The following is a 246,233-nucleotide window of genomic DNA, read 5'->3' as shown; positions in this document are numbered from 1 at the left end:
GTCGTATTCAGGATGGCAGCATTGCTTTTACAGAAATCGGGGTGTGGGGAGTCTCCAACTCCCCTGTAAATGATTTTGTAAATAGCTAAGTCTTCACTGAATGAATGGTGTACTCAGGAGGAACACAATATTAACATTCCTCAAATTACGAATCCCCAGCCCAGGAAGCTCCCCAGGTGCGAGTGGCTGGGTCAACGCTGTCTTCTTTCCCTGCGTCTCCCTCTTCCGTCCATCGTCATTCACCCAGGCCGGAGGGTGGCAGTGCTCCCTGTGGCTAACAGGGACATTTTCTACCTCTGCCTTCCGACCACCTCTTTTTTTCTCCCCTAAGATCATGAACTTTCCAGGCACACCTTTTTTTGTAGTTTATTAGTAATATATCAATTAATTCTACCTTAGCCAGATCTCTCATCTTTTCTACCCTCCTTTTTCCTCTCTCCTCCAAACCCTTTTCTAATTACCTCCAGGATACTCCCTGTTTGTATCTCTTCCTCAGTCTTCTTACTGTATTTTAAAGCAAAAGAAAACCCATGAGCCTCTTCTGAACGTATATGTTAATAATTCCCAAATTGGCATCTTTGAGAATCAGCTGAGCTTCAGTTTTCAATATCCATTTACCACCTGGATGTTCCACAAGCCCCTCAAATTCAATAGATCCCAAACTAAGCTTTTGCCGTGACCACCTTGTTACCAGACCAGGTTCATGTTTGGCTGACGCTCAGCAAGCCGAAACGCTGAGACGCCAAGGTTTGCAGCAAAGAGAGGGTTTATTTAAAAGGCAGCCAGGTGAGAAGACGGGAACACAAGTCTCAGATCCGCAAGGGGCTCAGGGGAATTATGGGGTAATGAACTAAGAAGCAGGGCCTTCTGAGGCGTGGGGAGCGTGGGGAAAGGTGACCGGGAAAAGGCGGGGGCGGGGGGTGATTGTCGTTCTGCGCAGGCGTAACGAAGCTACAGGCTTCTGCACGTTCAAGAGTGGAGGCGCATAGCAGGAGCTGAGGGTGGAGTTTTCGACCCTCTGGCGTCAGAAGGTCCCTGCGTGGCCACTCATGTGTGCCCATTTGGAGGGTCAGTGGTCTTATCCAGTGTTAGCCAGCTGAGCTCCAACTAGGCACAGCTGACTCCCAGTTCCTGGAAAATAACTCGGGCAGATAGGTACCTGATTGTTTAGGCTACATGCCGCTGGGAGGACATGCAAGTCTTAAAACCACCTTGATTAGTGAAGGCAGCTGAAGTGGATTTAAGCAAACCCATGGTTTCAATCTCTCCCAGGTCTATTCCTCCTCTTGAATTCTCTGATTTACTGGTGCTACCTTCCACCTAGCCAGCCCTTCTAGAACTATTCGGGATCAGTGTCTCCCTCTCCAACCTGACTCCTCCATACCAGCTAGCCCTGCCCTGTGGTCCCTCAATCACCTCAGTACAATAGCCTGACAATTGGTCTTCCTATTGCAGGTTTTTTTTTTTATTCCTATTGCAGTCTTGACCTCACTGAAATTCATTCTCCATTCCAGTGTTGCTAGAGGGCCTTAGAAACTCCCCTAAATAGAGCCTCAGTCTCCCATTTAATACAGCCGTATACTGAGGAGCACAGAAGGGAGTATGGATTGTAACTTATTCTTGAGCAAAGAGCTCCAAGGCTCCTATGTCCTGTATTTGCAATAAGAAAAGGGAATTATACTCAAAGTCACTTTTCCTTGAGAGTTCTGCTTGCTTACTTCCTTTTTAAAAATGTGTTTATGTGTCAGTTTTGTATCAGTTTTCTATTTCTGCAAGGACAAATTACTGTGAACTTCGAGGCTTAAAACAACACCCATTTATTCCATGGCTCAGAGGTCTGGGCCCAATGGGGCTCAGCTGGGTCCTCTGCTGAAGACCTCGCAAGGCTGAAATCGGGTTGTCTGCTGGGCTGGACTCTTCTCGGGAGGTGCTAGAGAATGTTTAGCTTCCAGGCTCCTTCAGGTTGTTCGTAGAATTCAGTTCCTTGATGTTGGAGTTCCCCATTTCCTTGCTAGCAGTCAGCTGAGGGCCAGTCTTTGCTTGTATAGCTGCCCATGTCCCTCCTCATGCTATCTACGTGGCTCCCCCCAGCACTGGTAGATCCAGTGCATCTCATGCTTTAGATCTCTCTGCATTTCCCTTCTGCTACAGTCTTTCTTCCCCCTGCTGGAGAAAGTTCACTGCTTTTACGGGCTCATGCAATTAGATGGGGCCCACCCAGATAGTCCTGGATAATCTCCTGATCTTAAAATCTGTAGCCTTACAGCTGCAGAGTCCCTTTTGCCGTTTAATATAGCATATTCAAAGTCTGCAGGCATTAGGGTGTCGACGACTTTGGGGGACCATTCTGCCTACCACAGTCTATGAAGAGAACAGAGAAACTTGTCCAAGGTAAGATAATTGTATTTTGTCTAGAGCTCGCTATGGGCCCTCAATTTTCACCTTAATGTGATGGAGGAGTGAGAGATGCTTTCCACTCCAGAATACTTAACTCCACTATGCTGGCGAAGGCTTGGCTACAGCTTCCTCTGTGGTCTACCTTCTCTGCCACTTAAACTTCTCCTAAACTAGTTTGGGGCTGTGTCTGTTGATAGCTGCAGACTCCCACCTTTGGGCAGATGACCCAGTCTCTGTTTGGTCTACAATATTTAGAATGGCAGCTAATTGGTTAAAAAGGAAACGTGAAACCTCAGCCAGCCCCAGTCTCTTGGTGTCTTTCTGCTTTGGTTTTTTGGGGGGTTTTTTGTGTGTGTTTTTAATTGAAGTATAGTTGATTTACAGTGTTGTGTTAATTTCTGCTGTACAGCAGAGTGATTCAGTTATATATACATTCTTTTTCATATTCTTTTCCATTATGGTTTATCCCAGGATACTGAATATAGTTCCCTGTGCTCTACAGTAGGACCTTGTTGCTTACCCATTCTATATATACTAGTTTGCGTCTGCTAATCCCAAACTCCCAATCCTTCCCTCCCACACCCTCCCTCCCCCTTGGCAATCCCAAGTCTGTTCTCTCTGTCTGCCAGAATGCCAGAGTCACCTATCTGAAATACAAAAAACACATTTTCTTTCCTGGTTAAAGTTCTCTTCTGCTGCCTGGTCCCCACTCATGGAATGGAGGCTCCATCTTGGGGGGCAACACATTGAGCTCAGGGCCCTGGTAATGAGGCACTGGTTCCACACCCGGAGAGCAAGCCGAGGGGACCTCAGGCCACTGCCCCCAGCCCTCCACCAAGTGCTCAGTTCTTAGGAAGGGTGTCACCCCGAGAGAAGCTTCTATTGTCCCCAGAACATTCACGCCCAAGTCTTTCTGTGGACGTATTTTTTCATTTCTCTTGGATGGATACCTACAAGTGAAATTGCTCAGTCATGTGGTAACTGTACATTTAACTTTTTTTTAAACTCTATTTTATTCTGTGTATATTTCTAGATCTAATTCTGAGACATATACTAGTTAGATAATAATGCTTTTGAATGTACAGTTTCAAACTTTTAAGAAAATGCCAGGGTTTTTTTTTTTCCAAATTGGTTGTACCATTTTACATTCCTACCAGCAAGCACTGTATCAGAATTTCAATCCTTCCACATCCTCAACAACCTTGAATTATTAATCTTTTAAAAGTTAGTGTGTAGTGGTATCTTATTGTGATTTTAATTTGCGTTTGTCTGATGTCTGTTGATGTTGAACTTGTTATCATGTGCTTATTGGCCACTGGTATATTGTCTTTTGTAGGGTTTTAATCTTTTGCCCATTTTTAATTGGATTGTTTTTCTTATTGTTATTAAATTGGAAGCATTCTTTATACATCTAGATACAAGTCCTTTTTCAGATATGTTTCACGAATATTTTCTTCCATTTTGTGACAGCAAATCATATGGAGTGCTTAGGGCAAGAATAAGCTTGGGTATAAATCAATTTAAATTAAGAGTAAACTAAATAACAGTACAGAAGGCAACTGTGAAGTTGATAAATGAATGACTAACATTCTAGGAAGAGAACTCTGGTGATAGCTTGGGGAGAACATTCTGGAAAGGACAGGTCTGAGAGGCAGGCAGCTAATGACAAATAGGGCCATGATGAGACATCTTTAATTCCAGTACAATGGCAAACACATTAAATAATGCAAATCATCACTGTAGCCGTGGAGGCAAATACAAACCACACAGGCTTTGTGTAAGCTTGGCTCTTTGTGAGGAACAACCATTTCCATGTTGCAGTACATTTTGTCCATATGTCTCTTAGCAACTGGACCCTTGGAGGTAAATCTGAAAATGATGCTGGCAAACTCTCTTCCTCGAATTTGAAGAGCTTATGTTCTGACTCAGGATTTTCTAATTAGCCATCTCAACCCGTGGTGATCAGAATGGTGAGGGAAGTGTTTTTATTGTAGTGTTTGCTGAGGCGGCCTGTGTGGACTTCATTACAATTCTATTTCCTCTCATTTCTAACATGCTGAGAAACGCAGTTATTTGTGTTCGGTACAAATAACTCTGGCTCCTAAACATGTCTAAGGGAGAAGCTGCTGAAATTCTGAGTAAAATAAATTCAGGTGTTTTGTTATGCTGAGGATTTCTCACTTTCTGAGCAAGTTAGTATTTTACTAATATAAGAATTGTCACAAGGCAAGTCTCAGGATAGCCACATTCTTGCACAGTTTAGAGAAAAAAGATCACAGAAATCATTATACATCTAGATTTTCCTCATTGCCTTTCACATATTGTCTGGTGTATTTTAATATATATACTTTCCTATTTTAAAATCTTGAATTAATTTTTCTAAACCTTCAGTGAGATGGGAATTCTGTGCAGTAAACCATTAGAAGAAGGGGCATTCTCCCTCACCCAGTTAGGAAGTGGCAAAGGCAACCAAGTACAGGGTTCCCGGTACTTACTGGGGTTTCAGGAAAAGCACAATACTGGTCAGATTAGAAAGTAACACGTGAAGATACCACCTGCTCACTCAGTAATGAAGCCGTGGAGGTTGGCCCCTTTGTGCTGGACCGGCTGTGGAAAAACTGCTGTTTCCCTGGCACCCCACCATCCCGGCTTGGGCACAGAGGAAGGCCTTACCTGTGTGTGCCGCACAGGTGTTCTGTGAGATGGAGGACCATGTTCTTGTGGGAGCTGTTTTCACCCCTAAACATTCTCCATTTTGTCCTCTTGGTCATGACATCTTAAACAATAATAGCTAATATTTATATAGTTGGCAAACCAATTCCAACAGTGCTACAGGGATTGCTGGTAAAACGTTTAACAACCAGCTCTTAGAAAAATAAATAAATAAAGCCCTGATTTGTAGAATTTGTCCATTTTTGTGGTTTAAGTCCTTTTGCTGCTGTTACTGACCAGGATTCTTAGCCTCCTTAATCAGTAGAAATTGATAAGAGGCCAGACAAGAAATTCAGGCAAAGCTTTACTGGGCTTCCTGCTGCAGCAGGGGAGAGCGAGAACAAGCCACAGTTTCGCTGGCTTGAGCCCCGAGGCAGGGGCTGAGCTGGTTCCTTATATGGGGTGAGGGTAGGGCTGTGTCCAGGGGTCTGGCCGGAGGGGTGGCTTAGATGCTTTACCCACTTCTTTGGTGGTGTTGTGTGCAGGGGGCGTGCGCAGTGTCCTGCTTTTGTTCCTGGCTCTTCAGAAGTGGCAGTTGATTTTTTTTTTTTGGTCTTTTTGTATCTTGTTGTCCATAACGTGCCCCAACTGCACATGCACACAGTTGCTTTTAGTCCCTTATAGTTTCTTTGTATTTTGTTGCTTGGGGAGATGTTTGCCCAGGTGCAAGCACTGCAGCAAAGGGTCCCAGGTCCCAGCCTGTCTCACTATGGCCAATTTCAACGTGAGGTGACTGAATGTGGAGTTGGGAAGGGATGGGCACTGTTGGCTCTGCCCCATGGGTAACCATCTCAGGTTATGGACCAGGCAGGGTGCAAGAACTTCTGACATGCTTTCACTTAGCACCCTCAGACAAACTCAACGAGGAAGGTATTAAATACTCTGTTTTTTCGGTGAGGCTTAAAGAAGCTAAGTGATGGGTCAGAAAGTGGTAGAACCGGGACTGGAATGAAGTTGCTTTGATTAACTCGCCCAAAGTCACACGCTGGTGGGAGCTGTCGCGTGGCCTCAGAGCCAGGGGTGCCAATAGGGAGTGCTCGCTTCTCCCCAGAGAGCCCTCTGAATTTTGTTTTCTATTCCATGACATTAGAAAGCTCCACATTATGGTCAGGTCTAGAGATTGCCAGAAGCACCCTTATTTCATCTACCCTGGTTTAAAAGTTACTCCGAGGTAAGACAGAAAAACAAGGGCTGACCTGGGTGGGGCAGAAGAGTGAGTGTGGAAAAGGCTCTGTCCCCGATTAGCTAGGTGGCTTTGGGAAATCGACTTCCTCTGTTGGTGCCCTGTTTTTCTCATACATACAGTGGGGATGATAGGTGCCTGAAGCAGATGACATACTTAATACATATTAGCCACTAATACTATCTCCAAATGTTCTGGGTTTTTATATATTTGATGGAACGAAGGAGCTGACCTTTTTGGAGGAAAGATCACAAGTTCTTTGTAAGTCCAAAAACATAGGGAGTAATTAACAGGCAATTTACCAACCATTTCTATTTCTCACACCAGCTTTGTGTTATGAATTCTTATAAACACATTTCAGAGTTTTGACCAATATGAGGATTGATATATATAGGTGAGTAATAAAGTAATTTGATGCCAGTGCGTCCTTATCTTTTTAATAAAAATCAAATATTTCAGACATATAAAAAGGTGGAGAGAAACTGTCAGGAAGAGGCAAGTATTGCCTACCTAACCTGAGAAGCAAAGCACTTAGATACTGATGAAGACTCCTAGGGACCCTTCCATGATGCCATTTTCCTCGAGATCACTCCCAGGGTTACCATTATCCTGCGTTTTGTGTTTATCTTTCCCTTGCATGTTTCTTATACTTTATCTTCTGTATGTGGCCCTAAACAATATCCCCATGCAAAATACAGAATTATCTTTTATGTTTTTAAACTTTGTATGAATGATATTATATATGGTCTTCTGCTCCTTGCTTTGTTTTAATGGCATGGTTTGAGGGATAAATCCGTGTTAATACATGTAGCACTAGTTCCTTTGTGATATAGTATTCCATTATTATATGAATATATAACATTAAAAAATTAATTCTCCTATTGATGGACATTGAAATTATTTCCACTTTTTAAACCATCTCCAAATGGTTAATATTCTTGTACATGTCTCCTTGTGCATATATGTGAGAATTTTCTTGGGAATTTATACCTAGGAGTAGAATTTTTAGGTCACAGATGTGTGCACCTTCCATTTTACTCGAGAAAAAAACCTCTATTTGCAAAATTGGTTGTGTCAGTTTCCTCGGTCACTACCAGTGTATTAGATTTCTCATACATTCATCTCCTTAAAATGCTTTTTATTGTTTGACTTTAGAAATATTCCAGATCTAATGGATATGGAGTGGTCTCAGTGCATCCCCTCATGTGTTGGGCATTTACATGTTTTCTCTCAGATCTTTCCTTTCTCCTATCCTGGAGGGAGCCCATATCTAAAAGGACAGTTGCCAGGGTCCCTTGCCTTCTGGCTTCCATTTTCATTCAGCTAATGTGAAGCACTGGTGGAAGGTTAAATGGGAGAAGCCAAGGTCTTTTTCCCCATCCACTCTGCCTCCAATGGGGTGTCCATGGCCCCAGCTCAACTTGGCCAGCCCCTGCCATGGCTCTGACTCAGCTGGATGGCCCCTTCTCCACTCAGGGCCTGCTGGGAAGCCCCAGGTCCTGGATTCTGAAAACACCATGTCTTCTCTTTCCTTTCCAGCCTAGGGGTTCCTGCAGTTATGTCTCTTGGTTGCCTTGCCTTTTGGGTTTCCAAAGTCTCTGAATTAAATTTCCTCTGAATTGAAAGACTGGGTGTGAATGTTGCTTTCCAGTCTGAACCCAGCTGATACATCTAACCCAAGTGGGATTGAGCTTTTCTTTTTCTTTCTTCTTCCCTCCATTCCTCTTTCCCTCTCTTCCTTTTTCTTCTGCCATTTAGATCGTGTCTGCTGTAAATTAACTGCACGTGTCTTTGTGTATTTTTCTATAGGGTTTTTTTTTTCTTATTGATTTATAAGAATTCCTATAAAATTCTGAATGTATATGAGTTGCAAATGTTGTATCCTGGTCTGTGGCTTGTTTTTTCACTTTTTAAGTGATGAATTTTAATGCTCAGGAATGTCTATTTTAAATGTAATCAGATGTATCAAGCTTTCCCTTTGTGGCTTGTGATTTTCACATCATTTAAGAATCCTTTCCTACCCGGGAGTTAAAAAGACATACTACTGTTTTTTGTTTTGCAATTTTCTAACTTTTGCTTTTCACATTTCACATTCACATCTTTGTTTTTCATGTGTCAGGTATTTAGTTCACCTGAAATTAATGTTCATATATAGTGTGGTGTACAGGTCTGATTATTTCTTTCATATGGGTAACCAGTTGTCCTAGAATCAGCAGCGTGCTGCAGCTACCTCGTACCAGCTCATGAAAGTTCATTGTTAATTCTCAGGCATCGCGTTAGCTGGTTGTTAAACACATTGCTAGCTCATATGGGCCACGGCAGGAATTTTTATACCACAGTTATGGGCAAACGCTACAAATCAACTCCCTCTCCAACCCCTGGGGAACCATACTAGCATGCCCACTGCACAGAACTCTCTATCAAGAACCTTGTTGCACAGTGCAGTTTTTCAAATTGAAGGTTACAACTCTGTAGCGCTTATGGAATCAACTGTATGGGTTGCAACAATTTTGTGTGTGTGTGTTTTAAATAAAACAGGGCTGAATAGAAAAATACCAGATTGCATTGCACATAGTAATTGTAACTATTTTCCTTGAATCTTCTGTTTTCGTTTTATATATATATTTACCTACATACACATGACTGTATGGTTTGAGTTGCAGTGTTAAATGCATTTCTCACTGTGGGTAATTGGTAAAACAAAATGTGAAAAACACTGGACTGTTCTGTCCTTTCCTTTCTGATTTCCAAAGCCACTTCTGTCATGTGTTAGGTTTTTGTCTATGAATATGTCAATGCCTGAGTTTCCCATCTGTTCATAGGTTTCTTTGGCCCTTCCCTGTACCATGTTGCTTCATTCTTCAAGCTTTAGGAAGATCTTCATAGCTGCCAGGATGAGGGTCCTCACCCACCTTGAAGTTCTTCAGAATTGTCATGTCTGTTCTTGGTTCTTTGCTCTTCTACATAAATTTTAAGACAAAGTTGTCAAAGTCCATGAACAATACTGTTGGGATTATAACTGAAGCTTTATAGCTTATTTGGGGGACATTAACAACCTTATCATATTCACTCTTATCCTTGAAGGGGATATATCTCCACTTACATAGAACTTCTTTAATGTCTTCCAATAAATGTTTATACTTTCCTTCATAAAGATATGCACATTTTCATTAGATTTACTTCTAGTACCTTACATTTTGTTGCTCTTATATACGATACGCTTTAAAATTGTATGCATATGTATATTTTTGTGTGTAGGAATGCAACCTATTTATATATATTTGTCTTATTCTGACCTCAACTTGTAATTCTAATAATTGGTCTGTTTTTCTCTTGGCTTTTCTCAAGTTTGAGTTAGATAATGAATACTGTCTGTGAATGATTGTTTTATTTCTTCCTTTAAAATAATTTTTAAATTATTTAAAACTAATGTTTCACCATTAAATAGGATATTTGCTATAGTTTTACAAATTTTACCAGGTTAAGGAAGTGCCTTTTTATTCCTAGTTTGCACAGCACTTTCGTTTTGTTGTTTTTTTAAATTTATTGAATTATAGTTGATTTACAGTGTGGTGTTAATTTCTGCTGTACAGCAAAGTGATTCAGTTATATATATATATGTGTGTGTATATATATATATACATATGTACATTCTTTTTCATATTCTTTTCCATTGTGGTTTATCACAGGATATTGAATATAGTTCCCTGTGCTGTACGGTAGGACCTTGTTTTTTTTCCATTTTCTATATAATAGTTTGCATCTGCTAACCCCAACCTCCCAATCCATTTCTCCCCCACCTACCCTCCTCCTTGGCAACCACAAGTCTGTTCTCTATGTCTGTGAGTCTGCTTCTGTTTCATAGATAAGTTCATTTGTGTCATATTTTAGATTCCACATATCAGTGATAGCATATGGTATTTGTCTTCCTTTTTTTGACTTACTTCACTTAGTATGATAATCTCTAGTTGCATCCATGTTGCTGCAAATGGCATTTCATTATTTTTTATGGCTGAGTAGTATTCCATTGTGTGTGTGCATATATATATATATATATATATATATATATATATACACATACACATACATACATATATATACACACCACATCTTCTTTATCCATTCATCTGTTGATGGACACAGGTTGTTTCCATGTCTTGGCTATTGTAAATTGTGCTGCAATGAACACTGGGGTGTGTATATCTTTTCGAATTACAGTTTTCTCCAAATATATGTGCATGGCATTTGTTTTTAATTTTTTTTTAATTGAAGTATAGTTGCTGTACAATATTATATAAGTTACAGGTGTACAGTATAGTGATTCACAACTTTTAAAGGTTATACTCCATTCATAGTTATTATATAATATTGGCTATATTCCCTGTGTTGTACAATATATCCTTGTAACTTATTTTATACCTAATAGTTTGTACCTTTTAATCCTCTACCTCTCTTTTGCCCCTCCCCGCTTCCCTCTCCCCACTGGTAACCAATAGTTTGTTCTCTATATCTGTAAATCTGTGTTTTTAATTTTTAATGGTGTTAATTTTATCAGATGTTTTTCTTATTCTATTTTCTATATTAAGTACAATCTTTTGTTGTGTTAAAATTTTTATTAAGTTGAGGAAATTTCCTTCTAATTTTGCAAACAAATATGCTATGTTTTTTAAATCATAAATTTAAAAAAAGTTTTTCTCCATCTACTGAGATGATTTTGTTTTTCTCTTTTATTTAGCTAATGTGATAATAGATAAAATATAGATTTAAAAAACAATAGGTTTTTCTAAACTTAACTCATATTCTTGGGATAAAACCAGTTACCCAGTTGGGTCATAATTTTTGTTTTGTTTTCTAATCACTGAATCTTCTTTGCTAATATTTTATTAAGGAGGTTTTTATCAGTGTTTGTGAGTGAGATTAGTGTTGTTATTTTCATTCTTTAAATCATGCTAGCCTGGTTTTGATATCGGAGTAATACTGGTCATGTAATGTGTGTTTTGGGGTGGACAATTCTTCCTCTTTTCCTATTTTATGGTAAAATTCCTACATGGCGGGGATCTGTTCCTTCAATTATTGGTAGATCTCATTTGTAAAACTGTTTCATCACTTTCCCCCTGATCCCATGGGCAGATTTTTATATTCTTGATTGTCTTTAATATTTTAAAGTCTATTTGGAGTTGTCTTAGTCCGTTTGAGTTGCTGTAACAAAATGCCACAGACTGGGTAGCTTATAAACAACAGAAATTTATTTCCCACAGTCTTGGGGACTGAAAAGCCCAAGATCAAGGTGCCAGCATGGTGCTATTCTGGTGAAAGGCCTCTTCCTGGTTCATAGCTGGCACTTTCTTTCTGTGTCCTCACATGGTGCAAGGGGCTAGAGATCTTTCTTTTATAGAGCACTAATGTTATTCATGAGGGCTCCACTCCTATGGATTAAGCATCCCCCAAAGTCCCCACCTACTAATACCATCACCTTTAGGGGTTAGGATTTCAATATATGAGTTTGAGGGGACATAAACATTTAGACTACAGCAAGGATTCTGTGCTTTTTTTCCCCTTTGAGTCAGTTTTGCTAACATATTCATCTAGAAAATGGTTTGTTTTATCTAACTTTTCCAATTCACTGGGAAAAAATTGTTCATAGTATTTTCTTGTTTTGGGTATTGCGTATTCATTTGTAGTTAAAGGCAGTTTCTTCATTCCTGTTATTAGCTAGTTATCTCTCTCTCTCATCAATCTTTTCAAAGCTTTAGCTATTTTATTAGTGTTTTTAAATAATGAATTTCTGGTTTTGTCCATCCTCCCAAATGTATTTTTGTTGTCAGTCTCATTGCTTTGCTCTTCCTTTCTTCATCTCTTAACTGTGGCTGCTTTACCATGACTCTTTTTCTTCCTGGGACTAGGCAGTGGAGCTTAATTGGAGGAAGAAGAAAATGTACTATTCTTGAAATGAAATTAAGCCAAGAAAAATTGAGGCTGGCATTTCTTCTGAGAAGTGCTAGACTCAAGTTGTTCTTTACAGGAGAGGTTTTGAAACCCTTCTTTTGAGCTATTTGGAAAGCCCTAGAAGGTATGTTCTAGGGGAACATTTTCAGAGAATGTTAGTGCTGTTTTCATTGCATAACAAATTTCTACGCAATCTTAGAGGCAAACTGAAAAGAATCACTATTTTCTTTCTTGTTGTGATTCATTGCAGAGCTCATAAGTGATACGTTACAGCATGGTAGGCAAGGGAGGAGAATATAAGAAAGCGATGACTATCTATATAATTTATTCGATGACTAGCTATATAATTTATTTCTAAGTCACAGTTCCCAGGCTGAGCTCTGGCATTTTGCATTGCTGATGCATGCCTACCCACATGGAACCAAGGCCCACACAAACAGCAGGAGTTTCCCTATACTCCCAGCATCTGCAAGCACCCAAGTTATACGCAATTGTTAGGAAGTTTGTTCGCCTAGATCATTATTGTCACCCACCTATCCTGTCCCTTTGTTAACTCAGAATTTCTGATGTCCTCTGAGCCCACTTTGGGTGGACACTTCCATCTCTCAATGTAACAGAATTTTTCTTTTTAAATCCAGATGCTCCTAATTTAGTGGGTACAAATAAGTAAACAAACAACTGTGGTGCGTTACAATAAATGCCGCATTAGAAATGTGCAAAGGGTACCACGAGAGCTAGAGACAGAATCCTTCCCTAGTCTTAAGGAATCATAACAGCTTTCCTGGAGGAAGGCTGGTGGAATCCCTTTCAGAATGGGCATGGAGGGGTAAGAGCAGTTAAGGCCAGAGGGATGAAGGGATTGGTGGACCGTATAAAGGCAGTGAGGCCAGGCCACAAAGGAGCCAGTGTCGCATCTGCTGAAACGCTCCAGGAATAAGAAAGGAGGGAGGAGTGGAGGAGGGAGTGGTGGAGCATCCCATTCTTATTTGATCAACGGTGGTGCTGTCCAGCACAGAAGATGGGTACCGACTCTCCGGTTTCACCTAAAGGAGGATGGTGCCACTCACTCAACTAGAGCCCCTCCAAGGCTGAGCTATGGGCTCCCGTCTCACCTGGCTGGTCCGCCACCTGCATGTGCCCTCAGATGACTAGACCATGCCACTTGCTGACATTTTCTCCTACCTTGTCATTTCTAGAAGAGAGTATCAGCTAAGCCAGCCCAGGGTGGTCAGGAATTGGGGCCCAGCTTGATCCAGTCAGTAAAAGCCAGGCCTTAGGACATGAAAGCTGGATGAAGACCATGCTGGTTGACCAGCAGGCTGACCCCACCATGTGGGAAGGGGCAGCAAATAGGGGACCTAAACATTCTTAGAGAATGTTCTATTTCAAAAATAACTTCAAAGTTATTGCCATAAGAAACATAAGAAAATTGTGTTCGAATTTCTTACACTTACATCAGTTGACATAAAGATCTTAATCTTTATATCCGGCTCTTGGGTCTACGTGAAAGAATGTCAGATAAGACTGTAGGGGCCATCAAGTTGTTGAGGGCGGAATGTGCATAACTGACACCATCTTGGGCCCTTACTGTTTCTCCTGTCCTTCTGCTGACCCTACCCAGGACTGTACTGTGCAGTAAATCACTTCTCTGTCATCAAGGGCTTTGTAGTTAATAGGTATTATTTAATAGTCATTAGGACCAGGTAACCTGTATGCTGAGTTAGTCCCCAAACAATGATGAAAAGCTTTGGTGACATATTCCCGGCGCCCATGAAACTAGTTACCCATTCATGAATCTTGACTTAAGAATGTACTTCCTGTTTCTAAGCACCTACCCCCGCCCCCACCCGCATACCCTAGGTTAACTATAAAATTGTCCCAATGGCCCCTTGGCGGTACAGAATGCAGCTGCAAATGCCAAATTCTTCCAGATCATTTTCTTCCCCCCCCACCTCCCATCCCAATCCCACCCTCTGAGTAAGCTACCCTATAATAAACTGATTCATTGATTATAGGGAGCTGCCCCTCTCGCTTTTCTGTCTCAAGATGTCTTCTCAATTCAGTGAGCATTTTTCCTTTCCTCTGTCCTCCCACATGACCCCACATGAAAGGCTGGTAAATTGGGGTAAGTCCCTGATCCCAAGTGTTTCCGGGGCAGAGGGGCTGCGATGAGCCCCAATCAAGGGAATAACCGAGATCTGTAGCAAGTTTTGCAGAGCATTTTCATGAGCTGCATCTCACCTATTCCTCACCAAACCCTGCGCCCTACGCATTGCACTGTATCAATAATGCTCACTTTGTAGATGGGGAAGAGCTGCTGGGGGAAGTTACATAACTAACCAAGCTGGTGAGTGGAACATTCAGGACTCACACCCAGATCTTTGGGCTCAGCCCACGCTCCTCTCCCTGACCACAGCTGCAGCCTTGGGTAACTCTTGGTTAGTTATGAGAGGATGGACGTGGGCAGGAGTCTAGTCCTTTAAGGTCTGGTGGACTGAGTGGGTCTCAGTCCTGGGGAAGCACAGTGGGAGTCTGAAGTGAGAGCAGGGTCAGCGATTAGAGGAATTGATCTCGTACGCCTTACATTCCTTCCTCCAAGACCATGGTCAGGGCAGCTGGAGTGTACAGGCGGGGCTGAAGTGGCCTCAGAGGGCAGTGTGCAGGAGGAGGGAGGGGGCAGGTAGTTACAGCAGGACTTTGCTTTTTTCACCTCAAAGTGAAGATTATTCTCATGCTGCTCGGTAACCTTGAGAACATTGTTCTACTTCCTTATTTCTCAGACTCTGAAATTATTTGGATCTCTGAATGCCTGTTCTGTGAGGATGTCGAGATGATCCTTGCCCTCAGGATGCTTACATTCCAAAGGGATATAGTGAATTTGAAAGGTCTCTGTAGAAGACAGAACATTAAAAATAAAAGTTTTAAAGAACCTATTCTGGGGGACCTCCCTTGTGGTCCAGTGGTTAAGGCTCCACGCTTCCACTGCAGGGGGCGTGGTTCCATCCCTGGTCGGGGAACTAAAATCCTGTATGCCACATGGCCAAGAAAAAAAAAGAAAAAAAAGAAAAAGGACCTATATTTTGAAAACGTAGAAGAGGGAGATTTTTTTCAATTGAGCAACAAGTAAGATTTTTGAACGGATTTGGTCTTTGAGCTGACCTTTCTCAGGCAGTAGGATTTTGATGGGCAGGGCTGGGGGCAGCCTAGGAAGCAAGTACCAGAGCCTGGAAGAGCCAGGGGTACAGGTTGGCTGCCTGCATGGGGGTGAGTGATGGCAGGTGATGTGTGTGGCCAGGTCATAGGTTTTATGTGTCAGAATAAGGAGTTTATATATAACTATAGTGGCAGTGGAGATCCTCTGAACATTTTCCCACAGGGAAATGGCACAGTGAGAGGATAATTAAGAATACTCTTCCAGAGAGGAACTAGTGATTTAGGGCATAAGGAAGGTAATCAATGCATTAAAAAAATCAAGTTTGCTAGAGTATGATGCCCAGCTGTTTGATCAAACATTAATGCAGATGTTGCTGTGAAGGTATTTCTAAGACGTGACTAATCAGTAGACTGTAAGCGGTGCAGATGACCCTCCATAGTGTGGGTGGGCCTCATCCAATCAGTTCAAGGCCTTAAGAGTAAAGACTGAGGTTTCCTGAAGAAGGAATTCTGCCTCAAGACATAAAAACCCTGCTGAGTGTCCAGCCTGCCAACTGCCCTGTCCTGCAGGTTTTGGACTCAAGACATGGCATCAACTCTCACCTGACTTTCTAGCCACTGATTTTGGACTTAGAAGTCCCCAACAGTCACGTGAGCCAGTTCCTTAAAATAAATGTTGACAAAGACAGTGTCATGTGCACAGTATTTTCACCTCAATCTGGCGGAATAAGAACGGGCCTTGGGCCTTAGAGATAAAGAGCCCATACAGCCTGTGCAGGTTATCACCTAGTGTGGAAATGTTTTTCCCAGATGAGTGTCCCTTTGTTCTGTTTAAGCAGGTATGTCAGCGGCCCTCAGGCACACCCCCAGCTTTCGGTATTTCAGACCTGGTCAGGGTCCTTCTATTGCCGCTGGGGAGGGGCGCTCAGGAGCTTGGGGGTTCATAGGCCAATTGCCTTGCATTGGCCATGGTAGAGGTGGACCCACCAGCTGTGAGGACCACGGCATACTATTGGAGCTAATCCTGCTCTGCCCCTTCTCTATGTGAGTAAAGACTTGTTCTATCTAGTGCTTGACTGCGTAGTGTCTTCCTTGGTCACTCCAGTACCAAGATGCAATGGCATAAGTGTGTGGAGTCCTTTCCTGAGGTTGGTAATCAATACAGCATACTCTGCTTGACGATAAATCTCTGTCAGTCAATCAGTTAATCCTCTCTCTATATATATTCCTATATATAGATCGATGTATCTATCTACCTACCCATCTGTTATATATATCTTCTGTTGGTTCTGTTTCTCTGGAGAACCGTAATACCTACCCCACCTTTTTCCAGAAGTGTTTCCAGATGGCTAGGCAGCCACATTCAGTGCAACCTGGCTTTACATTTTGTAGGTTTAAGCAATTTTTTAGGGCAAGGAATGTGCCTGCAGTAGATTTTGGAGCATCTCCTTTATTTCCTCTCAATCCCTTGCTCACTTTTCCAGACCATTGCCCTGCTGGCTGATGATCTTTACAGCACATACATTAAAGGAATAAAAATAATGGGTTCAGCAGAGACTGAACTCTGGAATCTGGCAATAGGATTCAGTCAGCAACTGATAGTAATAAACATTAACAGCCGACTCATTAATGCATTAAGACTGCTCATTCTGCCTTAAGGCTTCAATATCATATGTTTATGAGGATGAGGTGGCATCTCTGAAGAAAGCAGGAAGATTGTAGAGTAAATGTAATTAAACCATGATAAGAAGACATCTTGGAGCCATGACAATACTCTTATGGGAAGTCTTGGTGATGTTGATAAGGGAGAGATGGAGAGTCAGGGCTGGGACACACTTTCTCCAGGGCTGATAAATCAGGGCTCTATGAGGACATAATCTCAGGCCTCCCAAATGGCACTGGTCCTCACCACACACACACTCTGAGATTTCTCTGTGACCTGGAAGACGTACTTCCTCCTCTTGGAGCCCAGTATTCTTGTCTGTAACGTGACAGGGTTGGGCCAGATGATCTCTAAAATTTCTTTCTTGTTCTGGCCTTCTATGACTCCATAATATGTTTTCTCCCATCGGCACTGTGATTTGGAAAAGAATGAGATGATATTCTGGTGGAATTTGACAGCTATAGTTCTCTCAGTAAATCGAGTTAAAGTATTCATGTTTTGGTATTCAAATACAACTTTGCGAGCTCTGATTAACATAGATAAGTTCTCTTTCCCAGATTAATTCTGGGCAGATTCATCAGATTCATCAATCAAACCGTCTGACTAGTCCCACTCCTCCTTTCTACAGCACGTCACACAGCAGCCTCCAAGGTTGGGAACGGGTACCCTCCCTGCAACAAACAAGAAAAATAGCTTTTAAAAACTATTTTTAAAACACAGCAAAAATTTAGGCAATACATGAAAATATAAAGGAAAAAGCAAAAATGGCTAAAATCCCACCACTCAGAGATGATCGCTATTAGCATGTCGGTGGCCATTCTTGCATGTATTTTTTATATTTAGATATACACACATATGTATTTTTGTTTAAGTGAGATCATACTATATACACAATTTTGCAATGCTTTTAAGTTTATTGAAAACATATTTGAAAATTTTGAGTTCAATAATTTTATTGTAAAATTTAAAATTATAATATATTTTTCTTATATTTAAAGAAGGGATCTTGGCATAAAAAGGAAAGATTAGAGGATTTGCTTTCTCAACCCACAGTTGTACCATCCATGTCTAAAGATGCTGAAGAATGTGGAAACTGACACAACAATTCTGTGACTCTCAAAAGAGACTGCAAAACTCTAAATGAAACAAATGACAAAAGTTCTGTTTCCTTCACTTTGTGGGTGTTGATAATTTGCCAACTGGGTCTTATGCAACAGAAAATTTTCAGATAATATAGAGTATCAATTAAATTGTCATTCTGTATTGCCAATTTAGATTTGCCAATTTTGAGACCAATAACTCAGAGTTTAAAGAATAAATAATTGAGTATTTTAAACATAGACTTGATGAGCTCTTTAAATGCCAAAAGTGATTTGTTCCAACTTTTTGAACTAGAAATGAAAACTCCATGAAGCATCTTCTAGGATAAGTTACGTGACTGAAGGAGCACAAACAACTCAGAGACAAATCCTGTAATGATTTTGTAATCAGACGTTGCTCACTGCCTGCTGGACAGAGAGTAAGTAAAGGAAATCCCAGCAGTACCACTTTCCAAGGTTACAGCAACTCAGTGAATTCAAAATTTAGCTACAAATGTGAAGATGGAGTTCACATCTCTTCTGCAGAATTGCACTTTCACCTGACAAATGGATTGCTCTATAGACATGGCTGGACTGACTTTTTTGCTGACGTTCATCTCATATCAGCACTAACTAAGCACAAAGAAGAGGTTCCTATACATGAATGTTCCTCAATAAGCTCCAGCCGCACTGGAAAATTCAAAGCATTGAATCACTTTTTCTGAATCTTATGGTTTATCCTTGGGACAAATGTGTTGACATTTTATTGAAGACGCAAAAGCAGTGGTGGGTAAAAAAGCTGATGCCTTAATACAAATTAAGGCAATTTCACTGTACCATTTGTGTTTGTATTCTTCCAACATCACTCACGCCCTGAAAAAACAAATGCCAGTTTCACTTAACAATGACCTTGATGCAACAGAAAAATATTATGTGAGACAAAACAGTGAGGACACATAAGGCATTTCTGCTGTAGACTGAAGACAGTTGTTTCAAGGAAAAGCTCTTTGAATTGCAAGCTGAGCTGGCTGCTTTATATGTAGAAGACCATTTTACTTGATAGAACAAATGACATACAAACCATGATTATTCAGACTGGTGGATTTGGCGGGCATTTTTTTTGAAAATTAACAAAGTAGACTGTCACTGCCAGGACTGACATTTTTGGCTAATTTTGTATTTTTTGCTAATGATAAAGTTTTGACTTTCAAGAGATTAGAAATTTGGAAAACCTATGTCTACTGTGAGTTTGACAGCTTCCCAATACTTAAAGATATTTTTGGGCCTTTCCTGGTGGTCCAGTGGGTAAGACTCCGCCCTTCCAATGCAGGGGGCCCGGATCCAATCCCTGGGCAGGGAATTAGATCCCGCATGCCGCAACTAAGAAGTCCACATGCTGCAACTAAGACCCGGCACAGCCAAATTTTAAAAAATTAAAAAAGATAATTTTTGATGAGATCGATGGAGATATTGATAAATGTGATTTTTTTGGATATTGTACAATTAGTTGATATCAACATTTGGAAGATCTGCACAGTGTTATGAGCGGATATTTACCAATATGTGATCTAGTAAAAAAATATATGCATAAGTAAGAGATCGACTTGAAGTTCAAGATAGACCAGTGGATTTTAATGTTACAAAGTACAAAAGGTTCATTGATATTTCAGGTTCCACAATGCAGTTTACCTGTAAGAAAGTACTACTGTTGAGTTTGGGTATTGTACCAAAGAAGGTTATCCACAGTTATTTAAAGGCTATTTAAATGCTCCTCTCATGTGGAGAAAAGGGAATCCTTGTGCATTGCTGGTAGGAATGGAAATTGGTACAGCCATTGTGGAAAACAGTATGGAGGGTCCTCAAAAAATTAAAAATAGAACTACCATATGATCCACGAACACCATTTCAGAGTATATATCCAAAGGAAACAAAAAACAGGATCTTGAAGAGGTATCTGCATTCTCATGTTTATTGTAGTATTATTCACAAAAGCCAAGATATAAAAACAACCTAAGTGTCAGCAGATAAAGATGTGTCATATACACACACACACGCACACACACACACGTATATACACACACACACAGTGGAATATTATTCAGCCATGAGAAAGAAGGAAATCCTGCTGTTTGTAACAATGGGAATGGAATTTGAGGGCATTATACTAAGTTAATTAACTAGATGGGAAGAATCCTTTCACAATCTATTCATGTATCTGATCACCAGGATGTACACTTTAAATATTTAAAAATTCTACTTGTCAATTATACCTCAATAATAAAGCTTTTAAAAATGCTCCTCTCCTTTCCAACTAAATATCTCTGTGAAGTTTGATTTTTTTCTACCAAAACTGTGTATTGCAACAGATTGAATGCAAAAGAAAATATGAGAATCTCTTAAGCTAGGCAGTAGAGACGTGCAAAAATGTAAAACAATGCCACTCTTGTCCCTAAACATTACTGTTTTAGAAAATATATTTTTCATAAATATGTTAACATGAAATGGGTTTATTGTTATCTTTAAATCAATTAATATATATTTTCATTCTTAGCTTTAATTTCTAAAATGATAAATATTGATAAATATAATCCACGAAAACAAAAGCTCTTTAGGGTCTTCAATGATTTTTAAGAGCATAAAGGAATTCTGAGGACAAAATATTTGAGAACCACTGGTCTAAAGTAAACCCTAGTTCACCCAATTTATTTAATTAATGCCTTAATTGAAATTGCCTATTATATTTACATTGTTTATTAAAAAGCTATACTCTGCTAATGAAATAAAATTTAGCTTAGGCCTTATAAAATTGTTCATAAAAGAACAGCTGCTCAAATAATAACATTGATTTAGCATTTAAATGTATGGTTCAATAGTACTTATAGTTTTTTTTTTCTTTTTGGTGAATTTGAAGTCAAAACTTGTATTTTCACCTCCTATTACCCTTTCTTTAATTTTAGTATTAGCTTAGCCAAGGGGGGAAGATGGATTCATTTGACCAAAATGGTTCAATGAATAGGCTCCACATTAGATGTGTACTACTGTTGACTCACGGGCAAACGTATTCCTCTCTATCTCAATTTAAATCAGCCTTCATTTTAAAATAGGTCTAAATGTAAATTATTCCCTGGGCTTCTCAAGCAGGGATTATTTTAATTTAGGGATATTATTAACTCTTAAATTAGTTAGAGTTCAGTCTGTGGTTTATTGCTATGTTTTCTCCTTGGCATTTAGCAAAGTTCCTGGCAGAATGACACATTCAGTAAATGTTTCTTGAATGACTGACTGATTGGCCAAATAAATGATGAATAAATGAGTGAATGAATGTGAAAATAGATGAATGAATAGATTCCTTAATCAAGCCATCAGGTTTAGCTATAAGACAAATTAGAAGCAAGGCTGAGGCTTTGAATGCGGGTGCCACATGTGGCATTTCTGGTTCAGAGCTTCCTTCCTCACCCACATGTGGGCTGGTCTGAGAGCCTGAGTCCTGGCTCTATCGTCCCACAGACTTCCTTTATACCCTCCTTTGGCCTGGACTCCTGAGTGCCACCTGCTCCCATCTGACTCTTCCGTGACTGCTGCCATGGCCCGTTGTTCACGTCGGGCTTTTCTTGGAAGCAGCACAGGTAGGGATAAAGGGAGTGGACTCAGACACCCACTGTCAGGCTCTACCACCTCCTGGCTTTGGGGTGACTTTGGGGTCAAGCTTCCTAACCTGCCAGTGACTTTGTTCCTTCCTCTGTATAGTGAGGATCAAAACAGTATCACTCTCACAGAGCAATAATGAATATTTCATGAGTGAATCTGTGTAAAGTGATTAGGATGATGCCTGGCCACACGAAGCTCTTTATAAATGTTTATTAAATACATTTTAAAATAAGTGCAGTAGGGCTTGGTCAACCTTTAGAAGCGAGTCAGACTCAGGATGGGAGTGGGGGTCTCCAGTTCCAGAGCCCCTTCCCCTAGCACCCACCTGCCCCAGTGAGCAGTTCTCTGGACCCATGTCCTGGCTCGTGACAGACTGCGTCACCCTCCCCTATTGGGTCATGTCTGGCTGCATCCTGAGACGGACCATCCTACCCACAGAACAAAATTTCCACTTCTAGGACAAGTGAAAGGATTATCCTTCAAACACAACTGTTTCACGGGGTATCCTTCTGCTGTGTATAAATATCAAATTCCATCAGAAGGAGGTGGAGAAGAGCATCCTTTCAGAGGAGAAATTACTCAGAGGGGGGGAAAAGAACAGAGGAAGGGAAGAAAAATAAGTTCTGACTGGGAATAAACATCTCTGGATTATGTTACAAATCCTGTGTAGTTGGAAAAAGCCATCCTGACTGAAAGGATCAATAAATCTTCCTTTCACAGGAACAGAAATATAGATCAATGGAACAGGATAGAAAGCCCAGAGATAAACCCACGCACATATGGTCACCTTATCTTTGATAAAGGAGGCAAGAATATGCAATGAAGAAAAGACAGCCTCTTCAAAAGTGGTGCTGGGGGAAATGGACAGCTACATGTAAAAGAATGAAATTAGACCACTCCCTAACACCATACACAAAAATAAACTCAAAATGGATTAAAGGCCTAAATGTAAGGCCAAATACTATCAAACTCTTAGAGGAAAACATAAGCAGAACACTCTATGACATACATCACAGCAAGATCCTTTTGACCCACCTCCCAGAGTAATGGAAATAAAAACAAAAATAAACAAATGGGACCTAATGAAACTTAAAAGCTTTTTGCACAGCAAAGGAAAACATAAACAAGACAAAAAGACAACCCTCAGAATGGGAGAAAATATTTGCAAACCAAGCAACTGACAAAGGATTAATCTCCAAAATATACAAGCAGCTCATGCAGCTCAATATCACAAAAACCAACAACCCAATCCAAAAATGGGCAGAAGACCTAAATAGACATTTCTCCAAAGAAGATATACAGATTGCCAACAAACACATGAAAGGATGCTTAACATCACTAATCATTAGAGAAATGCAACTCAAAACCACAATGAGGTATCCCTTCACACCAGTCAGAATGGCCAACATCAACAAATCTACAAACAATAAATGCTGGAGAGGGTGTGGAGAAAAGGGAACCCTCTTGCACTGTTGGTGGGAATGTAAATGGATACAGCCGCTATGGAGAACAGTATGGAGGTTCCTTAAAAAACTAAAAATAGAACCACCATATGACCCAGCAATCCCACTACTGGGCATATACCCTGAGAAAACCATAATTCAAAAATACTCATGTACCACAGTGTTCATTGCAGCACTATTTACAATAGCCAGGACATGGAAGCAACCTAAGTGTCCATCGACAGATGATTGGATAAAGAAGATGTGGCACATATATACAATGGAATATTACTCAGTCATAAAATGAAATGAAATTGACTTATTTTTAGTGAGGTGGATGGACCTAGAGTCTATTATACAGAGTGAAGTAAGTCAGAAAAACAAATACAGTATGCTAACACATATAGAATCTAAAAAAAAAAATGGTTCTGATGAAGCTAGGGGCAGGACAGGAATAAAGACGTAGACATAGAGAATGGACTTGAGGACACGGGGAGGGGGAAGGGTAAGCTGGGACGAAGTGAGAGAGTGGCATGGACATATATACACTACCAAATGTAAAATAGATTACTAGTGGGAAGCAGCCGCGTAGCACAGGGAGATCAGCTCAGTGCTTTGTGACCACCTAGAGGGGTGGGATAGGGAGGGTGGGAGGGAGACGCAAGAGGGAGGAGATATGGGGATATATGTGTACGTATAGCTGATTCACTTTGTTATACAGCAGAAACTAACACAACATTGTAAAGCAATTATACTGCAATAAAGGTGTAAAAAAAATAAATAAACCTTCCTTTCTAGTTTATGCTTATTCAGACACTGGGAAGGCGACTGGAGAAGACTTGTCTCCTGGAAGCACAGAATCTTTGTCTGCAGTTTGTTCAGGAGAAACAGGTCATTATTATACATTTGAATTAGTCACATCATGTTGGCCGAGCCTTCAAATCACTTCAGATTGGATCAGTTGCACACGGGATTGCTGGTGGTGCCTCTGTTGATACCACACACCAGTGAGTGATTACAGTCAGTTTTTTTCAGGTTGATGGACTGGTACTTACGTCATCTATTGGCAAACGCAGCAATACTAGGGTCTCCTCAAATGCTCGTTGAAGACCACCCATTTTCTCAAGGCTAATTTAGTGACGGGCCTTTTCCTATGTACAAACAATATGGTGGACAAAGCATGTGCATTTTACGATATTTCTTATAAAATGACTGGGCCCTGTCTCTAGGGCATAAGAGTTCCATGAGATCCTCTGGCCTTCAGGTGCTTATTTAAGACAACTTTTTCTTTTTTCCGTACACAGATGGGCTTCAGTGAACTCTTGTTGAACTGGTACTGTGTTCGATTAGGTTGGCGGTCTTATCCACTTACCCCAGCCCACGGCCATGCAAGGCTGTGGTGGAGACAGGGTGACATCGTGAAAAACGAAAACCAAAACATTGGTTTTGTAGTTAGGCATACTTAGTTTGATTTGAAGCCTTGCTACAGAAGGTTCTGTAGCCTTCGGCAAGTTGCTATAGAATCAGGGTAACAGCGGCTAACTCTTAGGACTGAGTGTGAGACAAGAATAAGGAAATATGAGGGGGCCTGTAGCCCAGTACCTGTTTCTAGCAGATGCCCTTCCTGTCTCCCCTGCCCACGGTCTGCCCTGGCACCAGCCCTCCACTCTTGACTCTGACATCACCTTGGGGCATTGACTCACAGCTGCCGGGAGGTCCTAGGCCTTCCTCTGGCTCTTCTCACATGGGGCTGAGTGGGCAGTGGGCATGCCACACCCAGGCTGCTGGCAGATTTGATTCCTCTAATTAACAGGCTTCTTAAAGGACTATGAGGACGAAAAGAAAAGCCATAGGCTTGGAGAAGCTATTTGCAAATCATACAATTGATGAAGAACTTATATCCAGAATGTTAAAAAAAAAAAAAAAACTCTTAAAACCCAAGAGTTAAAAAAAAACATGCTATTAAAAAAAGAGCAAATGATTTCAACAAACATATTACCAAAGAGGATATATGGATGACAAATAAGCACATGAAAAGATGCTCAACATTGTAAGTCATTAGAGAAATGTGAATTAAAATCACAATGAGATACCACTACAAATTTATTAGAATGGCTAAAATTAAGACCTACCATACCAGGTGTTGGTGAGGATGTGGAAGAACCAGAGCTCTCAAACACTGTTGGTGGGAGTGCAAAATGGTACCGCCACTTTGGAAAACTGTTTGGCAGTTTCTTAAATATAAAAGACTGCATCAATTAAATGACCCTACCATTCCTCCCCTAGGTATTTACCTAAGAGAAATAAAAGCATATATCACGCAAAGATTTGTAAACAAATGTTCATAGCAGCTTTACTCATAATGGCTCCAAACTAGAAACAACTCAAAAGGAAACTTATGCATAGTTCATTATGTTGATTGTGGTGATGGTTCACGGTGTATACAAATGCCAAAACTTATCAAATTGTACACTCTAAATATGTGCAGTGTATCTATGTCAATTATACTTCAATAAAACTGTTAAACTTTTCTTTAAAGGGAAAAACAAAGACAGAAAGAGGACGCTGAAGCAGTCAGGTCTGAGTGGTGCCTTAAGCATTCCCACTAACTAAACAGGCCACTGTTTCATCTGATTACAAAAATGCAATTACTTTTTTCCCCAATATTTCAAGTATTTTTTAAAAATTGTTTTCAAAACAAACAACTTTATGTTGAAATATAGTTGATTTACAATGTTGTGTTAGTTTCAGGTATACAGCAAAGTGATTCAGTTATATATATATATATTCTTTTTCAGATTCTTTTCCTTTATACGTTATTACAAGATGTTGAGTATAGTTACCTGTGCCATAAAGTCGGTCCTTGCTGTTTATCCCTTTTATATGTAGTAGTGTTGATTTGTTAATCCCAAACTCCTAATTTATCCCTCCCCTTCCCATTTCCCCTTTGGTAACCTTAAATTTGTTATCTATGTCTGTGAGTCTATTTCTGTTTTGTAAATAAGTTAATTTGTATCATTTTTTAAGATTCCACATATAAGTGATATCATATGATATTTGTCTTTCTCTGACTTACTTCACATAGTGTGATAATCTCTAGTCTAATAATCTCTAATCTAATGAAAAATGGCATTATTTCATTCTTTTTTATGTCTGAGTAATATTCCATTATAGATATATGTTGCTTCCATGTCTTGGCTATTGTAAATAGTGCTGCTATGAACGTTGGGGTGCATGTATCTTTTAAAATTAGAGCTTTTGCCTTTTCCAAATATATGCCCAGGAGTGGCATTACTGGATCATATGGTAGCTCTATTTTTAGTTTTTTAAGGAACCTCCATACTGTTCTCCATGTGGCTGCACCAATTTACATTTCCACCAACAGTGCAGGAGGGTTCCCTTTTCTCCACACCCTCTCCAGCATTTATTATTTGTAGACTTTTTGATTATGGCCATTCTGATTGGGGTGAGGTGATATCTCATTTTAGTCTTGATTTGCATTTCTCTAATAATTAGCGATGTTGAGCATCTTTTCATGTTCCTGTTGGCCATCTGTCTTCTTTGGAGAATGTCTGTTTAGGTCTTCTGCCCATTTTTTGATTGGGTTGTTTGTTTTTTTGATGTTGAGCTGTATGAGCTGTTAGTATATTTTGGAAACTAATCCCTTGTTGGTCACATCGTTTGCAAATAGTTTCTCCCATCCCATAGGTTGTTTTTTGTTTTGTTTATGGTTTCCTTTGTTGTGCAAAAGCTTTTAAGTTTAATTAGGTTCCATTTGTTTATTTTTTCCATTACTCTAGGAGATGAATCCAAAAAAAAATATTGCTGAGATTTATGTCAAAGAGTGTTATGCCTATGTTTTTCTCTAGGAATTTTATAGTATCTGGTCTTATATTTAGGTCTTTAATCCATTTTGAGTTTATTTTTATATATGGCATTAGAGAATGTTCTAATTTCATCTTTTACATGTAGTTGTCCAGTTTTCCCAGCACCACTTATTGAAGAGACTGTCTTTTCTCCACCATATATTCTTGCCTCCTTTGTTGTAGATTAATTGACCATAAGTGTGTGGGTTTGTTTCTGAGCTCTCTATCCTATTCCATTGTTCTATGTGTCTGTTTTTGTGCCAGTACCATATTGTCTTGATTACTGTAACTTTGTAGTATAGTCTGAAGTCAGGGAGCATGATTCTTCCAGCTCTTTTCTTCTTTCTCAAGATTGTTTTGGCTATTCGAGGTCTTTTGTGTTTCCATACAAATTTTAAAAAATTTTGTTCTAGTTCTGTGAAAAATGCCATTAGTGCTTTGAATAGGAATTGCACTGAATCTGTGGATTGCCTTGGGTAGTATGGTCATTTTAATAATACTGATTTTTTCCAATCCAACAACATGGTATATCAAAAATGCAATTACTTTTTAAGAACAGTTCCTGATTTGTTTTCCCTATCCGTTTGAACTACTCATGATCCATTGCTCTGGAGCTCAGAGACTGCCCAGAACCAAATAACCCTTTAGGATGGTGGCCACACTGAAAATCAGGCTTGGCTTGCCCATCATCAAGTTCTTTTTTCCACCTTTGAATTTGAATGAGAAATGACATATACTGTCCATTAATTTAGGATAAGACCAACTTCATCTCCTCCCCACTCCCACCTCACCCAGACCTTCCCATGTCCTTTTCTAACCCTGACACAATCCTTTCTTTGATGTACTGCAGCCCCAGGCAATATGTACCCACAGAAAGTAGCTTTCTGAAGATTGTTTTTTTACAAACTTTCTCCAGCAAATTTCAAAATTAGTTTACAAGCTCAGGAGTTTAGCCTGACCTGGAATTTTCATGTGAACATTAGATATAGTTAGAAAAAAAAAAGATCAAGAACACCTAAGACCGAAACATCTTTGCTGAAGCTGCTCAGAGGGAGATTCTGTGATGTTCATTCTAGCCTCTTGGCAGTAATAAATAATTCCGAGTTCTGCGCTATGACATAGAGGTGCATTCCACAAGGTCACTGGGGGAGAAGCTGATGGTATGAAACTTCAAGTGTTCTGATGAAGAAGTGAATTTTGTATAAAATGTGAGCATCAGACCAAGAATTTTAAAAATGAAAACCTAAAAAGGTTTTGGTCAGAAAAACATTTTACAAAATGAAGAGGAATGTATTTTATGACCTTGAATACTAAGTCCTGATTCCAAACATCGCAAAGCCACATAGAAGAGAATCTCTCCAGTGTAGTACAGGAGGGAAGACACTCCATTCTGGTGCTTGTCTGGTGTGTAAAGAGAGACAGGCTGGTCCCCTGGGAAAGAGCAGGGACCTTTAACTCCTAGGACCTGAGTTCAGTACTTACGAGCTCTATGATCTCAAATTACTTTGCTAAGTCTCATTTTCCCCCTGCATAAAATAGCAGTCACAATACCACTTACCTCCTAAGATCGTTTTGAGATGAGCTATCATTGGAAAACATTCAGCAGAGTGTTTAGTGGTAAGGATGCAATAACTGGCAGATTTACTATTATAGTTTAACTGGGATGTGCTTTGCAATCGCCTCCTATCAGAGTTCCCCAAACTTGCCCCACCAGAGGAATTACTTGGAATACTTATGAAATATACAGATTCCAGGGCCCTGCCCCAGACCTACTGAACCTGCATCTCCAGGGAAGGGGCCTGGGAGTCTGTTTAAAAAGATCCTCAGGGCTCCAGGCACATTTGGGAAATGTGTTATGTTAGTAAAACCCCATATTCTCTACATGGGTGGGTCTCACATTTGGGGATCTGGTTAAAATACACACTGCCAGCATCCCCACCCCCCAGAGCTTCTGATTTGGCCCTGAGGTGGAGTCTACAAAATTATGTTTTTAAATAATCCGCCCTGGTGATTTATGGGGAAAAGGGCTCTCAGCCCACGCTGGGGGAAACACTGCCCAGTGTTGTCATACCCACATTTAGACCAAAAAGAGAACTCTAAGGAGAGTCTGTTATCTGGGAGAGCGTCCTATAGCTTTACTTCTGCTACCAGTTGATGGAATATAGGAATTAGAGGGAATCACTTTGCCGACTATTGTTCTTTCTCACAGATTAAAGTCGGTCCCTTCTGTGCCAAGTACTTTGGCTTGGGGTTAAAAAGTAACAGTCTATTATGCATTTGATGTGTCTGTCCAGGGTTTGCACGGTTGTGCTTATACAGGCCTTTTTATCTGCTCTCATCACCTAATCTGATTTCATGCCTTGTAGGCACCCTGAAGGGCAGGATGTACTTGCTTGACTTGCATGTGATGCTGAGCACTGCTGAGGCATTGCTGATGAGCAGAGGGCCCGAGGGGAGCATGAACAAAGGAGCTGAAAGCTGGCCTGCTCGCAGAAGCACTCAGGTCAGAGTGAGGCTCTGTAGTGCTGCACTTACCAGCTGCTCCAGTGCCCCTCCTCAGGGTTCTGGATCCACCCAATGTGCTGAGAGAAGCAGCAGACAGATCCTTATAGTAGAGTCAGGATACATGGGCATTATCTGTATGGACTTGATTGCACAGCACTTGATGGGTCAAAGATAAACACATACTCATGTAAGCAGCTGAAAGAAAGGTGTGGAAAGATGTGCCAGGATGTCTGGGCTGGGGTGTGTGGAGGGCTGGAAGAGAAGCACAGCCCAGCAGAGAGCAGGGAGCTGCTCTGCTAATCCCATGGACCTCAACCACGCACAGAGAAATCATTTCATTGGGACAAGTGTGCAGTCGCCCACACAAAGTTAAGAGCCAAAACAAAACAGAATTTAGGGCATATGCATAACCAAAAGTGTGTCACTAACGTGGGGGAACATCTTGCTAAATAACTGACATTTCTAAGTGTGTATGAGCGTGTGGGATCAGCGGACCTGGGGCTTGGGTCATTTCATCCACCTCCTTTGGAAATGGATTCACTCTATTCTTAAAAGCCAACCCAGGAAGTCAGTCTTATTTTTCATAATGTTTCAATTCCAAACTCTACAGTTCTTGAAATTCATTTAAAGTAATCATTCAGGGAGTGTTTATTTCTGTAGCTATCTCTTTTATCTATGACAACACAAAAGCATGAAATTTGCCTCTGATAAGTGGCATCATTTAGAGAGTTAGGATGAAGAATAAAAATTGGGGAAGCAATAAAGTCTATTCCTCTCCCCATTCCTTGTTTGCTGCGAGAATTCTGGCAAGTGTGTTAAACTCCTAGCTCCTGAATTTCTTCCCCCTAGGTCCACAGCCAGTCACTAGCTGAGCCATGCTCACACAGCTCTCCTAAGGATGGAGATGAAAGTGTCTTTCCACAACTCCACAGGGATCATGCCCGCTGAATAATAAAGAGGATGAATAGCTTAAAATTATAGGTGATGTTGGAAATTGTCAGAACGCAGGTCTTCTTACTAAAGTTCTAGGAATCTCAGTGTACTGATTGAAGCAGGTCTCTGGTTTGTTTTTTAATGACCACACTGGTATCCACCAATAACAGAAAATCTCATCAGTATCCTTTCTTTCCCCATACACCTATTCCATATAGCCTAGAGGCAAAGGAGGGCTTAATTTGTTTTGTGTCATGAGCAGAGAGGTATTCAGAAAATTAAACCATGGATCAATCTGAAGCAGGCACAGTCAGAAGGGATCTCGTCATGAAGTTCTATGTATGAATTTCCCATATTCACAGAACTCAAGCCGGTTTGTAAACCTCATGTGTTTCTTTCCTCCCAATCTTCCATCTATCCCTACTGACCTAAATATTTTTTAGACATGTTTTTAGCTGCAAGTAATAAAGCCCAGCTATGGGTAGCTTAAATATCATGAGGATATTTATGGTTTACTGAGTGAGACAACTCAGGGTTGCTTGGCATCTCAACAACGCCATTAAGGACCCAGACTATTTATTCCTCTGCTTCACTGTCCTTAGAGTGTGGGCCTGTTTTCCTCTTGCCTGTTATCCAGCGCTCGTAAGAAGGCTGGCGTGACTCCAGCGTCACATCCTCACATCATTTTCTTTTTTTTTTAATTTTTGAAAATTATTTTTTATTTTTATTTTTTTTTACTGAAGTATAGTTGATTTACAATGTTGTGTTAGTTTCAGGTGTACAGCAAAGTGATTCAGTTATTCATACATATATATTCATATGTATACATATATATGAATACATACAATATATTTATATCCAATATATAAATACATATAATACATACATATATATTCATATATATGACTATGTATGTACAGCAAAGTGATATAGTTATACATACATATATATATGTTCATATATGTATATGTATATATATTCTTTTTCAGATTCTTTTCCCCTATAGGTTATAACAAGATATTGAGTAGAGTTCCCTGTGCTATACAGTAGGTCCTTGTTGATTATCTATTTTATATAGTGTGTGTATGTTAATCCCAAACTCCTTACGTCATTTTCAATACCAGAAAGCGGAAAGAGAAGGGGCAGGTGCAAAAAAAGGGTAGTTTGGCCCTGACTAGTGACACAAGGAAGGCAAAGGAGAAGGCTAGCCTCTCAGCAGGGTATAATTTAGGAAAAGTTACAAACAAAGAACAATAATAATATTGAGCACTTTGTGCCAGGCCTTGTGCTTTACACTTCTTATCTTGCTTAATTCTCATAGCAACGCTATGAGATGGATACTATTAAAAGCCCCATTCTATAGAAATAAAAAATTGACGTAGCAAAATTAAAAGGGATTTTTACACACAAAAAATGTTTTCGAATGACATTTTATCCTGCCATTCTATACAAAATGTTTTCATTTTTGTCCCAGTTATGGACATATATATATATGAATATATATGTATAACTGAATCACTTTGCTGTACATATGAATTCATATATATGTGTGTATGTGTGGCTCAGAGCCCCCTTCAAGGAAGAAATTGTTGGCTCAGCTGCTAGAAGTGTTGTCAGCAGACAGCCTTCAGATGGAGGCCCATGCAGCAGAGAAGTGCCTCTCCCGAGGCCGCCACGCCCTGGAGTGGCCCACATCCAGTGACTGAGTGCAGGGGGACCACGCAGGACAGGGATTCTGGCCCAGCGGGGACAGCTCCCAGGAACCAGTTCAGCTACACTTCTCCCTGCCCTCCCTGCTTCCGCCTCCTCCTTCCCACAAATCTTGATCCTAAGGGCTCCCTGATAAACATATCGAACCCAACTCTATCTCAGAGTCTGCTTCCCATAAAAATCAAACTGGGACCATTTTTAACACCTTTCCACCCCTTGTCTACATACACAGGTTTCCTCCATAGCCAAAATAGAGGGGACTCCCTGGTGGCTCAGTGGTTAAGAATCTGCCTGCCAATGCAGGGGACACGGGTTCGAACCCTGGTCCGGGAAGATCCCACACGCTGTGGCGCAACTAAGCCCATGCGCTACAACTACTGAGCCTGGGCTCTAGAGCCCGCGAGCCACAACTACTGAAGTCCGCACGCCTAAAGCCTGTGCTCTGCAACAAGAGAAGCCACCGCAATGAGAAGCCCGTGCACCACAACGAAGAGCAGCCCCTACTTGCCCTAACTAGAGAAAGCCCCAACGCAGCAACGAAGACCCAATGCGGCCAAAAACTAATTAATTTAAAAAAAGAAACAAAATAGAGCATTCCTACAAAACCTTTTGTAAATCAAAACGGCGTAAAGTGAAGAAGCAATTACCCTAGGACACATCTAGCTAGGGGATGCACAAAACAAATCGAGATTAAAGCGCAGATGCTCACAGACACAGTTAAAGCTAAGGCAACTTGATGGTGAGATGCTGAGTGTAGTTCCAGGGAAGGAGCTGGTGGTGCCACTCTCTCTGCTCGGGGTGCACGCTGCCTCTAAGCTCACTGCAAAACAAACGTTGAACACTACTGTTGCTTTTCACCTTCCTTTACAAAAACAAAAATCCTTTTAGGATTTCTTTCCATTAGCGAAAACAGGTGCTAATGTAAGCCTTTCATAAAAGTGAAGTGGTGTAAAGTGAACTTTCAAAGAGTGGAGGATACCTGTATTGTATTTTTATTTTACATTATTGCAGACATACCACAGTACTACTTTTGTTCTATTTAAAAAATACACTCTGTCATGAACAGTTCCTCACGTTATTATATAGCCTTCATGATTACTTATTTAAAATGTAAAGCAAAAGTAATATAACCATATTACAGAACATTTGAAAAAGAGAAAATTTATATGTAATTCCCCTACCAAACAGTTGATCTTTTGGTATATTTAATTTTTTTTCATATAAATAGTTTTTACAAAGTTATAGTCACAATGTATAAAGTGTCCTATTCACATTTTAAAATTTTTATTTGTTTGTTTGTTTTTATGCCCTCCCTTGGGCCAGAAACTGTTAAAGGCAGGTTATAAAATTACATAAATTTACTAAAATGTATGCTAGGCATCACCCAGGGCCTCCTTCAGATAGTCAAACATGACAAATGAGAATCCAGAGCCCTTCTATGGTTTTGAGAATTTCTTACTACTCATATATTCATAGTTTTTCCCTCAGCTCCCTGTCTGTCTCAGGAATACAAACTGGCTGCCTAAGTCCTGCCATGTCAACCTGGATGACAAGCACAGCACTTTCACCAATTGCCACACACACATACGAACCCCACAAAATAAACAAAACCAAAATCTAAGTAAGATCAGGCATTTTGTGACTTTGATCACTTCCCTAAAGTTTTCGGGAACCCTTGGGTACAAAGCCTCTGCCGTCTTGCTGGTTCCCACGTCCATCCTCTTCTGCTGAGTAACAGGCAAATTCTTCCCCTCACCTCACCCACAATAGTTCCACCCACTTTCAGGCCCTCTAACCTGAGCTTCTACCCAAAAGCAGTGGATTCTGACTCAGATCATTTCCTCAACAAGGGCAGGTTTTGCTCTACAAGCATTTCTCTGATTTTTCAAGGCTGAGAAAAGAAAAATCTTTTTGGACTTCTACATTATAATACAAGGGTTAGGAAATAGGTCAGAGAGAAAGAATGTGATGCCAGGAGAGAGGTTAGCACACGAAGTGTAAGTCACGAAGTTTCGCATTTGGAAAGTTGCTGGGGAGGGTGGAAGAAGGAATGAAGTCCAGCGACACCACAAAGAAGTATCTGAAAAACCTAGCAGCTGGTGTGGCCTGAAGATCGGAAGTAAAACATGACACCAGAATTATGAATCTGAGACCAGGGAAAAGTGGCCACACCTTGATAAGAAATGAGGAACTTGGGAAAGTAGATCAGTTTGGAGGGGGAAGGGATGCATTCACTTTCACAGGTAAGGATCTAGCAGGGTTTGTTTGGACTTGGAGGGTGGATGAATTGGGAACTGGGGGGTTACTGGGTCTGTCCTGGCTCCTGGCTGCCTGTGAACGTTTGTGAAAAACTACAAAATGACACTATAACTATCAAATCCGTCCAAAGAGAAGGGAGAGTTGTGATAAGGGGAAGGATGAATCAAAAAAAATTTTTTGGTAGGGATCAGGTTATGGGGTGGGGTGGAGAGATGGGTGGAGTGGAGCAAGGAAGAGACAGTATCTGTGCATTCTAGAGTGTTCACAGTTAGGGCTTTTCTTTTTTGTTACTTTGCCTGTCTGAGTGTTGGTGTTATTTTGTAAAAGGGGAAGGCATCGTGCTGGGGATGGAAAATGATTTTCTGCCACTTACTGCTTTCACCTGTTACCACGGCAACCGATTTCATCAGCCAGGAGGGAGGATTTTACTACAGAGCCATGCTATATTGGACTGTTGTGATTCGAAGGGAAATATTTACAGCTCTGTCGGTAGAGCTGTTCCAGTTGAGACTGTGACCGCGTGGCCCATTAAACTCAATTTCAATGATTTCTAAAGAGTTTTTCCATTACTGACTCCAGGTAACATCACAGTTTTTGATCAGTTCCCAGGAGCAAACTCCTGCAGGATGTATAACCCCTATGTTGGTTGGAGTTAGTTTATCTTTTTCTTTCAGCTCTGTCAGTGATGAAATTAGTTGCTCACTTTGGGGTTTTGAATCAAACCAAAAGACTAAAATAATTGTGTGAGACAGATGTGGCTGGATCCTGGGGACAGCTTTTGTCCTCACTCCGTGATTGTCTGGGAGCAGAACTCAGAGGGTCTCCTCATTCTCCAATAAAAAGCCCCTCCCTCAAGCATTGGTGAGAAACGGACATTTTAATGAAGGCTTGGTCGGGAAACTGGTTTATATTACAGAGCTCAGACCCTTTCACCTCCTCCCCATGGTGGAATCCTTCTTCCTTAGATAATAAGGGGTACTTATAAATAAAAAATCTTTCTTTTTCTCTGTTTGTGTTAAAAACTCTCTGAGTTACTTTAGATTTCTGCATACTTTTGGTTTGAAAAACCAGGTTTCTTGGCTTTTGAAGTAGAGTATCTCTGCAGTTTCCAACAATAACAAAATCTGGATATACTGTCCTGCACCAAAACTATAGAGAGTAAGAGTCTGAGACTTTCAGACTCCTAGTGTAAGATTCCTCCAACTTAATTAGCAAGGTGTGGTTCTAATTCTAATTGAGTGCTTGATTATAGCATTCAAATGATTGCTGCACTTTCAATAGTGGTATTTTCCATCTTGAAAATTTATCTTGTTAATTAAATTAATCTTAATTGATGAAACATATCCATGTGGAGAGGGATTTGAAGGCAATATTGAGGATTCTTACATATTTCCTGCCCTGTCCTGAAACCAGTATTACTCCACCCTCAAACATAGTTCATCAGGGAATTAAATACATAGAACAGCTGGTAAACACTCATCACTGAAACTTTTTAACCTTTCTCCCAAAGGTTAAAATGAGAGACCCTGTGTTTTAGGTTTGTTGAGACATTATTATGGACTTTGGACATTACGGACATCCATTGTAGACATTGTCCATGTTGTGCTTGAATTTGCTTCGGCAGAGTTGCCGTTTTATTTTACTTATATGGCAAAGAAAACACTAGATTCAAAACCTAAGATTCTCTAGATTAGGAAAGAAAAGTACCACTATTTTATTTTTTGAGAAGAACAATGACTAATTCAGAACTTAGAACATTTTACATATTTACCGTAATAGGAAATTTCCCCTTGAGTTCTTAATCAAAATCTCATTAACACCTACAGTGTCTTTAATTCCAGCTGTCTGAATAAAAGCATTTTAAGAGCGCTTATTTTTATTTCCCTTCTAAATGCAGACACGGTGTTAGAAGATACAAAGATACCACAGATCAAGACACAATCTCTCTTCCCAAGGAACTTACACTAAAGTGGGGGACAGATGAGTAAATAAATATTACATAGCAGTATAACAAGGGTAATGCAGAAGTAAGCAGAATATTCAAGGATGACTAACCTGGCCTAGAAAAGTTGGAAGGAATCAGGAAGTTTTCTCAGGGAAGTTGACACTGGTATTTAAGCACCAACATGAGTTTGCCTGATTAGGGTAAGGTAGGGGGATGGCACAGGTGCTCCAGACTGAGGAAACTACAATAAGGCAAAGAAAATCCTGATTAGCACATGGAACCATGATTTAGAAAAAAACCTAAAACTTAATTGAGAACCTATTATATGCCAGGTACTACATGCAACACATTTCTAATTCAAAGCTCTCTAAGGCATGTTGTTATTATTGTTCCTCTTTTATAAGGGAGGAAACAAAGGTTTAATGAGGATGAGTACTTGCCCATGGTCCAACCATAGTGATGGAATGGCAAGTCCAACCCAACTCAGCCTAACTTCAGGGGAGAGTGTTTCCACTTCTTTTGTGTAGAGTCAATATAAAATTGGACTGAAAGAAGGCATAGGTAGTTCTGCTTGATTCAATTTCCTGATAAATGATATGATCGTATATGATAATTATGAATAATTTACTCAATTACGATAAATAAAATGATTGCAAAGGGACTCGGGTGTTTGAATAAGACTTTGGATGTAAAATATGAACCTGAGATTGAATTTGCTGATTGGAACCTTTTTATAAATTAAAATGTATTTTTCTGACATGTAAGAAACCCATTTTAAAACCCAGGCTTCTTAAAGAGGACCTATTTCTGTTTATTTTGTGATGGGTGATGTGGAAACGGGTGCTGGTAAGGTCAAGGCAGAAGCATTTGTGGGCTTTTTTTTCTTTTTCTCCTTAAGGAAAAGAACTAAAATGCTAAAGTAAATTAGTGGTACATTAAGTTTGGAAGTTTTAAGTACACATGTTATCAGAAAATACACACCCAAATGATCATCCTTTTCAAGTAATGATGTACGACAGATGGCGCTTCACTTTCAGAGCACGATTTTGCACATTTATATTCCCCGTCATACAACTGCATTGATGTCAAACCCACTGTGCATCTTTTGAAATGGAATATATTCCAGTGTACTCAGGATCTGTTTAGTACATCCCACAGATTGCCTTGGATTCTATTCCTGAAGTTGTAAACCTAGGAGAGCAGACCAGTAATCATTCCATCAAAGTGTTTGGAATATGTAAGCACAGAGTGAGTGCCTAAATTTTCTTATTCCCAAATACATTTTTTTTATACCTCACTCTCCATACAGTAAGCATGATTTGAGGCCAGGTCCTGTGCTAAGGGCCACCATATTGGTTTCTAAGGATAAAAAGATGACATCTGATATCTGCCAACTTTAGTGGGGCACCAAACCTCTATTCCACTAATCATCATGTAGCCTCGTGAACAATGAAATAGAGATATGAGCATTTGACTTGGGAAGGCATAGGAGGGCCCAGCAAATTATGCCATGATTTGGGAGGGCTCCAAAACGGTTTCACAAAGGGGTTACTTCTTGGGTCTCAAGAGTGAGTAGAGGCACTTTAGGAAGATAAGTAGGATATTCCAGAAAGTGAGATCAGTATCAGCAAAGGCAGGGAGGCATGAAAAAGCATAGGAGATTTTAAAAACAGGAAGTTATAAACACGCCAGAGGTGAGGGTATATCATGTGAAAGGAGGAATGCAGAAGGTGTCTGGCAATAGCCCTAGTTTAAAAGGTAGCCTGGGGCTTCCCTGGTGGTGCAGTGGTTGAGAATCTGCCTGCCAATGCAGGGGACACGGGTTCGAGCCCTGGTCTGGGAAGATCCCACATGCCGCGGAGCAACTGGGCCCGTGAGCCACAACTACTGAGCCTGAGCGTCTGGAGCCTCTGCTCCGCAACAAGAGAGGCCGCGATAGTGAGAGGCCCGCGCACCGCGATGAAGAGTGGCCCCCACTCGCCGCAACTGGAGAAAGCCCTCACACAGAAACGAAGACCCAACACAGCCAAAAATAAAAATAATAAATAAATAATAAATTAAAAAATTAAAAAAAAAAAAAAAAGGTAGCCTGGTGCGGATTATGAAGGGCTTTGTATTCTGTTCTAAAGCAGTTGGACCAAAAGCCAGTTCAGGGTATTTAAGCAAGTGAACTGAGAGCTCTATAATTCAAGGACTGGTTGGCTTTAGTGAAAGCAAGTCCGTATATTCTTTTGATAACCTAGTTCTGTTTTCATAGTCTAATTTGGATATTCAAGCTAAACCATTTTAGCTTGGTGTTTTCAGGGAAGATGGCAAATGGCCAGCAGCCATCTTGTATGTCGGAGTTCTGTTCTATCACCTCTCAGCTTTCCCTTTTCTAGGCTGAATCACACTCACTCCTCATGGGGCTTATTCTCAAGTCTTTTGATATTGCCTTTATAGCATTCCACTGAACTTTTGCCAAGTTATTTTCCTTCTTCAATCTTCTTCATTTAAAAAAATCATTTATTTATTTTTGACTAGGCAACACACTTATGTAATTCAACCATAAATCCCAATAGTGTCTTTCCCACTCTGTCCTCCATCTGTGCATTTCTTATTGTCCTCTGCCAAAGATAATCACTACTGTTAGTTTCCTATATGCCACTCCAGAATTTTTAGCATATAAAAGCCAATGCAATAATATGTGATTTTTTCCTCTTTTTTTAAAAACAAAAGTTAGATTTCTCTTTGTAAAGTTCTGCATCTTGATTTTGTCACTTAATGTCGTGAAACTATTTCTAAAGTGGTACACAAAGTTTTTCTCCATTTTTTAATATACATAATCATCCGTTGAAGACTGTACCATAATTTATTTAACCAATCCCCTATTGATGGACAGCTAGGTTGTATGCAGGTGTTTGCTATTTCAATTTCACATGTGTAAGTATATCTAGAGGATAAGTTCTTTGAAGTGGAATTTCTAAATGAAGTGAAATATTTGTGTGCAATTGTAATTTTGGTAGATAATACCGAATCACACTCTCCCACCACATACATGGAGAGTTCCTGTTTCCTCATACACTCACCAATACAGTGTGTTACCGACTTTATGATGTTTCCAAACAATGGACACTGGTATCTAGGGATACTTTCAATTTGCTTTTCTCTTATTGTGAGTGAGTATAGACATCCTTTTCATATATTTAAGAGGCATCCTTTTCTGTGAACTGTTATTCATACCTATACCAACTTTTTGAGAAACTGTTTATATCCTTTCACCATTTTTCTATATCTTATTGACATCTTAAAAACTTTTCATATATTTTATATTCGTGCTGGATACTTCTTTTTTTTTTTGGCAACCAGCATTCATTCCCACCCCCTGGTATGCCCTCTCCTATATCAGGTGAATTGGAAGCCAGAAAGTACTTTTACTAGACTCCCTTTGCCCCTATGGATGCAATTTATACTGTATGAATAAAATGCACATTATAAGAATTTGGAAGGTGGAAAGAAAGCAGAAATCATGTTCTCTTCCAGCAGTGAAGGCAGTTGAGTGGGCTTCAGCTGCTTTGAGTCTTTGCAGAAACCTCCAGATTCCCCTGCCGGCCACCCTCCTCGGGACTACAGGGCTGCTGGGAAGTTGACTGCAGTTTCTGGTTATTTGGCAACAAAAATCAGCTGAAAAACCTTCAGTTCAGTAAAGGAGCATAGTATAGCACTAATATTCAGAAATGTATATATATTCACACACACGTATATATTTCTCTATATATCCATATATATAGTTAGTATAACAATTTAATGGAATGGGTCTATTAACAAGAGTGACAAGTAAGATAAAATATCAAGAAATAAGTGTATCAATAATTAGGCAAAGACCTATGTGAGGTAAATGATAGAATACTCCTGAAGGAAAAAAAGACTTGGACAAATGGAAAGGCATTCATTTTCTCAGATGACAAAACTCACTATCATAAAGAATTTATTGAGATTTTCTTCATAGCTTAGTCTGGTCAGTTTTGGTTGACTGTACCATGGCTGCTTGAAAAGGAGACGTATTCTCTATTTTCTGGGTATTGAAGTTTTATTAATTGATCTCCCTTATTAATTTCATTATTTAAATCTTCTAAATCCTCACTTTCACTCATGGACTGAGAGAGAAATTAAACTTCTACTAGAAACATGTTTTTGTCAACCTTTCTGGTATTTCCTACTTTCTGAATTATGAAAATTGATGCTATGCTTTTTCATGCTCAAGTAAATATTTATAGCTGTTATACAGTCACCATTAATTGCAAGTTTTAGGATTATAAAACGTCCTTTTGTTGTTTCATTTAATATTCTTTTTCTGATACTCCATCTATTCTGATTTTATGATTGGAACCTCTGCTTTCTTTTGGTTTATATCTATCTGGTATAACTTTTCCCATGCTTTTATTTTCAGTCTTTCTGAATCAGTTTGTTTTAAATAAGTATTTTACACACAGCTTGGAGTTGTGTTTTACTTTTTGAACTTGTCTACAATTCCTTTTCTTTTAATAGATGTGTTCAGTCCATTTATATTTAAAAGACGTATGTAGTCTTAATTCTGTTATTTTTTTATATGCGGTTTTCTTTTTTTTTTTTTAATAAATTATTTATTTATTTATTTTTGGCTGTGTTCGGTCTTCATTTCTGTGTGAGGGCTTTCTCTAGTTGCGGCGAGCGGGGACCACTCTTCATTGCGGTGCGTGGGCCTCTCACTATCGTGGCCTCTCTTGTTGCAGAGCACAGGCTCCAGACGTGCAGGCTCAGTAGTTGTGGCTCACGGGCCCAGTCGTGGCATGTGGGATCTTCCCAGACCAGGGCTTGAACCCGTGTCCCCTGCATTGGCAGGCAGACTCTCAACCACTGCGCCACCAGGGAAGCCCTATATATGCGGTTTTCATAGTATTTATTTGCTGCGCTGCATGGCTTGCGTATCTTAGTTCCCTGACCAGGGATTGAACCTGCTCCCTCCGCAATGAAAGCACAGAGTCCTAACCACTAGACGGCCAAACAATTCCCTTTATAGTTTTTAAAATGTATTTCAGTCTGTGATCTTTATTTTATACTGTGGATGATTCATCTGATGTTTAGGAAGTTTAGTGTTTTTGTTTTGTGGTTACTTGTGTAATTATACATATGTAATAACCTTAGCCCTTTATTTCTTTAGAGACGATATCTATTTTTCCTTACTATGTGCAATAATAAAACAAGCTTATTTTCATGTTCTCCCTTCAACTTGCTGCCCCACACCTCCTAATTTTGGTAAGAAATAATTTCTAAAATTTATCTTTGTATGATTTATATATGCTAGTATTTATATTACTTCATTTTACAGCCTTAAATGACATCCTTTGACTCAGATATATTACAGATCATTGGGCTTTTCTTCCCATCTTTTTTTTTTCCCATCTTCCCATTTCACTCTGTGATAGTTAAATTGCTTTTATATTGCCAGACATATACCATTTACAGTTTCTCTATTGCAGGGGGTGTATCATGTTTATCATTTTGTTTCTGTCCCTCTAATCCTCATATTGTTTAAGTCTTTTTTTCTTTGCTTATTTGGTAATTTTAACAATGTGTTGGATTTCCTTTGCCTGTTTCTTTCTCATTTTCTTTCTAATTCTTTTCAACTTCTAAAGAAGTAAGTTTCTTTTCTGTTTTGATTACTTTACAGCGTCTATTTGATTTGATCTGTGCTCCCTTCAATTTCGTCTTATTTCTATGATTTTTCTTTTCCAGTTCTTTGCTGGTTTCCACCAGCTCTTGTTTCATCTCCTCCCATTGCTTTGCCGTCTCTTCCCTGAGTTCTAACATTTCTGTTTTCTTTTTTTGGTGGGGTGGGGGGATCGCTTAAATTTTTGAATATTTATTTATTTATTGAAGTATAGTTGATTTATAATGTGTTAGTTTCTGGTGTACAGCCTAATAATAAAAATATAGATATATATTTATGTATAGGACAACCTTGTTGCTTATCTGTATTATATATTGCAGTCTGTATCTGCTAACCCCAAACTCCTAATTTTTCCCTCCCTGCCATTTCCCCTTTGGTAACTGTAAGTTTGTTTTCTATAACATTTCTGTTTATTGATCTTCTTATAGAAAGGGAATTTCTTCATTCAGTTTTTAAGTTTATGAATGTCTCCCTGTCCTTGTTATCTCTCTCCACTTAATCGATGAAATTCTATGTTTTACTTGAATCTTTTTCTGTCAGAACGGGGCTATGTTATCCAGGCAATCCCTGCAACGTCAGCAACCCATGAGAATAGAGGGGGCAAGAGTGCTTTCTTTTTCATGGAGAGATAGTGTTTGACAAATATTAATGAAATAGAAGATAACGCTTTATGAAATTTTTATTGGTGAGACCTAGAGCTTAAACTTGTATTTGAGAGGACTGTAGTAGAAGAAACAGTGTGAGAGATGCCCTGGTAGAGAGAGAATGATTCTGGTCTTTGTAGAGGACTTAAGTCAGCACATTCAGTGTAGTTATAGGACAGCTGGGAACTTGTGAGGTCTGAATTCTGAAGCAATACCAACCCAAGTTCTTATATATACACCCAGGAAGGGATATAGTACCAATATTTGTGAGTAAGATGTCTCAACAAGTTTTTAAATATTTTGGGGTTTTTTTAAAGATTTTTTTTTGATGTGGACCATTTTTTAAATCTTTATTGAATTTGTTACATTTTGTTACAATTTTGGCCACGCAACACGTGGGATCTGAGCTTCCCAACCAGGGATCGAACCTGCACCCCCTGCATTGGAAGGTGAAGTCTTAACCACTGGACCACGAGCGAAGTCCCTTAAATATTTTGTTGATGAAATATCTTAATATAAACCTTATAACCATGCTTGCCTTATATTTTAGATATTCACTCAAGTGCTTGGGGAACACTATCTGGACACTTACCATGAAACAAATTATCATTATGGAGGTGCTATGCTATAAATGTCTCATGATTTATGTGGCCTGTTCCACAGCTTTTTAAGCTGTGGAAATCCCCAGTTAATGATATGCATGCTGAAGTATTTAGGAGGTTATGAACTAATGTCTGTAATTTACTTTGAAATGCATACAAATAAGATAAATTGATAGGTAGATAGAAGGTTGGACCAATGGATAGATATATGAGAAAGCAAGTGTAGTGAAGTGTTAATGATAGAATCCAGGTGATGTTCACCATAAAATTCTTTCAACTTTGTTGTATGCTTGAAAATTTTCACTGTAAAATGTTGGGGAAAATTGTGGAAGTCAAAGCAATTACTATATAGTTGTTGATTTCATGGCATTTATAATGTTCCCAAATTAAGGGCTTTATACATTTAATTTCAACAGGTAAAAATGGAAGAGTCAGTCACAAATGCCTGATGATTTGTCTCTACTCTGCCTTTTTCTCAAAGCTGCCTGATTAGCTGGCTTTGTTCAAAGTTTGGGTTGGCTTAACTTGAATGTCCATGGCAACATACTTCTGGCCAGGATCCCTCCAAGGATGACAGGAACAACACCCGATGGAGCCGGTTTCACTGGAATTGCTGCTAAAGCAACTCTCGTGTTACTGTTCTGAAATCAGAAAAACTACTTTCCAAGCATTCTTGTTCTGGAATTCCACCGGAAGCACTCCAAGTTTGGTGGGTCATGTAGGAAACTTCCAAAGTGGATACCCAGCTTTGATTCCCTCCTTGAGCTACTAATATCTGAGTTGCATAAACTCCAGCACCCTAAATTTTGGTCTCTTATCATACATGATAAGTCCATTGCTAGAAGTCAACTTCAAACAGGAAATTTCTAGAGATTGCCCAAGTGTAGCAACTCAAATGCACTATTTTAATGAGGCCAAAGGGCCACTGACCTGATGAGCTTCTTTTAAAAGCCACCCATCTGTTTTGGCCTTCTATATAAAATGTAATTTTCTGATATTGAAATTTCATAGGTCAAGTCAAAGATTTACATTTTTAGGGGTGAATAGGTCAATAAAATAGTTTACACAAAATTATTGCTTTCCCCTTAGTCATTTTTGTTAAAATCAGGAAAAAATTTTTTCTGACTGTTGTGAATTGAATAGTGTCCCACAAAAACATATGTTGAAGTCCTAGCCTCTTATTTGGAAATAGAGTCTTTGCACATGTAATTAAGGTATAAATTAAGATGAAGTCATGCCACAGTAGATGGAGCCCTTATTCAATATGGCTAGCATCCTGGCAAGAATGACAGTGGAGGCAGATTTTAGAGTGATGCATCTACAACCCAAGGAATGCTAAGATTACTGACAACCACCATAGGCTAGGAGAGAAGTCTGGAACAGAATCTCCCTCAAAACCTTCCAGAAGGACCCAACCTTGCTGGCATCTTGATTTCAGACTTCTAGCTTGCAGAACTGTGAGAGAATGAATTTCTGTTGTTTCAAGCCACCAGGTTTATGGGATTTTGCTCAGGCAGCCCTAAGAAACTAACACACCAACCCAAACTATGGACTCCTTTAGACATAACTTCAAAGATCAATATGATGATAAATAATCTCTTCCTATTTTCTACAATCTCACTACTCATTTCTTCATTTCTTAGAGTCACACCAGGCCATCAATGATGCTTTCAACTTCAATTAGGAAATACCATAAAATAAAAATACAGGTGAAGATTCGCCGGTAGAAGCAGGAACTAATGTGTGGGTCACATTTAGGTGGTGATTCCAACAAGACATTCTGGGTCGGATATTGGTTTTGCTCAGAGAAGGATGCTTATAACTCCCTTGGGAGAATTTGTACTCTCCCTGCTAAAAGACTTTCTTTCTCCGAACGAAAGAAGTAATGGGGAAATAATTTTCTGAAAAGTCAAACACAATTTAAGTCAGATTCTGGCTTCTTTTAAAGAAGTTTTTTCCTCCTTTTGTCCTGAGTTTCCTCTCTAAATTCATATTCTCCCAGCCTTGAACTTAGAAAGGGAACACAAATACACACACAATTTTGATATCATTTTTCTCTTTAGAAACAAAAAAATGAGGTTTATAAAACTCATTTAGAACTGTGAGCAGAATATCCTTCATTTGTTGTGATTTTCATGATAAAGCCCTTAAAATTTGGCAAAGGATGAAAGTAAAAGAGTGAAACTTCTATTGCAAATTTCCTTTTCCTTTATTCCTTCAGAAAGACACAGAACTGAGAACCTGTGTTTCTGGGCATCAGGAAATGAGGCAGTGGATTTTGAACTTTCCCAGACTTTAGGGTTACTTGTTGTTCATCAGGTTAAACACAGTTACTAATTGGCTAGAAGAAAATGCTTTGAATTACCTGGGTACTGCAAGGTGTATGGCTTGGGACAAGCAAGGTCATCCTGGGAATGATAGGAGTCAGAAATTGCCTGATGAAGAGCTTTAAAATAATGTTTTCTCAAGATTTTATAATTGCTATAAAATATAATAACTTTCCTCTATTGCCAGCTGACATACCCTGGGAATCTTGACTTCTTGCTATATTTGTAGCTCTCTCAAAGGAGGGACTAGCACTTTGAATCACAGCATCAAAAATCATGATTGAATTTTTTCCTTTCCTTTGTGTTCTAGGGGACTCACTGTTCTAAAGAGATACGTGGAACCCTAGGGTAATGCACTAGCTCATTAGGAACGGACAGGCTGGTAAAAACAATCTTGAGCTCATAACTGTACTTTCTGCTGGGACATCAAAGTGTCTGTGTTATGGCTGAAGGGGAGTTTGATGGCATTATATTGGGAGAACTGTGGACACTTTTTATTTAGGGGTCTGTAAACCAAGTGGTCTTCTGAATCCCAAACTCTAAGCTAGTCAAAGGCTATGTAATCAATTCCATGGTTTTAGGTTTTGCCTCTCAAATCTTTATCTCTATATCCAGTGGGGTTGTAAGGGAAGTATTGATTGAGCATCTTTTCCTTACCCATATTTCTTTCTTATACACTATGAATTAAAGCCCTCATGTGTCCACTAGAATGGAGGGGATTTTTTTGTTTGTCTCTTTGTTTTTAAGTATCTTTTCTTCAGGTGTCTCTTTGCAAATGGAAATGACATAAAAACAATTTTTGAACCCATAATTGCTTTTTCTTTCAAGGTCCTGTGGTCTCTCAACACATCCCGTTTACCAACACATTGCCTATATGTAACTCTGAATCCCAGACCAGTTATACAACACCAATAATTTAATTAGATATTGTTATGGACAACTGATTTTTGCTGGGGGTGAGGGAAAGTTGGCCTCTTAAAATATAAATCTGCCAGCTCCATCAGCATGAAGCCTGGGGTTTTTTGGCAGTTGTTGTTTGTACATTTCATTGCCCTTTCGTACTGGGTTTGACCAGCCTTTCTTTACTTGCCTGAGGGGGGATCTCAGAACTTTATTCTTGGCACGTGACTCTGGTAGTGGCTTTGTGTTTACCACAGGGCACTGCTCAGATCTCTCTTCCTACCTCTCTTTCCAAACCCCTGGTATTGTCCCAGAGAGGAAAATCTAATGGCTCACACTGCCTTGGTGTTTTAACCAAATTCTGAAAGCCTGCCAGGGCCACTGAACACAGAGGCCTCGAAAGCATTTCCTTAATCAGACTTGCGCAGTCATCAGTCTGTAGCTGTGCCACAGGCTTCTTTCCACACTGGTAAGGCATTGAGATCCTCCAGAGGGAGATGTCCTTCAGTTAGATGTGCCCTATCACACTGGTTGGCTCATTTATCATTGGCTGACCCATTTCGGTAAATCTCTGTTAGATGAATGAAGTCTTTCAAAAGGTATTGGGGCTTTGCCTAGAGAGTATGAATGTGAAATGCTAACCATACACACGGCTTAAGGCTGCAGCCCTGACCATTTCCCTTGGAGCCAAGATGCTCTCCCGAGAGGAAATAATGGAGCTTAAAGTAAAGAGAAAGATGTTTGCTTGATGAGATGGTCCCCCTCCAAACACTTGCCACTTGCAAGTGGATGAAGCTGAGAACAGAGAACACAGCTCTGGTGAAGAAGAGGCTTATCTCTTCAGGATTCTGCTTATCTAGTTTGTTTCATTCCTGTTAGGAAGAGTCCACGTTCTCCAGGAACATAGATAGAAATTTATGAAGATTACAGGAAGAACTAATCATTCATTCTGTCTAAGAAGAAAATGTATGTTCGTTACACTTAAGTAACGCAATCTACAAAGACTGCAAGGTGGGTCCTAGTGCCGATCGCCACTTCCCATTCTTCAGGCTTGTCTTGGTTGCAGGACAGTCTGGACACGTGTGTGTCTGTGTGGCTCTTGTCCTCACCACCTGTCCTGAATTCATTTCTGCCTTTTGCTCAGAAAGTCTCTTTTTTTTTTTTTTTTAAATAAATTTATTTATTTATTTATTTATATTTATTTTTGGCTGTGTTGGGTCTTCGTTTCTGTGCTAGGGCTTTCTCCAGTTGCGGCGAGCAGGGGCCGCTCTTCATCGCGGTGCGCGGGCCTCTCACCGTCGCGGAGCACAGGCTCCAGACGCACAGGCTCAGTAGTTGCGGCTCACGGGCTTAGTCACTCCGCGGCATGCGGGATCCTCCCAGACCAGGGCTCGAACCCGCGTCCCCTGCATTGGCAGGCAGAGTCCCAACCACTGTGCCACCAGGGAAGCCCAAAGTCTCTGTCTTTAAAAAATTTTTTCTCAATTTGTTCCAATAACAGAGTTTATGTACTAAATCTTTGTCAGTTGACTTCTAGGGGAGAATTTGCTTCCCTCACCCCCCAAGTCTGCTCTGGCTGTGGCTGACTTTCTGTCTCTAGCCCCCTTGGTGGAAAGAATCCCTCCACACTGAGACTCCCCCAGTGCACCCCGCCATGACGCTGCCTGTGCAACTATTGTATCTCTCTCCCTACCCACCGACTCCACAGATTACAATTAAATTACTCAGTGCCCATTATCATGTAATCTTCCAAAAGTTCTCAGATGAGGAATTGTCAGACTGGGGAAGGAGCTCCTGAGAATATAACTGCCGGATCAGGGAATCTCAGCATTTGACAAAATCAAACCTAGAAAGGTGATTCAGAATGTTTGTAATTTATACTTCACCTGTAATTACTTTGGCATCCTTCCCCAAAGCCTGTGTGTTCTGTGAAGCAGGGACTGAGTTTATCTTGCTCACTAATATATCCCCAGAACCTAGTACAGAGCCAGGAATGTAAAGGTAGTTAATAATGTTCATTTTGATTGGTACTTTCATAGTATCTAGCACTGGTGCTCAATAAAAGTGGATGAATTTCTGTCTTTTGTCTGTCTGATATATTCTAAATTAACTTGCATTAACTTCACGGCTTTCCAGTCCCATTTTTAATTATATTTCCAGTAGCATCCTTATATTTTCACTCACCAAGAAGATGTTCTCAATTATTCTTCATGTCAAGTACCGGTGGGGCACCTGAAAGAAGTTTATGGAACGAATGACTATGTGATCTTGGGAGGGTTATTTGGTATCCAAGAGGTAACAATAATTTGGGATCCTGGGCATAAAACAGGGAACAGGGAAACAGGTGGGACCATCCACTCAGACCTGAGACAAGAGGGAACTTTCCAGGCCTTGGTAAGATGGTGGAATCAAAGCAACCATTGCCTACTTTGTCCACCATCATGTGAGTGATCTCTGCCCACTTTCTGCTGGAGGATCCCAAACCCGCATGCCGAGGTTTCCATGTGTGTATCTTTATATAGAGAAGAAATATCTTTATATAGAGAAGATAGAGAGTGAATTAAATGCTTTAAAATTTTATGATTGAAATACTTAATAAGTCAGCATAGCAGAGTGGATAAGAGTATAGATTCTGGGGCAGATTCTAGATTTGAATTGGGCAGGCTGCGTGACCTGGGGCAAGTTATTTAAACTTTCTGTGCCTCAGTTTCTTCATCTGTAAAATGGAAATGAAGATAATAATAATACCTGTCCTACTTCATTTGGTTGTAATGTGGAAAAAATGAGTTCCTCTTTATAAAGTACAGATAACAGTAAATGATGCACAAATGTTAAATATAAACAAGGAATTTTCTTTGGGAGAAAGAAGATAAGGATGTTCCCATGTATCTTAGCATCTGAAGTCTCTTCTTCTGTTGCAAATATTCTGTATTTCTTTAGAAACTGCAAAAATCCATGATATCTACCTAAGATTTAAGGAAGCATGAGTTATTTTTTTTTAACATCTTTATTGGAGTATAGTTGCTTTACAATGTTGTGTTAGTTTCTGCTGTATAACAAAGTGAATCACCTATATGTATACATATATCTCCATATCCCCTCCCTCTTGCATCTCCCTCCCACCCTCCCTATCCCACCCCTCTAGGTGGTCACAAAGCACCGAGCTGATCTCCCTGTGCTATGCATCTGCTTCCCACTAGCTATCTATTTTACATTTGATAGTGTATATATGTCAAAGCTACTCTCTCACTTCATCCCAGATTACCCTTCCCCCTCCCCATGTCCTCAAGTTCATTCTCTACCTCTGCGTCTTTATTCCTGTCCTGCCCCTAGGTTCATCAGAACCTTTTTTTTTTTTTTTTTTAGATTCCATATGTATGTGTTAGCGTATAGTATTTGTTTTTCTCTTTCTGACTTACTTCACTTTGTAGGACAGACCCTAGGTCCATCCACCTCATTACAAATAACTCAGTTTTGTTTCTTTTTATGGCTGAGTAATATTCCATTGTATATATGTGCCACATCTTTATCCATTCATCTGTCAGTGGACACTTAGGTTGCTTCCATGTCCTGGCTATTTTAAATAGAGCTGCAATGAACATCGTGGTACATGACTCTTTTTGAATTATGGTTTTCTCAGGGTGTATGCCCAGTAGTGGGATTGCTGGGTCATATGGTAGTTCTATTTTTAGTTTTTTAAGGGACCTCCATACTGTTCTCCATAGTGGCTGTATCAATTTACATTTCCACCAGCAGTGCAAAAGGGTTCTGTTTTCTCCACACCCTCTCCAGCATTTATTGTTTGTAGATTTGTTGATGTTGGCCATTCTGACCTGTGTGAAGGGATACCTCATTGAAGTTTTGAGTTGCATTTCTCTAATGATTAGTGATGTTGAGCATCCTTTCATGTGTCTGTTGGCAATCTGTATATCTTCTTTGAAGAAATGTCTATTTAGGTCTTCTGCCCATTTTGGGATTGGGGTTTTTTTTGATATTGAGCTGCATGAGCTGCTTGTATATTTTGGAGATTAATCCTTTGTCAGTTGCTTGGTTTGCAAATATTTTCTCCCATTCTGAAGGTTGTCTTTTCATCTTGTTTATGGTTTCCTTTGCTGTGCAAAAGCTTTTAAGTTTCATTAGGTCCCATTTGTTTATTTTTGTTTTTCTTTCCATTTCTCAAGGAGGTGGGTCAAAAAGGATCTTGCTGTGATTTATGTCATAGAGTGTTCTGCCTATGTTTTCCTCTAAGAATTTTATAGTGCCTGGCCTTACATTTAGGTCTTTAATCCATTTTGAGTTTATTTTTGTGTATGGTGTTAGAAAGTGTTCTAACTTCATTCTTTTACATGTAGCTGTCCAGTTTTCCCAGCACCATTTATTGAAGAGGCTGTCTTTTCTCCATTGTATATTCTTGCCTCCTTTATCAAAGATAAGGTGACCATATGTGTGTGGGTTTATCTCTGAGCTTTCTATCCTGTTCCATTGATCTATATTTCTGTTTCTGTGCCAGTACCATACTATCTTGCTTACTGTAGCTTTGTAGTATTTTTTGAAGTCTGGGAGCCTGATTCCTCCAGCTCTGTTTTTCTTTCTCAGATTGCTTTGGCTATTTGGGGTCTTTTATGTTTCCATACAAATTGTGAAATTTTTTGTTCTGGTTCTGTGAAAAATGCCATTGGTAGTTTGATAGGGATTGCATTGAATCTGTAGATTGCTTTGGGTAGTATAGTCATTTTCACAATGTTGATTCTTCCAATCCGAGAACATGGTATATCTCTCCATCTGTTTGTATTGTGTTTAATTTCTTTCATCAGTGTCTTATAGTTTTCTGCATTCAGGTCTTTTGCCTCCTTAGGTAGGTTTATTCCTAAGTATTTTATTCTTTTTGTTGCAGTGGTAAGTAGGAGTGTTTCCTTAATTTCTCTTTCAGATTTTTTGTCATTAGTGTATAGGAATGCACCAGATTTCTGTGCATTAATTTTGTATCTTGCTACTCTAGCATATTCATTGATTAGCTCTAGTAGTTTTCTGGTAGCATCTTTAGAATTCTCTTTGTATAGTATCATGTCATCTGCAAACGGTGACAGTTTTACTTCTTTTCTGATTTGGATTCCTTTTATTTCTTTTTCTTCTCTGATTGCTGTGGCTAAAACTTCCAAAACTATGTTGAATAATAGTGGTGAGAGTGGGCAACCTTGTTTTGTTCCTGATCTTAGAGGAAATGGTTTCAGTTTTTCACCATTGAGAACGATGTTGGCTGTGGATTCGTCTATATGGACTTTATTATGTCGAGGTAGGTTCCTTCTATGCCCACTTTCCAGAGAGTTTTTATCATAAATTGGTGTGGAAATTTGTCAAAAGCTTTTTCTGTATCTACTGAGATTATCATATGGTTTTTATCCTTCAATTTGTTAATATGGTGTATCACATTGATTAATTTGTGTACATTGAAGAATCCTTGCATTCCTGGGATAAACCCCGCTTGATCATGGTGTATGATCCTTTTAATGTGCTGTTGTATTCTGTTTGCTAGTATTTTGTTGAGGATTTTTCTATGTTCATCAGTGATATTGGCCTGTAGTTTTCTTTTTTTGTGGCATCTTTGTCTGGTTTTGGTATCAGGGTGATGGTGGCCTCATAGAAGGAGTTTGGGAGTGTTCCTCCCTCTGCTAAATTTTGGAAGAGTTTGAGAAAGATAGGTGTTAGCTCTTCTCTAAATGTTTGATAGAATTCACCTGTGAAACCATCTGGTCCTGGGCTTTTGTCTGTTGGAAGATATTTAATCACAGTTTCTATTTCAGTGCCTGTGATTGGTCTGTTTATATTTTCTATTTCTTCCTGATTCAGTCTCAGAAGGTTGTGCTTTTCTAATAATTTGTCCATTTCTTCCAGGTTGTCCATTTTATTGGCATATTGTTGCTTGTAGTAATATCTCATGATCCTTTGTGTTTCTGCAGTGTCAGTTGTTACTTCTCCTTTTTCATTTCTAAATCTGTTGATTTGAGTCTTCTCCCTTTCTTGATGAGTGTGGCTAATGGTTTATCAATTTTGTTTATCTTCTCAAAGAACCAACTTTTAATTTTATTGATTTTTGCTATTGTTTCCTGCATTTCTTTTTCATTTATTTCTGATCTGATCTTTATGATTTCTTTCCTTCTGCTAACTTTGGGGTTTTTTGGTTCTTCTTTCTCTGATTGCTTTAGGTGTAAGGTTAGGTTGTTTATTTGAGATTTTTCTTGTTTCTTGAGGTAGATTTGTATTGCTATAAACTTCCCTCTTAGAACTGCTTTTGCTGCATCCCAAGGTTTTGGGTCATCGTGTTTTCATTGTCATTTGTTTCTAGGTAGTTTTTGATTTCTTCTTTGATTTCTTCAGTGATCTCTTAGTTATTTAGTAGCATATTGTTTAGCCTCCATGTGTTTGTATTTTTTACTGTTTTTTTCCTGTAATTGATATCTAGTTTCATAGTGTTGTGGTCGGAAAAGATACTTGATACAATTTCAATTTTCTTAAATTTACCAAGGCTTGATTTGTGACCCAAGATATGATATATCCTGGAGAATGTTCCATGAGCACTTGAGAAAAATGTGTATTCTGTTGTTTTTGGGTGGAATGTCCTATAAATATCAATTAAGTCCATCTTGTTGAATGTGTCATTTAGAGCTTGTGTTTCCTTATTTCTTTTCATTTTGGATGGTCTGTCCATTAGTGAAAGTGGGGTGTTAAAGTCCCCTACTATTATTGTGTTACTGTCGATTTCCCCTTTTATGGCTCTTAGCATCTGCCTTATGTATTGTGGTGCTCCTTTTTTGGGTGCATAAATATGAACAATTGTTATATCTTCTTCTTGGATTGATTCCATGATCATTATGCAGTGTTCTTCTTTGTCTCTTATAATAGTCTATTTTAAAGTCTATTTTGTTTGATATTAGAATTCCTCCTCCAGCTTTCTTTTGATTTCCATTTGCATGGAATATCTTTTTCCAACCCTTCACTTTCAGTCTGTATGTGTCCCTAGGTCTGAAGTGGGTCTCTTGTAGACAGCATTGTACGGGTCTTATTTTTGTATCCATTCAGCCAGTCTATGTCTTTTGGTTGGAGCATTTAATCCATTTACATTTAAGGTAATTATTTATATGTATGTTCTTATTACCATTTTCTTAATTGTTTTGGGTTTGTTTTTGTAGGTCTTTTCCTTCTCTTGTGATTCCTGCCTAGAGAAGTTCCTTTAGCATTTGTTGTAAAGCTGGTTTGGTGGTGCTGAATAAGGAAGCATGAGTTATTGATTTAAACTGTCCATCTTGTATAGAGCTAAACGTCTCCCACCCAAAGAGACATCTGAAATGGAGCCCACAGTTGATTGCTCTTTGATGATTCAGTGTTCATTCTGCTTCCAAAATCTGGGGGGGACATCCATTAGAGTTTGGCAAAAACTGTGCTCTCTAATCAGCAGTACAAGCCCTGAGTTTTCATCAGAAGCTGAAGGGAAAAACTGGTTTTCAAACAATGTAATTGCTATCTAAAGCCAGAGCTTGCCCCATTTGTCAGATTTTTGAGTTAAATGATTTCACCTGGTCCTGGGAGGGAACTGACAGCTCAGTGTCTCATCCAGCCTCTATGGATAACTGTTTCTGGTGACTAAAGGAACTACAGGCACATTCATAGTCTGAATTTAATCAGGTGCCATGCTGCTTATGGATTCATTTAAGCAATATACAGCATAATCCTCTCTGGAAGATTAAAGGGCACTGATTTTCCCGCTATGATGAGGAAGAAAGTGCTTTGTGAACTTTGGATTTTTCTTATAAGGCAAATAACTTACCAAGGCTGAACCCAGAGGGCTAAAAATGAAAGAGGAAATGGGTAGAAAATTAAAATAATTGGGAAGTCCAGGGGCAAAGGTGGACTCAGGTGGTGGGGTCGGTAAGAGGCAGAGCTGGAGGAGGGATGAAGGGATGGGTGCCCAGGGACCCACTGATCTGCGTGCTACCTGGAAAATACCTCTGTTCCCACTTGGCATGGTTGTCTTGCTTGATTGACTGCTTTTATTCAAATATTCCATCCATCTGTCTAGATTTGACATGGTTTGGTATCACTGTTCTGCTCTGATGTTATGAGTTTAGCTAAATTCAGATTCCAAGAGCAGTTTATAATGAAAGCCCTTTATTTATTTATTTATTTATTTATTTTTAATAGCTCTTTATTGGAGTATAATTGCTTCACAATACTATGTTAGTTTCTATTGTACAACAAAGTGAATCAGCTATATGCATACATATATCCCCATATCCCCTCCCTCTTGAGCCTCCCTCCCACCCTCCCTATCCCACATCTCTAGCTAATCGCAAAGCACAGAGCTGATCTCCCTGTGAAAAGTCCTTTATTTGGAATGTGAGAGAAATCGGTCTGATGGGAATGACATCTCCACCTTGGTTTCTCAGTTCCATCCCTTTCTCCTTTTGATACCCATCTAGCCTATCTTGGTGGACCAAGTCCCAGGTCCTTACCTCTGGCAGATCTCAAAGGTGATTCAAAATGGGCACCTGCCCCTTTTGGGAAGGGTTTATGGACCCTCCCGAGAAGGCATGAAGCTCACTTAGCAGACTGATGCCTGCTACTTGACACTTGAACAAACCCCTCCCTCTTCCTTTGCCAGACTCCTGACTGATCACAAGATGAGACTGTCCAATCAGACTCAAAGGAATCAGAGATTTTATCCAGGGTGGGTCAAGCTTTCCTGATAATTTCAAGGAGACAACTAATCAAAAGGCACAGGGTAAGCAGGGACCAGCCTAAGACTGTCAACACAGGTCTTCAGGCCCTTTCTTGAAGTACTGGACCCACTCTAGCTCAGGGGAATACAGGAGGTCTCTAAGGGACGTGCCCAGGTCATATCACATACAGAAGAGGACCGTTTTAGTCTTGCAATCTCTCTTTTTTATATTTAGCTGGTTACAGGGCTTAAATGCCTGTGACAGGGAGCCCTGCCCCAGAAGTTCACAAAGCCCATGTTTGTATACCAGAAGCAATCCTAGGCAACCTAGTACCCATGGCTAAACCTTCCCTTAGGGAAGAACTCTCCCACCAGCAATTCAGTTACTTTGCTTGGCAGAAGACCTGTCATTAGCATCTTTACAAGGAGATTAGACCAAGCTACCTTCTTTGTTTCCTAGGGCCACCTCTGTCCCCTTAATGAGGAGAGTGGGTTGAATTTTGTCCTCCCAGAGATAAAGTGCCTTCTCCCTTGGAAAGCCTGAGGGAGCCCTGCACTGTGGAATCCATGCTGAGAGCAAATGTCACAGAGTCCATTTTTCTCAGCAAAGGAAAGCCATGTTCTGAGGTCTCCCAAAACAGCAGATAGTGAAAACCTTCCTTTCTGTTTGAAAACTACTGCCCGGGGAATTTTTCCCCCCTCATTATGTTTTGCTTATGTGCCAGAGTTTGAGTTCCCTAAGCCATTATCACATCTTGTGAAAAGGAAGCAGCCCAGCTCTAGAAAATGTTCTTGGGCACAGAGAAAAACCACAACATGGACATGAAGTGCAGCGAGCAGCTGCATCGTCTCCCTGGGAGAGGTTCTAGTTTCATGGAAAGCCTACTGGAAGCAAAACCCACTCAGATCTTGGGGTGAGGCTGGTTTTTTTATTTTTAAAATTTTTTTATTGAAGCATAGTTGATTTACCATGTTGTGTTAGCTTCGGGTGTACGGCAAAGTGATGCAGATATAGATATATGTACATGTATACATATATGATGGAAAAGATACAGGATATAGCAAGACATTCAATATAATTCTCTGTGCTATACAGTAGGTCCTTGTTGATTATCTATTTTATATATAGTTGTGTGTATATTTTAATTCCCAAATCCTAATTTTATCCCCCTGCCCCCCACTTTCCCCTTTGGTAGCCGTAAGCTTGTTTTCTATGTCTGTGAGTCTGCCTCTGTTTTGTAAATAAGTTCATTTGTATCTTTTTTTTTTTTTAGATTCCACATACAAGTGATATCATATGATATTTGTCTGATTTACTTCACTTAGTATGATAATCTCTGGGTCCATCCATATTGCTGCAAATGGCATTATTTCATTCTTTTTTATGGCTGAGTAATATTCTGTTATATGTATATATGTACCACATCTTCCTTATCCATTCGTCTGTTGATGGACATTCAGGTTGCTTCCATATCTTGGCTATTGAAAATAGTGCTGTTACGAACATTGGGGTGCAGGTTTCTTTTCTTTTCTTTCTTTCTTTTTTTTTAAAATAAATTTATTTATTTATTTATTTATATTTGGCTGTGTTGGGTCTTCGTTGCTGTGTGCGAGCTTTCTCTAGTTGCCGTGAGCAGGGGCTGCTCTTTGTTGTGGTGAGCGGGCTTCTCATTGCGGTGGCTTCTCTTGTTGCAGAGCACGGGCTCTAGGCACATGGGCTTCAGTAGTTGTGGCTTGTGGGCTCTAGAGTGCAGGCTCAGTAGTTGTGGCGCGCGGGCTTAGTTGCTCTGAGGCATGTGGGATCTTCCCGGACCAGGGCTCGAACCCATGTCCCCTGCATTGTCAGGCGGATTCTTAACCACTGCACCACCAGGGAAGTCCCAGGTATCTTTTTGAATTAGAGTTTTCTCCGGATATATGCCCAGGAGTGGAGTTGCTGGATGATATGGTAGTTCTATTTTTGGTTTTTTAAGGAACCTCCATACTGTTTCCTATAGTGGTTGTACCAACTTACATTCCCACCAACAGTATAGGAGGGTTCCCTTTTCTGGGGGTGAGGCTGCTTTGATGTAGGCCATCCTTGATTCCACTTTTCATGTGACTCTGGAATTGAAACAAAATTAGTTGTTACTTGTGAGGATTGGATGGCTGATGCCTTGTCACCAAGAGGAGCATGAACAGATTCGTTGACTTGCCCAGAGCACAAAATTACTTACTTTTGGACTCAGACTCAAAATCTCATCTTTTCTCCATAAGGCCGCAACTGTGGCCATGTGATTACTGCCAACATCATGCACAAATAGGTGTAACCGCTGCTGCCCCTGATGAATATTTACCTGTGACAGACACCATCCTAAGCTCTTCACATAAGTGACCCCCTTCTAGTTGCAACAATCCTGGAGACAATGTTTATCCCCATTTTGCAGATGAGGAAACTGAGGCACAGAAAAGTGAGTGGCAGAGCAGACATTCAACCCTGGGTCTCTCTAACTCGGCCCCTGCCTCCTCACTGCCTGCTGCAATTCTTCTCCTTCACTGCTCGGATCCCACCAAACAACTTCATTCCATTCATTAATTTTTAACATTTTTTTTCCTCAAATGAACAAGGGTGAGCAATTATTTTGCCAGGGCACAGACACTGTGAATTTCGAGCTCTCTTCAGGACTGAGCCTCTGCAGGGTTTCCCATCTGCTAGATAGATGTGAGTTTCACATTGTTTTCACCTGACATCCTTTCCCTTCCACTGAATATTCCCTCTTTGTCATATATTACATATAGTATATTACATGTAGTATATAAATATAGAGTCTATATTTTTATAAATATGATACATTTATGTTTATGTATGATACACATGCATATGTATATGTGTATGTGCATATATACATATGTGTGTGCATATATCTATATATACACACACACATACATACATATATACATATCTCCTCTCCTATTCTAGGTCTAATCTGGCTTTGCCCTCAGGTAATGAGGACTTGAAGAGGGAGCGTGCTACCATCTTTTCATTAACTTCTCCCTCTAAAAAGAGACCTGCTAGAAACCTGCCAGGGAAAGATGTGTTTACTTTTCTTAATTTCCGAGTGCAGAGAATGCCTGTGATGTTCCAAGATGACTGTACTTCTGGGTAAATAAAATCCAGTGGTAATAATGGATTATACAATCCAGTTAAACTATTGTAAAGCAAAAGGGCAGCATTTCATTAATCAGAACATACTGAAATCACTGAAAAAATAATCATGCAATTCTCAAAATAACCAATGCTTGAAGGTGGAGATGAGGTCAGACCCCTGTTTCATCCAGACATCACTCCTACACATGGACCAGCATTTCTGTTGTACCAAGCATTTTTGTTATCCATACTCAGATCCTTATCTTACACTTCTAGTTTCTTCGAAGTCATATGAAATGGCATAAGTTTCCATTTCTGAGGTACTGTAATTTCATGAAAAGAGCATACTTTAGAAACACAATGTAAGAACAGCATTTGATATTTATGAGTTACGGTTCTCCATGAACAAACGTGGATAAAGCACGTGCTATGTGCTGGGCATGGAGTTTAAGAACATGGATAAAATACAGTCAGCCTTTGAGAACTTCACAGCTTAGAAAAGAAAATATATTACGCTGTAATGAGCACTGCTTCTGAGGTTTAACCTCTTTGCTATGTTAAAAATGCAGTAATTTTCAGGGAATTCAGGATGTGTTGCCCACTAGGGAAGTCTGAGTTGGGACAGCAGAAATCCAGGCCCACAGGTCAGGACGTGGCTTGCACGGAGCCCTGGGGCAGGGGCTCGTGAGGCTGGATTTTCCTCCTTCCCCATGACTCAGGGTGTGCTCCTGGGTCACTCACTGGACACTCTAAGCCTTTGCTTTCTTTTGTGTAGCAGGGACAATCCCTGATCCGCTCACCTCACGCCATCATCGTGAGGTCAAATATGAAAAAAACACACAAAAACATTTTGAAGACTGTGTCAGGTATCTGTAACCTCCATGAAGGCATTTTTTTTTCTTCCTGTTTTGCTCACTCTTGCATCCCTAGCGTCTAAAACAATGCCCAAATCATGATAGATGCACGATACATATTATTGAATGAATGCACTCCATAATAAAAGAACTTGGCTTTTTGCTTTAAACTATTCCAAATTATGGTAATTGATTCTTTTCTATTTTATAAAAGGAGAAACTCATTTTATATAACTTCTAGAGTCACCGCATCTCAGGGCTGGAAGTGATCTTACACAGCACCCAGCCCAACCTTGCAGGATGACTTCCCTTCCCTTTGAATCCTTGCTTAGTGGCCTGTCCAGCCTGTTCCAGATCACAGCCTCTCTCAGGGCCACTGGGCAGAAGTTCCCCTCAGTCAGCTGAAACCTACCTCAACCTGGGGCCACAGAACAATTCTCCCCCCAACTCCTACCCCTTCACTTAGTAAAGTTATCATCTCTCCCTCAGATTTCTCACATCCAGCCTAAATTGAGTAATTTCTCATTTATAAACTTAGGGTACTTCATTACTATATTTCTTGTTAATGAGATAAGTAGAAATTTAGAATTTTTAAACAAAACAAAAACTCTTACTAGTACATGACTGCTGTTATCCACTGCAGGCTCTTGCAAAGGTGAACGCTGATGGCACCACCTCTTGGCAGACATCTGAAAAATGTCCGCAAATGTAAAATGAATATTCAACTACAAAAAGAATAATTGCTGTGAATTTTGTCGTATCTGCCATCATATAAGATAAACACGAATACCATGGCAGCAAACTTACAGAAGAAAAAAAGTGGAATCCACCAATCTATCATTAATGAGATATATTGTGGCACCTACTCAATGAAATCTTATAGCTATTAAACGGGATGGTCATAAAGATTATATAAAAAAATAGAAAATGCCTACAATATAATGGAATTAAGTGAAAAAACATATACAAGTTTGTGAGCACCATGTGATTATGATGTAAACATAATTGTAAACAGCCATGCTTTACAACAGTCTAAAAGTAAGGGCAAAATGCTATCATTGGTAGTTTTATGGTAGTGAAGTTATATATAATTTTCTTCTTTTTATCTTTCTGTAAAGTGCTGGGGCTACTTTTAAAATAATAAGAATTTGGGAACTTCCCTGGTGGCCCAGTGGTTAAGAATCCACCAGCCAACGCAGGGGACATGGGTTCGAGCCCTGTTCCGGGAAGATCCCATATGCTGCGGAGCAACTAAGCCCGTGAGCCACAGCTACTGAGCCTGCGCTCTAGAGCCCGTGAGCCACAACTACTGAAGCCTGTGCGCCTAGAGCCTGTGCTCTGCAACAAGAGAAGTCACCGCAATGAGAAGCCCGTGCACCACAACGAAGAGTAGCCCCGGCTTGCCGTAACTAGAGAAAGCCTGCGTGCAGCAACGAAGACCCAGTGCAGCCAAAAATAAATAAAATAAATAAATTTATTTTAAAAATAGTCTTTAAAAAAAAATAAGAATTTAAATGTTTTTACATTTATTTAAATATTTCTTTCTGAGACTTTATATGCAAACACGTATACCCAGATGCACACACACTCACACACACACACGCACATCTCTTCCTCATTATTCATCTTCTTCACTTTGAGTAAGTTTCTACAAAATAGAGGCATGCATTTTGGTGGAGCCAGAAATATGAAGCATAGTTTTAGGGATAGTCTGAGGAGAGGCTGAAGTATGCTGAATGCTTTCAGCTCATAGGGACATAGTTCTATCCTTGTTAAGCATTAGTTTCCACATCTATAAAATGGGGATAAGAACAACAACAGCAGCAGTTTCATAGGATTGTTGTGAGGATTGAATGTGATGTCTCCAAAACACTTGGCATGGCATGGAGTAAGTGCTCTGAGTATTACTGGCTTCTACTCTGAGATCACTGTAAAATTGCAATGGATTGAAATTGTGTGTGTGTGTGCAATGAAGAGTAGCCCCCGCTCGCCGCAACTAGAGAAAGCCAGCGGGCAGCAATGAAGACCCAACACAGCCAAAGATAAAAATTAAAAAAAAAAAAAAAAAAAGATGGTGAGTGCAAAATTCCCCTGAGGCAAAGTTACCAGGAAGAGAAAGGTGGAAGGAAGGTGGGCCCCATGGGAAGATGAAGCTATTCAGGGCTGCAGGACCCCATGCAGGTAGGTAGCATGCAGACAGAGAGAGGCGTGCCCGTGGAAGGGACACCCACATGGCTGTAGCCTCCAATAACAGAGCTGGTGTGAATATAGGTTTTTACTCTGGAATAATTCCTGCATGCCTTATATTGGCTGTGATACAGTTTAAGGAAAAAGAAGGTGCAAGTAGCCAGGACAAGCCAATCTCTCCTTCTTCTTTGCTGTCAGACTCGATCAGCCCAGAGCCAGCAGACTGAATTTTCTTCATTATTGTGTGATGGTAAACAAGCAGCCACCAGAAATTCACTCCAAAATTCACAATTTGATTTGGAGGAAAAGAAACATGTAAGCGTTAGAGCCTCTAGCTACAAGTTATCACCACAAGGCTATAGTTTCTCCCTGGGCCACTGTCTCTCTCTCCCTGGTGGTGTAAAATGTATTCTAGTTGACATTAAAGAGTGGCTGGCAGCTCCATCGTCTTCACTGAACGCCAAACATGAACTAAAATGCATTAGGTGTTTTGTCCGCCTGGTGCCCCATCTGTGGATGGACGTCTGCACCGTTCTGCTGGAGGAACAATAGGATTAACAGCAAGGGAGAGCGCCAAGCAAATGCTCACGTCTCGGAAGGGAAGGAATGGGGTGGATATCCCGAGGAGGGGGTCTGTGTGTGCACGTGTGTGCAGGTGGCGTTCCCAGGCATGCGTTTGCTCCACGCAAACAAAAGGGAACAGTTTGCGAGGGAGAGCAGTTTACATGTACTCAGGAACAACTGTGCTAATTTGAAAAGAGCCACAAGATAACCAAGACAAGGCAATGAAATTCAAGTTATGCAAAGGGTAAGGAAAAGGTGACAATTCTCAAATCACCTAAGAAAATTAGTGGAGAGCCCCTACCATGGATGACTTGGGAGAGATTGTCTACTGGAACGTGGCCGGCTGCAGCCTGTGCTCCTCGCGTCATAGATTTCTGAACACTCACCCTCCTATTTATTTTTGGAAACTTCATTGAGCAACTATATAGAGGCCAGTTGTACTTTCTGCTCCCCGGGATAACTTTGCATAGTGGAGTATGCGTGTGTGTGTGTGTGTGATTTTGCCTTGGATTTGGGTTGATTTTTTTTTTTTTTTTTTTTTTGACTACGGGTTACATTTTTTTCTCTTATATTTTGCAATGAAGGGAAGAGTTGGCGCACAAATAATGGCTAAGGACAAATTATAAATTTTACCCCATCTTTTTGATTAAAATGGAAACTGTAAAATGTTTTTATGATAGATTATCCAGTTCTTTGAAGAAAACAATTGAGTTACAGGGTTAATGCTGTCGTACTATACAGTTTAACATCTGAAAACAATGTCAATTTTTCGTTCCCATCCTTTTCTTCAGTTGATCCTCGCCCATTACTGGACTCACTAAATCATTGCCAAGTTTCCCTCACCCAGACACATTAGCTATTAGGGATGTGTCCTTCTCTGAGACAAGTCTGGATTTTTACTGCTTCCTGCTGGCCCATTGGCATGAGTCCTGGCCAACTGGAAAATTAATGGAGCTGTCCCAGGTCTTGGACCAACACTGAGCCCTGCCTGCAGGTCCTGGAAGCTGCCCACCAGCCATCGCCAGCGGGTCACGCCAAGCCCACGCTCCCTTCTTTACTCTCCCCTTCCTTTTCCCTATCCCCTCTCCACCTCTGCAGTGATTTTCTTAATGCCTCCACGTTTTTTTCCCCAGGTCATTCTGCTTCCAAATCTTTCCTTGTTGTCCAGACACTTGGGAACCCCCTTGCTGTCTTTCATTGTCATTTATCTTTTTCCATGAGAAATTTCTTAACCAGCTGTCATCCTGAACAGCTGGAAGGGAATCTCTCTTATGTTTCCTTATATATCCACCCTTTCCTTCCCTAAATTTCCCCATCCCCAGTAGGGTTCAGCATAAAGCATGGTACTCACCACTGAATGAACAAATGACTGAATTTCTCAAAGGTAATCCAGATAACTATTCTTTTGTCCCCAGCTGTTATCTTAATTGATTTTCTTACTCTGTTCTCTGGTGTATTTCATCAATGATTTCCTCTCTCAACTCTGCCTTCAATTTCTCTCTTCCTTCTGGACCCTTGCTGTCAATCTATAAACAGGTTTAAGTCTCTTTTGTTGGAAACAAACGAATAAAGGCAAAACACACGCAACTTCTCCCTTAACTCCGCATCCCATTCATTTATTCAACATATGTTACTGGGCCTACTGTGTGCCGGTGTTGCTGCTGGTACCAGATGAAGACAGAACAGGTACTGCTCTCATAGAGACAGTGAGGGGTGCAGGTGATAAATATACAAACACGGAAAGCTCTAGCTGCAGCTCTGTTATTCAAGGCGAGGCCACTTGGTGCCTTTGTTAGAAGACTTTCTATCCCCCCTTCCTGCAGGTTGATATGCCTTGGTGACAGAGTGTGGGCTGGATTTCAGTCTCCTGGTCCCCTGGGCCTTCATAGGCCTGCACAAAGGTCCTCAGCAGTCCCACCCGCCCCCCTCCCCAGCCTCCTGAGAGAAGTAGCCTGCAACTGCAGCCCTTATTCCTGACACAGCAGCAACCTGGCCTCAATTCTCATCACGTGACCTCCATGTAAAGGCCAATGGGCTTTGGTTCTTAATCACATGACCTTGGGCCTTAGACACTAGTGCCCATTTCTCTGTCGGGTTCCATCTTCCTCCTCTTTTCCACCCCCAATTTCCCTAGTTGCTCTTTCCCTCCCTCCCTCCCTCCCTCCCTCCTCCCTTCCTTCCTTCACCAGCCCTCTCGTGTTTTCACTTCACATTCCCGGGGAGCAATCTCACCTCACCTCTCCACTGATGAATCCCAAGTTGTCTTCAGGTTGCTGTTCCCGTATTTCCAAGGCCTAGCACCATGGGCATGTGGCCAGCATGGAGGCCTAGGACTCCACGCTTAGGGGGGCCTCATTTGAGATTTAATGCTCTGTGGTCACCATATTGAAATTCTTAAAAATTTTATCTTTGACTTTTGAATTTGTGTTTTATAAACCTATGAGTTTGCTAGGGCTGCCATAACAAAACACCACGGACTGGATGGCTTAAAGAACAGACATTTTTTTTCTCACACTTCTGGGGACTGGAATTCCAAGATCAAGATGTCTGCTGGGTTGGTTTCCTCTGAGGAAAAGAAAGGGCAGGATCTGTTCCAGGTCTCTCTTCTTGGCTTGCAGAGGCCCATCCTCTTGCTGCCTCTTCACATGGTTATCCCTCTGAACATGCCCCTGGTCTCTCTCTGTGTCCTAATCTCTTCTTCTTATAAAGATGCCAGTCAGCTACCCCCTCCTTTTGCCTTTCGAGTGGACCTGGGTGCAGATGCTGGGAGGGTTGCGGTCCAGCCATCCTTGCCCAGGAGTGGCAGCACCACTGCATGTTTGGAGGTGATGTGGCAGGGCTCAGCCTTGCACCCATGCCCACATATCCAGAGCGTCCTGGCTGATGCTGCAATCCCTTGGGGGTCACCTGTGGTCCGTGGATTGGGCAGCAGGCCATGGCAAGGGAAATTGACTTCCCTACCTCCCAGTCACGGGTCAGTCAGCCCCTTTGAGAATTTGACTAAAGCTAACAAACCTCTCCTGTGAAAAGTTTCCATACAAAGACATCCATGATTTCATACATGTTCAGGGGGTAATGGACTCCAGTGAAGCTAATGTGTGGACCACCTGTGGTTTGGCTCTGCTTACCTTTCCAGCCTCATCTCAACACCTGTCTCACCATGCTGCAGGTCTCCTGAGTTGCTGTAGCCCTTCTCTGAATGCATTTTCTCCCATGCTTCCATATTTTTGCATCTGCTCTTTACTCTGCCTACCATATGCTTTTCTTCGTTATCATTATAACAGACTACTGTATATCCTTCAAAACTGAAGTTACATTCTATCTCCATGAATCCTTATTGTCATTACCTAAGGTAAAACAAGGTGCTCCTGTCGGGCCTCTATGCATCTCTTTTATAAGATTTATAACACTAAAGTCTGATTATTTCCCAATTTCTCTGTCCCTTCTACTAGATTGCAAGCACTTTTGAGGGCAAGACTGTGTTTCAATCATTTGCCATTTTCACGGTGCCTGATGCAGAGCTGAGCACAATAAATAGACGTATTTGTTGATCACTCAGGTGAATGCATGTGTGAATGGATAATTGAATGAGGAGATACGTGAGGTTGTGGAGGAGGGTGTGAACTTTAGAGTCACACAGGCCTGGGTTTAAATCTTGACTCTGTCCATGACTGGTCTTGTGGTCTTCGGGACATTACTCTTAAACCTCAGTTTTCCAATTTCAGAAGGCAGCAAATAGAATTTACCTCAAAGTAAACTGCTGCCCATTTATACTGACAAACAACAACTATGACTACATATAACTGAGTCCTATCACTAAATTTCTGTGAGCTTGAAAGGTATTTTGGAATGAAGAGGCCAAATTAAGGGACAGTGGACAGAGGAAGATAGATACCGTATGATGTCACTTATATGTGGACTCTAAAAAATACAACAAACTAGTGAATATAACAAAAAAGAAACAACTCACAGATAAAGAGAACAAACTAGTGGTTGCCAGTGAGGAAAGGGAAGGGAGCAGTGACAGTACAACGGTAGGTGATTAAGAGGTACAAACTCATATATAAAATAAGCTACAAGGATATACTGTACAACACAGGGAATATAGCCAATATTTTATAATAACTATAAACGGAGTATAACCTTTAAATATTGTGACTATTGTACACCTGTAACTTCTATAATTTTGTGCATCAACTATTCGCCAGTTTTAAAAAGGGATAATGAAGCTGGGTTCTTATGGATTAATTTATGAACAAAAAAACCCTCATTAAATATTATTTAAATAATAAAACCCTGGATGCAAGGCACTCTGCTAGGACCTGTAGAGAAATTAAATATAAAGTGGCCTATATGGGCTTCCCTGGTGGCGCAGTGGTTGAGAATCTGCCTGCCAATGCAGGGGACACGGGTTCGAGCCCTGGTCTGGGAGGATCCCACATGCCGCGGAGCAACTGGGCCCGTGAGCCACAATTACTGAGCCTGCGCATCTGGAGCCTGTGGTCCGCAACAAGAGAGGCCGCGATAGTGAGAGGCCCACACACCGCGATCAAGAGTGGCCCCCACTTGCCACAACTAGAGAAAGCCCTCGCACAGAAACGAAGACCCAACACAGCCATAAATAAATAAAATTTTAAAAAAATACGTTAAAGTGGCCTATGGAGGAATAGGAGGAGTCTATTTTAGAGTGCAACTCTAAAATGACAGGTGCCATAAGAGAGGTATAAAATTTTAGAACAAGAGTTCATTGGTAGCTGGGGCAGCAAGGAAGGCTTCCTGGAAGAAGTAGTCCAGGAAGAAGTCCATTTGAGATGGACCTTGAAGAAAAGATAGGAAGATGCTGCTGGCACTGGGGGAGGGAAGAAGGAGACGGATTGCAGCCATGGGGAGGCAGAGATACCTGGGAGAGAAACAGGAGCTCTGCCATCCCGTTGATGACGCTGCTCCCATTGGATGCTCTAATTTCAGCCTCTGAAACTGACGGTGTGCAGTGTTTTCCACACAGTACGATGCGCCCTTGTTCTCTGCCTCATGAGCCATTGGCACTCTTCCCAAAAGTAGCCACCTGACTCTGACAGCTGAGGCAGAGACGGTCCTGCTTGCACCACTGCTTCTCAGCAGCAGTGGTTCTGTGGCTCTGCTCTCTGACCGGCTTCACCACACCCTGCTGCCCTGTAGTACAAGCTCTACTGTGTGGGTGACGGATCGCAACCTGGTGACCAGGAATGTGCAACTGGAACCAATGTGGAGAATTAAGGAAGGACTAGTGAATCTCATCACAGATGGTCACATTATGTCACTTAGAATTCAACTACCTTTGGACGAGGCTGAGGAATATAGTTGTAAAGATGGCTGGCAAAATATTTCATTTGACATGGAGTAATGAAATTAGCTTTAAAAAAGATGAATCAGCTGGCATTTCTAGGAATCCTTTTCTGGCACTGGGAGAGCGAGTTAATCACACAGCCACCAACCTGCCTGCGTGTTGCTCTTGCTGCATTTCTTCCACTGCAGTGCAGTGGTGGTTAAACTTCGGTTCTGGGGCGCCAGGCTTCCTGAGCTTGAAGGCAAGCCCCTCCTTGCACTAATATGTGACATTGGGTAATTCATGTAACATCTCTAAGCTACAGTCTCCTCGTTCTTAACATGGAAATGGTTATAATTGCTGCCTTATAGGTGCCTGTGCGTGGGAAAAGAAATGATTCATTCAGTAAAACCCATCTCAGTGGCTGGTCCACAGCAAGTGCTTTCGCCCCAGATACCAGCAGAATTTGATCCCTCATGTTTAGATCTTTACTCAAAAGCCATCTCCACGGTGAGGCCGTCTCCGATCACCTGGTTTAAAACTACACCCCCCCCCCGCCGCCGTCAACATTTTCTGTGCCCTTCCTGAGTTATTTCTTCTCTACAGCATGTGTCGCTATCCATATGGGACATGTACTTATTTGTTCTGTTGACTGCCTGTCTCTACACTAGAATATAGGCTCCAGGAGGCTATTTTCTCAGCGCCCAGATCAGTGTCCGGCATGGAAGACGGACTCGATAAATATTTACTGGAAGGGAGGAGTGAGCCACGTCGCTAATTTGAAACTACGCCCGGCCCAGTCCCATCCTTTGGGGGCTCCGTTTGGGGGATATTTGACTGGGTGGGCGCCAGTACCAGGAGGCAGGAGGAGATAAATTTGAGGTAGTAATTAAAGTAGCACATGATGGAGGGTCCCAGCATAACTGAACTTGAACCCTACTGCTGAGGATTTTTCCTAACCCTCATCCATCCTGCATCCTGCACTCCTTCTCGCTCAGCTCTTGGGCTCCCGTCACTCAAAGTTGGCCAAGGGGACGCACTGCCCAGCCGGGAGGGCGAACAATTCTCTCCGATCCCTTTCCCTTCCTCGCGGCAGGCTCTCATCCAGACGGTGCGCGAGCGCCCCCGGGCGCAGAGGGTTCCGCCGAGCTCGCTCCTCCCGGCCCGGCGCCCTCGGGCTCGTGGGGTGGGGCCGGGGGCGGCCCCGCGCCCCGCGCAGCCTCCGCCGCAGGTCGGGAGCGCGCGTTCCCGCCGCACCGCAGCGCCGGGAGCCACCCGCCGGCCAGGCGGCTGGAGGCGGCGGCGGCGCTCACGCACCTTGCAGGAGCCGGTAACCGCCGGCGGGACGGGGCGCCGCGGGCGTGCGCCTCCGGCTCCCACGGTCGGGCTCGCTCGGGTTTGGGGGTGGTTTTTAGTTTGGCGGAGTTGGAGGATGGGAGCGGGGAGGGGAGATCTGGGGCTCGAGGGTGCCCAGGGCAAGAGTGCGGGGCCGTGGAGAGCACCCAAGTTCAAAGCCTTCTTCGCAGCGGGATGATGTGCGTGTCCTGCGCTAGGGCGTCGGAAAAGGCTGAAAGCGCGGCGCTTGGGGCTAGGGTGGGCTTCCTCCTCTCGCTCCCGCTCACTGACCCGTCACACCTTCTCCCGCCCGGGGGGAGAACGGCAAGCGCCGATGTGCCCGGCAAGCGAGAGAGCCCCCCGACCCGGGCGCGGGGGATCTGCTGGTCCAGGCGGAACGCGCCGCCCGCAGCCCTCGGGTGCGAACCCCCTGCCTTGGGCCGGGCTCTGGGAATGATGCCGGTTTGACGGTTGGTTAATTCATTTCGTTTGCGCTGGGGCGCCTGCCTGCAGGTCATTTTACTGATTAGAGGGAAATACCGGTTTCGTTTTTCTCCCTGTTTCCGTCCTTTCTGCGTAATCAATTGAGGAAGACAAAGAGTCGCCTCATTAGAAACTTGTTCGGAGGCTTTGTGGTTTCCGCCGCGGTTTAGATGACACGGGCAATCCCAGATAATGCTGTGGATTTCATCTGACGAAAACGAAACCTTCCGTGGTGTTCAGAAAGCAAAGCGAGCTTGGGGGGAAATGTCCCTGCTACTCCAGGGAGGAGAAGGGAACTCCCACGTGTAAATTAATTCTCATGAAAACCCTAAAGGTAAGTGGTCGTATTTCCAGTTTCCCTGTGAAGAAAATTAGGTTGAGATATTGAGTAAGTTTTCCCAGTTGAATCCCCCAGTTAATGCTGAGGAGGAAGGGTCTGGAAACTAGGACTGTGAACCAGTGGCCCTTAGGTACATCACTTGGGGACGCATCACTGAGAACGCAGGCAGGAAAGGCCCCCAGCTGTAAGGATTGGGTCCCGAACGCAGGAGAGGCTGCCAGGAGCTGGGGTGCCCAACAATAAAGAGTTGTGTTCGAATCGGGAATATCATCCAGTGTTTATGGAAGATGAGGCGATATTAACAGGTGACAGGGGAAGGCTGAGTTGCTACCAATAGATTTCCTTCTTTTCAATGTGAGAAGGGCAGCCCAAATCCCTTTAAGAGGATCTGGAAACCCTGAAACCAGGCTGGATTGTTCAAGGCCCAAATAGCAGGCATCCTAGAGCAGTGAAAGCTTTCACAGTCCCTCAGAGCAGGCTTGAGAAATGAGAGCAGAGCCAGCAGACTTCAAAAGAAGGAAACACTGAATCCTGGCAGCCCTCCAGAACAAATTCTTACAGAAGCTAGCTCAAGACCACCTAGGAAAGGATTTACAAATTCAATTTATGCCAAACGGACTTCTTTCTCTTTTCTAGCAACCTACTGGGGCTGTAGATTGGGGCATGCCATATCCACTGTGGGTTGTGACCTTTAGTGGAATGCTATCAGTGTAGTGAGTTGCACCAGCATTTTTTAAAACATGAAATTCAATAGAAGGGAAGAGAAAGCATCAGAGTGCATTGTTTGTGCAAGGGCAGGTATTGTTTTATGAATTGTGTGTGTGTGTGTGTGTGTGTGTGTGTGTGTGTGTGCGCGCGCGCGCGCGCGCAAGGTGTGTGTCCATTGTTTATCGTACTGCCTCAGCATGGGTGTGCATACCTAACCCCGGCTGCCCCATTGTTTCTTCCAGGCTAACTTCATCTGCTCACAGTGGGGGGCTGTCTTTTACCTTGCAAATAATATCATCAACACCTTCTGGAAAGTGTAAACTTCCTCCTCCCCATTTCTCTAGGCCCCCAGATGTTGAGATATTTTGCCAATCGGAATTCTCAGTCCCCTCCCCACTCCCCATCATGGATGATCTAAAGTGTGTCCTGCCTTTGCAGAGACGTTTTACGAAATATCATACTATCCCTAAGGATAAGGCGTAGGAAGAGTGGACACACCACAAGGCATCGTCCCTGAGTCTGCACCTCCTGGTGTCACTCATCAGGCGAGAGACATAGAGGGGACATTTATCAGAGCTGTGGCAATTACAGATCTGGGAGGATACTCTCTGAGACCCATTTTATCTCTGGACAAGAGATAATAATACTAGAATGTTTTGGCTCACAGTAGGGTTGAAGGTCCTGTTCTGCATTTGGGTTCAAAGAATCAATGAAAAAAGTAAAGGATGGGGTGGCCCCGTTAAGCAGCATTTCATGTGAGAGAAGAAACCTGAGGGTCTTAATGGCCCACCAGGCCCGAATGAACCATCGTGTGAAGTAGCTGCTCAATAGCAAACGTGGGTTGTGAGAGCAGTGATAAGGACAGGGGTTTTTTAGAAATAGATATTCTCATGGAGCTTATTACGTGTCAGGCAGAGTTATAAGTGTTTTGTAATTTTTTCTCAATCCTGTAGCACCCCCATGAAGTAGGGAATATAATTATCACCATTCCCATTTAACAGATGATGAAACTAAGGCACAGAGGGATTAAGTATTTGGTCCAAGATTACATAGAGGATCTATGAGATGCTAAAATGATGGATGTTTTTTGAAAGTCTCAGTTTAATTATTGCTAGTGTCTGTGTTACCCAGATCTATGTAATTTTCCCCTGCCTAGAGAACATTGGTACATTTCATAACCCTTCAAGTGAAAATAATTTATAAGCCTCAAGTAATTATTCTCCCTAAAGGTGCGCTTGTTTTCCTCATGCATGTACTTGGGAACAGCAAAAACAACAATTAAAGGCAAAGGTGGGGCAGCTGAGGGAGCTGCTTCCTTAAGGATTGGCTCTGAATTTGCCTGGTTGAATAAGAAAAAAAAAATAACTAGGAGATGAGTGAGGGTATTGCTTATAAACATTACCTGTCTTTCTCCTAACATTTGTGTAGATTTTCCCAGAAAATATAATTTTATCTTCTGTTAAAAAAAAAAAAAGGAAAAAATCAGAAATTTATGATGAAGATCTGAAAATCTGGAAACTACTAGAAACTATATCATGTAAACCTACATATATTCCTACCAGAGCTTCTTTAAAATTTCCACTAAATTACCTCAACAGGCGAGGAGAGTTATCCCGTTTTTCTGGGAGTCCAAAGCGGAGGCCAAGGCTGCCAGAAGCAAGTAGATGTTTATCTTGAGCTTCCATTTGATATTTGCAGTTTACTTTGTAATGTGTCTGCACTTTTTTAATATAAAAATGTCTTCCAAGTTTTCTCTTAAAATTGATGCTCCAAGAGGTTGAACCAGGTGTGACCCAAGATTTGGGGGCTATTTGACACCCTCAGTCCTAGGAAAACAGAGGGGAGACCTAGGAGGGATTAGATCGTTAGAAAATGATCATTAGAAGGTGTAGCTTTCCTGCTACTCTGTCTGCAGCTCTTAAACCACTGCTTTAAATTTCCTTTTCTGTAGAACAGAGATTGAAATACCTGGTCCCCTTCCTTTCTTGCTTGTTTGTCAAAGGAATGATTCAGCTCAGGACTGTAAGGAACAGTGTGTGCTGCTTGGAGATAGAGTCCATCAGCAATAAATACAAAGTAGGCTTGTTTGCCAGATCATCCTCAAAGTGATTTAAGAGATGGCCATTCTCGCCCTCCTTAGTCTTACTCATGCCAGGAGTTTCAAAAATTCCACTAATTAAAATGGAAAGGGCAGTTGTTTCCCTAGTACCATTAAAACGTTAATTCATCTGGCTGTCATGCTTTATACTAGCATCTATATAAATCAGTATGAGGGTTCAATAAGAGGCACCAAGGGAGTCTGATTTATACCGTCTCGTTATTAAAATGACAGATTTAAGTAATTCATGTGATGGAATTTGAGAAAAGGGAAAGAGTCCTCGGGGGCTGAGATAGTTGGACAGATTTCCATGGGGGAAACGGTGACTGAGCCCTACCCTCAAAGGTAGGCAGGAGTCTGGAGAGTGGGAGATGGCAGTGCAGGCTGGCAGGTGGGACAGAGTGGGCAAAGACTCAGAGGGCCATCTCTGAGGGTCCCCCCACCCCAGGCTCCTCTGCCATAATGAGCCCTTCCTTTCTTAATGACTGTGTTGCACCTGCTATCTGTTTGTGTCATTGGGCTTTTTTGATGCTTCTCAACCTGTGTGTGTTTGTGTGTGTTTAAGAGGGTGAAATTCAGCAGGGGAAAGCATGGTTCTAAATTCAAGCCTGAATTCTCTGAATTCTTTGAGGGTACAGGCCTTGACTTTTCAACCGCCACTAAATCACTCAAAGTCAAGCTCACAGTGTTGAGAATATCCGTGTTGGGCTGAATTGACTCATACTAATTTTAATGTGTTCATGTTCTTTCTCCTTGAAGGACATGGTGATGAGGCCATGATAAATGTAGTGGCTAAAGATGGCATATAGTGGGATAGATTAATGGCATTTGGTTTTCTTTCCAAAAATGTATTTGTTATTTGGTGAGAGTAGGAGTGATTGGTATAAAGTAAGTTATTTTTAATGGCTTTTCTAGGAGAGTTTGTCTAATTAACTCATCAAAGAGAACATTGGTTTTAAAAAATTACTTTCAGCAGCTGTATTAGTATGCTAGGACCACTGTAACAAAATACCTGAATCTGAGTGGCTTCAACAACAGAAATTCATTGTCTCACAGCTCTGGAGACTGGAAGTCCAAGATCAAGGTGTCAGCAGGGTTGGTTTCCTCTGAGGACCGTAAGGGAAGGATCTGTTCTGGTCCTCTCTGTTTAGCTTATAGATGACCGTCTTTCTGCTGCCTCTTCACAAGGTTGTCCCTGTGCATGAGTGCTCCTGGTGTCTCTCTGTGTGTCCTAATCGCCTCTTCTTATAAGGACACCAGTCAGATGGCATTAGGGCTCATCCCAACAGCCTCATTTTAACTTAAGTACCTCTTTAAAGACTCTGTTTCCAAATATAGTCACATCCAAAGGTATTGGGAGCTAGGATTTCAACCTATAAATTTTGGGGAACACAACTCAGCCCATAGTAGGACCTTATCCATATTGTACTACACACACACACACACACACACAAACACACACACACACATATACATACATACACACACAGTTTTCACAAACAGACACACATCATTGAGTTTGTGATGCAAGTGGAAAGCAACATAGTCTTTCATTAAGCTCTAGAGTCATAGGTCTGGAAGGGAATTTCACTACAGCTCTTTTAGCCCTTTCTCTTTGCTGTCAGAGAGAGTGAATATTTAAGCCATTCCAGGTAGCTATCACATGAGTGCAGTGGTCAGAAGCAATGTAGTGCAGACCTGCATGGAACTGTCTGCTTGCTGTGAAAATACTGATGCCAGACAGCCGACTTTCCTTTCTTGCAGAGGACTGACTATTTTTACTGTGAGATTATATCTCTCCTACTTGGAGGGTGCTTAAAATAACTTTTTGTCTATGAAGTAATAATTGTTAATGATAGTTGTTTTTTACACGTTTCCTTACTTGGCAAAATATAAATGTCAGCATTCCAATTTTCCGGATCCATGAAATCCAGCTGGTCTCCAGGAAGCATTTCCCAGAGACTGGAGCCGGTTTTATGAGATTGAGGCACTTCCTTTTTGTCCTGGGGAAGCAACAGACTTTAAATGTAATCCATGAGAAGGCCCCGGAAGCTTCAGAAGAATAACTGGTGGTGAACTTATGCTGAAATGCAGTGGGCTAATGACACGGACCATAGGAGGTGAAACTTAGAGAAAGGAGAGACAGGGAAGCAGTCTATTTCCAGGACTAGTCCGAGTGGGAGGACCACAGCTGGCACAGCATAAATATTCTGCCAGCTTCTCCCTGGCATAGGGAAGCGTGATTCCTCACAGCCAGGACAGAGTATTCCTTTTACTTGGCAAGAAGGTGCCACAAGGGCTCTTGAACAGAGCAAAGCTGGATCCTTGAAGGTTGGCCGTGGAGGAAGGACCCACACGGGGAGGGTTCCTGGATGCCCCAGCACCATCTTTTGTCCTCTGGGTGGGCTTTTACTTTGGGGAGCTCTCAGTTACCCTCCCCCAGCCCTAGTGCATTGGTCAGGAAATGTTGATTTTTATTATTATTCTTTTCCTATTTAAAAAATTTTAGAACATTTTTTTGAGTGAAATATACATAACATAAAATGTACCATATTTGAGCGTACAACTCAGTGGCATTAGGTACGTTCACAGTGTTGTGCAACCATCACCACCATCCGTCTCTAGAAGTTTTTCATCTTCCCAAACTGAAACTGTATCCATTAAACAAAAACTCTCCATTCCCCCCTTCTCCCAGCCTTTGGCAACCACCATTCCACTTTCTGTCTCCATGAATCTGAGTGCTCTAGATACCTCATATAAGTAGAATCATGCAATATTTGTTCTTGTGTGTCTGGTTTACTTCACTTAGCATAGTATTTTGAAGGTTCATCCATGTTGTAGCCTATGTCTGAATTTCCTTCTTTTCTAAGGCTGAATAATATTCCGTTGCACGTACATACTACATTATGTTTATCCGTTCATCCAGCAGTGTACATTTGGATTGCTTCCTCCTTTTGGCTGTTGTGAATAATGCTGCAATGGTGAGGTACAAATATCTCTTGGAACCCCTGCTTTCTGTTCTTTGGAGTATATACCCTGAGGTGGAAATGCTGGGTCATAAGGTAGTCCATATTTACATTTTTGAGGAACCACTATGCTATCTTTCATAGCAGCCGCACCATTTTATCTTCCTAACAACAACACACAAGCGTTCTAATTTCTCTGCGTCCTTGCTAACACTTAACTGTTTTCTGGTTTGGGTTTTTTTTGTTTGTTTGATAATAGTCATTTGAATGGGTGTGAAGTGTTATTTCATGATGAAGTACCAATTTTTTTTTAATAAATTTATTATTTATTTATTTATTTATTTATTTACTTATTTTTGGCTGCGTTGGGTCTTCGTTGCTGCGGGTGGGCTTTCTCTAGTTGTGGCGAGCGGGGGCTACTCTCGTTGCGTTGCACGGGCTTCTCATTGCAGTGGCTTCTCTTGTTGTGGAGCACGGGCTCTAGGCGTTGTGGGCTCAGTAGCTGTGGCTCGCGGGCTCTGTAGTTGTGGCTCGCAGGCTCTAGAGCACAGGCTCAGTAGTTGTGGCGCACGGGCTTAGTTGCTCCGCGGCATGTGGGATCTTCCCGGACCAGGGCTCGAACCCGTGTCCCCTGCACTGGCAGGCGGATTCTTAACCACTGCGCCACCAGGGAAGCCCCGAAGCACCGCTTTTTGATAGCTGGTTCTTTGACTTGACTCTAGTACTTTAAAAAAATTAATTAAAAGTGATTCAGTTATACATATACATATATTCATTCTTTTTCATTGTAGTGCTGCAGTGAACACTGTGGTACATGTCTCTTTTCGAATTATGGTTTTCTCCGGATACATGCCCAGGAGTGGGATTGCAGGATCATATGGTGGCTCTATTTTCAGTTTTCTAAGGAACCTCCATACTGTTCTCCATAGTGGCTGTACCAATTTAGATTCCCACCAACAGTGTAGGAGGGTTCCCTTTTCTCCACACCCTCTCCAACATTGTAGTTTTGATTTGCATTTCTCTGATATTTGGTGATGTTGAGCATCTTTTCACATGCTTTTTGGCCATCTGTATGTCTTCTTTGGAGAAACGTCTATTTAGATCTTCTGCCGTACTTTTACAGAAGGCTCAGGAATAAAGCAAAAAATAAATAGTAAATAGGAACACAAAAAACCTAATTATAAGAGAGTGGTCAATTTGGGATTCTACTGATGTCCTCAACATGCCTAGACTATTTTGAAGTCCAGACCAAGAAAAGCAACGTCCAGAAAGAGGCAGGAGTTCACTAACCAGATGACATTTCCATGGTGGGGACACCAACCCCACCACCGGTGAGAGTGTCCTTACTTTGTGGCTGCAACAGGGCATCCATGTTGGGATACAGGACAAGCAGCAGAGCATCCTGTGTTGTGTGCAATGGGGTATATTATGTAACATGAGTCCTTTGCCCTAATTCCACATTCACCAGCTAATGTGGTGAATCTAATCTTCAATTTTGTTTCCCAGACTGTGTAAAACACGTGCTCTGATCTGCTTGGCCATTTTGTTCGTTATTGTCATTCCACAAATGGATGCTCTGGTGATAAATCATTCTCCTTCGCTTGGTCAGCGTGACCGCCTCAGCCCTGGAGGACTGTGGAAACCCAGCTCCCTAAATCTGCAGAGCTGAGGGCAGTGTGCCTGCCACCTCCACACGCATCTCAGAGCCGTGCCTTGTCACTTCTCGGGAAATCCTTCCCAGATGGAGCCTTTACAGCCTCTTTCTTGGGTGTTTTTTCCCTGTGTGGGCCTGATGTTCTTCTCTCTGTCCAGCTGAAGTCTCTGTTAGAATGGGAGAACTCTGCTGTCGGGTTTAGGGTTGAGAAAGGGTGAAAGAAGATAATTTTGTGGCTTTTCCACATCATAAGAAACTGACTCGGTAAGTACTTATTGCATGTCTGATATGAGCCAGGTTTTGGGTGGGTTACTGGAAATACAGCGGTGAGCAAGCAGGGGAGGCCCCTCCCCTGATGGAAAAGAGACCAGAAGGAAGAGAGTGCCGCCGGAGGATTGGTTCGTGCGCTCCTAGCATAGCCTGTACTGTGGTGTATTGCAGAGGTCTGTTACCATCTCCAGAGACCCTCTCCAAAGGGCTCAAGGACAGCCATTGTGTCCCCCCGCCTCCAGTAGGTCATGCAATAACCGTTTGCTGGGCTGACCCAGGGAGTATCACAGAGCCGGGAAGCACCAACTTTAAAAAGTACTTTTCAGTCTATTTACGGCTATGTAGGTGCCCAGAATATAACTAGAGGAGGTGGGTGTAGGACCCACCCCTTATCCTCTTATCCTCTTTGAGGCAACAGCTGGTGGAGGAAGGATGCTCGCTCGTTAATTCAGCATCTCTGCATTTCAGGTATTGGCTGAATATCTAGCTGTACGAAATATTAAGTTTCGTCTCTAGTTTTAGAAGTTGTTCTTCTATTGGCATTGATTCTGATATTCAGACAGGAAATCTTAAGGCTTGCAAACACTTTTTGTTCCATGTTTTGTTCCTAGAAATAAGCTGCTGCTGTGCAGGGGAGAAGTGGGGAGAGGCGGGGGGACGACGCATCCAGAATTTCTCTGCCAGCTGCAGCCACCATGTTTTTGAAGGCTGCTGAGTAACTGAGTGCTTTCTAGGAAATACCCAGGAAGGCATAAACCTTGATAATGTAGAGAAATTTGGGAGGTATGTCCTTTTGAGAAGGGAGGAGGAACCGTGTGTGTGTATGTGTGTGTGTGTGTGTGTGTGTGTGTGTGTGTGTGTGTGTGTGTGTGTAACATCTCTAGCCTGAAGTGAGTGGCCAGAATCTCAGACTTCAAAAGTAAGATGCAGGCTCAACTCAAAAGATAATAGTTAGGAGGAGGACTAAAGTCTAAAGTCCTGGAAGCATTGCCTCTTTAACTGAAGAAAGTAAAAATCCACACCCTCAAAAGAAGTTGCTGACTTAAAATGGATTCACAGAAAAGGAATCTGCAAACTTGAGAATTAAAGTGACAAGTGCAGGTAGAATGTGGTTTGCACGGAATCTATAAAAAAGAGCAGTGTTCTGGAAAGAAGACCATGTCAGCGTTTGTTAAGCACTGCCCTGGGAGGGGACCTTGGAGGTTCGGATTTTAGGGGTCAAACGGATTCCTTGCTGGGATGTAGTGCCTTTTAGAAATGCTTTAGGAATATCCAGCTGGCTCTGGTCTAACCATGAGCCCGACTCATAACCTTGCAGACTCTCATTTTCTCTGTTTGGTCCTCCCCACATAGATGCAGGTAAGCTGAGTGCACCGTCAGTTCTGATTGGGTGCCTGGTCAGACCTTTGTGCAATGAGAGAATTAAACCTCTAAAGCTGTGCTTCTGAAGTTCTGACCTTGGGCTCCTCAGTGACCAGAATGTAGCCTGGCCAGACTTTACCTTTGGTTTTTTGGATGTCTTGGCTGGGAGAGAGAAAGGGTGATGGGTCAAGAGTGTGACTTCTCTGTTGTGATGGGGATAGTTGTTCCTAGGAATAGAAGGAAGAAAGAGATAAGAATAAGTAATTAATGAGACCTTCATGGCCCAGGTCAGAATGGAGGTTGGCATTCTGGGTGGCATGCCCACTTCTGGAATTTGGGAATTGAACAGAAAGAATATAGAATGACTGCAATTGGGAATTTTGATCTCATATCCAAATGGGTCATTAGATCTGCCTCAATGCAAGCTGATCACCTTGGGTCTTTGGGTCTGTGGCACTGGCCAACAGCTGCTTGGAGTATCTTCCTGGCTGTGTTGTCAGTTTTGTGTGCGTGTGTGCACGTGTGCTCATTTTTTAGGGTTTATAGGCATCTTTCGGTTCTCTCTTTAATGTGCTAGTCCCGTGCCTGAGTTGATGGCCACTTGGAAAACTCACGTGCTGATGTCTACCCCTTAACATGGAAATAAAGGTCCAGTTCCAAGGAAACAGCTCCCCTGGCCCATGTACCCAACGTGACCCACCAAGGCTATTGATGAAGAGTTTTTAGTCACTCCATGGGAGGTTCCATGTCCATATACATCTTCCCAAATTCAGGGAGGTGGAGAGAATTGCTTGACCTGTCTTTAAGAAGGCAAGAGGGTGCCCAGGAGTGGTGTGGGAATCTGGGTTGGAGGAGGAAAGACTGGATAATTGAAAGAAGAGATGAAAGTGTTGGGAATGTGGGTGGGAGAAGAGGGATGTTTAGACTGCCATGAGAGGTGTCTGGGACCTGCTAATAGCCCTCTCTGTTTGCGTTTGAGGTCTTCCCTCCCTCTCCCACCCCCATAAGCTGGCCTAAACTACCCTGTGCACACCTGGAAAAGGTAAACTTCCTTTTCAGGTGGGGCTGTGAGGTGCAGTCATAATGTTTCATTATTGTTGTTGGCAAGACGCTCAAAAGATCAATTAGTCTCTCCGTGCAGCTCCTGGGGGCTTGTTTGGGATATGTTTCCTCTGGAAGAAGTTAGTTTTAATGATGCTAATATTATGAAGAAACCTGACATTAGGAGAATCTCAGGAGGGGGTGTGCAGGAGCAGGGTGGGTGCAGAAGGCAGCCACACACCGAGCCCTGCGTTTCCTGTTTGCTGTGTTCTGAAGAGAGCAGCTGATTCCAGCACCCCGTGAGTAAGCCTCAGTGCGCACCCCCCTGCCTCTCCCTCAGTGCGTGTTAAGGCCCAGACATTCCTCACTGTGATGAGAATATCACCCTCTGGAGGCTGATACCCAGACATGCTGGCAGTTTCCAAATGGTGAAACAGTGCTAGCTTCTGTGTCTGCAAAGCTCAGAAAGGCAACCCTGAACTACGACAGTGGACATTATATACAAAATCCTGCCTTCTGTTTGTTGTTTGTCCTTGTGCATGTGATGGCTGGCCCAAGCTGGTTGATCTGAGACTTGCATGAAAACATTACCTCATGAACTTTTTCAAGGGTGCGAGGTGAAAGCAGAAGCCAGAGGTTCCATGCTCCAAATCTATCTTTGGAATTCAAGAACTGAGAGGAACTAGCCAGTGAAAACACAAGCCGCTCCTTTAATCTGAAGTCCTCCACAACGGTGGCTGCTTGGGTGGGAGGGGGGTGGCCGGCATCCTATTCTGCTTCCCCAGAGAACCTCTTGTCTCCAGGCATCTGTCAGGTGTCCTCTCTTAAAGGGCAGGCTTTCCACTCTCAGGACCTTTTCACCTGTGGTCTCCCTCCATCCTTAAATAGTTCACTTAGAAGAACAGGAATGGTGTAAGGGAGAGAAAAAGAAGGAATGAAAAGACACTCTCTCTGTGGTAGGTAAGTGGTTGATGCTTCTTGGTATCTGACCCTTTTACAGATATTTTGCTTGCTAGTTCCTGGCTGGCCCTGTGCAGGTGGTGCTAATGCTTCTTCCTGAGCCGATAGGAAGACCCTCTGGTCCCATGGGCCTGGGCGGCCACGGATGGGGAACCACTGTGCACGGATGTGGAGAAGAGCATAGCCATGGGGAGTGATGCTCAGAGCATGGAAAACACTCTCTCATCTTTATTTTCTCCATTGTTTCATGTGCTTTTTTCTATTTTCTATTTTTGACACCAGATGAAGCCCAGTGCCTCCCTCTGCTTATTACATTGGCTGTAATGCTGATTTCCAATAAAAATGATATGCTCAAACCAGACTTCATCTTATTTTCCTTAAAAAAAGAGAAATTATTACCATATTTTTGACTTGATGAAACATCATGAATCCCATGATGTACGTTTCTCATTATGATTTTTAAACCGTTGAAACGAATGCCTTTTGACTTATTTTTTTTTTTTGACTTATTTTTTATTATAGTAATTTTATTCATTTGTCTAGACCACACAGATCAGTTAACCACATGGTGAAGTTAGGAACTGGCTGACAGGGGAGTTTGTGTTGTCTAAAGAATAAACCTAGGGACTTCCCTGGTGGTGCAGTGGTTGAGAGTCTGCCTGCCAATGCAGGAGACGCGGGTTCGAGCCCTGGTCTGGGAAGATCCCACGTGCCGTGGAGCAACTAGGCCCGTGAGCCACAACTACTGAGCCTGCGCGTCTGGAGCCTGTGCTCCGCAACGAGAGAGGCCGCGATAATGAGAGGCCCGCGCACCGTGATGAAGAGTAGCCCCCACTTGCTGCAACTGGAGAAAGCCCTAGCACAGCAACGAGGACCCAACACAGCCATAAATAAAAATAAATAAACCCCCAAAAAAAGTTTAAAAAAAAAAGAATAAACCTAGGCTTTTCTATGCCAGACTAGCATTTCTTAGCTTATAATAATAGTGCTGGCTACTCTTGATTGATCTCAACCTGGGTCCTGGCTATGCACATTTCATGCAACATCACATTTAATCTTTACAGCAACTCCATCATGTAGGTACTGTTATCACCTTCATTCTCCTGATGGGAAAACAGAAGCTCAGATCATTTTTTTCCCATGGCTCTCAAGGCGGGGAGGGGTTAGCAAACTTTTTCTATAAAATATCAGAAAGTAAATATTTTAGGTTTTTGCGGCTCTACTATCTCTGTCACAACTACTCAGCTGTTATAGTGCTAGAGAAGACAAAAGATACAAAAACAAACGAGGGTAGCTGTGTTCCAATAAAGCCTTATTTATGGACTCTGATATTTGAATTTCACATAATTCTCTCAGGTCATGAAATAATATAATTCTTTTGATTTTTTTCCCCAACCGTTAAATATATTAAAATGTTTTTCACTTGCAGGCTATACAAAAACAGGTAGTGGGCTGGATTTGCTGATTCCGGTGTAGATGACAAGAGTATGCAGAGAAGGCGGGTGGGTTAGGATGAAATGGTGGGAGGGATACTCCTGCCAGAGGGCACAGTATGTGTGCCCGTTGCAGGGAGCATGAAGTACTTGAGGAACTGCAAGAAATCCAAGTGCGGCTTGGTATAGGGTAGGAGGCAAGATGAGAGGAGACAGCAGGGCTCAAGCCATGACCTTGTAAGGCATTTTAAGGATTTTGGACTTTGTCCTTGGAGCAATGGGAAGCCATTTAAAAGTACTAAGCAAAAGAGTGACAAGGGCAATTTGTCTTTTTAAAAGATCTTTGGCTGATGTGTAGAGAATGGATTGCAACGGATCTGTAAGAGTAGAAGCAGAAAAAACAGGAGGCTCAAGAAGTGGGCCAGGTGAGTGATGATGGTGTCAATTAGTGACTGTAGCCAGAACCACTTCCTTCCAACAACAGGAAGTCAGGATGGTCGGTTTTGCAGATGAGGAAAATGTGGCTGGGAGAGCTGCAGTGTCTTCCCTGGCAACATAGCAAATGGAGGGAGAACAACGATGAAGACCCTCGTCTATTTCATCGTCGAGGGAAATCAACTCTTGTTCAAATACTAGAAATGCCAAAGAAGATATGGTGGTAATGATTTTATGTTATTTTTGTGCCGGTATTAGGAAGGTAACTGAATCCTTACTCAAAGGTCAGCTTTTTCTTAAAATTTGTGTAGCTTTCTTTCCCAAAGGACAATTGGTATATTCTCTTCTACCTTTGGAGGAGTGATTCGCCTGGCTGGGCACTCAGAGTCACCCTCTAATTCTGATACTGGCACGCGTCTCTGGGTCAGAGCACACCATCTTTTGAACAATAGAATGTGAGGGTTTGGAGTCTGTTTCTGTGGGGTCCAGGACTGGCCTGGGGAAGAACGGAAGAGGGAAAGGTGAGACTCATGCCCTGGGCCAGAGGGGTGGTGGTGATTTTGCCTCAGTTTCTCTGGGGGTTGTGCCCTAATGGCAGTGGTAGGTGGTACTGACCCATGGCGGGTGGGAGAAGGGGAGCTTCAGAAAGCTCTTGTGGAGTGGGATCCAGTGGTTATACTGCTCAGTGGATCTTGGTTTTGGCTGGTACTTTATTCAGATTTTCCCTTACATTACTGTTGTCACTTAGTGTTCTTTCCCCATTATTAGGGGAGGTCTCTGGAGTCCTGGTCTAACATCTCCTCCTAGCCCACAATGTATGGTGCCTCACATACAGCAGATGCTCAGTACTGAATATTGGCTCTGTGGACTTGTCACCTTTGGTATCCATGCTGCACAGTACAACCTCGTCTCACAAAGAAGTCAGCACTTTTAAATCTCAAATTATAACAAACAAGGCATTGGGACATCCTGAAAATAGGACAGATTTCAGGAGTTAGCAGTGACCAAGATTGGGGATTCCACTGAAGATCTTCTCCAATGATGTGACTTCTGTTGACCCCTTCTTTTTTCTTCACCCTTATTTCATTAGACATAGGTCGCATGTCTTTATTTTTGCATGGTAGGTGCCCAGTAGAGGTCTACTGAGCTTCTTCTCTTCTGATACTGATTTTATCTATTTTCTATAGGCTCTGTATAGGTGGTGATAGGTGATGAGGCTGAAGTCGTGATCTCAGGGATTTTGATACACTCTCCCCCACCTTACTTCCTTCTTTCATCAGTTATTGGAAGTTGGTTATGTGCCAGGCACTGGTTTAAGTTCTGGGGGAACAACCATGAAAGAAGACATGGCCTCTGGTTGCAAATAATACATACCAGTCTCGTGGAGAGATAAAAGGAAGTAATGGCCACTGGGAATGCAGGCAGCCAGAGAGGGCTGTCCCTGACCTGGTGGATAGGACCTTCCTGAGGCCGTTGCCTGCTGACCTCCTGAGCATGGTCAAGGACAATGTGGATGCGTTAACAGACTCTACACTTGCCTTTCTCCATTTCTGCAGGTGGAGATGTCTGCCCAGAGGTTAGTTTCTAACAGGACGTCCCAGCAATCTGCATCTAATTCTGATTACACCTGGGAATATGAGTATTATGAGATTGGACCAGTTTCCTTTGAAGGACTGAAGGCTCACAAATGTAAGTCTTGTGCAATTCCCCATTGTAAGCATGATGTGTGTTTGCTTTAACCTGTGAAATCCCCAGTGTTTACTTTTCCTGAACATCCTTTTTATAGAAATCTGTCCTCTACCCCCAAATCCCTGGAAAACACCCCCTCCAAATATAGGCTCATTGCTCAGGGATGTATAATATGATTGACGAAGAACTTGAAAGATTCCCTTAGTGGGGGAACATGAATCAATGTCACTTTCAAATTGAGATTTTAGAAAAATTAATGATGCCAGCTCTCTGAAACCATGTGAACATTTGGACCATCAAAAATGTGTACACAAATAGAATTTGGAACTCTAATTTGAAGAACCTTCTCTTGTAACAGTCCGCAATGTCCTTTCAGCCCCGCTGGGTTTCTGGGGCTGTGGAAAGCAGTCTGTCTGTGTGTGTTCATAGTGATGGACCAGAATAGCCTGCAGTCATTCCCAGCTCTGTGTTATAGGCATGCATTGTGCTTTGTGTTATTGGAGTGATTAATGATCCAGCACAGAGCAAGGAAATATAACTCTATGAAAGGTTACCATCCACCTCCAGTCATAAGTGTCTGCTGACTGGCCAGCATGAAGCAGCTCAGTTTCCTTAAGCAGAGTTGACATAACAAGCAGAAAGTGCTGCCCACTACTGGGTCCTGTCGTGGTTACCCCATAAATATTCCAGAGATGTTTGCTTGTTTCAGAATGAATGTCCGCAGCACCATAAAAATCGTAGGTTCTTATCTGGCTCAGATTAATGGAACATGCTAGGAAATACAAGAGAGACTAGAATTGAAGATGCAAATGTGGCAAAGGAAATGCTTTCACTTCTTTTGTGTTTCCTGGCCGCTGCCACTCTAAGCTGTCTTGGCATTCATGATTCCTCACTCCTACTTGCAAAGTGGGCTTTCTATTTTTTTCAGCTTCATTGAGGTATACTTGACAAATAAAATTGTAATATATTTAAAGTATACAAAGTGGTAATTTGATATATTTTATATATTGTGAAAAGATTCCCCCCATCAAGTTAATTAACACATCCATCACCTCAGGTATGTATTTGTTTGATTGTTTATTTGTTGGTGAGAACATTTAAGTTCTATTCTCTTGCAAATTTCAATTGTACAAAACAGTGTTATCAACTATACTTTCCATGTTATACATTAGATCCTTAGATCTTATTCATCTTATAGCTGAAAGTTTATACTCTTTTACCAACCTCTCCTGATTTCCCCAATCCCCCAGCCCCTGGCAACCACTTTTCTACTCTCTGTTTCTATGAGTTCGACTTCTTCTCTTTTTTTTAGAGTCTACATAAAAGTGATATCATGCGCTATTTGTCTTTCTCTGTCTCGTTTATTTCACTTCATATAATGCCCTCCAGTTTCACAAGTGTTGTCATAAATGACAGTATTTCCTTCTTCTTAAAGGCCAAATAATACTCAAACATCTATCTATCATCTATCTATCTATAACATTTAATTAATCCATTCATCCATGAATAGACAGTTAAGTTGTTTCCATACCTTGGCTATTGTGAATAATGCTACAATGAACATGGGAGTATAGATATCCTCTTCAAGATAACGCTTTCATTTCCTTTGGATATATATCCAGAAATGGGAAAGCTGGATCATATGGTAGTTCAACTTTTAATTTCTTGAGGAAATTTCATGCTGTTTTTCATAGTGGCTGCACCAGTTACATTCCTACCAACAATGCACAAGGGCTCCCTTTTCTCCGCATCCTCACCAACAGTTGTTATCTCTTGTCTTTTTGGTAACAGACATTCTAACAGTGGTGAGATGATATCTCTTTGAGGTTTTGAATTGCATTTTTCTAAAGATTAGCAATGTTGAGCACATTTTCAGGTACCTGTTGACCATTTGGATATCTTCTTTGGAAAAATGTCTATTCAGGCCCTTTGCCCTTTTTTTTTTTTTTTTTTTTTTAAATTTTTGGCTGTGTTGGGTCTTCGATGCTGCGCATGGGCTTTTCTCTAGTTGCAGCGAGAGGGGGCCACCCCGCACTGCGGTGCACAGGCCTCCTCATTGCGGTGGCTTCTCTTGTTGCGGAGCACGGGCTCCAGGCACACGGGCTTCAGTAGTCGTGGCTCGTGGGCTCTAGAGCACAGGCTCAGTAGTTGTGGTGCACGGGCCTAGTTGCTCCGCGGCATGCGGGATCCTCCTGGACCAGGGCTCGAACCCGTGACCCCTGCATTGGCAGGCAGATTCCTAACCTCTGCACCACCAGGGAAGTCCCCCTTTGCCCATTTTTAAATTGCATTGTTTTTTTGCTATTGAGTTGTATGAGTTCCTTGTATATTTTGGATATTAACCCCTTACCAGATATGTGATTTGCAAATGTTTTCTCAAAGTCCATAATTTGCCTTTTCATTTTGTTGATGGTTTCCTTCTCCCTCATGTTTATTTTTGCCTTTGTTCCCTTTGCTTTTGGTGTTAAGCCCAAAAAATCATTACCAAGAGTGATGTCAAGGAGCTTACCCCTATGTTTATGACCGTTATTTTGAATTCTCACTAAGATCTGTTTCTGGAGATTTATCTTATCCTTTTGTTTGGAACACATTCCTCTATTTCTTCAGTCTCCTTGACTCTCTGTGTTGGTTTCTGTACATTAGATAAAAGAGCCACCACTCCCAGTCTTAGCAGAGTGGTCTTATATAGGAAATGAACCTTGTCATTCAGCCAGGCCTGAGATCTTAGTTTTCTCTCAAACTTGTATGATTGTTCAAGCAAACTTCTTTGTATTGGTAGCTCCTAGTAATTGAGGGTGTGTCAAGACCTGTCTGTGTCCGGAAGGAGAGGATTGTGGTCAGTGCCTAGATACAGTTTGATTAGAAGCAGAACCTCAGGCAACAACTGCAGAGTAAATAGTTAAATTCTTTCCAGGGAGAAACTGGGAAATGGGCATTTTGTCTGCTCTTTCTGTGCTGAGCCTGGCGGAGAGCCATGGAAGGGTGCTCTCAGGCTTTTTAAGAACTACAGTCCTGTGGGACTCATGGCTATCAGAGCTAGGATATCAGGCAGTCCCTTGGGCAGCAGCTGCAAAAGCTGGGGCGCCAGACTTGTATAAAAGCTCCTTCCAGGGAGATACTGACAACTTGGTTTTTTATTATTGGAGTGGGCTAGAGGGAGAAGGCAGTGTTGGCTTCACTGGTCCCTGGGAAGGATCACAGCTGGCCCCTAGATGCCTTATAATTTAGAAGTCTGGCCCTCAGGCATCATCTTCTAAAGTAAGCAGATAAACCCCTTTCAGAGAAAGACTGGGAAATGGGTGTTTTTGCCTGCTCCCCCTGCACTGAGCCCTGGGGAGATAGTCATGTGCACGCTCATGAAGAACTGCTCCTTTGTTTGCTGTAACCTTGGATTCTCATGGACACAAACCCTGTCTGCTTTCAGAAATAGATGTTTAGGAGGCTTGTCTCTCTAGTGGGAGTCTTTTTTTTTTTTTTTGAAATTGAGGTAAAATCTGTATATAACATTATGTAAGTTTCAGGTGTACAAAATTATATTTTAACATCTGTGTACACTACAAAGTGATCATCACCAAAGGTCTAGTTATCCACCATCACCATATAGTTGACCCCTTTTACCCATTTCACCTGTCCCCTAACTCCCTTCGCCTCTGATAACCACTGATCTGTCCTCTGTGTCTATCAATTTTTTGTTTGTTTTGTTTGTTTGTTTTAGATTCCACATATGAGTGAAATTATACAGTATTTGTCTTTCTGTGTCTATGTATTTCACTTAACATAATACCCTCAAGGTCTATCTATATTGTCTCAAATGGCAACATTGCATTCTTTTTTATGACTGAGTAACATTCCATTTTCTCTGTGTGTGTGTGTGCACCATCTTCTTTATCCATTCATCCATTGATGGACACTTAGGTTGTTTCCAAATCTTGGCTATTATAAATAATGCTGTGGATTGGTTCAAGGTGGCAGAGTAGAAGGACATGCTCTCATTCCGTCTTGCGAGAGCACCGGAATCACAACTAACTGCTGAACAATCATCGACAGGAAGATGCTGGAACTCACCAAAAAAGATACCCCACATCCAAAGACAAAGGAGAAGCCACAATGAGATGGTAGGAGGAGCGCAGTCATAATAAAATCAAATCCCATAACTGCTGGTTGGGTGACTCACAAACTGGAGAACACTTATACCACAGAAGTCCACCCACTGGAGTGAAGGTTCTGAGCCCCATGTCAGGCTTCCCAACCTGGGTGTCCGGCAACGGGAGGAGGAATTCCTAGAGAATCAGACTTTGAAGTCTAGCGGGATTTGATTGCAGGACTTCAACAGGACTGGGGGAAACAGAGACTCCACTCTTGGAGGGCACACACAAAGTAGTGTGTGCATTGGGACCCAGGGGAAGGAGCAGTGACCCCATAGAGACTGAACCAGACCTACCTGCTAGTTTTGGGGGGTCTCCTGCAGAGGCGGGGGGTGGCTGTGGCTCACCATGAGGACAAGGACACAGGCAGCAGAAGTTCTGGGAAGTACTCCTTGGCATGAGTGCTCCCAGAGTCCGCCATTAGCCCCACCAAAGAGCCCAGGTAGGCTCCAGTGTTGGGTCGCCTCAGGCCAAACAACCAACAGGGAGGGAACCCAGCCCCACCCATCAGCAGACAAGTGGATTAAAGTTTTACTGAGCTCTGCCCACCAGAGCAACAGCCAGCTCTACCCACCACCAGTCCCTCCCATCAGGAAACTTGCACAAGCCTCTTAGATAGCCTAATCCACCAGAGGGCAGAGAGCAGAAGCAAGAAGAACTACAATCCTGCAGCCTGTGGAACAAAAACCACATTCACAGAAAGACAGACAACATGAAAAGACAGAGGGCTATGTACCAGATGAAGGAACAAGATAAAACCCCAGAAAAACAACTAAATGAAGCAGTGATACGCAGCCTTCCAGAAAAAGAAGTCTGAATAATGATAGTGAAGATGATCCAGGACCTCGGAAAAAGAATGGAGGCAAAGATCAAGAAGATGCAAGAAATGTTTAACAAAGACCTAGAAGAATTAAAGAACAAACAAACAGAGATGACCAATACAATAACTGAAATGAAAACTACACTAGGAGGAATCAATAGCAGAATAACTGAGGCAGAAGAAGGGATAAGTGACCTGGAAGACAGAATGGTGGAATTCACTGCTGCAGAAGAGAATAAAGAAAAAAGAATGAAAAGAAATGAAGACAGCCTAAGAGACCTCTGGGACAACATTAAATGCAACAACATTCGCATTATAGGGGTCCCAGAAGGAGAAGAGAGAGAGAAAGGACCCAAGAAAATATTTGAAGAGATTATAGTCAAAAACTTCCCTAACCTGGGAAAGGAGATAGCCACCCAAGTCCAGGAAGCACAGAGAGTCCCACACAAGATAAAGCCAAGGAGAAACACGCCAAGACACATAGTAATCAATGTGGCAAAAATTAAAAACAGAGAAAAATTATTGAAAGCAGCAAGGGAAAAATGACAAAAAACATACAAGGGAACTCCCATAAGGTTAACACCTGATTTCTCAGCAGAAACTCTACAAGCCAAAAGGGAGTGGCATGACATATTTAAAGTGATGAAAGGGAAGAACCTACAACCAAGATAACTCTCCCTGGCAAGGATCTCATTCAGATTCATTGGAGAAATTAAAAGCTCTACAGACAAGCAAAAGCTAAGAGCATTCAGCACCACAAAACCAACTCTACAACAAATGCTAAAGGAACTTCTCTAAGTGGGAAACACAAGAGAAGAAAAGGACCTACAAAAATAAACAAAACAATTAAGAAAATGGTAATACGAACATACATATCAATAATTACCTTAAACGTGAATGGATTAAATGCTCCAACCAAAAGACACAGGCTTGCTGAATGGATAGAAAAATACGACCCATATATATGCTGTCTACAAGAGACCCACTTCAGACCTAGGGACACATACAGACTGAAAGTGAGGGGATAGAAAAAGATATTCCATGCAAATGGAAATCAAAAGAAAGCTGGAGTAGCTATACTCATATCAGATAAAATGGCTTTAAAATAAAGAATGTTACAAGAGACAAGGAAGGACACTACATAATGATCAAGGGATCAATCCAAGAAGAAGATATAACAATTATAAATGTATATGCACCCAACATAGGAGCACCTCAATACATAAGGCAACTGCTAACAGCTATAAAAGAGGAAATCAACAGTAACACAAAAATAGTGGGGAACTTTAACACCTCCCTTACACCAATGGACAGACCATCCAAACAGAAAGTTAATAAGGAAACACAAGCTTTAAATGACAGAATAGACCAGATAGATTTAATTGATATTTATAGGACATTCCATCCAAAAATAGCAGATTACACTTTCTTCTCAAGTGCGCACAGAACATTCTCCAGGATAGATCACATCTTGGGTCACAAATCAAGCCTCAGTAAATTTAAGTAAATGAAATCATATCACGCATCTTTTCTGACCACAGCGCTATGAGATTAGAAATCAATTACAGAGGAAAAAACGTAAAAAACACAAACACATGGAGGCTAAACAATACGTTCCTAAATAACCAAGAGATCACTGAAGAAATCAAAGAGGAAATCAAATACCTAGAGACAAATGACAATGAAAACACGATGATCCAAAACCTATGGGATGTGGCAAAAGCAGTTCTAAGAGGGAAGTTTATAGCAATACGATCCTACCTCAAGAAACAACAAACATCTCAAATAAACAATCTAACCTTACACCTAAAAGAACTAGAGAAAGAGGAACAAATAAAACCCAAAGTTAGTAGAAGGAAAGAAATCATAACGATCAGAGAAGAAATAAATGAAAAAGAAACAAACAAAACAAAGCAAAGATCAATAAAACTAAGAGCTAGTTCTTTGAGAAGATAAACAAAATTGATAAACCATTAGCCAGACTCATCAAGAAAAAGAGGGAGAGGACTCAAATCATTAAAATTAGAAATGAAAAAAGAGAAGTTACAACAGACACCGCAGAAATACAAAGCATCCTAAGAGACTACTACAGGCAACTCTATGCCAATAAAATGGACACCCTGGAAGAAATGGACAAATTCTTAGAAAAGTATAACCTTCCAAGACTGAACCAGTAAGAAGTAGAAAATATGAAGAGACCAGTCACAAGTAATGAAATTGAAACTGTGACTAAAAATCTTCCATACAACAAAAGTCCAGGACCAGATGGCTTCACAGGTGAATTCTATCAAACATTTAGAGAAGAGCTAACGCCCATCCTTCTCAGACTCTTCCAAAAAATTGCAGAGGAAGAAACACTCCCAAACTCATTCTATGAGGCCACCATCACCCTGATACCAAAACCAGACCAAGATACTACAAAAAAAGAAAATTACAGAATATCACTGATGAATATAGATGCAAAAATCCTCAACAAAATACTAGCAAACAGAATCCAGCAACACATTAAAGGATCATACACCATGATCAAGTAGGATTTATCCCAGGGATGCAAGGATTCTTCAGTATACACAAATCAATCAATGTGATACACCATATTAACAAATGAAGAAAAACCATATGATCATCTCAATAGATGCAGAAAAAGCTTTTGACAAAATTCAACACCCATTTATGACAAAAACTCTCCAGAAAGTGGGCATAGAGGGAAACTACCTCAACATATTAAAAGCCATATATGACAAACCCACAGCAAACATTATTCTCAATGGTGAAAAACTGAAAGCATTTCCTCTAAGATCAGGAACAAGACAAGCATGTCCACTCTCATCACTATTATTCAACAAAGTTTTGGAAGTCCTAGCCACGGCAGTCAGAGAAGAAAAAGAAATAAAAGGAATCCAAATTGGAAGAGAAGAAGTAAAACTGTCACTGTTTGCAGATGACATGATACTATACATAGAGAATCCTAAAGATGCCACTAGAAAACTACTAGAGCTAATCAATGAATTTGGTAAAGTTGCAGGATACAAAATTAATGCACAGTAATCTCTTGCATTCCTATACACTAATGATGAAAAATCTGAAAGAGCCAAGGGGGGAAAGTGGCAGGGTGGTGGGGGGGGAAAGGTGGGATGAATTGGGAGATTGGGATTGACATGTATACACCAATATGTATAAAATGGATAACTAATAAGAACCTGCTGTATAAAAATAAATTAAATTAAATTTAAAAAATAATGCTGCAATGAACATAGGTGTTTATATATCTGTGCAAATTAGTGTTTTCATATTCTTCAGATAAATACCTAGAAGTAGAATAGTTGGATCATATGGTAGTTCTATTCTTAATTTTTGGAGGAATCTCCATACTGTTTTGTATAGTGGCTGCACCAATTTACATTCCTACCAATAGAGCTCAAGTGTTCCCTTTTCTTCTCATCCTCTCAAACACTTGCTATTTCTTGTCTTTTTGAGAGCCATTCTAACAGTTGTAAGGTGATATCTCATTGTGGTTTTGATTTGCATTTCTCTAATAGTTAGTGATATTGAACATCTTTTCATGTGCCTTTTGGCCATCTGTATGTCTTCTTTGGAAAGATGTCTATTCAGATCCTCTGCCCATTTTTTAGTAGAGTTGTGTGTGTTTTTTGTTGTTGTATGTGTTCTCTATATTTTTTATATTAACTGCTTTTGCATATATGATTTACAGATTTCTCCCATTCAGTAGGCTGCCTTTTTGTTTTGATGATGGTTTCCTTCACTGTGCAGAAGCTTTTTAGTTTGATGTAGCCCCATTTATTTATTTTTGCTTTTGTTTCCCTTGCCTTTGGAGTCAGATCTCTAAAAAATCACTAAGAATGATGTCAATAAGGTTACCACCTCTGTTTTCTTCTAGAAATTTTATGGTTTCAGGTCTTATATTCAAGCCTTTAATCCATTTTGAGTTAATTTTTGTGTATAGTGTAAAAGAGTGATTTAGTTTCATTCTTTTGCATGTGGCTGTCCAGTTTTCCCAACACCATTTATTGAAGAGACTGTCCTTTCCCCATACTATGTCCTTGGCTCCACTGTCATAGATTAATTGTGGGTTTGTTTCTGGGCTCTCTCTTTTCTTCATTGATCTGTGTGTCTGTTTTTATGCCAATATCATACTGTTTTGATACTATAGCTTTGTAGTATATTTTGAAATCAGTCTGTCTGCTCTAATGTGTCGTTTAAGCCCAATGTTTCTTTATTGATTTTCTGTTTGAATGATGTATCCATTGATGTAAGTGGGGTGTTAAAGTCCCCTACTGTTAGTTTGTTGCTGTTAATTTTGCTCCTTAGGCCTGTTAATATTTGCTTTATGTATTGTGGAGCTCCTATATTGGGTGCATATGTATTTTTTAGGTGTTATATCTTCTTGCTGCATTGACCCCTTTATCATTATATATATCCTCTTTGTCTTTTATTACATTCTTTGTTTTAAAGTCTATTTTGTATGATACGAGTATAGCTACACCAGCTTTCTTTTAGTTTCCATTTGCATGGACTATCTTTCCCCATCCTTTCACTTTTAATTTGTGTGTGTCCTTACTTCTGAAGTGGATCTCTTGTAGGCAGCATCCAGATGGGTCTTGTTTTTTTATCCATTCAGTCACTCTGTGTCTTTTGATTGGACAATTAAGTCCACTTACGTTTAAAGTAATTACTGATAGATATGTACGTATTGCCATTTTGTTAATTATTTTCTGATTGTTTTTGTAGTTCCTCTCTGTTTCTTTTTCTCTTTCTCTCTTCCCTTGTGGTTTCATGGCTGTCTTTAGTGTTATGTTTAGGTTAAATCCTCTTTCTTTTGTGTATTTACTATAAGTTTTTGTTTGTGGCTACCGTGGTTTACATATGACACCCTATGCATATAATGGTCTGTTTTAGGTTGATAACAACTTAAATTTGAACACATTCCAGAAGGTTACTTTTTTTTTTTACTCCCTCCCTCATGTTTTATATTTTTGATGACATCTTTTACATTTTTTATTTTATGCATATTTTAACTAATTATTTTAGTTTTAGTTAATTTTTCTATTTTTTGTCTTTTAATCTTCATTCTTGCTTTATAAGTGATTGATCCATTACCTTTACTATTGATTTACCTTTTCTAGTGAGATTTTCACTCAGGTATGTTTTTATGTTATTAATCAGTGCCATTTCTTTTTAGCTTAAAGAAGTCTCTTTAACATTTTTTGTAAGTCCAGTTTAATGGTGATGAACTCCTCTAGGTTTTGCTTATCTGGGAAACTCTTAATCTCTTCAATTCTGAATGATAACCTTGTCGGGTAGAGAATTTTTGGTTGGAATTTTTTCCTTTCAGCCCTTTGAATATGTCATGCCATTCCCTTCACCTGCTAAGTTTCTGCTGAAAAATTTACTGATAGCCTTATGGGGTTTCCCTTGTATATGTAAAGTTTTTTTTGTTTTTTGTTTTGTTTTAACTACTTTTAAGATTCTCTCTTTATCTTTGCCTTTTATCATTTTAATTATGATGTGTCTTGGTGTGGATCTCTTTGGGTTCATCTTATTTGGAACTCTCTAGACTTACTGGACCTGGATGTCTATTTCCTTCTTCAGACTAGGAAAGTTTTCAGCTAATATTTCTTCAGATAAGCTTTCTGGCCCTTTCTCCTCCTTTTGGGACCCTTATAATGTGAATGTTATTCTGCTTGACATTGTTCCAAAGTTCCCTTGAGATATCTTTACTTTTTAAAATTCTTTTTTTGTTTTTGCTCCTGTGTCTTAGTGAGTTTCATTGCTTTGTCTTCCTGGTCTGTTCTGCTTCATCCAGTCTGCTGTTGAACCCCTCTAGTTTATTTTTCAGTTCAGTTATTATATTCTTCAGCTCTTTAACTTCTGTTTATACTTTCTTATATTTTCTCTTTCTTTGTTTAAGCTCTTACTGTGTTCCTCCATTCTTCTTCCAAGTTCAGTGAGCATCTTTATGACCATTACTTCGAACTCTTTATCAGGTAGATTGCTTATCTCCATTTCATTAAGGGCTTTTTCTGAGGTTTTGTCTTGTTCTTTCATTTGGGACATATTCCTCTGTCTCCTCATTTTGAGTAACTCTCTGTGTTTGTTTCTGTGTATTGGGCCAAAAAGCTGCCTCCTCCAGTCTTGAAGGAGTGGCCTTGTGTAGGAAGTCCTGTGGGGCCCAGACGCCCTGGCCACTAGAGCTGGACACTCAAGGGGCATCCCCTGTATGGGCTGCATGTGCCAGCCTGCTGCAGTGCAGGGGTGGGCAGGGGTCTTGCCCAACCCATCTGTGGCACAGGGGTGGGTGGAGCTCTCAGTGGGGCACACCTACTGGCACTAACAGGTTAGAGGGAGACTTCCAAAATGGCACGCACCAGTGCTGGCATTAGCAAGGTAGAATGAAATCACAAGAATGGCATCTGCCAGTGTGTCCATCACCAGAAAGAGTCCCAGCAGGTTCCTGCCTTTCCAGCAGATGCTTGAAGATTAGTTAATGGGTCTCCTTCATGAATAGTCCAGGTGCTTTTCAAACGGGTGTTTCTGTGCTGGATTCTGGGACAAGGGAGTCTGTGAGCCCTTTAAAAAGCAGATTCTCCATTCCCTACAGATCTATGTTTTTCCCGGACGTAATCCCCATTGGTTTTCAAAGCCAGGCATTTTGGGGCTTGTCTCTCCTATGCAGGATCTAAGATTCGGGGTGCTTGCTATAGAGCACAGACCCCCTCACTCCTTAGAGAAAAGTTCTGTATTTTTGAGATCCCTCCCAATTGTGGGTTGCTGCACCTAGGGTGGAGATTTTTTTTTTTGGTGAGGCTGTGTTTCTGCATCTCCTAACTGTCTCAGTGCTGTCTTTTTATCCTTTGCTGTGGAGGCTCTGTTTGTCCAGTTTTCAGGTCTTTTTTAGAAGGAAGTATTCCCTATGTAGTTGTAGATTTGTTGTGTCCGTGGGAGGAGGTGAATTCAGGAACTTCCTACACCACCATCTTGAACTGCCTCCAGTGGGGCTCTAGATGTGTGGTCCAAACCCTTCCTCAGGGAGAATGTGGGAGTTGGGGGTTACCTCAGCTAGCTCTGTTGCTGTGCTGGGGGTGGAGTTAATGGCAAGAATGTGTCTCGTCAGGGTGTGAAATCACCCCCTTGTGTCTCTTACCTTTCCTACTCATTTGGATGTGAGTAGGAAATCATTTGTCAGATGTGTAGGAGTTGCTCAGCTCGTTTCTGGATCTCTTTCAGAGGGAATTGCTCCATATGTAGCTGTATATTCCGTGTGTCTGTGGGAGGACAGGAGCTCAGGAGCCTCCTGAGTCTCCATCGTGGTCAACTCCCAATTCCAGCTAATTAAGTGCTTAGCCTTTGTTCCCACTCCCTCATTGCAGGAAGGACCACAAGAGCCGGGGCTTCATGTATAGGTCCTGAGGGCCTGGATGCTAGTGATTGCTGATGGCTGTGGCAGAGCATCTGGCTGGACAATTAGAGGGACAGGAGCAGTGATACCCTGGCTGGTTCCTGCCTTCTGGTCTCCAGCGATGGGACTGTAAAGGGCTTCAGAGTTACTAATTTCCTGGATCAAGAGCTTTCTCTTTTTGTTCCTTAAAAATCATTAACTAAACCACATATCCTTTACCCCTGAAGTGAATAGTAATAATTAAATGCTTTTGCTCATTCCTGTATTGATGTCTTCTCAGTACTTCTTTGTGGAAGTAAAAAAATAAATAAATAAAGTACATGGAATCCATTAGGATGTGCTGTCATCAATTATCTGATGGAGGGCTGTTGCCGTCAGGGTGTGAAATCACCCCCTTTAACTTACTTTGATTCTTTAATCTGTTATTTTCTGGGGAAATCTGTAGGTAAGGATACTTGCTGTTAAGAATTTTAGTGGAAATCAAAATGACTGGGCAAATTACCATATATTTCCCTGTAATCTAAGCTTTTACAGCTTGGTGACACAGATTTTATTTTTGTGTCATTTTGCTCCTGTCTCTTTTTCTTAGTTTAAGGGGCAGAGAAAACAGCTTGCTGCTGTAGTTTTGGTTGGTGCATTTCCAGAAACAGTTGAAAATCTCTTTGGGGCATATTACATTTAGAAATGATTATAGCTAGAAAAAATTCCTGCAAAATGTGGGGAGAAGTATGATACACTACATACTTACTTTACTTACTATATCATTAATAAGGAGTGCTTTTGTTTTAACATTCCCATTATGAAAAAACAAAAATTCCTGGGTGGGTCCTTACTGTTTTGATTAAGAGATCTGATTAAAGTAGAGGCCCTTAGCTTCAGGAACAAACCCCAAGACATACAGGAAAGTAAGTCAACTATGTACTGTGTACCTTGGTATAGTCTCTTCCACTTTAAAATGCTGTAATTCTGGCCTTCAAGTGTGTCTCCTTGTTTGGCTGAGCAAAATTCAAAGCCAGTTAGGTGCAGTTTCAAAAGAATAAAAGCGAGTCATTTCAATGGGAAGCACTTATGAAGATAGGAATGACCATAGCAATTACCTTCATTTATTTTACCTGTAATGGATCTTCATAGCAGCAATAGCTACAACTCTAGTTAGACTAAGTTCTCCTGCCTGCTGAAATTAAGATTCCTACCTCCAAAGGGTCTTTCATCTGAGAAACAACCTCTGATGGTCATTGTAAATTCTCCTTTTGCCTTCAGTTTTGGATCTGGTATTAAACCTTGTAACTATCAGAAGTGGACATATATCTGACATACACTGGGTACCAGCAGAATGGACATTCATTCATTCATTCATTCATTCTGCACGTATTTGTTGAGTACCTGTTATGTGCAGCACTATTTTAAGCACTGGAGATACAACAGTGAACAGAAAAGACAAAACACTTTCTCTTATGGATCTTGCATTTTACTGGGAGAGAGAGATAATAAGTAAGTTAAATAGACGAACTATGCCAGGTGGTGATAAAAGATAAAGTAGGGAAAGGAGATGTGGAGAGTCGAGGTGAAAGTATAGCTAGAATGGCCATGGAAGACCTTCCTGAGAAGGAGAAATATGATAAAAGACCTGAAGGAAGTGAGAGATTGAGCTATAAGATACCTTGGGAAAAACATTCCAGAAAGTGCTCCATGGCAAGAACAAAATGGAACACACAAGGAACAATGAGGAGGTCAGCCTGGTGCCAGAGGGGTGAATAAGAGGCAGAACAGCAGGAGACAAAGTCAGGTGATGGGGAAGAGGGCACTGGGGCCTTAGAGGTCAAGCTAAGGACTTATGACTTATGACATTTTCTCTGAGAAGTCATTTGAGGGTTTGGAGCAGAAACGTGGTACCTAGCTTGGGTTTCAGTAAGATCACTCTGCAGCTGGGGAAGGAAGGGGATGAGATTGGAAGCAGAGACCAGGCAGGGGGCTATTGCAGAAATCCAGGCAGCTGCTGAGGTGACTTGGACCATGGTGGGGGCAGTGGAGTGGTAAGAAGTACATATACTCTGGATCTTTTTGAAGATAGATCTGACAGGATTTGTCAATGGATTGGCAGTAGGGTATAGCAATTGGCAGTAGGGTGCAAGAGAAAGAGAAGGACCAAGGATGATTTGAAACTTGTGATCTGGGTAACCGGCAGGATGAATTGCCATTGACTGAGATGGGGAAGACTGGGAGAAACAGCACCATCAGCTCACTTTTGGACTTGTTCAATTGAGCCCCTTCAGACATCCAAGAGGACATGAGGGGAGAGGTAGGTGTACAGTGAAGGTTTAAATTTGAGAGTCATCAGCATGTTCAAACCCAAGAGGCTGGTTGAATGAGTATTGATTAGAAAACTAAAGAGGTCCCAGAATTGAGCCCTGGGACACACTAGCATTTAGAAGTTGGGGGATGTTCAGAAGAAAGCAGCAAAGGAGCCTGAATGGAATTTATAGAAAGGTAAGAAGAAAATTGTGTGATTGTGGTTTCCTGGAGGCCAAGTGAAGAAAGGGTTTCAAAGATGAGACCATGGAATGTGTCACATGCTGCTATTATGGTCAAGCAAGTCGAGGGCTGAGACTTGACTCTTGGATTTACAGTGTAGAAATTACTGGCAATGACCTTAAAAGCAGTTTCAGTGGAGTGTTAGGAGTAAAAACTGCTAGAATTGGTTCAATAAAAAATGAGAGGAGAGGAACTGGAGACAGTATGTACAGACAGATCTCTCAAGAATTGTGTTATAAATTTAGGGAGGGAAAGAAATTGGGCATTTATGAAGGGCTTGGCTAGGTGAGACATGGTTTTTAGAAAAGCAGAAGCAAAAGCCTGTGAGTCGATGAGTTTACATTTTAGCAGGACCACTCTGGCAGCTGTGTGGAGATGAGACTGAAGGAGCATCCTCTGATTCTGAGCCATCAGTGGTGGCCACAGTCTGTACTTTTGTCATGTGCCAACTGGCAGATAATGCCAGATACATGCATGGATGAGTCAGCAGGAAGCTGGCTCATCAAGATAGGAAACAGAGCTAGAGCTAGTGAAGGCTTGGAGTAAGACATGTGATCGGGAGCACAGTAGAGACAAATACTAGAACCCCACTGTCGGCTCCTTGCTAGGAATTCATACCACAGAACTGACCCCAACACCATAGGAACCAGAAGTGGTGTGAAGACAGTGCTGAACCCTCTCTTTCAAATTAAGCATTAACCCTCATTTTTCATACAACAACGAGATGGAAAGGTCACAATTTATTCTTTTTTTTTTTAATTTTATTTTAGGGACTTCCCTGACAGTCCAGTGGTTAAGGCTCCACCTTCCAATACAGGGGACGTGGGTTCAATACCTGGTCAGGGAGCTAACATCCCACATGCTGCATGCTGCAGCCAAAAATTTAGAAAAAATAATAAATAAATAAATAAATTAATTAATTAAAAAATTTATTTTATATTGGACTATAGTTGATTTACAATGTTGTGTTAGTTTCAGGTGTACAGCAAACTGATTCAGTTATACATATACATATATCTATTCTTTTTCAAAATCTTTTCCCATTTAGGTTATTACAAGATATTGAGCAGAGTTCCCTGTGCTATACAGTAGGTCCTTGTTGGTTGTCTATTTTATATATAGTAGTGTGTATATGTTAATCACAAACTCCCAATTTATCCCTCCCCCCATCCTTTCCCCTTTGGTAACCATAATTTTGTTTTCTAAGTCTGTGAGTCTGTTTCTGTTTTGTAAATAAGTTCATTTGTATCATTACTTTAGATTCCACATGTAAGTGATATCATATTATATTTGTTTTTCTCTGACTTATTTCACTTAATATGATCATCTCTAGGTCCATCCATGGTGCTGCAAATGGCATTATTTCATTCTTTTTTTATGGCTGAGTAGTATTCCATTGTATATATATATACCACATCTTCTTTATCCATTCCTCTGTCGATGGACATTTAGGTTGCTTCCACGTCTTGGCTATCGTAAAAAGCAATGCAGTGAACATTGGGGTGCACGTATCCTTTCAAACCATGGTTTTCTCTGGAAATATGCCCAGGAGTGGGATTAGTGGATCATATGGTGATTCTATTTTTGGTTCCATACTGTTCTCCATAGTGGCTGCACTAATTTACATCCCCACCAATAGTGTAGGAGGGTTCCCTTTTCTCCACACCCTCTCCAGTATGTATTGTTTGTAGACTTTTTGATGATGGCCATTCTGCCTGGTGTGAGGGGTGGAGGGGAGGGGAAAAGGGATGGGATAGTTGCTCTCGTCCTCCCCTATAGTGGAAAACATGGAGAAACAGATCATACCAGTGAAAACCGTGCAGCTTTCAGCTTTCAGCTCTGTTTCATTCCATTCATTAGAGGTCAGGCTAAGGGAAAGTCATTTTATTATGACACATCCTATTTGGAATTCCTCTGGGCAATTTGCTCTACCCTCTTACTATAATGTTCTCCAAGTAGCTCAGTCTCTAGACAGGACAGAAGTAGCTGTTTGGCTCTATTAGAACCCCCTGTGGAAGGCTTTCTTGGCTTCCTTAATGAACCGGGCTCCTTGGAGCCTCACTCACTCTATGTAAACCTCTCTTCTGACTTCCTTCCAAGAAAGGGTGCTTTGGGGAAGACCAGAGGCTGTGCATTCCTCCTTTTACTGCAATACTCACGTCCGTGAAACTTGGCATATAAATAAAACTTCAAGAGGGTTTGGTTATTCCTGGGATGAGATGGAGATCTCTGATATTCTCTGAAGGGGGCTCAGGGTGAGAAAGTGCCCTGGGATTGGGCCATGTGACAGAGGATGAGGTGGAGGAGAATTAATGGAAATAATCTGAGGAAGCAGAATTTCCTTTGGAGAAGAATGTGAATAAGCAAAGCTGCTTAAAGCATATTGTGATGAGAAACGTGGATACCACATTATCAAGAAAACATCTGAAAATGCCATTGGATCATGGGGATTTTCAAATTCTAACCAAAGCTCTCCTCATTCCCACTCTGTTCCCTCGTGACTTTACTGAGGGCTGAGACCCTCCCGGGTCCCACGTTACTGTTGCTTTTTGATCCGCTCCCTGGGTCACTAGAAGGATGGGGACAAGGGACTAGGCTGGGTCAAAGGCACCCTCCTCCGTCCCTGCCCACTCTGGGATAGGGGACTGGAGGACTTATAGCGATCCAGCCACCACTGGCGGTGTGAAAGCTGTCCTCATGATAACCCCTTCCTAGTAAACAGACTTGAAAATGAATCAACACGACTATATTAAATTCTCAACTGAGGATTTTATAATTCTGGTGGGTCATTGTAGAATTTGCTTTTGCTATGCAGGCAGTTGATGAAGTGTAGGGTATTGAGCTGTTGTTTGTCTGCACAATGATGCTTCGCAGTCTGTGGCCCCATAACTGAGATGCTCTTGTTACATGTTGCACTTGTGCACATGCGTTGTTTTGGTACTTGTCCTTATGTCTTGTTTAGGCCTCATTTCCATTAGATTGTAAGGCAAAATCTACAATTCCTGTTTCTTTGGCACTCTTAACCCTGGGAAAGATAAATTAGTTTTGCATCCAGAGTGCTGAATAAATGTTGTTGAATAGAAGTTGTTAACCTCTAGGCTACAGTATATGTAGAATGAAAGTATGAATTATGTGAAGTAAATTACTAATCTGATTTCTTCATGTTAGAGTGCTATGTACTTATAATTTAGTTAGAATAATGCTTTGTATTTAAACACATTTAGTGTATAAGTTCTGTTCACTTTTTTTTTTAAATTGGTAAGTATCCTCATTGTATTGCCACATAGGTAAACTTCTTAGAATAGATCAGAAAATGTAAAATAATTCAACTCTGGGGGCTTCCCTGGTGGTGCAGTGGTTGAGAGTCTGCCTGCCAATGCAGGGGACATGGGTTCGAGCCCTGGTCTGGGAAGATCCCACATGCCGCAGAGCAGCTGGGCCCGTGAGCCACAACTACTGAGCCTGCGCGTCTGGAGCCTGTGCTCCGCAACAAGAGAGGCCGCGATAGTGAAAGGCCCGCGCACCGCGATGAAGAGTGGCCCCCACTTGCCACAACTAGAGAAAGCCCTTGCACAGAAACGAAGACCCAACACACCCATAAATAAATAAATAATTTAAAAAAAAAATAATAATTCAACTCTGTTGCCTCTCCCAGACTTAAGACCCTATTAGGAATGTACCAGGTTCTGGTAGACAGCCTGGGCTCATCCCCATCCGATAGACATACGCTAGTGACTATTACCCATGATAGGATCAAGGAGAGACCCATGTAGAGAATCACAGACAAAAATGTCATGGGGTTCACAGGAGGGAGCAAGTACATCAGTTGGGGAGATTAGGCTTTGTGAAGGAGATGGTGTAAGGAATGGGCTTTGAAGGATAGATAGACTTTCATTAGCTCCAGCCTGGGGACAGTTGTTCCAGCTGGTGAAGGTACGGGCCCCTGAAAAGGTGTGGGTATTAGGAAGCTGTGCCTAAGAGTTCAGATAAGTACAGGGATACAATGTCCCCTAGTCCACTTGGAAACATGAGTTTTAAAGTAGGGGTAAACTGGGAGAAAATGATCATTTGAACAATAATAGCCTGCAAATGTGGGCTACCTTTTTCTCAGATGCCAGACGTTGTACAAGTTCTTTGTACACGGAATCTCTTTTAATCTGAAAAAGGTCAGGTCTGTTTTCGTTGAAGGGTTTTTCATAAAAGAGCAATATTATCAGAGCTATGATAAAGCAGATTTGTACAGAGATGAGGCACAGGGAAAGACCGAAGGCAGGAAGAGCTCTCAGGAGGCCATTTGTATGTTCTGTGCAAGATGTAATGAAGAGCTGAGTTATGCCAGCAGGAGCATGTGTGAAAATACAAAATTGGGTTGGTTTGAATCAGAAGTCATTGTAAACTTCATATTGCAGTTTCTGCTAAAAATTGGATTTTCTAACTCAAAACACTTCAGTGGAATCTTGAGGACCTAGACAGCCCATTTTCTGTCTCAGATTCCTCCACTGGGATGTGGAAACCAAGAGTCTGGAAGGCTGACATCTCTTAGTGGTACCTGTGACAGAAATCCGGAGGCACAGACTCTTCCCCAATCCCTACATCTTTCCTGTCCCCTGGTGACTGATGGGTCAAGATTGTCTCAGAAGATTGTCGACGTCTTTTCTCATTTCATGTATCAAAAAGCAAAGGTTCCTCAATTATTTAAGTTTTGTGCTGCTATGAAATACTAATCCCAGTATTAACTGTCTTGCAGATTCCATTGTGATTGGATTTTGGGTTGGTCTCGCAGTCTTCGTGATTTTCATGTTTTTTGTGCTGACTCTGCTGACCAAGACAGGAGCCCCACACCAAGAGTAAGTTTGGGCTGTTGCTAAATGTCCGTTAAACTCCACAGGGACCAGAAGAAACAGAAATGAGATCCGGGGCTGGGGTTGCTTCCAGTGGGTGGAAAGATGGGCCTGGTTATGGATGTGCTGTCTGGACCCAGTGCCTGTTGCATGGGACCTGCCTTCCTCCTGGTACTTTGCCTCTTGCCTCTGGGGCTCATTTTCAAGTGAACCCTTGTGCACCTGGGTTTCTTGGTCCTTTCCAGTAGTCTAACTGCTGATCCAGCCTCAATTTTTATTTTGAAAGGATTATTAATTGGGATGTATTTACTCCTCATTCCCAAAAGAATTTAGATGACTCGCCAGACTGAAAACAGTGAAAAAAGACAATAGCAAAAATAGGATGAAAACTAGCTTAGAAAACGTTTTGAGGAGCAGAGAAATAGTTGTTACTGGATACACGACTGAATTAATTATTAACAATAGTCACTGAATTCAGCATTAAGCTTCCTTGAAACGAAATAAAATGGAAACATTAAGGATTATATAATCTTCATGGCGTGGTAAAGAACATCCATGTTGGGCTTTGAATTTATGGAGGAAATGATTACATGGATGCTTAAAGAACGCTGAGTAATGTCACAATGTATTTGGTCAGTTATGGTTTGCAAAACACTCAGAAATGTTTGAGAGGATTTTCTTTTATCCCAACTCTTCCAAAAAAGGGAAAAATAATAACTTATGTTGGATACCTTATCAGTCAATCCCAGCAGGCAACAGATAGCACACTCAAATTAGATAATTAGAAGAGCTTTTTTTTTAATTTATTTTTTTATTGAAGTATAGTTGATTTACAATGTTGTGTTAATTTCTGCTGTACAGCAAAGTGACTCAGCTATACACATATATCCATTTTGTTAATATTCTTTTCCGTAATGGTTTATCCCAGGATATTGAATATAGTTCCCTGTGCTATACAGTGGACCTTGTTGTTTATCCAATCTATATGTAATAGTTTGCATCTACTAACCCAAAACTCTCAGCCCATCCCTCCCCAACTCTTGGCAACCACAAGTCTGATCTCTATGTCTGTGAGTCAGTTTCTGTTCTGTAGATAGGTTTATTTGTGTCATACTTTAGATTCCACATATAAGTGATATCATATGGTATTTGTCTTTCTCTGTCTGACTTACTTCACTTAGTATGATAATCTTTAGGTCCATCCATGTTGTTGCAAATGGCATTATTTCATTCTTTTTTATGGCCGAGTAGTATTCCATTGTATATATGTACCACATCTTCTTTATCCATTCATCTGTCGATGGACATTTATGTTGTTTCCATGTCTTGGCTATTGTGAACAGTGCTGCTGTGAACATAGGGGTGCATGTATCTTTTTGAATTAGAGTTTTGCCTGGATATATAGAAGAGCTTTTAATAAAGGGACTAGTCACAAGTTGTGGCCCAGGAAGAGGGTGGCCCCCAGGATAGTGCAGGATGCCAGGGCTCAGAACACTGAGGAGTAGATGCACTAGATCTGAAGGGGGTGCTGATTGGCAACCAGGAGTCCTGCAGAGAGGCTGGCTGAGAGGAGCAGTGACCCAGGTCGAGGGACACAGTTAGTCCAGTGTGACCTCTCAGAGAGGGAGCCTCCAATAAATATCCAGACCTTTCTTCCCCTCTCCTACCCCTTTCTTACCATTGCTCCCCACTGGTGAAGCCCCCACCACAACCAGCGTCCAGAGCCTCCATCAAAGGTCAGTTTTCTGGGGCACAGAGCAGGATGGGGATGGGTAGAGAGTGACCTGAGAGAGTAAGTGGAAGAAACGGAGCACAAATCCTCACATTTCCATTGGTATCTCCCTTCATCCTCACAGCCTGGCAGCGGCATTCTCATCGTTGTGTCTCATCACACAGTCTGCGGCGTCTGCTGTTCAGTCTTCAGCCTGCACTTGAACTATACCAACTAGTTATAGGTAGAGGGAACAGTTCAGCCCATCACGCACCTATTTTCAGACATTAAGGTCTGGAAAAAAATGTAAAATCATGTTAAATGAAAAGAAAAGATCATTTTATTGAAGCCTATGGAGATGCATGGTTGAGAATCTCTATAGTAGCCACTAAAAAGCCACTAAAAAAATATGAACTTTCCCTTTTCTATCTCCTTGTTCTCATAAACATCTGAACATGCCTCTGCCTCATTTTATTGGTCCAGCAAATTTAAAAATATGGTGTGGATTACAGCAGTAGTAAGAGAAGCCAAGGACAAACTCAGATTAGGGTACATCTTGTAGAGTGGCCAGGGAATAGTAACCCCCTTTATCTTCCTTCTCCTCAGAGGGACAGATGGATTTTTGCAGGGTTATTGAGATCTATTTATTTGATGTAGGATGCAGGTGATTTTACAGTTGGGAACACCCTAGCCCAAAAGGGAACATGACTTCCTGTAATGATTAATTTTATTTGTCAATTTGTCTAGGCCATGGCACCCAGGTATTTAGTCAAACATTATTCTAGATGTTTCTGTGAAGGTTTTTTTTTAGATGAGATACCATTTCTGAATGAAACTGATCATCCTCCATAATGTGGGTGGGCCTCATCCAATCACTGGAAGGTGCTCCTAGAAACAGATGGACCTCCCTTGAGCAAAAAGGAATTCTGGCAGAGGCCTGCCTTCAAACTCTTCCCTGGGTCTCCAGCCTGCCAGCCTACCCTACAGATTTTGGACTTGCCAGCCTCTACCATCACATGACCCAATTCCTTAAAATAAATCTGTCCCCCTCCCCTACCCCGGATGGATGGATGGATGGATAGATAGATAGATAGATATAGAAATACATACATACACACACACACCCTGTCGGTTCTGTTTCTCTGGAGAACACTGACATACATTTCCTTAACATTTCACATTGACCCTGGGTAGCTGAGACTTGAATTTCCAGTCTTCCAATAGGCAGTTCATCCTTCTAGTAGATGGTTTCTGTCTTGATGGCGATTCTGAGTCATCTCAAAGAACAGGGGTCATTGTAACTCTACATGCTTTTAATGAGGTTAAGGAGAAAGTCTAACCTTTTTTTTTATTTTTAGTACAATAATGGATCAGCCCTCAGGACCACATTTTAAATGCTTTCTTGAGTCTGAGGCAGTGTAAGACATGGCATTTGGCTGTAGTATATCATAAGCAAACTGAAAGAAACAGACATGTGGAAAAATCCCTAAATGGAGCAATTAAAAAGGATTTTAGATCTTAGTAAACTTGACATTTATTTGGCAGGAATTTTTTCTAAAATAGACATTATTTTTTCCATTCAGCCAACTTTAATATAAAACAATCAATTTTAAGTGTGCCTGTGATAATTAGGCATGGAGGAAAGAATGATAAATCATAGAGACTAATAATAAAAGCAGTTTTTTAACATTTGCCACATGCCAGGGTCTGCTGATCATTTTATATGTATAATCTCACTAAGTCCTCACAAAAAGCTGAAGTAAATCCTATAAGTGTTCAATTTATAAAGTTTCCCACTTTACAGATGAGAAAAATGAGGCTGAACCACTCATATGACGATTCACAGGTTAAAAAAACAAAACAAAATAAACAAAACCTTTGGAGCCAGGCCTCAAACTAAAGTCTCTTTGACTCTAAAGCTCCTGTTATTAACACTACATTATATTATCTCATGTCAGTAATTTTAAATCTCCTTCTTCTATTACAACAAAGATATTAGCAAGCAATCAGATTTGTTTTCTTTTATCACATATTGGATGAAGCATGGGCTCTGGAGTCAAACATTTCCAGATGTACTGGAACAGTTTACTAGATTCTTAACCTCTCTCTGCTTGAGATTCCTCATTTGTAAAACTAAAATAGTATCTGCTTCCTAGAAGTACTGTAAAGGTTAAGTGAGCTGATGCCTGTGGAGCTGCTGGTACACGCTGGGCTCACAGCGGGCGGCTCTCAGTGAAGGCCAGTCCGCCCCTGCGTGGGGCTGGTGGAATCCTGGGGAGAGCTGAGGGGTGCAGGTAAGGAGCAGGAGGGAGGAGAGGACACCCGTCCTCCCGTGAGAAGGCCAGGCCCTAAGCATTCACGTTGGAGCTACACATGCCAAAGTGTGGCTTCCTTCTACCCTACCTTCACCTTGGGTGTGTCTCTCAGTGAAAGAGTAAGATGATTTTAGGAAGGAGACTAAGTAGAGAATCTTGGTGATGGCTCGGAAGGATGTCAGAATCCTGACTGCTTTATATAACAGGTTCTCTGGGCAGTTGGTCGCAAAGAACTTCCTCAAGTAGGATATCAGGCAGTAAGTATCTTTTTGGAATATGACTCCGACATTCTGGTTAAGATCCCCAATCAGGTCTGCAAGCTCAAAATGGACTAGTGTTGAATCTACCACTCAGTTCTATCTCTTCCTCCGTGGAGGTGCCCCGGGCAGGCTGAGCGTCTCCCTAGGAGCTCATCCATCATTGCTGACACATGGGAAGAGTACAAGCATTCCCTTGAAAGGAGTAAGATACAAGGATGACAGATAGGCTTCTTCCCTGAAGTTTCCAACTTGGGATCATATTAGCATAAGAACTTCAATTCTAGAGTCACTGCCTACTCATTGGCTTCTGTTCAGGAGAGGATGTGCCATAATCAGACTATGAGACAATATCAAACAGCTCCCCAAATCTCAGTAAAACACAACATGGGTTTACATTGTGTTCAAGCTACATGTCTTCTGAGGGTCGGCAAGGGGTGGACAGAAGCTTCTCCACTGTAGCTGCAGCATCTCAAAGGCTTAGCCTCCCGGGTTCCTGGGACAGGGAAGGGGGCATGAAGAGATCTCACACCTGCCCTTCTGTTCTTCTGCCAGGAAGTGGCACACACGCCTTCCTCTCACAGATCATTGGCCAGAACTAGCCACACCCACCTGACCGCCAGGCTGGGCAGGGTAATCTGTGTGCCCAGGAGGAGAGAAGAACCAGATATGAGTGAGCATTCATAAAGCAGACCAAAGAGGGAGAAAGACTCTTATAAAGCTGACATCGCCTTTCGTAAAAGCTTCTAGGTCCAAGAAGCCGCTTTAATGGGGATTATTTTTCTCATGGAATATCTGCTGTTGTGTGTGGGGAAAAAAAACCCTCTTACCTGGATCCTTTAAAGACAATGAAGATAAAAGAACCATTTTTCCTGTGCTTTTTCCGCTAAGGAGCTATTTACTCTCTTTACTGTCTTGTTAAAGTATTATAACCCCATTATCATAAATCTGCCAGAGAGAAAGAGTACGGGAAACGCTTGGACCACATTTTTATGTTGAATATTTTGGACTTTTTTTTTAAAAAGCGATCAAACCCCAGACATCATACACCTCAAATACCCTCCTTTTGTAGCCTTTGCTAAGTGCACTTTGTCCAGGTGGGGATGGTCTTCTTTTAGGGGTGAGGACAGGATTGCTCATGACCTTGTAAAAATGGAACTTACATTTTACCTTGAGTTGCAATTTATCTGAATATGACCCTCACCAAAGGAGGGGTACAACGCACCTAAAAGCTAATAGCGAGAGAATGTCTGTGCTCAAGGTCTTTGATAATGACCAAGATCACAGAAACCAGCTAAGTGCAGATGTAGTGCAGAGTGGTTCCCAAGGAAGACCCGCCATTCTGAAAGGTCTCCATATATCAACAGGTAAAAAATCCAACTGCTTTATGTATCTGATTCAAGTTATACACCTTTGTTCAGGAGTCACTTTTTAATTCCCCATCAGTTACAAGGTGTTTCCTGAGTACACAGCTATGGGTGTACTGAGGGTCATCCTAAGGTAGTAGAATCTTTCTTGCCTCAGAGAGACTGAAATCTCCCTGGCAAGTTGGAACTACCAATGAAAGCAACCAAAAGGCACTTTCACACACACACAAGGGTTTGGTTGGTGCCTCTGTTAGGGCTTGTTACATGAGATAAGGCTCTCAGCACAGGCTATGGCTCCTGTGAAGTGGTTATTATTATTTTCTCACTGGTGGTTCATCACAGAGTTTAGCAGGTTTTTGTTTGGCTTACGCATCTCTAAAAGTCCACTGAAAGTGACTGCTGGAAACACTAGGTTCCCACAGGCTGGACTCCCCATCACTTTTCATGACTGGGGCGAACCTGAGGATAGTCAGGCATGCTAAGACTCAGTACAGCAGCAGGCACTCCATTTGTAAAAACTCATCATAAATCTGGAAAATTCCTAAGGGAATAACCCAGAATCTTATGGGTGTTTTCCCTCTGCCAGCGAAGGTGGGAGAAGTCTGCCCTCCTGACCTGACTTCTCGTAGGGTCACAGAGGAAGGAGCACATCCCTAAACACTGGAGGTGGCTGTGCCTTTCACAGGAATCAGGGCTCTGGACCACCTGCAGATACAGCCGTCCGGTGCGTTGATTGAGGGTCGAATGATGGCAAGGCCCTTTGAGAGATGCAAAGATGAATAGCATACAGCACAGCAGTATATGGGAGAGAAAAGATCATACCAAATAGCTCTGACATGAGACAGGAAGGGCTGCATCCTGTAAGGCGAGGTCAGTAAAATCGAAAGGAGCACAGAGGGGGGCAGATTCGTTCCTGTTGGGAGATCAGAGAGTCTCCATGGAGGCAGGGACATTTGAGTTGGACAGAAAAGGATGTATTTGATTTTGACAGAGAAGGGGTAGGAGGAACAGCACAAGCAAAGGCTCAGAGGGGGACAGTCAGGTCCCATGTGGCCGGACGGTACGACTGGCGAGGGGGCTGGGGGGAGCGGACACTGGAAAGGCCATGTGATGTGGGAGAGGATGGTCTGAAAGATCAGGCAGAAGAGTCTGGGGAATCAATGAAAGTTTTGTGAGTAGGGGAGTGTCATGGAAGCAAGTGACATGCACTGCAAATGCCAGAGGACTGGATGGGTGCTCACGATGGAGGATCTCTGTTCCGGTACAGAGAATCCCACAGGTTCAGACAATACATGACACAACGCAGAGTGAGCAGAAGAAAAGACCAAGTATCGGAACAGTCTGAACAGTCTTTTTACTCTGGCTGGTGGAGTTTGGGGATGTCGCGATCAATAGGTTAGGTCCAAATTGCATTTCTTATAACAAGCTGAAAATGAGGAATAGAGATTCTTAAATAAGTAAAACAAGTGATTTTACGGTTCTATCAAAATAAACAGTTGTCATTTTTCAAAAGTTAGGATGACACAGGAGAACTTCTTGCAAACATGCTAGCTAGATCTCAGTTTCATGATGACAAAATATAGAATAGGTAGGAATGTGACAAAAATAATGAAAGGCACTAAAATTCTTGGTGATTCTGAATTTTCTAATTGTCTTCGTATGTTCAGGCTCCTATAAATACCATAGATATTTACTAGATGGCTTGTAAGTAACAGAAATTTATTTCTCACAGTTCTGGAGGCTGAGAAGTCCAAGGCTGAGGTGCTGGCGGGTTCAGTGTCTGGGTAACCACTGGGTAGGGAGGAACGCTGTTGTGAATGGAATTTTTTTTTTCATTTTCTTATCCTTCATTACCTGTGTGTAGAAATACAATGATTTTTATATAAGGTCAATTGAAAAGAAAGTTCTTCTTGTTTTTTTTTTTTTTTAAACAACAGTGCTGGAACAACAAGATAAACATATGGGAAAAAATGAACCTTGACCCCTATCTCAACATAGATCATAAACCCAAAGTAGAAGCTCCTAGAACAGCTCTGTCCAATCGAACTTTCTATGATGACAGAAATGTTCTCTGTACTGCTAATTAGGTGGCCACTGGCCACATGTGGCCATTGAGCACTTGAAATGTGGGTAATATGACTGAGAAACCAAATTTTAAATTTTACTTAATTTAAATTTAAATAAATAGCCATCTGTGGTTCATGGCTATTGTATTGGTTCTAGAAGAAAGCAAAGGGTTTGTGATTTGGGGGTCAACAATTATTTCTTAGAGAGGATATAAAAAACACTAACATAGAAGGTAAGAGTTAATAATTTGAAGTTAACTGAAATGTAAAGCTTCTGCTTATCAAAAGACATCTTTAAGAAAATGAAAATGCAAGTCATAGGTCAAGAGAAAATGTTTGCAACACATACATCTACCAAAAGACTTGTATTCAGAATGTATGACAAAACCTCTACAGATCAATAACAAAAGATAACCTCAATTTTAAAACGGGCAGAAGTCTCACACACAGGCTCTTCACAAAAGAAGATAAACCAATAGCCAATAAGGGCATGAAAAGATGCTCAGTATTATTAGACATCAGAGAAATGCTCATTAAAATCACACTGAGTGTCATGTCACTCCCACGAGAATGACCGACATTACAAAGACGGAGAGCACCCAGGGCTGACAAGGATGTGGAACAGCTGTAATTCTCATGCGTTGTGGAGAGAGTGTAAGATGATACAACCACTCTGGAAAACTCTGCAGTTTCTTATAAAGTTAAGAAACACCTACTATACGACCCAGTAATTCTACTCTTAGTATTTGCTCAAGAACAGTAAAAACGTGTATCTACAAAGAGACTTTTCAAGAATGTTCATAACAGCCCCAAACTGGAAACAACCCAAATTGCCCTTTAACAGTAGAATGCATAAACAAATTGTAGTGTATTTGTACAACAGAATGTTACTGAGCAAGAAAAAGGACAAACTATTGCTGCATGCGACATCATGGATGAACATCAAAAGCATAATGCTGGGCAAAAGAATACAGGCACAAAAGACTATATATTGCATGCTTCCATTTGTATGAATTTCAAGAACAGGCTAAACTAATCTGCCGTGATAAAAATCAAAACAGATTGCCTCTGGGAGGTGGAAATTGACTGGAAGTTCAAGAACAGGCAAAGCTAATCAATGGAAATAGAAATCAGAGCAGTGTTACCTGAAGGGGCTGGAAATTGAATAGAAGGAAACTTTCCAGAAGAAAGGAAATATTCTATATCTTGATTGGGAGGGTGGTTACATGGGTGTATATATCAATAAAAACACATTGAATTTTACATTTAAGATCTATGGATTTCAGTATGTAAATATTGCCCAACAATGAGATGAATAGTAACTGAATAGAAGCAAGCTGTGTCCGTGATCACAATTTTTCACATACAGGTTTTTTAGTTTATCAGTCAGGGAAACAAAAGAGGAAGAACAGGATGGTCTGTTGAGTAATGTTTACCAGACTCTAAGAGAACAAAGATGGGCTTTTCCCTTGTTCTCAAGGAGGGAGAATCAGACAGATTGCACTGTTACCACACCCAGAGATCATGGGGAGAGAGAAGAGCGGGGGTGAAACAGGGAAGGCATCTTAGTGTCTATCCCCTGGGCTCTGCCCTGGGGAGGGGCAGAACACGCTTGGTCTTCTGTACCTTCGTTCTTCAGCAAGCGGCATGGATGGTGGTCAATGGACTCAATTTAATCCTGAGAACATGTAGCCTGGGTTATAGAAGAGCTGCTGTACACAGCTGGGTTTCTGGGTCGGCCTTCACATTCAGCTGATGCTCCAGGCAAGCTGGAAAGCTAGAACTCAGAGCTCCTTAGCCTGGAATTGGGGGATGGTGTGACCCCAGCAGTCCTAACCATGCTTTTTCCAAACATGTTAATCCCCTCTTTTCCTAGGTGACATTTTAGCTTCTTGGGTCACAGGTTGCTGGCACACTCATCGCTGTTCTCAAACATCTTTTAAACTTAGGTGAAATGACAACAAGGGGAAGAAAATCACTTACTGAAAGATAAGATAAGACCTATTCCTATTAAATTTGCATTAAAATAGAATTCCATCAGTCTCTCTCAAATGATTTTTCTCTGAATTCTGAATACATGACCTAGTGAATGTTGTACTCCTGTGTCAATCATTGATCTTCACATCACCTTGCGGAGTGGGCAGCGAGACTGGTTAATCAGGCTTATCACTACAAGGAAAAACTCAGGCTTCTGAGAGGAATTCCTCATCTGATGTCACCCAGGTCATCACAGCAGGAGATAAATCTGCTATAAAAGTCCCTCCGCTGCCTGGATTGCAAAGCTTCTAGAATTGCTGAGCCCTGAAATCCAGGTGATTCTTGATAATTTGGAGGTTAGTTTTTAAGATCAGACTTTTCAGACCCATAACTTGATTCCATGTCCCCTGCCCCATGAGAACTTGGTCATAAGTGCTGTATCTTGAGTGATGGGATGGGAAAGAAGAGATTTAAGAACGGAAATCACTGAGATTACACACTCCGGAGCCTAATTGTTGTCAGGTTCTATCCTGGATTTGCAAGTGTTCAGACATGATTCTTCACCTTACAGAGTCACTACCTGTGTGGGAGTCGCCTTTCTGTAACTCTGGAAAGGATGGTGATTAAAGTAGGTGGGCTATCAAGTTATTCAGTTTGCCCCTGCTCTTTCTGTCAGGCACTCGTGGGACTCATTGAGAGTTATTTTATTCATCCATTCACCGATTTATTACCATTGAATTGCTAATTTGTTCCACACTGAATGAAACAAGGTATCAGGAACTGGAGTTTTTTCACACTCTTATCACTGATTGTGTCAATCAAGCAGGAAATCTGACCCCTCCTTACCTTAGCTTATGCCTTTGTGAAATACGTATAATAATTCTTGGCCTAAGTGACAGCACGGGTCAGTTTTGAGAATGGGGTGAGATAAATGGATATGACAGTGCTTTGACAAACATGAAACTCACCCTTGTGAGATAGTATTGTTGTTCAGGCCGGCCTGATGTCGGCCAGTGATTCTAAACCTGACCACGAGTAGAGATCCTTGGGGATTCTATGAAACTACAGACTACCCGTCCCTACCTCCGGAGATCCTGAGAGACTGTAACCCAGAATCCTGCATTTTAAGAAGCACTTCAAGTAATTCTGATGCAGATGATCCAAGGGTCCCACTGAGAAACACTGGTGTGTGATGCAGAATATCAAGGATCCCTCAGCGAAAGGTCTCTTTTCAGGATGGTCCAAGGGCCCTCACCTTGTGACTTTTGCCTTGGGTTTATTTGTACATGTTCAGAAGTGACGTCTCTCAGTTCTGATGTTTGTCTGCATGCTGTGTACAGGGACTTGCACTCCATAGATGCCGAAAACCATGCTTCTGCAGGTAACTAAGCTGGAGTGTAAGCAGTCTTTTATTTTGCTTTTCTTTACAGCAATGCAGAGTCTTCGGAGAAGAGATTCAGAATGAACAGCTTTGTGTCAGACTTTGGAAGGCCACTGGAACCAGATAAGGTCTTTTCTCGACAGGGCAATGAGGAATCCAGGTCCCTCTTTCACTGCTACATCAATGAAGTGGACCACTTGGACAGGGCCAAAGGTGGTCTCCAGACCACAGCCCTCGACAGTGAAGTTCAACTCCAGGAAGCCATCAGACGCAGTGGACGGCCAGAGGAAGAGCTGAACAGGCTCATGAAATTTGACATCCCCAACTTCGTCCACACGGACCAGAACTCCTCCTTTGGGGAAGATGATCTCCTGATTTCAGAACCACCTATTGTTCTAGAAAATAAGCCAGTTGCCCAGACCTCACACAAAGACTTGGATTGAGAGGCATGTTTTGTAAAGTGTCTTCCTGAAGATGTTGGGTCTGTCTTTGTATAGCAAGAAATCTTCATTCACCAAGATTGTGTGTGTTTGTGTATGAGATACAGAGAGAGAGACAGAGAGACAGAAAGACAGAGAGAGAAGAGAGCCCCCTCAGAAGAATGCTGATTAAGCTGAGTGTTTATGCCTTTAAACACATTTGGGGCTTTTTGGGGAACCGAGTATTTACACTGTCTCATCCTCCTTGTCATTGAAAAACTTGGCCACGTATTCAGTGTCAGCGTTCTTGAATGGGGTTTGGCATATTGCATTCCTACCTGCCACTACCACGCTCTACCTTCAGCAAGTTGCTTGGCCTCTCTGGGCTGCCGCCTCTTTAACTGTAAGGTGTGGAGTCCGCGGTAGATGATCCATTCCAGCTCTAATATTTTGTGAATTTATGATTTTGCATTCGGATGAGGCTGGATATACCCAAAGCAGAATAAACCAGGGCGCTGCCTCTTAGCTCTTGTTGTAGCATCCCCCAGGTCTGTAACTCCCACTCAGCCCTTAACCGAGCCCAGCTTTTGTCAGGGGCCTGAGCATCTACCGGGACGTCAGGAGACTCGTTTCTCATGGTCACTGTGGCTAGCATTTCTATTGCTTGTGCTGAAACAGCAGTTCTGAGACCCTCCAGCCACCCATGCTCAAACCTGAAGACAGCCCTGCCCCTCCTCTCCTGGGATGAGTACCAATTCATGGTACATTGTAGGACAATCCTGTCCCCAGAAATGTATGGAAGGTTGTCAGCTGGGTGAGGGGAGGTGCCTCCTGTGTCTCTGTGTTGGTGTAACTGTGTCTGGTCGCGCTACTGTGCCATTGGCTAGTGAACAAGGAGAGTGCTATTTGCCAGGCTGTCTGTTTACCTGGCAGATGTGGAAGTGATGGTCATGTGGCTAGTGTGTGGGCTTTGAGCTGGGATGGTGAATGGGTTATAAATACCCCATCAACAGATATTCAAGGTGGCCTGGGGCAACCCAGAGTTAATTTCATGAAGGAATCAAACCTGCACACTGTTTTGGAAACGACTTGGTTTTGCAGTCACGTTGCATGCATGGCCAGCTGCTAAACTCTGGGTGGCGTTTTCATTATGGATTTGTTTACCACCTGTCTTGCTTAAGCTGAAAAATAAATCCATTTATTGCACCAGAATTTTCTCAGCTTCTTTGTTTTCACACATCCAATTTTTCATTTCATTTTAAAATGATTCCATGTTTATAGTGTCTCAGTTTCTATCGTCTCTAGGATCCCAGTGGTCTGAGTCATGCACCAGATTTCATTTAGGAATTATTCCACTGAAAGAAACCCCTTTCCCATAATGTCTTTTGAGGAAAATATTATTCTTTAAGACTCTAACACTAAACAGTAGGACAAAGCATGGAACATTTCTTGTAGTTAACACACAGTCTTGCAAAAAGAAACTTGCTATTTTCATTAAACTTGCTATTTTCATTCATTAAAACGTTGATTTTAATAACTTTTACTAATGCAAATATTATTATTAATAACTTAAGGAACAAAATATAAACCATGGGTTATTTATTATTAAGATTCAAAACTATTTAAGTGGTATCTTATTTAGAAATAGATTTATTAGAAGACTGAAGGATATTCAAAAGATAGAAAAATACCCATGATGATACTATCATTTTTGTTAATTAAATGTCAAGAACTGTGAAAGGTCTAAGATTTGACCCCTTTTGAAAGCTAGCAAGTTAGCAGGACACAGTTCTGTGGAAGCTGGCAGAAGATATAAGACTCCTGGGTCAGAGACAAAGAACTTTATGACCACACAGCAGGCAGCACATGCATATCATGTTCATTGGTTCCTGACTCATTTCCTGTTGCTGTTGTAACAAAGGACCACGAACTCAGTGGCTTAAAGCAACCTACATTTATTCTCTTACAGTTCTAGAGTGCAGACGTCTAAGATCAGTGTCAGTGGGCTAAAATCAAGGTGTCATCAGGGCTGTGTTCCATGCGGAGGCTCTAGGGAAAGATCTATTTTCTTGCCTTTTTCAGCTTCTAGAGGCTGCTCACACTCCTTGGCTCAAGGCCCTGTATCACTGTCACCTCTGCTTCCACTTTACATCTCTGTCTCTGACCATCCTGCTTCTCTCCTATAAGGACCTTTGTGATAACATTGGATTACCTACAGTAATCTCCCATCTCAAGATCCTTAATTTAATCACATCTGCAAAGTCCCTTTTGCCATGCAAGGTAACATATGCACAGGTTTTAGGGATTAGGAAAGGACATGTTTTGGGGGGGCGTGAATTATCCTACCACATTCTTCTCTTTGGCCCCAAAGATTCATGTCCATCCCACATGCCAAATACATCCATCTTATCCCAACATTCTTCAAAGTCTCAAATATTACACCATCAAATCAAAGTCCAATATATAGTCTAAATAGTGTCAGCTCAAAAGTCCCAAATGACATCATCTTATTCATCTAAGTCAGGTATGGGTGAGACCCTTTGTATGATCCATCCTGGGGAAAAATTCTCCATCTGTGGACCAGAAAACTAGAAACAAGTTATCTGTTCCTAAAATGCAATGGTGGGACAAGCATAGGATACCAGTTCTAGACATTCCTGTTCAAAAAGGGAGAAACTGGAAAGGAGAAAGGAGTCACCAGTTCCAAGCAATTTCAGAATTCAACTGGGCAAATTCCATTAGGTTGCAAGGCCAGTAAATAATCTGTGGCCCATGGCTGCCCTCTGGACCTGCAGCTCTACCCTTGAAACCTTCCTTTTTCTTGAAGGGTAGAATGTATTTGTAACTGAGTAGTTTATCAACCTGTTCCCTGAATGTAAAATTTGGGGGAGTCTGCCAGCCTTCTCTCCTCTTGTTCTCTCTCTGTCCCCAAGTTGGCAGTGTTTCTGCTGGTATAACATTCTCAAGAATATTGTGAGTCTCCGCAATATGTCACATGTGCTCATTCCATCAGACAAGAGGCATAAATTGCATCACAGAGTCATTCTTTCTTGAGGCAGGAGCATGACTTTTGGTAAACCAAGCCAGTCAGGGTAAGGCAGCTTCTACTTTGACCAAAGGGCAATTGTCTAGAGAAGGAGGCACTAGTGGGCCAGCATCCCCAGCAGCTGGGAATAACACACTGGATAGTAAAATCTGGGTAGGACACCACCAGCACCCTTATAAACAATAACAGGTGGCATTTGTTGGGCACTAAGCCACCTCTGCGTTAAGTTAATTTTTTGTAAACTTACAGTGAGAACTCTCAACACCGAAGCTTAAAGGGTCCTTTTAAATAGGAGTTAAGTCAGGATACTTCTCTGCTCAAAATCCTGCAATGGCTTCTCATTTCACTCAGTGAAGAAGCTGGAGTCCTTGCAATGACCTCAAAGCTTTCCTCCCCCCCACCCCCTCGGCTGATCTCATCTCCTGTCCCCCCCGCCACCCGGCTCACTCTGCTCCAGACACACTGGCCTCCCTGCTGTCCCGTGAAGACAGCAGACATGTACCCATAGGGCTGTTGCCCTGGCCAGTCTCTCTGTCTGGAACACTCTTGCCCTAGATATTCACATGGCTCCTCCCTCACTTATTTCAAGTCTTTCCTCAAATGCCTTTTGTTGTGGGTCATATTGTGTCTCCTCCACCCCCCCCCCAAATTCATATGCTGAAGTCCCAACCCCCAATACTTCAGAATGTGATCTTATTGGGAAATAGGATTGTTGCAGATGTAACTGGTTAAGATGAGGTCATTAGGGTGGGCCCTAATCCAACATGACTTGTATCCTTATGAAAAAGGGAAATGTGGGCACAGAGACATGCATAGAAGGGAGATGATGGGAAGATGTAGAGAGAAGACGGCCATCTACAAGCCAAGGAGAGAGACCTGGAACAGATTCTCCCTCCCAGCGTCGATTCCAGTCCTCAGAAGGAACCAACACTGCTGACACCTTGATTGCAGACTTGCAGCCTCCAGAACTGTGAGACAATAAATTTCTGTTGTTTAAGGCACTCAGTTTGTGGTTCTTTGTTACAGAAGCCCTAGCAGCAAATACCTCCTTCTCGATGTTCTGAATGAGGCCAACTCTGGCCATCTCATTGTAAATTGGGGACTGCATTTCCCTTATCACTGCCCCAGCACCCCCATCTCCCGGACCATATTCTATTGCTCTTTCTCTACAGCGCTTATCACCTATCATACTATACAGTTCACATGACTATTATGTCTGTTGTTTATTTTCTGCTCCTCCTACTAGAATATAAATTCTGCAAGGACAGGGATCTTTATTTTGTTCACTGATAGGTCCCAAGCAGCTTGACCAGTGCCTGGGACACAGTCAGTAGTCAATAAAGATTGGCTTGATGGAGGGAGAGACTGTTTCTTATATTTACAGGTCAGAGAACTAAGGCTCTGGGAAATTCAGTATTTTGCTCGGGCACAGAACAAGTAAATGGCCGATCAAGCTGGGTGTCAAGTAAATAGTGAACGTGGGGAAGGCTTGAATGATTCCCTTTCTGTTGGTTAATATTTCTCTGGTATATCTTTTTTTTCTATCTCTAACTTTTGACCTCTCTCTGTTATTCTTTTAAACTTTCAATCTGTTTTAAGTTTTAATTTTGCTTTGTTTCAGATTAACAAATGAAATTTATGAATCTAAATTTTAATTTGTGAGTTTATTTCATCTAAATATACTGTGATTACCAATGATGTTTTATTTCTAGCATTTTATTTTGTGATTTCTATTTACTTTGCTTTTCTCCTTTCCTGCTTTATACCTTGCAGTTGTGGTTAAGAGCATGGGGTCTAGAGAATGCCTGTCTGGGCTTGGTTCCATCACTTGCTAACTGTGCCGTCTTCACCAGGATACCTAATCTCTTTGAGACTCACTTCCTTCATATATAAAAAGGGATACTATCCACCTCAAAGCTTGTGAGTCTTAAGTGATAAAATATATAAAGAACTTTTAGAATAGTGACTGGCCTATTCTGAAGGCTTCATTTTGGCTCCTTTATTTTTATTCTCTTTTTAAACAATTATTTTAGAGATTGCCCTTGAATTGTAATGAACTTACTAGATATTGCAAGTTAAAATGTTGTTTAACCCACCCTTTGAATTGTTTTATTATTAGTGTATTTTATTTATTTTTTAATTTAATATTTATTTTATGTTGGAGCAGAGTTGATTTACAGTGTTGTGTTAGTTTCAGGAATACAGCAAAGTGATTCAGTTATGCATATACATATATCCATTCTTTTTCAGATTCTTTCCCCATATAGGTTATTACAGAATATACAAACAGCTCATGCAGCGCAATATCAAAAAAACAAATGACCCAATCAAAAAATTGGCAGAAGACCTAAATAGACATTTCTCCAAAGAAGATATACAGATGGCCAAAAAGCACATGAAAAGATTCTCAACAACACTAATTATTAGGGAAATGCAAATCAAAGCTACAATGAGGTATCAGCTCACACCAGTCAGAATGGCCATCATCAAAAAGTCTACAAACAATAAATGCTGGAGAGGGTGTGGAGAAAAAGGAACTCTCCTACACTGTTGGTGGGAATGTAAATTGGTGCAGCCACTATGGAGAACAGTATGGAGGTTCCTTAAAAAATTAAAAATAGAATTACCATATGATCCAGCAATCCAACTCCTGGACATATATCCAGAAAAAAACATAATTCGAAAATATACATGCACCCCAATGTTCACTGCAGCACTATTTACAGTAGCCAAGACATGGAAGCAACCTAAATGTCCATCAACAGAGGAATGGGTAAAGAAGATGTGGTACATATATACAATGGAATGCTACTCTGCCATAAAAAAGAATGAAATAATGCCTTTTGCAGCAACATAGATGGACCTAGAGATTATCGTACTAAATGAAGTAAGTCAGACAGAGAATGACAAATATCATATGATATTGCTTATATGTTGAATCTAAAAAAAATGATAAAAAAGAACTTATTTACAAAACAGACTCACAGACTTAGAAAACAAACTTATGGTTACCAAAGGGGAAAGGTGGGGAGAGGGATAAATTAGGAGTTTGGGATTATCATATGCACACTACTAGATATATAATAGATAAGCCACAAGGACCTACCGTGTAGTACGGGGAACTCTACTCAATATTCTGCAATAACCATTGAATTTTATATATATTTTATTTACATAAGTTGTTTCTTTTAAAAAATTGATTTTTTTTCATGATGTCCTGATTTTTCATGTTTTCTGTGATTTATTTTATTTTTTTAATGACTCATTTATTTTATGCTCTCTTTTAGATTGTTTCAGAATTTTAGGCTCCGGAATACTAATCATCCTGGTTTTTGGGGTAAGCTACTTCTTCCTCATGGCCAATTATTTACTTCTATTTTTTATCTTGTGTGTGTGTGTGTATGTGCCTGTATGCACGTGTACTGTAGTGTGAGCTCTCCAGCAAGCATTAATTTTTCCTATGATTGTCCCATACATTCTGCTTTATAAAAGTTTCCCTAGAGAACAATTTTGTATTGCTTATCCCTTAGGATAAGTAAGTAATTTGATCAATCTGGAATTCTTATGTTTTTTGCTTGGGAATTCCTGAGTCATAAATAGAGTATACATTTGGATTCCATATCCACATGAAACATGGGCTTGGAGTTTAGATTTTTTATGGGAGACTTTTTTTCCTAGAGACCCTGGAAGCACCAGTTTCTTCATCCCTTTCCTGTGTGTGTGTGTGTGTGTGTGTGTGTGTGTGTGTGTGTGTGTGTGTGTGTGTGTGGAGTTTATTCAGTCTCCCTTTCAATGAAGGGGCAGCTCATCCAATAACTTTTATGAGGGAGGTTTCTATAAAGGAAGTCTCTACATCTGGTATGAACCCTTTTTTTTCTAAATAGACATTATAGCCCTATTCACTGCAGATTAAAACCCCTTCCCTCCAGAGTGTTGTGGCATCAGCTTACAAACTTACCATTCTGGCTTTAAGTGTCCTCTTTATATGTCACCTGGGAACTTCTCTTGCCTTCATAGTTAGCTCTATATTATTTTTGTTGTTGTTGTATTTTATCCAGCATTACTAAAAGTTTTACTTAAAAGAGATCCAAATCAGCTCAATTCACCATGTTTTCCAGAACTGAAATCTTCAGTTCTAGAGTATCAGTTTGATTTTTCTTAAAAATAGATGCCAGTGTATTTCTCTGGTGAACATCTTTATACTGTCATCTATTTTCCCATAATTTCCTCTATTTTCTTTAATATATTAAAGGTAATTATTTTATAGTCTTTATTTTTAACTCTTTACATCATCTGTGGGTTTGCATCTATTGTCTAATGTTTCTTATTCTCATATTATCAATCATGTAGTCTTGACACTTTTCATGTCTAGAAATTTTTTATTACTTGGCAGACATTGTGAGTGAAAAATCCATTGATGCTACGTATGTTATCTTCCATGAGAGAAATTCCCCTGCCCCTTCCTGTTAGGCAGACACAATGAGGGGCTATCATCTCACTCCAGTCAGGCATTGAGGTGGGTCAGGACTGAATTGCTTTTTCTTAAAATAGCTTTGGGGTATACTTGGCAAAATAATTTTTAACACTTTTAAAGTATACAATTTAATACATTTGACCTAAGTGTTTCTCCAAGAAACCATCACCACAATCAAGACAATGAACACACCCATCACCCACAAAAGTTTTCTCCTGCCCTTTTGTAATCCCTCCCTCCCCATCTCTTCCCCTGGAAACCATTGATCTGCTTTCTATCACTGTATATTGGTTTGCATTTTTCAAGATACTTGTATGAATGGATTCATGCAGTATCTATTCTATTTTGTCTGACTTCTTTCATTCAGCATAATTATTTTGAGATTCATCCATGTTGTGTGTATTAATAGTTTATTATTATTATTTTTCTGCTGAGTAGTGTTTAGTGCTGAGTTATTGCTGAGTAGTTCATTGTGAGTAGTGTTTAGATAAACCCTAATTTGTTCATCCATTTACTTGTTGATAGATATTTGGGTTATTTACAATCTTGGCTACTATAAATAAAACTGCAATGACTATTTAGTTGCAATTCTTTGTATGGACATATGCTTTTATTTTCTAAAGCACCTAGAAGAGGAATGTCTGGGTCGTATGGTAGATAGGTGTTTACCTTTTTAAAGAAACTGCTTAACAGTTTTCTAAAATGAGTGTATTACTGTAAATTCCTCACAGTGTATATGAATTCTTATTGCTCTACTTCCTTGCCAACGCTATGTAAGGTCAGTCTTTTTAATTTTATTCATTCTAGTATGTGTGTAGTAGTATCTCATTGTGGTTTTCGATTGCATTTCCCTAATGACTAATGGCATTCAGCATCTTTTCATATGGATATCCAGATATCCATCTGGATATCTTTGTGAGGTGTGTTTTCAAATCTGGCTCATTGTCATATTGGGGAGTTTGCTTTATTATTGAGTTTTGAGAGTCCTTTATTCTGGATATAAATTCTTTATCAGATATACGATCTGCAAATAGTTTCTATCTATGGCTTGTCTTTTCATTTGCTTAACAATGTTTTTGAAGAGTTTTGAAGACCGTCTTCATTTTGATAAAGTTCAGTATATCAATTTCTCTTTTAAATGGATCATACTTTTGGTATTATAGCAAAGAAATATTTGCCAAACCCAAGTCATAAAGGTTTAATCCGATGCTTTTTTTCCCTAGAAGTTTTACAGTTTTAGATTTTCTATTTAGATCTATAATCCATTTTGAGTTAGTTTTTGTGTATGCTGTGAGGTATGGAGCAAAGTTCATTTTTTTTTTTTTGCATATGGATATCTAATTCTTCAGGCACTATTTGTTGAAAAGATCCTTTCTCCACTGATTTGTCTTTGCACCGTTATTGAAAATCACTTGTCCGTATATGTGTTGGTTTAGTTCTGGACATTCTATTCTGTTCCATTATTTTATTTGCCAATTTTACACCAATACCATACTTCTTGATTACTGTAGCTTCAAAAAGTCTTAAAATCAGATAGTGTAAGTCCTCCAACTTCATTTTTCTTATTCAAAGTGGTTCTGGGTACTTGGGATCCTTTGCATTTTTATATGAATTTCAGAATCAGTTTTTAAATTCACTTCCTTACGTCCTGTTCTACCAAAATTCCACCCATTTCTTTGGCCATCTCTTTTCCAAAAAAGGCTCTCCAGATCCCAGGTGAAAGGAATTTCTCTTTCTTCTGTGCTCCATTCACACTTCATAATACTTTTATTGCATTTATTCATATTTGGCTAGATGTACTTTTCTGATCTTTCCTGCCATATAGCAAACCTTTCAAGATCAGGAATCTTGACTTTGTTCCCTTTGTCTGCTGAAAAAACTAGTTTTATACGTTGCAGGTGTGAGCCCTGCATTAACAGATGTCTGCAGAAGACATCTAGCTCATTTCCTGCATATTGTCAAGGTATCCAACAGATTTAGAATTGCTTATTCTATTGTTTATCTCCAAGATGGCTCTTTCTTTATCATTTCTATTACTACTACTGCACTTTCAAAGAAAAATGGGATAATTATTTTTCAAATATCAAAACATAGTATAATTGACTTGTGGTGCTAACTACATGCAGCTGTGTCTCAACAATCTACTTATTGTTCACATACTCCCTCACTCATTGAACTTTTGGGAAAATGTCTATCCTTAAAGATATCAATGGTATCTTTGGCTGCCAGGGCAGCAGTACCTCAACTCAGACCTACTGTATTTCTAATGGTTCCCTCCAACCCTACTCTAGCCCTCCACTGGGGGAACTGCAGTTATGCCCTCTAAAAGCTTATTATTTCTCAGGAAGAGCTTCTGTATGAAGTATAATCATGTCCTTCTTATGGGGACATTCATCCCGGAGATCCGGCAGCAGGGGAAAATGTTTAGCCTGTTTTTGTAGAGCCTAAACTGTTCCATATTTATTAGGAACAAGTACAATGAGGAAATTGTTTTATTAGCACCTAACAAATTAGCTGCATGACTGTATGATTGCGGAAATCAGCTTTCCCATCACGCTCAGGCCTTATGTTGATGTGACACTCACCTTGGGTAATGTTTTCTCCTGTGAGCAATGTAAGGTTCAAGACACTTAAGAATGGCTTTTTGTTTTCTTCCTTAGTCTTTCCACATTCGTTACATCTGGTGAGATCATATGACTCCTGTTTATATGCAGCCCAGCACTAATAGTTTTTAAAGGATCCCATGTTTAAAAGGCTAGCAGACAGTTAGTTGGAAGATAGAAATCCTCTTCAGAGTTTTGTCCTAAAGTAAAATCTTGGTTAGTGGCTAAAGAAAATTCACATTAAAATCTTAAATACAGTGATATAAAAATTTTTTTAAATGCTGAACTATTAGTTGATTCCATTAAACACTATAGCAGTTAAACCTGTTTCTGTGGCAGCCTTAAAATAATTCCCTCTTTATCAGAGTCCTTGAGAGGCCCCTGCAATCATTGTCAATATCATCATCGTCATCATTATGGAACTGATTCCTCTAGGAGATTCTAGGAAAATAAAGAGATGGGTAGGGGATGTATGTGTGTGATTGTGTGCGTATATAATGAGAACAGTGATAAGACATTAGATGCAGTATACAAGTTCCATTTAGAGAAGATTTGATCATGAAATCCTGATATGGATGTGAACAAAGGAAGTGGTGGGAGTGAGATGGCCAGTGGAAAGGAGGAGGAAGTGAGCAGAGGTGGGAGTATAGATGGCTCGGTTAGAAGATCAGCACATTGATGTGAATGAGGGGAGTGTGGTGGGCAAAATAATGCCCCTCCCTCCTCCACAAGGTGGCCAGCTGTGAAAATGTTCCTGTACATGGCAAAAGGGACTACAGATATTTTAGGACAAAAATCTAAGAGGATTTATACCTTCTAATAAATTGTCTATTAGCCTTTTAAACATGTGATTCTTTAAAAAAGATCAGTGCTCGGCTGCAAATAAACAGAAGTCATATAATCTCACCAGGTGTAACGAATGTGGAAAGACTAAGGGAGAAAAACAAAAAAGCCATTCTTAAGTGTCTCGACCCTTACATTGCTCACAAGAGGAAACATTACCCGAGGTGAGCGTCACATCAACATAATACCTGAGTGTGATGGGAAAAGGGGATCCTGAGAGGAGGCCATGGGAAGAGTAGCCTGGATTATCCAGGTGGGCCCAAGCTAATCACGTGGCTCCTTAAAAGAGAACACTTCCCAGCTGCTTTTAGAGTCAGAAGGGGATGTAACCGCAGAAGAACGTTCAGAGAGATGCAAGCTTGCTGGCGGTGAAGATGAAGTGGAGGGCAAAAGCCAAGGGATATGGGTGGGCTCTGGAAACTGGAAACGGCAAGGAAACATTCTCTCCTAGAGCCTCCAGAAGGAACGCACCCTGCTTTTAGCCCGATGAGAACTGTGTTGGACCTCTGACCTCCAGAACTGTAAGGTGATAAATCTGTGCTGGTTTAAGCCATTAAGTTTGTGGAAATTTGTTACAGTAGTACAAATAGTAGTAACATAGGGAGGATTTGTGTACGAGATTAGAAGTCTGATGGAGAGGGAGGCCGGGGTAAGGATTCGGACATTTACACCTAAAAAACAACAGAGTGAAGTGGGAATGGTATATACTCAAGCAGAGCTGGCAGTGCTGTTTGGCAGACTATTTGGAGTGAGGAGAACACTGGAGCAGAGGAATCAATTAAACCTCTACCAGAAAAATAAGGAGTAAAATGGTGACAGGGCTTCAGTGGTGGTGGATATGGGAATGGAAAAGGACATTGATATAAGCATTATTCTGAAGAAATTGGCTACAGGTTTGATGACTCCATGTCGGGAACAGTTACTCAATGTATGGACTGAATGTTTGTGTCCCCTCAAAATTCATCTGTTGAAACCTATTCCCCAGTGTGATGGTATTAAGAGGCGGGGCCTCTGGGAGGTAATTAGGTTTAAATGTGGTCGTGAGAGTAGAGCCCTCCTGAACGGGATTAGTGCCCTTATAAAGTCGCAAGAGATCTTGCTTCTCTCTCCTCTCTGCCATGTGAGAATACAATGAGGAGACAGCCAGGAAGCAAACCCTCACCCAGATACCTTGATCTCAGACTTCTCAGCTTCCAGAATTCGTTGTCTAAGCCACCCAATCTATGGTAATTTGTTACAGCATCCCAGATTGACGAAAATGGTCAGGAATGCCTTAGAGTTTGGAACTCACTGGAGAATGCTGCAACTCAGGGGAGTGGGCAGCTGGTTTCCAACATGAAGACTATTATGAGAACAGTGGGTAATTCTGGCAGGAATTAGGAACAGGGGCTGGCACTCAGGAGAAATGAAAGGTAGGGATCAGACCCAATGTTACCCTGCTGGTAGTGGTGGCGGTACCATGAGTATGAGAGTAGATGTGACCTCTGGGGATTGGAGGGAGCAGAGGGTTGTATGTAGACGGAGGTCGAAGGACGAGAGAAGGTGATAAATTTATTAAGCCCCTGCTCTGTATGAGGGACTAGGCTGCTATGAAGGCTCTGACCCCACGCCAGGGGAGTGAGCACCTGCCTGATCTCATTAGGGTTCCTTGCACGTGGCCTTGATAATGAGCAAAACAGGTTAAGACATGGGCATGCAAATATCTTTGATCACTGACACTGCCTGGAGCTGGTGGGAGAAAAAACCAAGATGCTTCATTCCACTCAGGCTTCTCCAATGAGCAGGCTCAACTTAACCCTTTTGTCAACAGTCCTTCTCTAATGACTTCACTTTGGCCTGCCTCACAAATCCTTCCCCCAGGTACCTTCTAGACCCTTCTCCAAGGAGTTACACAGACCATGTACAATTCTATGATCTGTTCTCTGCATCAGGATTTTCTCATTGTAATATCAATACCCTAAGGTGGGGACCATTGGCAGGCAACCAGGATGAGTTCAAGAGCAGGGCAAGCTTACTGAGATTAGCTCCACTGGACCAGACTCCTGCCGTGTTCCTGCCTCTTCGCTTTTGTGCTCCAAGGATGCACACCTGGTACAATTATCGCACCCGCACCGTTTTTTGTCCCCTTTTCCATAAAGTCTCGTCTCTTGTTACTGAATTTACTAACAACCCATTTTATTCTCCTAGTGGAACTTGGTGCCTCTCCCCCTTTCCTCTGAGATTAATACTGCCCTTCAAACTGATTTCTTACAACAATCCTAGAGGGTAGGTGTTGGTGGGAAAAATTTTCCCCCATTTGCACTATTTAAGTAGTGGTGATGGAAGATTTCAGGAAACCTGGAGAGAAAACTGGACTTACTTTGGTTTAGAGGGGAGGAAATAGGTTAACTTGGGCTAGGAACTAGTCCCTTACCAAGCTGGACAGGTGCTGAGAAGGAATACATGTGCTTTTCATTAAAGACTCTTCGATAGAAAGTGAAAAAGGCTATAATTAACAGGTTCAAATAGTAAAGTAGAATTATCCGTAACTGGGATTAGAAAACTTTCAAACTTCACTCTTCCAACCATTGCTAAGGGGCTCCTCAAAGTAGGCCATTGAATAGTTATGTAACTACAAAGTGTCCAATTCCAAGTAAGTTTACCTGTTATATAACATGCCTGCAGATGTTAGACCTACCCAATTAGAGCCCTTAGGAAGTATGAGTGGGAAAGAGGAATAGATGTTTCCATCTTCTTGGCATTTAGTCACAAATTTAGGATTTTTCTAATATAGAATGGGACCCTAATACTAAAGCCTGGATTTCTGAGGGTTGATGGGTAGATACTAGTTATGGAACGCTGTGGGCTCACAAGAGATCCAATCAGAAATCTCTCTGCACAAAAGCGGTGACAGCAGTAACCAGGTATCTTGACCAGGTTCCTGAAGGGAAGGCCTGTGGATGCAGGTGTCCTACGACATTGTGAGGGAGATGGAAGTGGCAGAAGAGGACTGATCATTTCTGGAGTTTGAATCTTCATAAAAGCCTTCCTTTTCAAGATGGCCTAAATGTGTCCACCTTCTGTGTTCTCATCCTAGACCCTCCGTGCAATAACTAAGGGATGGGGTATGATCCCCGAGGTTTCTAGTTGTAACTAATAGTTCTGATAGTATGTATGGACCTTTACTCTGTAAGTAAAATTGAAGCTGTGCCATGTGCACAGCTTATTCTAAAACAGAATATGGAGTCCTCATCAAAATAGGAGGTACTTTCTCTGTAAGTGATAATCTGTTTAATGTCTGTACTTCTTGTGTTTCAGAATCAGCTATGTTTGTGCTTAGAATGAATGGCCCATGGATAGTCAAAAAGACAAACGGGGGCGGGGTGTAGTTATAAATATAGCAGGTTTGCAGATAAAAAAATAGACAAAAGCACACTCAAATAATAACCAAAATAGTTTATATTATAACTTAAAATTCTTTCACATAAAAAAGAACTATAATTAATGCTTTCTACCCTCTTAGGAAAAGGACATTAAAAATTCTGGACATTAATTGCATTCCTTTAATTTCCATGTTTCGTATTTGCTACCTATAATTTCACTAAGATTTATTTCAACTGTCCTTTATAAAGCATTTCACTTTGTAATGATTATTTTAGAACTGCACTTGCTGGCATGTAGTTATTGAGCACTTGGAATGTGCTGGTCCAAACTGAGATGTGCTATAAATGGAAAACTTGCCAGATTTTGGGGACTTAGTATGAAAAAAAGAATGTAAGAACCCAATTTTTATATTGTTATTTTAGATATATTACATAAATTACCAAAATTAACTTGTTTCTTTTTATCTTTTTAAATGTGGCTACTAGAAAATTTAAAATTACATGTGGCTCACACAATCCTTCTACTGGACAGCACTGGGCCAGAACATTTGAAAACAAAGTAGCTACAGCTTTAACTTACCAGTTATCTTGTATGCCCACTATCTGCTTTTGGAAATGAAATTGTAAAATAAAAGAATAATCTGGCTACCTTTATGCATGCTTTTAATTTTTTCTAGTGAACATATATTTACTTTTTAAATGAAGTGAAAATGCTATATTCTGTTTATAACCTTAAAGTTACAAAAAAGGGACTGACATTTAAGACATGTAGCATGAAAGATTAAAACAGTGAATAAATCAAATTCCCCTATTACTTGTGAAATATATTCTGCACTTTTATATCAGGTGCAAAATGAGGCACCTAGAGGTAGGAGTGGAAATCTGGGAGAACACGAGAGTTCACTCCCTGTCTACTTGTACAGAAGTTACAACTCTCATCAAAATGATCACGGAAGCGCCACTACTCTGGTGACTGTCCGAGCCTCTGTGCTCACATTCCTCCCTGTGTGTCTGTGGGAAAAAGGAGCTGTCCTTCTGGCCAGGAATTAAGAATACACACTTAGTCAATGATGGCAAAGTATTTGCAACTTAGTTTTCTTTGCATATCTAGCGTGTAAGTGAGACCTTTTGCAATAAATCTCACTAGTTCTAATCACCTGACAAAAAGGGACTTGTCCATAAATTATTTAAAATGTGACTGGTTAATGATTTTCAGTAAAATACAGCATTAATGCTGCTCTTTTTTTTTCTAATTGGTAAAGGGTGATTTATTTTGAAATGTTGCTTTTGTGTCCTGGCAACATACTGTAACACTTTTTTCAAAAGCCTCCTGACAGAGATCCCATCCACCGTCCATCTTCAGGCCTTTCTGTGAGGTCACGTGACATGCGAGTTTCTAGTAATACTCTGGTGCGTTCACTTCTTCTGCCAAAGCAACTGGCATGACCACCCCCTGCCGGTGCAGCTCCCGGAGAACATCCAAAATCGAGTCTAACTCCGTGCGGAACTTGTCCAGCTCACGATTCTTCAGCTGTGCAAGTCTTTTCCATTTCTCAATTTCTTTGTTTTGCTCGGTTTCTACTACTTGGTGTGTCTGCTGTATTATCTGCAAATTAAAAAATGCCGCATTACTTTAGAGTTCATAGTGTGGGTGAAGAACCTCTAATAGCCTCAAAGAGCTCAAGTGGGACAATGCTGACGATGGTAAACCTGTGACCTATATATCAGAGGGGAGGGAGGCAGAGGGAGGGGAGAGTTACCTAACGGGCCCCGCTGGGTCAATAAACAGGCTTGCAAGTGAAGAGTAAGTGGGAATTTTAATATCTAATTCTGATAGGGAGTTATGGAGTTTAAAGTCTTTTTCTTTTAAGCCATGGTGGGGGGAGGGGGGGAAGGGTACCATTTAAAGCATCTAATACCTTGGAATGAATCCAAACATCCCAAAATGCTGTTTCTGGTTTTTTTTAAGAATTTTTTTTTAAATTTAATTTAATTTTTGGCTGCATTGGGTCTTCGTTGCTGCACGCGGGCTTGGTCTAGTTGCGGCAATGTGGGCTCAGTAGTTGTGGCTTGCGGGCTTGAGAGCACAAGCTCAGTAGTTGTGGCGCACGGGCTTAGTTGCTCCACGGCATGTGGGGTCTTCCTGGACCAGGGCTCGAACCCATGTCCCCTGAATTGGCAGGTGGATTCTTAACTACTGCACCACCAGGGAAGTCCCTATAATGCTGTTCTTAAGAACAGTACTTGGGATGCAATCAAGACAGTTTTAATGCAACACATGTCATTAATGAACCATACATTGTAGCAGCAGGAATTATATAAGATAAAAGCACATACATCTATCATGTGCCAGGCTTGGCTTTAAGCATTTTACATATGTTAACATTTAATCTTGCCAACACACTAGGAGATATTCTACATATTCACCCCCATTTAACAGCTAGGGAAAGAGAGGCACAAATAAACAAAAAATTAATCTGCCCTAGATTCACACAGAACCCGTTGCAGGCAGAGTCACGATTCACACCCAGGCAGGGTGGCCCCAGAGTCCCTGCTCTTAACTACCACACTAGACTGCCTTGCTTATGTAGGTCAATTTTTTTCAACTGTGAAATAAGTGTACCTTGTCCAGTAACTTATAATACTGTTCTTATAATTTCAAAATACCTCATCATAAGGGAATCAGTCACAGGCACTTCAAACCACAGAAAGCTAGACATACAAAAACTAGTTAGGGCAACAAAGCCAATAATGTTGCCAAACGTTACACCCGCTGAACCTCTGCAGTAAAATTTTTATTTATAATTCTGCCTGGCTACAGAGTAACTTCGTAATTCTAAAATAAAAGAATTTCAGAAATACTGTATAAACACGTGCTTGAGTTAAGCGGAATACAAAATGCTGTATGAATTTTCAATTCTAAGTTTTAAACATTATATTTTGAAAATTTTGGATGTCTATTATGTATTGAAATTTGGCATTTAACCATAACTAACATAACATTGTATAAGTTTAAGGTATACAGTGTAGTGACGTGACATATGTAAAGACTGTGAAATGACTACCACAGTAAGTTTAGTTAACATCTGTCACCTCACATAAGTTTCAAAATCTTGTACTGGAAGTTTTAACCTTCTGACCACCTTCCCCCAATTCCCCCACACCCTGCCTCTGGCAACTGCCAATCTGATTTTTGTTTCAGTGTGTTTGGGGTTGTTTAGAGTACACATGTAAGATTACAAAGAATCTGTATTTCTCTGTCTGACTTAGCATAAAGGCCCTCAAGGTCCATCCATGTTGTTGCAAGTGGCAGGGTTTCTTTTTTTTTTTTTTTTTTATGGCTGAATACCATTCCATTGTATGTATATATATCACATTTTCTTTACCCATTCACCCACTGATGGACACTTAACATTATTTCCATGTCTTGGCTGATGTAAATAATGCTTCAATGAGCACCGGCTGCACCAATTTACAGTCTCACCAACAGTGCACATGGGTTCCTTTTTCTCCACATCCTCATCAATACTTGTTACTTTTGTGTTTTTGATAATAGCCATTCTTTTTGATATAGCTCACTGTGGGTTTGACTTGAATTTCCCTAATGATTAGTGATATTGAACACCTTTTGATGTAGCTGTTGGCCATTTTTTAATATCTTCTTTGTAATAAAGTCTATTCAGGTCCTTTACCCATTTTTAAATTTTTTTTTTTTTTTTTTGCTCTTGAGTTGTGTGAGTCCCTTGAATATTTGGATATTAGCTCCTTATCAGATGTGTGGTTTCCAAATATTTTCTCCCACTTCATAGGTTGCCTTTTCATCATGTTGATTATTTCTTTGGTTGTGCAGGATTTTTTAGTTTGATGTAGTCCCATTTGTTTATTGTTTATTTCACTGCTTGTGTTTCAGGTGTCATATCCAAAAAGGATCTATGCCAAGACATGTCAGGGAATGTTCCCCCTATATTTTATTCTAGGAATTTTATGGTTTCTGGTCTTACATTTAAGTCTCTAATCCATTTAGAATTAATTTTTGTGTGTGGTGTAAGGTAAGGGTCTAGTTTCAGTCTTTTGCATGTGAATATCAAATTTTCCCACAACCATTTATAGAAGAAACTGTCTTTTGTCCAAAGAGTATTCTTGGCTCCCTTATCAAATATGTACACATGGATTTATTTCCGGGTTCTTGATTTGATTCCATTGGTCTGTGTGTCTATTTTTAATGCCAGGACCATACTGTTTTGATTACTACAGCTATGTATTTGTATAATATAGTTTGAAATTAGGAAATGAGATGCTTCCAGCTTTGTTCTTCTTTCTTAGGATTGCTTTGGCTATTTGTGGTCTTTTGTGGTTCCATACAAATTTCAGATTGTTTTTTCTATTACTGTAAAAAATGCCATTGGAATCTTGACAGGGATTGTTGTGAATCTGTAGATGGCTTTGGACATTTTAACAGTATCAATTCTTCTAATCCGTGAACATTGAATACCTTTCTATTTGTGTCTTCTTCAATTTCTTTTATCAATGTCTTATAGTTATCAGTGTACAGATCTTTTATCTCCTTAGATAAATTTATTTCCAAGATTTTATTCTTTTTGATATTACTGTAAATAGAATTGTTTTATTTTTTGGATAATTTGTTGTTAGTATATAGAAACATTACTGATTTTTGTATACTGATTTTGGTATCCTGCAGATTTACTGAATTTGTTGACCAGTGGTTTTTAGGCGGAGTCTTTAGGATTTTCTATGTATAAAATAATGTCATTCACAGAGACAATTTTATTTCACGCTTTCCAATTCTGATGCCTTTATTTTTCTTGACTGATTCCTCTGGCTAAGGCTTCTAGTACTATGCTGAATAAAAGTGGTGAGAGCATTCTTTTTTTTTTTTTTTTAATTATTTATTTATTTATTTACTTATTTATTTTTGGCTGTGTTGGGTCTTCGTTTCTGTGCGAGGGCTTTCTCTAGTTGCGGCAAGTGGGGGCCACTCTTCATCGCGGTGTGCGGGCCTCTCACTATCGCAGCCTCTCTTGTTGCGGAGCACAGGCTCTAGACGCGCAGGCTCAGTAATTGTGGCTCATGGGCCTAGTTGCTCCGCAGCATGTGGGATCTTCCCAGACCAGGGCTTGAACCCATGTCCCCTGCATTAGCAGGCAGATTCTCAACCACTGCGCCACCAGGGAAGCCCGAGCATTCTTTTCTTGTTCCTGATCTTAGCACAAAAGCTTCCAGCCTCTCACCACTGAGTATGATGTTAGCTGTGGTCTTGTTATCTATGGCCTTTATTATGTTGAGGTACATTCATTTTATACCTAATTTGTTAAGACTTTTTTTTTTATCATGAATGAGTGTTTAATATTGTCATATGTTTTTTCTACACTGATTGAGATGATCATATGATTTTTATCTTTCATTCAGTTAATGTGGTGTATCACATTTATTGATTTGCATATGCTAAACCATCCTTACATCCCAGGAATGAATCTCACTTGATCATGGTGTATGATCCTTTTAATGTGCTGTTGAATTTGGCTTGCTAATTTTTTTTTTAAACAAGGAATATATGCCTTTTTGGAAATAATTATGTCCTGATACGGTCATCTTCTATACATTGACAGTGGTATTATTGGTAGTATAAGTATGCCTTGGTGTAGGTGGGTCATGAAGGCTTCCCCTCATATTCATTATAATAGAACTCAGAGCTGAGAGCAGCTTCCAAATAGAAAGGAAAAACACAGGTTTAAAAGGTCCCTTTCACAAGTGCTACAAGCATTAAATTTGTTCTGTAATTTCAATTCTGAAAAAAACCCACAAAACCAAAAAACATTACCCTGTAGCTTCTTACAAGCATCTGTACTGTTAATCTAGGAAATAAGTCTCCACTAGAAGATGCAAAGGTTTCACTATATGTGCTGCTACAGCAGCCTTTTGACTTCACTGTTTTTATTTTTTTAACTTTATTGGAGTATAGTTGATTTACAATGTTGTGTTAGTTTCAGGTGTACAGCAAAGTGATTCATTTATATATTTATATATTCTTTTTTTTTCAGATTCTTTTCCCATATAGGTTATTACAGAATATTGAGTAGAGTTCCCTGTGCTATACAGTAGGTCCTTGTTGTTATCTATTTTATATATAGTAGTGTGTATATGTTAATCCCAAACTCCTAATTTATCCCTCTCCCCAACACATTTCCCCTTTGGTAACCATAAGTTTGTTTTTTGAAATCTGTGAGTCTGTTTCTGTTTTGTAAGTAAGTTCATTTGTATCATTTTTTAAAAAAATTAGATTCCACATGAGTGATATATGATATTTGTCTTTGCGTGACTCATTTCACTTAGTCTGATCATCTCTAGGTCCATCCATGTTGCTACAAATGGTATTATTTTGTTCTTTTTTATGGCTAAGTAATATTCCACTACATATATATATGTACCACAACTTCTTTATCCATTCCACTGTCAATGGAGATTAAGGTTGCTTCCATGTCTTGGCTATTGTAAATAGTGCTGCTATGAACACTGGGCTGCATGTATCTTTTCGAATTACAGTTTCCTCTGGATATATGCCCAGCAGTGGGATTGCTGGGTCATATGATAACTCTATTTTTAGTTTCTTAAGGAACCTCCATACTGTTCTCCAGAGTGATTGTACCAATTTACATTCCCACCAACAGTGTAGGAGGGTCCTGTCCCCTTTTCTTCACATCCTCTCCAGCATTTATTGTTCATAGACTTTTTGATGATGGCCTTTCTGACTGGTGTGAGGTGATACCTCATTGTAGTTTTGATTGGCATTTCTCATGTTGAGCATCTTTTCATGTGCTTTTTGGCCATCTGTATGTCTTCTTTGTCTATTTAGATCTTCTGTCCATTTCTTTTTATTGGGTTGTTGGTGTTTTTTTTGATATAGAGCTGCATAACCTGTTTGTATATTTTGGAGATTAATCCCTTGCCGGTCACTTCATTTGCAAATATTTTCTCCCATTCTGTGGGTTGTCTTTTTGTTTTGTTTATGGTTTCCTTGGCTGTGCAAAAGCTTTTAAGTTTAATTAGGTCCTATTTTTTTATGTTTGTTTTTATTTCCATTATTCTAAGAGACAGATTCAAAAAGGCATTGCTGCAATTCATGTCACAGAGAGTTCTGCCTATGTTTTCCTCTGAGAGGTTTATAGTATCTGGTCTTACATTTAGGTCTTTAATTCATTTTGAGTTTACTTTTGTATATGGTGTTAGAGAATGTTCTAATTTCATTCTTTTGCATGTAGCTGTCCGGTTTTCCCAGCACCACTTATTGAAGAAACTTTCTTTTCTCCATTGTATATTCTTGCCTCCATTGTCATAGATTAATTGACCACATGTGTGTGGGTTTATTTCTGGGCTCTCCATCCTGTTCCATTGATCTATGTCTGTTTTTGTGCCAATACCACATTGTTTTGATGACTGTAGCTTTGTTGCATAGTCTGAAGTCAGGGAGCATGATTCCTCTAGCTCTGTTCTTCTTTCTCAAGATTGTTTTGGCTATTTGAGGTCTTTTGTGTTTCCGTACAAATTTTAAAAGTTTTCTTTCTAGTTCTGTGAAAAACGCATTTTGATAATGCGTTTATTTGACAGGGATTGCAATGAATCTGTAGATTACCTTGGGTAGTATAGTTATTTTGACAGTATTGATTCTTCCAATCCAAGAACATGGTATATCTTTCCAGCTGGTTGTATCATCTTCAATTTCTTTCATCAGCAACTTATAGTTTTCAGAGTACAGGTCTTTTGTCTCCTTAGGTAGGTTTCTTCCTATGTATTTTATTCTTTTTGATGTGATGGTAAATTTGACTGTTTCCTTAATTTCTCTTTCTGATCTTTCATTGTTAGTGTATAGGAATGCAAGAGATTTCTGTGTATTAATTTTGTATCCTGCAACTTTACCAAATTCATTGATTAGTTCTAGTAGTTTTCTGGTAGCATCTTTAGGATTTTGTCTGTATAGTATCATGTCATCTGCAAACAGTGACAGTTTTACTTCTTCTTTTCCAATTTGTATTCCTTTTATTTCTTTTTCTTCTCTGATTGCCATGGCTAGGACTTCCAAAACTATTTGAATAACAGTGGTGAGAGTGGACATCCTCATCTTGTTCCTGATCTTAGAGGGAATGCTTTCAGATTTTCACTATTGAGAATGATATTAGCTGTGGCCTTCATTATGCTGAGGTAAGTTCCCTCTATGCCCATTTTCTGGAGAGTTTTTATCATAAATGGGTGTTGAATTTTGTCAAAACCTTTTTCTGCATCTATTGAGATAATCATATGGTTTTTATTCTTCACTTTGTTAATGTGGTGTATCACACTGATTGATTTGAGGATATTGAAGAATACCTGCATCCCTGGGATAAATCCCACTTGATCATGGTGTATGATCCTTTTAATGCATTGTGGGATTCGGTTTGCTAGTATTTTGTTGAGGATTTTTGCATCTATGTTCATCAGTGATACTGACCTGTAATTTTCTTTTTTTGTGGTATCAGGGTGATGGTGGCCTCAAAGAATGAGCTTGGGAGTGTTCCTTCCTCTGTACGTTTTTGGAAGTTTCAGAAGGATGGGTGTTAACTCTTCTCTAAATGTTTAATAGAATTCGCCTGTGAAGCCATCTGGTCCTGGACTTTTGTTTGTTGGAAGTTTTTTGTGTTTTTGTTTTTTTGCTATGGAAGAGTTCTGAAGAGAAAATTAAACCTTTAAGGTACAATAAAATGGATAATTTGGCCCATTAATATACCATTAATATTGACAGGAAGGAATCAGTATTCTAAAAATATACAGAACTCTTACAAATCAGAAAGAAAAAGACCCAAGAGAAAAATGTCGAAGGACACAAATCAGCAAGTTAGAGAAAAAAATGAACTGTCCACAAATGTGACAATTTTCTACTTCACTATTAATCAAAGAACTGCAAATTGAAATAGGACAATATTTTCATCTATCAGATTAACAAATTTTAAGGAAAGATAATACCACTTAATATAAGCAAAAGGATATGAGAAATAATCCTATACATTATATTGGTTTTTAAAAGACAAAATGGCATACACAGCAAACATCTTAAAAATGTATTGACTCTTTATCCCAGCAATTCAACTTCTAGGAATTGATCCTAAGGGGAAGGTCACACAACTGTGTAAAGATTTAAGTGAAAGTGTGTGATCAAAGCATGGTTTACAACTATAATTTTTTTTAATGAATGAGAATAATACATTCCAAAAAGAAATTAGATAAATTATGTACATCCATACACAATGTGCAATCATTTTAAACCAAAGTCTAGTTTTTCTTTTCTTTTTTAAAAAAATTTTTATTTTGTATTGGAGTATAGTTGATTAACAATGTTGTGTTAGTTTCAGGTATACAGCAAAGTGATTCAGTTATATACATGAATCTATTCTTTTTCAAATTCTTTTCCCATTTAGGTTATTACAGAATATTGAGCAGAGTTCCCTGTGCTATACAGTAGGTCCTTGTTGGTTATCCATTTTAGACATAGCAGTGTGTACATGTCAATTCCAAACTCCCAATTTTTGAAAGTTTTTAAATCACTGTTTCAGTACTTGTGATTGGTCTGTTCATATTTTCTATTTTTTCTGGTTCAGTCTTGGAAGCTTGTCTCTTTCTAAGAATTTGTCCATTTCTTCTAGGTTGTCCATTTTATTGGCATACAGTTGTTTGCAGTAGTCTCTTATGATCCTTTGTATTTCTGTGGTGTCCACTGTAACTTCTTTTCATTTCTTATTTTATTGATTTTATTGATTTGAGCCCTCTCCCTTTTTTTCTTGATGAGTCTGGCTAAAGGTTTATCAATTTTGTTTACCTTTTCAAAGAACCAGCTTTTAGTTTCATTGATCTTTTCTATTGTTTTCTTCATCTCTATTTCATTTATTTCTGTTCTGATCTTTACGATTTCTTTCCTTTGGGATTTGTTCTTCTCTAGTTGCTTTAGGTGTAAGGTTAGGTTGTATATTTGACATTTTTCTTGTTTCCTGAGGTAAGACTGTATTGCTATAAACTTCCCTCTTAGAACTGCTTTTGTTGCATCCCATAGGTTTTGGATCGTTGTGCTTTCGTTTTCATTTGTCTCTATTTTTTGGTTTTCTCTTTGACTTCTTCAGTGATCCACTGGTTGTTTAGTAACATATTGTTTAGCCTCCACATGTCTGTTGTTTTTCACAATTTTCCCCTGTAATTGATTTCTAATCTCATAGCATTGTGGTTGGAAAAGATGCTTGGTATGATTTCAGTTTTCTTAAATTTACCAAGGCTTGATTTATGACCCAAGATGTGATCTATCCTGGAGAATGTTCCACGTGCACTTGAGAAGAAAGTATATTCTGCTGCTTACTGATGGAATGTTAATAATGTAAATATCAATTAAGTCCTTCTGGTCTAATGTGTCATTTAAGGCCTGTGTTTCCGTACTGATAGTCTGTCTGGATGATTTGTCCATTGATGAAAAGTGAGGTGTTAAAGTTCCCCACTATTATTGTGTTATTGTCGATTTCCCTTTTTATGGCTGTTAGCCTTATATGTTGAGGTGCTCCTATGTTGGGTGCATATATATTTACAATTGTTATATCTTCTTCTTGGATTGATCCCTTGATCATTATGTAGTGTCCTTTTTGTCTCTGCTAAGTCTTTATTTTAAAGTCTATTCTGTCTCATATAAGTATTGCTACTTCAGCTTTCTTTTGATTTCCATGTGCATGGAATACTTTTTCCATCCCCTCACTTTCAGTCTGTATGAGTCCCTACATCTGAAGTGGGTCTTCTGTAGACAGCATATATATGGGTCTTGATTTTGTATCCATTCAGCCAGTCTATGTCTTTTGGTTGGAGCATTTAATCCATTTATATTTAAGGTAATTATTAATATGTATATTCTTATTACCATTTTGTTAATTGTTTTGGATTTGTTTTTGTAGGCCTTTTTTCTTCCCTTCCTCTTTTGTTCTCTTCTCTTGTGATTTGATGACTATCTTTAGTGTTGTCTTTGGATTGCTTTTCCTTTTTGTGTGTGTATCTACTGTAGACTTTTGGTTTGCAGTTACTATGAGGTTTTGATATAGCAGTCTATATATATACAAGATTGTTTTAAGTTGCTGGTCTCTTAATTGCAAATACATTTCTAATATCCTGAATTTGTACTCTCCTCTTCTCACAACTGCTGGTTCTGATATCATATTTGTGTGTGGATGATTTCCTACCTTTACTTATATTTGCCTTTACTGGTGAGCTTTCCCATTTGTAATTTTCTTGTTTCTGGTTGGGGCCTTTTCTTTTCTGCCTAGATAAGTTCCTTTAGTATTTGTTGTAAAGCTGGTTTGGTGGTGCTGAATTCTCTTAGCTTTTGCTTGTCTGTAAAGCTTTTGATTTCTCTGCTGACTCTAAATGAGAGCCCTACTGGGTAGAGTATTCTTGGTTGTAGGTTTCTCCCTTTCATCACTTTAAATATATGGTGCCACTCCCTTGTGGCCTGCAGAGTTTCTGCTGAAAAATCAGCTGATAACCTTATGGGAGTTCCCCTGTATGTCATTTGTTGCTTTTCCCTTGTTGCTTTTAATATTTTTTCTTTGTCTTTAATTTTTGTCAGTTTGATTAATATGTGTCTTGGTGTGTTCCTCCTTGGGTTTATCCTGCATGGGACTCTACTGTACTTCCTGGACTTGAGTGTTTCCTTTCTCATATTAGGGAAGTTTTTGGCTATAATCTCTTCGAATATTTTCTCAGGCCCTTTCTCTCTCTCCTCCTTCTGAGACCCCTATAATGCAAATGTTGGTGTGTTTAATGTTGTGCCAGAGGTCTCTGACACTATCCCCATTTCTTTTCATTCTTCTTTCTTTATTCTGTTCCACAGCAGTGATTCCCACCATCCTGTCTTCCAGCTCACTTATTTGTTCTTCTCCCTCATTTATTCTGCTATTGATTCCTACTAGTGTATTTTTCATTTCACTTATTGTACTGTTCATCTCTGTTTGTTCTTTAAATCTTCTAGCTCTTTGTTAACATTTCTTGTATCGTCTCGGTCTGTGCCACCATTCTTTTTCTGAGATCTTGGATCATGTTTACTATCATTACTCTGAATTCTTTTTCAGGTAGATTGCCTGTCTGCACTTCACTTAGTTGTTCTTGTGAGTTAACTTGTTCCTTTGTCTGGAACATATTTCTCTGTCATCTCATTTTGTGTAACTTTGTGTTTATGGTCTCCTTTCCGCAGGTTGCAGGATCGTAGTTCTTCCTGCTTTGGATGTCTGCCCCTGGTGGGTGAGGCTGGTCCAGGGGCTTGTGCAGGCTTCCTGGTGGGAGGGACTGGTGACTGCCTACTTGTGGGTGGAGCTCAATCTTGTCCCTCTGGTGGGCAGGGCCACGTCAAGTTGTTCGTTTAGAGGTGGCTGTGAGCTCAGTATGGCTTTAGGCAGCCTGTCTGCTGATGGGTGGGGCTAAGCTCCTATCTGCTGTTTTTTTGGCCTGAGGTATTTCAGCACTGGAGCCTGCAGGCTGTTGGGTGTTGGCTAGAGCCAGGAATTGGTGCCAAAATGGCAACCCCCGGGATAGCTCATGCTGATCAGTGTTCCTGGGGCCTCTGCCACCAGTGTCCTTGCCCCCCAATGAGCCACAGCCAACCCCCGCCTCCCCAGGAGACCCTACAAGACCCGCAGGTAGGTCTAGCCCAGGATCCTATGGAGTTACTGCTTTGTGCTGGGAAAACTTGTGTGCACCCTCCAAGAGCGGAGTCTGTTTCCCCCAGTCCTGTGGAGCTCCTGCAGTCACGTCCCGCTGGCCTTCAAAGCCAAATGCTCTGGGGGTTCCTCCTCCCAATGCCAGACCCTCAGGCTTGGGAGACTGACGTGGGGCTCAGAACTCTCACTCCTGTGGGAGAACCTCTGTGATAATAATGATCTTCCAGTTTGTGGGTTATCCACTTGGTATGTATGGGATTTTATTATGTCATGAAAGTGCCCCTCCTACTGTCTCATTGTGGCTTCTTCTTTGTCTTTGAATGTAAAAACATCTTTATGATAAGTTCCAGTCTTTTTTGTTGATGGTTGTTCAGCAGTTAGTTATGATTTTGGTGTTTTCGTGAGAGGAAGTGAGCTCAAGTCCTTCTACTCTGCCATCTTCTCCAGAATTGAGGGGCTGTCTTTAGATTGGATGCTTGCTGCCTCTTTCCTCAGTGCATGCTGGCCATTATCCCCTTGATATGGGGTGCGCATGCACGGCCCCCTTGTGTGCTTCTTGGACAGTGGGGGCAGCACTTGGTGCCTGCTCAGGTGTCTCCTGGGGCAGCTGCAGCCCATGCACTCCTGGGACAGTGGGTAGCACTTGGTGCCTGCTCAGGGGTCTCCTAGGGGTGGCTGCAGCCTGTGCACTCCCAGGACAGGGGGCAGTGCTTGGTGCCTGCTTGCAGGTCTCTATTTTTTTTTTTTTTTTTGAGAATTGTTGCATCTATATTCATCAGGGAAATTGGTCTATTTTTCTTGTAGTGTCCTTATCTGGCTTTGTTATCAGGGTAATGCTGGCCTGTAAAATAAGTTTGAGAGTATTCCTTCCTCTTCTACTTTTTGGAAGTTTGAGAAGGACTGACATTAATTCTTTAAAAATTTGATAGAATTTACCAGTGAAGCCATCTGTTCCCGGAATTTTCTTTGTTGGAAGAATTTTGATTACTGATTCAATCTCCTTACTAGCATGCTCTTTTCAGGATTTTCTATTTCTTAATGATTCAGTCTTGATAGATTGTATGTTTCTAGCAATTTATCAATTTCCTCTAAGTTGTTCAGTTTGTCGGCATTTAATTTTTATAGTAGTTTCCTATGATCTGTTGTACTTCTGTGGTATTATTTGTAATGTCCCGTCTTTCACTTATAATTTTGAGTTCTCTCCCTTTTTCTTTCCTCAGTCTAGCTAAAGGTTTGTCCATTTTGTTTATCTTTTAAAACAACCAACTCTTTGTTTTGTTAATCTTTTCTATTCTTTATTTCTGCTCTAATCTTTACTTCCTTCCTTCTTTTAACTTGGGCTTAGTTTGTTCTTTTTCTAGTCCCTTGAGGTATAAAGTTGTTAGGTTTTAAAATTTGATACTTTTTTTCTTGAAACATGCATTTATCACTATCACGTTCCCTCTTAGAAATGCTTTTGCTGCACTGCATTAGTTCTGGTATGTTGTGTTTCACATTTCATTTATCTCAAGATACTATTTTTTTTTTCCTTTCAATTTCTTCTCTGGTCCATTGTTTATTTAGGAGTGTGTTGTTTAGTTTCTATGTATGTGTCACATTTCCAGTTTTCCTCCTGTTGATATTTAGTTTCACATCATTTAGGTCAGAAAAGTTACTTGCTATGATTTCAGTCTTCTTAAGTTTACCAAGACTTGTTTTGTGGCCTAACATGTGATCTATCCTAGAAAATGTTCCGTGTGCTTGATAAGAATGTATATTCTGCTGTTGTTGGAGGGGGGGAGGTATTGTATATATCTGTTAGATCCATTTTTTCTATAGTATCACTCAAACCCTGCTGTTTCCTTATTGATTTTCTGGATGAAATATCCATTGTTGAGAGTGGGATATTAAAGTCCCCAACTATTACTGTACTGCTGTTTGTTTCTCCTTTTAGTTCTGTTAGTGTTTGTTTTATATATTTAGGTGCTCTGATGTAGGATGCATAAATATTTACATGTTATATCTTACTGATGGATTGAGCCCTCTATCATTATATAATTACCTTCACTGTCCCTTTTAGTGATTTTTAGCTTAAACTCTATTTTATCTGATATAACTACAGCTACTCCTGCTTTCTTTTGGTTACCATTTGCTTGAAATATCTTTTTCCGTCTCTTCATTCTCAGTCTACGTGTGAGTGTGTCTCTTGTAGGTAGCATATTGTTTGGATCTTGTTTTTCATCCATTCAGCAATTCTACTGTTTTGAATGAAAAATTTAATCATTTAAATTAAACAGAATTATTGATAGATAAGAATTTACTATTGTTATTTTGTTGTTTTCTGACTGTCTTGTAGATCCTTGCTTCTTACATTTCCAGTCTCCTTTTGTGAATTAATGATTTGTTGTGGTATGCTTTGACTCCTTTAGCATAATCTTTTGGATAACTATTACAGGATTTTTTCCTTTGTGATTAACGTGAGGCCTACATAAAATGTGATATATTTATAACATCCTATTTTAAGTTGATAAAAACTTCAATAGCATACTAAACTTGACACTTTTACTGCTTCCCACCTCAATTTTAGGTTACTGATGTTACAATTTACATATTTTAGTACTGTGTGTGCAATAACTAATGTAGTTATGGTTATTTTTAATACGTTTGTTTTTTCAACTTTTATACTAGAATTGTAAGAGAATTATTCACCACCATTACAATATTATAGAATCGAACTTTGACTATATATTTAGCATTACCAGTGAGTTTTTCAACTACATTCATATATTTTTATGATGTTAATTAGCATCTTTTTATTTCCACTTGATGAATTCCCTTTAGGAGTCTTGTAAGGCAGGTCTAGTGGTGATGAACTCCCTGAGCTTTTTTTTCAAGTTTTTTGACGCTTTTTAATTTGTTTCTGAAGGAGAGCTTTGCCAGCTATAGTATTCTTGATTGACAGTCTTTTCTTTCAGTATTTTGAATATATCAATCCATTGTCTCCTCACCTGCAAACTCTCCACTGAGAAATCTACATATCCTCTTATGGGGGTTCCCTTGTATGTGACACATTGCTTTTCTGTTGCTGTTTTAAAAATTCTCTTTGTCTTTGGCTTGTTTCTTGATGTAGGCATTTATTGCAATGATCTTCCCTCTCAGGACTGATTTGCTGCATCCTGTAAATTTTGGTATGCTATGTTTCCATTTTCAATTGTCTCAAGGTATTTTTTAATTTATCCTTTGATTTCTTCTTTAACCTGTGGGTTGTTTAGCAGCATGTGATTTAACTCCACATATTTGTGAATTTTCTAGTTTTCTTCTTGTAACTGATTCTCAGTTTCATTCCACTGTGGTCAGGGAGATGCTTGATGATATGATTTTAATCTCCTCTTAAATTTATTAAGACTTGTTTTGTGGCCTAATATATGATCTATCCTGGAGAATTTTACACGTGTGCTTGAGAAGAATGTGTGCTCGAAAATGTATTTTGTTCCTTTTGGATAGAATATACTATATATGTTAAGTCCATCTCATCTAACATATTGTTTAAGTCTTAAGGGTGGAGCCCTAGTTAGATTGGATTAGTGTCCTCATAAGAAGAGACATCAGAGAGCTCTTTCTCTCTCTACTCCCCCTTCTCCACCCCACAGAGCAGACATGGAGAAAAAAGTTCATCTGCAAGTCAGAAAGAGCTCTCACCAGAAACTGAACCAGCTGGAAACCTTGATTGTAAACTTTTAGCCTCCAGATCTGTGAGAAGATTTCTGTTTTTTAATCCACTCAGTTTATGATATTTTGTTGTGGCAGTCCAAGCAGACTAATACACTGTTCAAGCAAAGCTAAATATCAAGACCAAGGCTAGTGCCTAAAAACACATCAAGCCCTTCTGCCCATTTTAATTTCTGTTAATTTATCTGTTTGTAGCTACATGTAGTAATCCCAATGTTACTGGTGCTAGGCAAATAATATTTTAAGTGATCGCATTTTAATATAAGCCTGTTTCTTACTAACATTTATTGAAATGACTTAAATATGGAACATGGTTCCCAAGAGCCCTGTTCCCAAGGTAAAATGCCTAACTTTCAGGCATTCATCAACAATAAAGAACAGAATACAAAAGTTGTTACTCTACTTCTGTAGATATAAGGCAAACCAATCTTCAGGTATTTAAGAATTAAAGTCTTATTTCCTCTTAAAAGCTATACATTTATTTTTAATAAAATCAATATACAATGGAAATACTTTAAGAAGTAATTTTTTAGGGATGACAAAACGATAGCAAACAGGAGGTACTTAAATGTGAAGAACTGTACAAATATGTAAAAGTGATTTACTACTTCACCTGTTGAAGCTCCTGCTCTCTTTGCTCATGTCTCATTTCCATCTGTTTAATTTTCTTTTCTAAGACCATGAAATGTTTCATCTCTGGTGTATGGTTTTCTTTGGCTTCTCTCAATTCTTCTAAGAGTTTTGTAATCTAAAATTGATATGAAATAAATGGGAAATTATGATAACAAGGAAATAATTCATTTTTAACAGGCAGTCATAAGAAGTAAGAACAGTCACTGCATATTCTTTGTATAAAATTTCTCTAGATAAGAGGCTTCTTGTTAACATCAAAGGTATCTGGAGTTGTTAAAATAATAGCTTTCATTCCCTAGGTCCAGAAAGTAAAGGCTCATCCTTGTTCTGAAGTGACCTCACATTCCAAAAGGTTCCAGATGATTGGACCACTTTCTCCCTCCCAGGTATGCCAGGCTGGCTGTAGTGCTGAAAATGAAGTTGGGCACTTTCTTTGATGTATTCAGCCTTGTTACAAAGTATTTGTTAATAGTGTGATTACTTTTGGGATTAAATAATACATTTAAAGCACCCAATACACAGAAAGAGTTCAATAAATATGGATCCTTTTTTGTCAACTCCCTATAATTCTATTTGTAATTCTCTTCTGGTTCTTATCACTTTGTAACTTATAATAATTCATTCCACATGTGAATGTATGCATATAAAACAGAGATAAGGCAGTACTGAACTCTTTCTGTGCCAGCTGTCTCTTAGGTACTGAGAATGCAGAGATGAAAGACACAGTCCTTGTCCTCATGGAGATGACAGTCTAGGGCAGTACCTCCTTTTTTGTATCATGACCCAGAGAAAATGGTAAAATTTTTATGGCACCAGGGAGTGAAATGGAGGTGCCATGAGGGATCTTTATACTGGACTTCATAAAACAATTAACTGCATTTTATTTATACCATAAAATTATGATAACTTTGCCAACTGTTAACATCAAAAGGCAAAATAATTAACAAGCAAATGAAAATGGATAAAATTAACAATTCAATCATGCTTTACATGGAAACACCCAAGTACTTAATAACACTAATATAAAAAAAAAAAGAACCCATATACTCTTCTGAAGTTAGTTTAAAAAATGTGAAAATACCATCAAATTAAATCAGAGGCAAATCCAAATATTTTAAGTGTGGGACATCCTTGATATCATCAGTGACCAAAGAAATAAGCAGACCTTAATTAGGATGATTTGCAGAAAGGTTGGGGAGATGCCATACATACCATGCTGTGGTGATGGATGCTGGGCAACAAAATCTTGTATGTCAAAACAATGATTGATTGCTAAAAATTGTAAAACAAAACAAAAAAACCAAACAAACAAAACCAAAACCCCCCCGAAACAAAACAAAAAATGATACTGAACTAAGAAAGTTGTCAGAGGCATTGTCATATATGTAATGATCAAATATCACTTCATCTTCTATAAACTTTTTAATAATTGAAAAATGACTTTGAGTTTGTTATTAGACAACCTTTCCAGCCATCATCATCTTGTGACCACAGGTAACCCATTCCAGGTCCACCGGCTGGGAAGTTCTGGTCTAGTGGAAGGCACACTTGAGAGAATGAGAATTCTAACATGATGTGCTGCCGTGGAGAGATGCCCAAAAGAAGCAGTGAGGTGGTAAGTGAGGGAGTCCTGAACCTGAAGGAGACGTGGGCCGCAGGATTCTCAACCTGATGCAGCTGTGGCTGAACTGAGTCTTAAAGGACAAGCAGTAGTGAGTTACGGCAGTATCATGTGCTAGGCGCTAGGCTAAGTACTTAACAGATGTTGTCTCAGTTGATCTGATTTATCAAAAGTTACATTTGTTTATTGTCTGATTCCCCAAATAAAATGTAAGCTCCATGAGAGCAGGGGTTTTTGTCTAACTTTGTTCTCCTCAGTATTCCTAGCACCTAGAGCCATGCACAGCAGAGAGTAGGTGTTTAACAATTATCCATGAATAAATCAACAGAGTCACCTTTCAAAGGTTAAACATTCATTTGTAAACTACATAAATTCAGAAATTTGGTTCTAGACAAAGAATAGAGATAACTTCCCTTCATTTGTACATACTTAAAAGCACTCTTAAGAGTATAAATTAAGGTTGAATCTTTACTTTTAAAAAATTCTTATATTTTAGTGTATTTCCATTGGAGGCAACTGGATCCACAACCAAAGATGTATGATCAGAAATGCTTCCTGCTACTTGAATACTATAGAAAAAAACTGGTAACAACCTGAATGTCCAATGATTGATAGGGGATTGGTAGAAAAGTAACTGATGGGACTTCCCTGGTGGTGCAGTGGTTAAGAATCCACCTGCCAATGTAGGGGACACGGGTTTGAGCCCTGGTCTGGGAAGATCCCACATGCCGCGGAGCAACTAAGCCCACAAACCACAACTACTGAGCCTGCATGCCTAGAACCCATGCTCCGCAACAAGAGAAGCCACCACAATGAGAAGCCCGTACACTGCAATGAAGGGTAGCCCCCCCCTCACTGGAACTAGAGAGAGCCTGCACGCAGCAACAAAGACCCAACACAGCCAAAAATAAATAAATAAATAGAAAAAAAAAAACCAAGTAACTGAGAGCCTTGGACCTGGAGCCAGAGGCCCTGAGTCCTAATGCTTGCATTTCTATATTCTGCTTGGTGACCTCAGGTAAGTTATTTCATTTTTCTTAGCATCATTTTCTTCATCTATAAAATGGGAATAGTAGTACCTACTCTTTTGGGTTATTGTGAGAACCGCATAGAACACTTCAGTGCCTAGTATATAGTAAACACTTAATAAACAGTAACTATTATTAATACTGTTTTGACTCCTCTATTATAAAATGTAGGTTCAAGTAAACATTTAGAGTCATACAGTGATCATAAGCCACACTTGGCACTCTGGATACAGGCTAGGCAACAGCTTCACTTGGGTAGGGAACCAAACCAGGAATCCTGTCCAACTGTACTCAGCTAGTGGCATCCTCTTCCTCCAACTTCAGAACTCAGGCAGTGGCCCTGCCCAAAAACAGACCCTGAAAGCAAGCCCAAGGATGTGACCAGCAGACACATCCAGAAACCCAAACTGAGCTGACTGGTGAAGAACTGTCTCTGCCATAGCAAACCTGCAAAGTCTGGAAGAGGACACCAATTACTCGAATGCACAGATAACCAATGCAGGAATCAAGGATCAAAAAAAATCAGGTTAAGTATGACACCATCAAAGAAAACTAAAAATCTCTAATAACTAACTTCAGCTATGTTGAAAAACTTGAAATCACTCAGTGTTCTTGCAGCTCTATAAAATTACTTTAAAAACAAGCAGTCAGGGACTTCCCTGGTGGCGCAGTGGCTGAGAATCCGCCTGCCAGTGCAGGGGACAAGGGTTCAATCCCTGGTCCAGGAAGATCCCACATGCCATGGAGCAACTACCCCCGTGCACCACAACTACTGAGCCTGTGCTCTAGAGCCCGCGAGCCACAACTACTGAGCCTGTGCTCTAGAGCCCGCGTGCCATAACTGCTGAAGCCCGTGTGCCTAGACCCTGTGCTCCGCAACAACAGAAGCCACCGCAATGAGACGCCTGAGCACCACAAGGAAGAGTAGCCCCTGCTCGCCACAACTAGAGAAAGCCCGCATGCAGCAAGGAAGACCCAATGCAGCCAAAAATAAAAATAAATAAATTAAAAAAAAAAAAGCAGTCATAAAACAGAATTCACCAGTTTATTAGTATGCTTTCACCTGAGGCTATGGTGGAGTAAGCGACAGGGATTTCTTAAACAACCAGAAAAAAACAGACAATATACGAAACAACTATTTTCCAAAACTGGCTAATAGCACTGCAGGGCTGTAATTCATGAGAGAAAGAAAACAAACAAGATGAGCTCTATAACTGCCTAGTCTGTTGTCCAGAGGCAGTTTCGAAGCCAGTGGAAACAGTAGCCTGAACGATTCTTGGAGCTCATACAGGCTGGGAATGGTTTATATTCCCACTGGCCTGAGAGGGAATGCCTCATAACACACAGGGCACCAGAGAGGGAATAAATTAGCCCTGGTAAAACAGCTATAATAAATATGGTTCATATCAAAACGCAGACTGTCATTAGCTTTATTCAAGAGATGGAGTGCTTTACTTAGTTTTCCAGTAAATAGGCTTGAAAATCATGTGTTATAGCTTTTCTATTTTCAAAATATTTAGCTATTCTCAAACTAAGAACACTGTAACTTGACCAAAATTGACCTTGCTCTTTATCTTGCAAACATGAACACATACTTCCTTTTACTGTTTCCCTAAAAATTTTACTTGAGGTCTATGAGGTTCTGTATGTTTACTGCTTATACAACAAAGTTTATGTACCTCTTAAACACTGAAAAGAATGCACACTGCTGAACTATATAGCCTTTCAACTCCTAGAACAAGATTTTTAAAACAGATAGTTGCATAATTGTGGAGTATTTTTACATTAATCTTTCCATAATGCAATTAGTTCTATGTTTTGCTTTTATCATGTGATTTAATAAGTCCTTGAATAACAAAAAAATGATGTATATGCTTCAAACAGAATACACAGCTTATCTGGTTTTTCATACTTCCTAGAATCAAAAGAATCTCAGAGTAATAAAAATGGTGAGTTTCTAGAAAGATCTATTTCCAATAATGGTTTTCTTCTTAGTGATCCAGCATCACTGTCATAATTTCTTTACCTATTTCTTAACCAAATTAAATAGTCTTAGTACTTAATGCAGAAATGGCCTTAACCATCCAATTTTACCTCCTAAAAACTCAAAACAGCCAAACCAAACTCGCCCCATTTCCCTACTGACCAGAAAATCTCAATGACAAATACAAACATATAAATAACTTAATCAACTAACATTTGAGCTTCATCTGGGGAAAGCTGGCTTTTATTAATATTTTCTTGATATGATAGATATTTCTGGGTTATCTCTATTTGTACATTTAAATTTAAAAAATTATACAGAAATATGAATATGACTGAAATGGCTAAGAAAAGCTTATGTTAGCAGAATATTTTAGTTATTTCTTACCTCTTTCTGTAGGATTTCTTCTCGAACGTGAGAAACTACAAGAGACTCTTGTTTACCCTGCAGCTCGTTAACTTGATTTTGGAAATGTTTTATAAGTACCTAGGAAATTATGTTAGAAGTACTGAGTTAATAAAGTTTTTCCTTGAACATTATTTGAAAAATATAAGAAAGTGAGCTAATGACTTGTTTGTATTAAAAAATGAAAAGGATCCTAATATTTTATAATTGCCAAAATCTAACATAATTGCCACAGAAATAAAGTTCATTGAATGAATTAAACTCATTGAATAAATTCATCATTTTGTTTCTTTCAAAGTTTAATATATAACACCACACACATAAATTAATAACTATGTAACTACTTGGCTTCTTTATCTCTAATACTTTTCTTTTGAAGATCTGAAAAATACCACTTAAAATCAACTTCTATAAAGTTTAAACATTTTGAAGGAAGTGGCCAATATTATCTTTATACTTTGTAATTAAGATAGCTTTTATTAAAGAGCTATTGACTAAAATAATAAAACCTAACATCTGTGAAAAGTCTCATTTTTAGACAAAGAACCTGAAGTACGTAAGTAAATGCTTCCAAGAAGCTGCAAAAACAGAAAAATTCATGTTTCTTTTCTCTAATGATTTACTTTTACTGTTTCTACAATTGGACTATGCTGACTTCATTTAACTTCCAATTTAAAATATTATTACACTTAGAACTCTGGGAAAATAACATATTGATACTTATGGCACCATGGCCTAATGACCCTACTTTCCCCATCCCTCCCAGACCTCTCCTTATCATATAATCACTTGATATAATGTTTGCTGCCCACTGACACCCCACTCCTTTGAGGGGAAGAAAGCTAGAGAAGCTCTCTGCAAGGCTGTATAATGGTTACTTCTGAAAAGCTCTTTTAATCTTTTTCAGTGAAGTATTAAAACAGTCAAAGTTCTTTATTTCTGAGCTATCTGAAATTAAATTACAGACCTCATTACATCTCACCCTTAGATACACTAAATATTTCAACACGCATTTTCTCAAAAAACCACAATAACATTTTTACACCTAAGAAAATTTGCAGTAATTTCATAATATCTCCTGTCTTGTCCATACTCAAACTTCCCCAACTGACGGACTTGTTTTTAATTAAAATCCTATTAAATAATTATGGGTGGGAGAGGTGATCATGAGATAATTATTTCTTGAAGTTTTTCCCCCTCAGTTTGGTATTAAAACCTACAGAAAGATGAAGAGCACAATGAACATTCATATATTCTTCAACTTGAATTACCGACTGCTAACATTTTGCCATATTTGCTTGCTTTTCTTTTTTTCTTGGATACACCATTTGAAAGTAAGTTGCAAATTCTATTTTAATGCTGTGTTTTCAACTTGCAAAAACCACAGAAGATGGGCCACACAGTAGATATTCATAAATATTCCAAGTTGACAAACATACTATCCAAGAAGGAAGACACACTTAAGGAAACGCAGATGAGCTGTCACCGTGCCCTGTCATAATTCTCAGAAGACTATGCTTCATAATGGCTATAGTTGTGTACATGTCTCTGTTCATTATTTTATCCCCAGCGCCTGAATGACCACAAAACATTATTTAATGAACAACAGGTAATGGGGAAAGAAGAGTGACTTGTCAGTTGGGACTTGGGGTGGAAGGAGGTGGTTCAGCGTTCAGGTTTAAGTACTAAGGTCCCAATCACATTGGACGTATCCCTCAACCATCTATTACAACCTACTTAGAGGAAGATATATTTGAGAAATATGGGGACAAAATTGCAAAAACACTTACTTAAAGGTATAACTGTAAAGTAGAATAGTTAAACACATATACGGTAAGAGTGTTGTCTTCTATTAAAAAAAAGAAAGTGACAATAATTTCCCATTCCTATCACCAACCTCAAGAAGTGAAGTTAAAATATTTCCAGATACTTTGTCAACAGTCTTGAAAAAAATAAATTGCATTACACTCAAAGTTTATTAAAGTCACCTACCTCTTGAGTTGCTATTTTACGATTTAGTTCGGCTACTTTGGAAGCAGAATTTTCGACTGCGTTTTGGCAAAGGAGTTTCTCTACTTCCCTCTCATGAGATGCTTTGAGGGATGTGATGTGTGCTGCAGTTTCTTCCTTGAACCTTTAGAGCAAATGAAAGAACACCACCCATAAAAGTGGCTCTTCAACCTCTAATTCAGAGTCAGCACAAAAATAGTGTAAGAAGCCTGGAAATTAAAGAAGCAAAGGGAGAGAAGGCACCAATATCTACTGTACTGTGCTTGGTGCTTTATACATTACTGCCTATGAGTTCTTACAAACACTCCATGAGCTTGCTCTTATTTACTCAATTTTATAAAGGCAAACTTGAGTGTAGGAAAGAGTGATGTATCTAGGGTCCCAGATCAGTAAGTTGCAGAGCTGGAGTTTGAGCCCAGCAGAGCTGGACACTCCCCAGCCTGGGGCACTTTCTGAGAGAAACAAAGGTTCTAAATGTTCTGTTTGGATTTAAGGCAAAGAACTTGTCATTTTATCTTTTAAGATAAACTCAGATTTCTTGCCCCAATTATTTAGACTCTCCAATGCTTTGTTTCTAGGCAACACTCACCAGTTTTTGGTCCATGCATATGACTCCAGGGCTGGCTGCTGGTTGCAAGAATAAAATGATCTTTAGGGTAATTCTTAGGACATAGGGTAGTCTGAACCTGAGACTACTCGTTTGTCTCTATGACAAAATTTATGCATTCAGTGGCAGTTCAGTAAATGGTAAAGTTATACTAAAAAGCTGATACATTTCTTATAAACATTTCCCCTTACTGGAAAAATTATTAAAAAATGACAATTTTACTGAAAGCAGGTATTTAGTAAATCACTGTTGATACTTATTAATATGGCAATTCCCAAACTACAAACATATCAGTTGCTTACTTGACTACATTTCTTCATGGAAACAGTGTGATTAGGACCCTCGGAAAAGCATAAAAATCTAAAGCACCCATGATATAACTGAACTATAGTAAAAAGCAGCCTAAACCTGGGCCTAGGAAACATTACTTTTCACTTCTCAGGCCCAGAGCTGTCTGAAAAAGATTAACAATACTAAAAAATTATAAATTATATATAGGAAAATTTATAGGAGAACCTGAATTTTAAATTATTTCTGGGAAAGAATATGATTCTTTCCAAATAGTTTCATTACTACTATCATATTCAGGACTAAAGAAACAAGGTTTCAATTTGGAAGCAGTATGACTGCCATGATGACTCAATTAGATGTGGCTGCCAATCACTCAATCAGCATTTGTTAGGTGCTTCCTATCCTCATTCTCCTGTAGAAGCCCTGCACTCTCCCAGGTCCTACCTCTTCCTTCACTCAGGCACTCATTACATATTCTGATGCTTCTAACTCTGGGTTCCTTAAGTCAGTCAAATGTACTGAAATCCTAATCTCTGAAGGGCATGACGTTACATATTCTCAATATATGTTATATAACTTCACAATTAATATGTTGCTTCACAAACATTAAACTACACATGTTCTGTACACCCCAAACCTTATTTTAAACCTCATAATCAAACCTATTATTGCCTATAGGTTGCAAAAGAAGTAAACATCAGTTCTCAAGGAGCTATAAGGTGGTGTATAATTAGTGCTTTCTTGGTACATAAGTTATACAGGAGTTGGAGATGGGAGCAAGAAATTTCTAAGAAGTTCTAGGTAATATTTTTCCTAGAAAATGAAACATGAGTGAGCAAAAGGCAGGAAAGAAATTTGGCAAGTAACACTTCTCTGATGGTGCAGGATTAGAATGGTGATGGGATGCCAGGTAGAGAAATTCAGTCTTGATACTTCAGGAAGTTGGGAGTCACTGGAGAACAGAGTGACTCAGATACAGGAGTACTTAAAGAATATTAACGGTTTTTAAGCAAGGTGACTGGGGGAGACGAAAACTGAAATCAGGGAGAGTGGGGTGGGAAAACTGTCTAGTAAACCAAGTAGACCACACTATAAAAAGGAAGAAAGCAAAATAAATACTTATAAGGAAGCACCCCATAGACTGTCAACCCAAGGAATAAAGGTGGTAAAGCTGGGCCTGGCAACTGAAAATATGGTCATAGACAGAGATGGGGAAGTTGGGAGGTGGAGCTAGTTCATGGGTAAAAAAAAGAGAGAAAATCTCCGATACTACTGATTCCAAGAGGAACAATCCAACACATTTTTAGATTTAACATCTGAGCTCAGGGAAGAGAACAAGCCTTGAAAAGTAAATCTAGGAGTCGTGGTTCATAGAAGCCATAGAGAACAGATGAGTTTAGCAAGGGAGGAAAAGCAGAGGACAGAAAGCCAAAACCTGAACTTTGGTAGAAAGTCAAATTTTTGAGGAGGGAGAAGGAAAAGGAGTCAGGAGTCTGTCAAAAGGAGCAGAAAAGGAGCTTTAGTCAGAGTGCCAAGTCATGGAGGTTAAGGAGGAAACCCTTTCAGAAAAGGCAGTGTAGTCAACAATGTCACAGAAAATGAGGATGGAGAAAACGCCACTGACTGAGAAAGGCTATTCTTGAGAGACCAGGTTCAAAAGAGTGTGAGGATTAGAGCCATGCTTAGAGGAAGTCAGGGGGAAATAAAAGGAGAGGCTACTTGTGGAAAACTGGTACTGAAAGGCAGAGGACCAGAACTTGGTTTGATAGGGTGAAAAAGATCTGACCATGTAAGGAGGCTCAGAGGAAAGAGACAGGAGATGGTACTTGGAGATTCTGAGAAGGAAACGGATGAGTATAGAAGTTCTTCAAGGCACGAACAGATGTAATCACAAGATTAATTTGAAGAGTTATTTTGGAAGAGGACCTTTTCCTCTTAGAATGTCAACTAGTTTTACTAAGAGCTGTTTTCTGATAGCTGTCTGCCTACAGCAACCATAAATGATGATATTCATTTGCAGGAAGGCCCAGTGGGTCAGCTTATTAACACCATTTGGATACGTGCAGAAAGGTAAGACTGCTCGGCCCAAGAACTGGGTTGACATGAAGATTCAAGTTCATTAGAATCTGAGCTTCCAATAGGTAGAAGATCCAACTCTGAAACACATCTGTGCTTAGCAATGTAGTACAGGTTCTTAAAATTTGGTAATGAATTTAGTTCAGGGTCAAACTAATTATCCAGGGGAAACACATCTATGATTTTAAAATTTTTATCTTTTTATGTCTCCATATACTGACAAAGTCACATTTTTACCTTTTCATGGAGTTTTCAAATTGGTTCACTGCTACTTCAGATTTCATCTTCAGCTCATTCCTCTCCACAGTTAATCTCTCCAGTTCATTTTTCAATCTGCTGTTTTCTTGTACAACCTCTGAAATATCGGAATCAGTAAAAGTATGTGGTTGGTAAAGCTTGCCCTCCAGGGTTCCAGAGGAGTTAGCATTTCTTTTACCCGGGTGCAGAACATCTTTCTTCACCCTTCTGGCAGTCATTTCCTCCCTAGCCTTAGAGTGCTGATTAGAGAGCATCTTTCTCCTCTCCTTCTGAAGCCTCTCCACAGTTTTTGAAAGGTCCTGTATCTCTCTCCCCTTTGCGGCTAGCTCCTCGTTGAGTCTGACCAGCTTAGCTTTAGAATGAGCCTGTTCCACCTGGAATTCTATAGACTGGAAATCTTTATCATCCTTATCATTTTTCTTGAGCTCCAATTCAGCATTCTGATGTTTAAGAACATCTACTTCAGCTTCAAGATTTCTTACAGTGATTTGATGGGCTTCCTTAAGGTCATCCAGGTCCTTCTCTAGTGCTTTAACTCTGGAGGAGCTGTCATGTTGGCTCTGGGATGCCTCCTTCAACTTGCAGGCAAGTAGCTGCTCCTGCTCATCCAGTCTCTGTTCATACTGAATCTGTAGAAAAGAATCCACGTAACGACAAACCACTGCTAAATGTTTCGTTAGGTACCAAAGCCCTGCACTCTCCCAGGTCCTGCCTTTTCCTTCATTCAGGGACTCCCCATACATTCTGATGCCTCCAAGCCCATGTTCCTTGAGTCAGTCAAATGTGTTGAAGTCCTATGTTTGAAGGGCATACCATTATATATTCTCAATGTATGTTATGTAATTTCCTAATTATATGTTGCTTCATAACATTACAAGTTTTTGTACACCAAAACTTATTTGAACCTCACAAGCAAACCTATTATTGTGTACCCTTCTCTATGCAAACTGACACACTATACTCCCTGAGGATAAATAGGGAAAGCAGTTGGGGTTACTGATATCTGTAAGAAATAGCACATTTTCAACCTTCTAACAACAATTTAGAAATCTCATAGGAGTAATAAGTCAGCTTAGAATTTGCATACTGGAGCTTTATTATTATTAACAAAATAATCTAATAGTCTACTCTGTGGAGGGAGGCATGATAGAGCTTTGTTCATTCAATCACTGAATATATTTATTGTGCTACAACTGCATGCCAGGCACTGTGCCAGATCCTAGAGATAAACTCAGTTCCTGCCTTCAAACAGTTCACAGCCGGGTGAGGAGAGTGACATGGCAAATTTCAACGTCCTATGATAACTGCGATAATGGGCCTATGAACACGGCGCAGAGGGGCACCCGGGTGTGTCTGGAAGCCTGAGGGAAGGAGGGAAGATGGCACAGAGGGAGCACATTCAAGTTCAGCTTTGAGGGATGTGTGTACATTTGGGGATAAGTGGAAGCAGGGGTATTTTGGAAGTAGGAAGAGCACATGCGAAGGCAACTGAAATGCTTGGTGTGCACTGGGAATCAGAAATGAAAGGAGGAAGTGGCTGGAAGTGAGCAGGGGCAGGAGAGGGGGGTGGGATAGGGACTGGAAAAAGGAAAAAGTTAGGTACATTTAGAGAGATTAAAAGGGGTGGGGGGGTTGGAATTCATTCCTCTATTTGGTCTCTGCCCTCCAAAGACATACTCTTCGGTCTCATTCTAAGAAGCCCCCAGCCCCCCCCCCCCATGGTACACCTCTGAGCCCCATCTCCATGGTTACCCGGCACTTACCTTCATTTTCTGAAACTGCTGTTCCATGGTCCGAAGGCTTTTCTTTGCTTCTTCATCTTTGCCCTCCAGATCAGCTTCTAGTTTTTTTATCCTTTTTTCCATAAACTCCACTGTATTTCTATCCACTGTATCACCAGCTGCTGAGGCAGCCAATATTAAAGCAGGCAAAGAATTGGGATATCGTCTCTTTAGAATTCCTTCCATTTCCTTAACCTATTAAAATATTTTTGTATGCATGTTAAGGTCACAAATATATTAAAATTAAAGAGCTTAATGTAAAAATTTAGATTATGCTCTATCAGTCTAGATTTCAAAGAGATGTTCATATCACATCTCAAGACTGAATCAAATGCACAGCGACCTAGACTATAGTTATTTCAGAATATTTCTCGCTCTTCAAACCAATTCAGTCCTGTTCCTTTCCTGGCCACTAAACCAAACTACCAAGTCATACCTTTTAATATAACAGGTCCTGTAAAGTAACAATGTTAATTTTTTGCTTAGTTTTCCTTCTTCTCATAAAACTGGGATAATATTCAGCCCAGTGATGACCTCACAGTTTCAGGTTTGTGATGGAATAACAGCTGTAGTCTAAGGGTCATGACTTGACTACAGAATCATGTTCTCTATGAACAGGACTGGAAATTCTAATTTTGTTTTAATATTTAGTTATGAATACAAATACTACATTATAGAAGACTTTAAAAACATAAGGTACAATTAATATTCCAGCCTACAAACTAACTATTTCAATGAAAAAAAAATCTTTATCCTAGTAAGTGTTACTATATGGGTTTTGAAAAAATCTTCCAGCCACAATGACCATGAAATGAGTATTTCTAAGCCTAAACAGTGAGCCAGAGCTCAAAATTATGGCCAGCTCTCTGGGAGGGGATGTTCAGTTTCCAGGGTGTTCTGCAGGACTTCCCTAGCGCTACTAACATGTTCCCAGCTGGAGGGTCTCCTTCCCTGCCCTCCTCTCTCACCTATCCTTCCTCAGGAGAAGGGATCCTAGCTCTACACCCCGAGTGGCAAAGTTCTGTTTCCTTCTTCCTGGATGTCAAATAGAGCTGGGATGCAAATAACCTTTCATCAATAGGTCTACCACCTAATGAGACACATTACTCTTAAAAATTCTTTATGCAGAAAGCCACAGAGTACATAAAATGATGTTGTTTACTGTGTTTTTATTGTTACTTTAAATACTGTATTCAAAGTTTAAAGTAGAGGTAGTTCTATATTAAAATGAATGAATAAAACCCAAAATTTCCAGGTTGACTACATCTTGTAGGAACTCCTGAAACAAAAGAGAAAACAAAAATGCTCTGTATATAAAATATCTTAATTAAAATTTACCCTGAACACGTACTTGTCGCTCTAGATCCTGAATTTTTTTGGCATCAGTTGCTTTTTCTTTTAAACGTATCTTCTGCTGGATGGATGGATTTCCAGATTCAGCTTTCAGTTTCTCAACCTATCAATAAGGAAAGACCATGTTAAGAAGCATATTTAAAACACAGCAGAGAAACACCAAGAGGGAAGCATAACAGCAGTTCATTAATTCACTTATTAGATCCCAGATGGGGCACTGTGCTGGAGATACAGAGAGCAATCAAGACAAGCCAGGTCCTTGCTTTCATGGTGCTTATGTCCTAATGGAAGGAGACAGTTGAAAAGCTAATAAACAAAATCATTAAGTAAATTAAATAACTTCAGAGAGTGACAAGTACTATGAAGAAAATAAAGTCAAGGAATGAGAAGAAAGAGTCAGAGGAAGCGAGACTGGTAGCTACATTAGATTAAGAGGTCAGGAAGATCTTTCTGGGGAGTAGAAATCAGAGCTGAGACTTGAACAAGGAGTGAGACCCAGGAAGAAGCTAGGTCAGAGCACACTCTAGGCCAAAGCAACAAGTGGAACGAGCTTGGCATGTTCAAGAACCAGAGGGAGGCCCGTGTGGTTGGGAGGAGAGTGACTGGGGAGCGTAGTACGGATGGGGCTGGAGAGACAGGCAGGGTTCAGACCACATGGGGACCTCACAGGCTGTGCTAAGGAGCTTGGATTTACAGTTGCCCCTTGGTAGCCGTGGGGCACCGGTTCCCAGACCCCTGCAGATACTAAGATCCGGGCATGCCGAAGCCCCAGGGATGCTCAAGTCCCTTGTATAAAATGGTGTAGTATTTGCCTGTAACTCCCATATACTTTAAATCATCTCTAGATTACTTATAATACCTAAAACAATGTAAATGCTATGAAAATAGCTGCCAGTGAACAGCAAATTCAAGTTCTGCTTTTTGAAACTTTTTCTTCCAAATATTTTCAATCCACAGTTGGTTGAATCTGCTGGATAGGGAACTTGTGGATACAGACGGCTGACTGTATTCTCAGGCTAATCTAAAATAGACTACACAAATAAACACAAACCAAAGTCAAACAGGCCATTTTAATGAACAGACTTTCGAGTATACTGATTTGATGACACAAAGCTATGAAGGAGTGTTGAAGATAATAGGGTTAATCTATAGAAATACATTCTGAAATGATCATTACCTCAAGTTTCAGCTTCTCAATTTCTTCATTTGCTTCTTTAAGTCGAACTGCATCTTTATCCAGAAGTTCCTGATTTTCGGCGTACCACTGTAATCTTTTTTGCAGGCGACTTATTTCTTGTTTATGTGTTTCTTCTAAAATTTTTATTTCATATAATTTTTCACCTATAAGATAAAGTAATACAATAACTCCATTGTAACTTTTCAAAATATGGAAATAAACTACATTGAAAGATTTTAAATGAAAACCAATGTCTCCCTAATGAAAGCATTAAGAAAAAAATAAGAGGCCAAAAACAACTGATGTATGCAAGCCTGTGTCTAGTTTAGTGTATTAGTAAAGGAGGATGAAGACTGTTCAGAGTCCAAATCCTCAAACTTGTAGCAAAGTTGGCATATAGAAATTTTTGATAAATCACTTGTTTTCCCACTGACTTTCATTATAGAAGTAAAGTCTTTTCTATGAAAATAAATGTTGGATTCAGGAGATAATAAAAATGAAGAATTCCTATAATTATATTATTATTATATTAAAAAGTAACAATGACAAACATTAGAGAGTGCTTCCCATGTAAGATTTTATTTAATACAACAAACATATGATGGGAACTATTGTTGTTATTCTATTTTACAGATGAGGAAAGTAAATTTCTTACAAACAGTAAGTGGATTTTACTATACACATCTTACACTGAAGATTATAATATCACAGAGGAAAGATCCTTACTTTGGCAAACAAGGGGTTCTCTGACCAACCTTTCTAGCCCTGTGTTCTGCCATCCTAAGCCGCAATCCACAGGTGTATCCAAAAACACGCTCAGGAAACATTCTTGAGCGGCCCCCTCCATTCGTTTACTCCTGAATCTCTCCATCTGTCAGGACCCTCAAATGCCATTCCTCTCTGAAACCCTTATTAGCACCCTCATGTTTATTTCTAATTTTTTTAATATTAAACTTTATCTTACTCTCCTTCTGCATTCCCGGGTGGGGTATACCATATCCATCCTTGTGTTTCTACAAACATAGTTTCTACAAACATTTGTTCACTTGGTAAATACTTGAGAGCTTATGTTTCAGACCCAGGGATAAAAAGGGAGCCCGTGCCCTGTAAAGTCACAGTTTAGCTGGGATGACTGTAAACAACTAAGCTTACAATGCCATGAATTCAAAACAATCTGTGACTTTCTTTGGTCTCGCAATTATTGCTGCTAAAACCAATCAAATGCACATACCTATTCACTAATTTTTTAAAGTTTCTAAAATTACAATACACTTCAAGGAATAGCATTTTAATTATACTATCCAATTGCTATTACTTAACTCAAGATTAGAACAGTTAGGAGTATAAAGGTAAACCGTTTCAGCTCAGACTTTTACCTGTGGCATAAGCAATCTGGTCTTTGGCTTGGTCTCTCTCTTTCTTCACTTTTTCCAAGTCTACTTCAAGAGCCTGTTTGTCCTGCTTCAGTCTTTTGATGTCTTCCAATAAACTGTTTTTTTCTTTCTTGATATTCATAAAAATACAAAAGCAAATTACTTCCAACCACAATAAATTGTGGTATAGAGTCTCTTTCACCCACGTCATCATAAACACTGCTAATTATTTTTCTAAATTTTAGCTTGATCTTATCACCATTCCCCTCCAAACGATCACGAGCTCCCCAGAGCCTACTAGAATCAGTTCTAATCACCTAACTCAGCACAGCTTCCAAGCCCTTCCACTCTGCTGTTCTCACTTCTCCTGGCTTACTGCAATACCCTCCTAACCAGTCTGCCTCTTCCACTCTCAGCACCTACAGTCTTTTCTCCTCACAGTAGCCAGAGGAACTGTCTTCAAGAGTCAGTTAATGTCAGTCTTCTGTCTGAAGCTCTCTGGTGGCTCCCACCCTTCTTGGGGGAAGCCCAGAGTCCTTACCATGACCTTCAGTGTCACAGAACCCAGTCGTGCCCGCTCCTCTGACGTATCGCCTGCAAATTTCCCCCTCGTGCTCCACGCCAGCTGCAGAGCCCTCGTGGCTGTTCTTTGAACCTGCCCAGCACGTTCCAACCCCACAGTGTTTTTGCACTTACTGTCTCCTCTGCCCTCACATAGCCAAGTGGTTTATTCCTTCACTTTATCAGGATTTCTGTTCAAACGAGGCCCCAGGAAGGCCTTCCCTGATCACTCTAAAACGGCAACCCTCATCCTGGCCCCCAGGTGTGCTGCTTTTTCTTCTTCTCACACACTCATCACCGCCTGACATAGACATTTACTTGAAAGCAGAACTTTACTTTGCTCATCCCTATATCACAAATGCAAAAAACTGCTTGGCACATTTTAAAAAAGTTAAATTCTCAATGTGCTCACAGGCCGCACTCTCTCAACTGCCCTCATTCCTCGCCTTGCCAAAGTCATGCTTATCCTTCATAGTTCAAATGAGGCTATTCCTGATAATCCCTGCCCCAGCATTACCACAAACTTGCAGTGTACCTCTAGCATAGCATTTACTACTTTGTTTCATACGACACTTATTTGCGTACAAGCCTTTTCTCTTTATTAGGCTGAAAGCTCTTTGGGGACCAAGACTGATTTTACTACTTGTTTACTTTATGGCACCAAGCACATGGCAGGTACTCAATAACTGTATACTGAACTGAACTCATAACTGCTGAATAAACTCCTGGGGCACAGTTGGTATATTTTATTTTCAAAATAAAAATTCTTAGAAACTTTCTATCACACTACCTTAGAATCTAAAATCCAGTCTTATGAAGAAAATAAATCCATTCATAAGGGCTTGAATAATCGTGGTTCTAGCTGTATCATTTCATTGTTTCATCTTCTGTGTGATCTTCTGCGGATGTCTTTTCAGGAGAGCATTGAGTGTCTACAAGAACCTACTGTGTGGACACTCAGAGGCCTCTGCCTGTCTCTCCGACCTTTTCTTCCATCACTCTTGTCCTTACCCACTTCCGCCTCAGGTGCCTCTGCTTCTGGAAGGTACCAAGCCCAATCCTGACTCAGGGCCTGTGCTTCCCCTTGGCTGGAAGGCTCGGTCTTTGCACGGTGAGCTGCTGCTTCTCCTCCACTCTTGATGCAGACACCACTTTCTCAGAGGGCACCTCCTTGCCCACACGGCTGACGGCTGCCTTACCCCTGCCCTGCCTACCGTTAGTCTCTATTCTTATTTTCCTCAAAGAACTTACCTCTATTTGTAACTATTTCTTGTTTACTTATTATCTGTCTTCCCTGGTAGAATATAGGTTCCTAGTGAGCAAGGCCCATGTCTGTCTTGTTTACCTACTGTTTTTCCAACTCCAGGATGTCTGCCTGACTGACTGGCCGAACTGCAGTCAGCCTCAACCTCCTCTCCACCCTGGGAATCTAGAAGGACAGGGCTCAGGACCTTCGCTTTTAGTATGTGTCCATCCATAGTTTACAAAAAAACAATTCACATTTTAAGACTACACTAATTGGTATTAATTTTTAAGGTACAAATTAGACTATACATAAGTAGGTTTGATATGAGTATTATATTACAGATTTATCTCAGTATGAATTTTTTGATCTAAAACTATTTAAACTCAGAAAACCAAAGTGAATGAAAATTAACGCATGACATTCCATCTTTCAATATTTGCACAAATAAATACAACTCTAAATAATTTTTAACACTTTTTTTGATTTTTTTTTTTGATTTTTTTTTTTGGCTGCATTGGGTCTTCGTTGCTGCACGCAGGCTTTCTCTAGTTGCGGTGAGAAGAAGCTCCTCTTCGTTGTGGTGCGCGGGCTTCTCACTGTGGTGGCTTCTCTTGTTGCGGAGCATGGGCTCTAGGTGCGCGGGCTTCAGTAGTTTTGGTGCACAGGCTTAGTTGCTCTGCGGCATGTGGGATTTTCCCGGACCAGGGATCAAACCTGTGTCCCCTGCAGTGGCAGGTGAATTTTTAACTGCTGAGCCACCAGGGAAGTACCTTTCTGATTTCTTTTAAGGTGTTCCCTGCCTTTGGTACATTCACCATGATGGGTTTAGATGCAGATTTTAAATTATGTATCCTGAGCAAGACTCACTGTATTTCCTGAATTTGAGAATTCATCTCTTTTATAATTTCTAGACATTTCTTAGCCATTACTTTAAAAAAAAATTTAATTACATACTAGAGTATCTCACATTTCTGATATTTTTCATTTCTCTATTTTTTTGTGTTTCACTCTAAGCTCCTTAGATCTATCTTCCAGTTTACCAATTTCTTCTTAGTTATGTATGATCTATTTAATTTTTCTACTTATTCTGTTTATTTTTCTCTGAATTTGCCTAGTCTGTTTTGTTCTTTCCTCACACTGAATTTCTCACTTATTTTGTATATTAAATCATTTAAAGTCTATTTATTTCATAGTCTACTCAGTAATTTGATTGGAGTTCTAATCCTGCTGTTTATTAAATCATCCCATGCCTGCTCACGGGGGGTTGTTTCCCTGGGTTTTGTAATTCTGCATTCTGAGCATAACATCAGCATGCTTCATTTTATCTGAAGGAATACCATGTGAGCTGGGTTAAGGATGGATACCCCTAAGAGTGTTTTGCATGTGTTTATAAGAAACACACTAAAGATGATCACTGACTCAGGACCCCCTTTTATGCTATTTTTTTTTCCAGTTTGATTATGACCAACCCTTGAAAGTAGTGTCAATTCAAATGCTAAAACACAAATGACGGCAGTAGGGATGACATTTATACTGAACAACTAGTAAGACACTGAGCAGAGATTTTTTTTCCCCCTGTCTATATAGAAATCAAGTTAAGACAGATAAGCTTTCTTGATATTTCAGCCCCTTCTGAAGGTGGGTGGGTTTTTTCATAGACCACTGTTTTACTGAAGGATGTGGCCCTTTGAAGTCCTGGGGTCCTATCTCTACTTTGTTGTTAAAGCTCAAGGCTCGTGGTTACTGAACTGGCAGCCTAGGAGAAATGCTTACTGCTAGGTTTGTATCCCTGTTCATTTCTGACCCCTAGAGATTCCCCTTACTTTCTTGAGAGCTGGGTTATGCATTTACAAGATGTTTCTTACATTTTAGCCAGCATTTTCCAGTGATTTCAGTGGCAGTTTTAGCTTCCCGTTTGTCAGAAAAAAATGTGTTCAAAGTAGCACTTTTAAAAGGTCACTAATAACAGCCTTCAAATGAAGCTAATGCCGTGCTTGAAACCTTACCATGTTTTCCCAAGCCTTCATAAACTTCAGCAATGTTAATTGCTCTCCTAACTTGCTAGTTTTTGAGGCCCACTGATAAGTGCGGGTGTCCAATCACTTATTCCTTCTTTCTACTTATCTGTCTACCTATCTAATCATTCTATACATACATGCATCTTAAGAAAGTTCTCTAATGGATTCATATTTGAAGCTGTATTTTATATACAAGTCTGTTAAGCATCAATTATTGAACTAAGGCATGTTTAAAGTGCTATATAACCTAACTTTATATAATAAATTTCTAATTAAAAAGTGATATGTAATTGGAATTTTTCTAATTTATGTAATCATTCAAATAGATTGGAAGGACTTTATAGTTTAGTGCTATGGTTCTTAATGGGAGGGAGTAGGGAGAGTTGACTGCCCTCCCACAGGAGATGTCTGGAAACGTGGCAGTGGTTCTGAGTGTTGCAGCGACTGGTGGGTGCTATGAGCATAGTTCCTGGTGACAGGAGTGATAAAAATCATGCAATGAATAGAACTGTTCTGCTTAAGACAGAATTAATCTGCCCTAAATCCCCAAACTTCTCCTATTGATAAATACTCCTTTAGAAAATTCTAGGCCATATTCTTTATAACAATTCAATACAAATAAAGAAAAAAGTTATACAGTAGCTATTGCATTTCACCTCTGTGTTAGGCACATCAGACACACATATTTGCAGATATAGTCTCCGCCCCCTAGAAGTGCACAGTCCGCTTGGGTAGACAGAGGAAAAGCCAACTAACTTTTTAAGGTGAATGATTATCTTCAAATTATTTTCCTATTTTAGCCGTACATTTCCAATGAGGAATTTGAAGTTAGGTATACATGACCTAAATAAGGTTATGCCTCCAACATGGCTCCACGTGATAAATGCCTGATGAGAGGTTGGATTATAAAGAGGATGCCATCTAAAACCAGCATCACATTGTCTCCTCTATAGTAAGGTCACACGTGTCCCAGTGCTAACCTTAGATATTTCCTAACTTTTAACTGGTATGAAATTTATAAGCAGATTTTATTTATTCATAAATTACAAAAGCAGATTTTTTTTTTTTTACACATGTAGAGATTTTTATAACAATCTTTCCTATCGCTAATGGTTAAAATCCTTATGCAACTTACCTGTGCCACCCTTAGTTCTGCTAACAGATCTGTAAAATTCTGGTTTCTGGTGGGCTCTGAATCTTCAACTACTTGAGACAGGAAACGACTTTTATGCACCTGTTCTCTGATTTATTTTGAAAATAAAAAATACATATATTTTTAAAAGGTACTCCTTTCAATACAAAATATTCAATTCTTAAAAATTAAAAACACTTTGCACGTTGAAACTATGTGAGGCATTGAAGAGAAAGTTTATTTAAACTAAAGATTACAATACTAAAATACTAAAAGAGAAGTATACTTCATGTGAAATTTTTATGTATAATCTAAAAGAACCGAAACCCTAAGAGTACTGGTTTGTTTGTAATATAAAAATATTTCCTGCCAATTCTCAGGAAAAAAAAATCAATCTCCCGGAAAGACTTGCTGCATTTCCCCTGTGGTGTTCTGTACTCCTTGTCACATCATTCTAGACTCCTTTCTGAGAAACACAAATTGCCAATCATACCCATGGAAACTAACAAACAAAAGCAAACACAGTCTACTACTGGTACCTTAGAATCAATTTTTCTGTTTTTTTCCAGAGATATTATACAAGTTTAGGAGTACACATATGATCATCTAACCCTACTTTCTAAAGAAACCATTTATTCCATTGTGAAAATTCATTTAGAGCTTCAGGTTTGGATCCTGGAATAGATATTCTCTTTTAAAAGCCAAGCAACATTATCAGAAATGAAATTTTAAAATACTTTATTGAAGCATCTGGGAAGAAAGCAGATGTAAATGCCTTCATGCCTCAGAACTGTGCAGATTATCAGCCTTGGCTTGGGGTCACACTTACCAGGAGAAAGGGGCATTTTTCCCCTCCTAATTTACACAAAAGTGCCCTCACTTGCCAACCTGTGTACTTTCCAGCTTTGTCTGCTACAAGATATGCTTTTTTCTATTTTGCACGAAAGATGAGTGTGAGCTAACAGCAGCCCTGCCTCATATGCCCTAAGTTACCTTACAAAAAAAATGGAAGAAGTATGTAAATAAACAAAACATACATGACATTCATAGCCAAAGAAATTTCTTCTGATAGCGGTCCTATTTGAGGTTTTAGGTGTTTAGGTGAAATGATGCATAGCTGGCAGTCATTTCCCAAAAGAAGACAGTACCCTAGCCTGCCCACATTTGTTGGTTCAGCTCTTTCACTTAGTGTGTTAAAGACAGATGTATTAACAATCCCAAAGACCTTACAGTCTGAAGTATGACTGATTCTTAAGTGGGTGCTGGTGCTCCGTCAGCCTGCCACGGTGAGCGCTGGTTGTAATAACTCGCAGGTTCTCCTTCTCTGGAGAAATGCCCTTGCCAAATAGCAACCCCTGCCCCCCTGGCCCAGAGAATACCCCCACTCGCTTCCTGGGGCCCACCTCAGCTAGTGACTGGCTGCCTTCGGGGGTACAAAAGGCTGCCCCCCACTTGCCTCAAGTAGGGGCCAACTCTGCAATGCAATCTGTTCTCCTGAGCCTCCTGGCGAGAGCAGAATGAAGCCAGCCTCCAGTTGAGACCACATTCTTACTTACCTTCCCCCCTGCTACCCGCCCCCATCTCGCTTCTCTTGCTCCCCTTCTCCTGGGAGTTATCCTCCGGGAAATCACCTCCACGAGGATCCCCATCTCAGGCTCTACTTGTATGGAACCTGACCTAAGATAGTAAATAATACTGTATTTTCCTTTTACTATTATTACTAACAGCATTATTACTAAGATGTATTACCCAAGTATCTCAGGCTTAAAAGGAATATTCAATTTCCTGAAATTGATGTCAAACTCAAATACGAATATACTGAAAATACTGAAGTATGTACTAGTCATCTAACACCAAGAGAAATTCCACTGAATATTAAATATGCAAAAGTTACAAAACTGTAAATCAGTGTACAATTTTTAAAAATTTCTAAGTATACTAAATGTTTTATTAATATAACAATAAAATCCTTAGAAATAGGCCATGTATATTTGATTTTAAGAATTTTAAAAGGACTTACTTTAAGGCAGCTAACTCGCTGAATAAACTCTGGTTTTCCTTGAACATTCGCTCCTCATTTTTCTTGTTTTGTTCTTGGAGATCTTTCACTTGATTATACAATTTTTCGTTTTCCTTTTTATAAACGGAAAATTATGTTTTAGTTAAAAATCAGTAGTACTTACATAAGTATATCTGCTTCTAAAAGATACATCCTTTAAACATTTTTAAAAGCTTTTAAATTTCTTCAGTTTTTGAGTAAGTAAAATCTTTTTCAAACTCTTTGATTTGTCTAAGAAAATCTGTTATTTGAAAACAATTCTTTCTAAAATGCTCAAAATGCTTACTTGAAAAAAAAGTTGCAAAAAAATTCCCAAAACCAAAGAGCCTGTCGGTATAATGTACTGCATTTCACAGGAGTAAATGGGGGAGAGACTGCAGGAATAACCACATCCTGACTTCATGTACCAGGGATGGAAAGGCCAGTGGGACTGTTTGCACCTTCTTTTTTTCTGTTTTTGCCCCATCTTTCTGCCGTGAGGTAATTGGATGTACCCACGGTGGGTATCCATGTTTGTTTCTGGAACTTTCTGTGAGCAGGGAGTTAGAGACTGGGTGTTTGTGGAAGATCAGGACGGAGCAGAGCAGAGACTAGACCCAGTACAGCACCTGACTTGAGGTGAAGGGGGACTCAAACAGTGAGATCAGGGGGAGAAAGTACCCATCTGTGCTTAGATGCTCTGGCTTATTAACCTCTTTAAAATCAAGAATCTGATGAAAACCACTGACCTTTGAGGATCTAATGAAAACTATGAACTGTCTCACCATGTCTGGCCTAGTGCCTGGCACACAGTCTGTGCTTGATTATCTGCAGAATTAATGAAACTCAGAAAAATACATATACACAGACACATAAATTTTGTATTATCTTTGTGAGAGTGGGTGGTTGGCATACTCATAGGTCTGTGAAATCCCCCTTAAAACCCATGTTCTATACAGCAAGCTCAGAATGACAGGAAAGGGTTTTGGACAGTTCTCACTAACTGTATGGTGGGGTGTCCTGCAAAATTAGTACAACTTCATTTACAGCAAAAGCTGTAATCTCTGATGTGGTGATGCTTTCTCTGGATGTCCCTGGAATGAAAATGCTTGTTATCGGTAAGCTGGATGCTTAGGCTATTGTTGTCATAAAAGAAAAAGGTAATGAGACAGAAGAAGGGGAGGGAAGTTAAGAAAAAGGAGTGATGGGAAAGAAACTAAGTCAAGTCTCATTCTGGGGATCACCAAACCTGCCCTGGCTGACTGTCAGGTCAACACCACCAACACTCCATCATCCCAGAGAACAAATGTATGGCTTCTATAGGACACACTCATTTTCTCCCATTTAATTCAATTGTTTTTCACTCTCAGGGCATTGGCAATTGATTTCAAATTTATATTTCTCATATATTTATATATATTTATATTTATATAAATTTATATATATAAATATATTTATATATTTTGATATAATATCAAAACTAGCCAATATTATCTACTGAAAAAATTATAGAAAATTAAAGAAAAAGAGGACAGTTTCTAAGGAAATACGGCTATTACAATTAGTAAAAGGCAACATGCAGTAACTGGTTACTGTGTGGAAGGCACAAATTGGTTGATCTGCACTGTCTTATTTTAATTTCACAACCACCTTATGAGACAGGTACTATTATCCTCATTCCCACTTCACAGATGAGAAAACTGGCTGAGAGGTGAAATGATCTGCCTAAGGCTGCACAGCAGGTAGTGAAGCAAAGTCTAAAACCAGATTTTTTTGAATCCAGCACCCATGCCCTTAACCACTTTAATTCTGCCTATGAGAAGTGTACAGACTAGTCAAATTATTACTTCCTCGCATTGCCAGAATTCCCATTACCTGTTAAATGGACACAGAAATATTTTTAAATGCCTTATTTTTATTTTTATTTATTTATTTATTTATTTATGGCTGTGTTGGGTCTTCGTTTCTGTGCGAGGGCTTTCTCTAGCTGCGGCAAGCAGGCGCCACTCTTCATCACGGTGCGCGGGCCTCTCATTATCGCGGCCTCTCTTGTCACGGAGCAAAGGCTCCAGAGGCGCAGGCTCAGTAGTTGTGGCTCACGGGCCTAGTTGCTCCGCGGCATGTGGGATCTTCCCAGACCAGGGCTCGAACCCGTGTCCCCTGCATTGGCAGGCAGATTCTCAACCACTGCGCCACCAGGGAAGCCCCAAAATGCCTTATTTTTATAATCAAAGAATCTCAAGACAAACTCACTATGTGCTGAAGAGCCATACCTGTTGATATCCTTGAAGAAGCGTCTCTTGTTCTTCTATTTCTTTTTGGATTTGCTTCAATTTTTCTTCAGTGACAGGATCAGCTGTTTCTCCAAAATGCAACCACCTTTGTTTTTTGTTTGATTCTTCAAAGCCACTTAACTTTGAGAACATGCAGGTATTGTTTTATTTGGAGAAGGAAATGATACAGTGGGAAGTGAGGAAGAATAACAGAAAATTCGAGGTACATAAACCTAAGACTGCCTTATAACCACAGTGGAATTATCGTAACACCAACTACAGTTAAACCACTTCAGTGTGCTTTGTGCTGATAGTTCTGATGATGGAAGTAACTCAGAAATGCTATACAGTGTCGCTTTCTGAATCTAGACCTTCCATAGCTTTCTTTCTGAAACTCTGTCTTCCATGAAGGTCACTGTGAACCAAGGGATTTGTTTTCAAAAAGGACTGCTAACAAGAAAACAATCAAAATGAGCCAATTTCAATTTCAATTCCCCCCCCTGGGGGGTTCCATGTAGGCTCTTCTGTAAGGAGGCACTCTAAGGAACCATGCTCATGTTTTATACAGCAAATATATCAAGTGAAGCAGCCCCAGGGACAAGCAAATGACAATGCATTTAGCGGGGAGGACCAGTTCTTTTTTAATTAAATAAAAGGAGAAAAAGGACAATGTGTCTAGTACCTTGGCTTGTAGAATATAATTGTCTTGATTCAGTCTGAAGATTTCCTTTTCCTGTTGTCTCTTTAGTTCCTCCATCTTATTTTCCAGCTCTCTCTCCTTTTCTGAGAATGTGACTTTAATTTGCTCAATTAGGGCTTGGGCACCCCTCCATTTTTCCTCTGCTTCCTGAACTCTTTTAAGCATAATCAATTCTGTCTCCTTGTTCCCACCATGGTATCCTGAAGAATCCTTTAAAGGAAAAGCATTACTTCACTATGTAGAGTTATAATATTAGATTTGAACACAGGTGGTTAGGGGAAAAAAAACCCACAAAAAATAAAAATGACACGGTTAACAACGTTCTACTGTATAAGAAGATCAATAAATTCTTGTGTGACAAGAATATCAGTCAACATAAAAGAAATTACATATATTTCATTATTTATAATTTAGTTTCAATATATAATTATAGAACATAAAAACATTATGAATATTATTTTGAAATTCAGTACCTACATTCTGAACCTGAGCACAGGAATCAGCTTCTGTGGTACCTTCAGACTTCTTAGGAGTCGCCAGGCAACTTTCAGTTTGGGGTGCCGGTTTACCCAAAGCTGCAGGCCTGATGAGTCTTGTTCCAGAGAAGATTTCTAAAGATTGTAAACAATGGATAAAAGCACCACAAATACAAACTAAGTTGAGTGTGTATTCAGCAATTATGTAACAGTAAGTACTAATACAATGAGAACACGAAGACAAACGAGGATCACAAAGCAGGCTGATGCCTGCCACGCAGCTGTTTCACTGCACTCCCAACTCCTGCCCACAATCAACAATCTGCTCAGTTTGACACAGAAGGCTAAGGACACAAGATTCACGTCAAATGGCAACTGGAGCTAAATAAACGTGAGGAGAATGTAGACTGGGATAATTTCAGGTTTTATTATTTTTCAATAATTATTCTGTCAAATGTTCACAGCAGTAACAAAAATATCTAAACCATGAATCAAAGAGCAGCTGATAACTTTATGAAGCATTTTACTTCAGATTAAGTGTGCTTTCAGAGCACATTTTTTATAAGTAATGTATATCAAGATATAGTATCACTGGAATAATATAGATTACATGGAAACTTTATAACAAGTAGTTTAAATAGAATTAAAAAATGAAATGATAATACTGCTATAATACCCTGTTTATTAAATTAGAAAAAATGTGATTAATGTATATATATTCTGGTCAGATTTTCAGCTTTTAAAAGGTACCTCATAAATCCTCAAACAGTGGAAACAATTCTAAGGCCAGTAAGTTATTCAGTTAATAATAAAAATAAACATTTAAGGGAAATACCTAGAAGAGATCTTGAGGCCCATATTCAATTATTACAGATTCTGAACTTCACACTGAGTAAATATTTATTTGATTGCCTTAGATGTAAATGAAGCATTCGAAATCTGTCTTTTTAATATAATTTCTTCAAGATGCTAACTTTTCAAATGCAGAGTTTACTTTTTCATTAAAGTGAAATACATGGTCATTAAAAGATTTGGAAAATACAGCAAAGTCAAAAGAAGAAACACGTCCCCAGTAGTACCTCGGGCCGAGATTTCCTTCTAATCTCTTCCGGGCACGCAGGATTTTCCTTATAGAGTAGTAATCATATTTAATTGGATTGTTTGATGTGGAAGGTTTTTCTAGAGAAGTTTCTTAATGGATTGTTTGATGTGGAAGGTTTTTCTAGAGGAATTTCTTAAAGTGTTCATAAAGGAACTGTCTGAATCACTGTGAAAGCAGGCATTAATCCTTCCAAGTCACTGGAGGTGCATCAACATGGCCAACGAATGGCGTGTGATTCTGCTAGCAGTGTGATTCTCCCTAGGACGTGGTGGCCAAGAGTGGCAGGTGCTTCTTGCTCAAGCTGCAGTCAGCCAGTGCTTTTATACCACAATTCTCCCTTCCTAGGTTCTTAATTTTGGTTTCTCTAAGTAATTATTTTCAATAATAGTACATGGACAGTATCTTTTCCCTTTATACCTGAAAGAAAATTTGCTTGGATATAAAATTCAAACGTGAAAAAACACTGCAGAATTTGGAACCCATGAACCCTTCTTGAAAAAACAATGGATTAAGAAAATTCAGTCAAATAAGAAACCAATCAAAATAATTCCAGAATGGAGTAGCGATGGATAAGGGACTGGTGAAAAGCGTTCTGGCCCTTTCATAGCCAGAACCAAGACCCTCATTCAAAAGTTGAGGAGAATTACAGTCGCTGGAGAGAATAAAATAAATATATCCTGAACAAGTAAAAATAAATCCAACAAAAATGGGTAGCAGGGGCTTCCCTGGTGGCGCAGTGGTTGAGAATCCGCCTGCCAATGCAGGGGACATGGGTTCGAGCCCTGGTCTGGGAAGATCCCACATGCCGCGGAGCAACTAGGCCTGTGAGCCACAACTACTGAGCCTGCGCGTCTGGAGCCTGTGCTCCGCAACAAGAGAGGCCGCGATAGTGAGAGGCCCGCACACCACGATGAAGAGTGGCCCCCGCTTGCCGCAACTGGAGAAAGCCCTCGCACAGAAACGAAGACCCAACACAGCCAAAAATAAATAAATAAATAAATAAATAAATAAATTTATAAAAAAAAAAAAATGGGTAGCAGGCATGTGACTGGGGGTTTTACTACCTCATATTTCATAGAAGGGAAAACCGATAATGTATAAAATGTAGGTAAAAACAACAACATGGTTTTGGCAACCTTTCAGAGGTTTTCACAGTCTATTTTCTTAAAGGGATCTTTTGAGATGTAATATTTCTTAGGATGAAGTTTCTTTCTCGTCTTACAGATTTAAGTAAAACTAAATCTAATACTTTATTTAAAAAGAACTTATGAAGTGTGATCTGTTCTTATAAAATGCTTTGTCTGTTTGTCCTGCCTGTCTCCTTCCTTCCAGCTCCCATCCCCGCTTCCTTCGATCTGGACAAGGACATACATACAAGCATGGAAAGAGGCTCACCCAGTGTGACCTCAGTTGTTTCTGGCTAATTATTGCTTTCTTTTTACTTCTCTGTGTTTTTTTAATTTAAATAATGAGCAACTATTCCTTTTGTGACAGTAAACGTATTAGTCTAAAGATAAAAATATAAGAGGCAATAGCCCAAGAAAATTAATTTAGAATAAAAAGGAAAACCACCACATGCAGACACCACTAGCTGCCAATCTCCTTTTCCTCCCTATTAACAGAAACCTAATTTTGCCCTGGGCAGCAGTGTGCCAGTTAAAAACACCCATCCCCCTGGACTCCATGCAACTGGGGAGAGGGGTGGGAAGGAAACAAAGGATCAAAGTTCTGGCCAATAAGATGAAAGCAAAAGTTTCCTACATGGCACTTCCAAGAAAGTGACCGCTTTTCTGATTAAGAAGCTGCTGAGTTAACAGGCAGGGACCTTTTACCTTTCACCTCTCCTCCTGACAGGCCTGGAGGTTGTGTAGCCATCTTGTGACAAGGAAGACAAAAGTCACTGACTAAGGATTTTGCAGCAGGAAAGAAGGGTCCTTGCACAGTTGCACCAGCTATGAACTGACGAGCCCTGGTTTCTCGGTTACGTGAAAAAAAGAAGCCTTCTAACTGCATAAGCCCCAGTCATTGGGCTTCTTCTTCATCATACCCAATGTGGATCCCAAGCACAGTCTCTAGACTTTCTGGACACTCAACTCTGCCTCAGGGTCTGCTTCTTGGAGACCCAGCCTGTGACAAGTAACCACCACCCCAAAGGAATTCCAGTTCTTTGGAAATGAAACTAAAGTCACTCTGGGCAATTTTCCAATAAAAAGACAGAGATTAAAAAATCATACTTAATGGATAGTCTAATGAGAAAAAGTAGCTCAGTATAAAAATAGACAGTCATAGTTTACCATTGTACTTTAATATGAATTTTACTGATGTGTTTTTTTTATTTTGGTAGTCATAAGCACTATGAAATTGTGAAATAGGGAAAAATATCCATAAAAATATTACTTTCATCTATCAACCTCTATACCAACCCCCTCGTTTCCTTCCCACCCCATGACATTACTTGTCTTCACTCTCAGTTATTTCCATACACGCACAGGAGATCCTTTCAACCCCTGTATATACGTGCCTCTCCGCCCCAGCTGCTCTCTCCCACTGGCGCTCTAGATCTTTTTCTATCACCAGTAACTCATTTACTCTCCATCAATCCTTCCTCCCACCTGGATTCCCACAATCCTTGGGACCCCCTGGGACTCACTTTGTGGTCCTGCCTGTGTCATGCTGTATCACCCCCCCGATGTCTTTTCTTCTTTCATGAATCAACTAACATTCCACATACGTTGGTCTCTCCCTTCTTGCTCCTCTCTCAGTTCACTGTACTCATTTGGCAAAAGCCACGCCTCTTGATAAACCCAACTATACAACTACCCAACACCTGCAATCATGCAGTAGAATGTGGCTGTGCACACACATATACAAATACACACGCACACACACACACACTCTGTCTGGTTTCAACTTACACTCATGGTCACTAACTGCACGCCGACGCTTCCTGCTGCAGTCTAACCCTCCAGGATTGCCTTTTCACATCTTCCCTCCTCCAACACCCCTGCCCCAACTTCACTGCCACCTGATCACATTGTACTTTACTTCTCAGAGAAAATGGAAGCAACCTCTCACCACTTCTACCCACCCACCAGTCTGTACCCACATCTTCCCCCTTCCTATCTGCTTGCCCACAGGCAAACTGTCCATGGTCCTCTCTGAAGCCAACCCTTCCCATGTGCACTGGATCCCAAGCCAGCTCCTCTACTCAAGGACACTGCTCTAGCAATTCTCCCCTCCATCATGCATTTCTTCCTGTCCACTGCATCTTTCCAAAATGCATAAACAAACTATTATTCATTCATAACTATTATTTCTCCCATTAAAACAAAACAAAGCAAAATAAAAGGCTTCTCCTAACTCCACTTCCATGCCAGCTACTGCCCCATTTTTTTCTTCCTACCTTTTACACCCTTTCCTCCAGGGTGGTCTAGAACTCAAAGTATCCAACTGCACTCCTCCTAATCCCACTCAATTTGCCTTTCACAGCCACATATCCACGGAAACTGCTTGTCCAATACTGATGGCTTCCTTTTTGCTAAACCCAAAGGCCAGCTGTCAGTCCCCATCTTTCTTTAGCCCTCAGCAGCAACTGATAGAGCAGATCAATTCTCCTTTATACACTGTCTTCACTTGGCTTTCAGGATCCCACATAGTCAGGTTTCCTCCAGCCTTACTCTGTCTTCTTTGCAGGTTACTCCTTTTCCTCCTGACCTCTTAAGGTTAGCATGCCCAGGGTTCAGGCCCTGGTTCTTTCTTCTCTAGATATGCTCTCTTGATAATCTTCATCAGTTTCAGAGAACATTATGCTTAGTGAAGTTAAGTCAGACAGAGAAAGACAAATACTATATATAACCTCTATGTGGAACCTAGAAAATAATACAAATGAATGTATATACAAAACAGAAAGACTCATAGACATAGAAAACAAACTTGTGGTTACCAAGGGGAGAGAGGGGTGGGAGGGACAAACTAGGAGTGTGGGATTAACAGATACAAACTACTACACATAAAATTAATAAGCAACAAGAATTATACCCAATATCCTGTAACCACCTATAATGGAATATAATCTGCAAAAAAAAAATTTCACTATGCTGTACACCTGAAACTAACACAATATTGTAAATCAACTATACTTCAATTAAAAAAACCCAAACAAACATGGCTTCAAAAATATTCATCTTTAACGTCTGAAACCTACAGTCCACACCACCCTCTTAACTCTAGACTTTTCTACCTAACTGCCTCCTTGTTTTCTCTACTTGTGTGTGGAACAGGCATCTCAAAACTATCACCTCGATAACTGAACTCCTGGTCTTCTCTCCACCCCCAGATCTACTCCCCCTCAGCCTTCCCCATCCCAGCGAGAGAGTAACTTCATTCTCCCAGTTGCCATCATTCTTGACTCCTCTCTCACAACCCCAAACCGATCTTTTAGACTTTTGGTTCTGTCTTCTAAATATACCCTTACCCAACCGCTTCTCATCACCACCACTGCTGCCACACTGGTTCCAGCCCCATCACTTCTAGCCTGCATTCCTAACATCACCTTCTAACTGGGCTCTGAGCTTCTTCCTGTGTCCCCTACAGTGTGTGCATATGTTTGTACATATATGGTCTATTAGGTATCAGCCAAAGAAATCTGTCTAAAGGATAATTAGATGAATCACTCCCATGCTCAAAATTTTTCAGTGGCTCATGTTTTCACACTAAGAGTGAAAGCCTAAGTCTTTAAAATGCCCTAGAAAAGCCTACCTGTGCCTCTCCCGTGACTCTCCGATCTCACCTCCTCCTACCCTCTCTGCCCACGCTGCCCATGCCGTATGGGCTTCCATGCTGCTTCCTGAACATGCCAGGCATCCCTCCCTACTTCAGGACTTTGGCACTATTTAGTCATTTCATTTTTCTGGAATATGCTTCCCCCAGCTATCCACATGGCCAATTCCTTTACCTCCTCCAAGTCTTTGTTCAAATGGCTCTCTCTCAATGAGGCCTACTCTATCTTATTGAAAACTGTGACCTCCCCCACTGACGTTCTTGCTCTACCTTTAGTTTTCCTTAGCATATAACATCATTTACTGATTTATTATGCATATTGCTAAAAGTCTATCTCTTCTCATCAGATGAAAGTTCCACAAGATGAGGGAGGGGAGATATCTTTGCCTACTTTGTTTACCAATGTATCTCAAGGGCCTCTAATATTGCCTGGACCAAGGTCGGTGCTCAAAAAATATTTGTTATATGAATGGATCTGGATAAAGTAAACTTCAAAAATGTTGGTGGTTAGTTTATCTAAAATACATATAATAGAGTAGATAATATTAAAAACAAAATTTCATTTTTCTTGATCCCGAAATTACAGAATGAATACTCCTAAAACATTAATGAAAAATTTTCACACTCCTTTTGATGATTCTAAAATTTGGGAAATGTTCCAAGTGTTTTTCCTTAACATTAAGCACTAGATCCAATGGGCAGTTAATTATTAATAACAATGAGTAGATGACAACATCACAAGCAGATGTCCCACAGAAACGAGAAAATAAGAGAACACAAGAAACTTCTTAGGAAAAGGGGTCAGAGGTCCGTAGGTTAAGAACAGGAGGAAAGGAAGCTTGCATTAAGCCAACAATCATATTCCTGTCTCTCCAGAATAGCCATCCCCCACTGCTGTTCTCCTGCACTCTCATACAGATCAGCCCTAGCCTTTCCATCTTACACACACAGATCGCTGCAGTGAATACACACCAATACAGACAGAAGAAGAGAGTCTTTAATGCTGAAAGAATTTTAAATATAGTCAAAGTGGTCCTGGAATTGACAGTAGTAGGGAAAGGCACTTCCCTACTTTAAGCTAGAAGTGAATTTTCCAGTGAGGTTAGTTCTCCTCTGACAACTATCACCATATAACAATGATGGAATTGGTAACCTATTCGATTTAATCACAAAGAAAAGGACAAAATGCTTCTGGCTCTACTGCTCTCCCTTCCCCACTGGAGTCTTAAGGCAACAGAAATGTTGGTTTGACTTGAGCATTTCTATTTCTTTTACTAGCTGCATGGGCTTCTAAGAGGAAAATTACCCTTTCCTTCTGCCAATATAGCGATAAGCGACTACATTAGGAAATAACTAACAGAGACACTGTGATGTATAAAAGTATGCATTCTTTGATCTATAAAACATCATCCTTACTCTCCAAGTCTATACTGAACTAATACCCAGATGGTTGACCCTCATTTGTACATTGCCATTTGCATTCTGAATTCATAGCTCTTCTCTGGCAAACATTTTGGATATTACAAAGCCAACCAGATGAGGAGGGGTTTGACTCTCCTATTTTATATTCACTTCCCATACTTTCTGGGTCGCGTTCAGGAAAACCTAGAACTTATGACGAAAAACCTCCTGAACTCAACTGAATTGAATCTTTCAAAGATGGAATGCGGTACCTTATGAATAATTTTTTTCTATGAATAAGGAAAGTTCATGGAAGGAGGAAGGAAACAGGGAAAGTAGAGAACAAAGAAAATAAAATAATACACTATGTGTACAGAATTCTATCATGAAAAGAGTATATGATTACCTTTTTTCCTAGCCTGATTTGAGGTAGGAATGGATCTCAAGCTTTTGCTCTTCATTATGTCCTTTGAAGTTTTCTTTTCAAGATTAGAAAATGTCTTGAATGGTGAACTGGGTTTGCCATACCCTGAGCTCCTAACTGATGCATATAATCCACTCTGGGGTTTTCTTTTAAATAAAGGAGGTGCACTTTTGGCCTTCTTGTATGGTAGCTGTTTACCAATTCCAGCCCCTTCTTCTCCAGAACTGAGTTGAGATCTAAAAGTCTGCATACAAGTACAAGCTCTTTAGTACTTAAACTTCGACTACAGTTGCAAATAAGATTTAACAGATAGCAAAACCATACTGATTACTAAAGAACATAGTTCATAGAAGGCAAATCATTATATTAAAGTTCTCTAATTCATCAGAATTTTAGTATTTGGAAGCACATCTTCAAAGTCAGGAGTAAGACAAAGCAAAATAATAAAACAAAATAAGCTTGCCAATCTCACTACTGGGCATATACCCAGAGAAAACCGTAATGCAAAAAGACACATGCACCCCAATGTTCATTGCAGCACTATTTACAATAGCCAGGTCATGGAAGCAACCTAAATGCCCATCGACAGATGAATGGATAAAGAAGATGTGGTACATATATACAATGGAATATTACTCAGCCATAAAAAGGAACGAAATTGAGTCATTTGTTGAGACGTGGATGGATCTAGAGACTGTTATACAGAGTGAAGTAAGTCAGAAAGAGAAAAACAAATATCGTATATTAACGCATGTATGTGGAACCTAGAAAAATGGTACAGATGAACCGGTTTGCAGGGCAGAAGTTGAGACACAGATGTAGAGAACAAACGTATGGACACCAAGGGGGGAAAACCGCGGTGGGGTGGGGATGGTGGTGTGCTGAATTGGGCGATTGGGATTGACATGTCTACACTGATGTGTATAAAATTGATGACTGATTAAAAACAAAAACAAAAACAAAAAAAAATAAGCTTGCCAGAAAGCAAGACATGTAATTACTAGAATCAACAAGGAGGAGAGCAGGGAAGAACATGTTTTGAAATGACAAAAGTCTTAGCTTCTTTTTTCTCCAGATTTCTCAAGGTAAAAATTTATTAGTACCCTGCCTTATTCTACTGATACAAGGAGATAGTTTATGGTAAACACATAACTCAGAACTGTAAAATAAAAATGGAATACTGTGGTCATGGAGCCTATATAATCAGAATAAATCAAGAACAGAGAAAAAAGGAACAATGAAATATAAGTTTCTTAAGAGCTGCTAATAGCATTTATAGGAAATGCCAATTTACCTACTTTTGCAGAACACAGACTACTAGAAAGATTGAAAAGCACTAGAATGATGAATACACTTTATTTTCTTGTGTTACTCAAACTCTGGACTACGTTTACTAAAAAAATGAAAAATATAAAGAATGGCTTCGAAAAGAAAGCTAATGCTACGGTGCTATTTTTAAATTTGGGGACTACAGGGTGTTGTTATAGACTGCTCACAGATATCCAGGGTCTATGTGGAGGTTAGTATGTAACCAGTCCCACTAGCTTAAGAAGTACATACTTATCAGTAGTATTTATATAACTTCATTTATCAATATGGCAAATCAATTTGAATTATAAAAACTTACCTTATTTATTTTGTCATCCTGAGGTAATAATGAAGGACCAACAGATATTTTTTTCTTCAAAATATCAAGGTACATTTTATCTATTTGTTCTTCCACAGTATTTACTCTTGGATGGTTAGTTTCTGTACCTTCATTTGTTGCCTTTTCTAAAACTACATTCTCTTCATTTCTGTCCAAAAATTGGTTCACGGTTCGTGGTTCTTGAGACATAACATTTGGGTTCATATTAAGGGGTAAAGGTCTAACAAATTCAGATTCTTTATTCTCAGCCAGTTTCTTATAGCTATAAAACAAAATAGGACACAGAGAATGAACCCTATGTAACTCCTCAAATATCAGTTTTATTAATATACGCATACACGTGATACATATAAAATACATTTACATGATGAATATATGAGAGTATTAAATATATCTAATATTTGTAACTATTCAAATTAGGTCATTAATGTTAAATATATTATTTATAATTCTGGTTAATGGAGTATACTCACATAGCATCACATAATTGTTTTAAATTTCAGGTGATAATTGTAATGCAGTATAATATACAGGACTTCATGGTTGACTCTGAGACCTACTTCAAAGGAAAGCCAAACCAAACAATACTGAGATTGCTTTTGTCTAAGAAAAATTAAAAAATGAATTTCTAAGTGGCCTTTTTGTAATATATCTTTTATCTATAGTATCTCATAAAGTCAACATGCATTTGAAGCAGGAAAAACATTTTACATGTTTCTAGAAGAAACCAAATAAGTAACCATAATTTATGTCAATGAGGCATAAAATATAAATATTAAAATGCATAATTTCATCACAGTATAGGAAAATTTTAAAGTAGAACAAGAAAAATCACTAGGATTTTGAAATAAAATCATCTTTGTGGTTTAAAACACTTAAATGCAATGTCACATTTCAGACCATTAGATTTTCAAAATATGGAAACTGTCCCTTAAGGAAATGTTATAAATGTGGTTAAATATCAGCATATTACGGGAGCTCCCAAAATATGGATATTGTCATTTTCAAATTACTAAATCATGGTCAATTAGGTCATTTAATTTTGTAATTTATAAAATAAGATTAAAGGAAAGTTTAAGAGGCTACCATTTTCATATAAGATAGATTGGCTTCTTGATAATTGTTAGAAATAATAGAAGTAGCTGGAATCATCAGAAAATATAATAGTTCTTTCCTTCTTACTGGTAGCAGAACCTGGCTAGCTGCTCATCAAAACTGTTCCCTGTTCTTGCTGTGAACCAACTAAACTACATTTCCTCAACGCCTTCAATCTAGATGGGGCCATTCACTAGTTCTGGCCTTCAGAATGTGAGTGCTATGGCGACAAGAACCTAAAATATGAGTCAGTGGCTTAGTGGTTGGGTTTTGGGTGGCAAGGAAACTGATAGTAGAGGCTGCAGAGGTGACAACCCATGTTTTATAGTGACAAAACATTTGCTAAACTGTCACCTATAACAGTTTGTAAGGCAGACCACATGGCTACTGAGTCTGGGGTACTAAGGAAATGGTAGGAGAGAACAGGCAGTTTTTAGGTGCTAGCTACTACTGGCTACTTTTGACAAGATATTATGAGAAAAAGATGAGCTCAAGATAGAATGGGCTGTTTTTTTAAGAAGAAATCAAAGGAAACAGAGTCCAGAAACTCAGGGCCTCTTAGGTTCACTCTCTGTGTCTGAACTCAAACAATAAGATTCAGCACTGAAAAATGCTATGAAAAAAGCAAGACATCATGGGACTTCTTGGTTGAAAAGAGTGACTCAGTCCCTTGGCAAATATCACATTATAAGTGTCATCTTCAAACATAAGGTTATTGTTCCTAATAATATCCAGACAGCTGCAATTAAATTGAGAAAGAAAAAACAAAACAAAAGAACAAGGAAGCAAAGACATAAAGCAGATTTAAAACCTTTGTGTAGCAAAGAGTGTTAAGTGTAGTTACTGGCACATGGGACTGACTGGAACCAAATAGATCAGAAGCCTAATAAACTTTCTGAAGTAACTAATTACAAAGAAACCACAACCCTACTATTAAAAAAAAAAAAAAAAAGACTAGAGACTTGTTTGGGAGCCTTAAAACCACCTGTAGGCAGAAAGTGGACGGAGAAACCAGTGCATCCTCCAAGACTGGCATAGCCTCCCCCTCTGAAACCCCCTTCAGTTGAAGCCAATGGTGATGAAATACAAGACAAATCCTTCAAGGATTGGAACCAGGAGCTGTATGGAACTATATATATATATATATATATATATATATATGTTCCACATATATATATATATATATACACATACACAAACACACACACACACACCTCCCATATATATATATGGTAGTTTCTCCTTAAGAGCAGAATAATGGCCTAATTAAGGAAAATTCCCATCTTCAAGGTAGGGGGTCTTTACAAGATCTTTCAGTGGATTTCAAAGTTGCATTACTGATGGCTGTATTTTCTTCATACTTTTCCTTTCTGAATGAGAAGGGTGTGGGTAATGAAGTATGTAACTTGTCTTTTTAATTCATTGATTAGTAGACAATGAAGAGCTATATTCAAACCTGATAAAGAGAACTGTGCTTCACCTGGAAATCCTGGCCTTTCAGATGGACAAAGTCCTGAATGGGACTTTGAGCTGTTCGCTTTGGGGAGGGGCTGAGTAGGTCTTTGTATGAATAAGAGTAGAATGGATATTTGGCTATTAAAAGAGGAGATTCTTGTGGAGACTGGCTAGATGCCTACCAAATGCATTTACTTTTCTTTCTGGGCACACAAGCAAACCATATTTCCCAGCCCTCTTGGACTCTGTTAGCTAGATGTGCTGGTTCTTACCAATAGAATGAGGACTGAAGTGATGTAACATTTCTGTGCTGAGGCAGTTAAAAGGAATTATGCTAAACCATCTTTTTTCTCTCCTTAGCGACTGTTTAGATGAGGCCACGAGAACCTTGAAACTGTGTGTTGATGACAGAAGCAGCCTGGGTCCCTAAATGACTATGTGGAGCAGAGTCCCACCTCAACTCCACTGAGACACATGGAATTATGATGCAAGCAAGAAATAAATTTTTGATGATGTTACACTACTAAAATTTCAAGGATTTTTTTGTTATAGCAGCTAGAATGACATCCTAATTTACTAAAAAGTTTTTTGATATGTGTACTAAAGTTTATACTACTGACATTTCTATAATTATTGTTATGCCTTTAATGTAAGTACACTTTGCTCTCAGCTTTTAAACACAATGTGAAAATCCATATTTAGAACTCACATTACTAAAATGGTGCTACCTATGCCAACAAAGACACAGGAGGTGTGAAAAATCTCTTCAGTAGCACTAGCACAGCCCCAAACAGCAATGGTAAGTAAGCATAACTGCGCTTTAAAAATACTAACTAGTGCTGCAGACCAGTAGAAAAATACTAGACTTAGCATTCAGTTAGCACAAAGGGAGGAACAAGGCCAAGAAATCACTGCAAGTGGATTTACAGGATGAGGATGGGGTTCAAGGTGGGCTCAAAAACTTGTGTGTTGATAACACAAATGAACAAATGAATACATGCATGGATGACAGGCTTTTCACAGAAATATTTCATGGAGATCAAAGACCTGACAATCCAAGTGCATTCCTGGGTTATGGCCATATGATCTTGAACAATTTACTTAACCTCTTTAAGCTCAGTTTCTTATCTATGAAATGGGGATAATAATGGAAGAGACCTCATGGAGTTGCTTTAAGATTAAATAAAATCTAATACGTAAAGAACTCTGCTCAGTACCTGGCCCACAGTAAGCATGTGATTAAAATGCTAGCTGTTATCATCGTCGTCGTCGTCATCACTGGTTCCTGTGAGAGCTCCACCACTAAGACGGTTTACCTCAGTTTCATCGATAAAGATGCCTGACCTACTTATTCTGAGGATCTCATGAGATAACGGGTGTGACACTCTAAGTGCTGCACGAATGCAAAGTGCAGCCGTACGATGAGGCTACTGTGATATGCTTCTCTGTGCTGGTGAATGACAGCCAGGTCCCACAAGCTGTCATTAAAATGTACCAGAGCTGGAGCATTTTCATGAAGCCCGTTTTTCCTGTGATCCAAGACCTCACCCTATAAGACGACAGCTGGTCTGTGACTAAGTGTAAAACTAACTGGCTTATAAAGATGTGAATGGATGACTCAGCACGGAATAAAATTCATGTTCCCTCTCAGCATTCAAACCAACTGTCCCTGAGCTATTTAGAGCTGAAGGGATTTTATTTTTCAGTGGAAATCTTTAAGACTACCTAGCTAATGGCAGCAACTTTTCAGTAGCATTCATTTATTTTTTAATTTTATCATGAGAAGAATTTTGATAAACTAATTGAGTAAGACTAATGTGAAAAAAAAAAAACAGGAGCGACTCACAGGTAGACACATACCAGCTACACGTTAATCATTCATTAGGAATGGTTTTGTAGAACAAATGATTCTAAAAGTTCCCAGTGACAAAACAATAAACAAACAAACAACCTGTTCAATCCATTCCAAAAAAGTCATACCTGAGAGGTTGTAAATCAAAACCACTGACCCCAAAGGAATCTATTCTGATGGGCTTCATCAGCTCCTCTACTGTGGGCAGATCTGAGAGGGGAGAAAAGTTAAAACAGCAACCAAAAATCTTATGTAAATTGCTTAATTTAGTGTCTAATACCACCAAAATCACATTTTCTCTGATTGACGTAGTTAACAGAACGGCACATACAATAATCCCAGTTTCCCCCTATATGCTTGTTTGTACCAAGAAAATCTTCTTTGATATTTATATTTGAAATATATATTTACATATTTTATCTCTCTTTCTATATATACATACACACATCAAATATATGTGTATGGGTGTATTCACAAACACACACACACATACACATGCTAATTATATATTTAGTTGATCCCAAAATACTGTTCTCTATTTAAAAAATAACTTTAGTATATGTTCATGGAAAAGTGTAAAAAAGGTGAAAGTACTCAACTGATTTCTTAATTCGGTCAAGGCATATTAGAGGAGGAACTGAAATTTCATCCTATGTTCAGCTCTAACTTTATAGCTAAACCAGTGATTCCCAGATTTAAACAAACCCTTTAAATTCAGATACTGAGAAACAATCACTAGAGCAAATTGCATTTAAATTATACCACACTGGAAACTGTCCAGAGAGGGTCTCAAACAAAGAAGCTTTTACCAGATTCTGTAGTAGAGATGTTTTTAGAGGACCCTTCATTTTCTTGAGGATGATCTTTTGCTGAGTTCTTGGTATTTTCCACTGCATTACGCTCAGGTCTTTGTTCATCTGCATCTCCCAAAGAATGGGCAATATGACAATAAGCCTGATGTAGAGCTTCAATGTCACTATTGCTCTGTCCATAAGAAACACCTGTTGAATTAAATGTAATCTCTAGTATATTCACACAAATACCTAAGAAATATGGAACACTAACATTGTCCCTTAATCTATTAGGAATGGTGAACAAGCCTATAGGACAATACCGACATGATCAATATAGAGTGAAATACAAACCTGGGTCATGCATGGCCACAGCCTACCAGCACGAATCACAGCAGGCTCAGGAACTCTTGTAGCGGGCTGAGATGTGTCCTGACGTGCTAACTGTAAAATCTGACTCTACTAGTTATCGTCTCTTCCTACTACCCTTAATCGACCTCTCTGCATTGGATAAAACTATTCCTAAATTTCTCAAATTGACACAATTTTTCAAGGATTCTGTCTCTCCTCTCTCTCTCTCTGCCTCATGGGGCCACCAAGCGTCTCGTACTCTGCATTTCTTCAACTGAAATTCAATCCTCTATCTTTGCAAACCAATATGTTCCAACAGCCTGCTAAAGCTGCTATAATAGAAAGTGATTTCCTAGTAGCCAAACCCAGCCTTTAATTTTCTTCAACTTTTAAAAATTTTCTTCACCCTGTGAGATGTGTGACCCTGCCATTTTCCTGGGGACTGTTTCCTCTGCATAGCACCTTCTTGTTCTTCCCACTGCTCTGATGGCTGCTTTTCCATCTTGTATGGTAAATGGCTCACCTCAGGGCTCCTCCATCTCTTTTTAAAACCTCTCTTTTTTTCTGGGGGGGGGGGGTCGTGGTGGTGGAGTGGCTAACTTCATCAAGACCCTTCACTTAATAACTGCCCATGTGCACGTGACTCCCAAATCTATGTCTTTTGTCTTTACCTCTTTTCTGAATATTAAACTTCCTAACAGACAAGGAGACTGTTCGGTAAGCAAATCATATCTAATATATCCTTGAGTCAATTAATTATATTCCCCAACAAAATCTGTTCTGCTACCGGTACCTGCTATTTTGGCTATGGTATGATCATTCACCCAGTCATCCAAAACAGGAGACGTCATGTCACTGTTCACTCTTCCTTCCCTATTAACCTCCTCCTCTTCCCACCAACTGATTAATAAACTCTAGAGGAAATAATTCAAAGGATCTAATGACAATAATGATCTAAGACTTTTATGAGTATTTTCTTACTAATTCTGTACTCTTCACTACTAACAGTGGAATTTTCAAAATTAGAGAAAAGAAAAAAGCGCTATAGAAGAGTGGATAAAACAAAAAGAGAGAAATACGGTGACCAGTCTCCTTTTCTCTTGATACCCATGAACTAATCAGTTAATGCCTAAAAATATTTACAAGAGCATATACAGCCTCCTCTTCCTCTATATAATGTGTAAGTTGCATAGTATAAAATTCTGAGGAACTATTTTCAACTCTAAACATAAGAGGGAGCCAGGTGCCACATATGATTGTATAAGAATGCCTCACAGTGGGATATCTTTCTATCTACTGCTTCAGGTCACCACTGCTATTTGGAGCATGCCCAATAAAGGAATAGATTTGATTAAATACATTAAAAACAAAAAAGTGGAGGATACCGTGAGATCAGAATCACTAACAGTTTTAGTGGCAGGGATATTCAGTAGGACTTGAGGAAAAAGACCTTGCCTGCTAAGCTAAGCCTAATGGTCCCCAACCCCCGGGCCATGCCGTGCGTGGCCTGTTAGGAACTGGGATGCACAGCAGGAGGTGAGCGGCAGGCAAGTGAGCCAAGTTTCATCTGTATTTACAGCCGCTCCCCATCGCTGGCATGACCGCCTGAGCTCCGCCTCCTGTCAGATCAGCGGCGGCATCAGCTGTCCACTACTGGACAGCACCCAAACAAGATTACGGAGTAGGCTGGAGGTAAGCAACACACTTCGGGTGTCACTGTCTACCATCACCCCCAGATGGGACCATCTAGTTGCAGGAAAACAAGCTCAGGGCTCCCACTGATTCTGCATTATGGTGAGGTGTATAATTATTTCATTATACACTATAATGTAATAATAATAGAAATAAAGTGCACAACAAATGTAATGTGTTTGAATCATCCCGAAACCATAGTCCCCCCCCACCCCGCCCCAAGTCTATGGAAAAACTGTCTTCCATGAAACCGGTCCCTGGTGCCAAAAACGCTGGGGACCGCTGCCCTAAACCACCTGTCAGATTCAGAGTAGTATGACTGAGGGAGATAATTAATTTTTATGAAGAAAGGGAAAAGGCATAAGGTGTTTCGTCTCCTCTACAGAAATACCAGGATGCTTAAGTATCTTCAGAGTATGTATAAAAGAAATGATCCCAGTGGCAAATAGCACAGCGGCACTGAATGCTCATACCTAATTTAACCCATGTGAGGTGTCAGAAAGAAGAGGCTCTGGCTTAAAGCAACAGCTGAGCAAACATGCAGAAAAGCAAATAACCTAAAGGTTAGAAATTAGAAATGGAAGATCGAGTGGTATTATGGGCTGCCCAGAAAACAGAGCAAGGGAAAGGTAATTTTCTCCTAATTTGAGTCATTAACCCAACTGATGTTAAAAATAATTCCAGGGTCATATATGTTAACTTTTTTCATGCATTTTATAGAGAAAAGGGCTGACTTCTCTGCATGTATTTTATATATCACCACAAGTCAAAAACGCCCTATTTTTTTCCACTTTAGGAGGTTGAGAAGGGTCAAATCCTACTGGGCAGAGGCAAGGGTCCCGTTGTGGAGCAACAATGCCCTCCTGTGACTGCTCTGGTCATGCAGCCACAGCACAAAATGGTACCTGCCCTTGAGACAAATGAAAACAAGCAAAAGGCTAGATCTGGCCCTCATTTTACAGTTACCAACAATTTTAAGACAATAAAGCACAAGTTTCATGAATAGCATTATCAAAAAAGAGATAATCTTTGACAACATATTACCTAAACGGAGCCTGCTTAGTACTGGAAGACACCTGGTAAACAAAAAACAAGCCACTGATTTTTCAGTTTTTAAACCAACTTCAGATGCTGATTTGAACATTTTCAAGTGTATTTTTTGAAATACTAGGTAAATTCAATACCTCACAGCCAAAAGGTATTCATACTCTATGCCTTCAGGTTCTTTATTATAATTTGTACTCTTAATAGAGTGTTGATATAAATAATAATGATGAGAACCACACAGTTGCTACTGCTTGTTGAATCTTAACAATATATTAGGCACTATATATTAACTCAGTTCATCATCTCAAGAGCTCATTTTAAAGAAGAGGAAACAGGCTTAGAGGCATTAATTGTCCAGTGTCACCCAGCTGGTAACTGGTAAGGCTGGGAATATGAATTCAAGGCCACAAGACAATAAGATTATACTTACACTCTTCTAGTAATTGACTTACCAAATTATTTCAGTCAAGAACATTTAAGAAATAAGACCAAGGAAATTTAGCTTTATATAACTGGCCCGGATAATATTAATAGAATTTTTGCTTCCAGCAATACCTTTTTTATTTCTGAGTTTTTCTTATACTCTACAGCAGCGGTTTTCATACTGAGTTTTACAAAACAGTTTTCAGAGAAAATCATGGGTTCCACAGACGTTTGACTGAAATTTCATTTTAAAACACAAAAACTGTAATAAAAATTAATCTGCACACTCAAATGTGCCATTTATGTAACTGTAATATTTTGAAGAGCATCAGAGTGATAACTCTTGCCTCTGGCTTTGTTTTCATGTGTATCTTAGAATAAAGTTTCTCTGGCCATCCTGTACATAAAAGAACCCTCTACTATGCATCACTGATTAGAAAAGCTGTAGCTCTACACTGGTCTTTTAAAAGAATCCATATCTGCCTACTGAAAGAAGTGCAAGTGGATTGACCATCATAGCACATATGTGACAAGTACTTAAATAAAAACAGCAGTAAGAATGAGGAACATGTGCTCAGCACATGCTTTCAGCATGGCAGAATATTCACTTGGGTAGTAACAAGTAAATGAGTAACATGTCTTGATGGAAAAATTCTGTTGTCATTTTTTTTTAGTTTTAAAATGGAAGTGGATGAAACAAGATAGTGGTTGACTCTTGGAACGGCACTGACTAGAAATAAAAGATCTGAGTGGACTTTGTGGTTTTGATCATGTTTGGTTTTCTCATCTGCTTGCTGGTTACATGGATGTGTTCAGTATTTGAAAATTCATCAAGCTATGATGATAGGTGAATTATTCTACAAGTATATTATACTTCCATAGAAAAGTAGAAAAAAACATAAGAAATAAAATAAAAATAAAACGCAAACAGATGTTCAGAGTTGGCTAGTGATTTATCATTTCTATTGTTCTTTTTTTCCAAGTGTCTGGGTTGGTTTAGTTGACCATACTGGTCAACTGAGACTTGCAAAAAAGCAAGTTGAAAACTTCCCATTTGCACTTGTTTATCTGGTAAACCAAGAAAATGTTCATATTATACAACAAAAACAAAATATACAAACATATTGGAAGTCTGATGATATAAGAATGCAACAAATATCTAGAACTTTTAATTTTAAGAATTTCAAAAGACCATTACTACTCTCACTAACTTTATAAGTAAATGTCACATATGTAAACATTTATATTTATACTGATAAAATACATTTTTATCTATATAGAGGTACTACCTAAGATTCCATTTGGAGGTAAGAGTTCCACTGCTTTAAAAAAAGTTTGAAAAGGCACTATCTTAAAGGTCTTTACAACCTTTAGTCAAGTCTAGATGGTCCTAGACATTTCAGAATTTTAGGATGTGATCTAGCTTTTGCCTACACAGAGGAAACTATGGAAAAGCACAAGACCAAAGTCTCAATTCTCCGATGCATGGCAAATTTAATGGAATACTCTGGCGGGGGTGGGGGGCCAGAAAATGAGTCAATATTCATCTACAGTACTATACTTGTAACAACAGCATTCATTCATTTATTAACAAGTATATATCTTAAAACACACTTTACTCAGCCTACTAGCATTATGTGTCACAATTAGCAAGTTCAGATTACTTAAGTTGTTAAATATAGTAGAAAATATGAGACTGAAAATTTTATTGTTGATACAGTCCACCAAAACTGAATCAAGACTAAATAGATAATTTGATCAGACCAATCACTAGAACTGAAGTAAAATTTGTAATAAAAAAAAATCCCTGCAAACAAAAGTCCAGGACTGGATGCCTTCACTAGGGAATTCTACCAAACATACAAAAAAGAACTTATACTGATCCTTCTCAAGATCTTCTAAAAGACTGAAGAGGAGGAAACACTCCCATAGTCATTCTATGATGCCACCATCACTGATTCCAAAACCAGACAAAGACACTACCAAAAAAGAAAATTAGAGGCCAGTATCTTTCATGAATATAGATGCGAAAATCCTCAACAAAATATTAGCAAACCGAATCCAACAATACATAAAAAGGATCAGATACCAGGATCAAGTTGGATTCACCCCAGGGTCACAAGGATGGTTCAACATATGCAAATCAAGCAATGTGATACACCACATCAACAAAAGAAAAGACAAATGATATGATCATCTCAATTGCTGCAGAAAAAGCATTTGATAAAATTCAACATCCATTCAGGATAAAAACTATCACCAAAGCGGGTACAGAGGGAACATATCTCAACATAATAAAAGCTATTTATGACAAACCCACAGCCAACATAATACTCAACAGAGAAAAGCTGAAAGCCTTCCCATTGAAATCTGAACAAGATAAGGATGCTCACTCTCACCTCTTCTATTCAACATAGTTTTGGAAGTCCTAGCCACATCAATCAGACAAGAAAAAGAAACAAAAGGGATCCAAATTGGAAGGAAAGAGGTAAAACTGTCATTACAGGCAGATGACATGATACTCTATATAGAAAACCCTAAAGACCCCACACCAAAACTATTAGAATTAATAAATGAATTCAGCAAGGTAGCAGGATACAAGATTAGTATACAGAAATCTGTTGCATTTCTTTACACTAACAATGAAATATCAGAAAGAGAAAAAGAAAAAACAATTCATTTTAAAAATGCATTAAAAAAATACCTAGGAATAAATCTTACCAAGGAGGTGAAAGACTTATATGCTGAGAACTACAAAACATTGATGAAGGAAATTAAAGATGATTCAAAGAAATGGAAAGCTATCCCATGTTCTTGGACTGGAAGAAATAATACTGTTAAAATGACCATACTACTGAAAGCAATTTACACATTTAATGTGATCCCTATCAAATTACCCACAACATTTTCACAGAACTAGAACAAATAATCCTAAAATTTATATGGAAACACAACAGGCTCAGAGTTGCCAAAGCAAATCTGATGAAAAAAAACAAAATTGAAGGCATACCTTCCAGACTTCAGACAATACTACAAAGCTACAGTAATCAAAACAACATGGTATTGGCATAAAAACAGACATATGGCTCAGTGGAACAGAACAGAGAGCCCAGAAATAAATCCACACACCTATGTTCAATTAATCTTCAACAAAGGAGGCAAGAATATACAATGGAGAAAAAAACAGTCTCTTCAGCAAGTGGTATTGGGAAAGCTGGACAGCCTCATGTAAATCAATGAAGTTAGAACACACTCTCACACCATACACAAAAATAAACTCAAAATGGCTTAAAGACTTATAAATATAAGACATGACACCTTAAAACTCCTAGAAGAGAACATAGGCAAAACATTCTCTGATATAAATCACAGCAATGTTTTTTCTCAGGTCAGGCTCTCAAGGCAAAAGAAATAAAAGCAAAAATAAGCAAATGGGACCAAATCAAACTTATAAGCTTTTGTACACAAAGGAAACCATAAACAAAACTAAAAGCAACCCACAGAATGGGAGAAAATATTTGCAAATGATGCAACTGACAAGGGCTTAATTTCCACAATATACAAACAGCTCATACAGCTCAATATCAAAAAAACAAACAACACAATCAAAAATGGGCAGAAGACCTAAACAGACATTTCTCCGAAGAAGCCATACAGATGGCCAAAAGGCACATGAAAAGATGCACAATATTGCTAATTATTAGAGAAAGGCAAGTCAAAACTAAAATGAGGTATCACCTCACACCAGTAAGAATGGCCATCATCAAAAAGCCTACAAATAATAAGTGCTGGAGAGGGTGTGGAGAAAAGGGAACCCTCCTACACTGTTGGTGGGAATGTAAGCTGGTCCAGCCACTATGGAGAACAGCAGAGAGGTTGCTTAAAAAACTAAAAATAGAGTTACCATATGATCCAGCAATCCCATTCCTGGGCATATATCTGGAAAAGATGAAAACTCTAACTCAAAAAGACACATGCACCCCAATGTTCATAGCAGCACTACTTACAATAGTCAAAACATGGAAGCAACCTAAGTGTCCATCAACAGATGAATGGATAAAGAAGATGTATACGCACACACACACACAATGGAATACTACTCAGCCACAAAAAAGAATAAAATAACGTCATTTGCAGCAGTATAGATGAAATTAGAGATTATCATACTAAGTGAATTAAGTCACAAAGCGAAGACAAGTACCATATGATACCACTTATATGCAGAATCTAAAAAACTGATACAAATGAACTTATTAACAAAACAGAAACAGACTCACAGACATAGGAAACAAACTTTTGGTTACCAAATGGGAAAGGGGGGAGAGGGATTAACACATACACACTACTGTATGTAAAACAGACAAACAACGAGGACCTTCTGTATAGCACAGGGAACTATATTCAGTATCTTGTAATAACCTATAATGGAAACGAATCTGAAAAAGTTATATATACACATACACACACACACACACATAATTGAATCACTGCTGTATTCAGTGAATAAAGCAGTGATACAACACAGCACTGTAAATCAACTATACTTCAATAAAAAATGTAAAATTTTATTGATATAACTATGACATATATTATTATATATCACATACATTTCCCTAGAAATGAAGTAAATTAGTCATAGAATATTACATATTTAGAGAACAGCTAGTTTGTCCCTCTTACCTGTTCCTGTCATTTCATTATCAGTCATATCTGGCAGTGCTTCTGGCTTAGTTGTCGCTCTCTCCTGGTCATCAAGGTTGACCTCTGCAACAGAGTCTAATGAATCAAGCAGCACTACTGGAATAACATAAAAAAATATTAGGAATATAGAGAAGCTTGTATGGCTCCATTAACAAAATATTTAAATCATATGCAATCTGTATAAAAACAAAGATAAATATTTACATATAAAGAATACATAATCATAGATCTAAAACAAGCATGATTTTCTTCTTATATACAACAGAGTAGGCTTACATCAACACATATCTATGCTTATATACAAGTCTAATTTATGTTTCTATGTAAAAGGCAAAAGGCCTGCAAAAAATAACAAAAAAAAATATTTTTGCCTCCAATCTTATTGACGTATAATCGCCAATCAAAAATTGTATATATTTGAGATCTATGACTTGTTGATTTGATAAACATATACACTGTGAAATAATCATCAAAATCAAGATAATTAACATATCCATTTACCCTTTTTTGTGTATGTGGTGAGAACACCTAAGATCTCCCCTCAGCAAGTTTCAAGTAGTATGCAACATTAACTATAGTCACATTGTCGTGCATTATTTACCTCGCATAACTGAAACTTTGTACCCCTTAACCAACATCTTCCTATATCCCCCAACCCCAGCCTCTGCTAACCAACATTCTACGCTGTTTCTAGGAGATTGACATTTTTAGATTCCACATATGTGAGAATATGCAGTCTTTCTTTCTTCACGTGGCTTATTTCACTTAATGTAAATGTCCTCCACATTCATCCATGTTGTTGCAAATAGCAGGATTTCCTTCTTTTTTAAAAGCAAAGTATTATGCATGTAAATACATATACATATTACATATACATGTGTAATATTATATATACTACATCTTCTTTATTCATTCATCTGTTGGTGGACATTTAGGTTGTATCCATACCTTGGCTACTGTGAATAATGCTGCAATAAACATGGGAGTACAGATATCTCTTCCAGATATATATCCAGAAGTGGGATTCTGAATAATAAGGTAGTTCCACTTTTAATTTTTTTCAGGAACTTCTATAATGTTTTCCATAAAGGCTGTGCCAATTTACATCCCTACCAACAGGGCACTAGAGTTCCCTCTTCTCCACATCCTCGCCAAAACTTATTTTTTCCTCTTTCTGATAACAGTCATTCTAACAGGTGTGAGGTGATATCTCATTGTGGTTTTGATCTGCATTACCCCGATGATTAGTGAACTTCAGTATCTTTTCATACACCTGTTTGCCCATTTATATATCTTCTTTTGAGAAATGTCTATCTGGGTCCTCTGCTCACTTTTAATTTTTTGTTGTTGTTGTTACTGAGTTGCATGAGTTTTTTGCATATTTTGGATATTAACCCTTTACCAGGTACATGGTTTACAAATATTCTGTCCCACTTTATAGGTTGCCTTTTCACTCTGTTGTTTCCCTTGCTATGCAGAAGCTTTTTTTAGTTTAACGTAATACCATTTATCTATTTTTGCTTTTGTTGTCTGTGCTTTTGGGGTCATATCCAAAAAATTATTGCCTAGTGCAACATCAAGAAGCTTTTTTCCTATGTTTTCTTCTCATAGTTTTGCAGTTTCTGGTCTTATATTTAAGTCTTTGACCCATTTTGAGTTGATTTTTGTATGTGGTGTGAGATAAGGATCCAATTTCATTCTTCTGCACGTGGATGCCTAGTTTTCTGAACACAATGTATTGAAGAGACTATCTTTCCTCATTGTATATTCTTGGCACCCTTGTTGAAGATCAGGTGACACAGATGCATGGATTTATTTCTGGGCTATTCTGTTTCATTGCTTTTGTTTTTGTTTCATTGGTTTTATGTGTCTGTTTTTATGCCAGTACCATACTGCTTTGGTTACTATAGCTTTGTAATACATTGTGAAATCAAGGAGTGTGATGCCTCCACACTTTGCTCTTTCTCAAGTTTGCGTTGGCTATGTGAGGTCTTTTGTGGTTCCATACAAATTTTAGGATTGTTTTTTCTATTTCTGTGAAAAATATCATTGGAATTTGATAGGGATTTCACTGAATCTGTAGGTCACTTTGGGTACTATGAACGTTTTAGCAGTATTAATTCTTCCAATCCATGAGCACAGAATATCTTTCCACTTATCTGTGTGTTCTTCAACTTCTTTCCTCAATGTTTTATAGTTTTAAGCATAATTTACCTCGTTGATAAAATTTATTCCTAAGTATTATATTCTTTTTGATGTCACTGTAAATAGAATTGCTTTTTTGTAGTTTTCCTGAGGAATATTTGTCTGGTTTTGGTATCAAGGTGATGCTGGCCTTACAGAATGAGTCTGGAAAAATTCCCTCTTCCTGTATTTTTTGTAACAGTTTAACAAGGACTGATATCAATACATCTTTGAATGTTTGGTACAATTTATCCATAAAGGCATGCTGGGCTTTTAAAAAATAAGTATTCTTAAATACAACAGGAAGAATTTAAGGTAGGCATAAGGAACATAATATTGAGAAAATCTGTAAAGTTTAATTCATCAGAAAATATTTAAAAACAAAAATAGTAATTTATTCAGAATTATTTAGATATAATTCTGAACAGACCAATTTTTTGCCAATGAAAATTTATGAATATACATAATATTTACCATTAGCCAGCATGCCAGTTTTCTCTTCTTCCTAAATTAAAAAAAGAAAATAGTTACATGATTTGAAACTGAAGTTACACGAAATGACTGCAATGCAAAAGAATAACAAAATTTGAAAGCCAGTGCTTTACTCCACTATGAAAAGATCAAGAAACGTGCTTTCTAGATTTCTTCCATCACACTCATTCACTGACAATTCTATAAGACTAGAGAATGTAGCTGTGAGAGAACTTCTGGAAGTCTCTTCAGAACCTTGGTGATTACCAGCAATTAATTCAGGCCTTTATAAGCCTCGTTTAAAGTATCTCAATGCCACCTGTTCATCCACCTTGCTCAGAAATGCTCCTATTTTTCAAACTCCAAGATAACGTGGCTAGTTCACGTAAGATTTCTGCTATTATAATATCACCATTTTCCCTATTGATCAAAATTAATGATCAAATATAAGTTGCACGCATTATTTCATCTACATTTTGAGACAAAATCTTCAAAAAAGGCAGGCCATCAAATGGCAAGATAGTTGAAATTTGTCAAAATTATAGGTTCCCTTAGAGTAAGTTTTCTAATTGTGTCACCTATATTCTCCACTTGGATAGGCAGTGTATAGGATCCACCCATAAGAGCAGAGCTTTCATTCCTTCCTATTTTGACCCTTACTCAGACGGCTCTCTACTAGGCTTCCACATTTAGGTGGACACATTTTTATACAGGCTATACTTTCTTAATATACCAAACTATTGTGCCCTCTACTGACCTATTTATTTTTCCAGTAGAAATTACTGTAATACAAAGTATTGTAATTGCCATATTCCAAATATGAATCCCATTAACTTTCTAAGCATAATTATCAGATCGCATTAACATTCATGTATTTCTAAGGTCATATTCTTTTCTCCCACAAACTGAGTGACAGAATGATACCAAGGACAAAGTACTAGGTAAATTAAAAAATAAGAGTATTTCTTAATACCCAGAAAGTGATCCCTGCTTTTATTTAGAGTCTATGGTTTCATATATGTTCAAAACATCTAGTCCTAACACACAGGTGCAAAAGAGACTATCCAGATGAAAACCAATATAACAAATAGTAATTGTCCTACTGGTTACTATTAGGTAGCTTCAAGGATAAGTTCAGTCTGGCAGGCAATATGGAGTAGTACCCTTAGCCAGTCTTGGTAGCCAATTCTTGGTAAGAACTGAGAAACAAGAGAAGTAGAGTACAACAACACTTAATGTGAATGGAATAATTTAGTTTACAATCTTAGCCCAGTAAGTTTCAGACAGTAATGTCACTATTAGCATAAATACTGAGGCAGCTATGTACTGCACTTCACAAGGACAAGACCTACTAAAGAAAAGTATAGTTTAATATACCTGTTTAAAAATTAGATTTGAGATTTTTATGAAGTTTTCAATTTCTAAAGCTTAAGGAAACCTGCCAAAAGAAATCTTTCAGAAAATCATCAACTACCATGTATTTCATTAAGATTTAAATTGACACCTGAGTTAAGAAAACGTCTGAGTATTAAGAGACCTATAACTTTCCAACAATGAGCTAGACTATAAAGAACTCTGTATTTTGATCTCTTTATACAGCAACAGTCAGCTAAGGTGATGAAAGAAGTTTCCAAACTGTCAAACATATAATTGATACATACCTGTTTAGGTACATTTATTTTTTCTGATTTGGAATTTTCTTTGGAATTAGTCTCTTCTTTAGGAGTCAAAGGTGCATCAATATCCTCCTCATCTTCAAAATCATCACTATAATTTTCTGGAGAAAATAGTTTTAAAAATACAAGGATCATACTGTCAAAAAAGTCAAATTCCACGAAAATATTACTGATTTCCAAAAGAAGTCTGCATATGAATAATTTATTTAAATGTTAACATAAAGATACCTTGAAGAACATACTTTTTTGGGCAAAGATTTAAAGAAAATTCAATTCGTAAGACTTGGGTTTTATTTTTGTACTTTCAAACAGTTATCAGTTTTACATTTTTAATATTTTGTGTAATTAACCAACTGAAAATTTCTAGAGCTGTTCAAGAAATTTTATATCTTTAAAACAAACTTCAATTACTTGATTTTTTAAAGACAAAAATCTCAAAATTGTTTACTTATAAAAGGGAGCACTTTTGTGAAATCTTGACACTCTTAAACAAAAGGTTGGATTTTGCTTATTTTTTTTAAGTTTATTTTTTTTGTCTTTATAGGTATCTCTTCTGTAACCCTTAAGCAGTACTTATGAAAGGTCTATCTCTGACCCCTCCCTCAGGTAGATACTAGCCTTATATGACCTCCACTGTTTCTTAATCCTGGGCACTTCTCAGTTAAGTCCCACATTATATCTCAATGGCTTTGTAGCAGAAGGGAAAGGTGTGTCCATGTTAATATGATGCCATGAGGCTACTTATGGCAAAGGTGGGCAGGGACTATCTGGCCAGGATCTCTTCATCAATTTTTAATTCGTTGTTTACAGCCCTTAAATCAAAGGACTGACTGAGATTTGTGGGCTATAGAAGAGGAATGGCCTTTTCAGAGTGGAACTGATCATTCATAATCTTATTTGTATTTCAAAAGTCAGATCACATTCAGAGACAGGATGGCCTGATGGGAGAAAGACTGCACGAGGTACAAGACAGTCTGCTTCTGGAATGGCCGTCCTTCAGTCTTCTCTTAGAAGAGAGGGGACAACTTGAATGTGATTAATAATGGAAGTCTGAAAATAATTAAGTTAAATAGAGATGCTTTCAGTGAGATCTACTTACAGAAACATCTCCATGTTAGTTCATAAGGAATACAATGGTGGAACAGCATGGGTATTGTGACTTAGGTAGATAAGCTAGGTGAGTTGGTTAACTACATCAATATCTACATTCTGAGGATGAGAAGCACACCTTTCCTTCTCTTCTATATGAGAAAGAACACTGCCTGGGATTTTCTAAATATCAGTAGACATAATTCAATTCACAAAACAGTTACTGAGAAATTACCTTGTATTAGACAAATTCTAGATGCTACGACCAATATCAGATGATTAAGATCCTAATATTCTAGTGGGAATCACTGAATTTTAAGTACCTCAGTGATTAGTCTTTCTTAAGTAAAGATGATAAACAAGGAGAGAGGACATAAGGGAGGGTATGACAATGAACTCAGACAACTACTTGGGATTTGGGAACTATCTGAAATCAATGGAGGGGGATGCAGCGTTTGTGTCACTGCAAAGAAGCAGTATAAGAAGCAGTTCGGGTAGTGTGGCATAGTGCTTAGAGCATGACCAGGAGCCAGAAGACTTGGATTCAATTCCTGGTTCTACTGTTTTCAGCTGTAGAACCAAAAGCAGGTCACAAACCCTCTTTGCCTCATTTTTCCCATCTGTAAAGTAGGGATGATAATAGTATTTATTTCAGAGGGTTGCTGAGAAGATTAAGAGTTAAAGTGTTATCTAATATGTACTATATATTAGTGTTAGCCATTATGTTTAGCAGTAGTAATTATCTTTGTTAGTATTACTATAGCTTGTCTTGCACTTAATCTGAATTGAAAGTTAATAAAGACAAATATTATTTCTGATTAAGAAAAGTGCTAATCTAATGTGCATTTTTCAAAACTACATTTTGTTAGTTGCACTTACTAACTGAATAGTCTGTAGGCAAACACTATTGTCCAAAATATAAAAGACCAACCTCCTCCTCAGGAATCTGTCATGATTAAACTAGGTTTGAAGCAAGAAGGAAATGCTACTGGTAGTCACAGAGAGAAATGAGACAGACAGGACAAGAAATAACAGGAAGGAAAACAGCGTATCAGAGATTTCTGAAAGAAACACCAAGGGAAATTAAGTTTATTTAAAAATGAAAGAATAAAACCCAATTGAAAAGGTGGTTCTCATATGAAAAATATCAGAGACAATAATATCCAGCTCTTTCATACTGTTTAGAAAACAATGAGAATATTAATTTTTATTGTTCTGACCTTTTGACAGGAAGATGTTACACATGTTATATGTTTCTACTATTATATTCCATACCCTTGTAACTTTGAAAATATTTGCCTAAATAGAAAATAGGTAAACAATCCTCAATGTAAAAGATCTAAAAGATACATTTTAGAGACATTTTTCATTCTCTGTTGGGAAATTTGGCTGCGAATTTTAATTTAAGTATGATGGAATCTAGAGGACTTTCTCCTCTACCATCTTGGATATCAAGGACTTTGTTAATAATAAGTAAAATGAACAAAATATATGAAACAATCGTTTTCAGACACTGGACAATTGACAGCGCAAAAATATGATTCCCAAGAAAGATAACAAGTGAGCTAAGCCCTACGTTCACTAGAAGGTATGTACATCCAGGAGCGCTGAGCAGGGAGGGGGAAATCAGGACGGTCTCACTGTGTTAAGGATACAGAGATAAGAGTACAGAAAAGACAAGGTGATTAGAAGCTGCAAGGCAGTGATAAAGAGAGAAGGTACTGATGTAGAAATAGAGCACTAGAAATCTACATGGAGTAGATTTCTGAATCTTTCCTGGAGTCTTTCCTGAATACTGAGTCATGTATGTGCGGATGGAGCAGAGAATAACTGGGAAGCTGCAGGCTAGACAGACAATTCCCAGAGTTCGCACAGGGTAAGGAGATTCTGAAGCTCTAACCAGCTTAAGTGGAAAAAATCCTCGTTGTTCAGTAGGGGCATTCAGTGGAAATCTCAGGAGGGCTGTGTGTGAGTAGCAGGGTCAAACTCTGCTAGACTAAGTAAGGCTCCTCTTGACGTCTCCTAACAAAGCAGAAGAAAAGGCTTGAAAGGATCAAGCTATCTGCCAGAACAAAGCTCAATACTCCTTAAAAGAAGAAAACAAGATCCAGACACTCAACAATGTAAAAAATCTATAATATATTCAACACTCAGTTAAAAAATTACTAGAATTACAAGGAGGAAAAAGTGACCACAACTAGGAGAAGAAGCAGCCAACAGAAAGAGACCCAGAAATGAACAAATACTGGGATCAGCAGAATATGCTCAATGTTGGGGACTTGGAAACATACTAAAGAGATGAAAAAACAAATCCAAAAGAAACTTCTAGAGTAAAAGAAAAAAATAATCATTCAATGAATTAGCAAAACATTAAAGAAAAGAAGAAAAAAATCAGTGAACTTGAAGACACTGCAATAAAAACTGAAGCAGAGAGGACAAAAAGGTTTAAAAAATGAAATAGTCTTAGTGACCTGTGGGACAAAATATAACTTTCTAACATACTTGTAATTAGGATCAGAAAGCAAGGGGTGGCAGAAATGATATTTGAATAATTAATGGCAAAAACATTTTTTGATTTTGATGGAAACTATAAATTCACAGATCAATTGATGCTGAACCAGCTCCAAACAGGATAAATACAAGAAAAGCACACCAAGATCATCCTCATCAAATTGCCGCAAAACTGGCCTAAAGAGAAAAATTTGAAAACAGAGGGAAAAGAAGACAACATATATACAAAATCACAATAACAGGAATTACCACTGACTGCTCATGAGAAATAATGTCAGAGGACAATAGAATGAAATCATTAAAGTGCTCAAAGAAATAAAAACTACTTACAATTTTATATCAAGCAAAAGTGTTCTTCAAAAACAAAGTCAAAATATACTTTCAGATAAACAAAACCTCAGAGAAATTATTCCTAGTAGACCTGCACTGCATGAAAAGTTAAGGAGGTTTTGCATGCTGAACAAAAATAATACTAGATAGAAACTCAAAGTAATACTAGATAGCAACTATTTGAAAGTTGCTAAGAGAAGAGGTCTTAAAAGTTCTCATCACAAGAAAAAATAATTTTTTTGTAATTATGTAAGGTGACAGATGTTAACTAGACTTATTATGGTGCTCATTTCACAATGTATAGATATTGAATCATTATGTTGTACACCTGAAATTAATATAATGTTATATATATCGATTATATCTTAATTTTAAAATAAACTTTTAAAATTCATTTCAAAATAAAAAGTTAAAAAAAAAAGAAACTCAAATCTATGCAAAGAAATACAAGTCATTGGGAACGGTAAATACATGGATAAATATAAATTTTTACATATGTATAAATTTTTTTACCTTCCTTAAAAATTTTTTAAAATGATAACAGATTGTTAAAAGCAATAATAATGATAATAATAATAATACTGCTGCATTGTGGGGTTTTTAAGATATGCAGAAGAAAAATGTATGCCAAAAATAGCAAAAAGGTTGGGGGGAGTTTACTGTTAAGATTCATGTAATGTGGTATAATGTTATTTGAAAGTAGACTCTAATAAGATAAAGATGCATATTGTGAATCACAGGGCAACTAAGAAAAAAATACAGCAAAGAAGTACAACTAACAAGCCAAAAGCAGGGTTAAGATGGAATGGTATAAATACTCAATCCAATAAAATGTAGCACAAAAGCAATAACCAAAAAAAGATGGGAAGATTAAAAAAACAAATGGCAAAACAGTAAATAACCATACCAATTAATATATTTTTGCAAAGGGTAGAAACTTCAATTAAAAGTCTGAGATTATCAGATTGGATATAAAAGCAACACTCAGCTATATGCTACCAAAAGAAAGCCATTTAAAATATAGAAACACAGACACATTAAAAGTCAAAAGATGGAAAAAGACACACCTCCCTCACCATGCTTTGGAGGTATTTGTCCTGACTGCACACATTCCCCTGGTCCTAGCACAAAAGTACTTTTTCTGTCTTCCAAACGGGTCCACTACCCACTCCCAACAAACGAAGCAGTCCTGCACTTACAACAATTTCTTAGTAGCTCCAATTGTGCTGTAGGCAACTCACTCTACCTGTTCAAGCTCTTTCCAAGATAATATGATTTTCCTTTTATTTTTCTCTTAATCAATGTCTTTATTGAAAGCTATATTATCTTTTCAAATACTGTAAATTTTAGAACCAATGAAATTACCTGCCAGTTCTTCATGTTTTGATTCATCCTCATGTTTATCTTCAGTCAGTTCCACATTAGCTTGATTACTGGAAAAATATTTACTTAATTTAGTATTACATGTTAATAATACATTACTATGCACTATTTTGTGTATATTTTTTAAAAACCTCTAACATTACATATTTCTTCTCAAGTACTTTTGTTCGAGCAAAAGCTAAAAATTGGGAAGCTATGAGGGAAATGTTTTGAAAATAAAGGATCTAAGACCAATTGTAGCTGCCAAAGTAATACAAAGGGGAAAAAATGCCATTTTCTTAATTTTATACACAAATATACACAATTTTATACATATATATGTGCATTTACATGTCTCAGGGCCCAGCCAGCCTTTCTACGCTAAAGATTAGGAACTGACCGCAAGCTGTAAGAATCAGTGAAGTCTATGTGGAGACCAGAAAAAAACTGCCAGAATCAGCATTTACATGCTAATAAGCAATTTCATCCTGAAATGGAAGCTGAAAGAGAGCCTTGAGCCAGTAAATACTCAGCAAGGTGACAAGAGAGCTACTTTTAATTATATTGGATATATTAGTTCATATACTGCCTTCCTGCAAACCAAAGAATCAGTTCTACTTTTTTCAGTCCCCCAACCATGTCTTTAGTGAGATTATTAGCAGATCCAAGAAACTATAAACTCTAATAACAGTAGCAGAAAATACCATTGCATACTCAATACACTACTGCACTCTGACTAGGCTGTTCTTGCGTAGAAATATCAGTAGTTAAGAATATCGTTAAGAACAAAGAAATGTTAAGAAATATTGCAAAGGGGCAAAAACTTGTGGCCAGCAAACCTGTGTATGTTTAAGCTGTGTCACTGTTAGGACAGGCAACCACCATGGGCCCTGAGGGTCCCTAGGTGTTCTTCCTGGGTATGCCAAGAATGCAAGGCACAGACCCTCCTTCCTAAGTCATTTCTCAGGGTTGTGTGCAGTGAGCAACTTTGAGAGACGAGGCAATGTTTCTGCCCCCAAAGCAGGCTTGTTTCCGCTTACTCTAAAGCAAAGGTTCCCCAAGCTCAGTGACCCTCTCCTGTAAAGCAACCCATTGCACTGGCAAACAGCCATCATGGACTCCGTGAACCTTGTGGGGCATGGGAAACTAAGGCAAATAAACGTGACCCTCAGGTCCTGCTTTTGTGATGAGAAATAAAGTCCTTTTGTTTCTGACCCAGGAATCTTGTGTCTATTGTCAGCATTCATAAAACTGGCAGGCTGACTTGTCAGCCTGCAAGTAGGGTAAAAATCTCAGACCCTGCACAGTTCGTAAGGGTCACTGCTTTGTCCACTGTCTAAGAAAATAAGCATCTTGAGGAGACCAGGCACTCTAATGACCAGAGGCTATGAGTCTCCTGACCCTTAATTTAAATATAGTTTGGTGTTCTTAAAATCTTAAAATTGTAATCTGGCTTCCATTTATGATTTAAAAAATTAAATGGAAAACTGAAACTGAGGAAATTAAAGATATCAGGTTTCACAGAAGTCTTGAGAATGCCAAAGGTCTACGGCACTTACAAGGCACCCGCTCAGTCAACTAGTAGAATTTCCAGGATAAATGAGGTCTCCTAATAATCATTAGGGTCAACCATACACAAAGGTAGGACACAAACTCTCTTACTGACTCTCTTATTGACCTTATCTCTGGAAAATCACTTAACAAATTACCTTCCTAGTTAGGTCTATTTGGTAATGTGCTATTCATTTCAAAAGTACCTCATGCATGAAATTTCAGACCTCTAGAGGCTCTCAAATACACATCAACATTTTCCAGCCTATATATATATATATATATATATATATATATATGTATACATAAATCATATTCTACACACACACACGTTACCCCTGACAGAAATAATGAAGAGAAAATAGAATTAAAAATAAGATTTAAATTTTGCCTGTTATATATGTTTACCCCTTCAATTCCATGCATCTAGCAGCCTTTCAAAAATACAGAAAGACACAAAAATCACTCAATGATTAGTTTATATTGTATTTACATTACCTATGTAAAGCTTTAAAATGTGTGGAGTCATTAGAATCCAATTCTTTATTTAATCTTGAGTAATCAATGGAAGATGTGAAGCCTTTCTCAAGCCTGGCAAAAAATTGCTCTTTTTCCTCTTGCTCTTCTAATGTGTCCAATCCCAATCCAAGAACGCTATGATTGAGCTCAGGAACTACTATCTCTAAATAGAAAGCACAAATATATTTCATTAACACATAGAATTTTGAAAAAATTAATTTTAATGATGCATTTATTGACAGTACATAGTAAGACTTCAAAAAATTTGAAACATACTTCACTTAATCTCTTACTCAAATATAGCTTTATATTCATTATAATATGTAAGGCTATGAAGCTTCTCCAGAGGTATAATTCTAAACCTTCTAGGAAGATATTAAATCTGTCTACACGCTTCAGTAAAGGAGGCTCCAAGATAGTTATGAGTTAACTTTTCTAAAAATCCTGATTATAAGCATAGTAATTAACCTGTCAACGCACATCCATCACAATTCTTACCATTGGCCTCTAAGCTGTCAATACTTAAGATAGAGGTTCCACTGCTCTTAAGAAACTGAATCCTTTCAGCAGATTCCTCTTCTATTTCCATAATAGGCTGAGGAGTCTTCTTTGTTTTCAAATAGCTTACATTTGTTCCAAGTAGTCCTGGGATGGGATTTAATATAGTTGGATATTTATGTTAAGAGAATTGTTTTGACTACTATGCCAACACAGTAGTACTGTTATACTAGCTTAGACTAGTTATACTGTTATATTAGTTATACTAGTAGACAGTAGCTATGAAATAAATCTGGTCTATGAAATAAAATTCCATCAGACCAAAAATTCACAAAACAAAAATTACAATTCTATTTGATTGCAGTGCATCTTATTAAGTGGAATATTTCAAAAACTTGCATAATGAGACGAGATTTTTTAAAAATTATTTTGAAGCACAAGTACTTAATACAGTATACCATGCCACTTGGGGAAGTAATCCCAGGGCAGGAGTCAACGGTCAGACCATGCTCGTCTTCATAGGCTGGGGGTAGGGTTTTGCTCTTCATTCTAAAAGCACTAGAAAACACTGGAGAAGTTATACAATATCAAAATTTCTTTACCCTAGCAGTATATATTTGTTGTAAAAAACTGATATATGGAAAAAAGTAACTATATAATACAAATAATAAGATTAGAAAAATACCACTTTTACTTAGAAGGAAGCCTTATTGAGAAGTTACAAATTGTGACTTCAATTTCCTACTTAGCATCCTATTGGAAAGGCTTTAGAATCAAATTATTTTATGGCTCTGCGTGAATAATGGTTTTAACTGATCCAATAATAACTTCCACACAGCTGGAGAAAATCAGGAGATATATCTATAGGCACTTCAAATGAAAACATACATGCCAAGGTCAGGGTGCCGTCGGGGCATCTGTCCAGGGTCTCAGCCCGGCTCTGAAGATGGACTCAGGGATGTGACCCACACTAACCAACCTCATGAGAGACTAATACAACTGAAACCAAGATCCAATTCAGTTATTTATAATGAAGAGTATAACCAGTAGGAGAATTAGACGGTTTCACTAACTAGGCAGAACATTTTGTCCTTATGGCAACTGAAAGAGAAAGCAAAATTATAAGGTTGAAGTAGCTCAATGTTGATGTTTAATGGCGTCTATGTAAGATTGGGAATGCATTCCTCTCAAAAGGGGTGTTCAATTCTCCCTTAGAAGCTTCTACACTCTTGATGGCAGGAATCATATTTTGTCTTTGCATACTAGTGCCAAGTACTCAGAACATAACATGAACTCAATAAATGTTTGTGACTGAACCAGGGACCAGGTTATACCCTTGGGCAGAGAAACCTTCTTCCCCTGTGTTTAAAATGGACACTGCCAAAGTCTCCTTCCTAAGTATCCTTTGCATCCTTTACTAATCAAATCCACTCTGATTGATACATTCTTTTAAAAAAAATTTAGTATCTTTAGTCAGGTTACATTCAAGTGTTGGTCTAGGACCTATTCTTTCCCTTTCGGGTGAGTTTGCATACTCCATCTCTGATTCATTACTTTCTAGAAAAAGATTTTAATGCTAAATAAGTCACAAATCATTGTCAATTATTTCAATAGCACTTAATCACATAATACCCTTTTCAAGCATCAATAGGGGGAAAGATTCTAAAAAAGAATTCTTCACATGCAAACTCTAGCACTGTGCATGGTTTATGGATTTATGAAAACACACTGAACTTTTCAATAAGGCAATTCCTTACTGTAAAGTGTTAAGAAGAACAGAGAAGTGACTATCAAATTCACAGTAACATTTATTTATTAAACACATTTATTATTTACTGTTGAGGGTCAAGGAGCACAAGGAAAAAGAAGAGATATAGAAATCCATTCAGTTCATAAAATGGTGCTTAGTGATACACAAATAGTGTGAACATAGGTACTTAACAGAGGTAATCTGAGGATCTTTGCGCATACAGCAGTATCATATATAGTAGCTATGTTGAAGAAAACACCCAGAGAGTAATTTTCTATTTGTAAAGATGTGAGTAGGAATAGTTCCAAAAAAGATATACGCATGTGCTAGACAGGATCAATAATGAGTTATTTACCATTAAGATAATAAAATTATTTTTTTCTACTGTCATTAACAGAGAGCAATACCAAAATCTATAGATTTGTTAAAATCTTCCCAATGCAGTGACATTAATACATTGTCAGAATATTTTATTACATCACTTTAAATCAATTTACCATTAAACATGACAATATATAAATATACCTAATATTATTCACCATCTTAAATTGAGTAACGATAAATTATTTCAATGTAAAATAATCTGATAATGCAGAAACATAGATTCGCTATTATATAGGAAATATATCATAAAGTTAAGTAATATCAAAATCAAGTCAAACTTCAAAAATTTACACTATTAGTATTATTTTCCTTATATATTTATTAAAAGCATGGTGAGAAAATCCAGAATTAAAAGTCTTGACTGCCTCCTTGTGGTCAAATAATTTGAAATTAAAAATCAGCAATATTTACCACCATCTTCAAATTCATCTTCAGTTATCCACCATGGCACTGTATCATTCTTCTTCACTTCTTTAGGTTGTCTTGGTGTTTTATTTGAATTTTCAAAAGAATCATCTGAAAGCTAAATCAGATATAAGCTAGTGAATTTTAAATTCAAGAATCCTAGATTTATCACTGAAAATGCTTCTTTGTTCTCTGATATTTCAGTTATCACCTAAACATTCTCAGCAATTATGTATAAATTCATATATTTCTAGACTTATGGGGTCAAAATAACTTAAACATCAAGAATACATCTCTGAATATTGATTTCATACCCAGAATTAAACAAGCAGACGAACCAAGGAGAAAAACATCAACAATAACAACAAAGAAATAAAAAACTTGATCAAGAAACCTAATCAGGAAGGAATACAAGGATATAATCCTTTTTTAGACATTATCTCGGGTCTAAGAATAAATAATGATTGAGCAAAATCACCTAGCATCTCTCTAGAAGAACACAAAATTCTAAGACCAGGAAGAACTGAGTGTGAGGTGTTTACCAGAGAAATTCGCATTTGTCACAATGATTAATAAACTTTAATAAACTTTTATTTGTCCTTTTCTACTCTTCAGGTTCAAAATCTTACTACAATCCTAAACCCCTACTCTAACCCCAATCTAGCACCCTTACTCTCAGCCAATAAGAGAAAATAAAGACCTTAGGTCAAAAACCACCCTCCTTCTCCTTCCCCTCACTCCACCACTAAACTCACCCGTTAAGACACTGCTTTCCTCTCTCAGAAGAGCAATTCTTTCCTCCACCCACAGGAGAACCCGCAGAGGGGCCACCTGCCGCCTCACCAAGTTCTCGCTTGCTGGGTTATCCTAATGCATCTCTGCACCGCACTCCCTCCTCAATCTCCTTGCCCTCCTTCCCTCAGGTTATAAACTTGCTCGTCACTGCATCCCCACAGCCTAGCACAGCACCTGGCATAATTGTATAGTATAAGTAAGAATGGACACTCAAGTCTACCCTACTTAAAAAAACGAAAACAAACAAACAAAACAAAGCAAACAGGCAAAGTTCCTTACTCCTACCTCCCTTTCATTCTACCTATCACCTTTCCTTTATGTACATTCTAACTTCTCCAGGTCACTGTTAAACCCCTTAAAATCTGGTCCCCATCCAAAACAGCTCTCCTCAGTCACCACAGGCCTTCTACATGCCACAAATAAAGGATGACTGTCAGTCATCTCCCTGATTATACCATGGAGTTTGACATGGTGACCAACTCTCACTTCCTGAAAATCTCTCCCTTCGACCTCATAGCACCACCTCCTCCAGGTTATACTTCACCTCTGTGACCTTTCCTAACCAACTCTAATAGCTCTTGGTCCTTTTGCCCTTTTCTTTAACACGAGACTTCCCCAGGACTCTGCTCTTGGTCCTTTTTATCCTTATTCTACACACTTTTTCTGGAGAAGAAACCAACGTTTATTAATTACTTGCCTGCTCTATGTCAGGATCTATACTCAGGTTATTTCAGTCTTTAAATAATCCAGCAGAGATTTACTGATGGGGAAGTAAGCTCAGAGAAGTTAAGCAACTTGCCCAGGTTGCGACTATCAGTAAGTGATACAGAGCTGGGATTCAAACTTGGGTTTCTCTAACTAAGGCCTGTCCACTTTCAAATACTCTATATGGTCCCCCAACTAGGACATTGGTACCTGGGGCACTTCTTAAACTTCTGAGATGACTACACACACATTTCCACCTGCCAACCAAACAACTCTACCCCAATGACTTGTAAGAATGCCATTTTTAAATCTTCAAAAAGAACTCACTGTCTTCCTTGACCACCAGGCAGGATGAGGGGAGGAGAAAAGAAAGAGTATTCTTTACTCCATCTGAATTTTAGTTGCATCACCTTCCACACAGTCTTATACTTCACTGTCACCCTGAAATGTTCCATTTCTCTCTCCTTTCTATCTCTCGCTGTTTACCAAACTCTGACAATCTGCCTCAGATTCAGTTTTTTCCTCCTAAACCCATGGCTACGTAAAAGTATGAAAGAAGGACTATAGGTTTTTGGAGCCAGATAGATCTGAGTTCAAACTTTTAACTTCAAAATAAGCTAGTTCTGTTGCTTAGGGAAAATTACGCCTCTTTTCAGTTTATACATATATAAAACAAGCATGGCGACACTGACCTTGCAGGGCTGTGGCAAAGATCAGCAAAGAAACAGAGAATGCCCATCCTACTGTCTAATACACAGTAGGTATTCTCACTTCTGACAATCCTCCACACTGCTTTCTAGGCTACTATCATTAAAAACGAAACAAAACAAAACAGCTGGCCCCCCAGTTAACAACAGTGCTCGTGAGGATATGGAGAAACTGGAACCCTAATATTACTAATACACTTCTGGTGAGAGTAAAATGGCACAGCTGTTGAGGAAACAGTCTGGCAGTTCCTCCAAAGGTTAAACATAGAGCTACCATATGACCCAGCATTCCCACTCCTAGGTATACACACAAGAGAAGTGAAAACATACAACCACACAAAAACTTATATACAATTGTCACAGCAGCATTATTCATAATTGCTAAAAAGTGGAAGGAACTCAAATGTCCATCAGCTGATAAGTAGGTAAACAAAATGCGGCAAATCCATACGATGAAATATTATTCAGCTATAAAAAAAGGAATGAGGTACTGATAGATATGACAATACAAAATGAACCTTGAAATTGTTACGTTAAGTGGAACAAGCCGTAAGAAAGACCCATATGGAATCGGGTAGGAAGGGAAGAAAAGTGATCAGGTCAGGACCTGTTCCCCAGGGAAGGGACACAGAAAAGGAAGGGGATTAAAAGGCTTGGAAACCCACTGTGGGGAGTAGGTGGCTAGAACCACATATTGAGGGCCACAGCCCTGGGGTCTGCCACTGGGAAGATGAGAGTCCCCATAGCTGGTTATAAAACCAGTGGGACCGACAGTGGGGCTGTAAGAAACCGAGGCTCTGCTCGTGAAGAGTGTGCACATGTTTCCTTACTCCCGAAACAAGGTGGAGGAAGCAGAATGAAAGTGCACGGGACTCTGGCTGCTTTCCTATGACCACCCTGGCACAAGCCCTGGCCCAAGCCAAACCCCTACTCCAGCCCCTCTTGCTCCAGCACTACTCCTCTCTGGGGCAAAGATGACAATGTGACAATGCTGCGAGAGGAAAGAGTACATGCTTACAGGGAACAGAACCAGCTGGGACCCAACCCTCAGGGCTTCTGCTCCAGCACCTTGGGACTCGCTCCCACCCCTCATAGGGTGGTGTTGGCCACTGAGCAAGGAGAAGCCCTGGCTCACACCTGGCTCTGCCTTGAGCCCCTTCAACTCCAGTCCCACCTCTTACCAAAGTGATGGCTGCCGGCACACCCTGGAGAAAGACACAACTCAGGCTCACGTCAGATCCAGCTCTCCCACCAAAGCCACCAGGCACATGCAGACTGCACAGGGACACTCCCACAAAGGGGCACCCCTTCAAGATGGGAATAGGTAACTGTTTCACTTAATTTCATAGACACAGAGAAAGTTAAACAAAATGAGAAGCCAGAAGAATTTGTTTCAAACAAAAGAACAAGAAAAACAACTAATGAAACAGAGGTAAATAATTTACTAGGTAAGAAGTTCAAAGCATTAGTAATAAGAATGCTGAAAAAGGAATAGATGAACACAGTGAGAATTTTAACAAGAAACTAGAAAATATAAAAGAACCAGCCAGAACTGAAGAATACAACTGTAATGAAAAACACACTAGAACGAATTAACAGCAGACTAGGTGATACAGAAGAATGCATAAGTGATCTGGAAGACAGAATAACAGAAATCACCCAATCAGACATGAAAAAAAAAAAATTTAAAAAATGAAAACAATTTAAGGGAACACTGAGATACCACCAAGTGTACCAACATTCATATTATAGGTGTCCCAGATGGAGAAGTCAGAGAGAAAGGAGTTGAAAATTTATTTGATGAAATTATGGCTGAAAACTTCTTGAACCTGAATAAGTAATCAGATATCCAGGTACAGGAGGCACAGAGAGTCCCAAATAAAATGAACCCAAATAGACCCGTACCAAGACATATCACAATTAAAGTGTTATTAAAATGTTAAAAGTTAAAGATAAAGAGATTATTCTAAAGGCAGCAAGAGAAAAACAAAGAGTCACATACAAGTGAACTCCACCCCCCAAAAGCTATCAGCTAATTTTTCTGCAGAAACTTTTCAGGCCAGAAGGGAATGGCATGATATATTTAAGGTGCAAAAGGGAGAAACCTAAAACCTAGGATACTCTACCCAGCAAGATTATAATTTGGAATTAAAGGACAGATGAAAAACTTCTCAGACAAGCAAAGACTAGAAGAGTTCATCAATACTAAATTGACTCTAAAGGAAATGTTAAAGGGTCTTCTCTCAGTGGAAAAGAAAATGCTACAACAAGAAGTAGACATGTATAGGAAAATAAAAACCCCTCTAATAATGACAAATATATAGTAAAGGCTGTGGATCAACCACTTAAATAAGCTAGTACAATGATTCAAAGACAAAAATTGTATAATCAGCTATAACTATAATAAAAAGGTAAGGGATAAACATGAAGATGTAAAATATGACACAAAAACACAAAATGTTGGGGAGGGGAGAAAAAAATGTAGAACTTTTAGAATGTGTTTGAACTTAAATGACTACCAGTTTAAAACAAGTAGATATAACCATAGATCAACATATATGAACCCCATGGTAACCAGAAATCAAAACCCAACAATGGACACACAAAAACTGGAGAGAAAGGAGCACAAGCATACCACTAAAGAAAATCATCAAACCACAAGGGAAGAAACAAAAAGAAGGAGAAAAGAACAGAGAATAAGTACAAAAACCAGAAAAAAGTAACAAAATGGCAGTAAGAACATACTTATCAATAATTACTTTAAATGTGAATAGGCTAAATGCTCCAATCAAAAGACATAGGGTGGCTGATTGGACAAAAAAACAAGACCCGGCTTCCCTGGTGGCGCAGTGGTTGAGAATCTGCCTGCCAATGCAGGGGACACAGGTTCGAGCCCTGGTCTGAGAAGATCCCACATGCCACGGAGCAACTAAGCCTGTGAGCCACAATTATTGAGCCTGCGCGTCTGGAGCCTGTGCTCTGCAACAAGAGAGGCCGCGATAGTGAGAGGACCGTGCACTGCTATGAAGGGTGGCCCCCACTTGCCGCAACTAGAGAAAGCCCTCGCACAGAAACGAAGACCCAACACAGCCATAAATAAATAAATACATAACTAAATAAAATTTAAAAAAAAACAACAAGACCCATCTATATGCTGCTTACAAGAGACTCACTTCAGAGATAAAGACACACACAGACTGAAAGTGAGGGGTTAGAAGAAGTTATTTCATGCAAATGGAAACAAGACAGCTGGGGTAGCAATACTCATATCAGACAAAACAGACTTTAAAACAAAGTCTATAACAAAAGGCAAATAGGGCATTGTATAATGATACAAGGATCAATACAAAAGAGGATATAACATTCATTAAAATATATGTAACTAATATAGGAGCATCTAAATATATAAAGCAAATGTTAACAGCTATAAATGGAGAAATTGGCAATAATACAAAAGTAGTAGGGAATGTTAATACCCAATTTACATCAATGGACAGATCATCCAGACAGAAAATCAGTAAGGAAACACTGGCCTTAAATGACAAATTAAACCAGATGGACTTAATAGATATCTACAGGATATTCCATCCAAAACCAGCAGAATACACATTATTTTCAAGTGCACACAGAACATTCTCCAGGGCAGACCACACTCTAGGCCACAAAAAAGTCTCAACAAATTTAAGAGGACAGAAATTATATCAAGCATTTTTTCCGATCACCATGGTATAAACTAGATATCAATTATAGGAAGAAAAATGAGAAAAACACAAACGTGGAGACTAAATGACATGCTACTAAAAAAACAATGGGTCAATGACGAAATCAAAGAGGAAATCAGAAAATACCTTAAGACAAATGAAAATAAAAACACAACTTTCTAAAATTATGGGATGTAGCAAAAGCAGTTCTAAGAGGAATGTTTACAGTGATACAGGCCTACTTTAATAAACAAGAAAAATCTCAAATAAACAACATAACCTACCATCTAAAGGAATTAGAAAAAGAAGAACAAAGTCCAAAGTCAGCAGAAGAAAGGAAGTAATAAATACCAGAGAGGAAATAAATAAAATAGAGACCAAAAAATAAATAAATAAAATAAATAAAAAAGATCAATGAAACCAAGAGCTGGTTTTTTGAAATAATAAAGGTTTTTTGTTTTTTTTTTTTTTTTTGGTTGCATGGCGTCTTAGTTGTGGCAGGCAGGCTCCCCAGTTGTAGTCGCGGGCTCCTTAGTTGAAGCACACGGGCTCCTTAGCTGTGGCTCCAGGGCTCCTTAGTTTCAGCTCACCAGCTCCTTAGGTGCAGCTCATGGGCTCCTTAGTTGTGGCTCACCGGCTCCTTAGTCACGGCATGAAGGCTCCCTAGTTATGGCATGTGAATTCCTAGTTGCAGCATGCATGTGGTATCTAGCTCCCTGACCAGGGATCAAACCCGGGCCCTCTGCATTGGGAGCGTGGAGTCTTATCCACTCTTCCACCAGGGAAGTCCCCCCAAAAATTAAGAAGATTGATAAGCCTTTAGCCAGGGGCTCATCAAGAAAAAAGAGAGAGGACCCAAAGAAACAAAATAAAAAAGAAAGAGGAGAACTAACAACCAATATCACAGATAATAAAATCATAAGAGAATACTACAAACAGTTACATGTCAACAAATTGGACAACCTAAGAAATGGATTAATTTCTAAAAACATACAATCTTCCAAAACTGAATCAGGAAGACACAGACAATCTGAACAGACCAATCACTAGTAGTATAATTGAATTAGTAATCAGAAACATCCAGCAAACAAAAGTCCAGGATAGCTTCACAGGGGAATTCCACCAAACATACAAAAAGCTAATATCCTTGTGAACCTATTCCAAAAAACTGAAGAGAGGACACTCCCAAATTCATTCTACAAGGTCACCATTACCCTGATATTAAAAACAGACAAAGACACTACAAAAAAAGAAAACTGCAGGCTGATATCTCTGATGAATATAGATGCAGAAATCCTCAACAAAGTATTAGCAAACTGAATTCAACAATATATAAAAAGAATCATACACCATGATCAAGTAGGACTTACTCTAGGGATGCAAGGATGTTTCAATATTTGCAAGTCAATCAATATGATACACCACATTAACAAGTCACATGATCATCTCAATAAATACAGAGAAAGCATTTGACAAAATTCAATATCCATTCACGACAAAAACTCTCAACAAAGTTGGTATCTAAACTCATATCGCAACGTAATAAAGGTCATTTATGACAAACCCACAGCTAACATCATATTCATTGGTGAAAAAATGAAAGCTCTTCCTCTAAAATCAGGAACAAGATAAGGATGCCCACTCTCACCACTTCTATTTAATAAAGTATTGGAAGTCCTAGCCAGAGCAATCAGACATGAAAAGAAATAAAAGGCTTCCAGATTGAAAGGGAAGATGTAAAGCTGTCAGTATTTGCAGATGGCATGATACTACATATAGAAAACCCTAAAGTCGTCACCAAAAAACTCTCAGAATTAATAAATGGATTCAGTAGCTTTGTAGGATACAAGATTAATATACAGAAATCTGTTGCTTTTCTATACACTAATAATGAACTATCAGAAAGAGTAAGAAAACCATCCTTTTTAAAATCACATCCAAAAGAATAAAATACATAGGAATAAACTTAATCAAGGAGGTGAAAAACTCATAGTCTGAAAACTATAAAACATTGATGAAGGAAACTGAGGATGATACAATGAAATGGCAAGATAGGTCGTGTTCATGGATTGGAAGAATTGATAGTTAAAATGTCCATGCTACCCAAAGCAAGCTACAGATTTAATGCAATACCTATCAAAACATGTATGACATTTTTCACAGAACTAGAACAAATAATCCTAAAATTTATACGGAACAACTAAACACCCTGAAAAGCCAAAGCAATGTTGACAAAAAAGAACAAAGCTAAAGGTATTAACCTCCCTGACTTCAGACTATACTAGGAAGCTCCAGTAATCACAACAGTGTGGTACTGGCACAAAAACCGACACATCCATCAACAGAACAGAACAGAGAGCCCAGAAATAAACCCATGCACTTATGGTCAATTAATCTACAACAAAGAAGGCAAGAATTTACATTGGAAAAAAGACAGTCTCTTATTGAAGTAAGTGGTGCTGGGAAAACTGGATAGCTACATGTAAAAGAATGAAATTAGAACATTTTCGCACACCATATATCAATACAAAAATAAACTCAAAATGGAGTAAAGACCTAAGTATAAAACCTGAAACCATAAAACTCCTAGAAGAAACCATAGGCAGAACACTCTGACATAAATTGTAGCAATATTTTTTTGGATCTGTCTCCTAAGGCAAAGGAAACAAAAGCAAAAATAAACATATGGGACCTAATCAAACTTAAAAGCTTTTGCACAGTAAAGGAAACCATTGATAAAATGAAAAGAACCTATAGTATGGGAGAAAACAATTGCATATCATATGACCAATAAGGGGTTAATATCCAAACATCTCATATAACTCAATATCAAAAAACAAAAAAACAAACAAAACAAAAAGCCAACCTGATTAAAAAATGGGCACAAGATATATACATGGCCAACAGGCACACGAAAAGATGCTCAACATCACTAATCATCAGGGAAATGCAAATCAAAACCCCAAATAGGTATCACCTCACACCTGTCAGAATGGCTACAAATAGCAAATGCTGGTGAGGATGTAGAGAAAAGGGAACCCTTGTACACCATTAGTGGGAATGTAAATTGGTACAGCCACTATGGAAACAGTATGGAGGTTCCTCAAAAAACTAAAAACAGAACTACTATATGATCCAGTGATTCCACTCCTAGGTATATATCCTAAGAAGACAAAAACACTAATTCGAAAAGATAAATGCATCCCAATGTTCATAGCAGCATTATTTACACTATCAAAGATACGGAAGGGTTCATCAACAGATGAATGGATAAAGAAGGTGTGGTATATAGATATATGATGGAATGTTACTCAACCATAAAAAGAATGAAATTTTGTCATTTGAAACAACATGGATGGACCTGGAGGGTACTATGCTTAGTGAAATAAGTCAGAGAAGAACAAATACTGTATGTTATCACTTATATGTGGAATCTAAAAAAATAAAACAAATGAATATAACAAAGCAGAAAACAGACTCTCAGATATAGACAACAAACTAGTGGGTACCAGTGGGAAGAAAGAAAGCAGGAGGGGCAAAATAGGGGTAGGGGTAGGGATTAAAATGCACAAACTACTATGAATAAAATAAATAAGCTACAAGTATATATCATGCAGCACAGGGAGTACAGCCAGTATTTTATAATAACTTTAAATGGAGTATAATCTATAAAAATTGAATCACTGTTTGAACTAATATAATATTGTACATGAACTATACTTCAATAAAAAAAAATACAGCTGTCATGTCAAAGACCATTCATTCTTATGGGAGGCAGAAAAGAGAGCTAAACAAGTGAAATAATGAATGGTTCTAAGAGCTACATGGAGAATTAAGTACATGGTATAAGAAGGAACTTGGTAGTTACTTTTTTACTGGATCAACAGAAAAAACCACTCTTAGGTAGTGATTTTAAAAAGAGATCTTCACCAGCCAGGTAAAGGATAGAGGAACAGACAGCACTATTGGCAGAGGGAACAGTACCAAGCTCCTAATGTGAAATGAGCTTGGCGTGTCTGGAGGAGAAAAAAGGCATGAATGGAAAAGGGGGAAGAGCAGTGTATAGTCAGTGAGGTGGGCATGAGCAAAATCATCCAGGGTTTTGTAAGCCACAGAAAGGAGTCTGGATTTTACTCTATATGTGATGGGAGGCCAATAGAGTGTTTTCCATTGGGAGTAACAGAGTCTGATTTATGTGACAAACCACGCTGGCAGCAGTGTGATGAAGGAACGCTTGGACGGTACGTGGGAACTGTTGCAGTAGCCTAGTGAGATGATGGTGTCCTGGCTTAGGAAAGTTGCAGTGAAAAGGGAGAGAACTAGAGGGATGATAGATATATTTTGGAAACAGGTGACAGAGCTTGATGATAGGCTGCTTGCATCCTAGAAGAATGAGTTTCTTGTGGGACAATTTACAATATAGCTTTTAAAAATATAAACTTACCTCTTTCATGAACTGTTCAAACTCTTCATCCAGCTCTTCTTTGGAATAGTGGGCCATTATCAATAATTTTCCCTTCCCAAAGTAAACATTCTGAAGTATTTACAACACTGGAAACACTAAATGGCAAGAGACAATAAACATCCTTTAAGGAAATCCAAATCACATCATAAAAACCGTCAGACTTGAACTTCAGACATTTCTCTTGATTTAGCATATACACACAATTACTGACCAGTAATTTGGACAAGAGATTTCTAATTCATTAGTAAAACTGACTTGGAAAAGCAGCTTTCACAGTTTGACTTAGAGTTGAGAATTACATTTTCATTCTTAACATCCAGTTGTTAAAAAGTGGCCTCAAGAATATTTCCTAAATCTATGCATATTAGCGTGTGTGTGTGTGTGTGTGTGTGTGTGTTATTTAACATCCCTTAAACAAACCAGGGCTTCTCAAGGAAACTTTTAAAAAGTAAAAACTAGCAAATCCAAAAGACTGTTTCCCTTTTGCAAAGCGCAGGACAGAGTTTGTGCCATCTTATCATTCAGCTAGTTATTTATCAATCCATATCAAAAAGTTTTGAAAAATAGACTGTTTCCTGATATGCGGGCGTTTCCAGATACAAATTTCTGGATTAATACCGTAAGACTCAGAATCTACCTAAAACAAAGTTAATGGAGCAAATTAGAACAAATTATGTTTCTCTTAGATGGAGGGAAGGTCAACAAAAACTACGCAATGGTGACTTGCAATGCTCAACTCTCCCCAGTCTCCCTGAAGAATCCAACTTCGGATCTGCGCCAGCTTCTGGACCATAACTCCATGAGGCAGCTCCGACCTCAGCTTCCTTTTGTGGCGGCGGGAGGTGTGGAGATCTGGACAATACTTTGCTCAGCCTGCGCGGTAACACCTCCTCCCCCTCATTTGCATTTCTGTTCAGTTCAGTGTGTGGGCGGTTAAGGTCTTGGCCCCAAACTGTGGGTCAAATGCGGGTCCCACTCAGAGGGTCCCAGGCCCCAGGAAGGGCGAGCTCCGGAGTCGGCGGGAAGACAAAAACGCGCCCGCAGCGGAGCCGGGGTGGAGGAAGGGAGTGACCCGAAACTAAAGCCCTGAGCAGCGGGTCTGAGCACAGCCTGGGCCCTGCTGAACCGAGTGGGAAGCAAGTATGCACGCCTCACCTACCTTTGCTTCTGAATTCCCCGCTTTCCCGGACGGTCTCGGGTGGGGGTGGGGGGCAGCAGTTGCCAGGGTAACTGACTTCAGCTGCCAGGCTCTGGAGTCACATGACCGGAGCTGGTCACGTGGCGCGCGGGAGCAGAGGGGCAGCGGTGAGTGTCTCTTCGGCTCTACGAGCGCAGGGTGGAGTGGTCGTGGCTCAGCAGGACGATCTGGCGGGTTGGAGCCGCCGCCGCTGCTGCACCAGTGGAGACTCCGTGGCCTTCTCTGGGCTCCTTGGGGCGGTGGACGGACGACAGGGTCGCGAGCGCCGTAACGGGCGTGGTGGGTGGGGCAGGTGCCCCCGTGGCTTCCTGGGAAATGTAGTTTAGCTCCCCTGCTCCTTGTCTTTCCGCATTTCTCTCCCCTCCTCACCTCTCCCTAACATTTGCCTCCCGTGTCGTTTCAGCTTTCTGGTTTACAAGCGGAAGCCTTGAAAAAGTTTAACTTATTGGGTGATTCCCTTCACGTGCAAAGCCCTGCGTGGGCGTTGTGCGAGAACCTGTAACCTTTGATGAAGAGCTCTGTTGCCAGGATAGGGACTCTGTTCCACCACCTAGTGGACAAGAAATTGAAAATGCACAGACACACCCCAAGTCCTACCCATATCAGAACATCGCTATGGTTCCCCATTACCCCTCCTTTCCCCCCACTCTATAGCGGCATCTTACAATTACTTTCTTGGATTTTTATTTTATTTTTGCTATTCCTTCCTCTAAAAAAATAAGAACACAACGCACGTTGGAGTTTCAGAGGACAGCATTTAGGATACAAAAAGTAAAAGCGACAGCAGTTGAAAGCGTTGCTGCTGGCACACAGAGTTAAGGACCTCATCATGTCCGGCCTGAACTTTTCTTTCAGCAAGTGTTTATTGCGATACAAATGTGTACATGCCAGAACTGGGCCCTATGATAAAGATTCGAATAATAATAGAGATTTTAAAAAGCTACTATTTACTGAGCACTTTAGTTGTTAGGAGCTGTGCATGCATTACTTCACTTAATCTTTACAATCTACAAGACAATTCAATTAAGTTTATACTTTTGTTTCTAATATGTGCTGCGTGGGCGAAGACAGTCATAATCCCTGCCCTAACAGAGTCTTTGGTCTAGGGGAGCAGATAAGTGATCGGCAGTTGCAATTCTGTATGACCACTGCTATTGTAGAAGAAGTAGGGTGTGGTTGGAAGACATTAGAAGCCACCTCAACTTCTGAGAAGATGGAGAAAGCTTCTTTCTCACTGAAAATGGCCTGTCTCCTCTTTATCAACCCTTGCTGACTTCTACTCATCCTTTAGGTGGTTTAGGTTTCAATTTAGCCCCCATTTTCTCTAGGAAGCTTTCTCCACCCATCCCTACTAGGAAGCGTTTTGCAAATTCGGCCTCCTTCCCACTAATTCACACATACGTAGTAGCCTCAGATCTTCTTGGCCTCGTTTTTTACTCTCGCCACAGCTACTGGGACCACTGCCACTCAGGCTGTCACTAGCTACACACAGGTGTAGCTCGTCCGTGTGCCTGCCTGGAGCTTGCAGTGCGGACTGCTTGCTTTCTGATCCGTGGGACTTTTCTGATCCTTGTGGGTAACCATTCAGCACTCAACATTTGCAACTTAGAAGTGGGGGACTTAATCTCTACAGGCCCAAGCTTGATCAGTGGGGGCTGGAGCTGATGAACAAACGATTCCCCTTACAGTGTTGATACTCATTTCATAAGACTAATCAGAATGTCCTCTGTGATCCAGAACCAGTTGTTCACAACAGAGACCAACTTGATAGCACATTCTTGTATTGGCTTTCCATCCTTCTCTACGTCATTCTCCTTGTTCATGGCTACTGCTACTTGGCAACCCATTCCTGAGTAAATTACTCTCATGCAGAGCTCTATCTCATGTTCTTCTTTCAGGCAAACACTAGGAAAGATAGATAGATCAGGATTAGCCCTGGAAAATGGACCATTAGGGTGGGATTTAGGAACTGAGTAACTCAACAGTCAGATGGCAATGACGATCCCACTGCTAATGGGAAATGGGGTGGTGATAACCATTGGAACACAGCTCTATGATTATCATATGAGGTTCATTGGGCATAGGTACAGGTGGAAAATGAAGGGTTGACTCATATACTTTGTTATACTTGAATGGTATGGTGGCAGTGGTAATTATAAGGATGACTGGATTTTTATTGATTTCTTTGAATTCTTTGAAATAAGGAAAACGACTGGCTCAGGTCAGCCAAAATCGATTCAAGGCACATGGTAAATGCCAAGGGCCTCTATTAGCATTTGAGGAGATCATCTGCTGCATAGGTGCAAAGGAGAATGAAGACACAGCCTCTTTGGGTGTCCTGAGTTAGGGCCCTGGTTGAAAACAGTTAAATCCTGAAACCAGGAATATAGACATTTGGGTAAATGAATCTGGGAATCTTGAATTCTCAGATTTCCCTGAACTCTCCACACTGGCAGAAGCAGTCCCATTCCCTTTGCTAAAAGAGAGCATCCTCCTATTGCCTGAAGAGCCTGCAAAGACTTAGAGACCCTCATATCAGGAAGGCAACTCACAAGACGACACTTGTCCTCTTCAGGATCCAGCCCTGCCACCACTCACCATCTCCATGCCAGTGAGGTCAGGCCAGGTCAGTCTCAGACATCTTCTGAGCACAGAAATATAATCCTTGCTCTGGGAGGAAATGGTTTACAGAAAGTGCAGGTCCCACTTATATATACTAAAAGGAACTGGGGGAACACATGTAGGAGTGAATCTCAAGAGCGTTGAACTGGTAGGGAGAATAAAATAAGGCTGCATAAGGATTTATTGACATGGGAACACTCACTCATGCCTTGAGGTTCAACATTCTAGTGAGAAGACCTGGCGTTGGTCCTCGTCTGCTGCTGGGATGTTTCCTTGAAGCCTGAATGTGATAATGGCCAATAGGAAAATGAGGTAGACATGCTGAAATTGCTTTGGCAGAGTATTAAGGAAGATGTCAGAAGGCTCACAGAGATGGGAATGTCAGAGTAGATACCTGTGATATCTAGAACCTAGCATCTGACTTTGCTCCCCAGGAGGATTCATAGGACATTCCCTTCAGTAAGGCAAGAAGGAATTCACTGGTGAGGAAGAGGCCAGCATCTGTGAAAAAACTTGGTGATGTCTGTCCTCCACAGGTGAGAGTTATTAACAGGAGTTGCTGTTGTGGAACTAGTCTCCCCAGTATCAGTGCGGTTATGAGATTTCTCAATGACAGAGCCCATGTAGCAATACAAAACTATCAAAGGCAAGATGGTTGTAATTACTGAAATGGGCAGAAGTCTGTAGTAGCAATCAGGTTGCCTTGACCTGCAGGAATTTGTGCCAATAGCTAATAAATCATGGTGTTTTGAGGGATGAGACAAGTGGACAGCTGATTGGGTGATTACTTGATTGTGTGTGTGTGTGTGTGTGTGTGTGTGTGTGTGTAACAAAGAAAAGTGATCTAGTGAGTGGAATACTAACATCAGCTATCACAATGGAAAATCCAGATCCTTCATCCAATTTCTGGATTTATTTAATTTCAACAGACCCAGATACCAAGTGTTCAAAGGGAGGGTGAGTGCCCTTGAGGAAGGACTCTGTAATGTCATAAGAATAGTTACAAACATTCTCCCTATCTTTCCACAAAGGGCCTTATGGCCGTTCACCAGGACCACCAGAGGACAAAGTAAAAGAGTTCCACAGAACTTAACTACCACCTCTTTGGGCTCCTCATTCCTGGATCATCAAGCAAAAGAGAATTAATATGTTAGTATATTTGCAAGACTAACCTACCCTTATTAACACGAAGAGCCTGGGTCACTGCCCTATGATGGAAGCAGGGAGGAATATCCGTTGGCTTGATTGATGCATCTCCTGGTGTTTTGTGCCAGGTGATAATGGTGAATTAGCATTTACAGCAACTATGCCCTGATGAAGGCAAAGCAAATCAACCTAGAGGAAGAAGGTCTGGATCTCCCTACCAGGCAAACAACCTTAGATCAGCTGAGATGCTGGCCACGGGTGAGAGAAATTTAGAATCGCTAGTGGAGAAGAGAGCTGATGACTATAAACAACGCTTTGGGACCAGCTGTGGCAGCAGGGATGGTAGCTAGTTCCCAAACCCTCTTGCAGAAGTTGTGGCTGGCTAGCACCTTGCAGTGACAGATAGGAGTTAATGGAGAGAAAATGTGGATCTGAGTAGTGCAAAGGTTCTAGTGCATCAGTGACCACTTTGTGCATCACTTAAAATTCTCTTGGCCCTGCATTCAACTGAAGTCAGTTTCTACAACCAGTTCTCATAGACTTTGACCAGCTTTCTGCAGGTGCAACTGGGGAGTGCCTCACCTCTGGCCAAGGTGTGAGCCTCCGCTTCCTTCCCTGGACATTTTCTGGCAAGAAGTGCAGGTGTGGAATGCCCACTGAACTGCCACACATATGCAACCTACACGTGAGTATGTGGTAGTCAAAGTCCAAGGGCCACTAAATCCATGGGGGATGGAAGCCCATTGAAAAATCCTTGTCCTTTTCTTTTCTTTTCTTTTCTTTTTTTGTTTGTGCCACTCAGCTTGCAGTATTAATTCCCGATCAGGGATCAAACCTGGGCCCCCTGCAGTGGAAGTGCAGAGTCCTAACCACTAGACCTCCAGGGAATTCTCCCTTCTCCTGTTTATTTCATGGATTTCATTGCGGCCTCTTAAAAGGCCTGTGGAATCCGGCATAGGTTGGCCATAATCATTTTGATAATGCATCCTTATTCCAGCTCTTCCTTTTTTCCTCTTTTTATTCCCCTGTTCATTATTCCTGCTCTCTGGGGTCATATTCCCAGATAAATTACCTCTGTGGAAGCTTTTTCGGGAGGAGCTCAGGTCTAGACAGTAATCTTATTAATGAAGTTAAAGTAATAAATAAGTCCAAATAATTCAGGTCTTAATATGCAATTATGCTGCCTTATTCATATATACAGAGATTTAGGAAGAGTGATGGTTTTGTAAATTAAAATAATTGTTTCAATTTTATCCAAACTTTATTCCATTTCCATTTGAGAGCTAGTAGTCACAGTAGTAAGTTTTTATATCATTAAAATGTTCTTTCTATGCACACATACATTCAGAGATTTATAGACTGAATAAAAGGGCTTTCTTATGCTTTGAAGTGGTAGGAAATTGTCTAACACTCTTTCTGTATTGTTGAATAATTGATACTATTACATTCTCAAAGTAAATAAATATGAAAAGAAGGGAAAGGATCTTCACTAAAAGGTAAATGGAATTTGTGGCATTATTTCTGTTGGTATTTGTAATGTCAGTTTACATTTTCACCATCAGAGGTCATGAAAGAACAATGTTGAACAGAAAATTTGAGCTTTGTTGAAAAAAACTTAAGTTTGAAATCTGACCTGTAACATTCTTAGGAGGCTTTTTACAAAGGAAAAACCACAATCTACTTAATGTCATTTGTGAAGGAAGAAAAATATTTTTTAACAATAAAATTATCCACTAGGTTACAAAAACATGAGGCTCTATTTGCCTTTGGTGGTCTCAATTTTTAGTTTAAGAATAAAATTTTAAATGCAAAATGTTGGTGACTACTTGTCTTGGGAATATATAATTTTTAATTTCACCTGGGTTTTTGGGGTCTATAATTGACAAAAAGTATTCCATTTATTAAAAAAAGAAAGGAAATAAAATTAAAACTTAGAAGTGTTAAGGAATACATTTCTTAGTGCACATAGCATCTACTTCATAAAGCATAGTAAAGTGTGTCTCATAAACTTTTCACCTGAGAAACTGACATTGAAAAATGTATCAAATATCTTAGTGATAATAAATTTTATTTTAAATATCTACTATCGATATGTGTTTTGTCTGTCATAGGTAGTACATGTTGATTTAACACGTTTCTTTGTGTTTGTTTGTTTTTAACATCTTTATTGGAGTTTAACTGCTTTACAATGGTGTGTTAGTTTCTGCTTTATAACAAAGTGAATCAGTTATACATATACATATGTCCCCATATCTCTTCCCTCTTGTGTCTCCCTTCCTCCCACCCTCCCTATCCCACCCCTCTAGGTGGTCACAAAGCACCGAGCTGATCTCCCTGTGCTATGCGGCTGCTTCCCACTAGCTATCTATTTTACATTTGGTAGTGTATATATGTCCATGCCACTCTCTCACTTTGTCCCATCTTACCCTTCCCCCTCCCCATATCCTCAAGTCCATTCTCTAGTAGGTCTGCATCTTTATTCCCATCTTTCCCCAGGTTCTTCATGACCATTTTTGTTGTTGTTTTTTAGATTCCATATATATGTGTTAGCATACGGTATTTGTTTTTCTCTTTCTGACTTACTTCACTCTGTATGACAGACTCTATATCCTGAGAAAACCATAATTCAGTAAGAGTCATGTACCACCAGCCATGTTCATTGCAGCTCTATTTACAATAACCAGGACATGGAAGCAACCTAAGTGTCCATCAACAGATAAATGGATAAAGAAGATGTGGCACATATATACAATGGAATATTACTCAGCCATAAAAAGAAACGAAATTGAGTTATTTGTAGTGAGGTGGATGGATCTTTTTTTTTTTTTGGCGGCGCTGAACAGCCTGTGGGATCTTAGTTCCCTGACCAGGGATTGAACCTGTGCCCCTTGCATTGGAAGCGTGGAGTCTTAACCACTGGACCACCAGGAAAGTCCCTAAAACCTTTCTTGCTCTATTAGAAATGCAAAAAACCAATAAGTTAAAATAATTTTCATTGGCATTATAAAACACACAAGTCATCAGTTGTCATTGCCCTTTTTGGGGAGTAATAATAATGAAAAACCTCCTTGTAAAATGATTTTTTTTTTTTTTTTTTTTTGCTGTGTTGGGTCTTCGTTTCTGTGCGAGGGCTTTCTCTACTTGTGGCAAGCGGGGGCCACTCTTCATCGCGGTGCGCGGGCCTCTCACTATCGTGGCCTCTCTTGTTGCGGAGCACAGGCTCCAGACGTGCAGGTTCAGTAGTTGTGGCTCACGGGCCTAGTTGCTCCGCGGCATGTGGGATCTTCCCAGACCAGGGCTTGAACCCGTGTCCCCTGCATTGGCAGGCAGATTCTCAACACTGCACCACCAGAGAAGCCCCAAAATGGTTGTTAATATTTTTGCATTGGCATAGTTTTATATGTTTTCAAAAATTCTGTGGCACATGAAATAAGTGAATCACAAAAAGACAAATACTGTGTGAATCCATTTCTATGAAATATCTAGTAGACAAGTTCATATAGACAGAATGTAAAATGGTGGGTCTGTGGATTATTTAATGGGTATGGGATTTCAGTTTTGCAAGATTTGAAAAGAGTTCTGAAGGTTGTACAACAATATTCATGTACTTACTACTGAACTGTACACTTCAAATGGTTAAGATGGTAAATTTCATGTGTATTTTACCACTATTAAAAAAATGGGGGCTTCCCTGGTGGCGCAGTGGTTGAGAATCTGCCTGCCAATGCGGGGGACATGGGTTCGAGCCCTGGTCTGGGAAGATCCCACATGCCACGGAGCAACTGGGCCCGTGAGCCACAATTACTGAGCCTGCGCGTCTGGAGCCTGTGCTCCGCAACAAGAGAGGCCGCGATGGTGAGAGGCCCGCGCACTGCGATGAAGAGTGGTCCCCACTTGCCGCAACTAGAGAAAGCCCTCGCACAGAAACGAAGACTCAACACAGTCATAAATAAATAAATAAATAAATAAAAGAACGTGAATTTCTTTAAAAAACAAAACAAAACAAAACAAAACACTGCTGTTTAAAAAAAAAAAATGGGGACTAAAAACTACTGTGGCACATGAGTTGACATTGGACAATCAAAATCCTGGTTGAGAAAAATTGTATTTGACTTACACAAGAAATTTAGATTAAAACATGACACCATCCATCCCAAATTCCTCATTCATCCAACAAATACAACAATAGAATCTACACCATAGCGTCGTGAAGAATAAATGAGTTAAAACATATAAAAATTTTCATCAGTGATTGTACATCATAATGCTCAATTCACGTTAGCTGTCATGTTGTTTTGCATGAAGCATGTCGTACGGTGTATGCGGTCAACGATGATTTGATACCTATTATTATCACCATTATTATTTATTCCATTTTTCCAATCTAGTGTATAAAAAGACATTTTTCACTTGTCTCTTGGAGCCCCAGAGGCATCGGAACTATCAAAAAGCCTTAAAAGTAATAAAACCACAAGTCTGTGACTAACAGAGGAATTCATTTTTGTGAATTATTTGTTTAAACAACCAAAGCTTAGTCTTCACTAATGTCCATACAATTGTTCTCCCCCTCATTTTTGTCCTCTTTTTTGAGTCAGTTCTCTCTTACTGGGTTTAATCTCTGATCTTCTAGTGGCTCTCAAATTCTGGAAGCCTCCATACTGCTTATATCTGAAATCGTCTTTATATACGATGACCATCTGTGTGTGGTGGCCGGGGGAGGCCGATTAGAATCTGGAGCTTCAGAAATCTTCACCACAGATTTTATTATTTTAATTCATGCTCCTTTCTTGATAATAATAATTATTTTAAAGTCATTTTTTGGGTTTAAAAAAAAATTTTGTTTTTAGATTTTTTTGATGCTCACACTTGCTTGATTCATTATTAAATTTAGCATCCATCAATTTTAACATGAAAATAGATTCTGCTACTTGTGTGAATACTGATGTGTTCTGTTAGTTGAGAAATATTTTACTATGTTTTTTGTTTGTTTGGGTTATATAATCAATCTTAAGAGGAAAAATATAACAATATTTGATATGAAATGGGGGAAATTTTTGACTTTTTTTCTTGAAGTCCTTCTTTGAAGAACTCCAGAAAGCCAAAGCACACGTACCACTTTCTGGTCACCATATAAATCTCACAAGGTTTCTGTGAAAGAAAAAATATATATAAAGAGACTGTTTCTACAATTCCACCAAACCTTTCACCAATGCTTCTAACAAGTTCCAAAATGAATTTCATATCCATCCCCTCCCTTGTTTGCTCTCTGCAGGAGCTTTTATGAGCAATGAACTGGTTCTCATGGTGAAAGCCAAAGGAAGACAAATCCTGAATAATCCACCATCTGCATTGTTCCACATTCCATAATCAACGATATTGAGAGTAGCATTAGTTCTATAACACCACCACCTTATTAAAGGAATCCATTTAACTTTGGGAAAACTGCATAAGCAGGAAAAGAACATACAATTTAGCTTTATTTCATGCTCACACCCAAGCCTTCAGTGACCTTCTGATACTTCAAGTTGGAAACAATAGTTCTTCTTTGCTTATATTTCTAGTAGAAAAGTTATTTATGTTTTAAAATATTTATTTACTTACTTACTTATTGAATACTTGCTCTTTCTCTTTCTCCTACCAGATCATAAATTCATTGAGGGTGGCTGTTGTGTTATGAATTTTTGTATCATACCAATGTTTTGCACAAGTAGGTGTAGAATAGCTAGTTGTTAAAACTATTGGATTTATTGTCTCTTGGTTCCATTCTATTGTCTAATGGTTTAAGTTGTAACTAAAAACTTTTCTAAAATGACTGTCATATGTATGGAGGTAATGCTGTCCCCCCGCCCTTCTAGCCCACTCTTGTGTATTAGATAGAGAGATTGTCCTTTAGCCTGAGCATGGGCAAGCACATTATTTCTAGGTAGGAGTAATTACAATTACACTATAAATGTGGTGATCCATTATTACTTTCTCTAATTTCAGAGACAGCAATGAAAACCAAATGTCCAGGCACAATGAGAGATGTGGGAACTGCAAAATCTCTTCTATCAGCTCAGCAGTTGCTCAGAGTCATCCCACATGTTCTGTACCCTCCCAGGGTCTAGTAAATGGATGAATAAGTTGCTTCTCTTAATCTGGATAAATATCGCATCAATGGAAAAATTCTTAATTTTGTGTCTTAATTCTGAGAGACTTGGAATAAATGAAAAATCTGGACTAATTGCTTACTGTTCCATAAGAGGGTTCCTCAGAGTCCTAAGAGTGAGGATGACCATTGGTGATGACCTTTGGAATAAGGTACCCGGTCCCAATGTCTTTGAAAAGTCTAAATAAGCTTTGCTATTTTTTACCACATTTTTCTCATAAGTTAATGTAAAAAGTTAAAGTAACTTCAGCAGTTTTATTTCCTTCCTCTTATAAAAATACACTAAGTCCCCTACATACAAACCAGTTCTGTTCCAAGAGCACATTCATAAGTCCAATTTGTTCGTAAGTCCTACAAAGTTAGCCTAGGTACCCAACTAACACAATGGGCTATATAGTACTGTACTGTAATAGGTTTATAATACTTTTCACACAAATAATACATAAAAAACAAACAAACACAAAATACAGAAAACATTTTAAATCTTACAGTACAGTACCTTCAAAAGTACAGTAGTACAGTACAACAGCTGGCATACAGGGGCATGTTCACATCTTTGAAAGTTCGCAACTTGAAGGTTCGTATGTAGGGGACTTACTGTAAACACATTTAGGCTGTTCACCTACTCTGAGAAGCTATTTTCTAATACATCGGTAACGATGCAGCATTTATGCTCCCCTTCCTTTTTCTCCACTGGGAAGAGGAGTGTTAATGCTTTATTTTTCTTAAAAAAAAAAAAAAAGTAAAACTCATGAGATGATGACCATTTCAAGGTTGTTTCTGATTTCTTGATACTATTTTAAAAGGAGACACATTTGAGTTCATTTTAGTTGAAATTGACACTGCAAGAAATAAAGAAGAAATAAAGTCACATATTCACAAAAACATACTTTTTGTGTAAATCTAAGAAGAGGTCCTAGGCTGACTAGCGGGGAAGGCCTCTCATGAGAGTCCCAGATATGATTTTAACTGTGGAGGTAGACCCTGTATAGACCTTGAAAATGTCACCATCACAAATACACTTTGTTTGAACCCAAACATCTGGCAACATGGCAGACAAATGGCCAAGACATCTACCATCAAGGAGGATGAAACTGGACGGTCTGAGGACTCCCAGCCCTACGCAGCACAGCCAAAGCCTGGTGAATCACAGGGGTACAGAGGCAGGGCTGGCAGGGTAAGCAGGAAATGGAGTGAAAACCAATTATAGGCAAGCTACTGAGAAGGTAGCATCTGACATTAGAAGAGAAGTATATATTTTTGGCTCAGATCAACAGTCGTTTAAAGTCTGGGTAACAACCAGAATATACTACTAAGCTGAATTTGTTTTACATTTTCAGTTCTGGCAACTCTTCAAGAACAAAAGACTATTTTCTTTTCCATTTCTTTTTAAATTTTGAAAAGTTCTCTAATCTTTAAAGACTGAAATCAGAGGATAGGATAGTATTTCAAATATCTAATTTAGAACTTATAATTTGAATTTTGTTAAATACATACACATATGACCTCATAGAAAAAAATGCATAGGCCATTCATGAAAGTTGTCTGGGCTGGGGGACATATTTGATTAATTTTCTAGGTATTTTATTATATTTTTCTAATTATCTGTATTGGAAGTGTAGTCTTCTTTTTTTAAGTTTGAAAAAAGAGGGAAAGTACAAAGTAAAATATGAAACATGCAAGTATGCATTACTCTTGTTTATATTTTGTGAATGTTTTGATTGAGATTTTTTGGTAAGGAAAATTATCAGATAAAATTAAAGTTCCTGTTTAATTTATATTTAAAAATACATTTTTCATTAAAAAAACAATCAAGGCTTTAATCTTCTGAGAAGTTACTGTAAACATGGTTGCATTTCCCATGTTTATGCCTCTTCCATGGGCAGTTCCTAATGTGAGAGTTTTATATTTTAAAAAATCCACAGAAGATTGAAGAATCAGTAAACTTTTAAGGGTATTTATAGTTTAAATGAAAATAAAGTAAGTTATTGTATGTTTGTAATAAAGATTTCATGTTGTGCAAGGGGTCCAAATTAATAATGCTCTAATAGCAAAATAAATAAATATTAAACTAGGACTGGTGGATATGAGGGTTGAAACTTGTAACAAACTTCCTCCTACCATTGTTGTTTATCTAGGTCACGGTGAATCTAAGCATTTCCTCTTAAAGCTGGAGACTCAGGTATTATTTGATTTCTTGGCATCCTGAACCAAAGACGGCGCCCCAGGGTAAAGAAGAGAATGCAGTTTAGAGACAGAGGTAGAGAAAGGACAAACAATACATGTTAATAGTTTCATAAGAATACTGCTCACACCTACATTGGCCCGACATATTATGACAGAACCCAAGCAAGATCATTTGGAATAAAAAGGCTCGCAAAAACCAAGGTCAAGAAATTCTATCAAAATAAATTTCAGAGGACTGCTGGAGTGCCAAATCTTCCCAAGCACACTGATGAAAGCCGTAAGCTGTGAAATGAAAAAAATAAGTTTACAGATGTGTAAAAACAGTATCTCACCCAGTCTCACGACAAGAGAATAATTAAATTTCCCCCGAATTTATGTATACTTATTCCTCACACAATTTTCCCATTTCAGCTATGGTATCATTTCTTTTTCCAGTTAGCTATTTAGGTTAATTTCCTTTTGGCAAAGGAAAATGGTGCATGTTGGTGGAATAATCACCATGGTTTTTGACGACTATCTCTAAAATGCCTGAAGAACAATAGTTCTCTGTTCCTCCAAGAGACATTCAGCTGATAAATGACATTCAGCTTGTTGAAGAAACATGTTACTTTCAGGCTAGCATCTAAGTGGATACCAAGTAGAATATCTCATTCCTAAAAAAAATGTACATTATTCACAAATGCTTTCTGTTACCTTTCAGATAATATTAACAATATAAAGAATATGTTATCTTCTAGTTATGTTATTGATCAAAAAATTTAATACTTAGTATGAAGTTTATTGCCTTTAGAAATTTAATAGCTATACTATATGCTGAAATTTATCAAATTTTATATTGTTATACTGACATACTGTGCAACATTAAAGAGTTAAAAGAGGGCTTCCCTGGTGGCACAGTGGTTTAGAATCCACCTGCCAATGTTGGGGACACGGGTTCAAGCCCTGGTCCAGGAAGATCCCACATGCCGCGGAGCAATTAAGCCCGTGCGCCACAACTACTGAGCCTGCGCTCTAGAGCCCATGAGCCACAACTACTGAGCCCTCGCGCCTAGAGCCTGTGCTCCGCAGCAAGAGAAGCCACCGCAATGGGAAGCCCGTGCACCACAATGAAGAGTAGCCCCCGCTCGCCGCAACTAGAGAAAGCCTGCGCGCAGCAATGAAGACCCAGCACAGCCAAAAAAAAAAAAAAAAAAAAAAAGACCCAATGCCTTCTTTAAAAAAAAAAAAAAAGTTAAAAGAATTTTATCTTATTTGCAATCTGAAATCTAGGTAGAGAAAATGGTTTCTTTACAGTCTTTATAACACAGGGAAGACAATATATATTTTAGTGTGTATGAGTCCTACCCAACAGGATTTGATTACTTTTGAAATTACTTTACCCTTCACCTATGAAATAATGGAAAACTTTTCACAGTTTCTATACTACCCAGATTATAACTAGTTTAGGCAATAAAACAACTGCACATAAGTTTTGGTACAGCTGTAACCTTTGTATTATGCCAAAGACCACACCGTAATGAATGTTAGAGCTGAGAACCGAGTTGAGAAGTGCTGATTATGAGGCTGATGGGCAATGTTCATGCCAGGAGTGCCTTCCAGCTTGCAATTGTCTTGTAAAATTCTGGGAACTGTCAGTTTCTGGGCAAGGGGAAGATGGTGCCTCTACTATTGGCAGTCAAGGCCAGTGTCTCCTAGGGATCACCCATAGACTCCAAAACATTCTCCTTAGGGGAGCCACAACAATTATTCAACAAACTTTACTGAGAACATATCTTGTCCCAGGCACAATGCCTGGCTCTGAAGCCACAGACATCAAGACATAGTCCCTGCCATGAGGAACTCACTGTTGAGATGGGACATTGAATTGTGAAATGACATAATAATGACAACACCTTGTGAGAAGTGCTCCAATTAAGTGTGATGAACACAAACAAAAGAAGCACCAGCTCTGCCTGAAGACACCAGCCAGTGCTTCACAGAGGAGGTGACATTAGACCAGGGGTAGATAGGTGCTCCCTTATTAGAAAACAGGGAATCATCTTTTCAATATTGAGAACAGCATTTTTAAAAAATTTTTTTAACATCTTTATTGGAGTATAATTGCTTTACAATGGTGTGTTAGTTTCTGCTTTATAACAAAGTGAATCAGTTATAATATACATATGTTCCCATATCTCTTCCCTCTTGCACCTCCCTCCCTCCCACCCTCCCTATCCCACCCCTCTAGGTGGTCACAAAGCACAGAGCTGATCTCCCTGTGCTATGCGGTTGCTTCCCACTAGCTATCTATTTTACATTTGGTAGTGTATATATGTCCACGCCACTCTCTCACTTTGTCACATCTTACCCTTCCCCCTCCCCATATCCTCAACATTTTTAAAGAGGCAAAGGGAACAGGTCTCCTTTGGAGAAGGTTGCACAGCCCAACGAGCTGAAGCATGGATTGTACTTCTGTCGATTTTTTGTTGTCTAGCATCTGATTCCACTTTTTATGGCCAGCCTCTCCCTATGACACTGAAAAATCTGCCTCTTGTTTTTGCAGCCTTTCCCACTTCCGCCCTTCTTGGCAAGGAATGGATAGCTAACTTAGGCGCTGCCAGTCGGATGGAGCAAGAGAAGCAGAAAAACACATTGCGTGGAGAATCCTTCTGGTGTTAACAGCATCACGGGGGTTCCAGTTTCCAGAGGCAGTGGCTGTGGGGCAGTGCCACGCCCAGTGTCTAGAGAGAGCTGCAGTGGAGGTTCAAAGCCCAGGACCACTGTTCTGTGGTGGCGGTAGTGGCGGTCTCTCCTCTCTTGGTTGTCTAGTTTGCTTTGGGCTGTGGTTTTTCTGCTTTGCCTCCCTTTCTTTCTACCTTTTCTGAGTCTGATTCTTCAACCCTTCCAAAATTTTTGTGAGCTCCTCAATATATCTTGTAATAAATTCCTTTCCTGTTTTATCGGCCATAATTCTTGCAACTAAATGACCCTGTTTAGGTCAATAGCACTCATGTTTGAGTTAGGAAGGTTAGGGTAGAGTGTGAAGGGTCTCGTATGTCATGCCAAATATTTTTTTTCACATTGAAGACTTTCAAATAGGGAATGTTATGATCATATTTGTATTTTAAAAAGATAGTTCTGTTGTCCTGTCGAGATTGGTAGGAAGGATGGAGACAAGGAGTCCAGGTAGAAGACTATTGTGATGGTCAGGTGAGCGATAATAAGGGCTTTAAAAGAAAGGGGCAGTGAGGAAGACAGAGGGAAAGAGGATTTGAGAGATTTTCCAGAAGCTAAATGTATTGGTTTCCTGACTTGTGGAGTCAGGTGGAGGGAGAAGTTGATGATGGCTTTGAGGCTTCTAGCTTGGATGAATGGATGGGTACATAGGTGCTGGGGCCATTGACTAGGTAAGCTAAAGAGGGTTGGATATATGTTGAATTATGGAATGTAAGGTGCAGTTGGAGATATCCAGTAGGCAGTCACATATGTAGAACTGAATTTGAGCAGAGAAGTAAGGGATGGAATGATATGGATGACTTTTAGGTGTTCAGAGTAGATGAAGCACCTTTGAGAGTTATAGGTAAGTAAATAGCTGGCTCAAGAAAATATCCTTGGGAATATCAACAGCAACCACTCTCTCTTGCATCCATTTCCTGTCATTTTGTTGTATAACTTGCAGAAGGGAAATCAAACTCAATTTTAATTGGAAAAAAGAGAGGTACTATGGTTTAGATTTGTAATTTACATGTTTAAAGCAGCAGAATATTTTTTCAAATGACATACTGCGTGGAATCCCAGTTTATAAAACATTAGAAAATAGAGAGGCTCTGGCTGAAATAGGCATAGAGGCCAGAAGTCCCACCTGTTTGGTCTCCTCCTCAATTCCCAAGATGGGCCTTGAGGCCCCTCCTGAGAATCCCAAGGCTCCAGGTGTAATGGACATCTGTATGTCGACATATGTGGGTCTGTAACCATAGATCCACAGCCTCTCTCCAAAGTGTCCCCCAGTTCCTTACCTGTGCTCCCCAGTGGGTTTGCCTTGTTTCTCTTTTGCCTCCCCGGCTCCTGTTGCCTCTGGTAGCTGCTGGCAGTGCCATGTGGGGAGCTGTACCTGCCACTGCTACCAGGAAATCACCAATGTCCACACCAGGGGCACTATCTCAGGGCACTCTCCAAGCTCCCTAAGCTGGGCCCCAGAACAGTGTAGGGTGTCCAACAGGGGGCCATAAGGGTCTTCTCTCTCATGCCCTGACATACCTTTCTCCACAACCCAAAGCACATTTGAACAGTTCCATCTGCTTACAGCTATTGCCTTTTTAAAAAATCCAGTCTACTGGTCCAGATGGGAACAGATAACCATCCCATCCCATCCATCTATAACTTCTTTTACTGTCTCTCACCCTCATAAAAAAAAAAAAAAAAAAAAGCAAATAAATGAAGTCAAACAGATATGTTTGTAAAAGGTGTGTGCTTGTGTGTGTATGCATATGTATGAATGTGTGTGGGGAGAGTGGGATGGTATCTAAACCATCAGTATCCAGTCAAAAATGCCCGGCTACACATGGAACACAGCTAACAAACCACTAGACTGTTTTGGAAAGAGCAATGGCTTTGTCAGTAGAAAGAGGCCTACTTATTTAAGCTATTCAGAGCTGCGTGGCTTGGGCTTTAAGTTACTTCACCTCCTTGAGAATTCTTTTTTCTATCAGTAAGATGGGAATAACAGTAATACTTATTTCTCAGGGCTGTTAAAATACAAGATAGTGTTGGTAATATACTTGGCTCTGCTAGGCGCTTGGCAAATAATTAAGAGAAATGGGTCTGATCTATTTTCCTAGACATTTAACATGGGCGTACTTATCAAATGCCCTTTGAAGTGGGATTCCACTTTGTTCTCTTTGACTTTTTCATTCAAAACCAACTTCTCCTATATGTGTGCACATATGTATTACAGAAGAGATATGTGCTTATACACAGATGAGAGAGACATTGAGTATGTGAAGTCATTTAACGTATATGGGGAACTATGTCTTTTCTTTATTATGGAGATATGTATTTTTTAAAACTTTGTATGTACAAGATCCCATTTCAAAATGACTTGAACTGCATAGATATTGTCAAGATATTCCCAACTTATAATCTGTGAGCGAGGGTAGACCTATGGAAATATTGTGCAAAAGTGTTGGTGCCTTTTGCCTCCAAACGCCTAGCAGGGTTGGAACAAACTGTGATGATTTAAAAGCATTTTCCAGCAAAACAAGCTTTGGGGATGAAAATAAGCACTAGGGCTACTGGACAAGGCAAAATAATGCAAATATTGACCGTTTTCAGTTTTGTAAAGTAGTATTTTGTCCGTTGCTTGTGGCCTTTTTGTACCATATTCTCTTCTCTTTGTCCCTTTATATCAGACACCAAGTTCCTGAAAGAGATTTCCTGCTCCTTGCGAATTCACTCATCCTTCCTTCCTCTTAAACAAAACTTTGCATGGAATAGCTAGTAAAAGAAGCCTTCTGTTTTGCAGATAATGGCTTAAATTTTCTACTTCTTTATTTGCAAAGTTTTAGATTGGAAAATAATTTTAAGAGTGAGAGGGAAAAGAAAACGTTATCATCAACACTAACAAAAAGTTTTGTGTTTCTTATACTGTATTTCCCATTTAAAATCTATCATCCCAAAAGAGACCAATTCGACCCAGGCTATTCACACATTCATTACTTCATTTATTTATTCAACAAATATTTTGTGAGCACCAGTGACTGATAAGCTCTGGAGAAGAGCTGTGAATAGGGTAGGGATGTTCTCGCCCTGAGCAGAGCTTAAATATAGTCAGAAGTAGAAAAAGTTTTGCAAAAACCACACAGAGAACCCAGAATCTCCGCCGACTATTTTTGTGATCCAGTATGGAAAACTCAAAAGACACTGGGAATGATCCTGTTCCCATATGCCGCTGGTCCTACTCATCACTCCCCTATGACCCATTTAAGTCAGTTTTATTATTCTGACTTATCAATTGGGACTTAGCTCAGCTATACGAAACAATTTGGCAAATCTGATGATTGAACTCATTTATATTTATATGTTATTATATATTATACTTAAGATGGATTATTTATTAAAATTTCCATGTCGTATGTAAATGCTTTCTGATAACAATGTCACTTTTCAGTGTTATCTTGGAGAGTCTAACTTTTTTTATTGCTTAGCTTAGTCAGGCGAGATTATCACTGTGAACACGACAAAGAAAGCAGTTTGAACAAGGTTCTTCATTCACCACTGTTCGTTTGCTTTTAGTTCAGTTTGAAACCGTTAACCTTTACAAAAAGACAACTAGGAATATGGCTAAATATTTATTTTCATAATCTCTAGTTTCACATATTTTTGTAAGTTCAAAACTGAAATCCTATATCTCCTCTTACGCCCTAGCAGAGTTAATGGTACAAACTCCTTTTTTGAACTTTTTCCCCTGACTTAGTCTCTTAATGTTTTATGGCTCTGAAAAATAACACATGAAAAGGCAAAGCCAGATATATTTTATCTTTCACGTATGACAGATGTTCCCTCACCCGTGTTTCATGGGCATAATCCGTCTTTCAAAAACACAGAGGTGGATGTTTCTGCCAGCAAAGCCTCCTGAAAAGAGGACTGCTTGTCTTGATTAGCAAATCCTTCATAATGAGCCTTAGGGCCACACACTATTCAGGTTTCTGGATGAGATTCGACAGGGAGTGGTAAAAGAATCAGCATGAGACTACAGTGTAGAAGGTGGCTGGAAGTGGACTAATGGTGACAGTGGCCACTCAGATAGAACACTTTCCATTGGTGCTACTTTAAATTTACTCCACTAGCTGTTGTTTTGTTTTTGTTTTTTTTTCAATATTAGATACAGAAAGGTGAAGGCTAGTCATGACTTAAGGGCAATTTCGTTTTTACACAGAAGCAGAGGTGTTCACATGAATAGTGTTAATGGACAAATAAGAAAAATATAAGTCTATTGAATATGAGCATCCAAAAAACCAGAGGCTGTAGCTACCAAACTGGTATCAGATACCAGTTTGCTTTAATCATCCCAGACGGACAGAGATACGCTCTCTTCTGGTTGAGCCGGATCCTATCTCCTTATAATGCTGGCAGATAGAGCAGCTTTGCCTTTCAGATTTTTCACCCAGTTATTTTTAGTTCTTCTGAAGCCTGGGAAATAAGAAATATAACCTCCTTGAAAAATCCAAGCGAGCCAACCATAGCAGGGCCTCTGAATCTGATTAGATAAAACAACAAAGAGGTTCTGTTGGGGCAGAGGCAGGAAGAGCCAAGGTGGGTGGCAATCTCTGCTTAACTCAGGGGAAATGTAGCCTCAAAGAATTCAAAAGTGGGTGAAAAAAATAACATAAGCAATAGACAACTTTCCCACATCTCAGGTCACTCTCTAAATACAGCTAGAAAAATTTTCCCTGCACTGAACTTTTTTTTTTTTAATTTTTGAAGTATAACAAACAGTATGTGAATGTATGTTTATCCTAAGCACCACACTGAGAGAGAGAGATTCCCTCTCTGGACATGAGAGATTCACTCTCAACATTATAACCAGTTTTCATCCCTCTTAGTAGCTTAGAAGGTAAATCAGGACCAAATTTAAGCTAAAAAAGTGGATATTTGTTTTAAATTTCCTAATATGATATTGGAGGAATTGAATGCAGTCTTTTCCCTCCATTACGAAAATGGAAGAGAATCATGGGAGTCAGGTGGGTGGAAATTCTCCCCCTAGGTGGAGTTGAGAAATGAAGTTTGTTTCAGTTCTGCCACTGGATTCCTGGGTTTGCCAGATTTTGGCCTGGTGAATAGGAGACAGCCTCTAACCAGGGGGGCGGGGGTGGTTGATGTGTTGACAGTTGTCATCAAGAGCTTTGACAGGGCTACTTGGATAAGCGACACTATACATCCCCGTTCCCAGTATCACCACTTTGTAAAAGAAAACACATAAAAGGGGGCCTGGTACGGAAACACAAGAGGGTGGATGGACATCTGGCACCTTCTGGGCCTGGGATGTCACTGAAGTGCCCTGGATTTTAATCTCTCCGTTCAAGATCGTCTTACGTGTCACATTTAGTTAATAACATGAAAATCACTCCAAATTCTTAACCCATTTTCTCCCATATTGCTGATGCCCATGGTTAAGAAGAAGCTAAAATGAGTCAAATTCTAATAAGGCATTTAATGTCTTAGCTTTGAGTAAAGTCAGCTCTGCTACACTTCCTTCCTTTTTTCTCTCTGAATTCTCAACTTCTCACTTCGTGGATCAATACCCTGATTCTTCTTTAACACATTATGAGCAGCTAAGGGGCACCGTGGCAGAGGTGGGAGAGGGTTTTAGTGGAGGAACTGGAGCAAGCTTGGGCCAGGGAATCCTGAGGTCCGTGCAGAGGGCAGGAAGGCATTCATAGAAAAGAATGAGGAGGGAATTCTCTGGTGATCCGTTGGTTAGGACTCTGTGATCTCACTGCCAAGGGCCCGGGTTCCATCCCTGGTTGGGGAGCTAAGATCCCACAAGCCGCAAGGCACGGCCAAAAAAAAGAAAAAGAGGATGAGGAAACAGGATGGTGGGCTCAGCCGACATCCCAGCAGGGACGTGACTCCACCAGATTCCACGTGTTAGCCAGGCCTCTTCGAGCTGCTCACTGTGGACGTGCAGGTTCCGTGACAGCTGGGGATGCTGGGGGACATCCAGAAGTCAATGAACAATTATTTCACCCTCACTCCTTCAAACCTGACAGCGTCACCGATGGGCCCAACGTGTAGGGGTAAAGAAACACCTGGCTTCCTGGCCACCATGGCATCCGGCACCTCGGCTGAGATCAACCAGGTGTGAGCCTGTCTGGCAGTTCTGTCTCTTTCCTGTGCCTCCTTGTGCAATGCTGTGTGGGAACAGGGCCTGGAACTTGCTTCTCTGCAGCACTGTGGCTCTGTTAGTTTAGGGATCCTCGGAGACAGAATTGGAAATCTGATGGCCCCTCTCTGGGCAGCCACCTACACCTTTCTGCTTTTCGGATTGCAGATACCCCTAGACAAAGGCATGGGGAGACTTCTGGTATTAAAATATTACACAAGAGTTTATATCACTCTTTTATTTTTACCCAAAGAACATGCCTTGGCAAAGTGTTTCTGTCTGTCCTGTGAAATAATTCACACCTCACTTGTACTTTTTTCCATTAGGTCAGATTGTGTGGTCACCTCTACAGAAGTGTTCTGGCTGTGGTTGACAACTTCTTTGTTTGGCATTTCACGTATTGTTGTAAGACAGACTTTTTGCACGAAAACGTCCTGAATTCCTCATCCAAAAATATACATTCAAAACAGAAGTCACAGAACCGATGGTCTAATTTTAAACTTTAAATGCACTTTGTCATTAAGACTTTGTACGAAAATGCTAAAATTAATTATGCCGTTATCAATCAGCTTAAAGTATAGTAGACAAGACATAATTCTCTTGTCATTGGTTGCCCCCATCTTCAAAATAAAATACATTCTTCTTAGGGAGAATTTTTCAGTTTACAAAGTGTTTTCCCACATGTTGTCTTTTGAATCCTTGAAGAAGTGTGGGCTAGATGGTTTATCAGTTCCTCCCAGCTTGAAACTTCTATTCGTCTGAGGCTCTATTTTATTAAAGGATGCAGACTGGAAGGTAGTTTCTACCAACAAAAACAATACAACAAACCGACCCCAGGCAGCGAAGTGGCGTGCAAATGTTCTTCGTAAAGTCCTGCATCTTGAGATAGCACTTTTTCGAGTCACCATGTGGTACTCAGTCTTCTTGTTTAAAGGGTCAGAGACTCATCACCTGGGGGTCCCAAAGGGAGGAGACAGTCTGTCAGTGTCCGGGGAGCGTGGGCAGCTGAGCATCTGAAGTCAGGCAGCCACCCACCTAGTGCCAAATCCGTCCCCATGGAATCGGCCGCGCGGGCTCTGAACAAGAGCACAAAGACGATGACGCCTGTCCACTCGTTTATTCCCTTTCTTTCAGCATCCTTTTCACTAATCACCTCTGAACTGCATCAGTACAAGAAATAAACACTGGCAGAGACAAGCCTCCGACAGAGCACTCAAAGGCTCTCTCCAAAGCGTGACTTGAAAATAATACCCAGATTAACCTAAAAACCAGGCTGTACCCTTTGTTGTTGCCTGCTTTGGGAAAGTGGTCGTTTCCTTAATGTGATAAGAAACTGAAACATTTTCAAAGACATAAGAGTTGGGTGACGTGTTTGTCAGGATCCATAGCGTCTTGACCGGCACTTGAGGGAATATTTCCATGGCGAGAAATTCTCTTAAGCTTCTTGTTCTTATTGAAAAAATAATTGAACCAGTGTTGTGGAATGTCCCCGTTTCGGAGGTGGTATAAGGCGTGTATATGGGGTTTATTCGCCAAGGAAAGACTCTTGTAATCTAAAAGCACTGACTGTAATTCTAGTAGAATGCACACAGAATTTAAAACCAAATTTCTTCCTTGAAAATTCATAGAGGAAGATGGAGATCTTTTCAAGTTCAGGATTATTCCTTAACTATCGCGTGTGTTACTAATTCTATATTCTGTGGAGCTATGTGAGGCGTTCTCTTAAGAACTGGAGCAAAGGCACCGTGGCTGACTCATCTTCGGGTTTGGATTACATGTGTGGGGTTGTGTTTTGGATGGAGCTTTCTGGAATAGCAACACTCCATCAGAAACACAGTGGCACACCTGTACTCCAAATGGCTGAATAAGGCAAAACATATGACATCAAAACGCTGGGAATCATATTAAAAAGAAAAAAAAAAAAAAAAAAGAACACAGGCTGTAGCAAAGATAAAGACAGCACCAAGGCACTGATAGTCATGGAGAGTAGAAAGAGTTTTAAGTATGTTGCTCATGAAATGATTTATCTATCATTTAACCTCTGCTCATAAGCCATGTTTGTTCTGCCTGATGTCGACATGAACACCACACTCAGAGCGTGTGAAAATTGCTCATTTGGACGTTTATCCTAAAAAATAAATTCTCATCACATGTTGCACAACTAGAAAGGACTGCTCCTTATATTAACAAAGGCTTTGGAATACCACGAAGAAAGTAACAAAATGGCTTCTCCTGGAATTTTGAATAGTAGCTGATGGTGTAGAATAGATTTCACTATTTTTAAGTGGGGATGTAATAAATTAATGTTTAATATTAAAAGGGGGGATTTATATCATCTTTCATATAAAACTTTCACAAATTACCTTTCCATTCTAATGAATTCTTACTCAGACCTCTTAGAGGAAAGCGTTGATAGTGTCACTCTGGTTGAACTTTTAATTTTACATAGATTTTTTTTATGGATATGATTTTTAAACAAATGTAATAAATTTTTCTGTTTGCATAATGACCTCTGCTTACTTAATTGACTGCAAGAAATTGTTCTTGCAGGTAAAGTACAAGCAGGCAGGTGTGAAAGTGAACTTCTTCTAGATAAAAGCTTTTTTCTATCTCTCAAAAGATTGACTTTTAATAACTGAGTTTGAACTTTCATTCACTAAAACTTGTATTATAGTTTTATAGTTCTTGTAGTTATCTACACAGATTTCTATTCTTTTTCCTTGCTACTTAGATAACAAGAGCATGTTGCCCATTGGTTAATATTCCTGTATTATAGTTCTTTTCAAAGAATGCTTCTATATTGAGATTGCAGTGGACTTCAATTTTAATTAGCTGCCTTCTCCCCATGCATTACATGCTCCATGCATTACACCAGTGAGATAGTTTCTTATCAACTCCAGGGCTGCTCCGTGCTGGCATTACCATCAGAATTTGCCAGTCCGGCTTTCTGGTAACCCTGTGTCCATTGACAGGTTCTATGCAGAATTACAAGTTTTGGCATTAAACCTTTGACTTTTTCCTCTGGAAATAT

At 39.6% G+C, this 246,233-nt stretch overlaps 2 protein-coding genes and 2 long non-coding RNA genes across 12 annotated transcripts; 3 read left to right on the top strand and 1 right to left on the bottom strand.

Moving 5' to 3' along the window:
* The first annotated feature begins 32,693 nt into the window (after window positions 1-32,693).
* MRAP2 (melanocortin 2 receptor accessory protein 2) lies at window positions 32,694-116,587 on the top strand. Of its 6 annotated transcripts, none has more exons than XM_082406027.1 (4): window positions 32,694-34,480; window positions 83,995-84,127; window positions 103,789-103,888; window positions 115,006-116,587. In XM_082406027.1, exons 1-4 carry the CDS (start codon window positions 34,463-34,465, stop codon window positions 115,397-115,399), a joined length of 645 nt encoding a protein of 214 aa, XP_082262153.1. In that variant the 5' UTR covers window positions 32,694-34,462; the 3' UTR covers window positions 115,400-116,587. The 6 variants fall into 6 exon arrangements, with proteins under 6 accessions (XP_082262153.1, XP_082262158.1, XP_082262156.1 ...); XM_082406032.1 differs by lacking the exon at window positions 32,694-34,480 and adding an exon at window positions 68,564-68,584; XM_082406030.1 differs by lacking the exon at window positions 32,694-34,480 and adding an exon at window positions 68,591-68,683.
* Window positions 116,588-116,877: 290 nt separating this feature from the next.
* LOC309635154 lies at window positions 116,878-151,783 on the top strand. 2 transcript variants are annotated; one of them, XR_014248672.1, is made up of 5 exons: window positions 116,878-119,391; window positions 121,709-121,758; window positions 147,069-148,384; window positions 148,887-149,408; window positions 149,743-151,783. It is a non-coding gene; the product is annotated as an uncharacterized lncRNA (long non-coding RNA). The 2 variants fall into 2 exon arrangements; XR_014248673.1 differs by lacking the exons at window positions 116,878-119,391; window positions 121,709-121,758 and having other exon boundaries at window positions 146,891-148,384.
* On the bottom strand, window positions 129,762-222,490 carry CEP162 (centrosomal protein 162). 3 transcript variants are annotated; one of them, XM_082405919.1, is made up of 27 exons: window positions 222,201-222,490; window positions 221,021-221,136; window positions 210,675-210,786; window positions 208,130-208,276; window positions 207,611-207,794; window positions 205,565-205,632; window positions 200,255-200,370; window positions 198,597-198,627; window positions 195,918-196,034; window positions 187,743-187,934; window positions 187,062-187,143; window positions 182,511-182,793; window positions 180,866-181,127; window positions 173,179-173,312; window positions 172,684-172,911; window positions 172,002-172,142; window positions 169,711-169,823; window positions 167,694-167,799; window positions 162,737-162,863; window positions 161,361-161,524; window positions 160,182-160,286; window positions 158,813-159,025; window positions 157,029-157,678; window positions 153,800-153,941; window positions 151,790-151,888; window positions 146,750-146,884; window positions 129,762-131,309 (listed from the first exon to the last, which is right to left on the bottom strand). In XM_082405919.1, exons 2-27 carry the CDS (start codon window positions 221,075-221,077, stop codon window positions 131,100-131,102), a joined length of 4,218 nt encoding a protein of 1,405 aa, XP_082262045.1. In that variant the 5' UTR covers window positions 221,078-221,136; window positions 222,201-222,490; the 3' UTR covers window positions 129,762-131,099. The 3 variants fall into 3 exon arrangements, with proteins under 3 accessions (XP_082262045.1, XP_082262046.1, XP_082262047.1); XM_082405920.1 differs by having other exon boundaries at window positions 187,743-187,850; XM_082405921.1 differs by lacking the exons at window positions 210,675-210,786; window positions 221,021-221,136; window positions 222,201-222,490 and adding an exon at window positions 209,018-210,651.
* LOC309635155 lies at window positions 131,319-146,847 on the top strand. Its single transcript, XR_014248674.1, has 2 exons — window positions 131,319-134,576; window positions 134,893-146,847. It is a non-coding gene; the product is annotated as an uncharacterized lncRNA (long non-coding RNA).
* Window positions 222,491-246,233: the final 23,743 nt, after the last annotated feature.

Source organism: Balaenoptera borealis (assembly GCF_965194805.1).
Source record: "Balaenoptera borealis genome assembly, chromosome: 9".
NCBI lineage: Eukaryota > Metazoa > Chordata > Mammalia > Artiodactyla > Balaenopteridae > Balaenoptera > Balaenoptera borealis.
The sequence above is the reverse complement of the archived record's forward strand: the minus strand, read 5'-3'. Positions and strand labels throughout refer to the sequence as shown.

Excerpts from the sequence above, each read along its gene's own strand:
- MRAP2 (XM_082406027.1), top strand. Across the intron at positions 84,128-103,788 it reads AGGACTGAAGGCTCACAAAT|ATTCCATTGTGATTGGATTT; the intron begins GTAAGTCTTGTG and ends ACTGTCTTGCAG. Across the intron at positions 103,889-115,005 it reads ACAGGAGCCCCACACCAAGA|CAATGCAGAGTCTTCGGAGA; the intron begins GTAAGTTTGGGC and ends TTTTCTTTACAG.
- CEP162 (XM_082405919.1), bottom strand. The coding sequence starts at position 221,077 with ATGGCCCACTATTCCAAAGAAGAGCTGGATGAAGAGTTTGAACAGTTC. Across the intron at positions 181,128-182,510 it reads AGGATGACAAAATAAATAAG|ACTTTTAGATCTCAACTCAG; the intron begins GTAAGTTTTTAT and ends ACTTGTATGCAG. Across the intron at positions 172,912-173,178 it reads CCTGTGCTCAGGTTCAGAAT|GATTCTTCAGGATACCATGG; the intron begins GTAGGTACTGAA and ends TTTCCTTTAAAG.